Here is a 274,830-nt window from a genome sequence, read left to right on the forward strand (position 1 = left end):
CCTGTGCCAGCAGTAATCTTGGAATTCTAAAAACTCTGATTATTTGCATTTCATTACTTTGATGAATTGTACTTTGCAGTTTGAATCTTGATACTCCTCTGGGTTATCTTAGCAATTAGAAAAAGGCTGGCTTTGCACATACATATTTTCTTAATAATCACTACCTTATATTAAACAGATCGTACTAAATGTATGAAAACTAGTGAAGGAAAGGATGACTTTCATTCTCTCTTCCTTCCCCAACCTCCTTTCCCCCAAACTCCTTTCTTTTTAGAGGAAATAGTAGGACAAAAGTGAGAAAACCAGAAAAGTGTAGAAAAAAAAATAAACAGGAAACTTATAATTTTTCACCGTAACTTTAACTTCTTTGGAAAATCCATTACCTCAAGCCTATCAACTTTGCCTTAGGGATTAAAACCCCTAGCTTTTCTGTCCAGCTCCAGTCAGAGATTGCAGGGGAATAAAATTTGTCTTCCTACTGAATGCGCCCAGAAGTGGATCTCTGGCCAACTAATTATTTCATAATCTGTCAGGAAATTCTCTAGATCTCCAAGTATGCAGAGGATTGTCTCATCCAAACCCAAATGCCTGGCTCAACAGCTTCATATTCTTCATTGCACATACTGGGGAATTGTGAGTTTGTGCAGGTAGAAAAACAACCATTGTAGTTGAGTCAGAGTTCCTTCTGCAGATCATCTCCAGGATGTGTCAGAACCCTCAGTTGTGCAGAGCCAGGCTGCTCTGTCTTTGCTGCCTCTCCAGCCAACATCCACTGTAACCTGGAACCCCCAAACACACAAAGCCCTGGGAGCATGGAAAACAGAGCATTGTGCTAGTTAAGATTTAAAATCTCTCTCAGCCCCTGACAGATTTCTGGACGTTGAATGCATTTTCTATTTCTTTCATCTAGTCCACACCTTCAAGTGGAGGTTATGATTTGGCTCTCAGTACTTGTGCTGACAAACTGTGCTTAGAGTCTGACTATACAGACAGTGCCTGTATAACATAGAGAACAGTGGTTTGTTTCTACTTTCCTGAGTTGAAATTATATTCCTAATTGCAAGACAAAATTAAACTAAACTTTCAAGAGGAAGGCCATTGAAGAAAAATAAATGATACTAAAAATTTTTTTTAAAGATGTATATTAAATCCAGGGCAAACATGAAATAAGGTAGACAAGGTGTCCAAATGCTTCAGTGTGCAGGATGGAATTTAGGGAGTTGGTTAAGTTGTCTCTGGATCTGAGCTGCAAAATGCTGCAAAAGATGCAGTGATTGCTAAAGAAATACTGAAAGTAAACTAGATAAAAATATGAGAGTAATGACACAGTGACCTGTAACAATTTTGATAGCCAATAGGAAAAGATCTATTTTGCTTCAACGTGCCTGGTAGTTATGTAAGCACCAAAACCACTGTGTATTATCTGAGATACTGGACTGGAGAACTGTTGCTTTGTAGAAACAGAGATTGTTAGCACAGGCATTAAACAGAAACAACTCATACTGGTTGTTGTGTCATTTCAGAATATGGTAGTATCCTGCTGCATCAAGGGAATTGCAGCGTCTTATCACAGAATGATTTATCAAAAATAGTCTTCAAAATTTGCATGACATGAAAAATCTGCTTTGACTTCAGGTAAAAGTATCTAATAATCTCTTATGCAAAGAGCTACTTTTATGTGCTCATAGCTTTTTCTATTCCTCTACACACAACCTGCCTTTAACCTGCACAGCTGATGTGCCCACCAATGCTATTTCAATACAGAAGTTTTACTCTGTGTTAACCACAGCACAGTGATGTTCCATAGATGCAGCTCAGACTTGACAGATAAGAACTGAACAGTCAGCATTCATTGTAGTTCTTTGCATGGGTCTCTTAAAAGTGTATGGAGAACTGGGCAGATACTTGTTTTTTCAGCCAAAAGTACATGAGCCTTCCCTATTGGTGGATGATTCTCGTAACTCTGTGGTGACATTGGTATAAAACGTTATCTCATAGTTCTCAACGTCCTGAGGCAATGCTGTTGGTGTGACTAAAGAAATTTCATTCAGAGCTTATCTGAGAAGAGTAAAACTCCAGATTCCATCAGAAGGAGAAACATTTAGTTACCGAAATGAATGACTTGACATGTGGATATACCAGAACTAGGAAACAAACCATGCTCTTTTGAGCCCTGGAGAACAGGAGCTCTTATACAATCACGAGCCCATCTTTCTGCATCAAATGACTTTAAAGAGATGAATATAAGCTGCTTCTTGCTTGCACTGTAAGAGTCTGACACAGCTGCCTGAAATCCATGTGGTGTTTTGTCACTGATTTAATTCCAGCTTAGGTCATCTCATGTATTGAAAGATCTTATACCGACATAGAGGGTAAATATTATATTGATTTATTTGATTATATTGATTGCTCTCACGTCAATATGTGGATGTTACCTATGACTTTAAAAGGCTACTTCTTCTTTCCCATAAAATCTCAGAGAAGAAGATTCAAGATGTTTTCTGTTTACAGTTTAAGGCCTGAAGATGTTTTGGGCTTTTAGCTTAATAAAAGGCCATGTGAATTCCCACTTTTTTCTTTCATTTGTGAAACCATGTATGTGTGCAAGGATAAATGCACACAAAATTCAAGAAAAGAACCAGCTAGTCAAACTGGAATGTGAGTAGTGATTGCTCTGGTTGAAATGCAGGCTTTCCCCAGATGTTTAATTGTACACATGGGGCAGACTTCATTAGAGAAGAATAGACAGTACATAAAATACACACTTTCCCTCCCCCATTGCTCTTGTTTATCTGATTTTGTTGAAGGATTTTAATTAATCCCACAGAACTGCAATAAAATACAGGAATTGTAAAGTGAATATCCAGAAATACTGCAGATAGAAAAATGGCTACAGAGCTATAAGGTTATGTTTTTGTTCCTTTCTGCCTGTAAACACATCTGTTCAACACTTTTTCTCTGTGCATCTGAAAGGCATAAGGGAATATTTTTCATGAAAAAAATTAGCAGTGACTACTTCAAAGAATTTGGGAATTAAAGATTTTTAGATAGTGTGGAGCATTACATTCACTCTTTAAATGTCTCTAGGTTGCTTTTCCAACATGAGGAAAGTGCTCTCCATGACAGTACTTCTATTTACTTCTTTATAGAATGTGATAAACTACCCAGTCTAAGACTCTGTGTGTGTGTTTGTGTGTATCTACAATACACCATTACATGTCTGTTGTCCTGCTGGACAGATGCTGATATTATGTAGATTTTGTTTTATGGGAAGGTAGATCAGTGAAGCAGAGTTTGAGTGTCTTGCTATGCAGTATGTATTTGCATTAGAGTAAGTCTATACTGGGGTGTTTCAGAAACCCTGGTCCTCTTCATCCTTTTGTACTTGCCTGTGCTTGTCCCTTATTTTCAGTGCTTGGAGTCTGTGGACCATCTGCTTGAAGTGAACTGAACTCTGCTTACATCATGCTCAAAGAAAGGCAACATATGAAGCTTAGTTTACTATACTATCATCATGTTAATCTTTAAATTATTAAATAGAGTATCTTCCTTCTTCTCTCTACCCACTTTTTTCCTCCCATTATTTCACTGTAACAAAAAAGTTAAATTTGATTCAAGTTTTAGAATCAACAGCTTTTTTAAGAGGCCAGAGTGTGTTACTTCAGAGGGCAGGCAGAGAGCAAGCAGCTGAGGAGCTGCAGCACAAGTGCTTGGGGGGAGAGATTATCATTGGGGCTCAGCCTTTGGCTGTGGGGAATTGCAGCTCTGCCTGGGCTAGGCTTCCTGCTGAAAGCTCATCCTTGTGCTGAGCCTGGTCAGGGAGCAACCTGGAGAGAGCTGGCTCTGCACAGCCTGGGGAGAGAAACACAGAAAGGCTGGATGGGCTGTTCCACCCAAGACTCTTAATGCAGATTTACAATGCTCAGTGCTGAATCATTCCTGGGAAAAGACTCTTCCTGCTAAGAAATACCTGTTATTTGTGTCAGGTGTTTGGAGGAAGGCAGGAAGAAGACTATACTGACCATCTATTATATAACTGTAAGTAGACAGGACTAAAAGAAATTCACTACATCTTATTTCTTTTGAAGAGTCCAGACTGAAACAAAAGGAACAGTGTGTTTTGTACAGTAAGTCTTTGGCAGTTGTAGTTAATCAGACCAAATTAAACTGTTGAATATTAGACAGTTAGAAATTGTGCATCTTGCAGTTGTTAGATTATATATTGCTGAATTTATAGTGTGAATATCTAGCATAGAAATTGTATTCAAATCTGGTTACTCTGCTGGTAAACTTTTCAAGAACAAACCTTAGGCTAGGCTTATTAGATGAGGGAATTGTTCCTGAGTTATATAGAAAATGTCTTGGTTTCTTGCACCAGAATGACTCCCTGTTTCTACTGAAGACAGGGTAAAATCTTGCTCACATTTTTCTCCTAGGGATTTAGGTTTAAAGATGACCTTTCATGGTATAGGAAGTGTTACACAGCAGCTGGATAGTCTTGTCCATGACCATTATGTAAAAGGCTAGCTTGTACATACCCCTCCTGAAATGCTGCATGCAAATGCCTCATCCTAAAGAACCCTTCTTTTTTAAGAAAGGGAAATCAAACACATCCATTTTCCACTGTCCTGTCTTTCTCTCTCTTTAATAATCTAATAATTCAGTCAGTACCTGAGGTTCAATTGCACTTTTATTCTTCTCAGTTCAGAATGGAAATCTTTACTCTCTAAGGGCTCACACCCTCCAGTGAGAGTAAAAGATGATCTAACAATTTTCAGGAAGTACAGGAGAGGGGGCCACCACAATAGTTTTTTTCATGCTGCTCTTCATGCATTGGAAATGTTTTCAGTACAGACCAATGTTTTGACACAAGATTTGCTTGCAGATCAGCACACAGGTTGCCTGTGGTCCAACTGTTTCCATGAATCAGGGGAAAAGCATTTAGGCATGTTCACTATACAGAGTCAAACCTCATAGCTCAGTACTTAGGTAATCCATAGGCCTTTTATTTATTTTTGGTAAACAACTCTCTTCTGCTTCAAATTAATATCCTGATTGGATTGCTGATACAAATGTTAAGCTATTAACATCGAGTTGCCAGCAGACAGCATGACAAGAAGCTGATGGGAATGTTCCTGCCAATGACTTGCTTTCAAGTGTCTGATCAGAGCCATAGCACCGAGTCTGCATCTCTGGATGTTGTTCCTCAGGTTTCACTTTCAGCAAGTACTTGAGTAAAGATTTTCTCAGGGGCAATGGTTTTCAGGTAATTTTAAGTTCAGCCAAGAACCAGTAAATCAGGAAAGAAGGTAAAATGGTAAAGAGAAAAACTGTCTGGAAACAACCTCTATTCCAAGCTAGATGTGTGAGTTCAGTCTGTGCATGTGTATCTGATATAGGGGCAGTGGTGCATACTGGAGTAAAGGGACAAGAAATAATGAGTAAAACTTAAGATCTTAATACTTGACATGCATTCCAGGAAATATTGCTGGAGTCTACCAAGCTCTACCTGCCACTGCCAAGGGAGAGAATTGCCTAGTGCCTTAAATAACATTTAAGCTTCTATCTTCTCAGAGGTAGTTACAGTCTACTCTCATTATTTTCTTGATTATACTCTGTTGAGTATAAAAGATGTGTGAATTCAGGCTAACACATAGGAACATTTAGCACTGAAGAGTTTTCTAGCAGAAGAAATGTCTGATTTAGTTTCCAAAGCAAGGAAACAATCACTTCCTCCATGTACTTATCTCACTGTAGCATCCTGACACTTTTGTACCGGATCAAGGCTTTCCTGTGTATAACACTGGGAGAAATATGTGCTGGTGCTCATTTGGTGACAGTTGTGACTGCCAACTGGTATAGCAGTGTGCTAAAGCAATTGCAATCATGCCACAGAGTGAAAAATAATAGTACTTTCCTAAGGGATATTGGACCTACTTCTAATGTACTGCATAGGAAATATTTCATGGAAATAAATTATGCTTTTGTAATTTTTTTTACTGCTGAAGATGAAAAGAAAAAGAGGCATAGCATGAGGCTAGCTATAGCTGAGATTTCTTGAAGAAAAAAAAATCATGGCTAAATTTGCATTGCTATTATGGAAGGGGAAGGAAAACTTATAAGTCTAAAATTAAAAAAAAACAAAACCTTTAAAACAGTATTTCAGCCCATAATCAGTAGTGTTCTGACATGTGTTAGCAGGAATAGCATTGAAGTGACAAAGAATCCGGAGTAAATCAAACAAACAGCATGAATTCCAAGTATCAATCAAAATCCAGATTTTTTCATTTCATGACCAAGCAATTGCATCATTATTCAAAGGGCTTATTCTTGTGTCATGTATGTTGCCTTAAGTAAATTAGCTCTGGGAACCCACTTGGGAGGAAAAAGGAGAAAAATAAAAAAACTCAACTAGAATATTGTTAGAAGGTTTATCCAAAGTCAATATTTATGAAGTCATAACAGCCCAGGAGGAATCCATGCTGTTTCAGTACCACAAGCAGTGCCATTGCTTCTACAGTTTTTTAGAGTTTCACACCTCTGAATCAGCAAATAACCTCACAAAGGCAGCTAATGTGCCAGGGACTTGTCCAGCCCATGTGGTTCATATTCACTGCCTGGAAGGGTCAAAGCTCATGCTCAAGAACATTTTCCTCAGTATCATCCTGTTATTCTCACACTGCTTAGAAGGCTCATTTGCAGAGCTCCAGCATGGGGACCAATGCACAGATTTGTGATGAGAGAGGAGATGCAGAGCAAGGAGTGCAGCGTGTGGGTTCTTCCCCTTGCCCCCCCCACCTTTTTGTGGTGCTCAATGGAGCTGGTTCTCCTGCCTTTGAGATTCTTACTGGGAGCTTCTGGCCACATCTGCCCATGGCAGCAGGCAGCACTATCTGTTTGCACTGCAAGAACTGGTATTAATGCTTTCATGTCAATAAAGCACTGAGGTAGGAGCATCTTGAGAGAATTGGGTGTTTGTAGCTACTCTTCAGCATATCTCATTCTTTGTCTCAGAGGTGCTTTTCAGCTAGAATACTCAGTCTTAATTATAGGTCTTTGTAATTATCCCTTTTCATACAGAGAAATTAAAGATATCTTGGGCAAAGTTTGTTGGTGAGTGCATTTGTTGAGCATCTGCATTTCTAACCTGTGAAAAATACTGAAACCCGTGATTTCTAAGTTCCAAGAGTTAGGTTTCTACCTCTTTTCCATGGCAAGATTAAGGCCTGCTTCCTAGCACAGTACCTTGCTTTTTGGCTGCTTGTTTTTGAACACCTTGGGCAGCCTTTGCTCCCACTTATCATGGCATATCTAGCTGTTCCCTAAAAGGGTTCTAACCAATGTTTTGGTCTAAATCTCCAGTTGTTTAACAGTTTTTAATAGACCTACAGCTGTGCATGGCTATTTTCAGAAGAAGTTAGGTTTTAAACAAACAGTTCAGATCTCCCAGCTCTTGCAGTGGGCAGGTCCATTTGAAGAATGCTTCTCTGATGACAGAGAGACTGCACCCAATATTGTGCCAAGTCACTCTCCATTTGTAAATATTAGAATGTGTTGTAGTTACAGATACAGTAAAAGAAAGAAGGTTTAAATTATACAGTTGAGAAACACCAAAGGAAAATAAATGTAAAACAGCAGATGATGTGTGTGCTGTAGGTCTCCAGTCTTGCTATTAGATAGTAAAGATAAGAAGCAAGCTAAAAAGATCACACAGTTAAATGACCCTCATGTTTGTGTAAATGTCTATTTTTGCTTCACCTAAATCTATGTAATCTTCTTCTCTTTCTCTCATATTTTCTGCTGTGAATGTGTTTTAAAAGGAAGGCTTAAGCAGGAAACGTGTAGACAGGTTATTTGACATATGTTTCATAATACTAGCTGTAAAGGACTAAAGAAGGTGATTAGAAAAAGGCAATGGAAGAAAGTAAAGAGTATGTCCACATCAAGACAACTGCTGAGCAAAGGATGTGGTCTGTGTAGTTGTACATGAGCTGGTTGGTGCTCATCCAGAATATGGAGGAGTCCTTCAGTGTGACCACAGAGAAATACCTGGTATGGAGGAGGGAGGGGCAAGTCCTTCTTTCATTTGGCTAGAAAGTCAACTTGTCCTGCTGTGCTGTTGTGAAGTTTTCCTTAAGAAGGAGGCAGTGGTACCAGAGACCAGAGCAGCTGCAGGTACCAAGGAATTGTCATTCCTGGAACTTGCCCTCAAATGCAAAGCACAACAAGATTAAAACAGGCATGTTCTCCTATTCTGTAATATGACTTATTAATTCAAGAACTTTTATGCATCTCTGCTGTTCTTAGGCAAGGATCTGACAGGAACTGTTGATCTAGTACTGGGGAAAGGCATGGATGAGGACATAAACCAAGCTTTTCTGAACACAGTTTGAGTGTAAGCTACAAAACACTGCTGCAGGATACCTAAGCTGCAACTGAGTTAGCTACTAGTATTTTCCTTTGGTGACATGTACTCTTTCTACTAAGTACTCTTGCTTAAAAAGTAACAGATCAAGGGGTGAAGAGAAAACTTGTAAATCTACTGTCTTTCTTTTTTTTCTGTTTGTTTTTGGGTTTTGCAATAGTGATATTTTTTCCCAAAGATCTTTAATGCTTGTATAAAATGCACTTTCCAAAGCTTAACTGTGCCACTGACCTATGCTGGACATGTTGCAAATTGGACATTGTCTTCTGTATACTAGGCTGCAGATTTCTAACTCTTTGCAGTGTTGATGCCTGCTCTCATAAAGAGAAGGAAATGAAGCAGAAAGATCCCACTGCGACAATTAGTGGCTCACAGAGAAGTATTGAAACAAATAATAAGTGGCTGAAACAATTCAAGGGAGGGAAACTCTATCTTCCTACTGTACCACAATCTAATCTTCTTTCTCAGATTCTCTCTTTCCTTATCCCAATGGGATTTTCACACACTTTCATTCCCACTGTTAGTGTGAAATAGTTCTTTGTGACCATCAAGCAGCAGTTTAGTCCTACACTGCTCTTTACTCTCTCGTCTGTTGCCAGTCTTATCATTTTATGCTGTACCCTTGTCTGAATTTTTGAAGTAGCACTAATGTCTTGTTCCCAAGCTGCCGTAACACAAAGAATTTTAATGAAACTAATTGAAATAGATTCCTCCTCTTTCACTGAGGCAGCTAGCCAAAGAACTGGCTCATGGGCAGAGAAGTCTTTCAACTTTGTAAGTAAAAATACCTCAGTGCCCCTTGCATCTCAAAGGGGAATTTTTGCAACTTGCTGGGTGAGTGGTGCTGGTGACTATCCCTGCCCTCACTCAAGGAGACAAGTTGTGACTGAATCACCATATGCTGAAGAGATGATCAAGAGTGTTAATTCATGTGGCTCTGTGTAGATGTGGCACTCTGATGAATAGTTCAGTGGTGGGCTTGGCAGTGGTGGGTTTACAGTTGGGAGTTGATGATCTTAGAGGTATTTTCCAACCTTAATGATTCTATGATTCCTGTTCTACACTCAGATCTCTATTTGCTTGATGAATTCCCTCATAAGCAGTATTTTCTTCAGCATCTTTTGCTAGCAAATTAATGCTTTAAACAATCATTTCCTTTGTGAGTTACTGTAATTGCATTTAATCTCCTAGTGAATGCTGCTTTCTTTCAAACATTTATGTTTTGCTCTCTATTTAAAAGAATGATGCCATTTCACATTCCTCTTGATGTCCATTTCTTACAAGAAAGCACCAAATAACTGGAGTTATTTACAAATAACATAAGTTAAGCCTGGGTGGTTTTCATCAGATAGTCACGTTTGTTAAGTGAGACCATGAAAGATCTCAGATAACATTGCAGTACAATGAGGGGGCTAATAACTCTGCAGTTGTTCAGAACAAACTGAGTGTCAGCTGTCTGCTGCACAGATAAGGTATGGGAAGGATTGCTCCTCGCCCCCTCAGCAGCAGGACAACTTCCTCCTGCCCTGCTGGGAAAACACGATGCACCATGTTCTGAGCAGTTCAGCAGCAGCAAGGGGAGGAGGAGGTGCTGGGATGACAGACGGGACTCTGCATTAGCTCTTGGGAGGGAGCCATCACTCCAAAACTCAAATAGCAAGCAAGAGCGAAGTTAGGGAAATGAAAGGAAAGGCAGCAAAAGATACAAGGAGGGAAAACAGTAATAAGTGTATGTTCCTTGGCTTTTCAAAAGGCCTCCTCGTGGTCTCTGCTTTAATGTATTCTTCTGATGCTGGCTGTGCCCAGTTGAACAGCCTTTGGCACCTCCAGAGTGGAGGCTAATGCTGTTCAGCTGCCCTTAATTTAGAGCAAGTCTTCCTCCCTGAGGGCTGATAAAATTTGCTGGCTAATTTTCAGACTGGCACAGGTTAAGTAATCTTTCCCCAATATTAAGAGTTAGGAACTGTCTCAAGCAGAGCATTCCTATCATGCAAACTAAGTACAGTAACTAATTAATTAATACCTTAGTACTTAGGTCTTTGCTCTTGAAAAGAGCTGCTGTCTGTAGTCCATCTGGCTGCAGTTGTGTCTCTCCCCGAAGCAAACAGTAGTCACGCAATTGGCAGAGTAAGTGAAATAGAATGTGTACTCTGGGCAGAGATTAGAACTAAAATACTGTAACATGCCAGAGCTAGTCTTGCTCACATGCTACCTGGCTTAGCAATTAGTCACTTATTTATGTACTTCATTAGATCATAGTCAGTGCAGCACAGCATTTGCTTCCTGAGATTGTCTACCATGGCCAAACAGGCTTCAGTCTAGGTTCTGAAGCACCGGTAAAGCTCTGCCTGATAACAAACCACCTCAAAACTCAGGAGAGACTGGCAGAATTCTTTCTAGGTTACATCTGTTTTTTCCAAACCCATTTTCTTCCTACAAATGAGACCTCTTGGAGGTAGCATAGCTACCCTTCTCGTAAGTGTTATAATGCAGCTTTTATTTGCATGTGAGAAATCGCTACCATACAGCTGTGTACAGCTGTCTTTTTGCAGCCAAGATCTGCCATGATGCCTACAAGGCATCTGAAACTGATTGGGAGTACTGTGCTGTGGCAATTGCCTGGTGAACACACAGGAAAAAAACGTGTGTTTTCTGCAGTGGATCTTTTGCTTAGAGCCTATATCTATATATGAACTTGTGATTGGAGAACGTTGTTTTTGTGCAATGAATAGCACAGTCAACACATCATCTTTTACTTTTTTTGTCTGGGTTCAAGTGTAATGAAGCCTAAAATGTTGGCAAGAAAAAACAACCTGTTTTGCTGTGCTTTAAAATAAATACATTCACCTGGCTGGGCCAGTTCCAGCATAATAATAATAATTTTGTGGCTTTTTTAAAGCATAAAACTAAATGTTGCAATGAACTGTTGCCAGTGACTATCTGGTTCTAAGGTTTAGAGCTCATGCTGGACACTTTATTGCTCTTTCAGTGAAAATGCCCTTAAGGATCTTAGGTGCAGTACAGTTAATATAAAGCAGGAATGGAGACACAATTCCAGGCATTTTCCTCAGACACTAACTCAAAAGTTACTGAGAGAATATAGATCCTCCTCATGGTTGCTTATCGGTGGTGTGCTTTTCACAGTGCCAGCGTATCACTGTTACTGGCTCAGTTTCAGATCTCCGACGTTTAGGCAAACACTGTCAGAAGCACGTATTACTTTCTAGATGTCAGTATTTTTTCTGGAAGCTGATGGTCTTTCACCCAGACAGTGAGTTGGGGGATGACAGTTGTCTTTCGCGTTTTCTTGTAGCGTCCGAGGGCAGCAGTATGGGGTGCCATAGTGCCCTCGTCTCCAAGAGCGAAGGGCTGGGAGAACCGAAAAAGGCTGGAGTGCAATGTTCCCATTAGCCGGCTCCGGCCGCGCAGAACGGCTGCGTTCGCACCTGCCCGGCCGCTCCTGCAGAGGAGGCTGCGCGGCCGGCGCGGGGCAGCGCTCCGCTCCCACCGCGCGGGGCTGCCCACGGGTGGGCACCTGCGCTCCCGGGCGGCGGGGGATCCGCGGGCAGCCCGGCCGGCAGGTCCCTCGCACCCCGCACCGTCCGCGCAGCGGCGGCGCTGGACGGTGCGGTGCTCTGCGCCCCCGCCTCGCAGGCTTCCCCGCGGGACACCGCCGGCCCGCCGGGGGAAGGAGGGAAGGAGGGAGGGAGCGCGGGCTGGCGGGGCGGCCGGCAGGTGGCAGCAGCCGGCGCGCGGCTCCTGCGCGGGCGGCGGGCGGGAGCGAGGGGAGAGGGGAGAGGCTGTGCCTGAGCCCCGGAGCCGCCGGGAACCTGCTCGGGTCCTGCGGGGCTCCGGCATTCCCGGCCGAGGGCGCGCCGCCTCCCATGCGCCGGGGGCCGCGCGGCTCTCAGCCCTCTCGCCCCCGAGAGCGCCTGGTCGCGGGGCGCCCGGACGGGACGCCGGCGCGGAGCGGTGAGGCCGGGCCCGGGAGCGGGGGCGCGCCAGGTGGGCGGCGGGCGCCGTGCGGGGGCGCGGGCAGTGCCGCGGCGGAGCCCAGGGCCGCGCTGGGGGCTGCTCCGCGCCGGGGTGCGCCCGGAGCCGCGGCCCGCGGGCTCTCGCTCTGCCCGGGCTGCGGGAGCGCCTTCGGCTCTGCTCCGCTCCGCTCCGCGGGACTCTTGCGCCGCGTGTTTTGGCTGTGTAAGTAGCCATTTCAAAGCTGCTCTCCTCGCACGCTTGGTTTCCAGGAGCTGCATCCAGAGGCAGCGTAAGGAGCTGCTTCGTTTTGCCTCGGTGTCCCACCACAAGCCGTGGCTGCACGTAGCCTGAGCCGAATCCAGCAGTTTCTACGGGAGAGGGAAAGAAGCGGATAGCTCGCCTCAGGGAGAATGCGTGTTGCAATTGTTCTTGCTTCGGGCCAGATCTTTTGGACTAACTAAGCACAGCGTGCAGAGCATGAACCGTGTTTGGCGTTCGGTGTTTTCTCTTCACGCTTTCCTGCCTCTGGCTTTGTTACTATCTCTCTCTTAATTCTACCAACACTTGAGCTGCTTGTGCTCAGTTGTCAGGCTATATGTGCTATAGAGGAGAATCTTGAAATACCTTTTCTTCTCCAGCTGTGGCTTTACATTTTCGCAACTGTCGGTATGTCCACACGTGTGTGTTTTGTAGCTCTTGACACACTTGACATTAATTCATCCAAATAATTTTTTTTTTTCCCAGATTCTAGATACATGAACAGTTTAGAGAGGCTGACAGCAGGGTGTTCCACAGGTTACTATGTTGTGTGGAAACACGACTATCTTTTGCTTCTTTTAATTTTTGTGCCTGATACTATATGGACCTTATAAAATTAATATTGCTTGGTTTTTGCTCACTATCTCTGTGCTGTTTCAGAGCTGTGTTCTTTCATTATCTGTCTTCCTCAGCTATTTATTTCAGGTTAAAAAGTTCTTAGCTTTTTAGTCACCTTTATTCTCTGTCTCTTGCTAGTGTAATTTCTCTTTTCTGTCTTTTATCTTTCTTTTCATATTTTTTTTTAATCGAGGGATGAGCAAAACTGATCTATATGCAAGATTTCAATATAACAGTGTTATATAAGGGCATGATGATGTCTGCTAGCAGAGATGACAGATAATTTGGTGCATCAATATCCTGAATAGCCCTCAAAAGTAACAGAAGTATTTGTAACTCGATGTGTCACCTGTTGATAAATCAATGTGACTTATTTTTTTAATCAGAAACCACTGTCTAAGGCACTAGTGGTTAGTAGTTCAATACATGGGTATAAGGCTATGGATTAAACAGTTGCCTGATGAGCTCTTAATATTCTGTCAGTCTGCTGGGCATATTTTTCCTGTCTTCTGTGGCAAGAGCAGGAACTGGAAATAGCCCAAATCTGTCTGTTTATTGCTGTTTGTGGAACTGCCAATGTACTCTTAGAAAGTTGATCTACCAAGCTGTAGTTTGCCAACTTGGACTTCTTTCTGGTGCAAACTTAGTAGTAATCTACTGGCTGATGTGATTTTCACCTATTCAGTATCAATAGGGGTTTAAAATGAAACTGGATACTGCTGAAATTCATTAGACACCTGTAAGTCTTGATGCTTTCTTTTCCATCACCAGGGAACTCCATTTCTAGAGAATTTAGTAGGAGAATGGAGTTAAGTAGACTAGGAGGAGAGACGGCCTTTCAACAAGAAAGTGCTGCAATGTAAGCATTTTTAGCCAAGTTAGAAATGTGAGGCCATCTGGTGTGGATTGTCATAGGGAGTCCTTCGAAGTGAGTATAGGTAGGAAATAAGGATTATTTATAAAAATTTTGCCCTGAACATAACTTACCAGGTTTTATCTAGGAGCAAGGCTAACCCCAGGTCTTGCTGATAATGATTTTAATCTGAAAAAGCTCCATTGTAATTGAATAAACAATTTGATTCCTGACTTACTCTCAGAAACACTTAGAGGTGTTGTATGGTGCAAGATTTCTGTCTTTCTGCATTTCATACAGCAGGCTCCTTCAGAGCCCCAGCAGGTTTAATTGTAGAAAATTAATTAGGTTGCTCCCAGGCAGTAATGGATTTTATGATCTCAGTACAAAATTTTTGGTTTTGCTGTAGAACAAACTGAGTAACTGTGTTACAAATGTGCATTAAAGGAAGGCTGAAAACAAAACAAGAAAGCAGGATCATCTTGAAGACTCATATTGGCCTCCGTGTGAGGTTCTGTGCAGACAGTGACAGCAGAAAAACTGGATGTCCACACTGCAGTCTCAGTTCTCTGTGATGTGACATGATATGTGTGATATTTAGACAGTTCACAGTGGCAGTTGTAGTAAAAACAGAGGTGAAGTGCTGGTCAGACACTTAGTGGTACTTGGGATTTTCTTTTTTACTTCGAAAATCAGGTTTATCATCTACACTGAAGTGTAGTCATTGCAGACACTTCTGTGGGCTTTAAATTCTGTACAAGAGAAGAAAGGTTTGGTGGTTAAGCACTTAAAAAACCCAAGGAGCTCCAAAGTCAACCATGCATAAGCAATTTTGGCTGTGTCCCCTGTAGTGTTGTATTATCATAACAAGCTTCAGGTTTGGAAGGTTGTTATTTTTTGCAAGTAGGAAAAAAGTAAAGTAAAACTTACTGTGTCAAACCAACTTCTTAAAGAGTTTAGACCTTCATAATAGCCCTTTTACCACAAAGTTGATAGGAAAAGCATTTTGTAGCTCTTAATTGTGAAGTGCTTCCTGTGGTGACAGTACTGGCTGAAGAGCAGATTCTGTGACAGGTCTTGTTCCCTTGAGTAGGCACATATACAGTTCAGTTATTAGTTCTTTTGTTTTCAGACAGCAGCTCTACCTGATCTAAATGCCGTTTGGACTATGACTTGGGTAATTGTAAAGCTAATTAAGTTATGAATATATGTGGTTCAATATGTGACCAATGAACATGGTTGCCTTGTTAGTAGGGTAAGTAACAGTGTTTTGCATTGCAATAGCTTCATTTTTGTTCAGGATAGTTAATACTTTACACTAGATAATTATGTTAATGTATATTAGATTTTTAGGAAGAATGCATGGTTTAGTACTTCATTTGGAAGATTAATTAGAGAGATGTTAAGCAGATATTAAAAAAAAGATTGATTAACAGGAATGATCTGATGGACTTGATTTTGCCTCATATCTTACTCTGTATAGAGGAAGCAGAGCTGAGACCGTGTGCTTTAGTGTTGCCTGATTATTTTTTGTTAATTCTTGTTCTTTGTCTTAATGACAATAACAGATTCAAATTCTGTAATTTAAAACCAACTCAGTTTTCTCCTCCTGGAATGTTCTGTCCCACCCACTTTTCTCTAGGGGACTTGAGTGTCATGTCACACATCAAATTTGTGTAACCCCTGCAGGGTTATGGCATTCCCAGAGATGGGTCAGCATTCATAATTTTGGTTGCTGTTAAACAGTCAGCACTTGTCAACACCATGTACAGACATCTGTTACATATTTCTTAAATGGTGGTACCAAGTATTACATGTGGGGCTTCTCCACAGAAGCTGTCCTTGCACTAGAAATGCAGATAAGATCTCAGTCCAGTGCTTGTGAGGGCAAGTAGCCTGGTGGGCTGCTGAGGTGAGGGATGTGTGAGTTCCTGGAATGTGGGCTTCTGCTTTCAGCACTCCCATTGGCTGCTCTGTGCTGCTCAGCGAGGCCACTGGCATCTTGCTTTATCTCTGAACTTGCTCCTTTATCTCTGAACTAGGTATGATAATTACAGGATGTTGGTCAACTGTTCAGTTTCCTGAAGATAGTTTACATGCAAAGATGCTAAAAAAAAAGTAATTTGAATAAAAGCTATTTATTGTATGTGAATTAACTCAAATTATATAGTATGTGCTTCATAGGTTTATTACTGTGTTACTCTAAATCACAGCTTAAGGTCTTGCTTGTTGGCTATTTCACATCAGTCCTGTGCTGCTGCTACTACTTGGCATCCCACTTCAGTATTTATTTTGGTCCTGGTTTTGGAATTTCCCTTCACAGGAAGATTCTAGGCTCCTTATATGGAAAAAATTATTTAAAAAAATTTACTTTTTCCATCAGTTCTGTAAATTTTTTTTTCTCAGTTAATGCAAGAGCCACTATCTCTTTTATTTAAAGCTCTGGTCTAAGAGCCAGTGAAGTCAAGAAAAGGTTATCAACAAATTCAGTGTCTTTCAGATCAGGCCACTCCTACATGATGTGCTCTTGTCCTTGGAAAGCAAGACCACTGGTTTCAGCCATGAGTTTCCAGTGTTTTCCTTGACAGTACAAGCATTAGTAACTTGTTCTTTAACTTAACAACTTATACTTGTTGTATAGTTGATTCCAGGAACTAAAGCCTTTGGAAGACTCTCTGGGTACCAAAAAAATATTTAACTTATAGGACTTGGTAGATAAAATTCATCCCTTTGCAGAGGAGGCACTTGTTTGTAACTGGGATCCTTTATTCCCCTTCCTAAAAGACTGCTATAAACTTATGAGTTATATATAGCCATATGTGATTAAGTGTAGAGAGAAATACAGAAAACTACCCTTTTTTGAATATTATTTTTGTTGATTTAACTTCACTTACTTGAGCTTTTTTCCTAAACCCAAGCTTCTTAAAATACTAACATTAATAAAAGAATAGTCCCTTTTAGTAAATCCAAGAGATAACTGATGTGACAACAGAAGTTCCAATTTCTGAACTTTGAACTTTTGAACTTTCTTTATCTTTAACTGGGTTGTATTGACCTTTTCTTGTATCAAAATGAAGTTTAGCAGAGAAACCTGGTAGTGAGCATAATCTCCCAGTTTGTCTCTGTTGATGGTCAAGCAGGGCTGATGTGACACCTTGGACTTGGCTTGCCCAAGAGGTGGGGTGAGGTCTGTCCTTTAGGACTGCACAGCCTGGTGAGATAAGAGAGCAGGAGGAGAAGGCTTCCCAAAGTGAAGTGTTTTGTTGGGAGCTGAGGATGCTGTCTGTAATGCTGATAGAAGTACTGTGGTTTCCTGCTTGCTCCCTTCTATGTGAGTCATGATATCCGAGTTGGAGTGTGTTTTCTTTGCTCTGGTTTTGGGAAAAGGATGGATAAAGAAGCCCTTTTTAAAAGCCCTTCTTCATGAAACCTGCTTCTTGGTGAAAAACATCTGTTGTGCTTGGCCTTGCTGGGTCAGCACTTGGATACATGTGAGCATGGATACTATTCCCCCAGGAGAAAAACATCACTTGGATACTTGAATATTGTATGACTAAAATCTGTAATCCTGAATCAGGCGGATTCCCCTGATACTCCCTTTGGATTAGCTGCAGAGAAGTGCATGGAAGGACAAACCTATCTTTAAATGGCAAATTCAGCAAAACTGTTACACTAATCTGAGAGTAAATGTTGATTTGGAAAGTATTCAGATATCCCGGATTTTTTTCCATGGTAAAGGTGCTTGCTAGTCCTGACTTGGTAACATCAAATCATTAGTTAGCTGTGCATTATACTTGTATTTTTGTTTGGTTATTTTTATCTAAAACATGTAGTTTCTACGAAAGTTAAAAAAAAAAAAAAGGAAATATTTTTGCTTATCAGATTGGCAAAGAGAAGCAAGAGCCTGTCCAATCCCACCCTGCATAATAACAATAAAATGTCATCCCATGACACAAGCTGCCCAAAAGAGTGATAAATTGTATGGAATGGATGCAATTACTTAATCTGGCAGAAATGAAAGCTCTGTCTCATTTTCTTGAAGTTCTGAGGAGCTGCATTCACTGGGGAAGTGACTGGGGAATAGTGGGCAAGCCTCCTTGCAGATTTGCAGGGGCTCTATGTGGAATTGAAGCACTTTACTATACCAGCATATGAATAAGAATTTAAAAGAATAGAGTGGGTTAACCATTAACTGTTAGCATTGTTTAGTTTTGTTGGCCCAGGAAATGCTGTTCATGTGTTAAAACACAGGGGTTAAAGCAGGATGTCAGTTTTGATTATTTTGTAGTGATTAGCAGCCTTTAAAAATGTAATTTCTTATTCTCCTTTTCTTCTTCAGGCATATCTTGTACTCAGTAATACATATTGCACACCAAAAAGATTGTCTCTTTTTTCTCCTTCTTTCTTACTGCCCCTCTCCAGTTCAGAGATTTGCTCAGATTTAGGCAATTGGAGTACTTTTGTTTCGTCCCATAGGAATGTTTACAGTGTTGCAGGATCAGGTTCAGATTTATTACTTAGGCACTCACAATGCTGCTATAATGAATCAGTTGTCATAAAGCTGTGCCTTCTGCCTGTATTTGTTGCTGGCAAATTCATCACCCTATGGCTGAATGCAGAGTGATAGTTGTGAACATATTCAAAATTTAAATAATAATAAAATTTAAATAATAATAATAATAATAATAACTAGAATTATTTTAAACAAGAAAAAATCCTTATGCAATTTTGAATCATGGGAGCATGAAAGGGCTAAAATATCTTTGCTGCTTTCATACTGTTAAAATTGGACAGAAACTGTAATTTTCTGATTTCTTTTGAACCCTAGTGCTTGTGATTTGGTTGTGATTGTTTCTGCTGCTTTGAAATTGGAAGGGGGGAGAAACTGTTTCCAAATGTATCTTCCTGACATTTGAAGATTCAAAAAGGTGGGGTTTGTTTCTGCTTCTTGTTTTGCTGTTTTCTTAAAGTTATGTTAGAAGGACTTTTCAAAACTCTGGGCTTTGCAAAATGCCTGTTTCCTCAGACCATACAGATATGTTAAAACAGGGAGCACAGTGTGAAGCAGTGCCCAGAGTGATTCCATTTGAGTTGCATTCCTTTCAGCAAGTCTTCACCTATCTCCAACAGTGAGTACTGAAGTACAAGATTAAAAGTCACTATATAAGACTGTCTGACTTTAAGCAGTTTGTGCAACAGCAGTAGACTCTGATTTTAAAAAATAACAAAAGCCCAGAAGACAGCATATAAAATTTGGTCACCCCTTTTTTAAAGATCACTCTCCTTCCTCTGGCATACAGATTATACAAAGCAGCAAATGAAGTCCACAGTGTTGGAGGAGTTACTTGGTTTCCTTTGCCAGTGTTTTGTAATAGGCTGCTCTTGTTGTCATTCAGATTCAAGAAGTCTCACATTCACATTTTAAGTCCCTGTTTTTCAGTTTGCAGACTCATGGGAAGCACAAAGTTATGTCAGGTGAGGGTCAGTGTGCTGTAATAACCTGCCCTCAAGCACAAATAAGTTCAGGCTCTACTGCCAAGAGATGACCTTTGATTTCTTTTTACCTGATGCAATAAGGGCCCTATTCACTTTGCTTAGGCCCAGTCCTAGCCACTTGAATAGATTTTCTTGAGCAGAAATGGTCATGAAAGTCCCCAAACTTGGTATAATGATGGCAGAGATTTCTGGATTGTAGACGACTTTGATACACTGAATTAGATTTGGCTGTTATTGTGGTCAGGAGAGAGAAGTGACTTCATTGTGACTTGCACAGCTGCCAGCTCTGAAACTACCACTATGAAGTACTGCTTCTAAACTGCATCTGATTAATAGAGATAGTGAGCAAAGATGCATATGTGTTAAAACTTTATTATATACAGACAGAAAATCATACATTAATCTGAAATGTTAGTGACTGTAGATACAGCAAAAATGCTGGATGTGCTGTCAGTGAGTGGGCCTGTGTCATGGTAGTCACACTGCCCCCCTCTTGGTATCCTCCTAATCTGGGTCTGTTTTTAAACTGTGAGGAACAGCTTTCACTAAACTAAGTATAATAGTTTTGCTGAAGCTGCTGTGTTGCAAGTATGTTCAGGCTATCTTATTCTGAATAAAGTAGTGTATGGCAAAATGAGGAGGCAGGATAGAGTCACCTCTTTACTATGTGGTGATTAACTGTTCTGATGATTTCCACCACTTTGTTAAAAAGGGGTTTTCTTTAATCTATCTTTCTCTGAACACCCATGAAGGAATTATAGGGAAGTATGGTATTTCTTACTGTTTTTTTCTCTTCAACCCTTCTGGCTTTTGCAGATATAAAAGTGGGTACTTGTGTGCATTAGCTCTGGTAAATGATTTTTCAATTAGCCAAATTTCAGTTCTTTCAAAGTCAGATTGCAATCATGTCTTCCTCCTACTGTCTAGGCAAACCTCTATTGGAAGCAGTATCGAGTTTACTTATAGGCTGAAAAAAACTCAAGACTAGAACCTGACCTGGAAAGGATGACTGGAAGTCAAAAGGGCATCTTCCTGACTTGTTTAGGCTTTTTGACTAATGCTACTGGCAAGGGTGACAAGGGCTGTTGGTGATTCTGCAAGGTTGAATCTTTTATCTGTGAACCATAAAGTCATTCTTCACAGGCCACTGGATGGCATCTTCCAAACTATAAATTTCCTAATAGGGAGATTTTAATCTACAGCTGGTGAAAGGTTTCAACTTCCCTGCTCAGTGAATTTCATAAGATTCCTTGAAGTTATGATTATCTTTGTGTTTTTGTGTCAAGGACTGGTATCTCCTGTAGGAGTGTAACAGTTCATGCAGTTTACATTAAATGGACTGAAATACTAACTGTCATCTAGACCACCAGAGCACATGAGGCATAGCAGCAAGACAAGATTTGTAGGATGTCTAAAATCCCTTTCAAGCTGACAGGATAAGAATAAACAGCTCCCTCTCCCAGCACTTAAAGGATCTTGCAGTTCAGCTTTAAAATGCAGGAGGCTGAAGGGTCCATCATATGGAAGTATGATTGATGCAAGGATTAGAGTATTTTGGAACCTGAACCAAAAAAGGACTTCAGGAAAGTTATATTCAATAGTATCAGTCTTGGGTTAGAATTGAAAGTGTAAATTGTTTCTGGGTTTCTGAACATAGGATTTTACATTTCTTGTGCTGTCACTAATCACGCTGAATCTTAATTTCTCTTTCTTAAAAAGACACGATAGCATTGATTGTCATCTCTACTAATTACAGCTTAGTAACTTAGTGTTTTCCCTTTTTTTCTCCATTAACATCTTCTTCCCATAAAAAAGAGATGCACCTCTGCAAATGTATCCCTTTAAGTGGTAAAGGCTTGGCAACACAATTCGGATCTGATGCTACTATCTTGGTTGCCAGTCCAGTTTTGGAATGGAACTATTTGTAAGATTCTATATATATCAAGCCCAGCAGATAAACATATTGAATGTCTATGTTGTTGTGCTGGAGACCTCTTCTAAATTTTATTGTGGATGAAAGCTAAACAGACTTCTGTGAAACAGTTCTTTAATGTGTTGTCAGAGTTATCCTGTATTTACTTGTATGCAGAATTAAATATTTGCAAAAAATGTACAAGATAACTTACTGCCATTCTTCCAGCTAGCTGTCAGAGATCCATTGATAGTTTTTTGTTTCATGTTGGGTTGAGTTCCCTGGTATTCTATTTCAAAATTATGAAAAAAATACTTAATTTCACAGTCCTCTTGCAAGATCTGTCATTAGATTTATTATTCATCATTATGTAGAAACATAAAAAGAAACAATAAATATTCAAATTCCATTGTTGCATTCCTATACCAGTATGTGGGGAGCCTCACATCAGAGAGAATTTTAATCAGAAATAAATTAGAATATCATTAATCTTGTAGTATTATTTAATAACAAAGTAATTTAGGCAATCTTGCACAATTCATTCATTTCCAGACATTTCAGGAGCCTACACTCTGAAATGCACAATGAAGATGTGTAAGCTACACTGTGATCTGTTTTTCTGTCCATGATATAGCAATTTTCTGTACTTCCTCTTAAAAATAAAGTATCTAAGTCCTGCTATTAGGTATATGACATTTGCACTGAAACACTGGGGATAGTCCTTGGAGTACCAAGACTTGTTCCTTTGCTGTCAAACTGCAGGGGAGAGAGACTTGTTGGGTTGTGGCCTGGCATATCCATTTATAAATGTATTTTACTTCTAAGTATAAGGACTAATAAATTGACAGGGAATTGTCTTGTTTTTACCTGTACTAACAAATAGGTTTGGGTTGGGTTTGTTTGGGGTTTTTCCCCTAATTGTTTTTCTGTGTCAAAGATCCATTCAGTCTTGAGGGAATGCCAGCCTTTCCTCAGAATGCCTAACCCAAGGCAGAGAGCTACATAACAGTCAGGGAAATCTCTGGAGTTCACCAGAAATGGCTTTTTTCCTATTTAGAGTTTAGTACATCAAGAATAATGCTACAGAAGCCCTTGGAGTCACTGTAGCTGAAGTTTGAAATTGAATCCCAAGGATATTCTGCTAATTTCAGTAGGATGCCTGTGTTGTATTTATAGATGCATCTTCCAGTTAGTAACTGTTCCTCTGCATGGATTTTAACTATAGAAAATTAAACATCTCTGATGATGATAGTGGGTATGAATAGCTACCCAGAAGATAAATACCTAGTCATTCTTGACAAGTCTGTGTTTTCTCTGGTAACAGGAAGATGCAAAGTGATTTCTTCCAAGGACTAAGAAGGTTTAGCTTAGCTATTAGAGATTGGCTAACAAGTTTAAAAGTGGTTTGGTTTGACTTTTGCAGTGTCCCTGTACTGAAACACTTCCATCCTTGTCTGCTGTGGATAATAAAGGAATATTCCTGGAAAGCATTGTTATTTGGAGGTATTACTTATGCAGAGAGATGGTTCCTGCTGATACTCCAAATAAAATACTTTATTTCAGAATAAGCAAGCAAAGATTACAGGTCCACATCTTATACTGTCCTCTATGTTTTGTTCTGACACTGGTACCACAACACCTCAGAAATCATGCTAAAAGAACAGAAGGAACTTTTACAAAGTTAATATTTTTAGATTGTATGTATTCAGGTAATAGCTTGATGGAGGCAATTATTTTAAATTAAAAAAAATTATGAGGACTTTGATGTATTTTAACCTTCCTCTACTGCTTAATTTCTTCCTTAGGAAATCAGTGAAGTTCAGGGGTTTTATATTATAAATATTTCTATAAGTTCACAGAGGAATTGCTGACTCCTTTTACTATCCTGTTGTGAATCAGCTCTAATTTATGGAAAAGGTGGTTTACATCAGGTTTTCTATTTGTGTTGGAGCAATGCAGAGAGTTAACTGTGGTAGGCTAATGACACACACATCTATTTACCAGTAAATGAAATTTCTTTCAGAGAATATATTAGCAACAGGAGCACTCATTCTTCACCTATAAATGATGTTGAATGTTGCCTAATACTGAGAAAATAGTAATACTAATGCCTAATACTTTAAAAATTATTCTCTGAGGCACAGCTTCCTATATTTTGTCCTTTCTTTTACTACACGGAGGATATTGATGCTTAGGCATGTATTTACAATGCTTCTTGAGCACCATTCTCATGGGAAGCAATTAAAAAAAACGAGAAAAAAAATACTTGTGTCTGCTAGACAGACATTCTTTTTAAACAGATGGGTGAAAATCATGTTTCCTTTTTGCAAAAGGAAGGTATCTTCTAACTTAACAATAATTATGTAATATACATGATTTTTACATAATGAGAGGGGTGTGTCCCAGCTGCATTACTAAGAAATAGCTGATTATACTCCTGAAATATGTTGTGTTTTACTTTCCTTGTACATGTGCCTTCAATTAACTTTGCTGAAATATTTGTTTTCTATGACCTTTTTAAACAGGGTGTGTTACAACTCTGAGTGAGGCTGGTGGGTCCTTGGTTTTCATGCAAAAGACAGTAGGTCCTCAGAACCACCAGCTAAATGCTTTTGGGAGCCTGTGTTTTAAAGACAGACTAGGAAAAGCTTCTAACTTTCAGAATTTCTTCAATTCTGGAAATGGCCTTCATTAACCAAGTCCTGAAAAGAGCATAGGAAAAGTTAATCTTCTTTGTAATATTTACAGGTAAAGAAATCAGTATGGCTAACAGAGGCTCTAAGGAATTTCTGTTATTCCTAGTTGTTCTGAAATGCAGTTAAATGCCTTGCAATATCAGTATCATTAAGACTGCTACTAAATAAATAGATTTGCATACTGACATTTCCTTTATAATCATTCACTCAGTTATTTTCATCCAGGACGTTCTACCTACAAGTCACAGCAGACAGTTTTACTTAAGTTTCCACAAAATGAAGTGGGTCTCAGTACATAAGCCAAATCTAGAGCACCACTCCACCTACTTACACTTGGCAGAAAAGTATATAGAACAGAACTTGTTGAAAACAAATTTGTGCTGTTATTGCTCATTTTATAGGCAAGACAGTCAATGTTCAATCATAGTAGTGTTCACACAGATTTGTTTCCCTTGTTTGTCATAGCAATGAGAGATTCACCTATTTTGTATCAATGCTTATAAAGATTTCAGGTATTTCTACCTGGCTTTTTAGGCTGTTCAGTGTTGTTTTTTTTTTTTTTCCATATCTTCCTACATCAGTAATCAGGTAAGTCTTGATCAGGATTATGGAATGGTTAAGAAAGATTGTTTCATGAAAAGGATTTTTAACATGTAATCTCCTTTCCTCTTATATGTTCAGCCCCTTCTATATCCTTGGTTTAGGAAATTCAGATTGTAGCAAAAAAGGTCTTTACAAGGAAAGGACAAATTATTAAAATACATGGAATGTGTTTTGTCAAAAGAGGTAATGGTTTCTAACATGTAGAGCTGTGATAAGCAGCACCTTTCATAGTTTTCAAATGCTGAAACTGCTAGAACCTTTCAGTTCTCTGGGGTGGTTAAGTGTGGAACAGGGAGCTCTTAATGGTTGTGTGTGCAAGGAGTGTTAGTGGATCTGTGGGCAGAGAGAGTATGCAGCCACATTTCCACAGCACAAGTGGAATATACAGTCAAACATTGAGTAAGGTCTTTTATAGGGGAACAGAGCTATTCAGTCTCTGCACACTTGTCTTATATAAGGTCTTTCCAGTTTGTTCTGTACTAGTTGTCCAGAGCAGCTGTGACAAGAGTTGAAATTCCTTAAACCGGTGAATGGTGACGAGCTGGCATTAAGAGTCCTACAGTACCTGTTTAGACAGAGAAGGGAAGGTAAAAAACCAACCACCAAGTGGTTGCTAAGCACAGTTTTAAAACTAGTTCCAGGGTTTTGGCCAAAATTGCACAGCCTACCACTTTGAAATCTTGAAATGAACGTAAGATAAGTTTGCAATTGTTTCCACGCAGTTGCTTTGTCAGTTGGGAGAGTGATATGATCTCAGTTTTGTGATTCATTTTAGGTTTTACATAATTGCTCCCCGGGAGTGCCCCGATCCCTCCTTCCCCGCCCGGCCTCGGGTGACTCAGCGAGCCCCGAGCCGGAGCGGCTGCAGGGGCTGCGCCTGCACAAAGTCGGGGACGGCTGAGCAGAGGCTTGGGCACGGCTCGGGGGATGCTGCTGTTTGTGGGGCACACTGACTGCACTCCCTGCCTGTGAGATTTTAGGCAAAGAAATGAAAACTGGATCCTGATCAAACTTACACTGGAGACAGGCACTGAGCTTTCTTGCACTGCAGTAGTTTTGGGCACACCCAGAAGGAGAACCTGGAAGTTCTCAAAGCATTTAAAATAAAAAAGAAAGGTACCTGCAGGGTAAGGTGGAGTAACTTGCCATTTTTGTTTTAATAAAATGTTTTCTCCATGTAAGTATCAGAACTTTACATCAGATCTAATGCTAGATTTCTCTTTTATGCAGCTTTCAGAGACAAATGTATGTTTTAATGTAGTTAATGAATATTTGAAGAGATTAAAACTCTGGTGGGTAGGTGTCAACAGCTGCAGTTCAAGCTGTTGGATGTGTGCACAAATTATGTAGCTAGATAAACCTGGCAAACTGTGAGTGCTTTATCAAAGTCTTGCGAATGTAGTGAATTTTGGATGCAATCCAAAGGACTTGCACTGAACATGATTTAATAGATTTGAACAACTAAACCAACAGATACATTATGCTTTATGAATGAATCTGTTGCCTTGCACATAGGCAGTACTAAAGGGTGTAATATTCTCTTTAAAGTATTTCTAGATATTCTTTATTTATGATTCTCTCCCACCAACACCCCCCAAAAAGCCAACCAAGCAAGAAAGAAGAAAACAAATACACCCCAAACCAAACCAAAAAACAACAACAACAAAAAAGCAACCTGCAAACAATCCTTCCCCCACCCCCCCAAAAAAAACCCAAAACCCACAAAAAATCCACAAAAAACCAAAAGGAAAACTGCATATCAGTAGAAACAGGACTTTGGAACCTGCTTCAAATTGCCATTGTCAGTAGGCTGGCAAGATATATAACCTGACCAAAAAGATAAATCGTGAAGGAGATTGAAGTTTGCTTCATGTATATATATATATATGTATATATATGTTAGTCACCAAGATAGAAGAGGCTAAAATCTCAGAGCACTTGTGAATTTGGTTGAGTTATTGTATGTTTCTACATGATGAATCTCCCATTCCTGTTGTAAGTTGAAATGGAGGGTCTGGGATTGTTCAGGATTTTTGTTACAGTTAATACATAGATGCAGATGGATATATGTGCCTTGACAAGACTTACAAGAAGTATAGCTTGATGCTAAAATGACATAGGAATTCATGGAAGTGAAATACCGTCCACTCACAATATACAAAGGGTACAGTCACATGAAAGGCCCATGTGAGTAGTCCCATGATAATTAAGAGGTTAGGATAACATTGGCTTTCTGCAAAATTTCAAACCTCTTAGTAGGAAGATATTTCTTGAAGTTAATTAGCTGAAGGGTAACTCCTACCTCTGACTTCCCAGAAGAACTTTCTTCCTCTTTTCTTAACTTTCTGTATCAGTGGTGTCTGACCAGATAACTCTGTATATTGTGTCATTTAACTCTTTAAGAAATCTTTTTTGTCCCTATCAGCAAATTTCTGTGATTGCCTATAAGCGTATTAGATTAGGATTTTTACTGCCATTATCCATCCCCACCCCTTTTTGAAATCTCCATTACAAATTAGTATTTTTATTTTCTAATGTTGTGAGAAAGGGTCTGGATAAATGTCAGTAAATACCAAGTTAAGGGATGGTTATAATTGGCTCATTGCTTGGCAGGGTAGCTACAGAGATGGCAGCAGCTTTGGAAGGTGTTACAACCACTCACCTGCAGCATGAAAGGGAAGGAGACTTTAAGGAGGGTCCTTTAATCATTACTGTGACCCAATCCACATTTTATTATACGCAATGAAACACTTTTCCCTTTGATTGTTCTCCTGTGGTTCTGGAGAGGTTTGTATTCTGTTCTACCCTGTGAGATGGGTTGGTTGGTTTAGTTCGTTTGTTTTCTGAGAGGGGTGTGTTTTTGTTTTTGTTTTTTTTTTCCTGGTTTCACAGATCAATCTTGTTTTCATCCAGCTTAGAAGTGAAATAAGAAACACTGCTGAAAAGTCAAATGTTTTAATGCAGTGGAGAAAGTCTTGCTGACTCTGTGACGTAGAAGAGTGAGGGTTGTTCCAATTAAAAAATTAATATCTATTCTGCTGTAAGCAGTGTTACTAAGGAGTTTTTTGCAATAAAGGTCTATAGTGCTTTTCAGCCCCTTCTGGGAAGGCAATTTGACTTTTACAATGCAGGACTTACTGAGCACAAGTACACCTCATCAGGCTTTTGAAAGTTTCCCTGCCAAATTCATGTTATTCAATCCCAGTGTTAACTGTGTAGCCATTTCGGTGTTCATTTTGCCCTGGATCTTCTGGAGGGAAAATGATTGTCACATTTGCACATTTTCATATCAAAGACACCACTGCCAAAATGACATGCCTTTCAGTAGGCTGTAAGCACCTGGGCTCTTAAAAAATCTGGAAAACAAGCAATTAAAGTCACTTAAATATCTAGCAGTTTTTACACTATGTGCTGGAAATGATGCTTTAAAAGAAATGCATCTATGAGTTGTGGTGTTCTGAAAAAGGCATTGAAATGCATTTGAAAGTAGAGTTAGTAATGCAGCTTGCCATTGACAATGAAGATACAAGTGAACTGGAAAAAATTGAAAACATATGCATGGGCTTTAGGCACTGTTTTTAAGAACAGTCTCCAGAAACACTCAGGGTCATCCCCTTGTTTCTTTGCAAAACCAGATCTATCATATTATCTTTCCTGTTTTTCAAACGAGGTGCAGTTTATAGAAGGGATTAGTGGAGTGTACATTGCTTTCTCAGTGTTTTTGTATCCCGTAGCAGTGTTCTTTTGAGACTGTGTCACTCCATACAAGGTTGTTGGATGAAAAGATTGTTGTGGAGTGAAAAATCTGAAAGTGAATAATGTGGAAAAAACCCAGATGATAAGAACTTGAAACCATGTTGGTTACAATCCATGTTACAGGCAGATTCCCCATCTTCAATAAGTGATACAAACAATTATTGCCTCAATATGCCTGGCAATTAAGAGTCAGGTTGTAGGCAGAGAGACATTTGTTTCCTTCTCAGTTCAGATTTAGAAAGTCCTGTGGTAGGGGATCTGTCTAAATGCCTGGTGGTGGTGCTGGATGTGTGGACTTCCCTAATGTTTAAAGGAATGCAGCTTTTATTGCATGTGCTAAAATCTCAAACGGTATCAACTGTTGCAGGAGATCCAGACTAAAAATCTGTTTTCAGAAATGCTTCCCATCTTATAACAAGCCAATTTTACAGTGTTAAGTAGTGAAAACAGTGAATAAGTTTCAGAAAACATCTTAGGTCTACTGACAGCTGTGAAACTGCAGGAGAGGATGAAGTTTAGCTCAGCCTTAGTACTTTCTTCCTATGGACTAACTCAAAACTATTCCATACAGAACTTTTGTTATGATACTTTCTCAAGTACTCAACTTTTACTGCCTTTCATTTAAAAGACTAAGCAATCAAATAATTAATCAATCGTGCAATTCTCTTTCAAAGATATTACAAGTATTTTGGGTTATCCTAAACGAAATTTGTTGTTGTTTGGTTTTTAGGAGAGGTTGGGGAATATTTAATCTATCCAGTTACCTGCAAACAATCTGCATTTTCCTAGTAGCAGGATCTGTACTTCATTTAACTGCACATTTCTTAAGTTCTTGTCAATCCTGTCCCATTCTAGGCAGTTTTCAATTATCTGGCTGTCTGACAGAAATTGAGAGCTCTTTTATCTGTGAACAGCAATGTTCTCTTGTTTCTCTTCACTCCGCTGCATTTCAACATGTAACCACTTGTAAAGGGAAAGATACAGACAGTGGTTGACACAGTTTTGAAATGTATGGATTTAGGTTCAGTTTTAAGAGTGATTTTTTCCTCTCTTCCTCCCTCCTTGCCAGTCTCCCACTAGTCCTTCTGATTAATGCTGTATTTCCTTACTGCAAGGATCTCTTTCCTGCCTGAAAATCCGGGTGCATTTTAGATGCCCAATATATGATTACAAATTTACTAAAATAAGAACTTCCCATATGTCTGAACATTTGAGATTATTTGCAAACAAATGAAAGTGTGCTTGGGTAATCCTCCCAAGGACTGGTAGGGTTTCTATGTGTTCACAGTAGTTGTGATGCACTGATAATACTTAGAAATAAGGATCAGTGAAATTTGTATTCAGATGCTTTTTAACTCCAGATTTCCTCCTTAACTGTGGGCAAGGCATTTAAGTTCATTGTGGGTAGGTTTTCCATCCATACTACAGGAAACAGCACTGCTCTTCAGGTTTTTTCTACAAACTGTATAAGCCCTCATAGAGTCATCCTTGCATTTCTCACAAAATGCAGAGTACATTAATAATATTACTGTACATTAGAAGTTGGCAACCCAGTTTCAGTTCTATGAATTTTATTAACACAAGACTTTAAATGAGGTTGCTTCCTTTATTGTTACACAAGTGACATACCAGGAAAGTGAATTAAAAAGGCAAGTAAGTCTAACATCAGATTTGCCTTTGTGGGAATCAAACCAAGATTTTGCATCCCATAGAATTTCTGCAGAGCATATTGGTAATATTGAAATCCCATTGAAAAAATGGCATGCGTACAGTTTATACCTGTAACATACACTGCATATTCAAATTGGATTGCTGTAAAGTCCCAAGAATTGAAGTAGAGATGACTATTGTAGGTCTGTATGCATTTTTATACATATCCTGGAAAATACTGAATAAGCAGTGTTAATTGTTTTTTTTCCTTACTTTTTGTAGGATTTGTGTGCGATTGTCACTGTGCTGTACCACGGTGAAGAGGTATTTTTCCCTTCAAGATACCTTGCATTAAAAGATCATGGTAGACAGTTTAATAGTTTCTTTGAGGTAAGTGATGCAATAAAACATTTAAAGTCTTATTTAATATGCTCTTAACACACTGCAGTAAATTTCAATTTGGTGGTCTCATGCTCTGCTGTTAAAAGTGTCTGTATCATAGGAGGGTAAATAGAAATCTTGTCCCAGGACCAAACTCTCAAGTATATGCATACCAGACATATCATTCTTTGGTGATAGTGAAAAAAGAAAGTTCTCAGTGTTTGTTCATACTTAGAGCATCTGTTAGTGTGTGCCAATGTGATGGTCTATATTACTGGAAAGTTCCTATGTTTTTTGATGAGGCTGTGCAATTACAGTCACTGGGCCTAAATGGCTGATTTACATGTTTTAGTACCTGTGCTGCAATTCATTCATGGATTTGTCTTATGCATTCCTGAAACAGTTTGCCAGTGGGCAAACATAGGAAAGACCTTTCAAACAGATTTTCTAACAAAGGAAACATTCATCTGTTTCTAAGCTGGTCTGTCCGGTTCTGTCCTGTCCTTGGGCGAGCAGATTCAGAGCAGACAGGCAGCCCTGATGCCACATAAACACAGGCTAGCTCTGCACAGAAGGACAGCTGAGTGCCCTTTCTTTGAGATGGAGTTACTGCAACACCTCTGCTCCAACCTTGCTTCTCCTGAGTTTGAGACATCAATATTTGAATTGCAATTTTGGCACCCTCCTAATATGCCAGGGCAGATTCTCCATCAAAATGGATCTGTCACACATTTCTGACACTACCAGTCTTATCTTTCCAGTTGAAAGAGGACCTGCATAGCTCCTCTCAAGCTGCCCCAGACTTGGGCTGTTCAGCAGATTTGGGAGGAAGTTGAAAATTTGAGATGAGCCATACTGCATGAGTCAGTACTGATCACCTGTATCTGGACAATCCACACTTGGCCATAATATTTCTCCATAAAATACAGCTACTAAGGGACAGCCACATGTGAGAGATCTGCTTTCTTACCCTCTAGGTTCATATTCATGCAGAGCTAACATTCACTGCACTGCCTAGGAAGAACTCTGAGAGATGCTCCTAGATGAGGTGTTAAATTGCAAAATTTTTCATGCTACTCCTACAGTAGACCTAATACTGAGTTACACAGCCATCAATCAGCTGCAATTGGTACCTCATCTGTTCAGATGTACTTGAAAAGTTCTGCCTTATTTTGAGAAGCACTTGTTCTTTTTAGCTTTTCTGCACTGTGAGAATACCTGAACCAAGCCCACTGAAATTGGAGAAGCCTATTTTTGTAGCTTGGGAGGTTTAAAGGTAGTCACGCATGACAAATAAAAGATCCTAGTCCAGAGAAGTTAGCCAAAGCAAGCTGCTGAGGGAAATAACATTAAAAAAATTAAATTGCCACACACTGGTTTGGAGCCAGGGGCTTACCTCAGGATAGCTTAACTATTCCTGGCAAATTTCCTGTGTGTTTGAAATAGTAGCTTGATACCATTGTTTCTGACAGATCCAATTGCAGATACAGAAGCAAATTTAAAATAGGTCTTTATTGTCCTTGAGCCACATACATACAGATGGTGATTGCAGTGCAGCCTCCTTAAGGAATGGTCAGGAAAAGCCTGGCACGGAGTAATCGCACTTATGCTAAAAGTTTGCATTTTAGAACTGAAAACTTTAATCTGGTAAGTAATTTGCTTTGAAGATTACAGTTCTCATTCAGCTCAGAACTCACAACCTTGTGCATGATTTCAGAAGAATTTACACATGGAAATCTGTAGATTGTCAGACTGATCAGAAAAATCCTGTCCTGTTGAGGATGAAAGCATTCATTTCCTTGTGGAAAGTCTGAACTTTCTTTCACATGCTCTGAGGGATTATAGGGAGCAGAAGCCATAAGGGAGCAGGGGTGGGTAGGAAGATTCTGAGAAGGAAGTTAAATATAATTTGCAGAGGATGTAGGCTAGGCCTGTCAGACACTCCTCTCCACTTACTTAGATGCTTCTCAGTTTTCATTGAGAAGAATTGGGATAACTTAAACACTTAGAAGAGAGATAGGCAGGTGAGCTGAAGACAGACTTGATATTGTAATTTTGCAGTTTGGAGGTCTGAGTTCTATTTCTGCCTTTGATTTCAGGTGTGATTTGCAAATCAGTTTATTCATTTGTGCCTTTGGCTTCCATGTACCACTGTGTGATTGGGCCCTGCTCTGAACTGCATGTTTTGACTCCTTTTGTGATTTCTTTATAGCATCTTACACTGGCTCTGATTTCAGCCACTTCCTCTGTATTTTGTTTTATCACAAATGATAGCTTTGTTAAATACCAGACTTCCTTCTAACACACTTTTTAGAGGGCTTATTTTTATTTTTCCTAAATTGATGTGGCAGTAAAGAACTAATGACGTTTTCTAACCTTTAACTGCTTTATTTTTTTGATAGAGGGGGGCATAGATGGTGAAGTGATGATAGGCCATGTGCAATCAGACTTACCTAATGGTTCCTTCTGCAGTATATTAGCAAGAACAAACACAGAAAACAAAAGATAAACATTCTCCTTAGCAGAATACTTGTATTTGTGGTAAATAAATGCTTAGTATTAAAAAAAAAACCAACCTTTTTTTTAAAGAAGTCTGTCTCAGAAAATGCCTGAAACAGTAAGAAATATTTAAAGGGTTACTGGGTAGGGAGCAAAGGAAGGAGCTATGAATAGGAAATGCAGCTGGATTTTGTCTAGTCCATTAGTTTGCAGGTGTATTTTGTACCCAAATCCATCAGTTTTACTTTCTGCATTGAAATTCAGCAAATAATTAGCAGCTTTCCCCCTTATAGTGGGTCTGAAACATACTCTTTATAGACTGAAAAGTCAAACTCCTGGTACAAATAAAGATACCTTGATCCCATTTGCCATACCTGTCCATGTTTTCTGGTGAAAGGGCTTGTTAGGAGACAAACCAGTCTCTGTTGCAAATTAAAGCAAACAAAAGACTAAGCTGACTGTGCTTAAGCTGTAACAGGCTCCTAGGAGTCACTGCAGTGGTGAGGCTTGACAGAACAGTTTGTTTGGGCTTGGTTCCCATTATGACTCCTTTCAGACTGAAGATGTGGGGACTATGGTGATGCTTGGCTGCTTATCCTGAGTCTCTGGTGGGTTGTGTTCGCTGCTTTCCATCTTCTGTGCCTATTAGGTTATTCAATTTTGACAAGTGTTAGGCAGCTGGTGAAGAACCTATTTTCTGTTTCCTGTGTGCTGGAGGTGGAGTGTTCATCTGTAAAATGAGGAGCCAGAGCTAGAAGCAGATGTGGTCCACAGATGGGTGAATTCTTACTTAGCACTTAAAAAAACTTGCAAAGTTTATGTCAGTTTGACACCGAATGCTGGGGTGTTAAAATATGCACTGCTAGGAATTTTTTAATTTAAACATGAGGTTATGTGAAATACTATCAATGGATTCTATTTGGTTCACTTTTGCCTTATAGCTGGACAAATCTATGTATGAATTTGGTTCACACATTCAGGTATGAGCCTGCTGTGAACAGAATTTTATCAGAACACTTCATGAGAGTTTAGTGAGTCTGTTTTGGTTAGCAATGGTATTCAAGTGTCTAAATATTTTCTTGCAGTGTGCAGCCCTGTAAGATGTTGTAGATGTGTGGTTTGTATTAGTGGTAATTATCTGTTCTGTTTCACTGCCTTTTCAGACTTCTCAGTTCCCTAGCAGTGCTGGGATTTCAGTTTGTCATCCCACAGCCTTCAATTGAACACAGAAAGGTAAGCATTAGAAGTATTCAGTATTTCAGTACTGAAAGGTAAATGTGAAAACATTGGACTAAGATATGTAAAGCAATGCAATCTAAATAAAGTTCTGTTTGTGCATATGGGGGTATTTTGGTTTATTTTTTTTTTTTTTTTAATAGATATATATGTGGTTGAAAGAGGCTCATTACAGTTAGTTAGCTGAGTAATTGTATGGAGTATTATAGGTCACAAAGAGTTACTAAAGCTTTGGAGCATCATGTAAGACATGGAAAAAAGAATTCCTGAGTGAGAGCAGACATGGAGTGAGTAGAGAACCACCCAGCTGCTCATAGTCAGCTCTTTCTCTTGCAGAGATAGAAATGTCTGTAACAGAAGCTGGACCCAAACCACTCTGTTGCTATTCAAATTGCTAGAGATTGGAGCTGAAAACTGCTGGAATTTCCTGTTGTGTTCTTGTGGATGGGTCACTCATCCTAGACGTTGGCATCTCTAAGGCTTGCAGCCTGCACTTTCCATCCTGCTCAGCATTAGTGAGATCTTGGCTGGAATCCGTGGGTTTTTGCACTGCTTTTCAGGAAAGTAGTGGACAATTTGGAGAGAAACAGAGCAGCAGGGAGAGTCCTTAAGAGATTTTAAAGTCTTTCCTCTGAGGGAAGTTTGAGTGAATTCATATTGTTTGTTCTAAAGATTGGAAGACTGGCACTGGAGGCAGGTATAAGCTTCAAATACTTTTGAAGTATTAAAAAAAAGGCTGGCTTTTTTCTCTTTGGTGAAGCAGATGAGAAGAAACAGATTTAAACTGAGGCAAAGAAAACTTAGGTTTGACATTAGAAAAAATTTGTCATGGTAAAGATGTAAAGATTATATTGACTGAATAATATGTAGAATTTCCATTATGTAGGTCTCTGTGAATATGTCACACAAATGTTTATCAGGAACAATATGCAGGTGCTTCTGATTCTGCCACAAACCTGAAACAAGATCCCTTGAATGCTGTCCTGTCTCTTCTCACTCTCATCACATTCACTTCATATCAATGTTGTTCTCATATCTTAATATCTATTGGTATCTCATATCTATCAGTATTCAAACACAACCAATTGATTATTGAAAGTATCAAATAACCTGTTTAAAAACAAGTTTTCTTTTTACTATAGACTTTTAAATAACAATCTAAGATGTGTATTTTTTGGAAAACAATGCTGTTAAAAGGAGATAAAAGGCAAGTTTGCAGGGTTTGCTTTTTTTAATGTGAATGTACCACTGTCTTTAGACTAAAAAGTTATTTGGACAATAGCCTTATAGATATGGACTAGAAACCTGAATCTGTCTGATTGTCAGAGTCCAGAAGAACACAGAAGTCTATTAACTCCTTGTGCAGCCTATTTGTAAGACAAGTTAAATGAGGTCAGTAATGATTTGGTCTGAAACTGGCACAGTCCAGTCTGCAGCAAGCTGTCCAAGGGCTCTATTCTAAACTGCAGGACAATTCAGTATTTTTGCCTATCTTACATCTCTTCTCTTTTGTTGTGCAGTTGAGATGGTCATTCTGCTGCTCTGGTTTCAGTACTCTGTCTGATTAGACATTCTTTTGTAATACTGACAGTGGAGAGATGCTTCAGTCCAGTTTCCAAATGGCCTTAGGGGGAATAAATCTACTAAGTAAAATAGAGTTACTCAGAGAAACAATTGCTTCATTCTGGGAAGCCCCGGAATTAATTTAGATAAAATCAGATTCTTTGTTTTCAATTGAATGAAAAATGCCATGGGTCTGGAGTGTGTTCTGTACTAGTTAAAGGGACTTAAGGGCATGGTAACCACCTTAGAGACATTCCTTTTACTGAGAACAAGGCACAGGTTTCTAGTGACAATCTCACATGGCCCCAAGCTGCCTGTCATTCTGGGCTCTTACCCTACGGGAGAGGATTCTGTTCATGCCAAACTGTGTTTAGACTGGAAATCTGTATTTATTATACTTTTCACAAACCTTCTGCCCCACCTATAAACTCCAGACAAGAGGGGCTGTTAGTAACTCTGAAGGCCAAGTCAGACATATTTCTGAGTGTGAGTTCTGAACTTTTCTAGCTCTGGAAGTTCTTTCTATTCTTTTCCTGCAGTAACTCCAACATATATTTGCTGACATCTCCCGTGCATTTCTGGATAGATGTCTCTGCTGTTTGGCAGGATTCTTTCTATAAGAGAGGAGGTCAATTGTGCAGAAGGGAAGAAAGGGAGAGCAGGATGACGAGGGATTTGATGAACAATTTTAACAAAATAGTGAGTAATGAAAGTGGTGTTTGCTAACTTCCATATAGTCAGTCAAAGGGTACAGTGCGGGGAATCAAATAACTAGAGCTGAAGTCTTATGAAACATTAGACCATACCCCAGACCATACAAAGCTCAGAGCAGGAGTTTTGCATTTTTCTGGAAGAAAAGATGAAAAGATCATAGTTCCAGTTGCATTCCAGTGCAGGTGAGCTTACAGGGTCATAAATAAGTTTCTCATCTTCCTTCAGAGCAGTTCTGCATGCTAGTTCTGTCCAAACTTTGGATGAGAGGGATGACAAAGATGAGAAGCTTTTTGGATTTACAGATGAGTTCTTCTGTTAGGGAATGTTGCATGCTATTTTATGATAGCTTGTCTTCTCTGCTTTTGGAGTGATGGGTGGATGACTCACCAAGGGATCTGGAGAGGTGTTACGGCAATTACAGAATAAATAAAATGTGTATTTCTATCACGTGTGGATCCCAAAGAATCTTTCTAAGTGTAGAAATAAATAGAATGGCAACAACTTTGTCACAGCTGACCTGGAGGAGGCCAAGGATAGTATAAGCTTAGTGACCTAGGCCACAAATGATAGTGAATGGTGAGGGAATATTTTTAAAAATAAAGAAGCCTAATTTGTGATTTAGTGAGGGCCTGATTGCTATCATCTTTCTGTTTCTGTAAATGAGAAGCAATCCTACCATGGATAAGGAATGGTTGTATAGAAGTGGTAGAAGTGAGATCAGGAGTGAGCTGTCTGTTACTTGAAAACACTTAATGGTCTCACAGAAGAGTGGAAAATAACCTCTTCCTTTAAATACTAATCTCCCAGAGTGCAATGGAGGTGGTCTTGGTGCGAAAAAATTAGCCAGACTTGGGGGAAGCTTCAAGCTTTGTTGGCACAAAAACTGTTCTGAACCTTTTCCAGAGCTGTTTACTTTCTAGACTATTCAAATAATGTTAAAGTTTCTTCAGATGTGGTCAGAGTTGGTTGAAGGGGCAGTTAAGCTGTCCAGGCACTGTAACTCCCTTCAGTGATTTGTGAATACAAAGGTCTTCTATTTCCAGGCTTTTTAGCCCTTTAATCTTCACAGGCACAGATGTTCAGAGATTTTATACAAAGAACGGAAACACAAATGGTTTAAGCTGGTAATATTTACACTTACCACGTACTGTAAAATTCAAATGGTTTACTACTTCTCTGATTAAAGGCTTCCAAAATGCACTGAAGGATTAAAATAGCTGAGCACACGAACCAGGCAGACATGTACACATTGTGTCATGATGTTTTGTTTGGCCTCTACTCCATTTTTCTGCTAGCCTTGAGAGAAGTTATCTGCAAGTTTTTGTTTTTATTTTTTTGGGGGAGGTGGGGCTTGTTAGATTGTTTTTTATCAAACCTCCAATGCCCCACATGTTTCTTATAAGAGGGATAAAAAATGTGGTTGTTTCAAATGAACATATATAAAATGGACTCTAAAGCTTTGCTGCTGGGATATTGTCATAGCTATATAGGTAAGGACTTTATTGGAAATCAGCTGAGCTAATGCTGGAAGAATATTCCTTTAAGATGCTTAGATTGGTGAAAGAATTAAAGGGGTTCCATAGATGTGTTTACAAGACTGACAGGGAAATACAATAATTTTACACTTGAACAGGTTCTAAAACTAAACTATCATTTCCTCAGCACATTCAAAATTTACCATGCTGTGCCCTGAGCAGCACTTCAGGTCTCATTTCTGGGAGTCTGACTGATTTTGTTTTTGCACTCTTGAAATTTTAAGAATGTGAAGTCCAGCTCTTACTTTGTGGCTTGATCAATGATCAATTATATTAATGAAAGGTGAACGTCCATGAAGAATACAGTGTTCACCTCATCCCAAGTATGACATATGCATTTTAAAGAGTAGTAATATTCTATTTTACTGATGTTTTGAATCCTCAGTCAGTCTGAGCCAGGCTATGGTAAAAGCTGCATGCATATCTTTTGTGACAGGCTGTGCCCTAGTGAAATTTTTAATTAGTCAGAACTGTAAGATAAAGAAAGTGCAACCCTGGAGTAATGGAGTAAATAAGGAGTCATGTTTTCCAAGTGCTTGATACTCTTTTAGTAACAATGGGAACAGTTTGGTGTCATAACGTGATTATCGTGAGTGGGGTAATAAGAAGGACTGTGAAGAGACAGTGAACAAACACCTAAAGCCTGAAGGGTTTTGGGGAATAGTAGCAAAATTTACAGGGCCTCTTTGCTCTGGGAAGCACAGGACAAAGAGGTTAGTAGCAGCTGAAAGTAAGGCATGCTGCCTTCTGTTAATTCCACTTTGCATCCAGTATATGAGTATGGGTTAACTCAGTGAATACCACTGGTAGCATTTTTCTGAGTGGGTGATAAAAGGTTATTCTAGATACAATTTCTTTGCCGTTGGGTGAAAGTAATACCGTAAAGCTTTGAGAAACACACATTTATACCTGTTATATCCCTTTCAGATGAATATTTAGGAATATGATGTTGTTAATTTGTTCGTGAGTCCATTTCCATTCTGGGCATTTACCCAGAAAAAAGAATTACTGGATAATATGTTGAAAACTAAATCTATGAAATCTAATAACATTATTGTATCTGAACTGAAATTGTAAGAAATACCAGAAACTTCTGACTTGCTTTAGGTATCTCTAGGTTTAAAGCTTGCCATTGCCTTGTATCCCTTTTCAGTTTTGAATTTGGATTGCTATGGCATGCTTAGTATCTACAGAATACTTAGTAACATTGGCTGAGGCTATAACAGGTTAATGATGTAGCTGGCTAAAAGGTATATTCTGTCACCAAGCATTATAATCATTATTACTGTGAAATTCCATCATTAATTCATATTTGGAGTATGGTATGCAGCACTGCACACCCATGTAAGAATGTAGGAGTGGAAAAGGTGATGAGAACGAGGAATTCCATACGAAAAGAAACTAAACAGATTAGGACTGCTGAATTTCAGGAAGAGATTCTGGAACTGCATTGTGTTAGCAATTGCAAATCAGACATCACAGTATGATAAAGGAGAATACAGAATGATAATTCTTCATTCATCAAAAGGAAAAATTTGGGAGACACAGTGAAATGATCAGGCTGTCTGTATAACCAGAGCAAAGAGAAGCACTTTTTCAATGTAAAATGTAGAATCTTTTGGAAGCCAAGATGAAAAATAGGCTAAAAAATGTATTAATTGTATTCATGGAGAATCAGTCCAGTAGTGGGTATGAAAAACAATTGCAATATGGTGTTTAGCTGAATTACTGATTAGCTGTAAGCAGAAGGTCCCTGGATATCTCTGAATATGTCCTGGTTCTTACACTGTTTCCTAAAGTTTTACTTCTTCAACTCAGAAACACAGTGCTGAGTTAAATGGGCCTCTGATCTAAGCATTTGCCTCCTACTTTTCTGAACAGTAAATTTGTACTTAAGCTATAGTTTAAGGATGAACTGTCCTACAGTATTTTAAATTAGTGTTTGTCAGATCAGTACAGCTTTGTCTACCATTGTCTTCCTGCACAATAAGTTACATTTTAAACAGTTGTGGCTTTCAGTTCAAGTGATGTTTCCTCTTCAGGGACATTCTTGCATAGTATAGTTTCAACAACTACTGCTGAAATCCTCAGATGTGGATCTTATTTCTAAATTCTGACAGAGGCAGTACTAGAAATAGGCATTGAATTTCTATACCTTGTGTACTCCTACTTTTTGCTGAATTTTTGACTCAGGATCAGAATGATTGGTGAATTACATGAATTAAAGATAAACTATTTTTCTATTTAGAATGTCATCTAGGTAAGCCTGCTGGTAGTATGTTTAATTCCATATGATTTTAAGGAAAAAACCCAACAAACTCTTTTAGAATAAAACCTATACAAAGTGCAGCTCCTATGTACAAAAGTGACAAAATACAAGAAAACCGGGGAAAAAAACCAGAAAGGAGTGCAGGGTACTGATGAGTAAAGGAAGGGATGACCCTGAAACTACCCTTCTGAAAATCCAGCCTCAATTCCTTTTGCCACTCACTGGTCAAAAGGTGGCAGATTGGAAGATATTTGGTATGTAACAGCCATGAAGAGAATTTCTCATTTAAGGATTCTTTGATAGCAGATTAATAGGAGTTGGTGCAGTTGTAGAAATTGCAAGCATTTGCACACCTGAGAACTTATCTTACTTTTCTTTACATTATTTATTGTACAGCTGCATGTAATGAACAGTACTGTGTCCACTTCCAAGCCTTGGCTTGCAAAATAACTGAAAAATGTGTAGGAAAGAAAGAAAGAAAGAAAGACAGAAATTAAAGGGGAAAAGAAATTGAGTTTGTAGAGCAAAATTTGGTTGGGATTAACTTGCAGTAGATAAAAATCTTTTTGGTGGTGCAATGAGTCTAGGTCACCTAGAGAAGGAATCAGTCACAAACTGTGGGAAAGTCGATTAAATGGTTTGGTTGATCTCTCTTTTTACAGGCTATGTGATTCTCTTAAAGAAATTACTCTCATCGCTTAATTTGGCAAGAAAAGTTCAGTGTGTATTTCACTTATTCCCCAGTGCAAGCTCAGACTCTTCCTTTCAGAAAGTGTGTTTTTAATGGATAGTTCTTAAAGCAAGAGAAGGAGGGACCTAATGTCAGGGATCTCTAAGTAGGTGGTTTGTCTGAGATGTTTTGAAATACCTCAGCTGAATCCTGTAGCTACCTGTAATTTCTTGGCTATATCACAGAGCTGTGGCAGGATTTCTTCTTGGCTACTAAGTTACCTGGAAATCACAGGATCAAAGGAGGGGAACTGGCCTGTGGGTGTTGTAATTCAACTCCTCTGCCCTGAGGAAGGGTTTTGCCTGGTAGAGCTTTAGGATTGGTCTCAGTGCTGCCAGGACCTCCTCAGGCAATTTGTTCCCAGGCTTTGCTTGCCTTCTCTCTAAGTAGTTTTCCTCCTTTAATTTGGATCACCTTTGATTAAATTTAAATCCAAATGATTATTAATATGTTGGCTATAAACAAGTACAGCTTTACTGCAAAGAGAAGAGTAACAGCTCTGTGTATTTATTTATGTAAACTGTTTGGAAGTGTCATTATTGTCCCTTCTGTTTTTCATCCCTGAAACTAAGCAGCTTCAGCTTATTCAGTCTTTCATAGTAGAATTCACTGAGTAATTATGCAATCAATCACATAATCTCCTCTAAAGATTCATCTGTCGCCCATATCTTACTCAAAGTAAGAAAACAGTAAAAAAAGTAAGAAAAGTTCATAATCTGATTTGCTACTGAAAATTCCCATCTCAAAATTTTGTTATCTTACAACTAAGTACTATTGATGAATTTGTTTCAGTATAAGACATTATAATGTTACTTTTTTTTAGGTTTTATATTTATGTTTTTCCTTAAGTAGCTGGATTAAACCTTCTTGTGCTGTGTCTACAACTCTTTCACTGTGAAGATTAGGGGGTGTGAAATGACATTGCCTTCAGTCATATGAAGTATCATTTTATCTGAACCAATTCTTGCTGCAATGAAATTCGGCACTGGAAGGTTCTCTCTGTAGCAGGCTGACACTTTTCACTATTCAGTTTCTTTTTCTGCACAATGGTACATTTCTTATGTTAGTGAGAGCTTGAATTGATTGTAGGTATAGTTTTTAGTTGTTGCCTGTGTGTCTTTGGCATTTTAAAAAACCAGGTATACTGAATCATCGTAGAAATGATTAAGAAGTAGTCCAAACAAGTGAAACCTTGTCTGATAACAAAGGACTATTAGTTTTACACTAAGTAAATTTTACTGCAGACTGAGTTCAGACCAGAAGTGTCTCTGTGTGTAGTCATTACCATTTTATATCTGAGGTAGGGAACATTAGTGCTTAGTGCAAGTATGGGCGGTGAATATTCACTGGAAAAATCACAAACTGAAGAATAGCTTATTTAGTTGGTCAAAGTGTGAGCCAGTGGTGTTCTGTTATTGGATATGAAAGCAAATGTAGCAGCCAGAAAGACCTTGCTGCATGTTCTAAGTTTGACATTATATGGTATTAGGTTGTACAGGCTATTGGATTTTAAAGGCTGATGCCAAATGGGGTATGCACAGGAAAAAACAACATTAAATACAGAGACATCTGCTCCTGTTTTCAAATAACATGTGAGAAATGGGTAACATATCACACTAATGCAGATGCTTTTTATAAATCAGAAGTTATAATTAAATGCAGTTTTTTCTGTGGCTGGTGATGAAAGCGTGAGAGCAACCTCGGAGGGGGGAAATGTTTCAGATGATGTAGACCACAACCAAGTATTACACAGCAGCACCACAAACCCTGCTCTGGCTTGGCTTGTTGTATTGTAGTGCTGCATTCAAGCCGTGTTTGCAAGCCACGTTCCAGCCCAGCCTGCCATGTCTGCAGGCAGCTGATGAGCAATGAGTGCTCCCTGGCTGACTGGGGCTCAGCTCAGTGACCAGGCGTGGTGCCTGTGATGAGAGACTAAGTGTGGAGATGGTAGTCTTTTGCTATTATACAATAATGTTTGAGGGAAAATTATTAATGGAAGTTACAGGTTTAGGTTCTCATGCTGTGAGGGAAGGAGAAGTGACAGACAGACAAGGCTGGCTTTCCAGAGTTCATTCTGAGGCAGCTGCACTAGAATAGTGCTGGAGAAGTATGGCAAACATGTTTGTGGACAGTGCCTTTTCTTGTCTCCCAGCTGAATTGATGTATGTGCTTGTTGGTACAAAGCTTATTCAGAGCATTAATAAACTACTCAAAGGATGCTCATTTAAAAGAATGATCTGCATATTAATAATTGTGAGAATCAGATATTGGGAACCCGCTTTAGAAACTTGTGATTCAACTAGCTGGTCAAGAGAAGCAAGAGAAAAACTGCAAGTTTGAGTACTTTACTCAGTGCAAAACACTGAGAAATCCTCACTATATCTAGCTCCAAGAATGGGTAAACCTTGGGGAGACCACAGGGAGATGGGGATGGGTGATTGTAACTTCCTGGCTGTGCTGATACCTTTCCAATTACAAGGTCAGGATGTTTAAAATATTTAGCTTGAGGGGTAACTCTCCTTGTGGAGAGACCCTATCCTTCCTAATCTTTCCTAGCTTCCTTCATGAGAAGGATCCTCTCCCTTTGGGGTTCTTTCTCTCCCTTTCCTTGTGCTGCTGAATGGTGAGTATGGACTAAGCGGCACTGAACTCCAGAGACCAACGATTTGTCCCATCTTTTATTGAGTTTGATGGGAATTTCTGTGAATGTATTGGTAATGGGGTACACACAAGTGGTAATATAAGAGTTAACTATAGCAGCATTTTTGGTTGGTTGGAAATCAACCTGTCCTCTTACATTATTGCCTTTGTAAAAACTTTCGTTTGCAGCTTCTCTTTATAGTGTGGTTTTCTCATCGTTATCAATAATTGTTATTTTTTTGCTGTCATAATTTTGCCAGGTAAGCAGTGATGGTCAAAAGAAACATACGTGAAGTTTCTAGGCGATGTCAAGTCTCCGAGTGATCTGTCAAGTCTCATAGATAACCATCTGGTCTTGGTAGATAAAGAACGGCAGAAGTTGGGAAGTTTGGTCTCAGTAGATAGGCTGCAATTGATTACACAAAGGCAGGAAATCTGATTTTGCAAAATCTATCAGGCTGCAGGAGTCTTGTTTTGCAAACTGGTAGTAGATACAATTTATTTATAAAACATAATATTTATAACAGGGGGATTTAAAACAGAATGGTTTTAATAATATATTTCCCTTTATCTAGTTCCATGCCTCATATAAGTATTCTGGTTTATACAAACTCTAAAACTTCTATGATTAATACGAATCTTTTATCAATTATCACAGAGAATAAGACAAGTTACTTCCTATGCCGTTCCATTTCGCTTGTGACTGCGGAGTGAATGGCCGAACACCGAGGTGTTCGCGCTCCCCCCTTATTCCAGTGCGAATTGCGATTGCTAAGTGTATGTGTTGTGTCCGCAGGTCCCGCAGAGGATAGAGGAGCAAGGCGATGCGCCCGAGGACAGCGGTGCCGGGGTGCCGGGGCTGTGGGGCAGCTGGGGCCCCTGGTCCGCCTGCTCGCGGAGCTGCAGCGGGGGGGTGATGGAGCAGACGCGGCCCTGCCTGCCCGCCTATTACCGGGAGCGCTACCGCCGCCCGGGCCGCCACTTCCCGGCCTCCGAGCGGCCTCTGCCCCACCACAGCGCCCGCTACGAGGAGCCGCTGTCCGCCTACCCCGGGCACGTCATCTCCGCCATCCGCACCTCCGTGCCGCTGCACCGCAGCGAGGAGCAGCCGTGGGCCGGGCCGCGCAACAGCAGCCAGGGCGGGCGGGCGGCGCTGCGCGGCAGCCGCCACTCGCAGGGCCCGCGGCACGGCGCCAAGCCGGACAAGAGGTACGGGCTCCGGCGGGCTCCGGCTGCCTCCGGGCACGTTCACACTGCCGTTTCACACCCACGGGAAAGTTAGGGGGTCTAACACCGACTGCTGCAGTGCTTACCGCCTCCCTTCCCTGCTTACCTGATGTCCCAGGCAGATGTCGTTATTCTGCAATGGTGCTAAGCTATCTCACTTTCCCTAAAGATTTGTGCTGCGGTTTATTGAGAGATTTTTTCTTTTCTGCTGCACTCTCATTTGACATTCCCATTAAATATCAGAACAAATAACTGTTCCATAATTGTATTCTTAACTTCATCAGTCAGTCTGATATTAATTGGTGGGAAAAAATTAACTTTTTTCAACTGTCTGTTAACTTCATTTCTACTCAAGACTCTAGTTTTGTTTTATATTTCTATTTTTTGTCTTTTTGTTTTCTCTTTTTTTTTTCTTCCTACCACCTCTTTTAGAAAATTTTCATATTTGAAGAAAATAATAAAAAAAATGTGGTTGTTTAACACATAGAATATTTTAAACGCTGTATATGTGTTTATTAATTTCATAGTAACAGTCTTTAAGGCTGGGTGGAGCTGTGCTGATACACTAATAAGTAACTAATTTTCCATCTTCTGAAGAAACACTTCTTTATCCACTTTGATACTGATCTATCATATTTTTTTTTAATATGTATGTGAAAGGAAAATATATTTGTTTCCAGTTTGGAGACTGAGCAGAACAGGCATGGAGATGCCTCTGAATATGGATTCCAGCAGCTCTCTGGTTCTTTCCCTCTCAGCTCTCTTCTAGGAGATGCATGAAGAGAAGTTTTTTGGGGTAGCTGACAAAAAAAAACAAACCAAATAGAAAACACCTCAGCCCCTTGCCCCACAGCATGATCAAAGAAATCTTCCTTTTCATTTGCATCTTTAAGATTTCTAGTGAAGCAGTCAATTGTCATTTCCTTTTTAAAGATTTCTTGCTGTCCTTAACAACATAAGAAAGAATATAACCTTGAGGCAGTATTCCAGCCTGGCTGAAATAAGACAGTAGAACTCTGTTGCTGCTGCTAAGGGCATTCTCAACCCCTGCAAGAAACTCTGTCCATTGAAAAAAATTCTTGAAAATAGAATTAACCTGTTCAGCTCCTGCCTGTCTCAGTGAAGCATGAGTTTCAAAAATTTGGACCAGCTATTTAGATGTTGGTCTTCTCTGGTGTTGCCAAGTTCCTTTGTCACTGCTTTGTCTTTCTGTCAAACCCATGGAAATGACAGCCTAGACCTGTTGAATATGAAATCAGTGTGGCACTGATGGTCTTGCAGAAGCTCAGGGACTGCCAGAGACAAGATTAGTTGGTATTAAAATGAGTACGCTGAGGCATGTTTTGTTTTTTCTGTTTTCCTACTTAATAATTTGCTATAATGCACTTCTGGGCTGTGCAGTGTGACAGTCCCAGGTTGTGGTGCATGGCTGGGCTGTTGCTGACACTGGGAGCCTGGCCTTGAACAGCACAAAGTCATGCAAAGGCTCTTTGCTCTGGCCCTTGGCATCTCTGTCTCCATGGGAATCCCTGGCTCTGCAGCAGCCCAGCTGCCCCTGCTGGGCTTCCACCCCCATGGGCTGTCCCCTGCTGCTCTGGTGGCCTCTGCAGGCCAGCACAGGCTGTAATGGTGTGGAACAATCACTGCAGGATTGGCTGGAGCAGGAGACCATGGTGAGCACAAAATGATACTGACTGTGTGCAGAGCTGAAGCTGTGTTTCTTCCTAAGAAATGCCTTGCCATATGAAATATTCAAATGCTCACTTTCCTGTATGATGGAGGCATTTGCTTTTGAAAATTCTTGTGCTTTCCTAAGCACAGTACAAGCTTCTGTACCACAGTTGATTTTCCACCCCCACACATTCTGCCCCTTGGCTAAAGACTGGATTCAAGGTCAGTGTTTTAATCTTACTTGCATAATAAGTTATTTCCATCTTGTGTTAGGAGGTCCCTGGTGGTTTTAAAGCCTGTTGCGTTGCATAACTTTCAGATTCCTTGGTGGTGACTGTAAAAACAGAATGAGAACAAAAAATGTTATTTGAAAATGTAATTTGAATGACAAAGCTAATAGTATTCCTTGATTTCCAGAGTAAAAACTTGCTTTACAAAGGAGATTACTATTCCTATCAGGTAGATGGAAAATGGATTTCAAAATGTGAGTTACTCTATACATGATTTTTGTACGGTAGAACTGTGTTTAGTGTTCACAAAAAGGATGATATTGGAAATTCCTGTCAAGCTGTTAAATAACACTTGTGTTTTCACAATTTGTACAGTCAGTGGAAACTTTTTGGGGTATTTTTATTTACTGTGCTGGACTTTATATAAAAGCTGTAATGTTAGCAGACTTCCATAAAACTATAAGAGAGGAATGGACGTCTGTGACTGAGATAAGCTCACATTGATACCGTGGTAGAATGAAATTGGATGACTTCCAAGGCAAAGAGTTTTGACAGCAATAGCAGTCCTATACAGCAGCCCAGTGTGTTTGTATCATTTACCAGCAAGTGGAAAAGTTCTCTCCCTGCTTCCGAGCTGCTGACAAAGAGCTGATAAGGGTGTTTTTAGCAAAATCCAAAATAGAATTTGTATATCATAAAATCTGCTATACCTTGTCTTTGAAGAGGGTATTCATATTTCCAGCCTTTGAAACTTAGTTTAGTTAGGCCTTAGGAACCAGGACTGCATGAGAAGTTCAGGGAGAGTGAGGTTTGAGGTACCTACCATTAGAAGCCTGGTTAGAAGTGAGTATAAAAGAAAGCTAATGCTTCTCTGGGTTGTCCACTGGCAGAGGCAGAGCACTCCACAGCTTTGAAGAGCTGAGTTCCCTGTAGCACGGACTTGGTTTGTTATTTTTCACCTAGCTAATGGACCACACCAGACACAACAAACAGGAAAGAGGAGATAGTGAAAAAATATTTAAGCATTCAGACATCTTTATTGAGAGGCACATATGGAAAAGTAATAAGGGCATGCAGAAAGATAACATGCTTTAAGAGAGAAAACACATCTTGAAAGGAAAAATTGTTCATGGACTAGGTTTTAGCACTTTTTTAATGTTGCATTTCCAGTTCTCTATTTTGGTGATGGAGAAGACAGAACCACAATTTCTCACTGATGTACTGAGTGTAAGATGTTTACAGCTGCCTCCTTGTCTTCACGTAGGCTTTGGTGGTGGAGCAGCAAACCTCAGTGTCCACTTGTGTGAGCACGATGTGTATTTCGTATCTGGGGTCATAAGAGCAGAAAGAAAAAAAACTAGAATTGTCACCAGAATAATGAAATAACTAAGGCATTCTTGCATAAATAGAGCAAGTTAAAGAAGTCTGTCAATAAGAAAAGGGGATCCCTAAAGCATTTCTTATGTATTTGGAAGAGAAGTGGGAGGAGAAATTTGCACTGAGGAAATAATCCAAAAAATCATCGAATTCTCACATGGCTCTAGCTCTGGGTCTTTATTCAGCTGCCAGCAGCTGACGTGCGAGTCTGCTGTACTGCTCTGTTCCCTGTATAGGGTCAGCTTGCATTTCTAGGCCTTTGAGCAATGGAAAGGAAGAGTGCATCATTTAATGTCAAACCAGAATTTCCTTTCTGAAAGTATTTCTTTTGCCACCTCTCACAGATGCTTTGACCAGGCAAATGTAGGTCGCTCTCTTGGCAGGTCTACAGTTAATTTTTAAAAGGGCAATTCTGTTGTTATTTCCTTAACCAGCCACATGTTGTGATGCAAATTTTGTTCTAGTCAATTCCGGTTCCTAGAGGTGGAAAAATCTGTGGTTGCTGGACCTTCAGGTTCAAGAAGGTACTGTTTTCTCTAGCTGTGAGGCTTTATATTTATTGGCATGAGTGTTTGCTTTTCTTAGTATCTGGTACAAAACCCAGCTCGAGTACTTAGCCATCCCTCCTTTCATTATTTCTCTCATAGAACGAAAATGTGGTGGATTTTACCCCAAGTCCACTATGGTTATAAAAACTTCCTGTGGGTTGGTGTGTGTACAGAAGGAAGATAGAGAGAGAAGGATTGGATCCCTTTCTAAGGATAAGTTTTCCAGAAAGATCTAAGAGCAGCAGTGGTAATCAAATAATTCATTTTGGTAGCACTTGGGGGATTTAAAGCCATTTGAGAAAGATGTTTATTTTCCTTCTGAATAAAATTTTGAGCAGGATCTAATAGCAATAATGATCAAATGAGGCATTTCTTTACGAAATGAGTAGCTAGCTGGGATGGCTGAGGCCTCAGGTTGACTTTTTGTTGTCACACCTCTCATCTGGGTATTCATCCAATGACATGCTCTCATGTCTCACTTATTATCACCAAACTAATACTAGTTTTTATTATGCTACTGCAAGCATTCTTTGAGTGGGATTACCAGAAATAACCCCCTATCACAATACTATAATTGCAAATAACCTGAGCTTTCTTACTGCTGAACATTTCGACCCTTCCTGAGCTGGGCTCACTGAAGGAGGGGAAGTGAGAACACTGCTGCTGTTTAGTCATGTGCCATTGAACTACTGCCCTGTCAGTGAGGGCTAGAAACAAGCAAACCTGCTGTAGCATTTGTAAGGCATCTCAGCAGAGTTATGAGGTTACTTGCATTGAATTGCTGCTGGTTTACCTGCCAACTGCATGGCTGCATTATTCAATCAAATCTTAAAGAAGCTAAGAATTGCGTGGGGTCAGAGGTGTTACTGAAAAGGAGGATTGAAGTATTTGGGCTTGAATTTTGGAATCCTATCTCAGTGTTGAAAGTCACATAAATGAGGTTATACAGCACTTGCTGAGAGATCAGTAAAAGCAAATATACTAAGTTATTGTACTGGGCATACTGCATCTATGCTAAACTGGGATATCAGTGGTGATCTCTGAGGATGGAAAATTTCATTTAAGGTAGCCCACAGCCCATTAATTAAATCTGTCCCCAAGAGACAGTTTAGTTAGTGACCTTATTCATTAATTTTACTGTCTCAGAAAAAGGTAAATATCTTTTCCCCTTAATATGATATAGAAATGACAGTGGTTGTGTTGTTATGTGGTATAATCCATCTTTTCTTCAGAAGAAACACTTTTTAGACATTGTTGGTAAATCTGTGAATTCTAGCAGTTACATTTTTCTGGGCAAATATGCTCACAATAATCTTAATACTCTTATGTATTTGTGATACATGGGAAGCAGTGCATGTCCACAGATCATGGTGTGGTTACCAAAGTTATCATGAACATAAAAAAGACAGTTATTTCCCTTGCTTTAGTTAATGAGAATGCCAATCAATGAGATGGCAGTGACAGCATCCTGTCGAAGAATCTGGTAAAATGCTGTGGGGTGTGAACTCACAAACAATTATGGACAGTGTAAGACAGTTTATTTTGTGACTTAAGGGGGAAGAAATTTATGGTGGAATCTTTTTAAAGTACACCTTGTTAACTGTGTCCTTAGTAATATATGAAGCATAAAAGAAAATTAAAAGCAGTAGGAGGGCTGCAAAGTAAATGATTGACTTGGACAATTGGAGGCCAGGCACAGTTTTGAATTATGGAGGAAATGCCAGGGATTAAAATGCATGACTGAAATTATTTCAAGAATATTATATGGGAACAATAAATAATAAAAAAAGTACATTATAAAATATATGCCCACAGCGATCCTGTTAACAGAACCTTAGGGAATTAGGACCTTTTTTTTCTGGTTTAACATTTTGTGTCTCCAAGGACTTTTTCTTTTCCCTTTTTTTTTTCTTAATTACATTTTAAATATTGGAATACTATTTCAATAGCTTCATTGCTGACAGAAATAGCTTCTTCAGAAAAAGAAGCAAGGCAACTCTGTACTAAATACTTGAACTATGAGTAGATGGGTAGTGTCCTTTAAAACCTGTCAATTAATTACAGTAATTTAGTGCTGCAAAACAGATAATTTGCTATGACCTCAAGTATTAGGTTAAATATTGGTATACTTATCCACAGAAATAGATTAATTTAAATTAGAATTTATGTAGTTGATTCAGTTATAGAAGATTTTGCCTACTAAAAAGCAGTTATGTTAAAACCATGATGAGTAGAAGGGCTTAAATTTAAGCCAGAGAGCTTTGATAGGGATCTAAGGGGACTAGCTCCTTTAGAACTAATTTTCTTGTCAAAGACCAGCAGTTTTGGAGCACTTTTTGAAATGGAAATGAATAACAGCAGTGCCAAAGTAGAAATCAGTATAATTTAAAAGACTTCTGCAATGGTAAATAATGTGGATTTTTTTTGGGGAAATAAAGCTGTAAATTAAATTTGTAACCTGTCTTCTATTTTCGTCTTGCACATAAAATCTCTGTTTCTGGTGGTAGATCAGTGTTAAGTTCAGCTTGAGTAGGTGCTAGCTCTGGGTTGGTTCCTGTGCTGATAGGGCACAAGCACAGCCAGAAACACATCAGAGAATAGATTATTGGCAGCTGCTGAATTCCCAAGTGAGGAGAACCAGCAAGAGCCTGGAGAATGCCTGGCCCTGGCTACCCAGATGTGCAGCTGGACCAGGCTCACTGAGGACTGGGGTTTCCTTAGCAGGTTAGGGAACCTGAATGTTCGCTCCAGGACAGGACTTCTGGTAAGGGAAGCCATTGAAGATTTTGGAAAAAAGCTTCAACCTTGACCAAATTTACACAAAATTAAAAGAAAGGTCTAGGTGTTGTTTTTACTTTATCTGAGGATCTGTGGTGAGATTTTGTTGTCTTTCTTTAGTGCTTGTTGTGACTAGGAATACAGGGAAGAAAACCATCTCCCTCTGCTTGTGGATTTTTGCCGATAGACAGGAGAAAATATTGGGGGAAAAAAGTCTGTAATTCCTATGCAGTTTTTTCCTCCTTATCTCTGTTGAAACTGGGGCTGCAGGTTGTTACCTTTCCAAAACATTGCATTATTTCTTCAGAAACAGTGAAATTGAAAATGTGAGGAATCAGAAGTTTCTTTGGGTTCATTGTAAAGAAACTTTCCAGCAGTTTTACAAGTCTTCCTTGTTGTCATAAATGAGTGGTTTTGCTAATGTTCACCCTTGCAGTTTTTCATTTACAAGAGAAGTACTTTGATACTAGGAGATAAGATAAATGAAATGCTGAAAAGCTTATGGAAAGACATTCTTTATTCTGCCTGACATCAGAAGTGAAAGAAAACGAGTTATGCTTCAGCTGGAAGTAAGCCAGGGAACCTTCATTTAGAAGCAGTGGGAGAAATGTAAGGAGAGAGGAAGTGATGAAAAAAGGGAAAAAAAATGAAAAAGGTATGTTGGAGAGAGGCTGTGTAAAGAGCACTTTACAGAAGAGGTGGAGGCCCAGGAAATCTGTAATCTTACCTGTGTATCTTAAAGACACTGTATATCCTTAGTTCAAAGAGGGTTTCTATTCGATATAAATAACCAGCCCACCAGCTCTGAAAGTGCTTCAGTCTTGAAGACCACTTGAGGTTCAAAGCACTGTTCTTAGCATAAAGTTTGTGAGGCAGTGATAATGCATTGATTTGCCAAGGCACACGTTTGCTTATGGCTAAAATTAGAAAAAGCTACAACAACCAAATTCCTTTTTGACACTGCAAATGTGCTAAGAGGGGCCAATTCCTACTATTCACAGCTGTCATATTCTCAGCATGGAAGAAATTGTTAAAAGTTAGAACAGTAAGAATGCTACATCATCATCATCATCATCACCATGCTTGCTACAACCCTTACATTAGTATCACAAAACCTGATTTTCTTACTTGTCTGGGCAAATGTGTTTTTTTGAAATAACGAATATATTTAGGTTGGCTTAAGTTTAAAGGGATCCATCATTTTTGTTATCAAAGTGCTAAAGAGATTTGTCTAGGCAATCAAAGAAGTGTATGTGTTTATGTGAATTATGCCCAAAGAAAGGAGATTGTCAGATCTGCATTAAACAACTGTTATGCATCTGCTTGAGATGAACACAATAGATCAGAGATGTCTGTTGGCTGTGGTCTGACATGAATTACGTAATGCTTTTCTACATATATTTTTCTGTTAGGCAGTAATTTACCTGTAGATGGTAACTCCATTCTTGGTGGCATTTTTTCCCCCTTTTTTGTTCCAGCTCGCTGGAACTGTTGAATACTTGCTTTCCTCTTGTTCTCTCTTGCACTTCTTCAGCCTAGGGAGCAAAAGAAAAACTAATGCTGTGTAATCTCACTCTCATTTAGGTCTGGCTAAGTAGGCACAAGGCTTAGGGGTTCTTTTTCTTTCCTCTCCTGTACAATTATGGGAAGCTCTTCTTTCCTTCCCTTAGTACCAAAAACCATTGCTGAAACTACCAAAAGCCTGCCTCAACATTGACTGTCATGGTCTCAAAGCAGATTAACGGGGATAAACAATTCAAGAGTGCTGGTGGCTTATCTGCCAGGGCTAATCAGCACTCTCCTTCACACATCTTGAGCCAGGAAGATTGATTAAAAGCCCCACGTGGCCATAAGGCTGGAATGGGAGGTAAATGACTTTCAGAGTTCCCAGCAAACAAGAGTCCTGGGAGAATATAAGACTTGTGAAGAAAACAAACCCAAATTAAAACAAACCCAAAGAAAGGTCCCTTTCATCTTGACATCTGTAACACTTCTATTTCTAGAAAATAAGTATATCAATTTATAATCTCTGGTTTTCACTGGCGTTCAAGTCCATTTTGCATCAATATTAAAAACATAACTAGATTTTATATACAGAAAGAAAATTATTTTTCTTTAATGGTGTCTTCCTTCCTGACCTGCAAAAGTCACTGAGAACAGCTGTATTCACTCATTGCTCTGAACTGGAAGAAATGTTTTTTGCCAACTTGCTCATCAGACTGCAGTGTTAGGATCACAGCCTTCTGAGATTCTTAATACATCAAGCTAGACTACATCTTGTTCATATTTATTACAAGTCATGTAAATACCTCACCATTCCTTTGCTTGTGGATTCAGTGCCTTGGTTTGAAGGACAGGTGTCTGCCAATAAAGGCAGGAGCTTCTCTTTGAAATGGAGAATGTAAACCCCTTCCCTCCAAATTATTATAATTTTTAAATTAAGGGGCTCTCAGGCAAAGATATGGGAATTAGGAATAATGGTTCTTTACTAGGAAAATTAAAATAGAAATACAGTATTACAAAGAACAATCCCAAAAACACTGACAGAGTCAGAATCCAACCTGACACCCCGTCAGTCAGTCAGAGTGTTGGCAGCAGTCCCATTAAATGGTGGCTGCATCCTCCTGCAGAGGGAGATGTGGTTCAGCTGGAGCAGTGCTCCTGTAGAAGAGTGCAGTGTTCCTCTGAAGGACCAGGGATGATGTGGAAAGGTCTGGCTTTCCTCTGGAATCCAGTGGAAAGAAGGTTGTCTTGGTGTTCAAAATCTCAGTTTTTATGCAGATAGGAAAGGCTTGGCTCCTCCCCTGGCTGGAGTATCTCCCAATGGGATGATGTAATTTTGTCAGTCATACAGTCATACAGGGACTTAATGGCCAAGCAGCAGATGATTTCTTCCTGGAGGGAGGATGGGTTGTGGAAAAGACAGAGATGATTACCCCACCTGGTTTAAAGATGGCCCATTAACAGAGAATATCTCCCATGGAGATAAGGATCACTGCCCTACCCGGCTTCAACAAATAGCAATAGAATACACATTTCTAGTCACATCCTGTATTGCAACCCAAAACATTCAGTAACTGTTTTCTCTCTCTTTCTCTGTTTTTAGAAACAGAAGCAGAAATCCTATTGGTCCAGGGAAGTATGGCTATGGCAAAGTGCCCTACATCTTACCGTTACAGACTGACACGGGCCAGCAGCCGCAGAAGCTGCGGAGGCAGCGGCAATCGTCACGGAGCGCCCTGGGCTCCTACGGGCCGGCAGCGGCGCCCTCGCTGCAGCACGGCAGCCTGTACCAGGAGCCAGCTGCGCCTCAGCCCGGCCACCGCGGCCTGGGGCCCTCGCTGCAGCACGGCAGCCTGTACCAGGAGCCAGCTGCACCTCAGCCTGGCCACCGCGGCCTGGGGCCCTCGCTGCAGCACGGCAGCCTGTACCAGGAGCCAGCTGCGCCTCAGCCCGGCCACCGCGGCCTGGGGCCCTCGCTGCAGCACGGCAGCCTGTACCAGGAGCCAGCTGCGCCTCAGCCCGGCCACCGCGGCCTGGGGCCCTCGCTGCAGCACGGCAGCCTGTACCAGGAGCCAGCTGCGCCTCAGCCCGGCCACCGCGGCCTGGGGCCCTCGCTCTATCACCCACCTGCCTTCCCTGCCTCGCAGAGTCTGTTCCACAGCGCCGACTCCAGCCCCCAGGCCCTGCAGGGGCAGCCCCAGCCCCAGAGGGCTGCAGCCATCGTCTGCATCGGTGCCTACAAGCAATATAAACTCTGCAACACAAATGTAAGTCTGCTTTTCCTGTGTTTTGTGTGCTGGACAGCTGTGGGTTTTCCCTAGTATGCAAAATGTTCACCTAATCATCAAGTTAAGTTGATTTTTTAAAAAATTAATTTAATGAATATTTTTGTGAACTTATTTTAGAGTGTCTTGGGGAAAACTGAAAGTAGATCCATAATATTACAGTTACCTAATACAGTACCTTCAAGGGCTTTAAGCAGTCACTTCATCTACCAATATGTACAGTTCTAATTTGATGAAACCTGGGAATCTGAAGGATTTTGAGATAAGGATAGTAATTGAAAGAGGTAGTGGAACAAACATGGGCTGAACAATGTCAGAGAATGCAATAATGGTGGAAAATTTTAGTTGTAATTGTGGTGAAGGGACAAGGGAATGAATTTAGTATAAATTTTCCACTTTCATTCGGTATTGTCATTTTGATTTTTGTGTGATGAATGTGGATTTAAATGATCTTAAGTATGTGATTCACAGTGGTGAAGATGGAGTGTATTGGGTTTGCATGGCCAGGTTTTGGTAGATGGGAGGGGCGAGGAGACTGCATTTCGAGAGAGCCCTCAGTAGCCTGGATCACTCCAGTGTCTTTCCATGGTGCTCTGTGCGTTCTGTGACAGATGCTGCTTTTACCAGTGTTCAGTTCTACGTGCTTTGATTTTAACTTCCTAATTTATTGGAGTGAAAATCTGTTCTGTGTTAATTTTTAAATAAAACTTAATCTGTTATTATTTGGTTCAAAAATGTTTGGCTGGGTGTAGCTCAGTGCTGCAGGCAGTCTCCCATTGTATGTGGGAGGCAAGTGAGGTTTGTTCTTTGTCCCCATTTGTGGTTTTCATCCTGCTAAAATTGCCAGATTCTGCCTGTGCCCTTCTAGTATTTCCCAAAGTATGTCTTCCTAAAATGTTTTTCTTATTTGTCCTGCTAATCCAACTTAGTGTTGCAAACAGTAAGAAACCTGTATTTAGATATTAGAAGCAGAAATGTTCAGGAGAGGTCTGGATAAGTTGACATGACAGGCGATATTTTTTTGGGTGGGTGAACATCTGATTCTTCTGCCACCTAGAAATCCTGTTTTGTTTAGTGGAACCTGCACAGTGGAAATGTAACAATGGAACACAGGATAACAAAAACACAACCTAAACAAATCAGATTTTTTTCTTCCTAGTTATTACTGCTGCTATGTTTATGAATAAAGTCCATTGATTGAGACTAGAGCAGCTGATTGTAAAGACCTAATGTCAAAAAAACTTTAGTGTATTTGTCTGGAATGGAAAACATGAAGGGGGCTAATTTGAGCCTCTGAGAATAGCCTCTGGGACAAATTGCTCTTTTGAAAAACACTTTCTGTTTTCTGAAGGAAATGGGAAATGACCTTAGTGCATGGGCATTAATTTGGAAAGTTTTCTGAGCTAAATTTGCTCGCTGTGTCCAAGCGATACACAAATGTCCCAGTCTTTATTTCATCCCTCACACGTCAGGGCATAAAGTTGGACAGTATTCTGCCTGACTTAATGTGACAAAATTGTTTCCAGGAAAAGAGGTCTTTAATTTAGAGGGCAAGGGGTAAGAGATGAGGAAGTTAGAAATGAGGTGGAAGAAGGAAGCAATCCAAGATTGCCAGGGGATGGAGGAGGAGGGTTTGTACAGGATGTTTGTTGAGAATGACAAGTGGGCTGGAGAGTGAAGTGAGCTTGTGGATTGGACAGTGGTCACACAAGCAGGTCAGCATGGTGAGTGGTCTGGCCATTGGCAGATTTCTCTTGATAGAAGGGAACAGGAGTGAAAATGTTTTCAGGTTAGTTTTAGAATCTGTTGTTTAAACAGAAGAATTCAACAGATGAAGAGAAAACATAGATGAGTGTACTGCTGCTGCCTCTTTGCCATTGTTGCTTGTCTGAATGAAATTATTAAGAAATCTGTAGTATAGGAGACTTAAGAGCAAAGAGAAATTGTAACTCAAGTAGCTTCTCCTAGGCATAGAACTCTACATAGTGATATTCTTTATTTAGTAATGTTTCTGTTACCCTTGGAGAGGCTGTAATTGCTATTCAGGGTTATTTTTCTCCCTAGATTGTGGTAATTAATGTAATTATAAAAAAGAGGTTGCTAAGAACAGTCTTAGTATAAGGCCAGGATGAGAGCAAAACAAGGCTGATAGTGTTTCACTTTGTTTGCTTGTTCTTCCTGATTAAATGCTTCTGCACACGGGCTTTAATTTAATTTATCAGCAGCGACATGTACCAATGGTCTTGCCAGCAAGCAGAGAACAGTATCTTTTTATTTCTTTTTTTTCTTCAATTCTTCATGGAACACACACCAAAAAAAGTGAAAATCTCATTTATTGAAAGTATTCTGTTAACCCTTATCCTAGTGTTTGGCCAGTCCCTCTACAGCTTCTCCTAAGGGCAACTAATTAATAACAAATTAAGTTAATCTGCCTTGGTCCACTAGGTCATTTCCTCATTATTGTACATTTATTGCTTTTTCATTGACAGCTGAAGTGGTTTCACATGACTGACAGGATGATTCATAAAAGGCAAACTTGTGAGGTTTGGTTAGGGAGAGCCTCAGAAGTGCTTGTATTTGTTCAAGTGTTCCTGCAGGTCATTAAATCTATTTTCTTATTATACAAGTGGCTTCCCCTGTTCAGCACCTTACATACAAGCTCACCTCAGAACACACAGCTACCTGTCACACTTTTTGGCAGGAAACAGGCAGTAAATATCTCTTCTTCCACACAAAGAGCTCTGGCTGATCTAACTGAAGCCATAAGCTACCTGCAATACAATAGGATTCTTCCAATGTAGTCTCTATTCCTTCAGAAATAGGGAATGGTGAGTAAATCTCCCTTATTTTCCCTTGCATTAAAGGAGGAAGAATTACATGCATGTGTGGTTGAAGTAGAATTTGAATTCAACCTTTTTTGTGGGTTTGTCACCAGAACAAAGGAAGCAACTCAAATGGAACATTTGTTTACTGAGCACTTTCTGTAATTAATTGTCTTGAGCATTGCCAAGTCACTGGCTCTTCATGAGTGCCTGAATGTGTGAGAATATATTTGTAAACCAACTCCAGGCTGCAGGTTGCTCTGGATATTCCAGACTACTTAAGGTAGTTTCAGCATGAAGAGTGATACTAAATGGATGTAAAATCTGAATTTTCATTAACTGTAGTGTGAGGTGTGAATTTTTGATGAAGTTCTTATAGGACTTTGGAAAAGTCAAGGTAAAATGTATGGAAGAGTAACTCCTGAGGGCTCAGTGAGATATTTATGGATTAAATTTTGCTGAGCTTGTCCAGTTCCATTCTCAGTTGCTGGTTTGCCCACTGGTTCATGTGGATTACTGTCATGTCTCCCGTTACACTGTGTTGTTTTTCTCAGTATTTGATGTGACTAGTGTTTAGCAAAAAGTCAGTTGTGTTGTGGAGAAGTATCTAGATAGAGTCAGAAGACAATGACTGCTTTTACTTTCTTGGCTTGCCTCTTCAGCTATGCCTGCTATTAATGTGGTAGCACAGCTATGGAAAATTTGGCTTTTGGCTCTGAATAAGAGTCCTCTGCTTGGATCTGTGCCCCTGAGTGCAGAGCTTTTGAGAATAGCACCTGAGCAAGAAAAGCAAAAATATCTGAAAAGACAGTTTTGGAAATGGAAAGAGGATTTACAGTTGAAGAGATGAGTGAGGTGAAAGACTCAGGATCAATCCTCAGCTCTGTCGTGATGGGACAAATTAAAATATTTGATTTTCCAAAAAGTCTTACTGATGATACTGATGCTGAGTTACAACTGTGCCATTGAAAGGCTTTTTTTGGATGTAACCCTAATTAAAAAGAATTACAATGTTCTGCAGGAATGTGTCGAGTCCATTAAACAGTGATGTGCTTTTCTGTCACCTAAGCACATAGGTGGGCATTGGCAGGGTCCCCTGGCACCGGGATCTTGGGCCATCCACCAGCTCACTTGTGTTCTGCCCAAGCAGTTTTGAAAATTTTCCACTTCATAGAAACTGAAACATTTCCAGCGTTTCAAGTTTTAGCTAAGGTAAAAATGGAAATGTTTAATTTTTTATGGAACAGAAAATATAATTCTCAGACAAGTCTTTTCAGAATTGATATGGGGTGCTGCAAGTGTGCACTCTTTAATGTAGTTGGGATGCTTACACATATAGGTGAAGGCTCACAAAAGCCTATGTATTTTTAGGTGAACTTTTTTTTTTTAAAGACTGAAAAGCCCCTTCTTATTCCCAAGGAGTTACTGGAGGGTTTATTTATTCTCATTTTGAGATTTGCATAGAGTAGGTGTTTGACATAAGTGGCAAAGTGGGGTTAAGATGACATATCTTTTCCTGAGGAAATTTAAACTTGACTTTATGTGAGGAATTTTCCATGCAAACAGTGTGGGATTGTGTGTAGGTTTGGTAGTCTGACATTCTGTGCATGTATAGGAAACTTTTGGAAAGCTTGCATTACTTTGGGCTGTACTATCTTTCTTTTTGAATGTTTTGCTATTTGCAGCAGAGGTGTGTAAATGTTAATTCAGAATGATTTGTCACCAGTACAGGCTGAACTAACCAGAGGCTGGCACAGAGATAATGCTCTTAAAGAGTCTTATGCAGTTTGGTCCGTTGTCATAATCACAGAGAGACACCTTTGATGAAGCTCTTGGACCACAATTGTTTCCTGTGTTATTTCTGCACTGTGGTTATGTGCCATACCCTTCAGTATCTGAGAACCTTGTATTAGAAAGTGTTTTGCATTATGACATTTTTATTAGAACTTTATGGGAAACTGTCTGCCGTAAATCATCAGGAAAAGTATGTTGGGGTAACTTTAAAAGCTCTCTCCAAGAGTTTTATTATGCAAGTGTGCTTTGTAGCTGTGGCAGTAACACAGAGTTAGCTGTTTTACACAACTTAGCTTGAGTACTCTGTCAACTTCCCAATATATATCTTCTTGTTTTTTAATGTAGAAGAGTACTTCAAAAGGTATGGTTAACAGTAATACTTCAGTATTTTTATGGTACTGCAGGAAGCACTGAGCCTTTTTCTTTTGTGAGGTTTATTTTGAAATTCTGAGCCTGTTGTATGGGTTGCATGATGTAGCTGGAGAAGTCTTCCTCAAGTGGAGTGAATTTGTGTCTGTGAATAGCTGAAGATTCAGACCCTCCTTTTTGTGTAATAGCAGTGTGACATAAAAATGTTAATAATTCATCTAAGTGCCTCAAAATCAAAATACAAATCAGTTGCCTAAAGCTTTTCTTTCCTAACTTCTTGGTGGACTTTAAATGGGAGGTTTCATTGGAATTGTCTGAGAAATTACCTTGCTAATTCTTAGAGTAAATGGAATACATGTGTCTTGAAGAAAAGGAAAGAGGAAAAAGATCCACAGTTATTCCATCACTTCATCAGTTAAGAATAGCAGCATTAGCACTCAAAATCCTGTGGAATGATTTGGAAACTTCATTGGGATGCTTGTTGAAATGGAGCAGGGGTTTTTGTTCTGCAGAGAACAGGGTGATTGAGGTTGCCTGGTTATCATTCAGATGTAACTTCTGTGCCAAGTTTTAAAGAGGAAGCTCATCAATGAAAATTGGGACTTCAGAGTTGCAGCCAGATGGTTGCATTCCTGATGTATTTGTAGTTTTGTTTAATAGTAATTGTAAATTTGAGTGGTGTCATTTATCAATATAGGCAAGTATTGTGGGGGAGATTTGAAGGCATTCCAGCTTGTCCTTGTTTCTTCTTGTCAATTCATATTGACAAAAGTGTTTGTCTGAAATTCCGGTGTGGAATATTTCAACACTCACATAATTTGAACAAGAAATGTGCTTTTTATTCATATGTTAGTTTAATTGTATCCAGGCTTTCAAAGCAGAGGAAGCTGAAAATGTCATGGTTAATTTGCAAATACCTTTTTAATGCTGTTTTTATGAATATTTGTTAGCTATTCCCATTAATTACAGGTATAAAAACCACTGTCTGTCAGATTTCGGTGTCTTGCTTTGGCACATGAAAGGAGTAGCTTTTTTCTGGTATTTTTAGGATATTAGTTCAGTTATTGCTGATATCAGTGCATAAGTTTAGGACATTTTCAAGCCAGATAGCAGGAAAGGAACATACATAACATGGATACAGGAACTTGCAGTGAAACTACCACCTGTACAATCCCAGTCCTCTCTTGTACTGACCAAGGTGAGTGGAGGAAGTGCAGGAGAAGCTGCCAAACTTAAGCTATGGATATTGAAAAAGTTGTGTGTTAGTGACGCTATCGAGCTTTTAGTTTTGCAGGTTTTGGGGAAAGGGGACGTGTTGGTTTTCTTGTGTTTCTCTTGGGTTGTGGGTTTTTTGTTGTTGTTTGGTTTTTTTTTGTTTTTTTTTTGGTTTTTTTTTTTTTTTTTTGTTTGTTTGTTTGTTTGTTTGCTTTTGTTTGTTTTATTTTTTAATTTTAGAATTTTTAAGCAGGGCTTGGAAACAGTAAATTGCCAAAATAACATAAATGTCAAATTATGTCTAGCAAGCATGTGTTCATTTACCCAGCCACAGACTAGGGATGGAAGTCCAAACCCTCTCTCCCAGAAGTGGTATAAAAGAAACCAGGCACTGCAAGCCCTGCAGTGCCCAGAGCAGGTGAACAAACCTTTGGCATGTGATACATTAACTGCCTACAGAACAATGCAAAGATGAATTGAATAATTGAAATTGTGGTGAGATTAAAAAATAACAACCCAAACCAGTCTGGTGTGCTCTGTCTCATCTCTTCTAGTATTTCATCTCCTTCATCAGTTGTGCTGTCTAACACCTCAGCATATTGCACATGTAGAGACATACAAGTGTAATTCATGAATTAGAGCTTCTTTCTAGTGATAAATTAGTATGGCTGTTTATCTTCAAAGTCTTGACTTACATTTGTGGAAGAAACCAATCCTGTGTTGTTTATGTCTCTCAAGCAGAGTTAGGGAGGCACTGGGTGATCTGTAGGGGGAAAAGGCCAGGGAAACATCCCCTGCCTCATTCTGCAGAGCAGCTCTGGCTTTTGGCTGCAGCATTCAGTAAAGCTGCCAGCCAAACCATGTCCTGCTTTTCCTGAATTTCTGTTTTCATCTTCTTTTGTTAAAGACAGCAAGGAATACTGATGGTCTTGATGGCTTTTTTGAGACCTCAGTTTGGGTCACTTTCTGAGGACAGGTTTTTTGGATGATGTGAGGTTTTAGTTTGAGCAGCAAAAGGCTGTTAGAAGGACAAAATCAAATATGCAAAGGTTAAGAGCTCTCAAAAATGGAGTTTTGTGAGCAATCCTCTGGTAACTCTTGTGTTGAGAAAACTATTTAATTATCTGATAATATTTTATTTTGCTGCAGGGTCTCTGCATAGATCAAGTGCTTAGTTATGAGTGATACACTACTCATTGTTATTCTCTTTTAATTCAGCCTTTGGCTCCCTGCCTTAAAAATGCTCCTTGCAGAAGGTGAGGAGAAAAGGCTTCTCTGAGGACTTAATGTTGATGCTTTACTGCAGTCCTTGCTTTAAAATTCACAAAGCTGCTGTGTGATAGCACGACCTGTTGCAAGAAATGAGCTGACATATGGAAGAATGAGGTTTAAGAGAAGTGATCCATAATTAGTGCTGCTTGTCAAGTAGTTTGAATTGCATTTTTCCCCATGTTCAGTATCATATTTATCACTTGACAATAGTCAAAGCAAAATTTGCATTGCCAAAACTGTAATTATGATTTGGCAGTTCATCTGCAAATTAGGTCCAGAGGTTTTCAGTCAGACCCCCAAAACAGAAAGTACATAGTTCTTGAATTTGGTTAAGTAATTGCACCACAGGTGACATTTTTTTCCCTCAAAACTGGTGTTCCAGTTATTATTCTAGAAGCTGCAGACTGTCCTTCATGTTCCTTATTCTGCATGTCCTTTTATACCTCCTAGGTTTTACAGTAAATGAGACAGAGATTATGTAAATAACCCTTCTAGCTAAATATTCCCCAGAGTAAGTCCATTCTGCACACTGAGTGAGTCAGAGATCACGTGGGGAAAATGGTATGCAGTCATGGAATTGACCTCACAGGCAGAAAGAGCCAAGTGATACAGCAGTTGCATGGACAGTCTCTAACTTGAGATTAAACACTCTTTTAAGGCTCTGTGACTTTATAGTGTTTAAGCAAACCAAAAAAGCCTTCAAAAGCAGAATGCCATCATGTGATGCATCAATATTCTCAGAACTCCTCAGATCATTGCAGCTGAGTAACTGGCAGAGGGAGTTTGCCCCCTGCAAGTACCACAGGGCAGTGAAAATGCTTTGCTGTGGTGTGCTTAGGTTTTTCTCATCACAGGTGTTTCTGCTCTTTCTCCAGGGACAGCCTACCTCTGTTCCTTCCCTCTGGCTAGAGCTGCCCCATTATATTTTCTCCTCAGTCACATTTCTTACTTTCTTAGTACCTTGCTCATACTTTTCATCTTTTCTCCCCATCTCTTCTGCCTCCAGTCTCTCCTTTTTCTTCTTAGTTCCCTGCTTCTTTCCAGTTTCATCCAGTTTCACTTTCTTCTTCTCAGTGCCTTCTTCAGCTGACTTGCTCATCCAGCCTCATCTCTTGAATGCCAGTCACAAGATTTATCTGTTTTTCCAAAGTATTCCATGCATTTCAGATACAGACTCAAGAGGTTATAAGAGCAGAAGAGAGATGTATTAATTTTCAGTCCTTTTCAGCCCTGTTGCAGACCTCAGGAGCACTTTCCAGTAACTGGCTTCTCAGCCTCTTGGAGCCTCAGGTAGGAAACACACTTGGAAACAGATTATTCCTCTAGGTTAGATGCAGAACTTTTAGCAAGTTTCGATTGAATGTGTACAAAGTACATTATCAGCATTATTTTCAAAATTCTTGTGGCCTGACTATACTTGAGTGGATTTCCACAGAAAAAGCAGAGGGTGCATTCTTGACAAAAACCCAATTTCCTGGCTGACATAATTTCACTCATTAAAATAGAATAGGCACTTACATTTGGAAAAAAAGCCCAGAATATTGGCAGCATGGGAAAAAAATAAAACACTTTTCCCTTTTGTTTTCCTTCAAATGTATTCTGGGATGCAACACTTCAGTCAAAAAAAAGAAAAAGATACTAAAACAGATAACAGGAGCAGAAAGTTTAGCCTAAGAGGTTAAAGTTGGACAAACTCATCAGTAAATGGACAGTGCCATCAGCTGCAGCTGTATATAAACAATTCTAAAATAAGACAAATATATCTGCCAGTTGGTTTGAGGTGCCTTTTTTATTTTTCTTTGAAGTACATGACCTAGGAGAAGAGATTGTGTGAAATGGAAATAGCTTTTCATTGATTTCCCCTTAAATGAGGCAGCAGCATGCAGTTCAGGCACCTTGATCACTATGTAGTGTTTCTATAAACAGGTATTTGTTTGGAGGGATTCTTGTACCAGTGGGATTTTTTAATGCAGCATATTTATATAGAAAAGTGATAGCACTGCTGAGACTGGGAGCAGCAGCTGTAGGAGCAGCAATTATGGTTTCTGCTGCAAATGGCAAGCTTTTGATGCTTGCTTGGGAGTGTGGAAAGAATATTCTGTGTAAACTCCAATCTCAATACTGAAGTAGCTTTTTGCTCAGGGGCCTGAGTACTAAAAGAAATTTGGGGCAGTAAAATAGTAACTACATTTTTAAAACCTCCAACTTTAAAAAGACCAGTCATCCGGTCTTTTGCTAGATCAAAAAAGACTAGCAACAGTCTTCAGTTCACAGGTGTGAATTGCCATAGGCCTTACTTTCAGACATACCTGTGTATCCCTTTACACCAGATAATATTCTGTTCTAGCATGGGCTGTTTCCAATATTTGCCTTCCATTTTCTGATTGCTCAACTTCCATCTTACAGAAACCAATTGCTGTTTCTCAGGAATTTTTGGTTGGTTGGTTGCTTGGGTTTTTTTTGGAATAGTACTTGTAAAATTAGCATTAAACAGAACTGGAGTATTTCTTGACACATTTTTGGTATTGCTAAGGAAAATGTACTGTTAATTTTCCTATTATAGCTCCTTGATTAGCCCCTCCTAAGGTAGTAGTTCCAAACGTTTCCAGTCATGTACATTAGATCATTGGAGATGCTTTGTGGAGGTGGGGTGGATGAGTGACTAACATTTTATTTAAAACCAAAACTGAACTTGAATCTTTTACAAGTTGCTGTAAATCTGAAATAAAATAAGTTATTTTAATCAGATGGATCTGTCAGTGAGAATTTAAAAAGAAAAAAGCCACAAACCTGTGAAGTTAAGCAGAAATACTTCTTTTTCCATCTGTTTGGTTGAGCTTTCTTCCCCATTATTAGACAGACTGCATTTTCAGATGTAAAGTGCTACAGAATGGAAAAAACATAAAGCAGTAATAGATGCACTTGCCACATTATGCATTAATGCCTTATGTGTCTGATAGATTGCAGTTAATAAAGATCAGGTTTGGGTAACACTTCAAAGACTTTTCTAGTTAAATTCAGAGAACCTTCTTGTTGCAGAACTGAAATCATTAATGGAAAGAAGGGTTCTCGAGCTGCAGGCTGGGAGGGCAGCAGTTCCCAGCCCATGCCAGGGCAGCCAGCTCTGCCCAGGGCCCATCTGCCCTGATCCAAATCCAAGCTCATTGCTGCCTGGATGGGGTTTGGGTAGAAATACAGTGATTTTGTGTTGTGCTCACATCTGAGGTCTTTACCACCTGTGACAGCCCTTGGTAGGCATGAGGGGCAGGAGAAGGGCTGTCACCCCACAGGCTCTGCTTGGGCTGGAAGCTGTGCTAGTGAAGCAATCAGGGTTCACAGTGGCTGCCACTGCTCTGCCTGTCTCCAGAGCAGCAGACACAGAGGTGTAAATTCATGGCTTGGGGCAGTGCAGAGTCTGCCAGTACAGGTGCTCCTTCCTCATAAACTTGTGCAGATACTCTGCATTCCCAGATGGAAATTCTCATTGCATGTCAGGCCAGACATTTACAGTGCACTGTCTGTGCCTCTGCACTGTAACCAGAGCTGGCTAGCACTATTTTTACTGCAGAGCTGTTCTTTACATGCATTTCAAAGTTTCTTGCACATTTTGGTTTTTCAGGAGCATCAGATCCATTTGAATTGTGTCTGGTATTTTGTGCCGCAGACATCTAGACATATTTAATGTGTCTCTTATATTTTTTTAAATTTTTTTTTTTTAGTTGGCAGACAGTTGTCCTTATGTTCTCTTACCATTTTATAAAATTAGAACTGTTGGGGAAATAAGAGAGTCTCCAGGATTTAAAATGGATCATTGCTCTCTTTCAGTGTGTGTTCAGCTGGACAAAACTAGGTTGCCTTGGTTTGAGGTAGTACCTAAGGGGCAAGCATGGTCCTTGGCTATGCAAAGAGAAACAGTTTAGCTGGAAAATTCACATTTGAAGGACCTCACATTCCACTTTCTTACATGGACTTGGAACTTCTGTAGGTTTCAGGGGAAACAAGACACCACCAGTTCAGAGCAGAAGTTCAAAGTTCACTGCAGATGTGGTGGCTTCTTGTGTAAAAAACTGGAATTTATAGACTGTGCATATTGAAGGACACAATGCATTTAAGAGTAAGCTCTGCAAAAGGAAGAACAATTTTCAGATTCAGTATTTTAAATTCTTTTCCTTTGGAGATGTGTTTCTCCTTTGGGGTGCCAAAGGATTAATATGATTATATAGAGCCACTACAAAAATGAAAACAAGAGTAGAACTAGATTATTTGGATTTAATTGAAGATGTAGTATTGCACACAGAGAAAATATTAATTATGAATTATGTCTGAACCTGGAGAATCGAGAAGGTATATGGGGCCTTGTAAAAAGCATTTGCCAGTTACTGTAGGTCATAAGAATGAAACATTGCCAGAAATCTTAGTCAATGTTTTAATTGCCTGTAGAGGACCAAAGCTTTCCACATTTCCAGGAGTGTGTTATCTCAGCACAGCTTTGCTAATGGCAGATGTGACCCCCACATCTGCTGGCAGACTGATGATTTTCTGGTGTTTTGCCAGCACTTCTTTAATTAAACCAAGTGTCAAGGATTTGTTTAAAAGTGTGCTTTTCAAATGTTAACCAAAAGTTCAAAAGCTAGCAGGGTGGTTTCTTTGTTTTACAGCCTTAACTGTACCAGCAGCTCATTTTGAGAAAACTCTATTGGTACAGGGCAAAGAAAATACTGTGAGTTGCTGTCCCTCAGGCTACTTTCATACCTGCATATTTCAGAAGAAATTGAGTCATAAATGAGGCGTAAATAAAGTTACTGTTTCCAAAGTATAAAGTTTCTATCTGGGCTGGGCTGGGATGGGTTGGACTGGGCTGGGCCCAAGGGCTGTGTCCTCATTCACCTCAGTTCTTTTGTGAACTGGGAGCAAATTGGGAGCTCTGGAAGGGACAGCTGTTGGACTCTGTAAATAGGACCTGTCTTTGCCATCTTGTTATCACATGCTTGTTGCTGTGTTTTAGGAGATTTAGTCAAGCTACAGATTACAGAAATAGTAATTAAATTGAAGTGTAAAAATAGCTTGTACTCTCAGTGAATAAATAAAAAATTAGAATCTACAGGAACCGCTGTATTGAAGCTTCACTTTTGATTGTATAGGATCATACTTTTTAATTTTTAGTACTTTTCTGCCTACAAAATTGCTAAAAAGCCAGAGAGGCCAAGAGAAAGTGCCTGGCAGTCTTAGGTCTTTTGAGAAAGGCTCAAGGATTTCATTTTCAGGGAGGCTGAGCTGTAGGCAGTATAAAGCTGTCATTGCATTCAACTGTGCATTAACAATTTTGGTGGGGTTAGTAAATGGAGCAGAGATGTTAACTAGTATATATGCAGAGTATAATATAACTCTTAAGCCTTGGTGATTAATGTAGTGATTTTGCCTAGTTGTACTTGACAGCTAAAGAATATTTTAGAAGACATTAAAAATAGAAATTAATATAATCTGTGTAAAGAACAAAGCAAAGTGTTTTCACAGACCAGATTGCTCAAATTTTTCCTCAAAATTTAATTTGCAATTAAACCTTGATGAATGAAATCAAGGGCAACTGACTTGGGGCTTCTAAAGTAGCAGAGATGTTCTGAGTTAGCCTTCTGATTTTTGCTTGATTCACACAGAGTTTAGTGTATTTGTCTGTCCTTTGTCCTGCTTTAAAGCACTGAGGTCTCTGTCTTGTGGGCAACTGTTAGTAAGTTGAAAAACAGAAATTGGAGCTAAATAAAAAGGATCTTAAAAGGAGTGGGTGTCACTATTTGTTGGCAACAGCAATGAATATTTTGATATTTTTACTCATGCCTTGCCTGCAGTTGGTATGAGTGGGGTGTACAGGAAATGGTTTATGAGCCAGAAATACTGGTACACGAGAGCATGAGCTCAAGGGTCAGAAAAGGAAAAACAAGAAGCAACTAAACTTCACAATAGGCTGGTAGAAAATGTGTGCCAAAAAAAAGGGAGAAGCATTCCAGAAAGAAACCCTTCAGGCTGACTTCTTGGCTGATGCAAACTGATGTTTGTTCTGCTGTAATTTAGTGTAGTGACCTTAATTTATGCCAGCTCAGGTTCTGTCCCTTCACCTTTAGGATACGTGCAATAATTGGTTTCTGTGAAAAATACATTTCCTTGCCTTGGTTGGTGGCTATGGTGAATAAATGTTCTGCATTGCTGTGCCACTCACGGAAGGAGCTGTGCTTCAGTTGTGGGAATATAGATTTGCTTTCTGCATTTGGAACTAGAAAGGCTTTTGGTCCCACCCTTCCAGAGGGGATGTGGTGGTTCATGGTCCTGTTTTCAGTGAAGGCTTTTTTTCTCCTTTTCTTTTTTTTCCTTTTCTTTTTTTTTTAATTAGAGGGTTTGTTGAGGAAAGCAGTATTTGCATGCACTTGGAGATCTCAGAAGGGTGGACGAAGAAGCACAGATGGCTGCTTGGCCAGCAAGAGTGTTTATTCTACAAGATTTGTTACCATGATTTTAATAGAAGATGAAGATTTTAAAAGAAGATAAATGACTTTGGTACAGTTCATAGCCCACTCACAAACTTTTGATTCTGATGTCTCTTTGATCCAGTTACAAGCATCTTCTCTCAGAGATGGTGGGTACAAAGCAAGAGCTCCTCTGAGATCTCTGGTGTGCCCAGGTTCCCCAGAAGACAACCAATCTTTCCTACTGTACAGACTTTAGAAAACTGACTTGCAGTTGCAACAAGATTTGTTTTTAGTGATTCTCTTCTGTTTCCTTTGAAAACACAGTTATTTGACTGTGCTGTTTTCATGGAATGTTATCTCTAGCTTTCCCTTTAACTCTGTCATATAGAAAAAATATTCTGCTGTTCTAGTCCAGTACTTTGTGTGATTTCTACTGTTTTTGAGTAGTATTTTTAGTAGTAATTTTTATTTTCTAAAAGCTTTGGAAAAAAATGCATCTGTGCCCAAAGCTTGCCTATTTTCTCCAGGCATAGAAATTGTTCTAATTGACCCCCTGTATTTGGTAAAAGTCTTTCTCCCCTTTGTATGTGCCCACACACAGAGTAATCTTCTGCTGTAATGGCAGTAATGTGAGGATTCAGGCAGAGCAAAGTCATTTGGTATTTAACTTGTATTTGCTTTTGGAATTTACTTCACATGCAAACAAGGTTGCTCTGCCAAAGGTGTGCATTGCAAGTGACCTAAGGAAGGATCTTACTTCCACCTGTAAAACCTGCCCTGCCTCAATACCTGTGTGTGCACACCTGCCTGTACAGAAGCACCTCTTTAGTTGCAAAACTCCTGTACCAGCTGCAGGAGCTCAGGATCTGAAGGCATGAGTTAAAAATGAAGTCATGCAGTGACTGTAATAGCAGCATGTAGAAATACAAAAGGAAAAGTGGAAATATGGTATGGAAGCACAGGGTAAGAATAAGAAGCTGCTGTGGTCAACTTTTAGTAAGTTATGAAGGCGTGTACACTGAGTGTTTCAGCTCTGTTGAATCTGAGCCCAAAAAGTTAATTATGAAAAATGTGAAGCTGCTGTTGAAGGAAGTAATTCTAATCTAATATTGAATTTATATTAAAGTGTTGTGCTGTTGCTGAGGAAAATGACAGCTCAATGAAAGCTTTACTTTTTTTTTTTTTTTTTTTTTTTTTTTTTTTTTTTTTTTTTTTTAATAGAACTGTTGCTCCATTTACTTCACAAATTAATTTTCTTCAACAGGCACTTTTGATACTGTTACTTAACAGCACAGCTTGTTACCTGTTTTAAAGAGGTCTCCTGATGTTTGTATCATTCATCTGGATTAGAATTTTGCAATGCCTTCACTAGCTTTCTGAAGTTCATTATTAAGAAGGCAAAAGTAACTTTGCTGTTGATTATAATGCTACTTTTTTTTTTTTAATCTAAACAGATGTGTCCTGAAAGCAGCAGGAATATTAGAGAGGTACAGTGTGCATCATACAATAACAAGCCATTTATGGGTCGATTTTATGAATGGGAGCCTTTTGCAGAAGGTAAGGGAAAACAACTTGGTTTTGCATTATTATACTGATTGTGTTTTGGAAAGGCAGATGTGATTTTTGCTTAGTGGGACCATCAGGCAGTTTTGATCCACAGCTGATGTTACCTGTTTTTACAGCTGAACATGAGTCAGTGCAGATGAAGGTAGGTTTATATCTGACAGCCACTTAGATCTGCTAATGTTTGTTTCTAATGGAGTCATATCTCAGTCCTTGACTCATCTATTGTGGCCAAAGTGAAGAGTGGCAGAGCTGTAACTCTTTCTGTGTCTAGTCAAAGCCATGTTTGGCTTTGTGTAGCTGCCCAAAAGGAAGGTTCAGAGCTGTACAGAGTCTGGCACTTTGTGCCATGCATTTAGCAGAACAGGGAGCAGGCACTCCAACAGGCACAAGGCTGAAGGCACATTTTGCACACAGCATGACTTCTATGAGGTGGCCCTGCAGACTTGGGATATGTTTGCTTTGATGCTCCCTTTTCAAACCTAGTTGAGAAGACCCAGCCAATGCTGAGCCAGCTCAGCCCACCTCCCTCTTCTTGCTTCCTACACAGCAGCTTTGACTCATTCTGTCTTTTGCCAGGAAAGATGAATCAGGGGATCTAGAACATGCCATGATCATTTCTTTCTCCCTCCCCTGCATAGCACAGCTTGCTCCTAATGTTTATACTGGATCAAGAAGGGCAGTTAAACTGTAATTCACAGCACTGTCTTGCTGGTGAGTTAAGTGTGATTATTGTTATTTTTAAAAAATACGCATATTTTTATTTCTCCCTCATTCAGATTGGTGCAGCTGCATTTCTAGCCCATTTTATCTGCTGCTCCAACATAAACTTTTGTCTTTATTAAAAAAAGTCATATTAGAGGCACTATAAACCCTATGAATTTAGAGTATTTAATGAAAAATCTAGTTCGTGCGGGAAAACCAGTAGCACATGATGACTTTAAGGGCAGAATTTGAGAAGAAAGGTGCAATTGTGGCAGAGGGAAAACATCAAAGTGACATAACCATAAAACCTGTAAGGAAGTTTAACTTTACAGAAATAATGAATATTTTAATCATACAGATAACTGAACTCTTTAATTTGAAATCTCAAGTTCAGTTAACTTCCATTTTTAATCGTGATGAAAAATCCATAATTTTTTGATGGCTGGATAAAAGAATCTATTGAAAGGAGAGAACCTACTGGTTGACTGAAAAGGGTAACTCTTTGGGGGAGTCTCTCTTAGTGAAGAGTGGCTGCATTTGTTGAAAGGAGGGAGACACCTGCAGACTTTTTTGCCAGAAATTCTCCATAAGGTTAAAGATGGAATAAAGTCCTCTCCAGGACTGTGCCTGATATTTTGTCTTCAGGAGGATACCTGGATTGTCTTGTGCATTCAAAATACATCATCAAAGACAGTATTTTCAAATCAGCAACTGCAAAAAATCCTGGTCAGCTGCAGACTCTCTTGCTTTGACTTTTGTTTGAAAATGCCAGCCTGGTATGTGTAATAGTCTTTTAAGCAGCCCTGAGTTTCTGTTCCAGCTGGTAGAGTTACACCTGTGCAGGCACAGATCCTGTGAGCTCAGCTCTCTGCAGGGTCCTGCAGGGGCCTTGGGCTTTACTGGCCTGGTTGCTCTTCAGAACCAGTGAGGGCTGCCCCCCAAGTGTATAAATCTTTGGGGACTTGGCTTTTTCCTTCCTTCTAGGTGAAGGAAGTTACAAGGAGAAAAATACTGCAAAGTTTGAGCCATTTCATTTTCTTAGGGAAAAAAAAGAGTTTTTTGCAAATCAGAGCTTTGGTCCACTGTGAATCAGACATGATTACCCCTAACAGATATGGAGGCTCTTCCCTCTTCCCTCAAAGTAAAGAAAATGTTACATTTAAATGGAAATAATTCTGTCTTTTTTTTTGTTTGTTTTGTTATTTTACAGTGAATTTTTAATGGGGTGTTTCCTAAAGTGCATACTTGACTAAGCATTCCCTCCAAGTGATGTTTTGGTTTGTTTTTTATTCTAGAGACATCAGCTCTAGTTTCAGAGCTCCCCTTCCAGGTGACTGCACTTGTTTGCAGGGCAGGACATTTATTTCCCAGGAATCCTGGCTGTTGCAATGTGTGTGCTATTTGACATGTGCAGCTGTGGCTTATGTTAGGCTGACTGGATGCTGGCTCCAGAGGCAATGGTAGGAGCGGGGACGTGGCTCAGGGATCATCTCAGTGGTGTCTGTACACATGATTTAGTTCCACTTGGTAGAGTCAAGATGTCTTTGGCTTGAAATGCTGGATGAAGCCATGTGAATTTCTAGGAACAGAGCCACGTTCAGATCTCAGGAGCTGTTTGAAGACTCGTGCTGGCAGCCAGGCTGTGCAGAGGGAGCACAGGAGAGGCTCCAGGGCTGTGCCTTCACCCGGGCAAGGCAGCTCTGGCAGCCAGCAGCAGCCCTACAGGGCTGGCAGCCCTTCTTCCTTCCTTCTGACTGCCAGCCCTGCCTTCTTCTGTGACCTCTGTTCTCCTGCTTGATGCTGAGAGACAGGAGTTGTTACAGAGCCTCTAACACCGCACTGCTCCCGGGAGCAGAGTCAGCTGGAATGAAAATTCCTGTGGCTGAAAGCAGAGTGTGTCAAATGGCACTGATGTCACTGCTGCTTTTTCTGAGGGAAAAATGTGTCCCCACTGTCCCCCAGCACCGTTGTTATCAAACCTAGTGATTCAAAATCAGCTGGGGCAAAAGAGGCTGACAGGGCTGGGAAACAGCCCCCAGCCTTGTGACTGCCAGGAGGCAGTTTCAGCTGGCTTCCCTTTACTTGAAATGTGTCAGAATCCAAGCATTGAGTGAATGGGAGGATATTTGGTCAGCATGGTTTTTCATGCTGAACTTCAATGGTACTCTTTTCTCTAAATGACTAAATTGACTCATGTCAATATTCCATCCTGAAGACTGTGTTGAGTTCAGAGAACTCACTGTACAGGTAAATCTGTACATGCTTTAAAATAATTTATCGGTTCACTTTTGTCTTAAAATACCTTCTAGTAACCTGACTTTTAGCTAGAGATGTCTTCCTGCTATATCTGGGATAAATATAAGCACTGAAGAAAATGAAATTTTTAGTGAAATTTCACAAGTGTCTAGTAAATACTGTAACTTCAGTACTTTGTGTCAGACAAGAGTAACTTAAGATTTAGTCTGAATCAGTTGGATTAAGATGGAGTCTGAGGAGCAATGCAAAGCTGCTGCATTTATTGATTAGTGTTTTTTTTTCTTGCTGGGTTTTCAGCAATGGTTTTCACTCATTTTGAATGAAAAAATAGCTTATTCTGATGGATCAAAATGGAGTGGCCCAAATTAACATCTTAAGTTACTAAGAAACTTCTTGGGTCTGCTGGCAATTGATGACACTGAAGACACTGAATGAAGTCTGATTAATATGATTTAAGTAATTATAAAATGGAAGAAAAGCCTAAGATCTCTTAAAAATCTTGGTCAGGTGCTGAGAGATGCAAGTAGCATCAAGCACTTGGAGTACCCAGAAGTCAGAGAGGGCTGGTTTCAGAGAGGAGGTGTGGGGAGTGCAGTTACCAGGACAGTGCAGAAGCTGCTTGGGATGCTGGACAGTCAGCTGTAGGCACAGAGCAATCGTGCTGGTGTTTCAGGTTTGGGAGGTTGTGGCTCAGTGGCCTGGGCTTTGTGCAGACAGGGGTATAAGGGCTTGAGAGGATTCACTTCTAAAGTCTCATCAATAAGATGTTTTGGGAAGTATTTTCCATTCAGCAATGGAACAGCAGAAAGCTGTTCCAAGGCCAAGACTGAATATATTATGCTTGTTTTCAGTGGTTTAGTGTGAGGTTTTTTCTTCTCCTAGAATTGTGAGATATTTTTATAAACAAATTATGTATATTTATTGTGTATATGCACATTATTAGATCAGAGATTCATTCAGTGTCCATTGCTGGGGTTCATTACATCTTACTATGAAACCATTCTAGAAACACACTGTGAAGGTAGATATATATGGAGAAATCTAACATTTGTGTCACCTGTTGAGATTAACTGGAAGCAGAACTTCAGTTTAGGGTACTCAGAGAATTGATTGCTGTGTAAGGTCAGGAAGATGGGCCCTGGTGTCCATTTCCTGAGTGCCTGTGATCCTTGGCAGTGCAGTCCTTGAGACCCAAAGGTAACCCAGTCCCAGTTTGTAAATGCTTGGCCTTCCCTGGTTTGTGACTTTCAGCTCCTTGGGGCTCAGGGGAGGCTCTGCTGAACTGCATTCTCTCAGGGTGCAGTACTTGGACAACCTAATGTTTTCACCCAGAGGACAAGAAGTCATCTTACTCTTTTATTTATACTTTCTCCTTACTTCTATTTAGTGAACATAGAGACATACATCTATTCTGCAACTATATATGTATATATACACATATATACTGGGTATCTATACACAGTATCTCTAGAAATAGTCCAGCTGTGCTGCAGTTCACCCAGCTGCAAGGTATTATATTCAATGAGGCAGCTGCTTGAAGTCTTCATTTCTCATTGCAGCAGACCATACTTCTCTGCTTCTCTTTTGCCTCCACCTGTTAGAAATCATCTTGATTGCTTCTATTCCATTCTGTGGCCAGTTGTTCTTTACAATGCCTGTCCTTTAATTGCCTTCACTTTATTTTCTAAGACAATTTTTTTTATTCTCCTTTTTTATGTGAAATGCTGTAGGCAGACAGATTCATCAGTGAGGCATCAGACAGTTTTGAGAGACTTGAACTCTAGCAAGTAGATGGTGTTTATATTTATTGATTAGTTGCAACTCAAATAGTGCCTACCTCCATAATGATAGATACAAGACATCCTGAAGCATATACCTGTAATTACTCACAAGAGCTTAGGCACTATAGGCATAAAATTTCTCTTGAATTCTGATGGAATATGATCTTTGATTTCCTTCACTCAGTGGAAATCCTTTGTGAGGTAGTGAAGTATCCATTTTTCACACATTACTGGAAATCTTATTTCACTTTTAACTGAAATGTTCTTGAAACATTGCTCACTTATGAGACTAGAATTTATTCAAATGCAGAACAAGAAGTTCACTTATACTGTGTCACTGTTTTCCCCTTTATTTATTGCTGGTTTGTGAATGGATCACAAGAGAAAGCACATGGAAGTTTGCAGTTTTAAAAGTATGGTTGTGGTAAAGTATCTGAGGCATTTCTTTGACTTCATCTATAAATCTGCTTCCTGAACATCTGTTGTGTTGAGCTTGACCTGGAAATTGTAAATATCCTGTGTATTACTAAAATATGTAACTACTTCTATAGAAAGCTTTAATAAAAAAAATTGCTGAGATATTTATGTATATGGAAACCTAGTGCTTCCACATAGCAACATACCTTTTTATAGTTATTCTCTCTGTGTAATTTTATTAATATGCATATTTTTATTTGCATTTGTAAGAAGCTTAGTGATGTTAGAGCCTGGCATTTACCTTTGATGCCATGGTTTGTTACAATAATTAATAACACATATGTATTTTTAAGTGTGCTACTTTAAGCAGGGCCCACCATACTCTGGTGACTGAAATGAGCCATTTCCCTGTAATAGATCACATGCACCACATGTAATGTTTCTAATTCATTGTGCATACTTTACTTTCCTCACTTTTTTACTTGCTGGTTGGAGGGGAGAGTGGGTTAAGAGTGGTGAGAGCAAGAAGTGGGTATTTATAGATGGACACCTGGATGAGCCTCAAGAATTGGAAGTGGTTGTTAGTGCCTTTAGGAAAATGGGAAATTACATCCATCAAATATTGCCATTCAGCTGTATATTCAAGAGATTCTGAAGTGCAATGGAAGATAAACCATCTAAACAGAATGTATTTGTAAGAGAGGAGAGTGAGAGAAAGGAGGTGAACAGACAGACCATATCTGTCCTATTCTTACAGGCCTTAGATAATGTAGCCTAGGTTTGCTGTAAGAGAGACCCTTCCCTCTGTGTCCAATATTTACTGATGCATTTTAGAGTATCTGTCCTGTCCAGTTGCATTAATTTTGAGTTGGGGAAATGTCCCAGGAAGAATTATGCCCTCATTTCAAAGCACACTTTTTAGCTTTTTTGGTTGGAGCAGAAAGTTAAGGACGGATGTTGTGGCTTTTGGGCTCAGATGTAGAAAGAAAATTGTATCCAGCTTGTGTGGTACTGAAAGTTCTTAGGCTAGAACAGAATGTAGAAGGAAAATTTGTTATTTGCAAAGCATGTGTGGCAGTGAGTGGTACAGATACTTTGATAAAATTTTTCTGTTTTACCTATTAGTATCCCTTGAAACGAGATGCAGATGTCCAATATCCAGAAATGAATTAAAAACAAACACCTCCACCCCATAAAGTGGAATAAATTGAATGCTTTGATCCATCAAACACAAGCTATTGGTATTAAGTACTTAGTAGCTTTATCACAGCTTTCTCAATGTCTGACTTGGCTGTCAGGCAAAATCTGTAATAAGCAGGGCTACATGAGTCAACAATATTTGAGCTCATGTAATCAGTCTGTACCAGTCATGTGTCTATGCTTCTTACATAACTTCATCGTGCCCAGTGGCTGTGCAGAGCAACCTAAAACTTGCTGCAAGTGCACAGCTGAGGGTTTGGATCCCTTTGATTTGGGGAGCAGTCTGAGTTGTGTAAAGATGGGCAAGAGAATACCCTGGGAACAGAGACCTGCTAGGGATCCAGGGTGTGGTTATGGATGTGATTATCCAGGAGTGAAAATTAGCATAGAGCAAAGTTGCTTGAAATTAACATATCCTAAGAATTTAACCTGCCCTGGCAATTCCAGGGGGTTGGTCTCTGTCTTTTCTGAGTCCTCCATTTTGGATCAAGCACAGCTTTCTCAGCAGCAAAACCTCAGCCATGTATGAATAAGAAATAAAGATAATGCTGATTAGTCTTTTCTGTCAGTTCTCCCAAAGGTTATGTGGTAACCTATAGTCCTACCCAGTGGGAGGATTAAAAGTACCTTTTGGATTCTCCATTTAATTTTGTAGCATCCAATCTTTCGTATGTTTGGTTTGCAAAGGTAAGGGAGAGAACAAATGAAGATGTTGACTGTGTTGTTTCTCCCACTCTGTAGTGAATGGTTACCGTGCCCAAGTAACTGTTACTAAATAACAAGAACTGTGCTTTGGGATGCTTTAGTCTTGTTTGCTGGTACCATCTATTGACTCCTATTGTCCATGGGAAAACTCCTCCATTAAGCTTCAGACACAAAATTTCACTCAAAAAATTTGCCTTTGCTGTTGAAACAACATTTTTTAATTCTTTATATCAAAACATCAATGAAAAGAGGGCATCCTGTCCTTATTCCTACACCTCTTTGGGGATACAAAAAATTAGTCTTAGTCTGAATTCTCCTAAATCTGTTCTGTTTGGTTATAGATTCCTTTTGTAGCAGAGCCATGCAGGATCAGATGCTCTGAGCAGATGTATTTTACAGCTTCACTAAGAAACTATTTTGTATGAGTTCCACGTTTGTAGTCCTAGGAGTCCTTGTCACGCAGATCTGCATAACCATTTCTTGTGGTATGGTGATGAGAATGGGGGGAAACTTGGGGTTCACGGTGTTCTGCAGGTATGCCCTGCCTGCATGAACCCCTGTTCTCACTCTATCTCCCAAATTTATGAAATAGTCTGGAGAATAAAATGGAGCTACAAGGTCAAGACTATGTAATCATATTAGCACGTTATGCATTAACTTTGAGAATATTGAATAAACAAAGCAGCAGTTAAGCAAAGGATTATTATGTTCCATTTTTGTTGTTAAATGCATGAAATATTTATTCAACACGTTTCTTGTACAATTCAACACATTTCTTGTACAATTTGCAGTTGAGTCTTTGCCTCAGTTAATGTGTGGAAATAGTTTTTGTTGATTCAATTATGCATTTCAAAAGGTTTTAAAATAGTTTCGTAGTATTTTCCATGTGTTTGATCTCAGAAAAGCTTTCACATTTATCTATTCCAGCCAAGAGCAATTGTTCTAATGTGGTGCTGTGTGTGTTGCAGGTTGCAAAGCTCCCAGTCAGCTTGCTGCTGAAGTTAAAGAAAAGCAATATAAATATAACTTTTTATAGGTCCTAATGGTATGAGAATTGTTAAGGTCAGCATGAGTTTTTCCCATTCACTTCAATGGCTTTTGGATGAGGTAATTTAGAAGAAAATTCCACATGTAACTAAAAAAGTGAACAGAACTGAGGTCTGATCCCGAAAAACTTCATTGCAGGCTGATAATATCCAGATTTCTTTATTTTTAAAGAATTGGTATGTACATAATTCCATGGAGGCTCAGGAACTCACTAGAAATTTTTACTGTTTCTTTGAAAAATGATGAGTTCAAAGAGTGCACCTGTACACGTGCACTCTAGTCTGCCCAAAGACTCAGGGAGCTGTTTTCTGAGTGTGGGCATCATTCTCTTGGGTGGCTGTAAGAGCAGGGACTCAGAAAACAGTGACATAAACATGGGATTCAGACTCTTTCATTTTGTGAACAAATTGCACAAAGAAGGTCTTTAGGATCATCTCAGAGACCAAAGTGCTTCCCTTCCTTACCCCTCCCCAAAATGTCTCTGTCTTTTGTTTTACTGAATGTCTTCCTGAGTAATTAAAATGATGACTAGAAATTAAACATTTATTCTACTGAACTTTTGAAGTATTGACAGTTGTCCTAAAAAAATGAAAATAGTATGTTTATTTCTAGTTTAAAAAAGCTCCAAATACTGAAATAATGGAGAAATGGAGAAATGAGCTATAAAAGGGGTCCTAGTAAATAGAGACTGTTTCCCATGTACTTGGAAGACTGATATCTTCTGAGTATGTTACATTATACTGAAAGAATTACATATTAAGATACGTTTCACTTATAGTTGGTTCATTTTGAGCCTGTTCTAGTCTCAGTTAATATGAGAGAAAGCAGTAACTTCAGAGAGAGTCAAATATGAATCTAAACATTTATGTTCACAGTTTCCATTTGTGTACTCAAAAATTTGTTATGCATACTCTCAGTAGTAGAACTTGCACTTTCCAGAAGAAATTTAGATGTAAAATTCTATTTTCTTAATATAATTTCTATGGCATAATATGGGTTTTAGAAGTTAACACCTGCATATACTGAAAGGGTAAATATAAAAGTTCTTGTTCCAATAAAATTTGTGGATTTTACCTTATTAGCATTCTAAATACTTCTGGAGCTGAGTTTTGGGTCAGGCTAAAGTGGGGCCAAAACCTTTGGTCATAGTTACTAACACCAGTGTGGTGCAAGGTCACAAGTCAGAAGTTGTGGCTGGTTGCAAGTAGAAGAGAGCCTGCTGAAGGCTGGAAGATGGTGGGTTTCAGATCTGGCAAGGCTGCTGCTGTGTTTTCCTCGTTGGTGGCTTATTGGTATTTGATATTTAAACATGGTGTAGGGCACTGAAAGCATGAGCAATTTTTGCCCAAAGTGGGAGATCCAGGCTGCCTCAGGTGGGGCCCTTGTTGCAGGTGCAGCCCTTCCCAGGGATGCTGGGGCTACTGCTGGAGGGGCTGTCCCAGCTCCTGCTGTGGAGGTTTGGGCTCAGCTGTGCCTGTGAGCTCCTGCAAATGTGCAAACTGCTCTGGCCTGTGACAAATACCAGGTAAAAGCCATTTGCTTAAGCCTCTCTTACTCTGATAAAACCACTGTCCGTGGGCTTTGAGGGAGCAGACTGGATGTTTTGTGGTGCAGGAAAGCCAAGCTTAGTCCCTGTGGCTGCAGCCTGGGGCTGAGACTCGCTGAGCTCAGGCTTAGTCTGCAGCCACTGTGCAGGGTTTGGGAGTGGGGGAAGGTGTGAGAGGTTGTAAAGATAAATTATTACAGAGGGTTCAAAAGGATTAAGTATTACAGTGTATTTTTTAATGTGGCATTCCTTTAAGAGCCCTCAGATTGACAATTTCCAACTTCATCTCACAGGCTGTCGAAGGAGCAGAGCTCACAGCTCTCACTGATGTTACTGTTTGCTGGAAAAATGAGGCTACTTAGTAATAGGAACATGGGTGTGTGTGTGTTGCACATTATTAATTAAATATTGGCATTTCTGTGTCTCTGGAGTGTTCTGTTAGTGTTTGATGGAGTTACTTGGTAGTGCTGAGTGTTATGAAGGAAATTAAAAAGATTTTGCCAATTTAGACAGTATAAGTAGTTGGATTGGCATTTATATATGCTTGATATTCCTTCTTATGATGAATTACTATTTTCAAAGCAAGGAAACTCTTACCCACTGTGAAGAAAGAACTTATAATATGGATGAACATCAGAAGAAAGAGATTCCCAGTGGTAGTATATAAAATGAAAAGCAGAACTGGCTTCTATTGTGCTCTGTTTCCATTAGACATCTTGGAAATTTTATAAGTGTGGTGCATAATAAATATCTAAGCCACAGTTTGAGGTCTTTTACAAAGGACAGACAATTCTTGTTAATGTTTTTTTGGATCAGTCCTAGCTCTTAGACCCAGATTGATACAAATCTCTGGCATTTGTCCGCCGAGTCAACTTGTGAATTTGTTAATTTGCTTTCCATATTGCACTGTATAACTCTGAATTTAAATCCAAACACCACAAATTTAAAATTGAATCTGAAAGAGCCAGAGAAACTGCATTAAATTTGCTCATGTATCTACAGAGAGAGGAGATCTGCTTCTGAGTAATTTTGGTCAGAGGCCTAAAAATGCTGAGGTGCAATCCACTCTGGTTGGTTCTGCTGTAAGAGAACAGTGATTCCTCTGGAGAGAGATCACAAAGAGCTAACTGTTTGGACCTGTTTCACCACTGAGGTGAATATAAAGTATAAAAACAGAAACAGACCTCAAAAAGTTGAGCTTGATCTTTTTTCAGATGTAATAATATGAGTCTGGTGACATCATCAGATCTGAAAAGTAATGTAGATTTTTACTGTATTTTCTTTTCATTGCTCCAGTATAAATGTGACCCCGTGTATGTAAAATGCATTATAGCAAATCCGCAAGCAATTTCCTTCATTGTAACAAATACTGCATCTCATTAGAGCACAACAAGCTCCCAGTTATGGCACAGAACATCTGCTCAATAATTTCAAGTTCCTCCAACTATGCTGCCAAAACATCTGAAAAGTCAACATCTAGTCCATTACTTTGATCAACTGAAGTAGTAAAATAATAAATAATGTACCAAATGCAGATCTGGTGAAAGGCAGAGCAGTGCTGCTGGTGCTGAGCTCGGAGAGCTGGAACTGATGGGGATGTGGCATAAGGCACTGGGATCCTCAGGGAAGGCACGCTGGGATGCAGAGCTGCATTTCAGACTTACAATGGTTTCCTATCTAGTAGTGAGAAAGTTAGTTAACCTTTCTGTGGTCAAATCCTGACTGTAAAATTCAGTTTCAAAAACTGTCCATGTCTCATGGGTTTTCTGTAATGCATATGAGGTGCTTTAACATTACTGACAAGAGCCAAAGCATCCTTAAGCAAACAACAGGTCATTGTTTATGTAAAAATTGGCATGAGTTGTAATTTAACTTATTGTTTGTCTGTCCTGTGTGTCTTAGGAAGAGGATCACATTGTGTTGTTGCAGTGTTAACATTTCGACTATTTGTGTTCATTCCAGCTTTGAACAAAAACTGAAAATGGGAAAATTCTCCAGGAATACAAAACACTATCAGATTATCCAAAGTATCAAATTATTTGGGACCAAAATTGTCAAAACTTAAATATATGTGTATATCTATATATATAACTGTAATATTATTAGGATGTACAAATGTTTTAATTTTCAGTGTAATAAGATGTTTCAGCATTGAAGTGAAAATTATTTTGACATCCGTCTCTTCATTTTTAGCAAAACAAACATATTATGAGGAAAGATTTCAGTTTTCACAAAATTAAACATTTTTAAAAAATGGGAAAAATATCAGTTAAATGACTCCACTGTATTTGTAGCTAGATTGAAAAATATGCTGAAAATACAGTATAAAAAATACAATATATCAAAGAGATTCTTGCACATGGCCAAGTAATTTGAACAGAAGAAAAGCCTGATTCTGAACAGCAACTGTCATGGGAAAGCAGAAATACCAGTTAGTTTCCTATTCCTTGGGTTTTATACAGGATGTTTGCATCTGTCTGCACACAGGCTGCCAAATTCGGTTGTGGTGTAGGTGATGGAATTTGATTCAGGAGAGTGGCTGGCTTTGCTGGGCCAGTGCAGCCAGGATTGACTGTGGCAGTAAAGCAGGTCAGGAGTATCCTTTGAAAACCCTGTTTCCTCCTTAGGCCAAGCCCAGCACATTTAGATGTTCTGCTCCCTAAGCTCTTGCTGCAGGGCTGCTGTTTCTCCCCACATGAGCAGTTGTTGCTGTGCTGCTCCAAGAGCAGGAGAGAGAACAATTCCCAGTGTTTGCCCATTAATCAAACACACAGAATAAAAATCCACTGATTCTATCTCAATGAACATGTAGAACATTAGAAGGGAAAAGTTGAAAAAGATGTGTTGCTTAGTATAATTTGTCTGTCCTTAGTTTCGCTATGTATTTAGAACTTGGGTTTCTGGGTTTAAATGGTCTTAATTCTCCTTGAGAGGGTTTTCAATTATTTAACAATCTTGCTGTCAAGTGTTTACTTTTTCTTTTAATTAGTTGGTTTCTGGACTTGGTTTTGAGGGTTTTATTTTGATCTTAATCCAAAGCCCATATCAGTTTTACTGAACATTCTTAATCCTCTGTTGGATAGTTACAGTATTTTCAGATGTTTATGCCTTACTGTCAGTTATACCATATATGTTTAGCTTAAAAATAATTGGAAGGAAAGTCTAGTTATTTCTTTCATCATTTATGAAAAGAATAACTGAGTCTGAGACTTAAAAACCCTGGCTTTCTCTGGTGACTGTTTATAAGCTTTTTTCTGGTAAGTGTTGGATTTCTAGCACCATGGTTAGATCTGATACTGTAGAGCAGTAGGGATTACTTTTTACTTGCTATATTGAATTTCTTCCCTCCCCTTTCTCTCTGATTTTTCCTTCTTTTATATGGACAATCCTTTCCTCTTCCCTATTTCAAATCCAGAGGCACATCCTGGAACTAATGTGCAATGTAGCTCATGCTCACAGGTAAATTAGGCAGGCCCAGCTTCCTGCATGTTTGTACAGCCCAGCCCAAGTGCACGTCACCATTACCTGGTTTACAGTTACAGCAATACACAACATTTCTACAGGGAGAGCAAACCTCAGCTGTATAAAGTTCCAGTGGTTTGTGTTTAGGTTGAAAATCTTGTTCCTGTGCTGCCTGCTGCAGAGCAGGGAATTCATCAGTAAACACACTTGGCATCAGCCCCGGCGGGCTGAGACAGAGGAAATGGGATCCTGCTGCTGGACGTGAAACTATGCCTGCCCTCCCTGCAGAGCCTGCAGCAACAGCTCAATCTCCAGCTCACATCTAGCATTATTCTCCAGGAAATTTTGGGGATAGGAATGACCTTTTAATACAGGATTGCTTTTGGCCCTTTTTCTGATACACACTGTTCTGTGCAGTCAGCTCTGGCTTAACCAGTAGTAACAGTAATTCTGTATTTTTGCTGCTACTGCCACAGAAAATTACTTCAGTACTTGAGGACAACACCCTGGCTTCCAAATGAAATAATAGGAGTTGAGGGTTGACGTTGAAGATCTGCGAAATTCAAATCATAGCAAAAAATATGGTCAAGGCCTTAAAAAATATTTTGAAATTCAAAATCAGGCTATCTGACATGTCAGCTTCTATGGGTGCTGCCTAATGCATGCAGACAAAACTGTTTGCACAAATTAATTTTTACTTTTATTCATTCATGTTGATGTTAATTCTGATGAAGTGTGCCTTTAATAAGTCATTTTACTTGAGATTAATTTTTATGACAGAAGTGTTTATAAAGAGACAGTTACCAGTAGTCAGAACTGAAGTATGTTTTTTAGTTCACTGAACTGCACAAACAGATTTAAAACCAAGTGTCTAAACCTAAGCAGTTATTCTCATTTATACACTGGTAAATCCCTCCCCATGTGAGGAATTAAGCATATGCAAGCTTGTGTAGTGTTTTTATATTAAGGAGGTTATGTTTGTGTAGCACATATAATATATTCTAGATGTTGGTCAGTTTATGATTTATGAAACTGTACTGCAATACAAATTAAGGTGTTTATTGCAGCATTCAAATTATTGAATTACTCACTAAGTTATTGCAATTTGCAGTAATTTAGCCTGACATTTCAGCAAATACTTATTGCATAATTGCTTATTGAAATATTTATTGCATTCACATGAAAGTGGAAATTCTGCTGATCAGACCACCTGTTTATATTGGCTATTGGTCACTGTTAGTGGTGGATATTGAATTTGGAAGGCCAAGTGAAAGCAGCATATGTTCTATATCTAGTTAGCACAGGCATCAACTGCAGGGAAAATACGATGGCCTGAGGATTTGTGTATGTTGGCAACTGGTAAATGCACCTACACCACAGACAGCTTAAAATCTGTATACATTTGTCTTCACAGCTGCTTCTAATCATATTAGCAAGATTGATATTCTTGTACATGCCAGAGGCGATCCCTCCGCTCTCTGTTAAAGCAGAACCACGCAGGACAGGGGCCTGAATTACAAATACAGATTGGAGAGCAGGTGTTAAGTTTTCAAAGAAGAAAAGACTCTGTTGTTAAGAACAAATCCAAGTTTCAAAAGGATTTTTCTGCTGCCTGGGATATTGGATCTCTTGAGATAAGATTCAAGTGGTTGTGAAAACATGGGTATTATAGGCATGTCCTGCTATTATCAAAGGGATACTTTATTGATGTTCCTGTTTGGCTGGGAGCTCATTCTTCTGTGTTTCTTTTTCTGTGAATTGCAATCAGGCCCATTGCTTCTGAGACTGTTCCCTCTTATCAGTTTTTGAGACACAGTTGGCATGAGGACAAATAAGTAATATGTTGTTTCCTAAAAGACCTTTTTTCTAGGATTATTCATGGTAATCTTTTTTGTGGAAGTCTGCTTCCCAAGAGGCTCCTGCACTTATATCCCACATAGTGAGACTTCAGTAAAAGCAGTAATTACATTACTGTACTTTACGTTTCTGGGCTTTGGTCACAGTTCATGTCACACAGTCTGTGTCTTTAATCAGCCCAAAACACAGGAAACTATTCTACAGTGTGGTAACCTTCCCAAATGTTAGACATCCCAGCCCAGGGCTGGTGCAAATAAGCAGGTACTGAAGGGGCAGGTCAGCAAGATATTTTGGGACATAGGAAGTAATTTAAAAATAAAAATGTTAATATTCTTTTAACTTCATGGATTGAGATTTTTGTGGCATAGAAAATATCCTTGGGAGGTGAAAGTTTTGGATCTTCAACTTTTGCAGAATCACAGAATCAAGTAGGTTGGAAAAGACCTTTGAGATCATCAAGTCCATCCAGTCATCCAAGTGATTATGTGATTATCTGTTGCATTAAATATATGAGCAAAAGTTTTTCAGCCATTATTTCATTTGACTTTCTTTTTCATGGGCAGTAGAAATCAGGCCTTCATATCTAACAAGAACATGTCTCCTTAGAAATATAAATGGAAAATCAGGAGTTTATTTTTTTAAAAACAAGCAGTTGAAGACAGACCATGAACTTTGTCTCTTGATAGAAGAAAACAGGAAGAGATATGAGACTTGCTGCCTGCAAGAACTCATATGTTCTAGGGATGAATAGACACTCAGCAATTCAAAAAAGTAAATGTAAGCACATGTAAAATAAGTTTAATTGACAAACCGAACCTATAAATTGGATACAATTAGTAAGAATCCATGGAAATAATCTTAGGTGAAGTGCTGTGTAGAAAGTTTCAGGAGCAGGATGTGTCTGTGTCAGTGTGAGCCCCTCTGGGGGACAGCCTGGATGTGCAGGTGCACGAAGGGAAATTCAGCATCCTGAGCTGTGGTGCTCTGCTCCTTATCCAGAGTGCATTCAGAATTAGAGCTGTGGGGCTTTGCATGAGCTCATCAGTTGGAGAGCTGCCTTACAGAGAGCTGCTCTCTGTAAGGGTGGGGAAGGCATGCAAACTATTCAGGGTATGTGTCCATGCATGTCCTGTAGATCCAGCTCTGTGTACCACAACAAAAAAAAGGAGAGACTTTCTTGTCAGAACAAAAACTATATTTCTTGCCTTTTCCCAGGGACAATTTTTTTCTTCAGGCTTCTTTTACACCACCTTCTACCATGTAGTTAGTTATCTTAGTCAGATTAAAGACTTGAAAAACATGAATACTGCGCTGAAATAGTGAAGCCTCAAAAATTGTATTTTGGGGAGGGATTTTTGTTCACTTACTAAATTGTCTTCTTTAGTGGAGTTACTTTGAAAAACATTGTACACATAAAAATCAAGAAGTCTTTAAAAAATGGACCTAGAGGTTGTCCTATTTAAGTATTTCCATATATGTGACGGTATAGGGAATTTATCATTAGAAGTTACAAAATTAGAGGTTTTATTTATTGTTTTTAAATAAGTGGGTTAATTCTAAAGAGCATTGGTAACTGTTTCAAGCATTTCGAAGAAACTGTGTTATGTCAGCAAGTAAGACCTGCAGCTTTTGTTTCAAAAAGTTTATATGTTTCATTATTAGTGTTTTTAAATCAAAGTATTTTGCACTTCTGGTTTCTGAGGCCGGTGGAGACTGCTGGCCCTTCTCCCTAACCCAGGAGGAGTTGACACCACGCCCAGAGTCTGAAGCAAACCCTCTTCTGCAGAGCTTAATTTATTACTTGGACATGAGACTTGCTCTGTGGTCTACCAAAGGAATCTAGAGGCTCCCTGTAGGTTCAGTCCTCCTTAGGTAGGAATAATTTGGCTCCCTCCCAGTCATGTCTTGATAATTGATCCCTCTGCCTTTTTCCTTAAGAGGGCAGCATGTGGGCTACTGCCCACAGATGTAGGCTTGTAGGGCTTTCTTATATCATACATTGGAATTAATGGGAAAAAGGGAATTAACTGTGTTCCTGGATCTTGCAGCTGCACAGTTGGGCTGGTAGGGCAGCTTCTGGTAAGGCCCTGCAGAAAAAAAGAGGAGCCAGGCATGGGGGGACAAGGGAGCAGAAGCAGCTGATCATTCTTTTCACAGACACCTTATATACAGAACAGGGATGTATCTCAAAGATACACTTTGCAAAAATTGCCTTGACTTTAGGAGGCTGCCTGGTGAAAGCAGAGGGAGGCACATGGTCAGCTCACCATGCCAGTGCTGCAGTACAGTTTGGGCAGACACCTGGGTTGCCTCCTGTGCCCTGGAAATAAACCAGAGAGGTTTTAGGGGGAAGGAAATATCTTGCATCCCACCGAGGACCTGAGCTAGTCCTTGTGGGAGGATGCCTGGTGTAAGTTCTCTGTGAACTGCATCAAGCTCTGTATTCATGATGGTTCATCCTTTTTTCTGTCTTCAGGCTGGGAAGCCTTGAGAAATGGGAGCTCAGCAGTGTAGTCAACCTTGCACCTCTGATTTCTCGAAGTAGTTTTGTGAAGCACCACTAAGGGTCTCCAACATACATAAAAATATTTCCTTTGTCTCTGTCTTAACACAAGGAAAGTCTTGTCTATTCTTTTGGATGTGAGAGAAATATGAACTATCAGTATCTAGAAGGATGGAGAGGGTGGTTTTTTCTGTTTCCCAAGCGTAACAAAAAGGTAATGTATGTGTATGCTGTCCTGTTAGATTTTTTTAACCCTTCACTTTTTGTTGATATGGTTACAATTATCAGGAATTCTGATAATATATAGATGGTTATACAAATTTAAATTCTTGAGCATGTGGAATATCTGCCATCATGATCTTGTTTTAGATCCAGAGAGTGGAGATTTTAATAGCTTGCCTTTAATACTTCTAATAAATCACCAGTTGAAATCATGAGTTTACCTCACAGAAAGATGTGAATTGCTCCTTGCTGCTTCTTCCAAGAGTTGCCTCACTTATTCTGAATTTGGAAAGATTTTGAGTGGGCTGGAAGTGCTTTCTGAATTGCTAGATTACCCATGTATACAGGCCAGATCACGATTCATTTATTTCTAAAGCTGTTGTATATTTATGCTAAGTTGTCTGTGACCTTTAGTTTATTGTGGGGGTCCTGCACCCTTTTCCATGTGCAGCCATTTCCATCTGCACCCTTCTCTGAAGGAATCAGTTCATATAGAAGTGTGGAAACTTCTGTGAAATCAGTGACCTACATACAAATGATGATGGGCTCACAATCTAAGAATGTGAGCTGTGAGCAGTAACCATTTTGTGGGATGCTGATCTTGTCCCTAAGTGCTTGAAGTCTTTCAATGTAGATGTCTTTCTAAGGGACAGATAAAATAGGTAAATTTTAAGCACAGTTTAGAGCCTCTGCTCTTTTTGATGTAGAAGTTGGTTGCTAATCCCAGCTGAGTCTTCTACAATCGTAGAATCATTTAGGTTGAAAAAGATCCTCAGAATCTTGAAGTCCAGATTAAACTAGTCACAAATACAGAAACAAAATAAATTCAGTGCAGGAAAAATTCATGTTTTTCAAAAGAAATTAACTGGTAGAAAAAAGTGGTTCATTCACAGAATTTCAAAGGCTGTTGCAAAGGGACAGCTCTTAAATAAAAGAAACTAAATAAATATTCCAAAATGTGGTTTAATTATGCAGTAATTCTTCTTATTGAGAAATACAATAGAAGAAAAAAAGGTCACTGAGTCACATATTGTTTGCAAGCTCTAGAAGAGCAATGAAATGATGTAAAACAGAAGAATGGGGAGAAATTGAGCAAGATTTTGGGGAAAAAGATTTAACTTTGCCATGTGATTGAGCATAAAAAACTTCAGGAACGGGAAAGAATGGAGTTGGAGCTGTTATCCTTATTGGGGCCATTTGCTTCTGGGTGACCTTGGACAATCAACTTCATCTCTGTGAGCTTCAGCAAATGGAAATAGGCAAAAAGCAAGCTCAAACACTCAAAGTAACTTCTCTGCAATTTTTACAGTAATCTGCCATGATGAAAAGAGAAAAAAGCTGAGCCTTCCAGCATCCCAACAACAAAACCAAGTGCCACTCAAGTGTTTCTTATTTCCCCTCTCTGTATTTCCCTTTAGTCGAGTAAATATTCCAAATAAATGAGGGACTGTAAGTGTTCCAGTAATATGTATGTGTAAATACAATTCAAGAATCAAAATCTAAAAGCAAAGCAAAATAAAGCAAATAAATCAATGCTATTTACTTCAGGATTTTGTATGGACTGCTCCCAGGAACTAGATTGAGGCCTACAGGCTACCATTAACCATATTGTCAGATGTCTCAAAAAATATCCACAGGCTTGCTGGCTAACTGACTGGAAATATTTTTTTGATCTGTAGACTTTTGGAACTTCAGTAAATGCAGTAATAGGAGTCATGGGTTGCATAAAAACAGCACAGTTGATCCTACTACTGACTTCATGGTAGTCAGTGGGAATTTTGTCATTCTACCTTTTCTCACATGATGGTGGAAGATTTTTTTTTATGGTGCTCAGACTGGTTCATCTTTGAGAGAGAGAATTGTGTGAGACTGTGATTCTGTACAGAATACAGGCTGGGAGAGCTGGTGGTTCATTTGTGTGGGTGTGTATGCTTGACTTTTTACAGTATCTGCCAGCCAGCAGCAAAATCTGGCAGATCATTAACATAAATCCCAGAAAATAGGATTATGGAAGTGTTGGTGATATTACCTAAGTGGCAGTACATTGGATTCTAGCTCTGTTTAAAAAGAATGTTATTAGTGGGCATTACCCAGTTAACTGGAAATGTGCACTCCTACTACATATATAACCAAAAAAGCCAATGGTATTTGACTTTTCACTTCTGTAAGAAAATATGGTTTAAAGAAGCATATTGGATGAACAGATTTCTCTGGAGTTTGATTATATGTAGCTTGTTCAAATGGTAATCTAGGAAAGCAATATATGAAAAATTATAGTAAAAGCGCCTTGTTTTGCATAATCAGTTTCTTTTATCCTCTGATATATATTTAATATATGGAGTATATATAACCTAATTTACTTGTATCTCTTGCTTTGAAATTGTGGAAACAGTTTCTTTATTCAAACACTTCAAATCTTCAGATACTTGCATAACACAGCAAAAAAAATTGGATGTCATTGTGGTTTTCCCAATTTCCTGAAATTTCAAGTGGATTAAAATCTTAGTTATTTCCAGCAGTATCTTATTAGAGTAACTCAGATCAAATTTTCTGTGTTAATTTAGTTTATTTCCAAGAATCATTGTATTGATAATTGTGAAAACATACAATTCTAATATATAGTAGATTATTGCAGAAATCTATGGTCCTGTATTTATCTCCACAAAAATAAGTGTGAGAAATGAGGTCAGTAGCTATACAGAAGCCAATACCCATTTCTTAATGGGAATAACAGGCAATGTTTACACTTTTCATGTGTTCCCAGGCAGACCTAGTGCTCTGTGTCCACATCTCCTCGTTCCAGCTCTCCTTGTAAAAGCTCTGTGTGTGAGCTGGGACTGTGCTGGGAAACTGCCCTGTCTGTTCCTAATGACATCAAATGCTGCTTTGGAATTTTCCATTAGAACAAAAAAATACAGTCACCTGCTGAACTGGGTTGGAACAGTGACATCCCAAGTTTGAGGCTTTCTAGTTTTCTTTGCCAGCTACAGATGTCCAGATGGTTGGCAATGACAGCAACAGGACTATGGTAACTGTGGCTGGAGTGCAGAAATCCTGCTGGAGAACTCTGGCTGTCTTAGGTGTAAGGCTCACTGAGAGAAGGCTGCTCAGGATTTCAGACAGTGGAATACCCTGCAGAGGACAGGTGCTGTGGGAGTGCTGCCCAGCTGCTCTGGCTGTGTTTGGCTGTGGCTCCGTGGCAGCAGAGCAGCAGCACCAGGGATGGAGGTTTTGTGTCAGCTGATGGTGCTTGTTGGGCTGGAGTGAAGGATGCACACAGAGGTTCTTCAGTGCTTTCATCCTTGGGATTTAAATTTCCTGTGAGTCACACAGAAGTCTGTGAAATTAGGCTTTTTCAGTTCTAACAAGGTTCTGCTTTATCATGGTTCACAGCTGTAGTGGGACATGGTCTCCTTGGTGAAGCCCCAGGACCAGCAGATGTCTGAAGATGAGGATAGAGGGGCATTGAGAACAGTCTAGGATCTCTTGTAGATCCTATGCCAAATCCAGCAATCCTTACCTCAAATGATTTCAATCACTTGAAGTTCAGGTTTTTCCCTTGATTTCAGTAGGGGTCTCTCCCCTGAACAAGGACTACATGATTGATTTGCTGGATTTGATTTCCTCCAATGCTGATTTCTCAATTTAATCAGCTTGATAGTCTCCTACCAGTTTTGGAGAGTTTGGAGAAAGGAATGCTCTCATCCTTTCATTGTTGTTGAATATAGTCACATGATAAACCTAAATACAAACAGATGTCCATTTTTAAAAAGTCAGCATATTGCTGAAATTGAATATTTTTCTTAGCGTCACTGACAGATTTTACTGCAGAACACTCCATCTCTGGTTTGTGTGCAAACAATATTAAGAGATTGTTGCTCCACTGAAATTTGGAGGGTTTTCAGTAAGATCATTCTGCTGTATTTATTTATTTATTTATTTAGTGTCCTGACTGGCAGAAACTGGAATTACAGAGTTCTTTTGGCTACTGCTGCTCACCTTGGGGAATGGGGTGGGGTGAGTGGCCCATGGTGTGTCTCTGCCTTTCCTGTTGCACAGACAAGGAGGCAGCTGTGCTGAACCATGGCCTCCTTTGCATCCTGTATAGGAAGCAAGAAGGCTTAGATCAGGTCTCAGGAGCAGAACCAAGGGATTTCTTTGTGGAGGGTGGTGGCTCAGTGAAGTGTCTTGGCAGTGCAAGGGGATAGCATAGGGACGGGGTTCCCATTCCAGAGCAGGAGCACAGGGAAAGCATGAGCAAAAGGAACCATGAAAAACTAGCAAATTCTTTCAGGTATTGTACTGGGTCATTAGCTACTATTAAGCAAAGCAATATTTAAGTACTTCAAGTGTGGATGAATCCGAGTAGGTCCAAACCAACAAGTTTGTTTTCGTGTATGCATTTTAGCTCGCTGATGTGATTATCTACCACAATGACATTTGAGTAGCTCCTGTTAAAATCAGTGAGAGTTATCTACAAAATTGTTTTCAGTGATTTCTTAGCATGTTTACAGCATCCTCATTTAAAAAAAAAAAAAAAATCAACTTTTTCAAGTGATAATAGCTAAGTTGGAAAGTTTAACTTAAAAATGTCAAAGGTCTTATTGTCTGGGGACAGCAGCTTTTGCTGCATAAATCTGCATTTGGCCAGATGGAAAGTTCTTATGGTTGGCTGGGTTGACACATTTAGCCCTTCTGTGCCTCAAGTTCTGTTTTCATTTGGGGCGGGAGCTGGGAACACAGAGAAGATACAGCATATACAGGAAGAAGGTGAACTTTCTAAATTAAAAGCTTTGGCTTTCTTTACTAGATTAAAACATTATGTTGATGGAAACAACGTACATTAGTCACTGGGAAATTAAAGAAGGTATTTGAAGTATGCTGGATCTGTTCTATGAAAATCAGTTTAGAAGTCATCAGTGGATCAAGTCTCCTCGGGGTTATTGGAGAAATACTGGATAAAATCCAGTTTAAAATGAAGTCAGATTATACTTGCAGTAATATCCAAACTTTGGGGTTAGCTTTTCTTGCCTGAAACAGCTGCAGATAGAATTGATGCTGGGTCTGCTGAATGAAGAGATTTGTGTGCCCCTTGTCAGGAATTCTTGCTTTTAAGAAGCAAGACCCAGATGTCAGTTTTGTTGTGCTTTCTCAATCTGAATGCTGTTTGACACTGAGCATAAATCTGCTTTAATCACAGTGATATCTTGTTGGATATGATGCTAATCAATGTTAGGGAGCAGGAGATTCCCTCTGCCTGGGTACTCATTTGGCTCTTGTCACAGTGCTTTGTGAGCATTACAGAAATTATGGGAGTACTTCTGGAAAAAAGAAGGAAGTTTTATCCTGATTTTGTGGTTTGTAATTTATAGAACATGTCTGGTTACTATTTTGTCCAGTGCAATAAAGCAAGTCTTAGCTATGGCAGGATCTAATATGAAGCATTCTGCCTAAAATGCTGTTTATTCTATCCATCATGTCTGAAGCCATGAAAGGAGAAACTAAATGTCATGATTAATTTAATTCTTACAACCATAAATGGGTTTTCAGTTGAAAAATGGATGCGAAAAACTTCTATCTTACCAATGCTGTAAGCATTTTGGGAATTTTTCTGAAAAAAACTCAACAGTTTTTAGTGGAAATACAGAAGAAAAATACAGTTAATTGCTCATCTTTGCTGTTAGCTAGTTGATCTAAACTAAGCATATTGAACCAGCAGACATCCTTTTCCCATTCCTGGTCCTGCTGTGCTGTGCCAAGCCACACATCAGTACCATCAGCACTCCATCCACAGTCACCACCCTCATGGAAAAGATGTCTTGCAGTGGAAATAAAATGCTAGATCAAGACTTGCTTTCTGACTCCATTTGTCTTCTAACATGCTGAGCTCAGTTGAAATACATGACATTCATATCCTTGTTGTCTTTTGAGGGACTCACAGCCCATGTTGAAGAGATTCTCGGGGAGCTTTCTGTGACTGTATTTGCTGCCTGTTGCAGAGTGGAATGATGGCCTTGAGCTCATAGAGGTCTTTGCAAATGGACATGGACATCAAGCATCAGTAAAAGAATTTGACCAAACACGTACAGACTGGACACACAAGAGAGTTGAAAAATATTTAGAAGATAAAGCAGTTTAAATAACTCTATGTATTGTAAAATGCAATTTAATGTCTACACATTTGCATCTGTTTTTTTTCTGAAGTTTATACAGATATGTCTGTATGTAGGTCCTTCCATCTGTATTTCTACATGTCTTTCAAAACCAACATGATTGACCTTAGTTGCTGTGAGCTAGCTTGTTAGTGTAAAGTCTGGTCTTGGAAATGGAGAGACAGCCGAGTCTTCTGTGCTGTAGAAGTATGGAGAGAAATAATTGGAATCTAAACTGAAACTCACTGTTAAGAGGACTGATCTGGTGTAAGAAATACCAGCTAGAGCACCAGGGCTGTGTATTGCTGGTTTTCCATCCCATGTAACAAGCTCTGCTACTTTACATTATTTACTTAGTGGCATAATTTAAGGCTTGGAAGGTGTTCCAGTCAGGAAAAAAGGAACAGACACAGTTTTCTTGCTGCATCTTGCATCCCAAGGCAGTGCAAATTTCTGGATCAGGCCCTCATGCACTGAAGATGTTCTAATGTTAAACATCATGTGCTGCACTATGTCTGTGGCTGATATCTGTCTACAGCAATTCCCAGTGGTAACTAATGCATCTTCCTATTTAATATAGTTCATAGGAAGGTACCTCCATATGTTTTGAATTCTCTTGCATCTTCACTGTAGTTCTCAAGAGTATGTTGTTAATTTAATGTATGATTTTGTTCCATATTTGTGTCTTGTGTAAGCTGATCAATATAGAGGCAATAAACTTGGAATAGTTGAAGCGTTAGCACATGTAAGGTTTATTTAGTAAAATGCTTGATAGGGTCAGTGTCCTTGGCTGTATTGTAACAGAAGCTCAGTGGGCTATTAGAGAGCCACAAAATTCAAAATATTTATTTCATCAGTAATCTCCTTCTCATAATCTATCTGAATAGGTCATTTGTTTGGCAACATCTCTTGTTCCACGATTATTAATTCCAGAAGAATAGCAGTTAATGCAACTTGAGATCTCCTGTGTTTTCCTCTTACTGTTTTCTTTTAAAGGCACAGGGGTTGCACTAGGTACAATGAGGCTGTTCCTTTGCAGGGACAGGGCAGTGCCAGTTCATGGCTGTGCTCCTGTTTCCCTGCCAAGCATCTTGGAGTTTAGGAAAATGTGAAATAAGAGAGTATTGAGTGAGGATGGATATTTAATTGTTTTTACAAGTCTGTGTATTGAAACACAGTGTAAAAGTCTCTTGTGCTTCTTGTTAAAAGAAGAGGTGGATTTTTCCCCCCAAATCCATGATTATGCACTATGGGTTGGGCATCATATTGAGCAGGCTGCTTACAGGTCTTAACCAGCTTATTTTCACTAGAGGAGCAGGCAGTATTTCAGAAAGGGGGAGGGTGAGCTGCTGAAAGCTTGTGTGTGCATATATAGTTTTATAGTGTTTGAGCCAGTACAAAATGGTTTCAATGGAAAATGGATAATCGTTAACATCAGCTTTTGTACAGCTGCTTTTTGGCTAAAAGAGAGGTAATTTATATTTAAAGTCTGGGAGTGTGATCCATTATTTTTCACAACAGTGTTTTGCTAAAGTTTCCCCTCTTTGCCCCTAGGATTCTTTAGTTAATAAGGCTACCTCTGCTGTTCCAGCACAGTTTCTTCCTCTGAAAGGTCTGTACCAGGTGAACCCTAAATCACAAACTATGCTTGCCCTCTGTTTTTGGATAATATTTGTGAATAGCTTACATATTTGGCTGCAGTCTTACTGCCAGACTTGAAAGGATTTCTGCATTACTGTGTTGCACTGAGTCCAACTTGAGATAGGGGCAGGGAGAAGAGCTTTAGCAAATTTTAAGGGAGCTGTAGTGATGTGTGTCCCTCTTTCTGTGCTGTGTTAGCAGGCATTAATTGATACAGACATTTAAAAATCACCCGCACAATTAAACATTCATTCCCTCTCCCCCCTAATTGCTTTGGGAAGAATGAATGTAACTAGGCTGGACATGGTTTATTAATTTAGCTTTCTTGAGGGTTTGGAAACTGTTTTGCTATGTCCCAGTCTCCACTAAAATTCTGTGTTGTTTTGTGTGGAGTAGCTTGGCTGCACGGACACAAAGCTGTGGGTTAATCTGCCTCATACCATCATTGTAAGGTGATTAGAAATTTAACACCTTAAAGTTAATTTTCAGAAATATGAGAAACTTTGTTGTTTCAGGTCTTTGGTATGGTTCTGATACTTTTACACAGAGGTAACTGTTGGTTACTGTGGCATGGAAAGGAAAAATTGAAGCAGTAGACAAAAGTGCTCTGTATTTCTCCCTTTTGGTGGTAACAACTGTGTTACCATTCAAGAGAAGGAGTTTCTAGTTTTTGAGGCTCTACTTAACTACTATGTGGTCATCCTGATATTTTCATTATTAGAGATTCATAGTTTGACCTCCAGCATCTTATTAAGACATTTATAGTGACATGATTCAAGGGGCAAATCTTAGGTTGGTAGAAACTGTGGTGTTTGGGTACGTGAGATAATTTGATGCAGTTGCAGCATATGTCATTACAGAAACCTCTAAATCAACAGCCTGAAACCCAGGTATATTGGTTTGGTGTTAGCTAGGCATTTGAGGTAGCAGTTACCTTCGGGTTGGTTTTGGTGTAATATTTAAGATAACAGATGGTAACATTTTTAGAAATATTTTTAAGTGTTACATTACTTTTACTGTGTTGGACTCACAGCTGGGCATTGATCAGGCTGTAGATACTTTCCATGTATAACTTCAGGGATAGAAAATTATGCACTTTTATTATGCTTTCTGCAGTCCAGAATGAGAGGTAGAATTTACAAAACTGTGAAATCTCACAATTTACTGCTTTCCAGAGACAGAAACTAACCTATTGGAAATATTTCCACAATTAAGACTTTATGTTCCTTGGTGCAATTCTATGGGACAGAGTCCAGACAGGTGCAAGAAGATCTTCATTTTTTTCTCATTTTGAACTCTGAACATCTGTGTATCTAGGACTGCACTTGAGCATTGGTATTTCTTTAGGGAAAAGCTGCAGAGAGAGTTTTATTCATTCAGAAATTGTTTGTATGAATGGTAACAGTTTCCCTGATGGGGAACAACAGTACCTGAAAGTTTCCAACATGACAGCAGATACAGTTGGAACAAAAGCGACTGCTGTGTCTGTTATAGGCACTATGGTAGGAGGATTAAGTCAATAAATAAAAATAGGAAGGCTTGTGTGCTTTGCAAGAACTGAGATCAGGAAATGGAACCGTGTAGAAGAGAATAGTTTGGTTGTTCAGCTTGTCCAGTGCCAGTGTCCATTGGTAGAGATACTGCAGTCTCCTTAAGCAAATGGTGCTTAGTTATTCCTTCCAGAGGAAGTCTTTTGTGAAGTGTAATAGATTTCCATGCTACAGCTTTGGCCCATTACCTGCTGTCTGGTTCACAGCACACATAGAAAGACTTCTACTCCTTTTTGTGTTTTATCTCCACCCAGAGACTGTTATCCCTTCTGCTTTTTCAAAACACCACAGTGTTTTCAATCTTCCCTCTTTAGCTGTGTTTACTGAAGTGCTGTCACTCGCATTCTCCTCTGGATTGTCTTCACATGTCCCATCAGAAGTGCAAAGTGCTGCACTGAGTGTTGGTTTCTGCTGTGATTTGCACATTGCCTTCTGGTTTATACTGACCCATGCAGTGTTTGCTTTTCTTAAGTTCACACCTTCAGTGCCTCACATTAAATGACACCCACTGCCATTGCTCCAGATTCCTTGTATAATTACTGCATCTCCATTAGTTTTTCAGTCTGTATTTGTGCAGGTGGTTGTTCTGTCACAAATGTAGGATATCATACCAATCCCTATTATATTTCATCCTGCTTTTTCAGACCCTTCCCCAAGCTGACAGCATATTTTTTGAGCTCTAATCCTTCCCTCCAGTATTGCTGCCTTTCCCAGCTTGGTGTTACCTGTGAATCTCTCTTGCTATCACATCATCTACCTCATGCATGAATACATAATTTGGAGCTGTATTTGGGAAAGATCTTGCAGATTCTTACTCAGTAGGTACCAAAACCCAGGCAGTGAATTACTGAGTAGTAATTAGTAAGTAGTTTTCACAACAGCTTTTTATATAAGAATAGTCTTAAAAATGAAATGTAATGTGAAACACTGAATGTTTAGGGTTTTATCTGCTACCAGAAGGGAAGTAGCTTTCAAGTTAACTGACTGAGCTCCAGGTCACTGGCATCCTACTGAAAACATTGCTCTAATGAGCATTCATGTTTCAAACTGATGTTTATGATAGTGAAGGAAATAAATATCTTCAAGTATGTAAATAAAAGCACACAATGTTTTAAGTAATCCTTAAGAATTTATTTGCCTATTAAAGGATTGTGGCAAGAGGCCATGGAAATTCAATTAGGACATTTTAGACCAAATAATAGCTATATTAATATTTAAATGAGTACAAGTCTTTTTTATCATTTCAGAAACACTCCTCATCCCACAAAAGGTTTTTTTTTTTATTTTAAGGCAATCTGTAAGTGTATAAGGCTCAGTCATAACATACTGATAAGTATTTCCTAAGGGACAGTGACAGTGAGTGACTTTTAGCTGCTGCTTGTTTGCCATTTCATTCTTTCTGCTGTGGCTCCTCAGGTGGTAATTTCTTGGTGTTGTTCCAGAGCAAAGAATCTTCAGTTACAAGCTTTTCAGAAAAGGAGTTTAGTCTCTTTTCTTGCTTTTCACATTGATCCATGTGTATCATGTGTATAACAAGTATAAAACTTAGTTTAGTTTATATAAGCACAGGTAGTAGATTTTAAGTCTGTGTTCATCAAAGTGGCCATGTTCATGTCAGCATAGAAGATGTAAATGATGAGTCATCAATCAGAGGGATATGAAATGAGTCCAGGAACTGGATTTTTGGGGGCGGGTAAGCATTTCTAAGTGACTGTTTCCTCTGGAGACAGCAAGGAAAAAGAGGCAGGGAATGACAAGGATTTTTGTGAGTTGATCCAAAATGATTTCTCTGGGAAATTTTGGCAAAATCAGTCTGTTTAAAGAAACTAAAAAAGATACAGATTGAGATACATGAAAACATTATTATTGTTGGATTTCTATATGCAATGATTTTTAAAACATTGTGTCATCATTTCTTGTAAATAATGATGTAGCAATTTTCATTTTTAAAGATAAAATGTTAGGTTTCTTCCCCCGAGTTAAATAACTCAGAAAAATGTAACTTCAGAAAGCATTTAGTCTTTATTGCAAACTGTACAGCTCAGAGCAAGTTTTGTTTAAGAAAGAAAATAAAGATTTTTTTGCCAGTCATGTAACAAAGTGAGAGCTGGCTCATTTTGTCTGGGAGCTGATATTGAGAAAGAGCAGCATTGTGTTCCCTCCTTCCCCTGCTGTCACTTTGGCTGCTTGGTTCTTCTTTATCTTCATATTAAAGAAAGCTTAGGGTGCACTTCAGTGAGGAGTGCATGGAGAAGAGCATGCCATCAGTTTATATAAGGCAAGGCTTTCTGTGGAGCCTTGGTTCGAGTTTTATTAAATACTAGAGATTTGGGTATTATGGTCTTTTCATGATAGGCATTACTTGGGAGTTTTTAGTGTTCACATGCAGAGTTCATGTTTTAATAGGAGAGAGACTTCTAAGACATTTAACTTTAAATACGGTTCCTTAAGAGGTGACTGAAAGCTTTGTCTGGAATGCTGCTGGGGGTATCACAAGCCTAAACTTGAATCTCCTTTCTTCAAATTTACCTTTGGCATTTATTATTCTGAAGCATGACATGAAATCCTCCAGCAGTAGAACCAATTTGAATAAAACTGACCAAGCTTGCTGTGGGTAGTCTGAAGGCAGGATTTGAAAGTGTATTTACTGAAGTTGCCAAAATACTGATTTATATAATTTAAAATTATTTGGTGTTCCAAGTTTTTGGAGCTACTAGTGGGCTGATGAAGATAGAATCACATTTCAATTTACAGATGCAAGCTGAGATTAAAGAGGCCAGTAAGATTCTAATACAGAAAAACAGAAATATTCAGTTCTTTCCAATAGTAAAGACAGACAGAAAGCAGTATCAAGCTCCTTCCAGAACATCCCAAGCTAAGAGCAATTGGGAATGATAGCTCTCAGTGTCCCTCAGGAAGTGGTCAGCACTTCAGGGGATGGAGCACATTTTGGTATTTTTCCAGATGAGAAATTGCACTGCATGTAGCAGGTTTATTTCTCTGATTTGTGCCAGTATAAATAAATATATAAATCTGGCCAGAAAATGAGATTGTTTAGACTAGTTGTATTACTTTTCCTCTGTAGTTTTGTCTATAATAATATGTTTCTTAAATATTTAAATTTATTTTTTAATAAATTCTGTATAATATCACTGCAAGAAAATGCATCTTTCATGAAATTCTAACAGTTTATCTTATGTTACCATTGTCTTATGAGTGTTTTATTGATACAGTTTTAGCTATCACTGGATAAAACAGAAACAAAAAGTTTTGAGCTCAAACAATGGCTATTTGGTTTTCTTCTACTTATCTAGCCACATCTTCATAATTCTGATTTAAACACTGGGGGCTGCTCTGGGAAGCCTCGCCAGAAGTGCAGTCCATGTGAAGCTGCCATCCCCTGTCTGTGCTGAGGGCCAGAGAGGGTAACTCTGTGTGGCTGCAGTGCTCTCTGGAAAGTGTAAGTGATGGCTTGTAAACCAGACAACTGCCTTTTAAAAGAGCTTTCCATTGATGAAGAACTTTGGTCTGTTTGCATAGGCCAGTGAGGACATCCAGTGGCCACTGGCTGATGAATGGTTGTCTCTGGATTGTGACTCCAAACACATGAAAGGCTGATGTGAAAAAAGGCATTTTTAGGAGTTAGGAGTTTTTTCCCTTTAAATTCAGAAAGGAGTTCCAGATGTAACACAGCAAAAACTGAGGTCTGTGGAAGAAACTACATTACCTGCTTCTGTCATTTAAAGGGGTGCTAGCCTCGAGCCTCTGTTAAACTTATAACTTGTGGCAGCTGTACTGAAGCCAACAATACTTACTGGTCAGGTGCCCATGTGAGCCACTCAGCTGAGTGTGTTGCTGTGCTGAAATTTCATAGAAGTATATCAAACTGATATATTTTGATGATTTTCAGATGTCTAGTTGATCAAGAGAGATTCATATGTGTATGGTTTTATGGATTACTTGTTTCTAGTTGATTTCTTTTAATTTCATTGAGTAATAATCAACTTTCCAGTTATTTTTAATGCATGACAGTAAATCTTTAAGATATTATTAATAGTTTTTTAATGATAGAGGGATTTAGGAGGAATACCAGGAGATACCAGGGAAATTGAAGTAAATGACAGCGTTTGCAAAATTTTTATTGCCTTAAACACTAATTATGAGGACAAGTTTATGGAACATTGTGGCCTTTCAGAACTATTCTGTTCACTGAAGAGTAGAAAAAACTGTCTTATATTCAGGTAAAGTTGAGGAATTTGTTGGAATGGTATCTTCCTTTAGGGCTTCATACTTGTTAAAATGTATAAGCAGCTTCATTATAAAACTTTGATTTTTTTTTTCCAATTAATATCAAAACCGCAGTCTAGAAAATATTTCAAATCTGTATTAAATTGTTGAGATAAGGTGAAGTAATAAACATCTTTATTACATGAGAAAATGAAAAGTGGAAGTAGGAAAAAAAAAGGGCAATGTTCCTAAATCACTGGAATGAAGAATGGAAAATGTTTTTAGAAAAAAGAAGTCTGAACCAGAGTAATAAAAGTTTATAAGAAGTTAACAAAACTGAAAGGGACAAAGAAAAAAAATAAACACGACCTTTTCTGGTTATTGTCAAGAGATGTTCCCAAGCCTAATAAGGACAAAGTATCAAAAGAGACTCAAATAAAACAGACCACACCACATTACTATTTCTTTTGGAGAGCCCAAATGTAGTTACATGATAATTATTTCCTGGAAAATGTTTGCATATTGTTATTTAGAAATCTGGCATATGATAACTGCTGTAAAAAGCATTATTCCTCTGGCCACCTCAGAAACTTGTAGCTGTCCATCAGTGGAAAGCCAACCTAATTTGGGATCAGTTTTCTCTCCTGGACCTTATAGTCTCCTAAACTGCAAAGCCTGAGCTCATGCTCCAGTTCTGATAACTAAGCCCACGTAGTCTATTAGCCTAAACAGGGAAACCCTAAATAAAGTATCTCTGCTTTCTTGAAGGCTTTTGTAGAGGATGTGGTGTGTTCCATTTAATATTGATTTTCCTCCTTTGTGTAGGAAGCTGTGTAAACTGGGCTGCCTGTGTTTAGTAGTACACCAACACTTGCCAAGCTCCACAGGAGATCACTGCTGGATCGGTGTGGAATTGTCACATTTAGCTGTTTCTGGCCTGGTGTAGACTTCAGTCTACAGTGGAGCTGCCTCTTGCAGCCACAGCAGCGTGTGGAAGGACCAGACTTGTGCTGTAGCACACTGGACCTGTCTTTGTTTCCCTGTATGTGCATGAGTCTTGAAGCACTTCTTGTATGAAAAGAAAATCTTTGAGGGGCCTTAAAGATCATGTAGTTCCACCCCCCGGCTGTCGGCATGGTCACCTTTCACTAGGCCAGGTTGCTCAGAGCCCATCCAGTCTGACTTTTAGCACTTCCAGGCATGGGGAATCCACAGCTTCTCTGGGCAGCCTGTGCTGCTCACCCTCACTGGGAATAATGTCAGTCACCTGCAAGTCTGTTGCTGAAATCCCACCCAATCTCAGCACTGACAAGCTTTAACTAAAGGAGATGTTACATGGATTGACATAAGCATGGCTCTTAAAAGTTTTTCCAGTGTCTGCTATGCTTCATTACACTTCCTGTAAAGCAGATTCATTGCTTTTATCATGAGTAAATACTGAATTACAGCCCATGGCAAGCTGGGCCCTGAAAATAACTGAGTTATGCAGAGACAACTTGTTCCTGGAACAATTGCTTCTGACACATCATGGATGAGTGTATCTTGGCTTGTTATGGAGAAGCACTGAAGTTGACTTTACAAGGCAGTTTGCACACAGAATGAAGCCTAATTTAAATTTGCTTAATCCCATAATGTAGTATTAACATGATTGTGATATTTGCTTGCCAGGAGCGTGCATGCCACTTCTGTGTGGGCACCCTCAAGGCATGTTTCTCAAATTGCACAGCTTGTTATTAACTATTTTTAGATATTTAGGCAAACTTACAAAAACTGACAAATGGTAAAAGCATTCTGTAATGTTCTGTGGAGAACTAGAACTGCTATGTAGATAACAACAGGGAGTCTGGATCTCACATTAAATTAAGATTTGAAGTAAGGAACTATCAAGGAGGTTTTGTACATTCCAATCCCTACCTCATGGCATGAGGAACGGGAAATTCCTTTGTTGTATCATTTATTCTGATTGCACCTAAAGCCAGCATTATTTGTGGCAGGAGATTTAATGTGCATGCTGTGAGAGGCAGTACGTGCTCCAAGCAGCTTGAAGTCTCCAGAGCTGAGACAGAAAGGAAGAATTTGGTACATTCTTTAAGGACACTCAGTGTACGGTATCATTTGGTTTACTGATAGTTCCATTCTTACTTGATTTGGGTATTACTTCCTGGGGTTTTTTTGGTTTGTGGCTATTTTTAATTTCCCTTTGAACAACTGAATGCATTATTTATCAAAGGTATTGTGGTTGGAATGCTCTTTCTTCTGACATTTTTTCCTACGAATGTCATTAGATTGCAATTCCGTGTGCTGGCAAGCTTTGCCTGCCGAGCTCTCTCTGTACCTCTTCAAGCTCACTGCAGAGCAGCTCAGTCACAGCCTGGCCTCCTTATTCCCACAGCCTTTCCTTGGCCAGGGGCTCAGTGACGGTGACACAGCGTGTTGGAAGGGGAAGCTGAAGGAGAAGAGCTGACATGAAGTCCAAATGCCCTCCCACACACTGTGGTGTGCAGGTGGAGAGTTGGAGGGCAGAAGGCGTGGGTGGAGAGCGGGACACAGGGGCTGTGCAATGCTGAGGGGTTCTGCTCGTGTGGAAGGTGGCAACGTGTGTGGTCACACAGGGTGTCTGGCCCTGGTGACTGGCCCTGGTGACCATCCCTGGTGTCCAACCCTGGTGTCCAACCTTGCTGACTATTCCTGGTGTCTGTCCCTGGTGTCCAACCCTGGTGTCCAACCTTGCTGACTATTCCTGGTGTCTGTCCCTGGTGTCTGACCCTGGTGTCTGGCTGTGGGCTGTGCCAGCCCTGTCCAGCCCAGGGAAGGTGGCTGGAACTGAGGGATGTGTGTCCCACTGTGCCGCTCCAGGGCCCCTCAGCACGGTACAGGGCTAACATTTGAAAATGCTTTCTCGATGAAATGCAAACAGGTCTATTCACAAACTCCTGCAAGTAGGAATGTTTCCAAAGGGGTCACTTTCGGCCTTGTTCTACTGTGCATGGTGTTTAGATTTGGGCAGAGTGTTTTGTGAGGACTTTAATTTCTTGCACTTTGGTTTAACGAAAGGGCGTGGGATGAGGGTGAAATTGCGCAGGGGGCGGGCGCACAGAGGGGCTGTATCGCCCGGCTGCGGCTGAGGGAGGGCACGGCCGCCATCACCGCCGTCACTGCCCGACCCTCGCTGGGTCCGTCACGGCCATCAGCTCCCTCAGGGCTGATGCTGCTGGCAGCCGGCGTGGGTAGGGCTGCGCTCCCAGGGAGAAGAAGAGAAGAACGAGCGTGTTCGCTGAAGGGAGTTTTCACTTGTTTTATTCTCCCCCAGGAGTTTTCTCCCTCAGGCCACGCCGTGTTTGCTGCCCTGGGCTGGTCTCGCCCTGAGGTGGCTGGGCCGGGCTGGTCTCGCCTCATGGAGGTGACACCGTCTGGGCCGGGCAGGTGTTGCAGGCTTGGACACAGCAGTGCCTTCCCTGTGGTGGGATTTAGATCAGGATTGTTCTTTAACTGCTAGCCTGTGAATCCCTGTGGAGGACATTTCCTCCCTTGCTCACTCGTGCTTCCCCGCGGACATATGGCTGCCGTCCCCTCTGCAGGGCCTGAGGAGAGGCCTCAGCCAGAAATGCTGCTGGAGGCAGTTTGAACTCCAGCCACTGGCTGTAGTGTGATAACACATAAATTACTCTTTTCCCCTTTAAAAAATATGTGGATATGTTTGACAATTCATCTTTTCTCCTCAAACCTCTATTGCACTGAAATCTGGAATTACATGTATTGATATTTGTGATTAAAGTTTGATCAGTAAAATCAATGGTGAAAAGTTTGCTCTGCAATCTGTGCTGTGTGATGCAGAGCAGGTACAGTTTAGTTTGTAAGATAATGTGAGGTATTGGTGTTGTTATTGGGGATGTGGAAGGCGGTAGAACTGTGCCTGCTTTAGCATGCCTGCCTCTTATTCCTCTTAGGGAAAGGTGGAAGGTAAGTTTCAACAGAGGACTTGGAAAAATACCAACTCCTGAGACTTGCAGTTTGGAGAAGACCAGGATGCCCCTGAGGTACTTAAGGCTAGTTTGGTAAGGATGTTTTAAGGGAAGTACTGATTTTTTTTTTTATTTAGATACTTTTTCAGTCTGTAAAATGAAAACCAAACATTACATGTTACCAGGATTGTTCACTAAAGGCATATCCTTCAATTAAATCAGTAATGAATATGTCTGGCAGAACTTGTGTGGTAACATTAAATTTCACCTAAGTTCACTATTTAATATGGTGGGATAAGGTGAGACTGCACAAAGACTTGGTTATGCTAAGTTGAGCATGTGAATAAAAAACAAATACACTAGGAAGACATGTTAAACAGTACCTGCATAATGAACTCTCCTAGAAACTTTGTCACACTTAAAAGAGCCGAGGTGGGACTTTTTTTTTTTTTTTGTGGAAATGTGTCTTGCTGCCAGCTAGTTGGGAAGGCCTTCACCTGGAAGCCCTACTGTATCCCTGGGGGTCAGATAAATTATTTTGTGAAGTCGGGGTTCAGCTGATGTGGGACGCAAAAATGTGACCTGTGTGGAATCAATTGCCTCACAGCTCCTTGTTTAATTGACATTTTTTGTCTAGTTGCCAAGCCTGTAGTGCAGCTTGACCTATCACCTAAACTGTAAAACCTCAGGAGCTGTGGCAGAATAAAGGGTAAGGGTAAGGTTTTTATTAGTGTGGTGTCTTGTTCTACGTGGGAATTCTAAAATGTGTTTGTTCTGCTGTAGTTTCTGCATCTTATGCAATAACACATAATGCTTGCATAAAATCCTTATGGGAAATGCCTGTCATTCAGCAGGAGCAATTCAGTTAACAGATTTTGCTCTTTGTAGACAAGTTTTTTTCAGATTTTTCACATTTGGGAATGTTGTCTTTAGGTGGTGTGGTTGGTACATGCCTAATCAAGGCAGTATCTTACAGGTGCTCATGAAAACAATCTGTATGTTGGTTTTAGGGTATGTTTGTAGGTAAAAGCTGAATTGTTTGTTTGTGGTCAGAGACAGTGACTGTTCTAGTACTTCTTTTTGTGTGAGCAGGAACAGTTCCTGATAAGAAAGAATCAAACACAGAAACAATGAAATGGAAATTACATTTTTACACAAATAGCAATCTTAGTCTGCTTGAGGTTGTTACTGTGTTGCATTAGCAATGCAGCAGGCTGACCTATTGCAGGAGAAGTGAAGGAAGAGAGAGAGAGATCCAGGAAAAAATACCATGCTCCAACAGGCAATTTTTTCATCTCCAAGTAGCACAAAATTTTCACTGGGATCTAGCAGGCCAGCTAATAATTTAAAGAGTAAATATTTTGAAGTATCAAAGCTGTGGGGGAGAATCAGTAGAGGAAGAATATGGGAATGTGAGGCTTCAGGATACTGAACTTTAGGGAACCAACTCAGAAGATAAGGACATTTCAGAAACCCTAAATGGCTGGTTTAACTTGATTTTAGAGAATGGAAAGATAAGAAAATGTACTCTCCAGAGGTGCTGCTTGATTGCTAGCTTTGCATGTTATAAAAATAGGACACTTTCAGACAGAGAAAACGACAAGTTGGCTTTAATTGTAATGAATCACTGAAACTGGGGTATATTTATTTGAGAATTCTGAATACAGTTATGTGTGAAGTGATGAAGCTGCTAAGAAGAAAGCTCAGTTTATCGTTAGACCTGACTGTTACGCTGGAAGTCTGAACTGCAGGAAGTACCTCTGTTTGGGCTTTTGGGGTTTTTTTTGTTGTTCTTTTCTTTTGTTAATAACTAAGTGAAGTCATTGGAATGATAAGCTACTGAACTTAGCAAATGGAAGAATGACCTAGTTGAACAGGATATGCCTGGCTTCTGCAAAAAACCCAAACTAGGTAAACAGATCTTTAATCTCTATTAAAATTAGGGGATATTTTTGTGAATTTTAACAGAAGATTGCCAGATACAATACATGGTGTACATGAGGGGCAGTTAAATGAGTTCAGCTGTGTGAGGCAAAATCTAAGATACAGAATTGGTCTGCATTAATTCTGTGTTTGCACAGAGAATAACTGAAGTTGAGCTAAAAATTTGGTACTTCTACAGTACAGAATTGTTTAATATATATCTGAGATGATTGCTCTTATTTATTTTGGCTTTTTGTTATGTCTTAGCTGAAGATTCAAAACTACACTGAAGTCAAGTAGAAAATCTTGTGAACACAATGTTTTAGCATTAAATGAGGGCACACAGCATCTCCTTTGACATCTTCTAGATTAAACAGTAGGTTTCAGTTTCAGAATAGGGGATGAGCTGAAACTTTATGAAGTGAGAGGAATTTTAGCTCATTATTGTGGCAGCAATATAAGTACTGTCATAAGAAAAAGGATTGGACCTTGCTGCTAGTACTGTATCAGTGTTACTCTGGGTTGGAAAGAAACTGAAGATACTGTTCTGTCAGTTAGCAAATGGGGTATTAAGCTGAGAGCAGCTCTGACGTGAGAGATGATTTGCAACAGAAAGGCTACACAAATGTGTTAACAAACATAGCATAAGATGTGGGGAGTGTTAGACTGTATCTGCTCAAGGAGCAGATTTTCACAGGAGAAGGTAACATGTCTTGCTTCTTGTCTTCTGTGTTCCTCTCACCCAGAGTTTAGTGGACTGATTTCCTATTGATTCTTGCATGTCAGCAGGAGTTTTGAATAATAGTGCATTATATACATTTTTGAAAATGAAATTTAGTGGAACAGAATGGAAGAGTTGAGGGTTTTTTTAGTGGAAGAGCCGCTGAAGTGTAACTTGTAAAAACTAAGAGAAAAAACAATAGAATTTTTAAAAATGCTAATCAGTCTTGTTTAAAATGTTTCTCGGTACTGGATATTTGTATGCCTAATGGACCTGAACAGACTGGAGACTCTAAGTGAGCCTGATTTGATGCATATCCTTCTGATTATGGTGTAATTTTTCTGACACTCAGAGTTATGAAATGCCATAACATGTTACTATGCTTTAAGACAAACTGGGCAATGTTTTTATGAAACTAGAAATACTCTTGGTCATTTAGGGAAGTGTCAGTCATTAACTGAGGTACTGTATACATTGTCATAAGGTGTGTTGGAATGCTTACCTTGGAGTTGGTTTCTTAATCACCGTTTATTTGATGTGGTGCATTACATTGTATTGTTAGTATAGTTGTTTCTTACTGCTCATTTAAGGAGCTTTTCCTTTTCCAATCTCCTGCTGTGCTGTTTGTAACGGGCCCTTGCGTTGTGTCCGCAGTGAAGGGGAGTCAGAAGTGCGAGCTGAACTGCCGGGCCATCGGCTACCGCTTCTACGTGCGCCAGGCGGAGACGGTGATCGACGGCACCCCCTGCGAGCCCAACGGCACGGCCATCTGCGTGGCAGGGCAGTGCAAGGTACGGCCGGCACCCGGGCTGCCTCAGCTCCCAAACCTGGGCAATGCTCCTAAACTTCCCTTTTTTAATTAAAGTAAATGTGAAAAACATTAACTTCTATTATTACAGGTTGGGTGATTTCTTAACTAATGTTTGTATTTACTGAGAACAAACTAAGAAGTGCTGAAGGGATGGATTCAGGAGATGCTTTAGTCACAATAAAGGTGATTGCCAATGAGCTTTTTCCACATGTTTTACTTTCTACAGAAGAGGTTCTTTGAAAGAATCAGAACAAGATTGAACACTGAAATAAGAAAGAAATACAATATCTTTCTTTGATTAAGTTTTAGAAGGAAGATATTTTTCAGAGTCTGCAAAAGAATAGTTTCTTTTGATTGTTTTATACCTGCTTGTAGTGTAACTTTTCTGATTTGGCCATGTTTGCTTCAGGTCTTACTGGCTCTCTGACTCATCAGTGATGTTCTCTTAGAAAACATTTGAGTGGTTACTTTTCATGGGCTCAGAAAGAGCTGCTATGTTGATTTTTTGCAGTCTGTTGTGAAGATTCTATTTTCAATGAAAAAATACACTTTTTGCAAGATGGTAGCAATTTTAAAAAAATGTTACAGTGTTTAGAAAAAAAATTGTAATCTTTCAAGTAAAGTTAGTGAAAGAAATAAATTCCTAGCAAGGGGCATTTGACGCTTGGCTGATGTTTCCTATATGTGTTGGCAAAAGATGCAGAAGTAGCTCAGATGTGGCTCATGAACTCAAATACTGAAAGGTCAAATTCAGTTTAAATATTGGTTTGCTAGGGGAAATCACTGATGAATACAGCCTTGTCCTCTGCATGTCCCAGTTCCTCTTGTGCACATCTGGACAATGCCATGTTTGTTTCTGTTCTGTTTCTTAGTGCAAGCAAAGCCATAGCTTTGAATTTCCTTTGTATATGATAGATCTGGGTGAAGTTGATTGTGCTTTAAAGCTTTCCTTGATCTCAAACTGACTTAGAAAGGGCCAGAAACTTGTTTTAATTACAGTTCTGATCTATGACTCAGAAAACTGATAATTGTGTTGTGTCTAACAAACATATGGTCTCTATCACCCTCTGTTGGACATTTTTTTACATTACAGAACAATAATATCCTTATGTTAAAAACCATTATCTATGGTTGTTCCCAGGACCATTGTTTCTGGTTAGTATTTTCAGCTTACCTTATCCTTAAGAGGAAATAAAGATGGAAAATGCTGCTATAATAAAAATTATTCAGAAATACAATAAAGAACATGATATATGAGGTAAAATAGTCCTTTAAAAATTGGAAGTGAAAAAGCCCAACAAATCAGGGTATTTAATCATAAGAACATATTGTCTATCTGTGACACTGTCATAACTAGCACATATAATAGTGCAAGTAATGCAAAAAAAGTAACTTGTCATTGAAATGATTGTGTATTTCGTAGTCTGGACTAGACTCTGAATCCTAATAAAATTAAAACTTCTTAAATTAATTAAATACTTTAAAAATAAAACTAGGCAAAGTAGGAAGAAAGGAGTGATACTCTACCTATGCAGAAGACAGAAGTAGAACAATGATCTTGATAATCAGTTGCATTATTTCTGTGTAAGTTTGGTTTTCTGCACCCTTGAACAATATTTTTTCTGATTTTTTTTTTTTTTTACATGAACAAGTGTTTTCATTGAAAGTCCTATTGAGTTCCACTTTGGTTTTAATAGTTTTTATTTGGTGCCACAGCTGGTTATTCCTAATATATATACTTGGAATATGTTTCAGTATTATTGAGTAGATGTTGTTTTTGTAAATGCATTTGCCACTCCTCTTCTAACCCTACATTCTGACTGTGCTATTAAATTAAAGAGCAAGTGCCAGTGGGACTTCCTTCAACTTGCTATTTCGTCAGAAGTGTCTGTTTTCTTCCTTCTAGATGTTTTTTTCTTTTGTGTGAAATGAGTGTATCCTTATATTTCTTCTGGAGAAAATAGGCTGATCCTACTCAGTAACTTCTAAGCTTAGAAGAAAAGTGAAGAGGGAATACTGAGGAGATTTTAATAAACAAGAGAAAAGAATGTTCTTAATAATTTTGACCTTGCCCATAGATTAGGAAATGTGCCTCTAGGGCAGAACGTTGCATGTGTTTTTGCATGTGTCTAGGACACTCCCACAAGGAGAATTCGTCCCAGTACCTGGGCAGGTGTGAACACCGACTCAAGGTAGTTTTGGAGGCAGAAAAGTAATTTTGGGAGCTGTGAAGAAAATTGGTTTTGCAGAGATGTTGGTTACCACACGGGGGCGCGCTTTACAAAAGGATCATTAGCATTTCACCCAAAATTCTGTTTGGGTGGGAAAACTGTAGGTACCTCATAAAGATGCCTGAAACAACTATTTTTCTGTCGCCTGATTTTTATATTACATTTTCTGTTGCAATGTAGTTTCTTCTCATCTTCCAGCTAACTTCTGAAGTTAATAGAAAAATATCTAAGCAATTTTAAAATGCACACTCTAACTTCAGTACCAAAATGACTGGTAATAGAGATTTTACTTGCCAAAAAAAACCAAAACAGTGCATAAGATAGCGAAAACCTTGAAAACTTTCTAGGGATATATCTTGTATCAGCTATAGGATATATAGCCAACCATGCTAAATCTCCATCAGAAAAACAGGATGAGGCAAGGAGCTGCTATTTAGACCTGTGTTGGTTTATGCTAGTGTCCAGGCAAAAGAAATACAGATAATATTATTGTTTTAAGTTAGGGAACTTTTAATGGCTGTAGGATCAGAGAGACCGATCAGGATAATGAGAAGTGGGTACTTTCAGTAAGTTAGGGTTATTCTCTTAACTGACACGTGTTTGAATATAGGGTAACCTTGTGGTTGTTCTTGTAAGATAACAGAAGCTGTTTTCTGTAGGAATCTCAACTTACCTGTGTAATATTGATTGCTTACATTGAGAAAAGGTCCCGGGTGGATTCAGAGTTTGTGTGCTTTCTTAAAGTTGGAGCAGACTTCCCTCCCTTCTCCATCCTCTTGTGTTTACTTTGCATGTTCTTCTAAGTGAGTACTCTGTACAGTGCTAGCTTCTCTGAAGCTTTTCTCCATTTGCATTACTGTTAGTGTTCTTTTTTAACACTACTAAAATAAGAAAGAACCTGATCTCCAGATTAACAAAGCAGAAGCAATGGCACTTACATTTCTATATCTGTCCTTCACCTGATTCACAGAAAATGTTTGTAGTTGCTTGTTCATCTTGCTTGGTTGTATTGGAGAGGGGTGTATTCTTCACTGAACAGGAACTTTGTAAAGTCTTCTGTCATGAGATTGAAAGAATTTGAAAGCAGCATGAGAAACTGTGCCAAATGAGATGTGGTCTGTGCATCAGGGATGCCTCTCAGTTGTTGTTTAGCATTGCTGTTTGGTACTGGGTGAGTGATGAGTGGTGTCAGGTGTTTGTGTTTGAGGAGGACCAGTTTCAGGAACTGTTTCCTGGTGCTTGATCTTACCTTAAAAATTGTCCTTGAAACAGTGCAGGGCTTACACTGTTTATACCATGGGAGTGTTGAGAAGGTGCATTCTGTTGAGAATTGTCACCAAGGCTTTGCCCAGGATATGATTGCACAGAGGGTAGGCTCTATGAAAGTGGAAAACCAGATCATGGAGCCCATGGCATTCAGATGCTGAAATGCATTGTAGAATCAAATGGAAATGAAATCTCGTGTTTTTTCATATTCAGGACTTGCTTTTGTCTTACTGTTTTGTTTGGTTTTTATCAATAACTGCTGTGAGGACACAGTGGTCTTCGTTCAAGACCTTTTTTACAGATTAGGTGGGATGCATTCAAAGAGGCTCATATTGTGTATGGAGCCTCTGCTGAAGGCTTTTTCTTTCCAGGAAAAATGGTTGTTCCCTAAAATAAACCATAAATGTGAAAAACCTGTGGTTACAATAGAACATTCTCTCCTTTCTGCTTTGTCATAGACACCATTGTAATTTCTTGGCTGTTGGAAATAGGACTCTTCATTGTTTCTCCTCATAATGACTTGCTAATGCCAAGCTCTGCATTGGGAAACACCTGCCAGGCATTAATAAGGTGTTAATGGAAGAAACGGGTTCCTGGGAGCTAAGAAATAAGTGCTTGTTGCCACTTCTTCTCTCTGTTTGAATAGTTTTTGTTAAATGTTTTACAGAGTGAACCTCTATGAGATTTCTTGACCTCACTCTCTATAAAGTCTTTTATCCTTCTTCCATTTATAAAGCAGCACTAATATATTTTGGCATATGATCTTTGACCATGACTCATTTCTGATACCTGATACACAGGAGGGGCAACCACCACAAGTAGAAAAATGAAAAGAAAACTTTGCTGCCTTTGAACTGATGTGAAATATGGTGGTAGTTGGTTGTGAGTAGCAAATATTCAAGTTCGGACAAAATGACTAAGCACTGGATATGTATATTTATTCTTTTCCTATTGTTTAGCATCCTCTTGTTCTGAAAAAGACCTCACAATCCAAAGGGTGGAGTTCCTTAGTCTTCCATGGAGCTGCTATCTGAATCTGTAGTTCTGCATTTTCAGTTTTGCTATAAATGACCAAGTAAAACAAACGTTATCAGGATCAGATGTCACTCACAATAACACTTAAAATTTGAAAAAACACCAAACAAAACCCAAACCAACCAAAATGATATTGCAAAATATCTTAATTCTAAAAGGTTTTGAACTGTTTTTAAATGTGCTACATACATAGCATGTTGCTTGAAAAACGTTGGTTTTGCTTCAGTTTGAAGCAAAGGTAGGTGCTGAAGTGCAACATAGAATGACTAATCCAGATTCTGATTCTTTCTGTGCTCCACACTGTTCTGTCAAATGTGGTCAGTAATGTCTAACCTGCCTATCAGAAGCAGCCTGAGATATAGAAAAGTAAAGGAGTTTTTGTACCTTTATTTTGTTCTTATTTCTGCAATTTTTAAAATAATAATTTTTCAGGTTAGAATGTCTTTATGAAAACGTAGAATGTAATCTTTGTCTTCATAGATTGGCTGACAGTAGAAGACACATCCCAGTTTTGAGCTTAAGTCTGTCACTACAAAAGTTTTTCTTAAAGCAATTGCTGTTATCTCCTATGATTAAGTGACACAATTAGGGGAATTTTATTGTACTTGAGGTACACTTTGAACTTATTCGAAAATTATGTACTTTAAATAAATCCAAAGTAAATCTGAAAAAAATCTATAAAGAATGCTGGGGATAGCAATGGAGTAGAAAATAAAATACTGTATGTTGTTTGGCCTTGATTTTTTTTCTGTTTGATGTATATCAGGTTGAAAGTGAAGTTGGGTTTGTTTATGAATAATTAATTATTCCCTAAGTTGGAATAATCAATTTACCACTCCAGCTCAGTTTTGAAGAAACAAGAAAAAGTCTGTGCTACACTGGTATAAAAGGAGGCTGAGAGTGTTTATGAAGAAACATTCAGTAACACACCAGTCCATTCATGTGGTTGTTAATAAAAAAAACTGAAGTCATGATCACTGCTTATTTTTCTGAAATACTGGCTTTCTGTGATGGGGAAATTAAGTGTAGACAAGAAAAAGGGAGTTGGGATAAAAATAGAATATAAATGCGGTCTGAGCTATTTCTTTTTCTCAGTCCCTTATGCACTCTAACAAAGCAAGCTATGTTAGCCTATAGGAAGATAGATTGCAGCACTGTTGTGTGTTCACAAAAGAGGAAATCAGTGAAGAGCTGTGTACTCTGTATCATGGTGGAGGTGAAGGGTTTGATGTCATGCCTCTTATGCAGAAATTACTAAGATATAGTTAATGCCTTTTCTAACCAGTAGAACCAAACCTGTTTTGTGTTACATTACAGCAGTTCAAAGAAAAAAAAAAAAAAAAAAAAAAAAAAAAAAAGGAAGAAATTTCAATCAGTTGAAATACATTTGATTTCAATGAGTGTGTGAGAAAGCACTTGTAAAAGACAGTCATGTAGCTAGTGCAATACCCCTCTTCTGAGGTTAAATAGCAAAAGGAAACAAAGTTATTTAGATTATATTGTAAAGAAACAAGTAGGGGGTGCAGGAGAAGTAACATTCTGAAACTTACATTTAAGGAATCTGTTAAACACCTGGACAAGCAAGCAGTAGGGAGAAAGCTATTAAGAAGGGAGCTGGCTGCGTAAGTATTCATCCTAGTTCTCCTGTTTGGAAGAGGGGTGAAAACTTCACAATTATTCCTGAAGTATCAATGATGCCTTTCACTGTTAAGTGGCTGAATTATGTTTTTTGTCCTAGAAATGCTCAAGCCACTTGACTTTCAGCATCTAATTATGGTTAGCTTGCGACTCCCAAAAACGGCTTTTAGATTCCTCTCTGCAGGATTCTTAGAAAGACCCTGGCACCTTGGTTGGCTGCCTGAAAGCAGAGATTGCCAGCAGACCCCCTCAGACAGGTGTTAGCATGGGAGCATCTGAGTTTGGCTTATTGTCCATGTGTTCTATGGCAGTAGAGGCTCTGAATAGGCAGCATCAGTTTTGTACCATTGTCCCAGGAAAATTCTGGAAAAGGGAGCTTGCTTACTGCGAGGGAGGGAGGGGTTATGTCATGCACAAAAATAAAAACGAAGAAGCTGTTCCTGAATTTATTGTTGTCTGCTAATGTTTATACTAGAAGAGTGTCACTGTAAACAGTCACAAATCATTTTATCATGATAAACATAAGAAGAACAAGGGGAATAAAAAAGAATTAGCAGTATTAGAGCAAGCTTGTATATCAGATATTTAATGAGAATTCTCTGTTGGTTGTGTATTGTCTTTCTGCTTGCTTGCATGGTGTCTGTTACTAGAATTTAACCTGCAATAGAGTTGGGATGTGCAGTAAAACTTAAAGTTATTATACATAAAAAAAAAGGACACATGTGTGCTAGAGACAGCTTATTAGCAGATTGATGTGTTCTCATCAGGTGGGATCATGAAGTAGAAGGGGGGCTATTTATGAACATTCGTGAGGGAAAATAAAGGCTTTCATGTGTGAGGATTTATGAGGTGAGTGCTAAAACAATAATTGAAACAACAAATTGAATTAGTAGTTAATTTTAATTTAATTTATTTTGTTACTTTCTCTGTCACTTTCAGTCCATGCTGCCTCCTGTGATGTCTGTGGTCTGGAGATCAGGTTTTTTTCTTTGTTTGCAGTTGTGCTGCCTTGTGCTAGCAGTGTTAGCAATTAGGCTGTGTTGACTAGTGATATTCCAGGCCTTATCTAAAAGTGTGCTTAGAAATACAGTATGGAAATGTATTTATTGCTAAAGGCTTGTTCATCTCTTCTTTTTTTTTTTTTTTCCAATACTGTTATACCTGGTGACAGGTGAGCATTGGTAGTACTTTAATTATTGTTACTACTGATAAATGACTGATTACATGAAAATTTTATTACAATCCAGTCATTTCAGGAACTTCAAAATTTAGGCACTAGGATCTTTTCTTGTTAATTATAATAAACTATCAGAAGCCAGTAACCCAGAGGTCTTAGTGAAAATAGAGAAATTTTTAGAAAGTGATGACAGTGCAGCAAAATGCTGTCTGACCTAAGCTGAGTTTTACTAAGGAACCAAAGAGTAAGTTGATGCTTAATTTTGTTTTGATGACTTTTAGGAGAAAATTGAAAATGCTAGTAACTGTAACCGAATATTCTAAAATACCTATTATTTAGTCAGGAAACTGAAACAGCAATCTTGGAAATCTACAGGAAATGAAGTATTTAGGCTCTATTTTCATTTAACTACATTATGATATTACTTTAGAGCCTGGAAAGGGTCCAGTATGTTTTTAGCCATTTCATTAAAACAAAGATTACAATTTTGATATACTGGGATAGGCAAATTTGTCACATGAATAAATAAATTCTTGGGAAGAACGTCCATGGAGTCTCTCGTTGTGTGTATGTATCTGTTTATCTTTTTATGCAGCACTTGCACACACAGATATACATGCACCTAGAGCAAATAGTTGAGGAGCTGTTCTGTTTTAAAATATGCTTGAAGTATTGACTTACTGTGTTAGACCAAAACCATGAAAAAACTGTAACTCTTGATCTTGATCGTGTCCTTTCTGACAGGTTCTTTGGGAACAGGCAAATTTTTAGAGTGATGTAGTAAAATAGTAGAAGGACTGGCTGTGAAATATCTAGAGATATGAAGGAATAGGCATTTACTAACGCTTATTTAAATGAAATGTGAACACAGGCAAATTGGACCCTAAATTTGGGGTCTTAATATTAAAATGTTAATCTCAATGTGCACTGAGAGGGAGGAAACAACTGTTAAAATAGATTCGGGTGGCCTTGCACAGCCATTGAGCATTATAAGGAAATGTCATCTCGTTGTTGTGTTGAATGGATGAAGTACATATACACTGAAACTCTATTAGTGTCTGAATAGCCAGCATTTACACCCTTAAGTCGGTATGGTGGCCTTTGTGGAAGCATCCTAAAATATCTGCATTCTGTAAGACTAGAAAATAGTCATAATTGTATATATCTCCTGCCATGGTAAGGCTTCATTTTAAAGGGATTTTTGAAGTTTATGCTCACATTTCAGAAGAAATGGGCCATGACTGAAAAGTCTGTGACCTGTGGAAATCCTACCTGCATGAGGATATTGTTTTACAGCCTATAGAATTTTACTAAAACAAATAAATTTTATTACTGCAAGATTTGTTTGTTTAGAGTTGCCTGTATGTGGCAGATGCAGTTTATCTTATGTGCCTGAAGTTTGTTAAGTCCCTTTGCCAACACAAAGTCCCAGTGTGATGGACATGACTTCTGAACTCTGGAATGTTTGCAGCGGACTCCTAGACTGCTCCAAGGTCATTCACCTCTGTTATGGACACTAATGAATTTGTACAACTACTGAGGCTAGACTGGAGCTTGGAATTGCTTTTGTAGGTTTGTTTCCCCCCTCTAGTATATTTATAAAGCTTAAATTTCTATTTCTAGGAGAGCAATACGTTTTTTTTAAAGTTACTGTTTTGCAAGTAGTACTTGTAAATTGTGATGTGTATATATATCTCTTGGATGCTTTACTGCCACTGTTTGTAATGATGGAGACCAGATACTGGATAGAACCAATTAAAACCAGTCCAAAAGGAGATCATAAACAGCAGTGTTAGCTAACTGCATCTTGCTGGACTATAAAATCTTGACTTCTTGTGTAGGGCTTTTTAAAATGTATGCTTCCAGTTGTTGTTGCTTGACCTTTAAATTGTACCAGATAGTTAAAGCAGTGCATATTTCTTTACTTTTCAGGAGCCATTACAGCAAACCATGATGTATCTTCTGTGAATCTAATGTATTCGGAGTTTCAAGTCTTGTGTTTTTGTAGTTATATTAGTGAAAACAGTACTTAAGAAAAGCTTCAGGCTTATTTTGCATTATGAGTCATTGTTAAAAAATGGGTTCATCTTGTTTGTTTTCTCCTGCAAGGCAGCTTTGCTGATTAAAGTATAACTGAAACTTTATCCCTCCAAAAATGTGTTCAGTTTAGTTGTTTTTCTAATGTTAAACCTTCTGGTAACCATTTTATGAAAGCACAAAAATCTTATCTATCAGGTGAACTGGCATGTCTAAGTGCCATTCTGGGAGAGAAATAATTATTTTAGTTTTATGAAATAGAAAGCTTTTGGGTTGGTTTTTGTCAGAGCCCTATTATCTTTATCTGCCCTGATTGTTAGGAAGCATGAGGAGGACTCCTCAGTCTTGGAAAAGTCTCACTCCTCATGTGTTTTTAAATTGTCTTAATAATATGAATGAAACCATTGCCACTTCATATACTGGAGACTTACAGCTGCCTTTGCCACTACTCTTTTTTGAACATCTGTTATGCAAAGGAGAAGAAGTCAAAAGTCCTCAGTTTCACCATTTGTATTGTGTTCCAGCCCTCAAGTTTTTCTGTGTCTGACTTGCTGTAGAAGTTTAAGCTGCAGGACTGAATTCTTGATTACAGCGGTAAATTCAGTAATTTCAACCTTGTTGAAATTATATCCCAAATTTAAACTTTGCATACATTGTTCTAAAACTATTTAATATAAAGTTCAACCAATAACAAGTGAGGGAGGTGTCAGTGCTTCACAGCATTGGAGAATTGTATTCCTTAGTAACTGGATAAACGGTGAGAAGCAGCATAAACACACCTGGACAAAATGCTTGCATGCTTTTCTTTCTTCTACTTATGATTTCTAACAACTTTATTGAATAAATATTCCTAAAAGTGATCAGTTCAGGTTTGAAAATACCTTGGTAGAATTCAATAACTGGATTGCCAACTAGCTCTGATTGTTGGGACTTCCTATAAATTTTTTGTTATGTTGTGCATATTTCCTGGAAAGCTGCTGTGCCTTCTTACAGCTTTGCTGAACATTTGTTCTCCATTCTGCTCTTTTAAGGGCTTGGGACCAGGCCAAAGAGCATAATTATGCTTACATGGACCTTGACTTTTAAATGCATGCCTAACTAAGCAAGTAAGCAGTCCCAATAAAGTCAATGGGATTAGGTGCCTTCTTGGAGTTAAGTACAGGCTTAAGTGCTTTGATGAATTGAAGCTTTACTGACTGACTGAGTCTTGTAACACAAGAAAGCGTTTCTAAGCACAGGTATACTAATGAAAATGCTTAACTAATGTATCTCACATGGATACAATCAGAAATACGTATTGAATAGGGAAGAAAGTTAAGTAGATTAAAAAATAGTTAATGACACAAAATCCTCATAATGCCCACTGCTGTTGTACTGAAGCAGGAAGTCCAGCATGTGCTGCATTCTTTTGTTTATTTCAGAGGGAAATAATTGCAGTCAACCTAACACAGAGAGCTGTGGTGGCAGTAGTTTATCAAGTCTTGAACAGCATCATTCCAAAATCTAGAAATTACTCACATAGGACTTTTGGCTCTGTATTTTTACTGGATTACTGCAAACTAGCAATTTCCTTGAGTGATCTTACTTATGAACGTAACATTTTCTTTGGCTTTTCTGTGGTTCCCAAGCAGAAATCTGTATTCACATAAACAAAGCAATGCTGTGACTGTTTTCCAACAAAAAGAGAATTCATACAAACTATAAAGCAAATAATCTGTTTCTGAACTGGAGCCTTTGAGAGAGGTCTCACAGCAGTGATCAGCATATCCTGTGACAGGGAGATGACAATGTATTCATTTGCAGTCAAACTCATGCTTGTATCTTTTTTGGACAAAGGCCTTGCATGCCAATCAGCCCTCAGCCTTCCCAGTTGTGGGAGCTCACCTTTGTCTGTTGACTTTGAAACAATCTCAAAATTGCTCTGATTGTGCATGTGGCAGGGAAGCACCTGACTGCCTGGGAGGAGAAGTCCAAAAGCCCTGCAGGACAAGGAAAACTGCTTTATCCCTGCAGCTAGTTGCTGTCTGCTGCTCTCTAGGAATAAAGCAGAAGCACTGACCAGTGCCACAAGGCAGCTGTGGGCAGGTGAGGAAGGTCCCCATTCTGTCCAGGTTGCTCAAATAACTTCCCAAACAAGGATGTAAGGGATGTTTCTGTACCCAAAATAAATATTGTTCAGATCTTGACTCATATGAGCATTTAAAATCTTCAGTTTTTACTTGTGCACATATTGTGAAACCAGATGATCCTTTCTTAATCTTTGAAGACTTGTTTTTTCTGGAGACACTTTTCCCCCTCTAACAAGACCATTTAAGTAACTGCAGAAGTTTACAAGCAAAATCAAGGAACTTTGCAAAGCCCTAGAAGGTCTTTACTGGTCTCATGAGGGCAGTGGGCTCTAGTTTGCGAACATCTGCTGTACACAGTATCAGGTATTATGTAATTGGATGCTTTTCAGATGCCAAACTGTCAAGTTTTTTATTCCTGCTATAACATAAAGTTGTAACTAACAACAAGGTGAAATGGATGGAATGTTTTGATAATGTTTAATTGCTCTTTGCTGCTGTTTCAGACTGAATTTTTCCTTTAGGAAATAAATATTCCTTTAGGGAATAAATAGGTTTATGCTAAGGTTTATAAGAACAAAGATGTCTGTTGAAATCACAAGGTTCCTCCTTCTCGTATGTATTTTCTTGTTTTGACTTGGGGGCTTGAGAAGTTTAGGGAAATGCATAAATTTAAGTTTTGGGATTTAATAGTGAAACACATTAATTCTGTGTACAGCAAAGAATAAATCAGGTTTAACAAATTCTTAGATTGTGTTTCTATGTCTTTGTGGAGTGTTAGAGGTGGAAGTAAAAGAACATAGGGAGATGTTTTATCCCTTCACATACTCCCAATGGGATACTACCAGTGGTTAATCTAAAACGGTGAGTTTTGCAAATGTACCTGCAAAAGTAGCATCAGGTTACAGTGTTCTAATAGACTAAATTGTTTTTTTCTAGGTACTTTGTGTCATGTACTTGTGCTGCAAAACAAGTAGAGCAGATAAAATTGTGTCTGTAGGGTTTTTTTAACTTGTCTGAGACTAGGATGTGTAAACCACTCTTCTTGATTTTAAGCCTCTCTGTTTCCTTGGAGCTTTTTTTTAAATTGCTATTTTGGGTTGTATTTCTGATAATATTTTTATCACAATATAATTTATCTTGATAGTTTTAGCCCAATAGCTGAGTAATTTGATGTCAGTGTAGCTATTTGGTCTTCATAAATGTCTCCTGTCTTAATATTCTGACTTCTGAGCTTTTCAGTAAATCAGATTTAATAACTGCAGTCTTTTCTCTTAGATTGGCATATTTAGGATTCCTGTTGCATTATTCCTAATAATTTTGATGAAAATCCGGTGGTCAGTCTGTTTATTGAAATGGACTTCGGTTCAGAAACACTCTTGGATAAGTCTGTTGCCTGTTTGTCGTAGCTGATGTGGTGGAACCCACACCATGACATGCCTGGCTGCAATGACATTGTGTAAAAACATTTGGAGGTGCAAGAACGGGGAGAACTGACAGTACTGTAAGAGTGATAAACTTCATAATAACCTTCTGCTTTCAAAACTTCCAGAACTTAATGGATGGTATGAAAGCCAGAAGTCAGTGATGCATGCTCATTTGTTGAATTACTTTCTTACACTAAGCTTGGTCTTAGACTGTGATTTTGATGCAGCATAGTGTGTTTCCATGCCCTGATCCAAAAGGTGATGTGGTGTCTCTTCAGAGGTTCTTTCCTGTGTTTTTACTTTCTTTTTTCCTTTTTTTTTTTTTTTTGTTTTGTTTTGTTTTGTTTTAGTTCTTTTTAAGATAACAGTTAAAGCTGCACCCCTGAGACTGAGGTATGCACATGACATCCAGTCAGAAAATTTTCAGCCAAAAGCCTCAGGAGCTCAAATAATCTACTTCTAGTTTGCTTTGAAGTAATCTTCTGCCATGCTTTTTGGCAAGCACATACAAGGTTTTTTGGCTCGTGCTCCTTGCCATGCAGAAGCTTTGTAGCCACATGATGCTGATCCTGAGTGTGCCTGGTACTTTGTCTCAGGCATGTGGTTCCACTGTTAAATTTTACACCTTTCACCCTTGCTCTGTTCAGGGAAATTTGACATCTGGTGGGTTTGGAGGAGTACAGAGGGAGTTGCATCTGCTGCAAAGTATCTTGTAGGCATTTCTTTAGCAGTAACTGTATGGAAAAAATGCATCTTTGGCTGTAAGGCAGCAGTATTCAGTGGAAAACTGTAAGCAGGAATCTTTGGATGTTGCTCAGTAGTGTTTGTGTTGAGTGGGTGCACTGATGTATGCAAATCTTTTGTGGAAGTTTTTACCAGTAAACCTCAGTTTTCACATGGTGTACGATTATTTCAGCAACTGTGCCTAGGACTGTCATCTAGAGAATATTATGGTTCTGAAAACATTTTAGCATGCCAGCCTTCTCCTCAGGAGTAATTAATTTCTATAATAAGGTTTTAGAAGGCTTAGTTAGTAGTTTACCGTTTACAGTGTTCAGATTGGCTTTTTTGGAATCATATTAACCCCCCTAGTGACTTGAGTCTCTGGTTAATTCTTTGGCATTGTTACCAGTGAACCTTGTGGGGAGAAACCTGACTCCTGGCACAGGAGGGTTGTGTATGCCAGAGCTGGTCCAGCTGCACAGAGCTCAGGTCGAGCAGTTCAGCAGGAGTGACCTACATCACTGTTTACAGGGCTGGCTCAAACCCTCCAGGGGCTAACCTTACCCAGAGCAGGAGGAGGAAGAAATTGCATTCTCCTCAGTTCTAAGAATGCTGTTAAGGAAAGCTATGCAACCTGCTTGTAGGGTGGGTATGTTGGAAAATAAAAACCCAGATATTTTTCAAACTTTTGACTCTATAGCATTTAGTGCTTGCTTTTTTAATGATGAGGACTCTTAACAGTTTGGTATTTTTTCCTTTTAAGATCTTTTTGAGGGACAAAGAATAAGAATTTGATTGCATACAAAATGTAAAATGTCATCAGGAGTTCATTTTGAAAACAGTTGCAGACTTCCTGCACAAACTCTTTTTTCTTTATCCTATTGAGCATTTGTTTTTCAGTGCTATGCCAGCTGTAATAGCTCTGGGCATAACATGGGTAAAAAGTCAGATTTTTGGAGACGTTCCTTGTGGAACAATGGTGGAAGCCATTTGCCAACACAGACCTGACTCAGTAATTGTTGGTTTAGCTTGGCACAGCTAAATTATGTTCTGTACTCAGAGCAGATCTCTTGAATGCTCCCTTGGGGGTCTCTGCCTTGCACAGCAATGTGTGCGCTGGTGAAGACTTTCAGCAGCCTGGGAGTTTGAGGTCCTGAAGTCACCGGTGCCTTGCTTAAAAAAAGTGTTCCAAGTACTTACTCATGAATACTTTGTTGGGGTTTTGAAATACTCAACTGAATTGCTTAAAAAGTAGTTTATATTTGTAATTTATTTTTTTAATTTCTTCTCAAAATAAAGAAGTGTTTACTCTCCAAAGAGTAGCACTCTCAGAAGCACATCAGAAATCTAATGCTGAATGCAGGCAACAGTCATTTTTGAGAAAAGAATGCTTTTAGAGATGTTTTTGCATTTTTGTTGCTTTATGGGGGAGATTTTCTCAAAGCAATGGGAAAGATGAGCACAATAGATGTAATGACTTGCACTAGGATCTCTGTTTCTTTTGCATTTCAGGTGCTTTTGAAAATTTCCCCAAGGGCAAGGTGGGTTCTTGACTAAATGGTGAGCTCCAGCTTTCTTTTCATCCTTATCTTTAGTGTCAGGAGCAATCCCATGAGGGTTGTGGAGGAAGCATTTTCAGGAGCTCTGTGGGTCAGAAGTGCGTATCCTGATTCTAATCACTGTCACTGACAAACCTCTGCTTCCCAAAAGAGGAGGGGCATTTATAGGAAAGTTGCTGTATGTTTTGGAATGTCTTTTTTTTGTAGCCATTGCATCTGCAGTCTGTGTCTTACTGCACAGGGAAAATGTTATTGCCACCCACAGATTCTGTCAGGAAAGGATTAAAAGTTCAGGAAAACTTAGAATGCAACTGTGCTGTCTTCTTGTCTTTCCACAATTCTAAGAAACCCTTATTCACTGTTTCCTGTTTAGGGTCTCATGTGTCAGGGGATGGGTAGTGGATACCTGCGTGATCATGTCTTTATGTAATGCTGGTTAAAAAGTTATTACTCTATAGACAGGTACATATCATATACAAAACCATAATTGGGAATAATCTCTAAAATATCTTAAGCTAGCGTGACTTTGGGAAGTCTAAAGCATTTGGTTTTTGATGGAGCAGTGAAAGGTGACTGGATCACACCTAATTAAAATGCAAAATTTTTACTAGCTTATGACCAGCTCAGACAAACATTAACTTTACCAATGTTTAAGAATACAATCAAAAATACTTCAAAATCTAATGTTTGTTGCATTCGTATTGTACTTAAATAAACAGTAATGGCATCAAATATCAGCCTGAATTTATGACATTAATTGCTATTATAAGTTGCTCTCTTGCCCTGTATGTTTTCCATTCTAGTCCTGATTTGTGCTGGAAACGGAATGAAACTATAGTTAGCTATTAAAACTGTATAGCCAAAAGAAGAAATCTGCTTGGTATAAGACTATATTTTACAAGTATTAGCCCACAGCTTAGAAACAATGTGGTGAAAAGTCCAAGCTCTGAAAACACAGTGAGGAAAATGCTAATAAAGGTTTGTACTTGGTAGACCAATTGGTGTGGGTTAGAACAAGAAAAAGTCATGTGCCTGAGTTAGCCAATTGCTCTGTCAGCCTGACAAACATGACTGTCATCACTGTATATTTCTTCAACTTTAACGGATGCTGAACTGTCACAGTGTTCTAATTCTCTTCATGGCTGAGCTCTTTGCTGCTTGATAGGTCAACTGAATTTAATCTTACATGAAGTGAAGTATCTTCAATGTGCAGTGTTGTGCCCCTTCCATTAAATCAACAACTGCCCCAGTGTTGTGTAATCCTGTGGATTTCAGTTGTAAGGTTGCCTAGTTTTGCCTTTTTACTTGATCAGAGTTTGATGTTTGTGCCAGATTTTGTTCTGCTTTTTGAATAAAAGAATGTAGAACAGAAGACAGGAAATTAAGACAAATATCAAGACTACCAAGGAAAACAAAAAGTTATTAATGAATTCGCATCCACCTAATTGCCCATTAAAGTTGTTGGCATAATTTTTCACACTATATTAGTAGAAGTATGTTCAATAGACATTCAGTGACATCTGTCTGAAACATGCCCTTCCTTTTTTCAGCTATTACAAAGAACATTTTGTTTAACTTTCATTTTGGTTTGTTTGCATAGTGACAGCAGTCTAAAATAATTTCTAGCTTACTTGCATATGTATACTAAATTTCCCTAGTGTCACCAGCTATTTGATCACAGAATCATGGTAGCTGTCCTTGACAGATAGTTAATGCAGAAGCTTATCTCAAGCTGTGTAATGTGAATTTTAAATCAATCTCTTCACTTTTCTTGGTTTGTATAGAACATGCTCTCAACATATACATTATTCTGCACATATAAACTGTCAGCTTCAAATGTTTGGAATCTCTATTAACTTCTGTGTAGGATTCAGAGCATGCCTGCATAAGAAGAGAACTAGGGATCACCAAAACTGTTTCAGTAAAGAAGTAGCTAATAATTTTCTAGGAGTGGTATAGAATTTTTTCTTATTGTTCTGAAAATCGTTGCAGAACTGTCATTATTGCAATTACTCACAAATAACTATTGGGCTAGAATAAACTCTTGGAGAAATAAGCAAGCCTTAGTAAAGCTTATGAGGTAAAAGAATATTGTATAAAAGTCATGAGGACATTTGCATGGCTCTCTAATAAGAAAACAGACATATGAGCAGTAAAGACCCGTGGAGGCTTTTCCATAACTTCCTTAGCAACCAAGACTGTGAAACAGGGAAGCTGTCACTGTGTGTGGGATCTGGGCACTTTTAAAATTTCTGCTTCTCATTTTTCTCTTCATTTAGGGATTGACCAGAAGGAATGTTGAATGTAAATTCACTGTAGCTTTGGAAGTGATGATTGAAACTGCATCTTCAAATCAAATTATCACAGCCTAGTAGTTTTCTATCTATGTTAGATTTCTCTAAATTTCTCTAATTCTCTAAATTTATCTGTGCAATTTGGTCTTCATTCAATGCTGGTCTTAAAATCCAAACTTTATTTTGAATTATACTTGTATATGGCTGTCCATCTAGGAGCACAGACAGTTCATTTCACTTGTGCTTAGGTGTAAGAACTGAACTTTTCAGAGTCCCTGACCATTGCCATAAACAAAGATGCTCATTAGCCCTTCTCATATAGCACAATGAAGAGAGGACAGAGGGAGCTTCACATGCTGTATAGCAATAGAACATGAAGCTTAAGAGAGTTGCTTCTCTCTACAACTGCAGTTCTTTCTTACTGTAAAGCTAATTTAAGACAAGCGTCATTTAGGGAAAAAAATCCCAAATCCTCAAGTCAGAGGTTGAAGAGGCACATGTGTAAAGAGTTGTTTGCCTCTGGCTGAAAAAATACTAAAGGTAGCTGCAAAGAAGGATTGAACTCCTATAATACAGCAGTTTATAACAAGTATTAAAGTCCATATGAGAAATAGTTTCATACTGTCTGATTGTCATGTCCGACATTTTTATTGCACAAGTGCTTAAAGTGCTGTACTTCTGCCAACACACAAATGATTTCTTTCTAATATGTTTGCTAGAGGATATATGGTCAATGTCCTGGTAGTTCAAATGCTTTTACTGTAGAGTTTTGATCTTGATTAATGCAGTTCCATGGCTTAATTTTTAAAATACCAGAATTGTCCACTCAAATTGCTGTAAGGTATTTTGGTCCTAATGGTGAACCTGTACATTTTATTCCAGTATGTGTTTTCAGGAATTTTGTCTTGGTTTGAACTCTTTAATAATCTCTGCAGGCACACAAGCACACAGAATATTCAGTGTTCATTAACTTCTCTTATATGAAATACTGATTAGAAAAAAAATATGTTACATAAAGATCCTCACTTTCATGTCACATGGTGGCCAGACACAGCAGCTGAAACCCACATTTAGAAATGAAAACATTTTAATATAGTAAGAGTCGATAGACATGCATCAAAGTGAAATGTTATTTTCGTAGTGATCAGCAGGCTTCAGACCTCCCAAGCTAATCATAAACTTTCCCAGCCAATACAGCTAATTTGTTCTCTTATTGCCACTGGCCTCCAGCTGCCTTTCCAAAGGGAGACTTCACACTTGCTGCTTGCTAGAAAATGCCTTCTATCTCTGCTTTTCTCTTTAAGCCTGTTATGTGTGTCATACTTTGGTGTGTCTTACAGTGTCTATGGGTGTGTCTTAGGTGTATTCCTGAATAGAACTTGGATGAGCTACCCTCTCCTTCTCTCAGCTTATGTTGCACTGGTTACAGCAACCACAGGTTCAGGCCTTAGCTCTTCCTCATGCCCTCCTTTCTTCCTAGAAATGTTGACCTGGGAGATTAAAAGGGGGGTTTCTCTATTTGTCCAGGCTTTCCAGATGTAGAACATTATGCTTAGTGTTACAAACCAGTGAATTTCTACAAAGTTACACCAACCATTTTAATAGTGTGAAGGCACTTTGAGATGCAGAGCAGGTATTCCAGAGGACAGCTTAAGATGATTAAGGTTGCCAGATTGCATCAAGTCGGTCTGGTCAGAGCTGCTTTGAATTGGCAGATGCTGTTTGTCAGTGTGTCAGCAGGCTGGAGTTGAGCAAGATACAGACCACAGAAGTGCTGGACATTTGCAGTTCTCTAAGAAAAAAATGAAAGGCAGAATTGGAAATAGCACGAACCAAATGAAAGCCAGTCTGAATCTCCGTACAGTTTGTACCCTCTACTGACAGAATATCAATTCCTATGATGCGTTGGTAGCTCTATCTGTTACTGCTTACATGTTAAACGAAGCATCCCTGAGCATGCTTTCTTTTTGAAGCTTAAAGAAGCTTTTTATCATAATAATTTCATTTTTCTCTTCAGCATTCCCATGGCTGATAGGTGAAATGAGCATGTTTTAATCAGTTAAAGATGAGAGCCTGTGTGTAGTGTGTGCCTGTAAAACACTTCAGGTTCAAAGAGAAGATGAGTGTATAAGTTGGACTGAGGACCTTAACATCAGTTATTAAAAGAAAGTGGAATTCATCACAGATAGAAGTGTAGAATTTTTATTTTCTCAGAAATATTTCTGAGTCTCTGTTTAAAAACGTACTTGAATAGAATTTCATTTTAAAAGGAGAAATTATCTGCAAAGATGTATTGTAATATGATTTTAAAGATTTTGATTTTGCTGTGGCCTCTTTTTCAAATGGAGACAGAACCAGATAGATTTTTAAGACCTCATAGCCTGTCATATGAAATGATAGAGAACTAATCAATCTCAAGATTATGCCTGCAAAAGCATGTTACAGAAGATTGGAAAAAGTAAAATCAGTCTATTTCAGAAGTAGTGTGTTTATACTGTTGCTTTTGTATTGGATTTAATTGTGTGAAATAGATGGGTTCACATGCTCAATATATTCCTGGGAATTTCAGTATTCCAGTGTCCCCACAGACTAAGCAAGTGTATGTTCAGAGTAAACATTGTGTGATTGATGTGAGTAGTAATAGTGGTGGTAAACTGGGGTGTGTTAAGCCTGATTGAATTTATGGCAGAATGCAGAATTAGATGCAGAATTGTCATGCATTGCCTAAAAAGTCTCCTCTAGAGCCAATTCATTAGAATTAATTTTGTATAAAATTAAAAGTTTGTGTTTCTTAAGCATAATTCCAATCCACTTTTCTGAACTCAAAAGTAATTCAAAAAGAACTTCTACCTCAGAAACTTGGTGCAAATCTGTCAGTTATACACATACTGTACACATTATGACCAAGATGTGTGCAGCATGGAATTCATTCAAAGGTTTGACTCTTACAAAAATGTTCTCCCTAGTCTTACTATAACCTATGAAAAACAGAACTACCTTAAAATAATTTTTCAAAACTTCTCTGTTGTCAGCTGATCACATCTGATAAACTAGTAACAGTCCTTATTGCAGACTGTTAGCTGTCTTTTCTCATTGTGCTTTAGGAGTTCCATTGATGAGTTTGACTTCAAATTCTTAGTTGCTTCAATGCAAAAAGAGATTTTGCTTTCAGCACTTTTTTCAGAATCACACTTCTGACACTTTTCTTTGTACCTTCAAGTATAAGGTGCACCATCCTGTAACTGATCAAACTGCCTTGTTAGTTTTGAATTTAGAAGAGGAATGTTGAATTAAGCATAATGGGGATCTCTTTTGGATTAAAACCCTATATATTCTTCCAATTAAAACAAAGTGTTAGACTACTCATAACATGAAGTTGCTTAGAGAAGACATTTGTTAAGGTGGGGTGTCTGTATGTTAGATTTTTTCAGCCATATAATGGACAGTCCTTGCTTCCCACTATGCGTCTAATTAAATAAGTTTTTTAGTCTAGAGTTACCCTTTATGATGCTGCTGTGGAATATTTGCTTGTATATTTCTGCAGGATTTTTCTTTTCTTTTTTCTTCTCATTTTTATTTAAAATGACCAAGTGACAACAGCAGACTTTCTCAATTTTAAAATTTGCTGGGAAAGCTATATTTGCTTTCAAATCTAAACCTATCCATCACTTTATGTTCCCATGTAAGTACAAGTTGTTTTTGTAATATGGCTATTGTGTGAAGGTGAAAACTAAGTACTGCTGTTGGATTCTCCACACGGGTCTCTGTTTTGAAAGCCCTGCTTGCCAAAGATGTTCTTGTACTTAAATAAGCCTTATGGGCAGGATAATATTGCAAGAGGAATGTGAAGGAGCATTAATATGGCTGAGTGAGGCCCTATATGTTTTCCTTTGAAATATCTTCCCTGCTTGCCAAACCTCCTTGGCAGGGAATAGCATGAAGCCTAGATGAGGAATTATGGATGTGTCCTATATTTTTCTCCACAATGAAAGGAATAGTCTGTGCCTCCTACAGATTGAAAGGCAGTGATTGAAAGGGTTGGGGTGGTAGGACAGACGTACTGAAGGGGGCCTAATGGGTAATCTCCTAAAATACCCTCAGAAACTGATTATGCTCTGCCTAGTAATACATAGAATAGGTGAGCTTGCATAGGAATTTCTAGAAAACGTTTCTCTTCTTAAATATATTGTTCTTCTAGATATGAATATGAGAATATTTACTAAAACTAAGTATAGTATCTGACTTTGAATCCTTCACAGTTAAAGTTTTAAAGAGGAAAGGAAAAGGTTGAGTTTTTTTTCTAGAAGGAAAGGTTACCAACTTGAAATGCAGTCTTTACTAAACATTTTATTTAGTGTCTCTAGGTTGCAAAAAATCTTGATAAGTTATGACATATCACAAGAATGAACTTTTAAAAGCTTTTTTAAGATAAAAGCCTAGTATTGTGTGGTAATACTTCATAATAAATATTTTCCTTCAAAGAGTAGTGTTTGATTTAATTCGTTGTCTATTTTGGCTTAGGATGAGTGGTCATTAGGGTTCCATGGCAGATTGAATTTGTTTAATGCCATTTACCATCACATTTTAGCCTGTATACTAGAGTATTGTCTTGATCCACTTTCACATAATGTGTTTTAAACATTACGTATTTTGTATGTATTAGACTTCTGGTCTAGCGTATTGTGCAGAATTTTGCACTGCAGATTTTTATCTATGAAATCTTTCATAAGAGAGAAGAATATAATTTCAGTAAAAATAAAGAAAAAATCTGTGTGTCATATTAGAAGAATGAAAGAAATGGTTACTGAGATTGAATGAGAAGCAAACAGTTTCCAGTCAGCCCCACCCTTTCTGATTAAATATAAATTAACTTAGGCGCTGTAAAACAGCTACTTAGTTTGCAAGCTTGAGAGGAAAAGAAATTACCTTAGACCCAGCAGTTCAAAATGTTTTTTGGATATTTGTGGTTAAGAACAGATGCTGAAAACCTTATCATCACACTTTATTTGGTGTTTTCTTGGAAAGAGATACAATGACCATACTTAATTGTAAACTTGATTCTAAAAAAGTGATGATAAATATGCAAACTTAAATAGACAAAACTGCCAGTGTGGAAATGGTGGCTGAATTTATTTGCTTATTTGTCACTTGGGGAATTTATGTATCTGTGTGTGCCTTCATTCTCCCTGCAGCTATCCAACATCATGGCAAAACCCAAAAAGCTACAAGTGGACAAAAAAGGATGAGATAAATATATTTTAACTTTTTTTTAAAAAAATTCTTAATTTTTCCATTGTTTTGGATGCTTGCACGAATCCCTTGACATCTAAACCAGCAGTAATAAGTGGTTTGCAAAGTACATGTGAAAAAGGTAAATCAAATATAATCCAGGTATGCTACTCATGGGCTGGCAAGGTTCTAACGCAGGTACCCCAGGCAAATAAGTACCTGGTGAGTACTGTAGCATTGGACATGAGCTAGCACATGGAGCTGTACCCAAAAATTAAGGGATATATTCATTGAGAAATAGCTCATTGTGAGAAAGTTGTCCCTGAAACATTGTTGGAAAATTATTTGAGAAATGCTCCACACAAATATGAATTTATTATATTGAAGAGATTTGAAACTGTGCACAAAATCTTCCAAAGGAAATCTTCCTTCCACAATGAAAGAATTTTTTGTGTGTTTTATTCACTTGATTCTTGTTGGAATTCTGATTGTTTTCCAGCCATGTGATGGTGTTGGCTGCACAGATGTGCTTTTACAACCAGATTTCTCAAACAGTCTGGTTTTATGTCTCTCCACGGGCCTTTAAGATTAGAACTGGTATTATTGCTAGCTTTAACCCATGTAGACAGTCTGAGTATGGGGATAAAGTAATCAGCACCATTTGTGTCTTTCAAAATACACATAGAGAATGTTTCCTCACTTCCTTTGTTCTAGGAGACCTTTTAAGAAGTAATTTTTTTCTTAGTGTTCCTACTAGATTTATTTCTAGATTTATTTACACCTTGTTACCAGCAAACAGGATTTCCAGATTTTGTGCCATTGTGTAGTGATTTTACACTGTAAAATTAAAACCAAAGGCTTTAATATATATACTTGTTTTAATATACCAAGGGTTAAGAATTATATATAACAGCTTACAAATAAAATGGCATGTAAGTTACTTCCTAAAAAAAGTTTTCAGAGTACCAAACAATTTCATGCAGTCGTTTTGGGCTTGACTCTCCTCCTTATATAGTAGAGAAGTGTGCCTGAATTTAGACAAGTTGTTTGTCCCATGAGAAAATTTGGCAGTACTGAACTTGTTTCAGTTGTTGGATTCTGGAAGAAAAATTTCAAGTTAAATTATACTGGATACTGGGTACTCAGAGACCCATCAGCTGTTTGTTCAAGTATTTATCAGTTTTGTGAGTCTGCTCTACCTGTGTGCTTCCCAAGCTTTTAAGCATGTGGGACCACTGACCAGACAGCTGGAAGACTCTACTGAAGGTTCACTTTGTTCTAATGGGCAGCATGTGTTTAATGGGATTTCTTTAAAAACATTTATAAGATAAACTATTTTAAAAATCTACTGTATAAGCAATCAAATTCTCTATGATTTTTTTTTTTTATCAAGGCAATAAAGATGCACAGTTGCTATTTACTTAGAAAGAATTTGTTCATTTTGATACATTATACATCTGCAGAGAAAGAGAAGCCTTGTTCTAGCACTGCAGCTATGCTTCTAATTTGTACCTAATTTGCACCAGCAGTGTAACTGATCTGCTGGTGCTGTGTGTTTTTGACCTGGCATGGACCCCCAGTGATGAAAAATGAGCTTTTAGTCTACTAACGGGGTAGATTTTGACCTAGGCTGGTGTTAATTCTTTTAATTTGCAATGCGTTAGAGGCGTTATGCTGAGGTTGGTAGAGGTGATGAATTGGGAAGATGGAATCAAACAGAATATGGAGAGATTTTGAATCTTTGACTCAGGAGTTTTGTAACTAGATGGGGAAAGTTGAGATGGCCTTGCCGCCTAAAGCGCGGGCTACAGTATTATGAGATTGGTTCTCTCTGCTCACTTCAGGTAACTTGGGATGTGTAATGAAATTACTTTGGAAACCTTCCTTCTCTTTCTTCCCGTATTTGAATTCTGGATGAGTGTTTAATCCAGTGCAATTTGACCAGCATTGCAATTAAATCCCAAGTTTTCAGTCAAACATATACATTTAATTTGGCAACAAAAAAAGCTGTTTTCCTTTTCTTTTCCTGTCAGAAGTCAGTGGAAGCTTGATATACCTATAAACTATTAAAAATATAATTGGATCATGATAAAAGTCTTCCAAGATTTTTTTCTATTCATCCTTTGGATTTTAATCTGTGATTCAGTACCTCTGTGACATCAGAGAACAGAGGTGCCTGTGCTTCAGGACTATCCTTGCCTCTGGTTCATCCTGCTGGGATGTTGACTTTGTTTTTTTACATCATTTTATGATGTATGTTTAAGGTAGCTGTCATTTGCCAGCTGGACACTTGGGAAAACGGGTGTTACCACTGAAATCTGGTTTCCAAGTTTTTAGCTTTGGACCTGAAGAGACTTTCCTTTATAATTCTGTTCTCATGGGAGGATTCGTGGAGTAGATTTGGCCTATTGTGTTATGGATTTGGTACTTTTTTTTTTTTTTTTACTTCTCTGTTTATTTCGTTTTATAATTAAAACAAGTATACTTACATGATCCAGATCTTATTGTACCTTTAAATTACTTTCTACATGTAGAATTAGAAGTATCAACCTTTATCCCTCATGAAGAAGTAAAAGATTTGAAAATATCCTGATTCAAACTCTTATTTAGAATGTTTTACCTAGGAGGAATCTTACTTTCCCCAGGAAATAGATCTGCATTATTTGTATAATTTATAATTAATTTGATGTAGTTACAGATTATTTAGAATTTTTCATGAGGATTTATTTTTTTACTGGACCAACAGACCTAATCTCATTTCTCATTTTAGGTAAAGTATCCAAGTACAGCACTGGTACCAAGTATAAGTTTATTCCAGTTTTATGGCAGTTGCGAGGGAACGGGTTCAAATATTTTAAAGGATAAGGTCTGCTTTTCCTTTGGGTCCTATTTTTAGTGGCTGTTCATTTGCCACACTTCAACAGGAAACACAGATCCAAGTGCCTTATGTGAAACTTGGGTGATGAGAGGTAGTTTTCTAGAAATATGTGTCTCTTTTTTCATGCATACAGAAAAGGAGATTAAATAGGATCCATCAAAGAACTTTTCCTTTTGGTTTCACCACTCTTTTTTGTATAGGAAGAAGAAGAAGACAGCATGAATAATGTTGAATAATATGTTATGAAAATACTTAAGAAAATAATATCAAAGTTTAAGTGTGTGGAGAACCAGAATATAGTGCTAAAAATCTTAACGCCTTATTAGGAAAACAAAGACATTGATTAACAAATGCAGAAATAAATTTTTCTGTCAAAAGATGAATGGTAGTCACAAAAATTAGAAGTTCAGAGAATGGTGTCCACTTGCTCTGTAGTCAAAACGTAGTGTTGGTCAGAGGAAGGAATGTCACATAAATGTAGTCTTATTCTCCTTGCACTATGCAACTGCTGTCTGGGGAGGCAAAGAGATGTTTTGAGAACTTGGGATATAAACCAGAATTCTGTCATCAAAATACAGAAAACTGGAATATGGCCATGAAAAATACACATTCTAGCTCAGCCCTGGGCAGGTGATAACCAAAGGTCCTTTCCTCCCTCTAGCACATCGTCATGCCAGAAAGGGGAGAGGGATAATAGATCTAGTAGCAAGAAAAAGATTCAAGATGATAAATCAATTTGAGGTTAATATTCAGCTCTTTGAAGTTGGACCTTCTTAGCAAAGTCTGGCTTTGTAATCAAAAGTTTTAGCTTTGAGAAATCAAGAGTAGGGAGAAGAGGAAGGAAATGCTCAGCTTTCCTCTTCAGGGTTTGAGTCTAGTTTAAAAGCACTGTGCACTGCCAGTACTGTGGTAGTAAGAAGAGCAAACAGGGTGGTCATGAAGGTGACTTGTTATTGTGGAGGGAGGTGACAAATTCCACTGCTGTAACCTACGCTGGGCTGACCTAAGTATAGACCAATGTTTGAAGCTTGCTTTGGAATGCTGGATGTCACAGGATGTCATAATACCTTTTAAATGGTGTGTACTGGTAGCCAAACAGTATTTCAGTTTTAGGGACATAGCCATCCCCTGAAATGCTTATTTGTACAAGAAATTGTGTGAAGTCAACTGCTTTCCTAACAAATAATTGAGCAAAAGCTGTGAGAAAAGTGTTAGTATTTAATATAGTATTTAATATACTAAATGGAGCTAAAACTTCAACCAAGAAAGAGTCCTGAGGTGCAGTGGAATATTTGTGAGGCTCTGGGACTTGTTTCCTCCAAGGTGCTCCAGGTCTGGGCTTCTCTTCACAGGGCTCCATGTACTTAACCCTCAGGCTGCAATCATAGCTCACCCTTTGTCTTCCTCCCCAAGCTGTGTGGGTTTGGTTTTGTTCAATGGCATCTATAAAAGCCCAAGTACTTCTTGTACCTATTGTGATTTCGTCTGCTGAAATCCAGATTCAGTGTGATCATGGCTCTTCCTAAAAGACTGCAATAGCAAGAATTGCTTTAGCTGTAGAAGGCAGAGGATAGGAGAGAATCTCATGCCCTTTTTCATCACCCTGTTGTGAAATGCAGAAAGCAGGGGAGTAAATGTACATGCCTTCACAGGGGTAAAGAAATCCCTCAGTGGCTCAGCTGCCAAATTTCTGAATCCAAGAAGGTAGGGAAAGGCATTTTTCTTTCTCCATCCTTCTCATGTACCCTGTTTTTTTTCCCAAGGAAAACGCATTATTTCTGCAGTCTAAATTACCTGCCTGCTCAGGTACACAAAATGTGGTGAGAGACTTTTTTATTTCAAGTGTTTAATTTAACACAAACATTATTTTAAAAACAAAAGTAAAAGAAAATAACCTCATAGAAGAAATTTTGAGTGAAATGTTATGGCCAGTGTCTTTCAGTAGTTCAGGCTAAAGCACAGTGGCAATTTATTCTAACCTTACTACATCTGAATAATTAATTCAGAAAGGAATGCTTCCTGGAAAAATTGAAATGAAGTAATGATTGGAAATGCCTATCTGACAGCTATAAATATGGCAGCCATCTTTGCACATGACTTCATCAGCATAAAAATTTTCTCCCTTCCTTCATTTTTTTAAGTAACCTGTAGATCACCTATTGGAAAAAATGACCAATTAAAATAAAACCAAAGCACACTAGATTTTCCACTTGATCATGTAATTTGTACTGAATTTCTTGTACATTCAGCCTTTTTCCTCCTCTATTAAATTTTTACATGGAACGTTGAAATAAAAACCTAACACCTTTTCTTAAATAGTAGTAGTAGAATATGTAGTGTCTACTGCTTTTCCTGTTAGTGATTCCTGGAAGATGGTGTCTCTCCAAAGCAAATGAATGCTACTTAAATACTTGTTTTAAGAAACAGTTAAAAGACTTGTTGGTTATGCTGTAGCAGCAAATTTGTTTGGACCTTCATCGTACTTTTAAATAGTTCTTTGGTTTAGGTGTTTCAGGTAAGCCCATTCAGTGGCATTGATGTTGCGCCTGTAGTGACAAAACATGAATTAAAGTGATTATTTTCACTTGTATGCCAAATGCACAGAAATTGTCATTGTCTTGTTCTAAAGTAACTCAGCCTGAAATATGGATTAGTTATCCTCCATGTTACCTTGCTTTAATAGTTTGAGAGTTAAGCTCTACACACATTGAGGCTGTAGGAAGTAGAAAGGAAGTCTTTAAAAGCTTGTTTTGCCTCGTGTTCTGCCTATTATTACTTTTATATTAGGAATTTGGTCAACTTTCAAAAGGTATAGTTACCTTTTTAGCAGAAAGCAGTAGCTGTGATAGTTAACAAAGTTTAACAAACTTGTCCTTGTTTGAAATTCAGGTGCAATTGCCTCAGAAGGAAGGTAGTAAGCAAACTTAACAAACTAATTGATATTTACAAACCCTTTGAGACTGACAGCTAATTTTTTCACTGATGAATGTCAGTACTCTTTTAATAAGGACTGTACTATCCAAAGATCCTGGGGTTCTTTTGTGCATTTTTATTTCTGAGAATAAGAGATAGAAACTTTTCCTCAAAACATTCTGATGGCTTTTTCTGGTTTTGGTTTTTATTTTTCTTTTTTTAAGTGATAATTTTGGAATTTATCTCAATTATATACCTAAAATAGCTATGCTATTATTTTTGCTATGTTTCTCAGTAAAAGCAAGGGTGTTTTTATGTTGAGATTATAGACATTTTATTTCTTCCATTTTACTGTTGCAAGGTATTTTGGTTTCTCTATCTGCTACTGCACAGCTTCATATCTGAAATAGCTCATCAGTCATAAACGGATTTTTTTTTTGTTGCCCCAGTACTTTTGTAATCTCCGGTGTAGTGATTGTTGAGGTTTGCAGAGAAGTTCTGATCTTGGTTGCAGCAGTGCGAGTTGGACGTAGTGTTAAGTTTAAGTTGCTCTGTGCTGCAAAGAAAGGCTGTGCTTGTGCATATGAACCAGCACGATATCATCCAGTTCAGTGGGATAAAGCTTGAAGGCACAGGAGCAGGTATGAACAGACCGCTTGTCTCAACATGGAGAGCAGAGCACCAGCTTCTGAATTCAGGGAATACTGCCTGTATTTTTCATAGAGGAAAAATTAAATGCATATGGAAAGAATTAGTTATATGACTTATTAAATGGGAATGTAGTACAGTTTTCTGTGCTCAGAAACTTATGCTAGTAATATTTAATTAGACTTCAGTAAGGTTGTTCATTATTTGCAGAAAATATACTGCTCTGTGGATCAGCAGAGAGGAGACTAAAATCACAGATAGTCTTCATTTTCTTAGATTTGCTTTTCTGCCTGCCATTAAAGAAGAGATGATTGGCAATATTGTGCCTGTGCTATATATTTATTCAGAAAAACTATTTTATTTTGGGAAGAACAGCGTAACAAGACAGTTTAATTTTATGGAAGCAGTAGTCAATCTACATGTAGAAGCTTTTGTCACTGGAGCTTTTATTACACATTGCAATCTGAAATGGTGTGTTCTTTTAAAACTTCTTCAAGCATTGAATCCATTTTCAAAGTATCATAGTTGCAGCTCTTCTGTTGGAAGTGTTTTGAACTCCTGTTTAGTTGGCAGTTTGCTCACTATCCTTTTTCCTTTTGTGGTACATCTAGATATTTCAAAAAAATTTGGAAGGACATATTGGCTTCCTGACAGGGTTTTGATGGAAAATTTCCTTAAGTTTATTTGACTTTACATTTTTAGTCTGAAGACTTTGCCATAGGCAACCAGTGTATGAAGTACCTGTAATGGCAGCTCTGCTTTTAGCTGTCAGCACCATAGTATAATCTTCAAACCTTCAGCTTGCCTTAAAAGGGAAGAAAATACTTCCTTACTATAGGTCTCGAAGGGCAGTGTTGTATTTAACAACATAGTAATGGAGAGTTCTCAATGATTTTTGCCAGAAAGTACCATTGGAGTTACAGTGTCAAGTTTTCAGAAGCTGCAGATTTGGGCTGTCAGTCACCATGCGATAGAGTCCCCAGCCTGTGATCATTCAGATCATTTGGAAGAACCACTCTTGAGGTCCATACTGAAACTCTCATCCTGGCTTCTTAAATGTTCTTAAGCTTGTACTGCTCCCACAGGGGGAGTCATCTGAAGAGGATTCTTCTACCATTGAGACCCTCCAGTACTGCCTGGCCTGCATTGAGAGCCTCCTCCCTGGTGTGCCCTCACTGAACACGGTGCTCACAGGTATTGCAGTGGTGCTGCCAGGAGCACAGCACTGCAAGGCTGTGGATCAAAAGGGGAAGAAAAGGTTGGCCTGTGGACGGTGGTTTGCTGATTTGAGAGGTGAAAATGGGCAAGCTTTTCTGTAGGTGCTGAGCAAACACAGCATTGTGAGACAGATTAGGCAGGAGAAGGTCGGATCTTTATAGGCAATAGTGGGAGTCTGTAAAAGGAAAGAACTGAGAGGGAAGATGTACAGTTATAATGATGTCTAATTAACACAGGGCAGATTTTGCCTTGCTGGAGAACCAGATATCCAAATGCAAAAAGAACAGAATCTGGACTTTTAGCAGCAGTGCAATTGCTGATTTTCTATACTGCTGATTTTCTATACTGCTTTGGGAGTTTGACTGTATATAATTGCAATTCTCAGGAAGACTATTTTGTCTTTCACCTCTCACAGGAAAGAAAAAGAATGGTTGGTAAAGCTAGTTTAAAAATAGCCTGAGGAGTCTGACATACTCAGCTGTGTATACAAAGTTCACCAAATTACAAAAGAAATATAATACTTAGTAATGGTGTTCTTCTCAATTTCGCCAACATTTTTACTTCCTCCCTCCTAAAATGTTGAGATATTTTCAAGTACCTGTATTGTGAGTTCATGCGGTTTACTGTCTGACATACGAGACCAGGTTATTCTTGGGTCATATTTTTGAGATTTCCCCTGGAACCATATGGATAAGAACTATGTATTTACATGAAAGATGAGAATATAGTGTGGTTTTTTTACTTCAGGAGTTGGAACTTTAAGAAAGGCTTGCACTTCTGCTTGCTTAGTCAAAGCAGGTTATTTGATGGGTTGGATTGTTATAAATCAAAATTTCTTTTCTTCAGCTGTAATATACAAATGAAAGAGAGACTACATCCATCTCCTCCTCTAGGATTATCCTAAAGGAAAGAGGTCCATTTCAGGAAGATGTTGTGACATTCTAGAGAGGAAATGGGCTCCTGGGGCCATGGGTGAGAGGCAGCAGGATCAGTCCGTTTGGGTTGCAGGACTGTGCTGTGTAGGGCTGATTGTAAAACCATAGATTGTTGATCCTGGTTAGATTTTAATTTTTGATTTATGTATTATAAACTTGTTAATAAAAGGAGGTGCTGTACCTTTAAGTAGCACATGCCGTCTAACCATCAACAGGCATCTCTTGCGGCAGCTTTAGCCTGTTTCTCCAATCATGCCTGCCTAAGTCAATAACGCTTTGCCAAAGCTCCTCGTGCATTAAAGGTTACCGTTTAGCTTGTTCCATGAATCACAGCAGATGCTTAACTTGGCAGTGACCATTTCTGTCCCTCCCCTTCTTCGCTCCGTACTGACTGCAGCCCCCCAGCTCAGTGCTGGCCGAGCCCCCTCCCCCAGCAGGGAGAAGTCATTACATGAAGAGATCAACTTACCAGTTGTCTTCAGAGCAGTGGCTGAGAGCAAAGCTCCTGGTCGGACTGTGAGTGGGAGAGAAAGGGGGAGAGGGAGAAAGACTCGTACCTACGAGAGCTCAGGGCTGTGATCCTGAGACACAAGTGCATCTGCTAGCTGTTAGTACTTGGCAGAGGGTTTGCTCCTCCAGGGTAGCTCTAACTTTGGGTAATAATGTTTGTCAGCTACCTGATACTAACGTTGCTCTGCTTTCAAACAGCAGTGTTAGCAAGACCTGGGGGTGAGGTAAGCAAAGTACAATGTCTTGTCAAAAATCGTCTTGTCACAGTTGCATTTTCTTCGTATCTATTAAGATGGACTGTGAATGATTTTTATGATATTAGACATTTTATAATTGTGTTTGTGTTGTGTAAAAAGCTTTTGCTTTGGTTTGGTTTTGGGGGTTTGTTTTGTTCGGGGATTTTTGTTTGCTTTTCTGCTTTTGGTCTGTTTGGTGTGTCGTTTTTTTTTTTCTTTGCAAAAGCCAAAAGCTACTAAAGGAGAATAGTTTGAAACTTAGCTTCTATGGATTTGATATACAATATGCTTTCTGTAAGAGATGACTAATTTGTGAATTTTTCTTTACTAACATGCAGAGAAATATGATACTCTGCAGCAGTAGTGTTTTGTTCATAGTTTCTGCAAAAAATGTGCACTAGTGAAAAAGTTTTTGCACAGGATACGTTTTGGGGATGTGAGCATGTAAAAACTTCAGGCTTCATTACTTTAATAACATTCTTTTTGTGCAAATATATGTAATGTTTAGTCTGGGGCAGGGCAGAAAGAACTTGATTTTTAAAAAACTGTATAGCATATAATTAAATAGGGACTTTATGCATTCCTAATATTCCTAATTCCAAAATCTTGAACAGTGGAGTAGAACAGCTCTTTATATGCTTTTAAAAGCTGCTGCTTGATTTATGAAGAGCCATTTTCCAGATTTTTGTTCTCATCAGAGCAGTTTGTCATCAAGTACTTATTTCATACCAAAGCAGAAATTTTCTGCTACTCTTTTGTCATTTAGGAAATAATTCAGCAGGCGTGGTACTATTAGATATAAAATATTCCATTTAATGAAATTACTTACAGAAAAGACATTTGATACTCATTCTTCCTGTCTCTACCTGAAATGAGATGTGTAGCTGTGCATTTTAAACAAATCATTGGATAATTTTGTTCCATAAATATGCCTTCCTTAAGTAAAGCTTTTGAAAACAGTGTTTCTGCTTTGTCTTTTATTAGTGCTGTCATAACTTAATAGTAGCCTAATGAAGTCCAGATCAATTACTTTCCCGGGTAAAGGTGGAAGTGAACTGGAAAAAACACCTTGTCCAACGGTGTGTGGTTGACACTCTCTGTAGATCACATGTCTAGAAATAAACTTTATTTTGCTTTCAGAGTGTTTTGATAAGAGAATCTGTAATAGCTTTGATTTACAAAAATCTGTCTAAATGAAATCTAGTGCTGCCTTTGATCTACTTAAAGCAGGGAAAAGTTTTCAGCAGAGTCTCAACAAATTTAAATGGTTTGATGATCAGAGCAACTGGAAGCTGATCATTGCCCTCTAGTTGTCACAGAAGTTTTAAACTTTCTGTGTGATTGTTATGGAGCATAGAAAATGATAGATGGACTCACCTTGTTCAGACTGAGGGACCTTAAAATCTGTAGTGGCTCATATGGAAAATATTTCTGTCACCACTGCATGCACATGTGGTCTTCAGAGATCAGTATAAAGAGCAAATCTAGAGCAGAGGCAGTGTTGCCTGCCAATTACCCTCGTTAGCAAGTAAAATAAAAGCAATGCTATGTTCTTACCTGGAAATTAATTTGTGCTGTAAAAGAGCAATGTGGAATGTTTTAGCAGTATGATCCATATGCCAAGTACTTTAAACTGGACTGTTTTTCTTAGTTTTTCAGCTAATACAGCAGACAGAATATAAAAAATTGGCCTGTTGCTTTATCAATGAATTTTAGGTTGTAGATTTTAGCATAGGTAGTGAGAAATTTTATCCTTTATTAAGTTCATATGCCTAATTTTGGAAATTTCATAATAAAAATATACCGTGTCTGCTGTTATTAATATAATATTTCTTGGTCCTGTATTGTAAGAGACCACCCGATAATCTTGTGCATTTCTCTGCTCCAGCTGCAGAACCTTGACTACATAAATATTATTTCTCTAGGAAATTACTCAGTAAAGATTTTTCCTGTGGTTGACAGTGAATTGAAGACAGAGAAAATAACTGAGAACCCTTTTTTAAAGGAACCTGAATTGTCATTTTATGCTCCTTTGAACCATTTTCTATACTTCTCTGAATATTTTAATATATTTATAGATATGTATTTTTAAAAGTTCTGCTCATTAAAGTGTGAGGTTTCGCTAGATTATGAAAGTCAATGGGAAGTCACTTTTCTTGCCAGTTTGTTTTGTCTGTATTTTAGTGCTGCAGAACTTTAACTGTTCAAGAAACAAAATAACAAAAATTCAAGGGTTTTTTTTTCCCCCTTATAATTCTTAAGGAACCCCTAACACTTGTTCTAATGTGTGTATGATTATGTTCTGCTTTTCATTTGTTGTTTATTTAAGGCATGACTTGGCATGAAGTCAGTGAAACTGCTTTGCATCACTTTTCCATCCAGGAAGGAAATAAGGTTGTATAGATTTGCAACTTGCACCACATTTGTATGGCTGAGCCCAAAGCTGGTGTGTCTGCTTAAGCATGCTGAACTCCTAGCAAAACAAAGCTTAATCAAGCTTTCCTCCTTCTCACTTCTTTAATCTGTTGGTTTGGGATCAGTTCTAGCATGAAAATCATTGGTTTGACTAGATACATTGGCCTTGAGAAATCTTTGAGCAATTAGACAGTTTTCCTGAGGAATAGCCCATCCTTGTATTTTCAGGTATTCCTAAATCTATCATTATTCTTCGCTCACAGGCGGGTAGCCTTTTAAACTCTGTTTTCTCAGTGTACTTGTCAGATATTTGCATTTGAGAATTTCACATTCCTTGGGATATTAGTTGATTCAACAAAATTTTCCCATTTTAGTAGTTTCTTTAATCTCATACAAATTGACAGTAAATCAGTACTAACAGCCTTATCTCCCTCAGTACAGGAGTCAATAAAGCTGTGCAAAAATCACCAGCCTGGCCTTCTCAGCAATTAAGCAAAACAGAATTGTACCATTCTGAGTTTGGTTTGGATTGTTTTCTATTGGTGTTTGTAAAAATTAAGTCTAGCTTACAAAATATGTGGACGATGCAAAGGAAGCCTCACATATAACTTCTGTGTTGATTTGATCTGTATTTTAATGTGATAAGTAACTATCATCTGACTAATCATCAAAATACATGAGATATGACTTAACACAGAATTTTCAGCATGTGTAGGTGGACAGGAATAGGTTTTAAAATACCTAATTGCTTTCAGTTCTTGAGTCAGATAACAGCATGTTTGGCCAGGTTAATCAAGCTGTTTTTAGAAATTTTGTTTAAATATGTAGATACTGTTTAGCTTAAGAGTATTGAATACTAGATGCTGTTCAGCTTGCTTCATAAAGTAGTTGACCGTGAAGTGTAGAAGATACTAAACAGTGTCCTCAAGAGTTGTTTTAATATATTTTATTATAAATAAATTTCACAGATGTGAAATGCTTCCCTTTGGAATTCAGGCATAAAGAAGGTGAAAAAGTCACACTCTTCTCGCTAAAATGAGTGAAGGGAGCCTGAGCAAGTCTGATGAGATTCTTGGTGTGCTGCAGACACTGCTGGTTCTCTTCTGTGCCTTATGGGCCAGCAAAAGGAGCAGTTGTTCTACATTGTGTCCCAAGGTGCAAGACCAGAATAGACAAGAGTGCAGAGGACCTTATTGCCATGTGCTCCTGTTCATGTACACCCCCACACTGCTTAGCCTCTCTGCAGTGTGGGGCTTGTTCACAGGAACCAGGGAGGCAGAGCGAACTTGTCAGCATTTTAAAGGATCATTCACTGAACGAGTTCAGGTGTCACAATCCCCACTGCACAAATGCAACCCATTGCAAGAAACAGTTCAGTGTTCATCCCAGTATTGTTACTTATTACTGCATGGTACAATATGAATGGAGCTCTCCCTTGCTGATCTTCCTCAAACAGGAAGGAAGAATACAAAAAACGCCCACAAAAGACCCCAAACTCCTTGAGGTCATGGCCACTTTGACACTGTTCTCTTGACAAGGAGGAGCTCTCTTTCCTAAGTAAAATTTCTGACATTACTCAGTGGAATCTTCCAGTGTTCTGTGGTCACATGTGGGTGTTAGTGTGTGCACTTGTGAAGAGGCAGAGAGACAACTCCTCCGCAGGTCACATCTGCAGCACCTAATAATAAATGTTCTTCCAATTTTCAGGATTTCTGTATGGCATAAATTCTTCCTGGTGTATCTGTGCCTATTCTCGTGGGAAAGACAGGACTTCAGTCCCAGTAGAGTGGTGTGCACAGACCAAAGTCTGTAAGGATACTTCCCTAGTAGTTCTCTAGATCCAAAGTCTTTTGGCTTTGGGCTCTGGTTCAGTCTGTGCTGAGCTTCTTTTTCCATACCATAAACATTTAAAAGATGGATTGAGGGCTACAGTAATTCCCACAGTAATTACAGCATCGTACTCAGTCTTAGCATAGTTAAGCTACTAAATTCATTAAGTCATTACTAAAGAAATGGTTACTTGTGATGGATGAGCTAATTTGTTTCTGAGACATGGTTCATAGACTATTTTCTGAACAACTGTTCCAGAAACTTGTTGGATTACTTATTAGATAGACATATGTTTAAATGAATTTATCATTAATTTTACACCTGGAAATACTATTTCCCCTAGAAACTAATATTTTACAAAATACTTTCCTAATCATATTTCATTATCAGTATCCATTCTTTTGATTTGCTTAATATGTTTTTCGCCTTTGCTTTTTGAAGTAATAATTCTCCTAAAATTGAATTCTAAAGAATGTATTTTTTTCACTGTAATGTAAATGCTTTTTCTTCTGGCACAGTGAGTTTAACTCCTTTTCTGAGGATTTTAATATTTGTTCCAAACATGCTGAGCATATAAATGGAGCAATGAATTTAGAAGGCAGGTAGTTTATATTAGGATTGTATTGAAAGGTAGTCGCAAACAACAGAAAAGGAGGAAATAAATACATAGTAAGTAAAATAAGTAACTCTTAATTGTTTTGTGAATCATAACAGTCATTGCATAAATAGATTTCTCTTCTAAAGACTCCTTTGGTTTTCACATCTCTTTATGGCAATTTTATAAGTCTCTGAATTTTTAAGTGCTCTGATGTATAATAGGGCACAGGAATGTGTTCCAAGACCCATAAAATCTTTAATTAAAAGAATGGAAATTCTTGTAAACTCCTGGTGGTTGCCTTTAAGTGATATCACTTCTTAAAACACTTCCCGCTCCCCCCAGCCTGTGAGATTATCTTGCACTTTGTTACAGCACTGTTAGGTTCTGCCCATGGATGATGTACCCATTTTAGGGAAACAAGTTGATTTTTAGAATTCCCTGGCCTTTGTGGAAGAGAGACCTGCACACAAAAGAGATTCTGCTGAGTAACTAAACAAATGCTGTGCTGTAAAAAATCAAAATGGAATTTCACTACCAGCTTTCCTGGAGGCACAGTATTGTAGGTGGGTTACTCGCAGTGCTCACTGAGCTGTTGCTCAGAGACTCTTGAGTCCAGAGCTGGGGGCAATTGTGCAGCATCAGGAGCATAAAGCAAATTTTCAAAGCATGGTGGAAAGACAGTGGGCAAAAGGGGACTGGTATGTGTCGCATATTTCTGTCCTTACTTGATCTGTAGCTTTCTCTGTTTTCCCTTCAGTATCACTTGCTGTTCATGGCAGCCAAAAGGACAGCAGCAGGGATCAATCATCATCATTCACTGGTGTGTAAGGACCCAAGGGCACCAACACAGCAATTATATCACTGACAGCAGCTACATTGCTTTTCTTTAAAGACTCCTGCTAAATGAGACACATGAAAGTGAAGCATAAGAGAGTATTAAATTAAAGGTTTGCTTGTGTACGTCGTTGCCTGAAGCTGTTGATCTGTTTCTTCATGGGTTACAGGTACTGTTTTCCCAGCATGTGGGTTGGGAGTAAGGTTTTATCCAGAGACAGAAGTTTTTGGCAAATTTCCACTCCTACCTATTTGGCAATCACAGGAGAATGAGGTGAATTAGGAGTCCATAAATAATTCCTCCAACCATAACTGCTTTTTGACTGAAGCATAATATTTGCTTCCATATTTAATAAGATTTCTTTCGTAAATGATGGGGAATAAATGATGATGGGAATAAATCCTTAAATATTTTTGACTTCAAGACAAATCCGTTTATTATTCAAATTTTTAATCAAAATTAAAAAGTTTTTTTAAAGCTGGTTTTTAAAAAGGTGCTGACTAATATCACAGGTAGATAATAATGTAGTAGTATGCTTGGTATTTAATATAAAATTGCCTCCTTGCACATTGCACCATTGAAAGCAATGGTAAAAGAATGTGGAAATACTTCATTTTGATCCGAAACAATAAACAAATTTACCATAAGAAATCACCTCCTCTGAGGAAAGATCTCTTCTTTCTATTAGTGTAGTTATTTCACTATGCATTTCAAATGAGCTTTAAGAAACAGCTGCAGAGATTGCAAAGCCACGTTTGATAACCTTTGGTGTGTGGAGGATGTATTAACATCTGTACATGAGCAGAATGTCTGAAACACGTGCTGGACTCCTACTTGTAAGTACTTGAAAACTGAGATTTATTTAGTGCTCGAATGAGCAGGTGATAGTGAAGTATTCTAGCCAGGGGCACCAACTGTTTTGATGTTATTAACTGTGAGCCAATATCCTGTAGAAAAGTACAAGGACACAGAATAACTATATAAATAACTTATCTTGTTTCCTTATTAAATGGAAAATTCTTGCTGAAATGGCAGAATTATCTTTTTGGAGCCAATGTATTAAACTGAAGACAATTTCATTAAACATTTCCTTATATATTTTCATAGTGAAAACCTCAGGCATGGTTCTCTTGGTGCTATGAAGGAACTGAAGAGGGGAGGTGAGGGGTGCATGGTGCCCAGGTGACACAGAGGTGATGGGTGCATGGTGCCCAGGTGACACAGAGGTGATGGGTGCATGGTGCCCATGCCATTGAGGATTGCTCATGTGTACTCTGCTCATGACATGAGGTGGTTACAATGTCGTTTGCTCTGTGACTGCATCTCATCCTTTCGAAAATTTTGAGTATTCAAGTTATTTTTCAGTACTTCAAGGTTAATTCTTCAGTGTTATCCTAAGGATCCCTGGTGGAGCATATACCAAAAGCTTGTAATGGGTTACATTTTTTGGGGTGCTTGGCTATTGATGACGAACAGTACATTACCAAAGAAACCAGAAATTAGGAATGATCAAGACAAGAAACAGTAGTATTTCTTCAGCTGCTTTAGTATGATTCAGGAAATGAACTAAGCTAAAGCAAAGCAGAATGATAAGTAACTGCAGCATCAGCCATTGTGGTAGTGGAAGTAAGAAAACTCCTAATGCATCCAGTTGTCACAGTGTGGCTATTGGGGATTATCTCTACTTAGACATGAGGCTTAGTCACCAGAGGCTGGCTTGTGTCCTGGCTCTTCTTTCTGAATGACCACCACTTCTGATTTTCAGATGAGAGTGAGAAATACTGGGAGTAACAGCTAATGCTATGATGCTTTATTTGTAATCATAGAAATAGATTTCTAACCATTTAAAGATGGTTAATAACTAAGTAAAACCATGCTTAGGATTCAGTTTAAGGTAAACAGCCATAATGACTTGTTTAGAAGAAATTAGAAAGTTTTAAAGGTACTAATTTTCCTTTACATAGCTGTGTAAATACTGAGAGACTTTAAAGGAACCTCTGAAGTATGATTCTAGTTTCTTCTTTGTTCTCATTCCTAACAAATTACCTAACTGTCACACTATTTTAAAGGTGTTAAAAAATGTAACTTCTTAAGTGTGGACTTTTCCTGTCCATCATTTTCGCTTTAGTGGTGGATACATTGAGTCATTTGGCATCTTTCAATTTTGTCATTCTCACTGCAGTATATTCTATTTGTGACAAGTGAGCCATCTAGTTCTTTTATTAATTTCCCAGAGGCAATTTTAGGAAAGAAGAATCTGCAAATACCTGTTTGTAAGACACTCAGTGCACTGAAAAAGTGGGATTTACTTGAAAAAATCGAATACATTTTTCCATGTTGTCAGAAGTCAGTATTGATGCACAGAAGTCCATTAGTCCTTGGAAAGAATGGCAGTTGGTGTAGCTCCAGCTGTATATGCAGCCGTTCATTTTAAGAATTGATTGAGAGCAGATGAGATCAAAAGTTAACATCTGCAGCTGTTTCTAACTGCTAAATAAGCATTAAGGACCTGGTGAAGCTGCATTTTAGTGAAAATAAACACTACAGAACTTGCAGGCACAAATTTCAATGCTAATAGTGCTATAGCACTGTTCTCACTCAAGTTTCAAGTTTTGGGTTCTTCCTCTCTTGAAGAGAAGGCTGGGAATGCCTAGAGAGCAAGTTAAAATTCACACAACTTCACATCTTCCTGTAAGGACAAGTTAGTTCTTGGATAACAAATTAATGGTGCTAGAAAATGCTCATACTTCTGCTTCAAGTCAGAAGGAAATTTCTACTTCATCTTAAACAGTTTGGCAAAATTTTAGAAAGTAAAAAGTGAATGCTGTTAAAACATTGTTTGCTTTAAGAGGATTTGGCCAAGGAAAGTAAGGAAATGACCTGAAAAACAATCAACCTTTTGGAAACTACTGGAGACTTCATTAGGGAGACATTGCAGGGAGGCAAGTAGAGGATCAGCACTGAGAATGTCAAGGTGAAGTCTTTGCTCAGATAAAGATTCTGAAAGACAAATTGTCACTGATTTAAAACTGTCATTGTTACGGTTTTGATCTCAGTGACTGAGGATTTAGGAAAGATGTTATTAGCAAAATCCTGCTGCCTTGATTAGAAGCAAATTTTCCGATGTACATTTTACAAATATCTGTACCATTGCTGAGTTGTAAGTACATTGGTTGGGAGGATCTGGAAATAAATGTGGTATTCTGCAACATAAGGAATGAAAAAAACATCTGGTGTGGGACATTTCTAAAAATAGTTAGAGCTTACTAAACTCCGTGCAAGACCTTTTAAATTTTAGAATAGAGCTACAATTCAGCAGACATGCTGTCCCTCTTTCATTTATAAAAGTCCTATGGCTTAATAAGTTTCTGATTTTTATGCACTTATTTATCAAATTGCATTTTAATCATAAAAAATTTAATATGTGCCATTATTTGCTTTGAATCTGTGTGAATATTGAGCCTTTGTCTCAGAGATCAGTTAGCACTTTCAATACATTATTCACTCACTGAATTATCAAACTTAGAGATATTAAGAGGGAGTTAATTTTTTATCCAATCTGAAATAATTGTACAATAATTACCTGATAACTACAGGTAATTATCATACACTTACTTCTGAGTCCATTGCTTGGCTGCTTGAGATGATCACAGTGATGCTTAGCAATTTATTCAATGCAATCATTGTATCTCTTTGTGGTCTCTTTTCTTTCATTAGAACATACCATTTTAAAAATACTTCTTGAATCAGACAAAGAAAAGAGTTTTTCGCTTATTTTTTCTATGACTTGTTATTGACAAAGTGTCCTTGATTCACTCATAGTATTCACTGTGTCTGTGAGACAAGTAAACGTGAACTGCAATTTTAACTGTATTTCATGGCATCTTCTGGATAGAAAATGTAATGTAGTGCTGCTCCTCAGTTAAGTAGACACCATTTGTAGTGGGTTGCAGCCTTGGTGTGTGTCCTTGGCGGCTGAATAAAGCCCAAACTACACACCACAGTTTGTGAGGTCACTTCAGCTGCTGTTCAACATGATCAGATGCATATCTGGATTGCTTTAACAGTTGGGTGGCTGGAGTTTTCTTGGATTTTGGTTTTATTTTTCTATTTTTATATCTATGCTGTAGATTGGTTTCTACTACAGATTTGTTGAACCTCTTCAGATAAAATGGGAACTACGGAAATCTTATCATTTCTCATTAGGAATCAAACTAAACCTCATGTCCTTGAAAAAATGTAATTTAAAAATGGAACTAAATTTTCTGCCTGGTATTTTTACTGTTTTGTCTAGACAGAAAATAAATAGAAGCTTTAATAGTCATATTGGAATATAAGATTAGAATTGTCCTTGTGAGTAAGGATGTCCAAGTTCCTGTTTCAGGTCGTCTTCTCTTACAATCTTTCTTATGAAAATTTCCATTTTCCTTCCTTTTGTATTTCCTTCTGTCTTTGAAGGTTCAGAGATAAGTCGTTAAATTTAGGAATACACTTTTTGTTTGGAAATAAATCTGAAAAAGTTGGATAATCTGAATATTTGACAGTTTCCCAGAAAATATGTAAGATCATGACGTTTACAATAGTAACAAACAGAAAAGGCAATCTTCAGGTATTTTGGGGTGTTTTTCTCTGATTTGGAATGTCATCAGAACTGTTTTGCCAGCTTTTGTTGCCTCTATCCATACATGAATTTCTGAAGCTGCTTCAGTTTTGATGGCACAGGCTGACCCTTGCAGCATTGTCTTGTGTTGTCTTGTACCATAGGGATCCTTTATTGTCTGGTTAATGAAATATCTCCAGTAAAGCTTTTCTGACGTTGTGACATTGAGATCAGATAGTTTCTGTAAGGATGTTCTAATAGAGGTAAGATGAGCTTATGCTGCCAGGTGTTCCTGATGGAGTTCTAATAGGATCCCTTTCTCCCACATAATCTTCTGTTCTAAAAACTGTGCTGCCTGACTCAAATGCATAGGGGAGCTAGTGACATTTCCAGAGTGTTTAAAAACAGATCAGGTCTTAAAACTTCGCAGTGACGAGTTCCTGTTCTGCCAATATGTTTCTTGTCTTGTCTTTGCTTAACTTAAGAAGTAGGAAACTTATGGTCAGGTTTTTACTTATGGTGGGATCACAAAGTTCTGCCCAGCTATTCTTTCTTGTTTACTGTGCCTCACTCTTTTGTCATCTGTTAAATAGAGATACACAAAACTGCTAGATGGTAGAATGCCTACAAGGAAACTGCATGTCATGACACTCTGAAAGTTATTTCCATTTTCAAGTCCTCCACACCATTCACTTCTGTGATGTTCTATTCACCTTGCCAAACTTAGGTTCATCTGGGAATCCTGAGGTAAAATGAGGGAGTCCCAAGCCACAGGGCAGCATCAAAGTGTCCACAAATGGTCTTAAAAATTGCTGGTGTCACTAATCCCTTATTAGATATAATGAGGCCCTAAAATTTCTTTTTGAATTACCTTCATTAAACTGAATCCTGTGTAACTTGGAGAGGCAGATTTTAAATGTCTTTGTTAACATAGCAGGAGAGGTTATTAGAGGTTAATCCCTGAAGCATGACAGTTTTTATGCAGCCATAAATTTATTTGTGTACGTTAAAAATACAAATGGTTTAAAGTTCAGCCCTTACAGTCTGTCTGGAGCTTAACTCAATGCACAATCATGGCACATTTCCAGATAGTGGTTGTGCCAGGCTACAAGAGTTGGTTTCCCTGTGGTGAAGTTGAAACCATCTGACTCCACATACTTGAAGTCAGTTTACTGTTGAATTGGCAGCAGTTGTGGTCAGGCTTCAGTTGTAAGAAAATGCTTTATTGCTTCCAAGTTTCCCTTTCAGCAAAGAACACTTATAAGACCATAAAACTGTCGGTGTCTTTCTAAGATCTATCATGGCAGCCTGGTAGAACAGCATGTATTTTTTATTTGAAGAGTTAGTGTTTTCCAGTTATGTAGAAGGCTTAAGTAGCAATATTTATTCATCCTCTAACTTGTTTCCTGTTGTTATCCTCTGTCCCTTCTGAAATGCACTGATCTGCATCAACAACAGGGAGAGTTTAGTTCCTCTACTGGTTTTAAAACAGCAGGAGATGCAATTGATGGGAATATCTGCTGCAGAGTAGTTCAGCACTCTTGCCAAAAAGAAGAGGAGAAAAGTGCCACAGAGGTTTAAACCAACACTGTGTGAAGTGGCACGAGGTGATGCCTCGGTGTTAATCTCCAAGATAAATTCCATCCTCACTGCTTTTGTGTGTGGTAACTGTACCTGCTGATCCATTTGCAATGCCATTAACTTTACAAATTCAATTTTTGCTTGCCTTTGCCTGCATTTTTAGGTAAGTACAAGAGTGGCATAACAAATTATCACACATGGCTTCTGTCTCAGATGTGTTTCTTGGCTTCTTTGAGATAAACCCTACATGTGTCGTTGATCACTGTTGAGAATGTTTTTTCTTGGTTTGTTACAGGTGCAAAACAGAGAAAACTGATGAAAGAACTTAAGGTGTTAGATTATTTTGATAGTGGTATGTCATGCAGCCTTATCAAGGTCTTAAGCTCAAGTTGAGTAAAAGTATTCAGTTAATATATGAAAAGTTGAGTTTATATAGGTTGGAAACCTATGAATTTGAATCTAAAAAGGAGGGGAAGGAAAACATGCAGAAAAATTTAAAAATTAAGCACGATACTTGAAATGCAGTTCTTTGGAATATCAAAGAGTTGGGATTTAATCAAATAATGCTTCATTATAAAGCTTTTGTTTCCCTTCTGTATGGACTAGTTTTCACTCTTTACCCCTACATCTGTTTTGTCACAACACGACGGTGTTTAGGGCTGTCCAAATCTGAGAACACAGACCAAATTCACACAGAGTGCACATACCTATGTGTGAGAGAAAATATACCTATGCAGCCAAGTGCAAGCATGCTGAGATGCCTTGATGACCCAGAATGGACATGTCACAGCAGTGATACTCTGTCTAAAAATAGCAGTGTTTTGTTTTCTATGAAACACTTCTCCCAACCTAAATTTTCTAGAGGGGCTGTGGGACATACTGAAGAATAGATTCTCATGAGTTACAATTGGACAGTTATTGATGAGGTTTTAAGCAGAGCTTCCCACTCATGAGATACACAGCTCTAAGCAGAGATGCATGTTCAAGTAATCATTGCCTGCATTTTTGTAGTGAAGCTTCATTCTTAGGTCCCAGATTTTTTTCTCATGATTGGTCTGTTAGAAGTTGTACTGAAAAGCAGTAATCGCATGCAGAGTTATTGTCATCCTAATCACTTAACTCAATGGTCATACAAGCCTTTCTGTCTTCTTTTGTCATATGAGTTCTTCAACCTAATGTAAATAATATGAAATTACTAGGATCCTCACTGGTATATTAAGGTAAATTTGGATTAGATATAAGAGACAAATTCTTCCCAATGAGGGTAGTTGAACATTCTTACAGGTTGCCCAGAGAAGCTGTGGATGCCCTGTTCTGCAAGTATTCAGGGCCAGGTTGGATGTGGCTTGGGATGGTGGAAGGTGTCACTTCTCATGGCACTGGATTGGAACTGGATGATCTTCAAGATCCATTCCAACCCAAACCATTCTATGTTTTTGTGTTGTAAAGTAATTTATGATCTTCGTGGCTAGAAACATGAGCTACTTACATGCAGCCATAAGTTTCACTTACATTCTCCTCAGCTTACAGAGCCATGGGTGTTCTCAGCCAAACACAGTGGTTCTTACCCAGGCAAAACTCCCGCTGACTTCACTGACTTCAGTGGGAGTTTTGCCTAAGTAAAGACTGGAGGATTTGGATCACCAAACTTAGAACATAAAGTTTTCTATAACCTTGGGCTGAATTGTGCAGAAGGCAGTGAGTTTGAAGGAAAAAGGAAATGCACTTTTTTCTACAATAATTTTAGCCCTGTGAGTGCTGAAGTTAAAAGCATTCCTTTTGAGAAAGCCTGACTTCTAAACTCTGACAGTATCCTGGACTGGGGATGTTAAGAATTACATTTGGAATTCTTTGTACTGCATTGCCAAGTTTAATGAGATACTCTTCAATGAATTGGAGTAATTGTTAGTATGGTTGGTGTTTTTGTCATGTGGTAACAGAATAGATGTTCTGTGGAATACAGCAGTATACTTGCTTTTTATTGCTTTAAATTTAAAACAAATATCACAAATACAAAAACCTTGAACCAAGTTCAGGAAAATTCTGTTTATTTGTATAATACAATAAATACACCAAAAGTCCATCTTAAAATTATTAACTGCTTACAATCTGTTTTAAAATCTTCTCCAGTAAAATGCAGTTAGAACAGTTTTCTTCATCACAGTGTTTGCTGCCCAGGTAGCATATACCCAGATGTGTGTCTGGTTTGTACACAATAGTGTAGAATAAGTACTAAATATGAACAAATAAAAATACTAGTGTGTTGCACCCACTTTTCTCTTGTGCTTGTGTCCAGTCAAAATGAAAGACAGTGGAGAAGCAAGTAGCAGCAGCACCTCCCTAGTTATTGTACAATGGAATTGAAGAATTCCACACTGAACAGGATGTGAGGAATTTTTCCTATGAATCTAGGTTTTGTGCTTTCCTGCTGGTGGAGGCTGAGCATGTCATAAATGAGGCCTGTTGAAATGTTTCTGTGGGCCAGGGTGGTGGTTGCTGGGAATTGCTCAGGCGTGTTTGCTTTTCTAGGATCACTTCATCTGCTCCCTTTGTTGGTGCTTAGATTAGGTACCACAGTAGCTCTAATCTGTGGTGTTCTGCATAGCACTGGAGAAAGGAAAGGAATGTGGAAATGGAACAGGGAAACCTTGATGAAAGTTCATGTTGTGAACCCTCGCATCCTGAAACGCTGCCTCTGGATAGAAATCCTGCGGTGGATCTGTGGCCCAGGCTGGGAGGAAGGGAAGCCTGCCAGGGAGGTCTGAAGCCATACAGGGCTCTAGAGAGGGGATAGAAGGGCTGGATCCTAAACCACGGGTAGTTTATTCAGCCCTACAAATTTCATTGTTCCTTTTATACAGTGAACATCACCCAAACTCTTCGTTAAGGTTAGGCACACTTTGAAAGTTTTGTGTTAGAACTTCAAAGTGCTGCAAATTTTGCTCAAGGGTAGAAAGTAGAATATTTATGCTCTTTTTTAGTTCTAGTTTAGTTTCTAAAACTCTCTATGATACAACCAACTTTCCTTTATACTGAGATAGTATGCACTGTATCCAGAATAATAGAAACAAACTTTTTTTGACTAATCACCACAAAGGCACAGATTGACTTAAATCATGATTTCTTTGAATTCCAATCTACACCTAGAAATTTTTACAAATATATAGTAAGGAACATCATGTAGTGACTTTTTTACAGCTTCATATGAAATGGTAGTTGCAATCTGGGCTAAATTCTTCAGAAAGAAAATATTTTAAACATAATATGATGAGTTCATAATAGGCTTCATTCTGTGATCTTTACAAAGTTTCTCTGCCTACATTTTGCAAGTCTGTATTCCTTGCATAAGCTCTTTGAATTTCCTGGTCATTGATCCTGCTCAGTATATTGAAGGAGCAGAGAATTACTTTTCCTCCTGTCCTGTTAGCTGTGGGCTTGAATTTCTATTTGGTCTTATGCTGCAGAGCACACAGTGGTGGAAACTCTTGGCTTCGCTTCATGTGCAGAGCACTGAGGAGTGGAAACTTCTGGCTCTGCTTCATGTTAGGTTGCACTTCAGACAATTTATTCAGCACCAGTGCTGGATCACAGAATCTTTTTTCCTAGCATGCCATCTTTGTAGTCTGACAGGTACAATGGTCCCCACTACCACACAGCTCACTCACCTTCACTTCTTGAGCAGGAGAGACACTGGCAGAAACTCATCGGGAACAATCCTGCAGAGGTCTGGGAATTTGAAAGCTGTCCTTTGTTAGCAGCACAGGCCTTTTTTTAAAAAACTGTTGCTTGGCTGTTTGTTCTGGAGCTCATAAGTATTTTCATTCATAACAATCTGGATATTTTTGATCCAATTCTGTACACAGACTTCTGTGTCATTTTGAAGATGTCAGTCAGTGTTAATTATGACAACACTGTGTCGTACTGTCTTTTGGAACATTTCAATAAACTGCTTGTGTAACATATTCTTTACAGTGTATTCTCTAGACATAACTGTAATCTAACTAATGAAAAATGGTTCAAAATTCTTCATAGGAATAGAATGACTCATCGACAGTGAATTGGCATCAGAATGGGGACAAGTCTGTGCAATCTGCTTGCTTGTTAAATTCTCTCATTGTATCCTCTGTTAAACTGATTACTAATGTTTCAATTGATTGCTTTACCTTAAAACTGTTTTTCCTCAGCCAGCACTGATGTCTTTGCAATCTGCTATAATTTCACAGCCAGTCTGTCGTCACTAAAAATACAGTTTGGTAGTATTATGTAATAGAATTTTCCTTCCTTTAAGCTCTTTAAGTAGTTTCCACTTACAGTAAATTTTATTAAAACAACACGGTACTATCAGTCTTCTGTTTCAGCTCTGGAGTTTAATTTGTACTGAATTATCAGGCAATTTTTTCATGTATCGTATTTAATTTGCTAATGATATGGATGTTAAATGTAGATGTAAGCAATATAGATGCGATCTGGAATGTTCATATGGAAATATATTTATTCTTGTGCAATAAGTTGCCTGTATAACATGGCTGTAGATACATGTTGGATAATAACATAGCTGATTAGAGCATTGGTTTTCAGCAAATTGACGACACCTTGTTGACAGCAATTTATATGGGCCTTCAGGTATTTTGGCACAAGGGGATATTGCACATTTTTGATAGTGCTCCCTTATTATTTTAAAGATTAGGGAGGGCATTATCCTGTCAATCTCCAGTTCCAAAGTTACATAAAATAAAACTTCTTAGAGACTGTTTTGATAGATTGTTTTGTTCAGGTGAATCTTGGAGAAGTAAAGATCTGGATTGAGTGGAACTGTACCTCCATAATGTTTTCAAAAGCATTACTTGCATTTTAGTACTTTTCCTTATAACCACCCAGCTGACTTAAGGGATTCTTAGGACTCATGAAGGGGTTGGAATCTTCTGTTTGACTTTCAGTCTATCTCTACTTTCTTTGTGTAAGGTTATGGTTTGGTTAATTAACCTTCCCCCTTTTTTATTCCTTTGTATTGTATTTAATCTCAAGTTTGTTGTGGGTTTCTTAATACTTTGTTGTATTATTGCCCATTTTTAAATGATGTGCTTCATATACTATTGCCTTTTTTAGTCACAGCTGCTTTGTGCACTGTGATCGGTTTGCTATGTAATAGACTTGCTGAAACTGCACATGGTTAGCTGTGTGTGGTTCTACATGCACACTGTGCATGGTGCTCACGTGCTGAGAGAAAATTTGGTTCCCTCCACTTTCTCTTGCAGAGAGCTGGTGAGAAAACCTCGCTATTATGGTTCCCCTGAGGCTGAAGAATTGTCCTCCTTGGTTCACACAAGCTCCTCCATTGCCTCAGATGGAGCTCTGCTTCTTGGATATTTACATAGGGGTGAATGCAGAAAACAGATGCTTGCCTGAGTGTTGCCAAATTTGATCAGGATATTGATTCAGTATAACAGCAAATACAGCTGCCAGAATTCTGTGCTCTGGACTACTTTATGAATTTGTTCCAGGTGGAAATTCACCTCTCTTCCTTCTCTCCTTCCTCAGATGGGAAACCAAACAGTATGTTGGCTTGGCTGGCTCTTTCCCTGCTTGCCATTGGTATTTCGTTGGCTCTTTCCATATAGCTTTTGGCTGTCGCTCTAATTGGAACAATCTAAGTTTGCCAGAACTTTTATTGACACTGTACTTGCCTGTTTTTGCAGTTACTTGTTTTGTACTACTTAGTGCTAGGAAGAAGAGTTTATTTTGCTTTTTTTTTTTTTTTTTTTTTTTTTTTTTTTTTTTTTTTTTTTGGTGTGTGTGTTTGTGTATATGTGTGAAGTGAGTATTCATACATATTGCAGAATTGCAATGAGGAAATCATTCAGATTTTTCTGTTATATAGATTCATATGGGTGCATGCTATAGTTAGTCTTATTTTTACAATGACTAATTATTAAGTTATTTATGAAATACCAGTATTAGATACCTTGTGGCATCAATTTGGGCAAGCAAATTGCATTTGTAAGCCCTTAAATGTAGATGTTAGCATATTTTTCTGGGATGTTGTATAGTTTTTGTTGCTACTGTACACACTTCTATGACATTTCTTTTTTAATTGCTGATTATTTGTGAGACATTCTTAAATTAGGGCTCAGTCCTGAAGACCTCATTCAGGGCCTTATTCAGAGTAAGGTCTCCACTGTAGTCATAACTTGCAGTTCTTCATACCTGATAGTATTGTGTCCCTGTAGTTAACCAGTGATTGTATGGTGGTGCACATTCAAGTAGATTTTTAGGAGAATCACAATTAAATAGCACTTCTAAAGAACTGAAAACTATTTCAAATTCAGAGAGAAGTTGTATGGAAGTGAGAATCTGATAAGGAAAAAGGAACTTTATCAACTGTATGTACCATAAAAGTACATTTGTGCATATATATACATTTATATGTACATGTAAGTACATTTACTTAGATGACTAAATGTGCTCAAAATAGATTTTAATTCTATTTTGTTGAATAGCATAAAAATGATTTCAGAGTTCTTGGGCTATGGGCTTCTAGAAGACAGAGCAAGCAGAAAAATCTTGGGCAAGAGGACAGTTGTCCAGAATGTCTGGCTGGTTGTCAAAGAATTTCCACTGTTCATACTGTGATGGGCATGTGTGTTTGCATTGGACAGTTGAAATTGCTATACCAAAGCAAGTATTAGTCAGAGTGCCTGCTGGTTGTGTAGGACCAGTTCAGTAAATCCCACTCCAGAGACACTGGGAAATGGAGGTAGATGGGACATACATCTCATTAGCTGTTCGTGAATTATATTCTGGAAAAGTGCTACATTTTTTCCACAGAGTTTGCCTGATTGAGAAATATGTGGGTTTTTTCCAGTAAATGAAGTAGCAGAATTACTGTTGAGTTCAGTGCCCAGATAAAGTATTTAGGAGGCTAAGCACAACACTATTCATCATTTCTCTCTCCCTACCCCCTGCTATGAATAAACAGATACTTGAGTGATAAAGTAGACAGAAAAGATTGGAGAAAAGCATGCAGGATTGAAAAAGGAATGGGATTCAAATCCTTCACAGCAGCTAGCAAAGCAGTGTTTTTCCTGCAAGCCACAGCAGGTACAAGAGAACTAAATGAAATAAATGAACAGTTTTCTATTTGAAAAACACTCACTGGCAGAGTAATAAATTTTAAAAAGTCAGAATTAAATGGAACAAAACCCTCAGTTTACAGCCAGAGGAAAACCTGTATTTCTTTCCGGCAAGAGCCTGAGTGTGGATTTGCCTTGAACAAAAATGCCGTGGTACTTTGGCTTCCTATAGTGCACTGCATCAGGGCCTTGGAGTAAAAAGGATAAGCCTAAAGAGTAAGAGCCCTAGAAGAGTTGTTTTTGTGATTTTGCTGGGGATCATACATGGGCAGACTGATTAATCCAAACTGTCATGTCTTGGCACAAATAATGTGTAACAATTAAATTACATCAGTGAGTTTGCTGGTACTTTGGAGTGAGAGATTTTGAAATGTCTAAAATACAACTGAAACTGAAATTGTGTGTAATTGTTGCCATATAGTGTGTGAGTGAGAAAATTACATAATCCCCGAGGCTGAACTAATTTACTAACAGATGGATTATATATTCCAAGAACAAAAGTGCTAGGAAAAAGATGCATGTGCCTTGCTGTTAGCATGATAAATACAATAGCTTCCAGTTTTTGGTGTAGAAGTCAAGCTTGGAAATTACCTCCCATTGTTGATATGAGTTTCTTGAAAGAACATCTCAGTTCTTGTTGCTGCAGGATATCAGTGCTTGATAATTCCTCCATCAAAGGAGATAGGGGTTACTTGGTTAGGCATTCCATAAATGTTCTTTTTGCCCAAGGCCAAAACCTGTTAATTTTTACTTTATCATGTCTGGAAGGTGTCATTTTTAGCTCAGAGTAGGGAGAATATTGGATTCAGTCCCTTTCTCTGGAGCATTAGGATGACTTTGCAGGTTGTGACTTACTAAACCACAGAGAGGACAGAGAAGTTGGATATACGTAGGCATCCTGAAGGTGAAATTGTGGTGATCCCACTTCCTCCTCTGGGCTGTTTATGACTTTCTGGTATTTAAAGAGCTGGAGTGTTTCTTCAGGGGAGGACTGAGGTCAGGCCACAGTAGGTGTCTCTAAACTTGCTCTGTCAGGCCTTGGCCTGCTGCCATTGTGGAACACAAGCGTGGCCATGCAGCCTCGGGAGCAGTCCAGGGATGACCATGAGAATCTGCTGTAAAAATGAACATGAGCAGTCAAGAATGAGAGCACTGCCTGCTTGCACTCTGCCCTCTTTGGAACTCAGATTCTGAAGCCTGAACTTGGTACTGCCTGTTCCCCTTCACCATGCCTTGGTCCAAAAGAGCATTTATAGAATGCCTAACAGTAAGTGGCAAGCCAGACCTTTCAATAAGGTAAGTGGCATTTTTTTACAAAGAAAGAATGTTTCTTACCTGCTGGTGGTATATCCCACCTCCTTACTATGGGTGCAGTGTTGGGGTACATCTCTGCACCTCTAGCTGACCTTGGAAATTCATACAGAGTTTGGGAGGCAGGGATAAGGAGAGTTTGAGAGCTTACTGAGATATGTACTCGAATATTGTCATTTTTGAATATTTGGAACTGTCATAAAAGCTTTGTTTTTAAAGAAGGAAAGCTGCAAACTCCTGCTCCTCCAAGAAGTTTCATCAGGAAATCACCTTGACTCTCGTGAAGACTGGCAGTCATTAGATAAAAGCCACTGGTATCAGCTGTTGCTGAACAGCTGAAATGTTAAGACTCAGGATTCTTTGGTACAGTTTCTGCAGGTTCTGGCTGTAAATGACTCATCCTCTCCTCTTTTGTCCTCTTCTATGCTGGGAGAACATGTCTCCTTTACACTGTGCTCCAGAGTGTCTCTGTGTCCTTAGCACACCCTGACCATATGTTCCTCAGTCATGTACAGCAGGACACACCATTTCTGAGCTGCTTCAGTAACTGTTTCCCTGCACTTCTGTCATGACAGTACCAATTTGTAGGCTGAAGCTGGAGTTTACTTGAAATTCTGGAGCATGCACAGTGGGACCAGGTTTTTTTCAGTGTTGTACTGCCCAGTCCCTAACTTGTGTGTTGTGTTGACCAAATGCTGTGGTGATACTCAGGGCTTTAAATGTTGACTAGACATGGGCATCTTTTCATAAGAAGAGAAAGGATCACATCCTTGCTACTGTCTCAGTCTTCTTGCCAGTTTTGAGCCCCTAATCTTAAAAAGAAAAGAGCAAGCATTTCTGAGTAAATCAGTTATAAGTTCTTTTAAAAATACTTGCAAAACACACAGTTTTATGTAATCCTAGGTTTTGGAAAAAAATAAAATTATTTTTGCTGTTTATTTTCTTTGAAAATAAATGTTCAGCTTGTTTCAAGTCTCTGGCAAGGAAATTTTCAGTGTGGGTTGTTAAGTTTTGGCAGAGCTATACCCATCTAAAAGCAACAGGATACTATTGGAAAGCATTTGAAAATATTAGCCATTACTATAGTTACCAGCTCTGCTTGTATTTCTTTCTTTCTTTGGTCATGAAATTTAATCAGTTCAAGTAGTCTGGAATGGGTGCACCAAGGTGGAGAGGAAGTAAGGACATGAGCCAAGTGCAGGATGAAGCACAGGTCACAGTGGTCCTTGGGTTCAGGGGAGAGTCCTGAGGGATCGAGTTCCTGGGTGCTGCTGCTGTTAGGGCCGTGCACCTCACACCTCTTGGTAGCACAGTTCCAAAAGCCATAATTAAACCCTTGGAGGGGAAAAAAAACCCAAACACTTTTTATTGAATTTCACATTAATTAGAATTAAAGGAATTAATTAAAGTTGTCCCAGGAGATAACAGAGAACAGTGAGCAACATCATGGATAAAAAGAAATACATGCAGTTGAAAGAGAGGGCTAATGAGTAAGTATTTATTGCACAGATATATTCTGGCTATGTTAGCTGCTGTTTCAAGATCAGACATCTGTCCTTAAAATATTTTGCTGCTTGGAGGTTTTTTTTCTTTACCTTGAAATAAAGCCAAGTTTTTTCTTCATAAAGAACACTTGAATAAACACAACCCTAGCATAAAGCCAGTTGGGACTAGTCTGTTGGCAAGGGCTAGAGTTCTTTTCACATAGGGAATTATTAGAAAGACAGTGAATCTAACTTCCCCCTCTCGAGGGTCCCTCACATAGTCTCTATCCTTGACTTCTGTATCATTAAGCAGCATGGAACAATCAGAAGTTTACAGGAGTACTACACTGGGATATTTTTATATATTGTGCCTTATTTTTCAGAAAAAATAAATATTTCTTTGTTTTAACTTTGAAATTGCGAGACATGCAAGTATTTGTTAACCCATGGGGGCATTTATTTACGCATAGCAAGTAGGTAAAACTTGTAAATCTGTTACAGAATGAAGCTGGGAATTCTGTGTGGTCTAGAAAGGTTTGTGTATTTTGGGGAGCAGTGTTGGGATGCAGTAGTACTTAACTATAAATTGTATTCTGCAGAAGTTGGCATACATTCCTTTTTCCTACAAAATTGTTTCTAAGAGTTGGATTTTCTTTGTGTTAGAGCAGGTCACAAGAGTTGTAATGCAATGCTAGTAATGTCTGAAACCAGTTAGTAATTTCCAGTTTCCTATGTCCTCATTTGTATGAAATGATTCTTCACTGAGACCTCTTGCTTTCTAAGTTTGGGGAGGTGAGGGAATATCTACACAAAACAAAAAACTCTATTCTTTTTGGTATTATGAGAAAAAGCACTTGGAAATAAAAGCCCCAAGATTCAAGTATACAAGTGATTTGAAGAAAGGTAGTAGCAGGAGTTGCTATCTCTAAACATTTTAGAGCAAACTATATTGTAAGAATATGAGGGATAGCAGTGGACTGAACTCAGAAATGATTGGGTCAGTTGTGAAAGTGGTGCAATTGCATTTGTTTGCAAGCATATCAGACTTTTGCCAAAATTAACTAAACCTTTAATGAGTTCCATCCTGAGAAAACACTGTGAATGTGGTTGTGGTTCTGTCTGCATGGAGCCTATAATGGTATTCAAACCAGGACTGAACTTTTGAAAAAAGTGCATTCCTAAAAAAACATCTTAAAAGCAGTTAGCTTTATTAAAACTATTAGATGTAAGGGCTTCTTGTGTAGGTACTAAAGTAAGTAATATTCAAAGAATGAGATTAGGAAAGGAAGAGTATGAGTGTTGAAATGAACATAATGCCTCAAAATAAAGAAGGTAGGAATGAAGAAAGAAGTGCAAAGCAGAGCAGGTTGTTGTGTGTGTGTTTCTGGGTATGTACAGATGGATGAACATACATGTGGCATCACAAATGTGTGGCCTCCCCAGCTCAGGTGAGGCTGGACAAAAGCACAGGAGGTGCAGTTAAGCCAATGTTAAGAGCTCATGTAACAGGGCTAGGATGCACTGCCTCTTTTCCTAAATTCTGGTCAACAGATGTATGTAAAACTCCAGAACATTGAGATTCCACGTTTTCCAGGGCATTTGCACAACACTCCTCCCCTGCCCCCCAACTTTGTTTTGAGGGATATTAATTTGTGTAGGACAGGTCGAACTTTAGTATTTCAGTCCTGAAAGCTCAAATAGAGCTTTGCAATAATAATATTAAAAAGTAGATAACTTGAACCTGTAAGTTTGAAAGAGTTCTTTGCAACTACTTGCAAGTATGCAGTTACAACTGCATATAGTGAGGAGACAGAGCATTTGTATTTGTGTAAATACATAGATTGTGTTTGTTTGGGAGAATCACTCATGTTGTTTAAATGGATGTTAATTGGGGTGATACTGTGTAGCTGTTCAGCACCAAGGATGGAGAAAATAGAACTGTATTGAATGGAGGCTTCCACTCCAGGCTGTGCCAATGGAGTTGTCTTTTGTTCTGTGGAGTGACTGCTCTGCCACTTCTGATTTTTCAGAAGAAACAGATTGTATTTTTGTATCATTCAAATAGCAACATGGACTGGCATCTTTTCCATCTCCTGTTCCTAAAGGGCAGGACAAAAACAGCATCAAAAGGTTGCCTTGCCAAAGAATGTCCCTTGAAACAATGAAATAGTTGCCATAGGAGCAGTGACTCATTGCTGTGTGGGAGAGGTGAGTGTTTGTATCTAAGTGCTCCAGAGGCTGAACACCACTCATAACTGAAAGAATTTGTGTTCTTCACTCTCTTCCTCAGGTTGGCTTCAAATGTTATTACTGTTTGTTTATGCTCTTTATGACATTCATGAACCAGAAAATAATAATGGTAGGTATTGTAAAAGCTCAGGAATGAACTAAAAGGCAGAATTTCAGGGTTGGCAGGGAGTCAGATGTGTAGCATTGAGGAAACAGCTTTAACTTTGGTGAGGTTATCTAGGGTTTTACACTTGTTCTCTGAAGTACCACTCTTTTCAAGAGAATTGTGGAGACGTTTCATTGAATCCTGAAATGGGCATGGTACTACTTGCCAGCAATTATACTGAGATATGATTGGGGTGGTGCTGAACATGCATTCGTTTTAGCCACTTAGATAAGAGTTGTTTTAAAAAGGCACAGCATTAACATCTACTACATAAATTGTATTATTTTGTTTAAGTGTTTCTTGTTGCCAGCAAGGTCAATTTAGGTTAGATTTGGAGAATCATTTCATTAATTTTCAGACTGCTTTGTTACTGAATTCAGTATATCTGTATATCCAAGTCCTTTGTGCATTTTTGAAGGCTTTAGCATTATGATCCACATCATAAATATGCGCTTTGTATACAAATTGTAGGAAAGAAAATGCCTTTCTTAAAGAACTATATTGTATGGAGTTGGTATCTGACCTTAGATACTGAAATGGTTTTCTGCTTTTCCCGTTGAGTTGTATAAATAGAAGCATTGAGTTTGCTTAGTCTTGCTGAATCTAGGCTATCAAGTAATCTGGCATATTTGCAGCAGATCAGTATATTCAAGCAGATGTGAGTGCTTTGTTAATATGTGATTTAGGAATATTTATTTCAGATTAGATTTAATCTGCTTTTGTACTAGAGCAGCTTTACTGTCCTTGGGTTTTGAATTTTCTGATGTGAAAAAACAGTGCATTTTAGAGGTGCATATATTGTTTGGATCTGTTGTACTTCTTGAGCATTAGAACTTTCAGGGTATGGAGCTTCTAGTTGCAAATTTAACATTCAGATAACAAAAAAAAATGTCAACCTTTCAATTTGAGGTACTTCTGGTGGTTTTTTCTATCACAGTATTTACATTCTTAGTGAATGTGAGCAATCTGATCAGCTTGAAAGTACAAAGCCTCAGAACTGAAGCTCCAGGACCCTGGATATTCTAATGAGTGGTCTCCAGCAGGTATGTATGGGAGCAGCCTGGCCCAGGGTCCAGCCATGGTGAAACTACTCTCCTTTTGTGTGGGGTCATGTGCCCCTGGCTGGATTCAGTGCCAGAAGCTCCTGGGAGTGGGTCAGATTCCTCCCAACCCAGGCAGCAGTGAGAGCTGCTGATTGAACTGTATGGGATCAAATGGGGACACGCCCGCAAGCCCTACACTCACCTTTGCCAGTGGAATGTACATATTAGGATTAGGCTTCTTCATCTTCTTCACTCTTAAATGCTGCTAACACAGTTACTTCAAAACACTTGAGTAAACTCCTTTAATAAGCTCTTTGTAGAGTGGGGTCTCAAAGCTGAATAGCTCTTTTGACTTTGATAGCTGACAGCCAGCAATGGTCTGTTTGTATTTCAGGTCTTTATTGCTGCTGCATTGCTGGAGGTTTAGGCAGATTTCATAGACCTTACATTGGGTTTGTGTATGGGAGAGCTACAAGTTCCATTTAGAGTATCTTTCCTTAAGACAACAGAAGATAAATTGTTTTCCTATCTGTCAGAGATATCAGTGTGAGATGCATACTTCAGATTTTTTAATCTTTTTTTGTTAGCTGTTACTAGTTGATATCTCTAAGACCATCTTTTCACATGATTACTTTTCCTGGATGGCATTACTTTTTCTATTGTAACAAGAATAAAACCTTTTTTCTCTCAAGTAATTTTCTAGCCAGTAAGAAACTATTGAATATCTTAGTGAAAGAGTCTTTATATGTCTTTGTGTGAGTAGCTTTTTTTCACTAAACTGGTGCATATCTACATGCTATAAATGTAATTTGAATTCTTAAGGTTGTCAAAAATAAATAACTTGCTTCTTCTTACTGCCTAAAATTTATCAAACCAAATGAAGTTCAGCATAAAGGACGGATAGGTAATGAAACCAGCTTGTGCAGGTGAGAAAATCTGTGATAAATTAGGTGGACCACATCTGGATGTTACTACAATCTAGTCATCAGGGGCTGTAAATAGCATCAAAGATTTGTGAGCGTTGGGCCTGTGGACAGCAGGAAATATGTTAAAGCCAAAAAAGGATCAAGTGTTTGGGTAAAAATTATGGTTATAGCTAACCACAAATCAGGTGAGAGCCATTAGAATTTTGTTTGTTATCTTGTGGTTGAATGTAAATTCTCAACATTGCTCCTTTGATTTGTAAAGCAAATGAGGGTTAGGCTGCGACCTTGAAGATGTGTGAGACACTGAAGTGAGACAGGCAGGTTCTGCTGGCTTTGTTGTGTTCTGCCTTGGGAGGTTTCTGAAAGTATCTCTTGCTCAAGTATAGCCATGGCTCCTCACTGCTGAACAGCCTGTTCAGTTCATTTCTACTGAAGAACATGCCGTACCAAACCTTGCACTGTCTGTGCACATGCAGTAAAATGCTTCAAATACAGGCTGTGCTGACATTTCCCTGCTGTTCTATTAAAACGGCACATGCTGGCTATTACTCTCTAGCAATCATAACATCTCCATTGGTGTCCCATTTACTGTCCTTCACAGGCAGAGAGAAATAAAAGGAATTATGTTTATCTAATTGTAGGAGTTAAATCTATAAGATCATATGTGAAGGTTAAAGTAGTCAGAGAAAAGTAGTATTAATCTATGCTCAGCTTCTTCCCACATTGAGGGGAGAGCCATCCAGCTAATCTGTACGAAGACTTGCTTAGACTTTGGAGGAAAAAACATAGAAAAATTAGTGTGCTTCCTAGTGGAGAATAAAAGTTGGGGTGAAAATACCAGAAACTGACTGTCTGGGAAAGGAATCAAAGTCCACTAATGCAGACTGTAATTCCGAAAGCTGAGGAGCCAAAGCTTTCAGATGCCAGAGCACTATGTGCTTCCTTGTTCCTAATCTGCTGTGCCTCCTGCCTGGAGGGAAAGGATTGCAGGAGCAGTGTGTCTGTGATACCTTACTGTCAATACCTTGTGGTCAACTTTCCCAGTCTGAATTTCTCCAGTGTGGCTGTTGATACTGAGGGAAACTCTGAAGGCCTTGTTAAAGTCAAGGCACAGACTCAGTGGGAGTGATTTAATCTTGCACAAAAATTCATGCGATTGTAAAAAAAAAAACAAACAACATACTTCTGTTTGACACACTTAAATTCAAAAGTCTTCTAAATTTGTTAATAAATTTTGCATTGTGAAGACCATGGAATTGATATAATTTGGCCATGACAAATCTGTAAAGAGACTGACTTCTGTGACTTGGCAAATTTCCAGTTGATGTCAACTTTGAAGTCAGTGAGGATTTCTTTGGAGGAAAGACATGAGGATTTGGATTAAAATATTTATTTATGATTGATAAATGAAGTCCACCTGGTCACCAGACAAGGAGAACATATATTACAAGAAGAAACAGTTTGAGATTTCTTTTTCATTTCGGTTTAGTAGAACATTTTATTTCATTCCAAAGCAAAAGAAGTCCTTGGGTTGACATTTTTAAGACTGTATTACTGGTAACAAAGCAGCAGGAGTTGTTACTCATGTGGTAAAGGCTAATTTGAAAAGAAGTGCAATATCAACTTCGTGTTTAGGTGTAAGAAATTAATTTTTTAAAATTCTTTTACAAAGACCTACATTTTGATTTCACAAGGATTGTAAGTGCCACCTTGTGGACATCATTATTCTTGTATCTCATTATAGAACACAATGGTGAAGTAGTTATTAATAAAATTTAGTTTCAAAATCTGTGACAGAAATTAATTATGTTTTCTTTGAGGATTGGGAGATTTTCATAGATTTTCCAATACTGCTATTGATGTGCTGAAGTTGAAGAACATACTACTCCTGACTTCAATGGCTGTAAATAAAACCAATACTTGTCTTACTGTAAAGTCCTACTACTCCATGATATTTGTAGTTCTTGCTGGAATTCCTTTGTTGATGACTCTCAGATCTTTCTCCTGAGTAAGCTATCAGTGGAATACCATAGGAGTGGAACCCCAGGTGTCTGGTATTATGACAGTCTCCTCTGTTGTAATCCCCCAATGTCCTTGTGTGAAAGTGTCTAGATAAAATGGTTCATGCCATGTCAGAAAGTAGCCTGTGTCATTTTTGGGGATGTGTGGGTTGCAGGGGTTTTTGGTTGGACATCCTGGTGCTGGCTAGATCAGCTATGCCATATTTTTAAAGGGTTTGGGGAATGTCTTGTCTCCAAAACATAAGTACAATGATGCTTGTAACAACAAGCCCTGAGTTGGGCATTTCTACCCTTTTCACAAATAAAACCAAATTTTATTCTGAAGAATACAGATTTTCCAATTACATGCAGCTGATTTTCTGGTCATTAATAACTTAAAGGTATTGTCATGAAGTATATTAAATATCTGCTGCTTGTATTAAAGTTGACTCCTAAGGATCTGGAGCTTCCTCACTAGTCAAGTCAAATTCAAGCCTGTACTCCAGAAGTAAACCCCATATGGTTTGTATGCTGCTTAGTTGTCAGCCAGTCACAAATTCCTACTTATCTCCAGGCTATACTTAGGCCTTAACCAATATCAAAATTCCAGGACATCAAATCTCTTCCTCGGCTTGCTGCTGAAGTGTTTTCTGGGTTGTCACAAAACAGAAGCTGATTTATCTCAGATAAGTTGTTTTTTAAACTTTCATAAAAAATGGCCACCAGTGTTGTTTTTGCAAAAATACAATTATATCCCTGGTCATCCAGGATTCCTTTAGCATCTCTTTTTAGGGAAGGTGTTTTATGGATTGTACAAATCAAGATCAGTTGGATGGGACTGGGAACAACCTGGTCTAGTGGAAGGTGTCCCTGCCCATGGTGAAGGGGCTTGAACTGGATCATCTTCAAGGTCCCCTTCCAACCCGAATCATCCTATGATTCTAGGAAATTACTTTAGTTTAAATTATCCTGTCCAAGTGTATTACTGAGTGGGTTGAAGGTTTTCTACTCAATGAACAGGTGAGTTTCCTCTCTAACTGTCTAGATGCAGTATAAAGATTTCTCACATACCTCTTTTGGTGAGAATAGGTAGAGTGCTCACTTTTAGAGGAGATTAAGACAAGACTATAGAGGAAGTCATTCTGCTTCTTAGCCTGTTTTGAATTATAGCAAAATCACAGCTCTCCACCTCTTTTCTGAGCAGCAGCTGTGGGAACAATGTTGTTCAGCTTTTCTTTCAGCTGAGGAGTATGCAATCAGCATGATCAATGCATTACTGCTCATAGTGTGTTCTTGGATTTTGCCAGGCAATATGTGAAAACCTGCTGGCTTCCTTGAAAGCGCTGAGTCTGAGAACCCTTTGGGTTTTATTGCTTTTTTCCATACAGAAGATATTGCTGCAATGCTAATTCACAAAATCATTTCAGAATTGATTCTTCTATGAAAGTCATACTATTCTCAGTTGTTATTTCCGAAGTCTGTAGTTGTAAGATCTTGGAAAAAGAAATCTTACTTTATTTTGCAGAGCATTGGCTGTGACGACTATCTGGGTTCTGACAAGGTGATTGACAAGTGTGGAATATGTGGAGGGGACAACACTGCTTGCAAAGTTGTGTCTGGAGTTTTCAAACACACGCTAACAAATCTTGGCTACCACAAGATAGTGGAAATTCCTGAAGGAGCTACTAAAATCAACATTACTGAGATGTCAAAGAGCAACAACTATTTGGGTAAGTTGCATCTCAGTGAATGAAGAATGCTTTGTGTGCTAGTGCAACTGGGTGGAGGTTATGCCAGGAAAGGCCTTCTGAGCAGTGTGAAATCAATGTCAAGAAGAAGAGAGGAAAGAAAATAAATCATTAAACAGGTGTTTTGATCAGAACTAACTGGCTGTTCTTAATTCTAGATTGATCTTGTATGACAAGCACTGTAGACATGTTACAATCTATTTCTCTGTGTCTGACTTGGCTGTAGTGTCTCCTATTAGTTTGTTCCGCTGTGATGTTTGCCTTTCCCACATCATTAACCTTCTCTCTCAGTCAAGAATCCCAGCCAAGCTTGTTTATATAAAAGGCTGCTTGAGCAGAAAAGAACATCTTCTGACTGTCAAAAAGTTTCAGTTCTTTTAAAGTGAAAGTATATAAATATTTTATTGAGATAATTTGATATTGAGGAGGTATTCATAGAATCCAGGGTTCTTGTACAGTTGTTTTTTCTGAAGTAGATCCTTAATTCAAAACCATGGAGGATCCTGGTATATTTATAGTTACATAACATCTTAATGTATACTTCTAGATATGTATAATGGGTTACAAATTAGAGATTATGTGGAATTTATACCAGATCTACATCAGTCTTGTGTGCATTTCCCACTGTAACCTGTCGTGTTCCCAGGTTACAAAGCCCTTAGTTGGTCTACATTTGTGCATGTTTTGTAGGCAATTCTGATGAGTGTGCTGGAGAGAGAAGAGTTGCTTATGATTTATAAAACCTGCCCCTCACCCTTCAGTTTTCTCTTCACCATCCTTAGATCTGTCTTAAAAATTGCCATTGCAGATGATAAAATTGGAGCCACCTGAGAACTGTGCTAGCTTGATGTGATTATTGCTAGAACTGTCTTGCTGTAATAGAAGTTCAAATGGCAGTCCTCATGCTGGACAGCTGCATTATCTCTCTTCTGGTGGGTAAAGCATCTCAGCTGCTGCTCAGATGCTTGTTATGGAATTGCTTTCACTCTCTTTTCTACTTTCTTCCCCTTAATTCCTGTGGAGCTGGAATGAATTCTACAGAAATCTTGCCTGTAGATAGGAGTTTATTACGGGGAACAGTCTGAACTGGAAAGTGATTTCCATAATTTTACCAAAAATTTACTTCAAAATTTAAGAAATAGAATAAGCTACCTGCAGTTCAAGAAGGCCAAATATTCTGAACCTGTTGTCTGGGTGGTCTTCTCAGTTCTTCTTTGTCCTGCTTTTATCCAAATCAGGTTTTGATGCATTATATACCAATATACACCAGCATTCCTTTTTTCATGAGAACAGTTTGTATAGCATCCATCAACACTAACTTAATTGATGATGAACTAAAGCAATAATTCTATCTAAAGAATTTCCACAGATACTTGCACATTTGGTAGAAAATGGGTAAGAACATAGCTGACTTGGCAGTGCAGTGAAAAGTAGTCACATTACTAAAATATAACATCATGGAGTTGAATACAATTTTTCTGTCAGATTTATGTGCCAGCATCTGAAAACAGCTGGCAGAAAAACTCCCTTAACTATATTAAAATGTCCTGAGCCACTTGAACATTTTTGTAATAGGCAGATCAGAAAGAGAGTAACATTTTTGATTAAAAATAACCAGGCTATTGGCATGTATGGGAAAGTGACAGAGTTTTTCTTTCCCATGCTACTCCTTAACTCCTTATCCCCTGAGCTCTTGGTTTATGCTATCATATTTTCTTTTTTTGTTTTTATCCATTTCATATGTTTTATTAAAAGTGCTGGTATGGATTTAGTCTGCTAAATTTGCCAGCTCCCTCCCTTGTTAGGAATTTGTGAAGATGTAATTCCAGCCTAGAAGACTCCAGCCACTCTGCTTACATTGTTATACAATAAACTTGGATTATTGAGGCAGGTGAGTTACCCCAGGACAGAAATGAACATGTTCAAGCAGATCAGAAAGCTGAAACTAGGAGAAAGGCTATCAAAAAATTTATTGGACAAGTGAAATGGTAATTGTGAAGTTGGTTTTTTTGGCATAATGGTGGTCACAAATTGCTCACTGATAAAATAGCATTCAGAATTTATGCATTTTTATAGTGTACATAACACTGGTGGAGCTGGGATACTTGGAAACTCAGATCTGGCATTTACTGTTTCCTCAATATTTGTGGTAATAAGCAGAAGTCTCAAACTTTAAAAATAAAAACGGAAAAAAAAGTTACCCTTTTGCTGCAGCAGCAGCAAGAAAAATAACCCAGCATGGGTGGGTGGAAAGTGGAAAGCTTTGCAAAACTGAATTTTCAATACCCTGTTCCATCATAAGCCAGTTGTAGCCATCAGAGCTGCTTGTAAGCACCATTCCTTTTTTTTTTTCCCCAAGGAGCATAAGTTGGTTGCTTTTGGTTTTCCTTTCATTTTGTACATTTTAGTTTCTTTAATGCAAAATTGGAAGTCAGCTCAAGGCCATTAAGATTTATTTTTTTTAGGAGATGACAACAGGTGTTCCTAGGTATCAGTTACCCTGTTTTTCTCTGTTTAGGAGATTGTCTTGAGTTCCATGTGGTTTCATTAAGCAGGTTTACCAACCTCCACACTTTCATCAAAAGTACTAAGCAAGTGAGCAGTCTGGAAAGTGCTCACAAGGAGGTATTTGTTTAAAATCAGGAGGTGCTGGAAAAAGCAGGCAAGAATATGAGTTTCAAACTCGGCTAAAAGTTATCCAAATGTTTGAAAGCTTCTGTTTCAAAAGCAAACTGCTTTTGTGAGCTGTTTTGCAGTAGTCTATTGCTCATTTTTGTAAAGCCTGTGAACCTAGTAAAAAGCACAGTTCTAATGTTTCTCAGCTTACTGAGGTTTGCTCATTTTGAGGACTGCATTCTTGGCTTTTACACACAAGCTGGAGTGATTCCAGAATAAAATTTTTAAGTTCTTGCTACTGGAAAACAATAAACTTCTGTTAAAAAGAGAAAGCATGATAGTCGTATATAAAGCTTTAAAGTGTTTCTGGAATTTGATCTGGGTAGTCAGAATATGCAGATTAAAGGAGATGGGCCGTTTGGTTGTTCATGGAACTTTGTAATTAACTTTTCATAAAATTCCAGTTTGGAATGAATTGAATTTTATACAGCACAAATAGAGTATTTTCTTCTCCCCATGCATGTATTCCAATTCCTTTCAGACTTTCAATTCTTGTAGATCTTTACTGTAGGAAGTGTCAATGTGATAAAGGAAAATTTTTTAGCAGTCAAGTTGAGAGTGGGCTGCAACATTAACTCATGTGTTTTAGTGAGCCAAAACAGACTAACTCTGATAGAGCCATGAGGTGTATCTAAAATTCCCTGGGAAACATCTCATGCTGGTTTTCTAATGTGTGTTTGTTGGGAAAGAAAGCAGTCCAGTTTTGGAGTGCTATATAATAGCTGTTCATAACTATTAATTATGTATTCATCAGTCTGTTTATTTACTCTAGTGGTTTTTTACTGTTAAGAAAAAAAGCTATGCATTACCAACTCTACAAAGTCTAGAGAAGGCTATATAGACTGTAGAGCCCTGAGCTATGTCAGAATGACTTCTCAAAGTAGTTTTCAGCAGTATTTTCTTACTTGGCTCATGTGTAACAGAACCTTTTGGTAACAGAACTGCTGACCTTGGACAGACGTTTCCATTGGCAAAGCACTTCTGTCACATGTTAGAGACAAAGACATACTTTTTATCCCACTGGTAATCATCAGCTGAACTGTTCTCATACACTGACATGGGAAACTTGCCACTGAATTAAGTAGGACCATGATACCTTCAGTGGGACCAGTATGTTACAGAGCTTGTGCTGCAAAACATATGGGTTGGAGTATAAATACCTCTGCATCTTTGGGATTGGGATTTGAGATAATGGCAGAGTTTAAAGCCAGATAAACGCAGATCTGAAGTGATTATTTGGAATGTGCTTTTTTTGCATATTGTGTCTTGAGAACCTAATTGAAAGAAGCTGGTTGATATCCATATCCATATCCATATCCATATCCATATCCATATCCATATCCATATCCATATCCATATCCATATCCATATCCATATCCATAGCAAGGCAATCTGCTGGGAAGGAGGTGTTAGTTCAGGTGTTGTTCGAATTAAAATTTATCTTAATACAGAATTGAAAGATACAATGCTTGAAAATATGTTAGTTTTGACATACACTGCAAAATGAACTTTAATTGAGATGATCTAGTAAAGTCTGTAACTCAAGGAACAGTTTGTTTCTGGGGCAGTTGTCCGAGTGTGGAGTCCTGTGTGTTTGGGATTGAGTTCAGGAGAAGGTACCAGACACGCTGCTGCCATCCTGGGTCCGTGGGTGTCCTATCCAGGGGAACATAGATAATTCCCAGTGTGAGAATCTCCCAACATTTTCTTACCTGAATGCTATGTGCTACAAAGGTGTTTGTTTCATAGTGAATTTATTTCGCTGCTAATTGTAGAGCTCATTACAGTTCCTTCAGGGAATATATTACTTATTTCAGTTTTGTTTTTCATAGAGTTAAGTCGTTTCAGTCACTGAATGAGATAGAGACATCTTTGGATTTAATCCATTTTCCCTGCTTTCTGTAAAATGATACTCTGCTATTTCTAGCATCTTCTATTAGCACATGCCAGTATACAAAATTTATGATTAAAATAGAAGTTACAGATTAATATATTTTAAACAAAACTCCAAGGGATATTAATGGCTTTCTTGTGAATATTGGTGTGCCTGAACGTGAATATGGTTTTAAGGAATTTGTTGTATGAAAACAACAGGGCCTAATACTAATGGGGCTGTGAAGAGGTACTCTGAAAACAATTTTTATTCAGTATTCCCTGTAACAGGTAACATTCAAACAGTACATCTCACGATGAAAGATTGTTAGCAACTCTTGAACTTAAAATAACATTTAGAAATCACTTTAGGGATTCGAAATTACCGCCAATAAAGGCATTAGATTAGAATACTGGCATGAATTTAGAAGATAAACATTGCTAGAGGCACTGCTGTGATCATGTGAAGAGCTTTATAACATATATTCATTGATTTTCTTCATGTGGTGCTTATTAAATCAACTAATATGCTTCAAAATATACATTTTTAATTGCTGTTAATGATTTTTTAAATTTTATTTTTTACACAGCATTAAATGTTTCTGTGCAAGAAAAGCTGCAATGACTATAGTAGTATGGAGGAGAGAATGCATGCTGGAATTTTCAGGGTTTGGAATGAACTTTATACAAGGGATCTGCATATAATAAACTTGTGTTCCAGTGCTTCAGTGTGCCTTGGGCTCAGTGGCTCTCCCCCTGCATGAGAACTGTCAGGTTATTCTTATATTTCTGTTCAAAACCAAAGCCTGCAGTTTGTCATTTGAGTTTATGGAATGCTGTAAACCAAAGCTATGATATTATGTATGTTTAATGTGATGGACTTGAGATCTTCCCAGGGACTTGAACATTGTATTAATCATTGAGTCCATCACTGTATGTGTCAGTGCATTAGAGTGGGAATAGGTCTCTTGCATCTGTGGCTTCCTGAATGCATTCTTAAAAACAAATGTAATTACACTATCTGGATAAAAATAACTTTGTTTTTTTTACCTTTTGTCTTTTGTACTCTTGACTGTTCTTTGCTGGACTTAAAAAACAAAGACATTTCTTAGTACAGCCAACAATGTGCTGCAAACTGTGGAGAAAAGATTTCAGGAATCATTTCTTAAATAAACTGAAGCTAGATACAGCAAGTTCAAACCATAAGGAAGCTTCAGAGTGAATTAGTAATGTCTGAAGAGGCAATTAGAATCAGTGTGTAAACTTAAGCAGAACATTTTGAATAATGTTCCTAAGAAATGCTTTTTATGATTAGATATCCTAGTCAAACTGTTGTGTCCCTGTTTTCTGAGTACTGAACTGGAGAGTCAGGAAATACTACACAGGAAGAGGAAGAACTTGGGGGGTTTTTGGAAAATATTTGCAAATCAAGCATTCCAATAAAAACATGGAACTGGCAATATAAGTTGATAACTCCTGATTATTGGCTTTTGCCTTATCTCTCTGTATCTACTCAGTCTTGTCCTTTAGTGCTTCAGATTCTGTATTTGGTCAAATATATTCTGACTCTACCAGATTGGCCATTGATGGATGCTTTCAAAATTTTGGGGCACCTTAAAAATTTCAATTCAAGGACAGTTTTAGGAGAGATGTGATGAGCAGAGAAGATCCAGTTTAGTTAGCTAGCATTGCTAGTTGTAGATATATTGATTCTCTGAATTAATAATGTTTTTAATGAATTGCTCTCTGTGTGGCCATGCCTTAATTCAAAAGGAACAAAGGTCTCCCAGGAGACTTGTCTTTCTCACCGGAGATTTAAAAACAGCCACTGAAGTGTCTAATGCTGACCTATTCAAGAAAGTGCTTTTCCATGGCTGTTATTTTATGCACAGAAGCCCAGGGTCTGATCAGACAAACATGCATTTTTTAGCAGCTACCCAGTTCAGTGCCTTTGATTTAATATTACACTAATTGCTGACAGATTTCCTTCAGGATTTACGTTTAGACTGGGGATGCTGGCCTGAGGAATTGAATAGGTCGCATTTCCTTGAGCTGAGAAGTGTGGTATTGTGGTTGGTTGGTTATGGTTAAATGGGTTTATATGGTGATTTTTAATAATTTCATGGTCTTCCTCTGCAAACTGCAGTTTCAGTACGTGTGGGGCCTACAGCTTGCTCTGATATTAAGTGGTTAATTATCTTTACCATAGCCAGTCTGGCTCCCAGTCTGGTTCTTTGTGAAGGGTTCAAGGCAGTGGTGGAGAGGTATGAGGAGTTTCTGGTTTATGCCTGGAGATGACAGAAATCTTAGAAGTATATTCTGACAAGAAATTTTGGATCAGCCTGAGTTTGGATCTTGTTCTTTGTGGTTGTATCCCTGTGTCTGAGGGTAATATATGCATAGATAAGCTACGAGGGAGAATTAAGACCAACACAAGCTTGCTTCTAATGCAGAAGGGTTATAAACTAATAGGAGACAGTATATCAAGCCAGTTAGAGATGTGTAATCTCTCCCTTTCTAACATTTCTCATCTGTAGTTCATTATTAGGATGCCCAGTTCTCCCTGTACACACACTTACACTTCTGTATCCTTTCAATTGTCCTATTGTCCTTAAAATTGATTTTCTGCAGGGAATGTTTCTTTCACTAAATAAATGTTCATCTTACTGTAGCCAACATTACTTGGCTGGGATGATCACTTACTAAAACCCTCAAAGCTGTTAAGACTTTGGATGAAATTCAGCCCTAATGAATTGAACTCCACTGAATTCAAGTTGCACAAGCATCTCTTACCTAGTGTAATGACCTATAGTTGGAACAGAATATATCCAGGGCATTATTCTTTGCTGACCATATATTTTTTCAATTACTGCTATTGCTTAAATAATTACAATTCAGAATTTCTGGCAGAGTTATCTTATTATAGTAAATTCCAAGGTGACCTTTTCCCTTCTGGCTTCATTAAATAGTCAGCTGGTATCTAATTCTCTGTATAGTGGTCTGTAGGGTTCCAGGCACATTTTGAAAAAGAAATACTTTCTCAAAAGCTAGTTTATTATTTTTTATATATTAAATGGCTGATCTTTAAAAAAAAAAAAAAAAACTACAAAAAGACAGACTTTGCTACTCCTCTGGGTGATGGGAAATACTCTTTCCTCTGACCTCAGGTTAAGCCTTGATGGCTGGGTTAACTTGTGTGTCCCAGCTTTCCACCACTGATACAAAACAGTTCTCTGCAGATCACTTGCCATCAGTGTTTTCACTTAGGAGCTTCCAAGTTTCTCTTTGTTTGCTGAGGGAAGGAGATCTGGGAGACAGCCCTGACCTGGGGTGCTGAGCAAGAAGTGCCTTGCCTGGGTAGCTCATGACTTTCCACCTAGTCTGAATCTCCAGGAGAATTCTCCATGTTGCTGCTTTTCCAGGTAAACAGCTTCTTGGCCTTTATCCTCTGCATCTTAAAGAAGAGTATGAATGATTTTTTCCAGCTGCCTATGCTGGCTGTACTTTTTGGCTCATACCTGGCTCAGTGGTTGCAGTGGTCATGACCAGTTTTGGAACCCATAGAGATCACGTTTTCATTTCCTAGTTGTGTCATCATATGACAGAGGTGGTGGTGGATTTTTTTACCATTTGTTTGTAAGCACTGTTCTTATAAAAACAGCACTTGCTACAACAGAGCAGCAGCTGAAACCTGCTGTTACTTTGATGATCTGCCCTGCAAATACATCATCTGAACAGCAGCCAGCAGCAATGAGTCCCACTGAGGCTTCTGTTTCAAAAGGTCTGTATTAAAGGAATGGTTTTTTCCTTCTCGTGAAATAGGGAAAGATTGCTTTGAAAGGGAGGGAAAGAGATAAATAGAAATATGCAAACTAGTGAGAGGAAACTCAGAAAGGCTGATTGGTCATTTTGACTTGTAAAACACCCAACAATCTGGTTGCTCATATAACTTTGCACGCCCCCTTGGCAATGAAGCGTCTGGAGAGCTGACTCTGCAAGATTTTCAGTATTTCCTGCTTCTTATCAGACCCCAAAATCTTTAATTTTGGCCTTTCTCACAGTGTTTTGATTAGACTTTTGTTTCCTGTTGTGGACAGAACCTAGGAACTTGAATGCAAAAATTTCAAAGAAGATGCATTAAAACATGGAAGAGATGGGCTGTTTGAACAGACTTCATTAATCTGAACTTAATTAATGGGACCTTTTAAGATCTCAAAGCTTTAGATTATTTTTGTCTTCTGGCTGATGACCAAATCACCAAGCACTTTACATGAAAACACTCATTTGAAGGGTGCATAGTGTTTGGAGTATCAACACATTGTTTGTTCAAGGCTTCTTAAAATACCTAAGCTATCTGAACAGTGGGTTATAATGGAGCACCTTTTGGTGTATGCTATTCATGGCACTGGCCAATACTCAGTAAAATGAATTCTCCTCTAACTAATGCAGCTGACTCTCTGCTTTCACTCTATTCTTCCTTTTGTCCCTAAAAAGGCCAACACGGGACTGTGTTGAAATGTCATGTACTCTTTGGAAGTAACTAGCTTTGGGAGTTTAATGAACTCCTTCATATGTAATCTATTGCACACCTGTATTTTACGGGGAATAAACACTACTTTATAAAGTTGTTAGCAAGATGTAGTTGTTGGTCTGATGCAGTACTACTCCCCTTTTCTTACAAATTTTAATTCAAAATTAGTTTTATTCTGTGACTTAGCTGTGCATAAAGAATGAACAGAGTCAGTCCAAATTCCTAAACTATCCACAGGAAAATTCCCAAATCTCATGAAGACACAATTCTTTCCTTTTGTGCCAAGAGGAGAAATTGTTACTAATTTAAATAGTTGTTCAACTGCTACACAACAAAACTTAAGAAAAAATGGTTGAGAACCTGGTTTCAATTGTCACAGATATTTCTGTGCAGCATTCTTTGATTCCATAATCTTATTTTATTCTGAGCAAAATTCTTTTTTTGGATTGCGAAAAACCTTTCTTTGTTCCTTAAGCATCCCTTGATCTAGTCAGATAGAATGTGTTCTTACATCTTTGATTCTGTAAAAGAAACTTTTTTTTTTTTTTTTTTTTGCTGTTCCTTCTCTTATTTCCCTTTGAACTGCTCAATTTCAACATTTTTGGGTTTTACCCTTTTCAAAATCTCTTTTAGTAAAATAATCACCCAGAAGAAATTGTACATGATTAGTGGCTTCATGGTTGGATCCAATAAAGAGATTTCATCTGCAGAGAATATTTTTATATTGCAGCATTAAATTCCAAAAGAAATCCAAGTCTTTTCTAATACACAATATATATGGGGATTTAAAACTTGATTTATAGACTGTATGATTAAGTTAGTCAAGGTAGATTAAACTTTATCCTTTATTTCTTAGCTTGCCCAGTGTCTTTGTTTTCTATTGAATATTACTTCAAACACTTTGTGTCAGAAGAATTTGGGTGTTTAGAAGCACTACAGACCCAGTCTACCTTTCATATTTGTACCCCTGGCAGCAGTAGTTGCCCCATGGTCATAACTCCATTTTTTGAATTCCGAATTACTGTAATTCTGAAAATACTGTGAGTGTGTTGAGAAATGTGGGTCAGGTGAATGTCTGCTGTGAGACTATGGGCTGGTTTTTAATGAGCTACCTGGCAAAGGTTACCATCTAGCATGGCTAATCTAGACATGGCTTAGGGACCCCAAGACTGAACAACTGAGTATCTGTTGACCACTGATAACCATGAAATGCTAGGGAAGGATTTTAAGGGCATAGCAGTCCAGCTGCAGCTGTTGTTATTTGGATTAATCCTTAGTCCATTGCCTTAACTCCATTCCCCTACTCCAGCTCTTCTATGGAAGAGAAGAGCATGGTCCTGGGGCAGCATGCACTCACTTGGTGTGATTGCTGTGCCATGAGGGCTCCTCCACACCTGTGAAACCTTCTGCAGGTCCGGAGCAAGGGACACCTGAATGTAACTTCAAATAAGGATTCTGTGCAGGAGTTTCACTGAAATCATGGGAGGTGAAGCTCAGGGAGGAGCAAGAGTGGAACTGTTTAGGAGGACTCTAATCAAGCATGGGGACATTTAAATGATAAGCCATACCAGAGCATTGGAAAACTTGGAAAAGAGATGTGTTTTTTTATTGGTGAAATGAGGCCTCATCATTACAATTACTTGTAAGGACCTAAGGCCACAACACCTTAGTGTGTAATGTGTCTTCTGATGTTCAGTCAGACTGCAGAATTAAGATCCTTCAATAAGTGCAATTGAAGGTTTACTGTTGAGTTTCTGTCATAATACTTCATCATTCTCTTCTAGGCTCATATTGCAGAGGACTGGGGGATTGAACTTTTCCTTAAGCATCTGGCAAAACTAGAAGAGTTTATTCTATATTCAGAATTCAGATTTTTTGATCTTACAAAATACTTTTTCTTTCCTTCCCCAAGCCTATTAATGGAGGGGAAGGCCAAGTAATGGAAATTTGTTTGGTGTGAGCTTAAATTTATGAACACACAATATCTTTCCTCTGTTGTGTTCTGCCAATATAAAAGGGAAAAAAAAACAGCAAAGCATGATGCAGTAAATTTGTGTCAGGAGATTGTAACCTCTCAGCATCAAAATTTTCTGTTGCATTTTTAGCAAAGCAGACTTCTGAAAAGGAGTCTCCCACGTGTCTGTTGAAACACAAGCACATACTGTTAGGAACTTGTGGTTTCTTCTGACTTTATCTATTGATATGGCGAGAAATCGATTTTTCCTCTAACCCTTGCCTCCCTAAATAGCACATCATAATTCATCCCTGAAGCTTTTGAGTCTCTAGTTCAGAAGAGTTGCTCGTGGATTGTTTTGAAACTGTTCATAGTGTTCTAATGAGCACCAGACCTAGTTTATTGTTCTGCCAGCAGTTAGCTTTATTAGAGGGAGAGCTATTTTGCATTGAAACTTCAAAGTTTGTGAATTACTTTAAGCAAAGGCTCACTGCTTTATGAATGAACAGAGAATTCCTTCCCCATGCCTGTTTGTGTGAGCTCAGTTCTGAGCAGTTGTGCAGATTTTGGAGAGCTGCAACAGAAAGTTACAGAATTTTATTCTGCTCTGTTTGTTTGTGAAGAGATGTCACATGTTTGTAATTTAGTACATTGCCATGAACCTCATAGACAGTACAATTTATAAAGACAAACATGGGAAATTCCATTAATATGTTCAGGTTAACATTGAATTAGCTTGTCCTGATGGTGGCCCTTGGGAGTGTTCCTTTATGGCAAAAATTTGTGCTGTGTCTTTGGCATCTCCACTGCATTATTGAAGCAAAGATGAAATCAAAAGGAATCATTTTTTACCTACCTTGGAATATATCTAAAGGTTGAGGAGGAAGAGGCAGGGAGCGTGGAGTGGGATGTAAGCATTTGTGGTTTATTTCAATATTACCCCTAATGCAGATGTAGCAAGAGAAATTTGACACTTTCCTGGAGATGAGTTGATGAAGGCTTTTTTCAGTCTTTTAGCTTCATCACTTGTTTTAAGCAGAGAACAGTGGTGATATGGTTAGGATACCTATGAGTTCTAACCCAAATCAGGCATGTTGGAAAGCAGCTAACCTTCTAAATTAGTTATATGCATCTCCAGTGGCCTTAATTCTGTAAGTGCTGGGGAGCACACTGTAAAGAAGTGTAGAGACCCTCAACTCTTAGTATTAAAGTGTTAATGAGCTGTCTGTCAGATTATAAGTTGTGAAAATCTAAACCTCAGGGTGTTGCATGTTAGGACACAGCATTACTGTGATGGAGCACATAGACGATTACACAGTGATGTTATAAAATTTTTAGTGTTCCCTTAGTGTATTTTGTGTATGCATCTGAGATGCAGATTTTCATGATGAACTTGGTACCTTTAGAAATGGACTAATGCTGTTTTCCTTTCACTTGGTTGAATTGTGTCAATTTACTGTGTTTGAATTTTCATCCTGTCTTAGAGGTAGGATGAATTAACACTCAGCTGTGAGTTTATATGATCAGATCATGTCATCTGCTTATGTGTGAGTCATCTGTTGCTGTGGCCTTAACATTGGTACAGCATTGTTTATGTAGAGTCAAATCCCTGTTGGATTTTGTTTTTGTCAGGAACTGGTATCTGTTCTGCATCACCACCTACTTGGGTTTTTTCTTCCCTCCTCCAGTATAGAACAACCATCCTGTGACTTTCTTCCCTTGAAAACCTTTAAAAAGCTTTTAATTTCTGAGTTGCAGTTCTTGCTTCTTGTTCTGCTCTCCTTCTAAGGCAGTTCAGTGCCACCCTTTGCCAGGGTGAAACTTCTCACATTACTTGTGCAGAATAATGAAGTAGTGGAGTTCACTAGGTCTGCATAATTGCTGGCTGTGGCAACTTAAAACCTTTAAAACACACTGTATAAGCAAGGTTTTTCAAGAAAATATTTAATGTTAATAGTAATGTGTGTAATTGGTCTGAGTTACTGAAGACCAGGTTCTGTTTTGGCATGTTGTACGTCCAATAAATTATAGTCATCTTTTACAAAGCACTGGGTTTCAAATGAAAGATGAAAGTGAGGTGCTACCAAAGGTGCTGCTTGTTGGCATCCCCAGCAGAAATGACAGAATGGAATTAAATGTTTAGAACCTCTAGGCTGACATGATGATCCAACTTTCACAGAGTCCATATTCACAGGGTCCATGACTAGAAAGTATCTTCTGAGAAAATGCAGTAACAGGCCAGAACTTTCATCTCCTGCATGACTTAGCATTCACAGTGCCCATGAGTGGAAGCAGAGCTGCCCAGGTTTCTCAGTCTTTGAAAGGCTCCCAAACTTCAGTAGATCATTAAGATATTCCAGAAGTATTTCAAGACACTGCCTCTTAAAATTAATCATCAATAGCAATGTAGCTGTTTAGGCCTTAAACTGCATTCACCATGGTGAGTAGTTCCAGAGGGAAAGTGGGAACAGTGACTAAAACTTCTTGCTGTGCAACACTGCCCTCCTTTACCTTCTCTGAATGGTGTTTTCTGCTGAAATCTACCAGTGTATGGGTTTGTATTTCATGCCTCCATCCAAAATTTGACTTTTGAAACAAAAGCTCTTTGGTTCTTTGAGAAAATCATCACAGAAAGTGCTTCTTATCTTAAAAGTGTTTTTCTGACATTAATTAATTGGATTCTCATAATCCTGTGAGAAGGGTAAGGAAGTGCCCATCAAGCAATGAACTGTACTAAGCACTTCTGCAGCCTAGCTGGATAAAATGTGGGGTTGTTTTTTTTCAACTACCCAAATAACTTTAAAAATGTTTGAAGGGCAGGGCACAAAAATTAAAACTGCTTTTGAACTCTGAGCAGGCTTTTATGCCTCTGTGCTTGTGGACGTAAAAAAGCTGCTGTTTAACAAGCAGGGGCAGATCCTGTGCAGCTCCTGAACTACAATGGTGCCATTGATTTCCTTGGGCCTGGGCTGCCACAGGCCAACTGAAGGGCCTGGCTCCTTGCTTGGGAAGTAAAGCAGTGTATAGTAAGATGTGAATAAAGAGCTTTAAAAGCTAGTCATTATAGTGAGAGTAATACCTAAAATGAAGATGCACTTGGAAACAGATGGAACAGATTTTGTGTGAGAGTCAACAGAAAGGCACGTTAAATGAATGGACAAGGAAAGCAAAACCAAATAAAGGTATTGGTATTTGTGGATATAACATAGTATGGAAGTGGAAAGTATTTTATCTCTCCACTGGATTACTGAAAATTCTTTTCTCTCTCAAATGACCATTATCCTAAACTGTACCTGACAGTAAGTAAAGGGAACCAATTTGTGTTTTGGTATTTAGGGTGGAGTTTGTTTCTGCCTTCAGTGAAGTTAATCAGGAAATGCTGTTAACCGCTGAAGTTGCTGTGTGGATTTTTGATAGGATTATAAATGAAAAAATGTGCAGTGTTGAAACTCATTGGGCTTGGAATATATGCATGTCAGTATTGTCAGAAAGACCTTTAGTATGTAGTTTGCATTGTCACTTCATGGTCAGATAATTTCCTTGAGATTCATGGTCCTTTAAAGTAATGCAAGCATGATGTTTAATTTGGAAGCAAAATAGTTGTTAATGCAATGGGTTGGGAACTTGGAAACATTGAAACCATGATTGATTAAAAGAAGACTGATAAATACCATACTAGACTATGCATAGCATTTCAGTCTGCCAATTCAAATGAGCAGTGTTATCTTCACTCTGTCAGGCACCTTCCTATTTAGTGTAGGCAGAAATTACCTTAAGAGATGGGAGAAGAGCTCTTGAAGAAATTTGTGGTCTGCTATGTTTGGTATGTTGTATAAAGGTGAGCTTGAAGTAACATGTCTTTTTTTGGTTTTTGGCAATCAGTGTGACAGAGGGGACTTCTCAGAGACCCCTCAGAGGGCTGCAGTATTCCTTGGGTTTGAACAGGTTTTAACATGGATGTGGTGGTGGCTCTTTGGTCTGTTTGTTTGCATGCATAAACACCAATTAAAGGATTGCTGCTTTTGTGCAAGGTATTGAAGGTCTTCATTCTTTACAAGTTAATCCAATTATGTGTGTCCCCTTTTTCTGCTGCTTTATATTCCTACTCTGTTTAAGTAAGCACTGGGAACCATTATTGATTATTGATCAGTGCCTTGAAGATCTTATGCTGTTTCCAGCATCAGTTGCTGGATAAAATGGTGAACTTCCTGCCCTACTCCCAACTGAGGGTGATGAAGAAGCTTTGTACCAGTGTGTTTAACATGGAGATCAGTTTGCTGGGGCACTAGCAGCCATCTGTTAAGGAAGGTAATAACTGAAAAAAGGTGTTACAAAACCCTACAGTCTTTCTCTTCATGGTGCTGTTAGAAGTGGAAAGACTGGGTCATGTAAAGTTGAAGACTTTGTGCCACTGGTTAAGAATCTGTGCAATCATTCAGTAGAATCCAGTATTTCCTGGACATGTGCAACCTGTTACATTGCAGTAATTGTTTAGTTTGTGTTTTTAACAGGAAACCAGTTTAAATTACTTTTGGGAGGGTAGATATTTAAAAGGCTGTTCACTCACAGACAGCATCCATACAAAGATTTGCTTATTTATCTCAAACATGGAAAAAATGTTCCCAGCTGAGTATGAAGCTACGTGTGCTGGATGTACTTTTACAAAAAATTAAATTCACTTCTAATGTAACCAGTGTGGAAAATACTGTCTCAAATGCTGAAAAAATAGATTATGGATTATATGAATTTTGATTTAAGCAAAAATTAAGGCTGTAGCTAATCACTTTTTATAGTTCTGAAAAAGTGGTACTGGAGATAGTCTATTAAAGGGAAAGATAGAGCTTATCAAACTTTAATAAGACAAAGACAAAAAGGTGAGGGGGTTTTTTTTCTAAGGTGAAATTGTAAAGGAGACATTAGAAACTTCCTTCTGAAATGTTGAATATTTAATGTTCAGAATGATAAATTAATTTCAGTCATGTTTTGTAGTTTTAGACCAATGTATATAACAATCCCTGTATAGTGTATTTGATTGGGAGACCTGTGGAACTGATGCAGAAGATCTAGAAGATTGAACTTGAGAATTAGGAGCAACTGTCTGCAGATCTGTTTCCAGTTGATCTGCTTGCACACTGTGGGGGTGAGGAAAATAGGTTACTTCTTGCTAAAAGAAGAGAGCAACTTTCTTTTCATTAATATATTCTTTCCCACATACGCTTGGAAAAACTTAAATTCAGTTTATAATGGCAGAATAATTACATAGTTTGTGCTAGTTATATTTAACTCATTTTCTTCTGTTGTCTGTTTGGAATCTGGACCATACTGTTTCATCTGTGCTGCAGACAAAATACCGCCATTAATTAGCTAAACTTTTCTGATGATCTGAGGTTAGACTCAAACTTGCAAACCCATGTTTTTTTCCTGTTTTTCTGTGAATAGTTTGATCAGAGAATTTTTTTTCATTAGCTTAGTAGGTAGCTTGGGGATAAAGAGCAGCAGTAGAATAAGATATGATACTCTGAAATGCTTTCTGTATTTGGAATGATCCTGTGCTACTTTTTGTGAAATATTTCAGTCCTATTCTTTGTTGGTTTTGGAGCTATAAAAGTCATCAATAAAATGTGATGATTTCTGGTTTTGTCATATCTATAGATTTCTGGGCTTACCTCCAGGTATCAGTTGTCTGTTTCACATGGTTTGATGGCTTTGTCAAATAAGTATCAACTCAATTCTACCCCAGAACATCTTTTTTATGTTTAAATGTGTGGACTGACATAAGCAATTACAGGAGTGATACTGCCCCAAGCCTTTATAGCCAGAAGGTAATGCCTGAGAAAGTGATGCCAATGCTGTATTTCCAGCTTTCCTCTGGCAACCTAGTTCATTGTGCCAGATTTCCTCTTCTTGCAGGGTGTACTCAGGTAAATGGGGACAGCCTTTCACAAGTGTCTGTGTCATTTTTCTTTGCTAGGAACCAGATGCTCCAGAGGATCTGTAATAAATGATTGTTGTTTTAAGTGAAAGGCTTAAGATTTACATGCTATTGTCAACTTTTATTGGAAGAGAGAATGAGTGAAGAATTGGATGATTTTTTTCGGGGCTGGACATGGGCAGTCTGTCTGCTTTAGTTTGTGGCCTGTATCCTTAGTGTAATGGGCACTGAAATAATCAAAACACCTGTATCCTTACCCTAAAGGCCACTAAATTAATCAAAGCTCATCTTTTCCCACCCATAGTCTGGTCTCTGTTTGCTCTCGAGTCCCCATGCCCGTGCCTGGGTCTCCCCTGTGTCCTAGTCCAAGGTTTGCCTGCCCTGCTGGGCCTGTGGCATCCTGGCCCCACAGGCACTGTGGGCTCCTGCTCCACCCTGCTGCCAGGACAGGAAAAGCATTTCAGATCTCTCCTCCATGCTGGTGTCAGCATTCACTCAAACCTGACTGTACTTGGGACTTCAGTGCCTGTGTTAGCCCAGTGTGAAATCAGCCATGAGGTCTGAAAGCCCTCCAGAGAGCAGCAATGTCAGACACTGGGCCAGAGCAGCTGATGTCTAAGCTGGGGTCCCAGCAGTGCTTTGCAGCTCACAGTCTCTGTGTTTTGAGTTACAGTGTTTAACTTTACCACACAGAGCATCCAAAATTCTTGAGAAATTCCACTTGAAATTCAAAACAGCTTAGGAGTATTCATTAGCTCAAATTTCTTATAGCAAGGAACAAAAGCTATTTAGCAAAAAAAAGAAGCAGTTTCTACTTCAGCTTTTAATTCTTGTGAGATAGAGTGCTCTTTTCTGCAGAGATGTCACAATTCTGGTTTAGTTTAGCTGTCATACAATTATTCCAATTCTTGGCAGTCGTCAGGAATGCAAGGAGGTACAGAACACTTTTTGTTATGCCAGCTGGAGAAAGGAGTAGGGTATTTACACTGTGCATTTCACTAATCTGGCCCTTCTGACTGAAGTAGTGTCTAGATTAGAAGATAATTCAATTGCATTTATCTACCCAAAGGACTTTTGCCAAATGTGTTGAGTTTCTGTGCTGGGTTCACTAATGTGCAGCTGAACTGTGCCAGGGGGCTCAGCTATCATGCTCAGAGCCATTAGCAGCCTGTCCCATCAACTCCTGAAATACAAGAATCAGATTCTAACTGAAATTACGTAACTAAGACAAATACTATCATCTGCAGGTTCAGAGGGAGCTGCATGGCTAAAATACCACATGCTATATTGGAAATGTATCCCTCTTGAAGACTACCAGTCCTGAATGTTGTTTGTTATTTCTAAATCATTGATTTACAGCTTTTGCCAGTGCAGAGTATTTCCTGATGTTACTGAGGTAGGATAGGAAATACATTGCTAAAATTCAAGCCCTGCTTTTTCACTGGGCTTAGACAAAAATTCTAATTATGCCCTATAAGCTCAAGTTCTGAGACTAATCACTTCCCAGAGAAAGGAACTTCTTCCTGCATCACTCTCTGTGGGCCAGGACCTAATGAGAGACACTTCATGTATGTGGGAAAGAACTTCACTTCTGTCTGTCTACAGCCTTATTATGGCTTGTAAAGCAATTAAGTAGGACTTAGGACACTGTTCTCCCAGACAGAAAAGCCTTAGGACAGAAAAATATACTGTATTTCTCTGCATATTAGTGCTGTTGCCAGATTTAAGATGTTTTGTTTCATTATTGGTACTGTGCCTATTTTGGGTGAAAATATACTACAAATAGACCCACACCTAAAATATTTCTCTTCAGATATGGTTAGAAAAATAGGAGTCATTCAGCAAGACTCTTAAAATATAGATCAAGCTGCTAATATGGAGAAGTTATTCAGACTTTGTATCCTGAAGTGCTCCATATCACTAGTGCAAAACATTATTGAAGGCCACTGTAAACAACACAGTTTCAGTTAAAAGCCTTTTCCAAGATGAAAGATAGATTAAATGAGGTACAGCCTGTATGAGAAATTTCTCATGAGGAATTAATGGTAAAGCTTCTCATAATCTTTCATGCTTTGGCTAAAAATATTAGCACCATAAAAATTCTTCAGGGGGCAGAGTTGAAGTGGTGGATGCAGAGTGATCAAAACATAAAAGAGGCACATTTTCCCTTTTTATGGAGAGGCCTCTTTCAAATCTGTCATATGATGGATTCGAAATGAAAGTTTAATGTGCACTCAATTTTTCAGACAGCCATCTTTCTACAGCTTCATTATTAATAATAATTTAATCTTAGCCAGCTCTTTTTTTTTTTTTCTTGAGCTCTTGATGATTCATTTATCTTATTTGTTTAGCATCAATCTCAGAAAAAATACTCAGCTCCTAAAGGAAGTGTTCCACATTAATAAACCAATGTAAAATTAGTCTCCAATACATTTTGCAGAAGTGTTTAATCCGTAGTTCTTTTAATTAAAAAGTAACAAAGTATAAAGAGTATGTAAATAGCAAGCAATAATGTGACTTGATTTCCTATTTAACCTATATACAATATTTTTTGAGCTGTAATTTTTCCTCTCAGCACAATATGAGGAATGATGAAGCCATTTTCATGGCTGATATTTTATAAAATATTTTTCAACTAATGTCCACAGTATAAAGATTGCTTTGTTGGCATGTCAGTAAATGAGACCTGGGAAGCAAGTGGTTGTATGACTGCTCTTGGGAAAATAAACATGTAGCATTAAGTAAAATAAAAGTTAAAAATGTGTGATTACATTTACAGGGTCCTGATCCAAAGCTATTAAATTCATTGACATTTTTGCTTTCATAAAAATATTTCACCAATATTAAGCAAATTATAAATAGTTGTGTAGTCAACAGCAACCCTTCCAAGTCAAAAGGTTTTGAATTTTACAACCTAACAAGACAAGGGAGTGTCACTGTCTCTTCTCACAGGACATTCTGTTCTGAGTCCTGCAGCAAAGCAGAAAAAATGCTTCTATTGATTAGTTAAGTTAATTCAGATGTCTGGAATGTGTACAAACAATAACAGTTTCATCTCTAATGTGTATTATTTTGGAATTAATGGCATAAATTTAATTTCCCATTATTTAGACCATGCATGTAAGTTTTTCCTAATAGCATAAATGGTTGTGTACAATATTAAAAGCATTTTAGCTGAGTATCACCATTGTTCAGACAGGGTGAAGAAGAAGCAGTCTCTGGAATAACCCTATTTTTTTTTTAAGTTCAAAGCTTGTACCTTCAATTTGAATTTTAAAAAGTAAATTACCAAGCAAGATACAGCCAAGAGTATTACTAGATTTTGTTGTCTCTTCTAAAGTTTTTATTTAAAAGCAATTTCTTTTGTAATAAAACTGAAAATCTAAGAGTAGAGCCTTTAGAGAAAGGGTTGTTTTGTTCCTGTGTACTTAAACAATGTCTGATAGGGTTTCAGCCTCTATATATATATTTTTTTTTTTTAATAAAGCAAGTGTAATATTGCATAAATTATGCACATATATGTGGCAGGAGTTTCTGAGCTTAAGGACTGAAAATTATAGTCACATAAAAAGATAAAGAAAGTAGGAACAGAGGCTTCTGTGTCACCAAACCACTGATTTACCCATAATAACAAAGGGAATGCACTGCCTAGCAGGATATTGAATCCATATTTTCTCGATCCCTGCCTAGCATCTGATTTGCAAGTCACTTTTTTATGCAAGAGATCCTACTGGTATTTTCAGAATGCTCAGTACTTCAAGCAGTGCTGAAAGGTCAGGACTCTGCAGATGTCCTGACAAAAAAACAATCTTTTTCTGTAAAGAAAGTGGAGGGACCAACCAAAGAACTTCATGAAGAGTAACAGGAACATTTGGGAACAGGAACCTCAGGTTACTCACGTTCCCCTACATTGTTTGGTCTTTCTACATTGTGTAATGCATTGGTTTTCTCTGTTTTGTTCTGCCTAAATCACAAAATAGTCCATGCAATGGGAAGAAAGTGCAGGAAAACCACTTCCTTGGCATCCATGTGTGTTGTGTGTGCTGCTGGCTGGCTGAGAGTCACATGGCCATCTGGGAGAAACTGTTGAAAAAGGTTTCTAAGCTGTCTTTGATTTTTCTTTCTTTTCCTACAGCATAAACATGCAAAGTATTGAGACACAGTTTTCTAAGACTGGTTTATGTTTGGTTTGTTGAGTTTTTTTCCCCACAACTACAAATATAACTGTTCTTTTCAGCAGCTTAGTTCCCTGGCATCAGGAATACCTGAGAGTGTTGTGTGGGAGCTGCCTGGGCTCCAGTGTGGGAAGGTGCTTTCCTCTGAGCCAGTCCCTGTGTTTGTGTCTCCCTGCAGCGCTGCGGAGCCGCTCGGGACGCTCCATCATCAATGGCAACTGGGCCATCGACCGGCCGGGCAGGTACGAAGGTGGTGGGACAATGTTCACTTACAGACGCCCCAATGAGATCTCCAGCACCGCAGGGGAGTCATTTTTAGCTGATGGGCCAACAAATGAAGTCCTTGATGTCTATGTGAGTTAGTATTTAAATTTTTCTTCCTGATGGAAAAGAAATTGTTTAGTTCATTGTTAATATGCAACACTAAAATGGCATTCAGTACCAACACTTTGTTACTTTAATTTTGAAATGTTAGTTTTGATATTTTACACTTGTTTGCTGTGGTATCCATTTTTCTCCAGATCATAGGAAATCTAAATCAAGCCTTTTTCTCTCAGACTTAACTGATCCAGTCAAAGCAATTGAACTTGTTCAGTAAAGTAGAAATAAGGCATACAAATGTCCAAGGCTTTTGTTTTGTGAACTGGATTTTTTCTGGATACTCTCCTATTGAAACAAATTTGGCATAGTTTAATTTTACAGTGAAGAAGCAAATACTTAAGCCAGACAAGGCCTCTCACCATCTCAGTTTCCTTTAAAAGAAACAAGTCCATAAACCTATAGAGTGTAGGATTTGAAGCAGGGTAGTTTTAATATGAAGCTCTGATAGGAGACCATAGATAATGGCTATTTAAGAAAGGAAGAGAGAAGACAAATTGTGTCTAAGAGGGAGAAATCATATTGAGAAAGCTTTTTACTTCAAATGGGATGGGTTTTTAGTTCATCACTTAACTGGAATTGATTATAACTTCTTCCAAGATGAATGGTGTGTTCTGAGATTATACACTCCCACACAGGAAAATCCTTTTCTTGAAAAAACTAGATTAACTGAATATATGATTCTTTTATCCAGCTGTGGCTTTTTTGTCTTTGAGTGCAATAGGGGGTGGAAAAGTGAGTGTGCTGCATAATTTCATGGAAAAATTAATAGCAACTACATTGCAGCTTAGGACACCTGATTACTAAGCTGGGAAAAATTAGATGTTGGCAAAGTTATTCCCATCTTCTCTATGGTGTCTAATAAAGCAATGTAATAATTATGCTAACTCTAGAATCATTAAGGTTGAAAAAGACCTGTTAGATCATCTAGTCCAACTGATCCAAACTTCTTTCCCAATTGATTGTAATGTATGACTGGGAAAAGGCTGGAAAAATAAACAATTGGGCTCCTAAACTGTGCAATGCAGACTCTGTATTTTTCAGATGTTTGTGTCATTGTGCAGTTACAGGGTTTGTGAGTTGAGACTTGGCCCTGAGTTTTTATTTTCAGCTAATTAATTATGACATAGTACATAATAACCCAGGGAGAAAAACATTAAAAAGTGGATTAAACAGAAGTTTCCAAAGTAATATCATAAAAAGACTTAAGTTTTGATGTCATTTGATGTTTGTTTTGATGTTTGATATTGTAATGTTTTGGTTTAGGCTTAGGGACTGTAAAAAAGCTGCTATGATGGGTGTAGCTCTACCAGCTCTGTTCTGTGGCTGCAGCTGTGGATTGCCATTTCTGATTTGACTCTCACCTGAGATGTTCCTGGTTGATAGGAGGAATACTACAATTCAGTATAAGATGATAGTTTAGTCTATTTTTAATCTACTGTGGGAAGATAAAGGTGAATAGTGCTAGATGCAAGAAAGTCAATGCTCAGTATGACACATTGTCTCTCCTGGATTTGAAATGTGTAGCCAAGCAGATACAGATGTCTTTTTTCAGACTTCATCTTACAGTGCCTGAGTCATGTAATTCTCCATTCACCCGTACTCATGATCTTTATGCTCTGTGTAGAAAAATGAGGAGATTTGCAGATGGGAACTCCAAATGGCTTTCTGTTTTGTTTTCCTGAGATCATGCTGTCTTTCTTGCACTCTGAAATGTAGAGTAATAAGCTTTCTGACTTAGAGGAGGTTATAGCTAACTAGAAAAAAACAGAAACACTGTCCGAGTGTGAAGTATACATTGCTACAAAGACTTCAGTCCACTAACTCAAAGCAAAACTATTCTATCATTTCAGGTATTTTCCTGCAGGAAAGCTGGAACAATATACTAATTAGGGATTTCATCAGTTAAGCTGTCTCTAAAATATGCCTGTCAGTTGTTTTGAGAATTGTGATGGAAAAACCATCACATGGGAACCACTGGGAAGTTGTTTCTGGAATCATCTAAAGAACAGGGTCCTGGTTCTGAAAGTCTGCTCTACTGCTGAAGTCAGTTTACAGTTCTTGGTTCTCTCAGGACCACAAAGAGGGTGTATTTTTTGGATAAGAAAGTGACATTGGAAGGACCTAACCTTACCAAAAAAAATACTGCAGGCAGTGCATTATTGGATGGTTCAGAAAAGTGAATGTTCTCTGAGGGACAGCTTTAGAGGAGCAACTATTATATTTGGCAAGGAAAGAGTGATTTTGACGTAAGTTAAAAGAAAAGTCTGAATCCCTAGTTGGTATTAATAGATGTGAATGTAGTGAAACCTTGAAATGTTAGTTGTCCTCTGCTGGGTCACTGGGCCATTAGGATAGCAGGACGTTTTTCTTCTAGGTCCATGGATTGTGAGAGCCAAAGAGCCAGAGCAAGCTCTGGTGTTTGCTGGTGGGATTGTTGTTTTGGGTTTTTTGGTTTGTGTTTTGGTTTGATTTGGTTTGGTTTGGTTTTAAAAGGTACTTTGAGTATAGTCTGAGGCTTCTATCAGACTAATCCCCACAGAGAGTTCAGGCTAAAGCATAAGTGTCAGTAGTAACAGCACTGAAGTAATCAGAGGTAAAGTGGTGAAACCAGCAGCTCATGACACTCCTGGATTTTTAGTGTGGGTTTGCTCGGGCTCAGAGCAGCAGTGCAGTAGAAGTCACTTGGGAATAGAGTGTGCTGCTAACAGTTTAAAAAAGCTGTCCTTAAGTCATACCTTTCTCAGGTCCTACTGTGCCCAAGTGCTTAAACAAGCACACCCAGAGTAACAGTGACTGTCAGAGTCATGCTCCTGTCAGCTCACATGAGCTTGTGCAGCAGCATTCTGAAAACCCTGAGCTTCATTTTCACATTTAAAGGAGAAAACCTTCTGGTTCCTGCCTATGTTTCATGAAGAGCACGTTGATAGAGTTGTGGTTTGCTAAAGCAGCAGGAGTCTGGCTGCACTTAAGTTGCATCTTGGTATAGTTGAAGATGAATGTGGAAGGATGCAGGAGGGCTATGGGCCATCTTCAGTGCTGCAGCAAGTCCCTGGCCTTTGGGATCTGCTCCCTGATCTTAGCTGAGCAGTCCTGGTGGGGAGGGCAGCAGGACAGCCCCAGTTTGAGCTGGTGCATTGCTGGGGCTCCATGGGGTGCTGAGGGAGCTGCAGGGAGCTGGAAGGAGCAGCTGGCTTTGCAATAGGTGCAGTGATGTGTGTGCTGCCTGCAGGGGCTCTCCTCCAGCCACTGGGAGCCTTTAAAAATGCAGTAATCTGTATGGGTAGGGTTGGGGGTTGTGGTTTGGTTTTTTTCTGCTTTGTTTCCTCTTTGCTTTTTTTTCCTCAGGCGTCTGTCAACTTGCTGCTATCTGAGACTGTTTTGATGACCTTAGGACCATCTCTTCTGCTGCTGAGGCCTGGTGTGAGCCTCTGCTGCTCCTGTTGCTGAGGGGGAGGCCATGGCAGGCACAGACACACCTTGGCCCAAGCATGACAATCTTAGGTTTTTCAAAGAAGATTTAGACAAACAGTTTCTCTACTGTCATAAGCTAGCTCAGTTTGCAAACATAGGAACTTGTATTTTCTTCTTTGCAAACAGTAACTTGTATTTCCTTATTTTTGCATTTTTTGGAGGCAGTCATTAACCAATGCTTCTGTCCCAACCAGCGATAAATAATGTTATGTAGTTGATCAGTTCAATTTGATATTTAAGTATTAGTAACATAACAAGTGGAAGAACTTAATGTATGGCTGGTTTTCTTTTTAGATGATACATCAGCAGCCTAACCCGGGTATACATTATGAATATATCATTCCAGGAGACAATGTCATTAGTCCTCAGTTGCTTGCTCACAGGAGACCAGGTAAAATGCCACCATTTCCTTTTATCAAACATGTGTTGTTACTTAATAATCTAATGGAGAATTTCGTACCAATAAATTCAGTGTAAATGCTGCCATTGATGTGGGAGAGGCCCAGAATTTCACCCTACTTGTTGAATGAGAGCTCAGCATAGATTTGGTAAAACTTCAGTGAATTAAAACTGTCAGGGTTTGTTATGCTTTAGCTGGGAAGATTGCTACTTTGAGTAAGAGTGTTGTAACTATGTCTCAGAAACGAAATAGAACATGATCTTCCTTTTAAGAGTATTTTTCTTTTTGAGATAATTTAAAACAGCCCTTCACAGTTCCCCTTTCCTCTTGGAACTGTGGAGGATCAAACAGAACAGTGTTCTCTTCCCAAGCAAGAATCTGGGCAGCTCCTGCCTGAGCTGTGGGTATGTGATGTGTGCACTCCTAGGAAGTTCTGAAGGACAGGAGAAACTTTGCAAGTGAATTTGGTCCTCGTTTTAATGTTCGTGACTTGCTCTGACAAATTTCTGAGTGTTTGGTATGTTCATAATGAGGAGCAGCTGTGCTGTGACATGGAGAGGCACAGAACGTAGAGCATGGAACAAAGCAAAAGTACTTTGGGAAATTTTGGCAGTGGGTGCGTTAACTCTACATTGTCTTTGGAGATTCTTCAGTTTTTAGTTTTTAATGTACTTGCTGGCTAAAACTTGGTTATCTTGGTTTAAAACAACACAATCTTTGCAGGTCACTATTACGCAGTCTCTACATAGCAGGTTAAAGCTCCTCCCAAGTTTAGTGATTCTCCACTTCTAATTATTAGAGAATCATAGCTTAGACTAATATTTTCACAAAAGGCTCATTATTTTACTTTTCTATTGTTGTCCATCATCAGGGGAGCCATTTAATGGTCAGTTAGGAATGCCAGAAAGTACAAGTCATGAAGATGAGGATTTGCATAGAGAGACAGACATTCTCACTGGACAGTCAGCTGGAACTTTTCCAGTTATTCAGCCAGGAAGATTTCCTTCTCATCAGCCAGAAAACCAGGTGCCTGCTATGCAACCACCAAGACAAAACCGAGAATACAACTGGAAACAGGTTGGAAAAACTGAATGCACTACTACATGTGGCAAAGGTAAGTGCTTTGTGTATGCACTAAACTTTGTTAGACCTGCTGTTTTCTATTCTCTTATGACAAAAAGTCATGTCACTACTATTACCTGTGCTTGTATTTAAATCAGTAGAAACAGCAAAATCAGAAATAGAAAGCATGGAAATTATAAGGAAAGATATGACATTTGCCTCTGAAAGGAAATATTTCAGCATTTATGGCAAGCTGCTCTCTCCCATACCCTTGATACACAGCTGCTTTTCTCAATATTCTTTGGCATTCTTTACCCTTCCCTTTTGCCTCTCCAGGTTTGTTAGATACACCCACCATACTTCTTGTGTCTTTGCCAACAGTTTTTTGATCTTCACAGGAAGGTTTCACAGGCGTTTCATCAGACATGTCTTTGTCTCATTGGATGTTGCTGGAGCAGCACTGATGTGACTTCAGAAATCTGAGGTTTTAACAGGGAAGAAAAGGGATGGAAAGGGCCTGGTGAGCTTTTGGGAAGTGGTACATACTGCTTGCATATTCTGCAAAGTTTAAGCTTTACTGGCAGACATTCACAATGACCACAGATTCAATAATGCAGAACACAAGCAATTACTTGGAAGAATAAGTTTTTGTGATGGTAAAAGTGAAATCTTTTGTACTATGCATAGCCACCCACCACCATACCCATAAAACTTCAGAGATTTAAAATAAACACGTACCAGTGTGGGAGCTCAACTCAGTTCATATACATGTAGAACATTTGCTTCTTAATTAGTTTGAGAGAACACTTTGTGAATTTGGTCCAAGGCCAAAAAAAAAAAAAAGAAAGAAAATGTTTTTCCTTGGAGAAATTACTGCAAAAATACTAGAGCTAAAATACAACCAGTAAAATTCAAACTTCTTTAAGTCAGCCCTTCTGTGGAGAAAAAATATTTTAGTTGGCATTTAAGCACTGTGCTTTTACTGCAAGTCATATAGGCAGAATCCATAATTGTGTCTGATTATTGGCCAGCAGCAATCAGTCTATATCAACTAAGGAATGACTGAATTCCCATATTCAAGGTGAATTTTAGTATTCAAATCAGGTAATTTATGATGCACTTACAGGAACACACACATCAGGGTAAATGTATTCTTCCTGTCCATCATAGAAATCATGGTTGTGTATGCTCTGGCCTTTTATCAACATTAGTTCTTGTCCTTTCTGAAGAGATCTGGACACTCTTGGCAGTGGTATTAATGAAATCTGAGTCAAAATGAAGATAGCAGAACTGTAGGACTTAAGAAAAAAAATTAAAATAAAAACAAAATTAATTTCAGCCTTGTATCTACTCCATGAAATTTAGCAACAGAACTACCAGAAGTGTCTATTTTCCCATTCTATGAAAAAAATGTGTGCATGTTCTGATTAAGTTAAATTCAAAAGAAACTGGATCTTGGGAGCTGGATCCTGAGACTGTTGAGACTCTGTGAATGTTTCTTGTGATCTTGGTGTGAGACACCTGTGACTGATGGCCCTAAGGCTTTTCAAGCCAAAGTAGGGAGTGGAAAAATCAGGAAAAAAATCTGTACTACTTAAGGCTTTGTTTTAATTTTGCATCATTCAGTTCATTTCTTTCCTCTATGTTTTCCATTTTCTTCTACTTCTTCTACTTTATTTCTTCATGCTGAAATACAGATGAAAGTTTTTAATTATTTTTTTATGATCCACCGAGGTTAAATAACCTTAGGAAATTCCAAGTTGCAAGAAGAAAAAAGAAGTTATTTTTGTGCTACCTAAGGAAAAGGGAGGCTAAATTAACATTTTTGATGAAAATCTGTGAGATTTCAAAGCACATTTATAAAACTTCAGCTTAGAAAAAAGACTTATCTTTTTTTTTACAAAGTGAAAATGCTTCCCAGGAGAACTACCATGAACTCTTTTCCTAGACTTCCATTTAAGATGACTGAGCAAATAGATCTGCTGGAGTTTGGGCAGTGTGGAAACTGCTACTGCATCCTGTCAGCCCTTACATTTGGAAATTTTAAATAAAACCTTTGTCTGTATTTCCTCTTGTCAGGTTACGCTTTTCCTTTCTGCAGAAGTGTTGGATGCTGCTGTTATTGCTGCAGAGTATTTTGTAATTCTTTACCTAATTGTCTGTTTTATTTCAGGATCACAGTACCCAATTTTCCACTGTGTCAACAGAATCACTCACGAGGAGGTACCTGAGGGTTACTGTGACAGCAGCACCAAACCCATTCCAGAAGAGGAGGCCTGCAACCTCTTCCCATGCCCTGCTTTGTAAGATACTATCCTTTAATCAAGTGAAATAAGCCAATGTCATTGGGATCTTGCATGTCAGAGGGGCTATTCTAAGTAGAAAAGTAGTTTGAGCTTCTAAGTACAGTGCACTTGTGCTTCCCCTTCACAGGGGGCAATAGCATGCAGAGTAGACAAAAGGGAATCTGGAAATGAGTCGTTTTAGCAGTTTCTCAAAATATGATTGTTCAGGCAGACCTATGTAGTCTGTGTGGGTACGCTTTTCTCAAGTGAGAGGCTTCTGCATATGCCTGTGTAAAGAAGAGGGTCTGCAGGTTCTGTCACTTCACATGAGATCAGTGTGCTATAGTGGCCATACTTGAATTATTTGAAGATGAGATAGTGCTCACAACAGCCCCCTTGGCCATTCACCTCTCTGCCTTGTACTGAAAAGTTCTTTGGCTCCAAGACTTGGTTCTGAGTTAGTGGTCCTTGTTTCCAGCATACTGATACAACCAGCTCAGGTGTGGTTTCTTTCTGAATCACTTTTGCTATCAGGAGGCTGTGAATTGCAATTGGATGACCAGCTTATTTGAAACACTCAGAAATTAAAAATATAAATAAAAATTTAAACACCACCCAAAAGGACAGTTCATCCAGGGTGTATACCAAGAAAAGAAAAGGGTTAAACCCAATTGCCGTTAGAGCAACTTTGTTTTAGGTCAATTTTCTGTCTCTCTTGTGGTTACACTCATCAGTTCTCTTCTGAGCAGCAAGTGGTCACTCCTTATCCCAGGGAAGTTTCTAATGATGTAAGCGCCCTTACAGATGTCTCAATGAGCAATTTTCTAGTTCATATTAGATATTCAGGAACTTCTGAAGTCATTTACCTGGAGATGGCTTCTCTCACCAAAAGCGTTTACCTCACCGTTTTTATTCTAACTCTTGTCCATTCAGGATAATATCAAGAGTATAAACAAAGAAATGTAAATATTTAAATGCAGAGTTTTTGCTTGCTGCCCACAAGAGTTCTGAAATAAAATGTGTCAACAGTTTGGATACTTCCTTTAGATGTGTGTCTGTCTTCGTGCTTGTAAAGAAAAAATTGAAAATTACATATTTATACAAAGGTGACTAAATAAATGCAGTGAAATTTTGGAATGAGAAGGATATATCTAGAGATTTTTTCAGTCTCTAAAGTTAATTGTATTTGTTCATTGCTTACCATTTACTATTTTAGTTTTACTGATGAATGAATGCCTGGATGCATTTTGTGATTTGTGTGTTACTGGTCTTTTTTAGAGCCTTTGCTGCAGAAAATATTTATGCAGCACATCTTAAACTTTTTGGAAGTGTCATTAGAGCAGTAATATATATTATAGACTGATTCTTTTAAAAACCAAGCAGCTATTACAGGCTTAAGTAGCATTTGTAATATGTCTTGAAACCAGGAATTGTGCAATCTGTATCTGTGCTCATTATTAGCTCTCTGCAGGAGGGCTGTGTAAACAAGTGTGTGATGGTGCCTCATAAGGGATCCTTGCACACACAGAGACTGAAGTGTGGTTTTGTAGGATTCTGGACCAGGTCAGAATCATGCCATTCCAGTTCTGTTAAGATCAGTGTCAGAGAATTCTTTGTGCAACAAAGATATCTTTTTTTTGCACTTCAGCTGGGATATAGGGGAGTGGTCTGAGTGCAGCAAAACCTGCGGGCTGGGAATGCAGCACCGGCAGATCCTGTGCCGGCAGATCTACGCCAACCGCACGCTGACGGTGCAGCAGTACCGCTGCCAGCACCTGGAGAAACCCGACACGACCAGCACCTGCCAGCTCAAGATCTGCAGCGAGTGGCAGATCAGGACCGAGTGGACCTCAGTAAGTAGGATCCATTCTTTTGGGGCAGAATACCTCAGAAAGAATACAAATTTTCTTCCAGGTATCACTAATCAAATCAATTAATTTGATTAAAACAAGTGGAATATTTAAAGCCTTGGAAATAAGTCTTAGTTCAATAAATCCCTGCTTGACTATGGCCATCAGTTTCCTAACCAGAAAGATGTCTTAACAGGAATGAATGAGCTGTATGGTCCAGCTCCTTGGTAAACCACTGCAGTCCTTGCACAGAGTCCTGATGCAACCTCCCTTTTGTCACAGTGTTCAGTGCCTTGTGGAGTGGGGCAGAGGACTCGAGATGTGAAGTGTGTCAGCAACCTTGGGGATGTTGTTGATGACGAGGAATGTAACATGAAGCTGCGGCCAAACGACATCGAGAACTGCGACATGGGCCCCTGTGCCAAGAGCTGGTTCCTTACAGAATGGAGTGACAGGGTAAGGCTTCTCAGTATCTTTATCCTGCCCTAAACCTTCTAAAACAAGACCATCAGAATTTTAAACATCTGTACAACCATAAAAGGAGTAATCTTATTTTCTATGTTTATTCTTGGTCTTTTAAACAGGCAAAAGCAAACAAAACAATAATGATCCCAAGGGCTTCTTGAGTTTGTGTTAACATACAAGAATGCATAGAAAGGCAAGACTGTGGGTACATGGCCAAGTGTCCAGACTTAGAATTGGCTCTGAGTCTGAACTTCACAAAATATTGAGTGTGCTGAGCTTTATTAATCTTCCTTGCTTAGAGCTGAGTCTCAAGATTCAGACTTCTAAAAGTTTCCCTGCTGTTTTCTTAAGGGATACAGATTTGAAGTCTATTGTCTGGGTTTAAGTTCAATCCATAAACCAATTTTCTCATAGGTGTGAAAAGAGGGAAACAACTTCGTAAACTCAGGCAGGCTTGATTCAGGCTCTTGTATTTTGTGAAAGTGGATGTTGGGGTTAAATTTTCTTCCAGTGGGTCAGATTCTCTGCATGAAAGCAGTAAAACCAGTGGTGATTTAACTTGTTTCGGATTGTGTTCAGAGTTGTTCGATGGTGATATTTATATGCTTTCGTTAAGAGGCTTAAAAACATGGACTAAGAAAAGCCTGGTATTTTGGCCCAATAAATAAAGCAGAGATATTAGTGCAAAGGGCAAAGATTTTGTGTAGGGGAATAGCAGTGCTTTTTTTTCTTTCCTGCCTTTTTTTTTTTTTTCTTTCTTTTTTTTCTTATAGTTCAGTTCTTTGTACAGTGCTGTTAAATCCATTCTACCCTCAAAGACATGATTTGGCCCAGGTACTATCGCCCAGTCCAGTTTCACCACATAAAGCACAGACATTGCAGTGAAAACTCTAGCACCATTCTCTTCATTATTCAGAATTAAAAGCAGCTTTTGTGCAGGAGGTTATAACTGTAGAATGTTATTATGCTTATTTATATGTGTTAAATGAGATGTAGAAGCGAAGCAGGTAATGTGGAAAATGTTGGAGTTTTTTTCTTACCACAAACTTTTTAGGGCTGGAGAGTAAAGAATGGATTTTGTTACCTTCTCAGTTTATATAAGTGTACAGATTAATTTCTTCCAAATGCTTGCTACTGTAGTTGGCATTATTCATCATCACTTCTGCCAGGAGTGGGTTTGGAGTTTGATTCACAAAGAGGATGTAAGAAACAGCTTATTTCAGGAAAACAGTAGATTTGAGGTGGAACATACAGGATCTCCTAAGATTCACACACACCTCATAACTTGGATGTTGGGACGCTCGGGTCAGTGATTCCATGGCAGGCAGTGAAATACAGCAGCAGTGAACAGGTTTGCAAATTAAGGCCATTGGCTATTAGCTATCTTCTTGTGCCTTGAAAGGGCTGCATCTTAAAAGCAGAAATTTATCTTTCTTTGTAGAGGAGTGTGTTTCTGTTGAAAGACAAAAGAATTGTGTCATGGAATAGAAATGGTCATTCCCAGGTGTATGGGCTTTGTGTGTGTGTCATTTCCCCAAACAATTCCTTAAAAAGTACTTTCAGCCAAGCCACACTTTAACAATAAGCATAGATCAGCGATGGGCAGCCACAAATGGTTCAGATAAGCAGCCAAAAGTTCAAACGCTTTAAAAAAGCTTGTTCAAACCTCTTGAGTCTGCAAAACTGTGGTGGAAATCTCACAAGAACAGACCTTCTTTGTGAGATTTATTACATGCCTACTTCAAGTCCCAGCTGGAAATACCACAGAACAGTCTTTCCCATTGTATTTTGACATTTCAGCCGTGCCTAGAAATAAGAGGTAAAAGAACTTATCATAACTTGTGGAACTTTGAAATGGTTGAGTTCAAACTTAGTTACAGCTGGAAGAGAAGGCCTTTTCTGAACCCACTTTGCAAACACTTCATGTGTACAGTTGCACATGCAGCAAGCAGAGATTTCCAGAAGCCTGTCAGAGATTGGTTAGGCACATGCTTCCTTTTTCAGCAAGGGATAGATCCTGTCTGAACTGATGGGATACATGGGCCATTACAATATAGCCTTGGGTAACTAGCAAACCATCAAGAAAAAACCACAGCAACATTAAAATTACGGTTGTCTTTGCTGGCAGCAGATGTTCAATTTCAGGATTTGATAACTGTGGTACATATTTGTGCAGAATTTGACATGGTTATTCGTTAACACTGTTTTAAGAAAAGAGCATGGTCTGATTTAGGAATGGCGAAAATATTTTGTGTTTTCTTATTTTACTGAGACCATGCAAAGTTTTAATTGATGCAGAAATCATTCTAGTTACATATATTATCATTAAGTTTCTGTGGTTCTGATCTAGATGATTATAGCATTACTTTTTCTTAAAAATGACTTCAGCAATATTGCATATGTGCACTTGAAAAATCCGTATAGCACATACAAATTTGTGTGTAGGAGTTATGTTTCCTTCCCAGGGTGGGCTGTATGTTGCTTTACCCTGTAAATAACACTTGGCTGCCTTCTTGCCGTGTTCTCCAATCTTGTTTTCCCACAAAGTATTTATATATTTTATGGGCCACCTGTTTCACCCCATGGCATTGACCTCCTTGGTGTTGGTTTCTGCACACACTGAATTTTTATATATGTAATTTAAAACCCCTTCATGTTCCTAAGACAATGCAGTTCTTGATTTGTGGTATTTTGATAAACCGGTGTCAGAGTCCATTGAGTGTATGTTACACACTTTTACCTGCAAAGCTTATGAGGTGTGTGGCCACCATGTGCACTCTGGAAAGGAAGGAGGGAAAGCAATTCATTCTTGGGAAACAAACACTTCTTTTCTGAAAAGTATATGCTTTTGTTTCTTGTATGGGAAGTAGGTCTAAATACCATCTATTGCTATTCCCCAGGCTCGGTCTTGAGAGAAGCAGAAAGTTTTAGCCATTTCAATGGAAAAGATTATAGGTTCAAAGTCTGTAGTAGCAAACTGATACTGCTTGGTCTTACTTTGTGCCTAACTTTGCATTTATTGTTCTATCTTGAGCATAAATAAGACAATTAACTTAAGTTTCATGGCTTTGACTTCTATATGATCTTTAACCTCTTTTGCCTGTAGAGAGTCTGGACAAACTTTTGTGATATTTTTATGTGCATTTGTAGAAAGATTGCTTCCTGTCTCATAATTTTTTAAAGATGTCATATTGCATTAAAGCAGCAGAGTTCCACCAAACAGTGTCCATTAATCAGTGGAGTAAATCTGGTGAACCTTACTGAACTTAGCAGCAAAATGGGATTGATGGGAGCAGATGAGATTCTTGTGAACATTTCACATGACTGATTCTTTGGCAGCTCTAATTGCTGGAAAGTTTATTTCTCCTATGGGTCAGGAGCAGGAAACTGCATTCTCCTGATTTACAGCAATGGGAAACTCACCAGTGTTTCCTTCCAGCTAACTGGAGCATTTCCCTCCTGCATTTTTGTTTATTCCTCATCGCCATCTCCTGTATTCGTTTGTTTCTCATTTTATGTTTAGACTCTACTTAGAAAAGAAGCCAAAATACAAACAATTCTTAGATGTTAATGAGATTCTGCGGCCAAAATAAAATCTTGGGAAGAAAGAAAAATTGCTGCACATCAGGGGAACATAATCAAAACAAACCAAACACATGCTTTAGATTTCACTCTTCATTAGAAGGAGTAACAGCAATGCTTCTGTAATAATCTTCTGCAAGAGAACTGTAGTAAAAGGAGAACTTCATAAAAATCAATGCATTATTCCTCTCAATTCTAAATATTGCCTAGAAGTTTCAAGTGGGTTTTTTGGCCAGTCAAATGTGGAACCACCAATGAATATTTTAACTTACACTCTTCTTTCACTTCTTTTTATTTAAATCTGGATACTTCACTTAACATCTCTTGAATCTTGGGGAAAAAAATCACCATTAAACTTGTGCAAGAGTTCATTATTTTTTATCACCACCATTTATTTGTTTTAATATAAAATGAAGAGATAAAACACACTTTTTCATTGAATTCACATGAGATTCATATGGAAATGTAAGCTTTGCATTCTTTATGTATAAATATGTAACTCACTTCATCATTTGCAATGAAATATACAGCCAGGGTGGTTTGATAGAGGGGTGGCCAAGGTCTGCAGAGGTTTGTGGTTCTATCTCTAGACCTGGTCTTTGTCCCAGTTCAGCCCCTGAAGCCTGCCTGGCTTTACCTGTGGCCCAGTGTTGCAGGGAGGGTGGCAGGCAAGGGCCTGAGTCCAGGCAAGATCCCAGTGATGAGGCAGGTGCAAGATGAAGCTGAGAAGTGCATGCAGGGACAGAAGCCAGTCAGACACAGCCCAGTGACCCTGGGCAGGTCTGTGGGAGTGAGGCAGGACAGGGTCAGGCTGCAGAGTGAGTCCCATGGGGAGGATCATGGAAGTGCAGGCTGTGGCTGGGGAAAGGCACCTCTCTGAGGAAGCAGGGTGTGCCTGGGGCCAGGTGAGCTGGGCAGGGCCCCTTCAGTGTGCTGGTGGCTCTCCAGGCGAGGGGGGCACGCTGTGAGCCAGAGCAGGGAAGTCTATTCCCTGCTGGTGATAACTTGAGAGGGCATTGGTGCTGTGACCTTGGAAGGATGCCATGGAACTGCTGCACTGATCCAGCACCTCCTGTATGCATAGGTGCACTCTAAAGGGAAACAGTTTAAATCTAGGTATCAGAAAAAGTTTTGACAGTACAAAAAGATATTTCTTCCTACACACCCTTTTTTTTTTTCTTTTTTTTTAAGAAATCAAGCAGCTCCCAGTGAGTTTTTCCTTTGAAAATCTCTCCCAGTCTTGGAGCTGTGGCAGAAGATCTGAAATGCAATTCTGAGTGTATGATTGGAAAAATGAAGGTTATATAATCTGTCTAAAATCCCTTCTGAAATGGATTTACTCAGAGTAGGTGAAATAATACTAAGAAGTTTTATAAATGTATTTGAGACATAGATTTTTTTTTCTTTTGCAGTAGCATCAGGAGGATGACTGATAAAAGTCTTTACTATCTTGTGGGAAGTAATTAAGGTGATGAAGGTTTAAAGTGTGGTAGACAGAAATCCTGCACAAATGGGGGTAGTTTTACTCAAACTCAATTGATTGTTATTTAAAAACTTAATTAAGGCTAGCAGTGATGCTGAGACCCATGTGAAAGTTCTCTGGAGGCCTAGGAGAATTCCTGCTGCCACTTTCCTGAGGTCTGTTGCCCCATTTGAGGGTAATGAGTAGGGCTGGCACATTAGTGAAGGGGATCTGACACTGCTAAAAGGGGTTTTTTTGCTCTACTCCTGTCTTGTAGATGTGACAAAAATTCAGGCTTCCACTTACAGTTTTCCAAGTTTGCAGGAATTTGCTTTATTTTCCTGGACTGCTGCTCAGTTGTTTTCCAACAACTATCAGAGCCCTGAATGAGAGGTTTTATTTTTAGTTTTTAATGGGTATGGAAAGCTTCTGAAATTGAAGTCATGAGGAAAGGACCTCAGGAAGAGGAAAAATGGCAGACTCCTTAAAACACAGACAGAGGTTTCTGAGGAATTTGTGCCAATTAAAACAAGACTGTGAAACAAAATATCTTTAATAATAGGACCAGAATGAAGTTGCAGCTTGTGAAAGTTCCTCATGTTTCACAATGTTAGGTTATGGCAGTTACTGTGTATTAATGCAAAAAATCAATGGCACCAAATTGAAAGTAATGGGTGTGTCAATTGTGAAAACCAAGGGGAGAGGATTGATGATCCAACTCCCTACTCCCTGCCTTGGACATTAGAAATCCATTATTTTCACAGAGAAAATTTTTGCTGAAAAGGAGATAAAAACATGAAAAAACAAATACATAATGCAAAACATTCAGGTTTAAGTTTGCTTTGTAAATCCTTAGAGGGTAGTTAATCTGTAGTAAAATCTTGCAGCCGAGAGTGGAACAACCCTATACCTTCCCATTTGGTATTTCCTCTGTTATTTGATTTGCAAGCCTAGTTCATAACATAATCATTTAAAATGTAAGACTAGGGAGATTTTCTGGATGCCTTTACAGACTAAATTTTTTTCCCAGCTCTGGTTTGCAAAGCAGAAAAGCAAACTAGATTGTCAAATGAAAATTAGTTAGCAATAAGAAAAGTATTTGTAGAGTGTATGCGTAAGTTCTCTCTGCTTAATGTAATTGAACACCCTTGGAATGGGAACAGAATTGATTTCTGTGCAGTAGGTTGGAGCAGGAGCTGCAGTGTGGGGCTCAGCTCACCTGGGAGTGGCCTGTCTGAAATGGGTTACTTTAGTTGTAGTTTATATGAGCAGGAAAAAGTCCACTACTAGCACAGTTTACATTATTCTTGTATTTTCAAGGTTTTCTCACTTTACTCTGAAAAGGCCACCTTAGACCATGAAATTGGTTTGCTGAGGAGGTAAATCTATTTTATATACCTGCTTGAAGAGGGAAAATTTTGTTGTGCACCACCAACAGAAAAGGTTCATTATTTTACTACAAGGCATCATTTAAGAGATGCTTAATTACTTGATCTTGCAGATGGAGGAAGAAACCTGAATGTCTAGCTTTTCAAAAATTGTACTTTGTTAGAAAAATTGTTTCAAAAGAGTTGAATCACTTCTTTACTTTTCTAGGTATTCCATTTCAATAAAGCTTTGCTATTCTATTTGAACATACTGTGTGACATCAGCTTGCTGATAGGAAAAGTGGTTTTCTATTCTGCATCTGTGAAATAAGTGTAACATGAGTACATGTTTCACACAAGTAACCAGTGTTCCTCTGTGCAAGTGAGTGAAGAGCAGTTTGCAACCAATTGCTTTTTCAGCCTGGTCTCTCTCGAGAAGATGAGTGACTGTATTGCTTGGTCTTGTTGTTAATAGTGGTGTTGTCATGGCATCTGCTGCTTTCTAGTTGAACTATTGGAAGTGAACCCTGACACTGTTACCAATGGCAGCTAAATCAAGTTAATAGTCAACTTTGTGTTTCATTACCAGTTTTTTGACTTATTCTTAGTTAATAAAATTTTTAAAATGTTCTAATGCAGAGTTATATTAATTTACAAGGAATGTGGTGCACACAGTGGAAGTAATACACTGTTTCTGCTAATTACATTCTGTGTTAAATACAAAATCTGAAATAGCAATCAAATGCATCTTTTTATCTCATATATTACATATTTATTTGTGAGCTTCTTTGCATGTGTAATATAATAGTTTTGTTTAAATTCCATTATATACATATCTTTCAGTAAGCTGCACAGTAAGGTTTGTCTTTTATATTCGTGATCTAGGCATGGAATGCCAAATGCATTTTAACAGAAAACAAAAGGGAAGATCAAGAAATAATTAAGCAACAAAGGAACAGTCAAACATGAGACTTTATTTCCTTGGCATGTTTCTGTTTTTTAAATGTCGATAGTTTCATGCTGCTTAGGACAGTGAAATACCAGAGACTTTCCTGCTTCAGTAGATGAAAACACAAACTCTAAGGGCATAAATGGAATTTATCCTGTGATTTGTGAATGACAGGCATACTGTCTCTGAAGAGGTGACAAGAATCTGCATATTACTATTTAATAATAGCTTTCAGAATTTAGCTGTAACTTTGAGAATGGTGAACATTAGTTACTGGAAGTCATATTATTAAAAAGCGACATTGAATGCACAGAAGCTTTTATGGCCCCCTCTTCTAAAACTAATTTAAAACTTACAGTTGAAAAAGTTTGGGCAATAACTTGTGGTAGTTGCAGTTGTTTACTGAGGATTTACCTGAATATTTTGAAATGACCTGTCAAAATAATTTACATTTTTCTACTTTACTGTGCTGTCAGACTCTGTCAGTTTGTTATATGGAAAAGTTCCAGGATGTGCTGTGCAGTCACTTTACTTCCAGTCTCACAGCCCTCAGAGTCTTCCTAACCTCATCCTTCAGCCAGTGTAAGATCCACCTGGCTGACAGCTTGAATGCCTGGAGGAGAAACTTGGATAGCAAAACAAAGGCTGAAATAGGACTGCTGTCTGAAAAGCCTTTTATTGAGATTGCCCATTCTCAGAGCTATTAATTAGTGTGAAAAAAGAGGAATACAGTGAAAACTGGAAGAATTTATGGACAGAAAGAAGAAAGGAAAAGTAGGAAAGCTAACAGAAAGCTATAAAGATTTCTTTCTTAGCTAATCCTTTCATTTTTGACTGTAAAGACAGGTACTACTTGTAGTGTTTTCAGAAGTATGAAACTGTAAGACAATTTGCTGCAGCTGAAGTGCATGTAAAAATAATTTACTCTGCATAAATGACTGAACTTCTGTGACTGTGACTTGTCCTTCCGTGGGTGACCGTGCTGTTTTGCTGGCAGTGCTCGGCAGAGTGCGGGGACGGGATCCGCACGCGCTCCGTGGTCTGCATGACCAACCACGTCAGCAGCTTGCCCCTGGAGGGCTGTGGCAGCAACCGGCCCTCGGAAACCACTCCCTGCAGTAACGGGCCCTGCGCTGGGAAAGTGGACTGGTTTGCTGGGGGCTGGACACAGGTGAGCCAAGCACCAAGTCTAACATATCTGTTGCTTCTCTGCTGGTCTTTTGCTTATTAATTTGTATTTTGATGCAATAAAGATGTGTGCTGTAAGGTATTACTTTTCAGCATCTGCTTGGGTTTTTTTACTTTGATGGGGGGAAAAAAAACCAAACTTTGTTCTTCTTCTCCTCCTCTCTATCTTAATTTTTTGTTTTTCACCTACTGACCCAATGTATTTATGAAAAGAATGGTGACAGAATGCTGCTCAGCATGCTTAGGTAAACACCAAAGCAATGGATTTGCAATTCTTAAAGTAGAGCCTTTGTGATCCTGCATAAATGCAAGGACATACATACCTAAACATATGTATGTATATGAAATTTCCTAAAGACAAAGAAGGCAAAAAGCAATGGCTAAATCCAGAAGTTAGCTTTGGAATTAATGTACTGAAAATCATTGCAATAGGCAGAAGAACAAATTTTGGTTAGTGGCCTCTATACAGATACTCTTTCCTCAAAGTAAACTCTTCCCTTCCTCCACATCTAGTAGCCCTTCTTGTTACAAATGAACATTACTGCTGTCAGGCACAAAGGCATTTTAGAAGCTGTTAACTCATGCCCAGGCATTTATGTCCCTTTGTGTAGGCTCTGGCATAGCCTGGAGAGCCTTTGGGGCTGCTGGTGCCAGCACTTGGTGGAGCTGTGCTGTTAACTCACTGCACTGCAGGTCCCACAGTCCTTCCAGGAGATAAGGAGCTGGAAATTAAACTGGTACAGCTGAGGGGGAGATTACAGGGCTACTACTATGCTAATGCTTTCAAGTGTAAGTAATAATTATTGTCTATAAGAATATGTATAACAATAATAACAAATTCAAGTTTTAAAAATCTTTATCTGCAGTTCTAATAACAGATGGAATCCAGGCCTTGTTATTCAGATTGCTCCAGGTGGTGAATAGGAGCTCTGTACCCATTTTTGCTGTGCTGGAGAGGTGTTCAGTCGGTGCATCCTGATTGTTCTTTTAATTCACCTTCTTTCTTTGCATTGAATTGAATTGTTTGATGCACACAAGGATACAAAGCCTTTACTGATCTGAAAGCTGTGTCTGACAGCATCAATTCTACCAGCCAAGTCCTGGCTGGTCTATCTGGCTTTTAAGAGCAAAATGAGAGCAGTCCGTGGGGCAGAGCAGGGGGGAGCACTAAGGGCTGGCCTTCCTCTGCCAGAGTTAAGGTGGGATATTCAGATGGTGCCTTTAGGAGGAACCATTAAAAGAGATGTTTTGTGTTAAAGAATGTGCAGTTACTGTACTTCCTCTAGAATTTATTCGGGCGCATTTATCTTAAGGTTTTTCATTTAGCTCAAAGAGTTTTGTGGGCATCTGGTGAAGGGATTGTAAATTCTACCAAAAATATAAAGAAAATCCCCAGTGTTAGGAACATTTCATTGGTGTAGGCTGGAAAAAACCTTCTGAAAAGCTTAGTCCTTTATGCAACATAGAAACCAATATGTTGCTGTAATCATCTTCTAAAAACCTTTTTACGAATGCCAGAAACAGTATTGTGTGTGTACTTAACCTTTAAATGGGCAGTAGGAATCCAAGTAAGTCAAATTCGCTTTTCAGAACTGGAACCAACACTACATCACATAGATACTTGCAAACATGAAAATAATGAAATTATTATTATTATGAAAATAATACCTTGGCAGATCAAGGCATTTTCTAAAAACAGCACAGAATGTGAGGCTTTGTAAAGCTACAAAACTGTGCTCTAACCTTATAACCCTCTGAAGTTCAGTGCAGCACATAGAATCCTGCTTCAGCAAGAAACTGTTTCTGGAGAAAGTGAGTTATGCTTCTCTTTTGATTAGAATAATAAATGCCAGTTTCTTTTTGTAGCTACAAGTAAAACTACACTGAGATTTTTCCAGAAGTACATTTAGAGTCATATGTCTTCTTCACAGAGATAATTAGAAATACGTTTTGAGTCTGTGGTACCATGTGGTGTGGAAAAATGTTACTTTGTAAACAAGTCAAACGACATGAGAATAATAACAGATCTCCTCCCTTTTTTTTGTTCTCTGGTACAGTGCTCTACTGAATGTGGTAGTGGAACTCAGCAGAGAGAAGTGATTTGTGTTAGGAAAACTGAAGGTAATTTTGATGTTTTGAACCCCTATGAATGTTCAGATTTGGAAAAACCTCCCAGCCAGCAATCCTGCTACCTCAAACCATGTGGTTCTAAGTGGTTTCATACAGAATGGAGCACAGTAAGTCTATCATGTTTTCCTGTATCTGTACTTTGTTTGATGCATTTTTTTCTGTTTATATTGAAAGAGAGCACCATTTGCACACAATCACCCATCATGAAATTGATTTAATTTTGCACAGGAATGATAATAAAAAGAAAGCATACTCTGTGTGGTGGAATATAGAAACTTCAGGAAATCTCTTGACCAGAAAGAGACACTGCACAGTTGTCTTTCTATCATTGATGTCTTCTTCATAGAATCTTCCTGTTTTGTAAAGTTGGTTTGGCCCTTACAGTGAGACAGTATGGTGCACTTAGAAGTTCCTCTCAGATCTCTAATTTAATTAAAATTAAGGAGCATTTAATAAAGAATGAGGGATGTATTCATTTTATAGAGTCACTTTTTCCATAATATTTTACTGTAAACTCTTCACTGTAATACTTAGGACTTCACTAAGAGAAAATTTATTGTACAACTTCATGTATCTTCAGTTTCCCCTGGAAGTGAAGTGGCTACATTCACCACTGTGCCAAACATGGTTTGGTTTCATCTATCCTTCTGTAATTTCCTATATCTGACATAGTTTATTGCTTTTCTCTCCTCAAAAAAAAAATCAACATTTTTGTCCTAAATGAAGACCAGAAAGTTAATTTTCATCTTATAATGACATGACATGACATGACATTGTATTGAATGCAGTAACTTGGACCTTTGTTGAGCTGTAGGTCAGTGGCAGCTCTGCAATGTGGATGCAGCTCAGAATAATTTGTGTGAAATGTGATGTGAGTCTTGGTTCCATTCTAAGTGCTTAAGATCTCTGCAGAGCTGAAGTCCTTATGGCTGGATGTGGATGTGGAATAATTACACTATTCTATACAGGCATGTAACAGAAGAAACTGTAGAAAAACTCATGTTCTATTACTGTTGCACATGGCTGCCCTTTCAAATGTGGATAAAGGTTGTACTTAAAGATGAAAGAACAGTTTAAAAATACAATACTGAGACTACTGCGGGTAGTTTTTTACAATATATGATTTTATGATCATGATAAATTCTTTAAATAATGTTAGGAAAATAAATAATTCAGAAAGAAAACATTCTTACTACTTTGGGCTATTAAGATTTTAGTCATAAATGACCCAGGTTTAATTAAGTTTTTGAGCATTAGGTCAAACTGGACAACGAGCCAAATCTCAAAGACCTCACTCAGGCAAAATCCTTGGCCAATGGGGATTTGCTTCAATATGGGCAGAAATGTGTAATAATTGGCTTTAAAAGTACCATAACAAGCAAGTACAAAAGTCTCTGGCTTCATAACAGACCCTGAAGGAGCACAGAAATATTTCCTTTAGAAATTCAAAGAAACTTACAATGCTTAGTAAAATCACTCTGCTGCAAGAAGTGAAAAATAATTGAGTGCTAGAAAAAAATGGTAATTAAAATTATTCCTGCTTATATATTAATGGCCAAAGGGACAGTGTGGAGGCCAGGGCAGTCAAGTAATAAAGTTCAGTGCAGTTAAGTTCTTAAAGCAGGAAATGGGAACACTGTGGAAAGGGTAGATTTGGGAGATATATCTAAATGAGCAGAGAACAACCAGACTAATTAAAGAAGCAGATGCTAAGTAATGAATTCAGAAAGGGAACTGTTCTAGCTTGATTTCAGTTGCACTGCATCCACTATGTTTATTTGTCCAGTTTTTGCTCCTGTGGTCAAAAATGTTTGGGAAATCTTTAACAAAATTTTACCTGTATAGTAAGGGCTTCATAGGTAGAAAATGAAAACCAGTAGGGTGAAGTTGATAAAAGGCTGCAGTGATACCTGGCCTGGCATCAAGGTTCTCTTGTTTACTTCCTGTAATTACACATCTCCTATGGTGTTCCTGAACTTCTGCTTAATTGTTTCAGTGTTCCAAATCCTGTGAAGGAGGATTTCGGGTTCGGGAGGTGCGATGTCTGTCGGATGACATGGCAGCCAGTACTCAGTGTGATCCACAACTCAAACCTGAAGAGAAAGAACTGTGTAATACACAGGATTGTGTCCCTGAAATAGGTAATGCAGAGGAAACTTCTGTTTTAACTATGGAACTCCATCTAGTGGAGAAGTTATTTTATAGTCTTGCAGAGGCTTTAATAGTGTATTTTCTTTATCGAGTTCAGAGTTTTATTTTTACACAAAATACAGCTCTTTTCTGTGCTTTAAAACTGGGTTTCCAATAAAGATGTTTTCTTTTTAATGTGTAAGAAACCAGCTTATTCTTGAAGTTTCTGAGAATTTGAGAGATCTGCTTGTGTGAAAATGGTTCATACAGGGTGTTTTCTGCAGCCTGCTTGCATTCTCCAAGGTTTCTCTTGGAAGAGTATTTCAAACAACAACAAAAAAGGATCATTATATACTGTATTTGGAAGCAGGTTCTATAAGAAGCAACAAAATTAAACTAAGGTATTAAGTGCAATAAAGTGGTTTCCTTTTGTATAATTAGCCTTGGAATTAGTCTCCTACAAATTTGATTTTTATAGTAATGAGAATGGCTAGGAAGAGAAAGATGCAAGAATTTAGAGGTAGTTTTAACTCTGAATGGTCTCCAACAACTTGCAGTTGAGAATTTTCAACATACTTTAAGATAACAACATTAAAAACCTGGGGAAATGGGTATAGCTACATTTCTTCCATGCTTTATGCATCTTTACATGAAATCCTAAATAATCTTACTTATTTGCTTAGATAACCTGTTCTGACTAGACAATGAATGCTTAAATACAGGTCCAAGGGGTTTTGCATGGTAAAAGGAAGGGAACTGGTTATTTATTGCTCTAGTACTGCTTTCTTTAGTTTCTTCTCTTTCCTTCTCTCCGCAGATGAGAACTGCAAGGATAAATACTACAACTGCAACGTGGTGGTTCAGGCCCGGCTCTGTGTGTACACCTATTACAAAACAGCCTGCTGTGCCTCCTGCACCCGTGTGGCAAACAGACAGCCAGGCTTCCTGGGGCACAGATAACAAATCCTGCTCTGCTCAGAGCAGCAATGGCACTCTTCACATGGAGCTTGAGCAGTGCTGCTTTGACTGCAGCAGTTGTAGCTTCTTAGAGATGGGGTTTGTGTTGCTGAGTGCATCAAGACTATGGTTAAATCTCACACCCTTTCAGTTACAGTTATTGTGCAGTTATCTCTTTTAAGATGTTTGTTGTAAAATCTTTTTTTTTTTTAAAGCATTCATTTTTAATGATACTATTATTTGCACCTGCTCATCAGATAATTATTTAAGGAATATAGTGGCCTTAAGATTGTGAAATTAATGAAAGCTAAAATCAATTGCAGGCAATTACTGGAGATAATTGACCAGTATGGATGCAGCTGCTCCATTATTTTCTGAGTGCTGACTTTCACTTGGTATTTTGGACTGCCTTAAGTTAGAGGACTAAATCAATGAAACATGCATGAGAAAAATGACTTCCCAAAGAACCGGACCATTGAAAAGCATTTATCATCAGTTTCCTAGCACTCTATATTTTTAACTACTTCAGTCCATTCATAATAAATCAGAGTCACTGTTAAGTTCTTTTGGTTGTCCTTTTAACTGATGTCCTGTCCTTAGGCATCAAATATATACACACTTGACTGCCAGAAGGTGCCTTTATATTTAATTCATAAGCTCGTGAAGATACACTTTTATAATTTTGTATGGATTTTCAAATATGTTTCCTAGCAGAGTGACAGTAGTGTCTGGCTCTGTCTCTGCAGCTGTCAGTGAAACAGGTTAACCAGAAAGGTGAAGAGTCTTTGCTGGTATAAAAAGTGATTGTTTCCATTGGTGAGGTCTCTTTTCTGTAGGGGGGCTTATTTCAGAACTGGGATCTTGCCTAATTCTTGTCTCTGCACTATTGTTTTAACAGCTGCCAAACCAAAGTACATTGTTCAGACCTAGTCTGGATATGTCACCAGTTTCTGAAACAACCACCAAAGGACAGAGGCCTGTGTGCCTTATAGCAGTCTCTTATCTTGGTATCAGGCAGCAGTATGAATCTAGTAGCTGAGTATCTGTAAAAAGGGGATCTTAGCTATTGACATTCTTCAGGTTTGGATCAGTTATTACAACATATTTGTCAATTTTTGCTCAATCTTTCATTGCACAGATCTATTCATTACTATTACTATTACCTTTTCTGTTACTCAAGAATGGCTGCAGACTTAAAGCTGAATTTAAGTGGTGATTTTTCATTTCTGCAATTACTGTACTCAGCCTTGAGACTTGCTAAAAGCAAATAGTGTACTATGCAGTGCAGATGAGGTTTTGCATTATCTGCATATTTCCTAGCCTTTGTTTGAGAGGTCTTTCAAATGTGTAAATAAGGCTGAGGGGGGAAAATAAACACCTCTGCTTTTTCAGCTGTTTATTACAGCATATTGCTTGTAAATTAGGGATGCCCATCTATGCATCTGTTCCTAAGGTGCCTGATGTCCGAGTTGTAAAACAGCTGTAATAGTCTGTGTTCAGGCATTCCCAGAGATGTGGTTAAGGTATCCTGCCACGGATGCAGAGCCATGTTTGAGCCTCCTTTTCTTACCACTGCTTTGGTGGAGAGGAACGCTGGGAGGCAAAGGTTGCTGGTTGTGAAACCAGTCCCATCAGCTTGTGTGCTGGAAGCCACAGGAATGTGGAATTCCTGTAGTCTGAAAGCTGCCTTGCATTGAGATTAACTTCTGAATGTTTTGATTTAGTCACTCTTGAAAAGTATATTTTGGACATGATGAAATACTACTGTTTGGCTACATGAAATGAAGAAGTGTTTCCCCTAAAATTTGGAGGTACTCTTTGTGACTATAAATTGTTGTATATCCGCCAAAAATGCCATTGGCTGTTTCTGTATGCTTTGACTTGGGCTTTTTCACTGTAAATAATACACATTAAGTTGTTATAAAAAGAAACTCTTAATTAAGAAACTTCTAATTCAAGTTATTAATCTTTGACAGTCCTCCTGTTCCCTTGTATTATGAAGATTTATTCATTAAGATAACTTACAGATTTGTTATCATATTATATTCCTTAGATCCTTGACCAAAGAATGATATGGATAAAGTGCAGTGTAAACAGCTCTGGAATCCAGTACTTCTGAATAGAGATTTTCATCTGTGTATCTCATTGCAGCAAATCTTGACATACATTACATAATTTTTGCTGTTGTCTCTTTCGTCCTAAGGAAGTGTTTCCTGTCAGCTTGAGGGAAATATCCTGTATAAAAAGGCTTCCTGAAAACCCCAAGGCGAATGAGATGCAGAGGGAATCTGGTTTGCAGTCACAGAACAAGTTCTTCTTACATGCTTTGGCTGTGAGACCATCAGTGACTTAGCACATAGGCAGATCCTCCTATTTTATAAAATCTGTTATTTTGCTCTGCAATATATGGCCATTAGCTTACTTTACAAAGATGATCATCTTGTAGGCTCTGCTAAGCTGCCACTAATGAAAACAGTGTTTGTGACAGCTATCAAAGAATATATACATACACATAGCAGTATAAGCCTGTATTACATCTAATATATAGAGCTTTGGATGTAGTGAGCTGTGGTTATACAAATTGTACTTTTTTTTTAAGTAAAGAGACATTTTTCAGATGTACCAGGTAAAACAAAAAAAGTACGTTTTTACCTAATTAAATATCTAATGGTAAGGAAAGTGCCAGAGTACTGCTGAACCTAGTAATCTTCTCATGTGTCAGCATTATTAAAATACTTGTTCCTGCAAAATGAACTAATGAGCCCTTTTCATCAGCACTTTGATACACAAATATTGTCTGCACAAGTGCTGTGCTAAGATTTCACCATCTCACAGAGCATGATTTTGAAGTTGTGCCTATAGCAAGTGTTTGTTCTAATGGAGCAGTGTCCCAACTTAGGATGATGCCTGCAGAGGATCTTACTTTATTTTCTCTAAGTTGAAGGTGGCCTTAATGAATGTAGAAGACTTAGAGCAGATATTAAACCAGTATAAGTAAGAAAATAATGTATATTATCAATTGCAACTATCAATTATGCACACTTCAGATTTTTAATGTTTTAATTTCTTTTTCTGACATTTTAACATCAGTCAAAAGCATGCAGAATAGTGAAAAAAATGCCTCCTGGCCTTGAAGATGCCTTATGCAATCCAAGAAGACCAGAGTAAATTAAATGCTTTATTGAGAGAGTCCAGGTGCTTATGGGGAAAACCTGCATGCAACTTCCATGTCTTACAGACATACACCTGGCCAAAATCAGCTTCATCCAGAGCAGGCTCTGTGTCTCAAAGCACTTTCCTTTTGGAATGGAGGATTCCTGGTGCAGTTGTTTATCAACTTACCAAGGGCTTGTCAGGGTTTGCTAGCTCCTGTGCAATGTCATCTTCAAGCATGTGTAGGTAGAATTCCTTGTGAACCCCACATGCACACCAAATCTGAGAGACTGAATTCATGGAGTCCTCCCTTCCTCTCCCAGAGATGATGTGGAAGCATGAGGGTTGCTCTTGTGGGAATGACCCTGTGATTGTGTCTGTCTTGGCCAGCAGTGAGACAGTGTTTGCTTTGCTGTCTGTGACCTTCAGCCCCCAGGGCCCAGAGTAGGGAAGGGCTGTTGGAGTCAGGCAGTGCTGGGGAGTGTAGCACAGGAGACCTGGGTGTGCTGCAGCCCTGCCAGCCCTGAAATCCTCCCATCCTGGGTGGCCACAAGCTCAGTGCAGGACCACCCCTGCACTGGGAACTGCTGTCATCCTCATTACACACATATACTTTTCCTCCTTTTTCCCAATACTTCAGCAAATAGAGAACTTTGTGTATGAATAAAGCAGTGTTTGTTATTGCTTAGATCCCAGTTTTATGGCAATATGGTGCAGTCTTGTATCAGTCATATAGTCATAGTCCTAGGAAGTGCCAGTGCTCATCACTGAGGGAGGAAGGAGGGAGGTGCTCAAACAGCCTATGGCTCATATAGTAGGCTTTGCCTCCTCTCTTTGTAGTGTGTACCAGTGTAAGTAGTAAAATGTGCCTTTTAGGGCTTTGCTTTTCCCCGTCCTCATCCTGATCTGTCTTTTTACACCAACACCAAGGCTTCTCCTCTGCTTCTTATCTGACTTTCACCCCTTTGACCTCTGGATGACGATATTAAATATTGTGGGAATTACTGAAAATCCTGAACTGGCCTTTGGTTTATAAGAATCTGTGTTAGAAATAGGCCATGCTGTTAAGAGAGCTGTATTTTTGCCAGCCCCTGGATTTTTGTGTCTGTGCATATCTATGTTGGCTAGTTTTAAATGCAAGTAGTAAAGGGTAAAGGATATACTGAATACCTGTGCAGTGAACCTGTGGTTGCACAGCTAATGAAGTCTGTAGTGACTCTTTATTCTCTTATGTAACATCTATTGCACAGAAAGAGTTATGGTCCTCACAAAGGAAAAGCTGTGTGTTTACCTAGTTTCCTTGAGACAGTATCTCTGACTTCTTAGGGCTGTTCTGTATATTGGGCAGATAATTTGTGTGTATGCCTGTAATTGGAACAAAAAACATGAAATTTTGAGCATGAAAGTAAACTTCATTTATTTCTAAACTTACAGAATATTTGTGGGAGATTAAATTAGGTATTGTTTAGAAAACACAGTAAAATAATTATTTCAACATCAGAAATGAAAAATCACCCACTAAACATTTTCAATATATTTTAAAGCAAGGTTGTAATCATTATAATGTTTCACTGTAGGCAAAATTCAGACCAGAGGAAAGGGAGAAAATTCCATTTAAGGGAATTCATAGTAGACCTGAATTTGGTTCTTTGCTTCTCAGTTTTTACTAACCAGAAGTTCAGAGGAGTGAGAGTCCCCAGTTTCCTATATCCCCATGTACTGTAATTGGATACAGATAAGCACCACCATACCATCAAGACCGGTGGCCTTGGCAGGGTTGGGTACATACGAGCTTGTGAAGTCCCATCATAGGCACTCAGGATCCAAGAGAGGATCAGGAAGGACGGGAGACAAAAGAAACCCTAACTTTTTTTTTAATATGTATAAAATTGTCTACTTGACCCTCATAATTGATTTTGGCAGAAGGATATACTTTATTATAACTTATTTTGTTGTTATTTGTAAATACAAGATGTCTATGGGAAATATGTAATTCTGAGCTGTGTCTATGGAACAAGCCACTGCACCAAAATATTTCAAATATTTAGAATAGGCAGATTTTTTTATTAAAAGGGACCTAATATGTATTTATTTACATATACCATTCAAATTTTGTCCAGCTTTTTCATTATACTAACCCATCTTTTTAGAGAATTTTATAGCACAGGTATTACATATATATTTTTGTATATATGTCATACTGTAAATCCATAATACAATTTTCTAAACTTTCTGATTAGCCAGTTCTTTGAGTGAATTAAAGGGGGAGAGTGTAGGCAAATTGCTTTCTGACTCGTTCAGGAATATATATCCGTGGCAATGTACCTGAACCAGAACTGTACAGCATCATTTTCATATTGTACACATTTTCTCTTTGATGAAAAAATGTTAACTATTTTTGTTTATGACTAATTTATTTTTTATTATTGTGAAAAAATAAAGTAACTCAATATGAATTTATGTGACACGTTTGGGGTTTTTTAGTTGAGTTCCGTGAGAATTCCCTGTCCTGTCCCCCGGCGCCGGAGCCGTTCCCGGGGAGCGGCCGCCAGGGGGCGCCATCCCGCCCGCTCTGAGGGGACGGGCCGGGACGGGCGGGCCCGCGGCGCGGTGTCGCCGCTGTGTCCTCGCTGTGTCCCCAAGGTGTCCTCGCTGTGTCTCCAGAACTTCAAAGCTTTGTAAGTTCCAGCCTTCACTGCTCTTGCAGCGTTTTACCTACAATTTGTGACTTTGCTACTGCTGCTGGTCTCAGCAACCCGTTGGAAATGCAGCTGCTGGTTCTAATTCAGCCAGATGGTGTCAGACTGCAGAAGGTATTTCAAATAGGTCGGAAGGCCTACTTAGTTAAAATAAAATAACAGGTAACAGAAAAATAGCATCTTGCCATTCCTCCAAGAAGCATTTAGCATATTCATCCTAGTATGGGCTGACTGGGCTTTGCAAGATCATGACAAACTCTATTTCCAGCAGTAGTATGTTCTCTTTGAGAGAAAGATTTGAAAAAGATTTCCTGCTGTTTGGAAAAGCTGCTGATTTGTTTTATGGAAAGAATGCTTCCTGGTTTTTTTACAGTTCAGGGCTGACTGAATGGTTGTCACTGCCCTAGAATAGGAGAGCGTGCTATGGATGCAGAATTAAGAAGCAGCCAGAATGGGCTCAGAAAGACTGACATGAATTTACTAGGTCTTTTAAAGATGAGTGGATGCTCTTTGGCTGCCACAGAATAAAAGAAAACAAGAATTTTTGAAATCTGGTCCAGCTTAATTATAAAGCAGCACGTGTCTGAAAAATTATTTTTGCTTGTAACTAAAGCAACTTGCTCAGCACTGAACTTTGGCTGAGCATGAAGAATAAAATTTAGTCATTTTTTCTGGTTTCAACGTAGAGATTGGCAAGTGATGCTCTTGGCTGTATAAATGCATGAGGCGGACATATTATTTATATATATTGACTCAAAAATTTAAAGCATTGGGAGCCTGTAGCAGCACTAAACCTTTATGCCATTTTAACAACAGTGTAGTAAAGAAGAGAACAAGGAAAAATGTGCAAATGTTCTACCAACATTTTTTATTATTGTTATCAGATAACCTTGGGAAAAGGTGTTTATTTGAACAATCGCTTCCAAAAAGAAAAAAAAGGGAAGATAAATTCTGTGCAAACTTCACATTTTAACATTTAAAACACAGTGTCCATATTTAATCATGTTCTTGCTGTAGCAGTTTGACATATATTTCTTTTAATTTAAAATGTGTCCAGTGTGAGAGCTATTGTTATTCTGGAAAACATAATGGTGTTTTACATTAAACTATAATAAGTGTGTTCCCTTCCACCTCCTTCTTTTTTTTTTTTTTTTTTTTTTCCTTTTTCTATTTTTAAATTTATTTGGCATCATCTTCCTTAGCATATTAAAAAAAATCCTAATAATGCACAATTTACCCTATCTTTTCTTGATGTAAATTAATAAGTTACATTGTTGTACTGGTATTTTCAACCTATGGGGTTTAATGCAGAGCACAAAATACTTCTTTATTTAATAAGAACAAGTGCAATAGATCATACATGTATAGAAGACATGCGGTCAGATTCTTAATTTCCTTATTCTTGCTAACGTATATGTAAATATGAATACATATTTAATATGTAAATAATGCAATATGTAAAATATGAATACATTTTCAATCTCCATGTTTTGTGCAAGCACTTTTAAGGGCAAGATTAGAAAGCCAAACTGTGAACTGCAAATGTAGCATGAAATCAATAAACTGAAATTAAATAGAGAGAAAAAGGTTACATTATAAAATACTGCACTTGGAATGCAAAATGTAATGATCAAATGGAAACTGAAGAATTACAAAAAATCAAACTGAATATTTAATTACAGGTAGCACTTCCAGCAGTGTTTTTTTCTTACCAACATTTATTTCCCTCTCAATAGCGTGGACAAGATCTATATTTTAATCATGTGTTACATGGAAAATTTTGTGGAAGATCTGAAAGGAGACTGAAAAAAAGAAAGTTAAAATAATTATATTTGTCTCTATCCACTATGAGCGATTTTAAAATTAATTACATTTGTTTACTCTAGAAGGTAAAGCCTGGACATGGATTTAACATTCCACAGTTAAAATTAGAGGTATAATTTCATGCTTTGGGATGCGTAGCATTTTTGTAATTTCATGGAGAACTTTGCTGAGACTACTCTCGAGGGAGCTTGGAGCTTGTTAGTGCAAGATATGTTTCCACTGCAGTAGTAAAACTGCAAGAGAAAGTAGTGGGCCCTGAAGATTGTCCAGGAAAAAAATTATTTCCTTCTTTTTGTTTACTGTGCATATTCTGACATCATTTGAGACAATGACAGAATTTGGTAATGCAGTTCATGACATGTCAGGTACAGCAGATGGATGTATGCTGGTGTCTCAAGGAATTAAAATGTTTTTTTCTCTAGGTTGTTCTGGAGAAGCCTAGTCCAGAAATTTTTCCTTTTTTTTTAACAGGGTTTTTATTTTTTCAGATGGTTTTATTAGATTTTAAAAAGCAGCTGCAGTTGCTGGCAAGTATCAGAATGAACTCACAGTCATATTCCTAAAGTACTATCTCAAACTGCTTATTTATTCATTCCAACATGCTACCTACTGGTGATGAGTTTACCAAACATAATGTCTACAATTTCAAACTGCTATGAGTTGCAGCTGTGTTACTGTCTGGAGAGTCAAAAGTGTATAGTTGTGTTCTTTCTATGTAAATGAAGAACAATAATTATAATAAACCTTGACACTGTGAACTTAATTTGAAAGAAAAAAAAAAGCCAAAGTAATACCTTTAGGATTCTTAATGACTAAAATACCTATTGTTCATTGTGTACCTTGCCAGTAAAGGCTTGCAGATTTGGTGCAAGGAGTTTAGTATATGTATATCATTTGTAATAAAATCTAATCCCTTATGTGCCATGGAAAGCAGAAAGAAATTATAGTTGCAGTTAAACAACTGATAGATTGATAGTTGCAATTATGCTTCATTAAGCATTGATTGCCAGCTGCTGGATAGCAACCAATTTGGTTGCTTAAGTTGGTCAGTTTGGTGTTGACTTGAGTTTGTCAGCTGTGATTGTGTTCCTCAGGTGCTAGAACTAATTATTAACTAATTTTACAACAGTCCTGTTTGAACAGTATTCCTGTGCAAAAAAATTAAGATTCAAGGCAAAAAAAATAGACAATTGTATTTCATCAGCCATACATGAGTATTTCTTATCTTAGATTTTTTTTGTTGCTTGTGAATTTAATTTTTGTGAAAAATTATTCCAGCACACTGTGCTAAATATGACTTACTCTCCACCAGCATTCTTAGTTTCTATGGGGCTCATAGGAGTTAAACCCAATATCTCATCCTTTAATTATTTTATTTTGTCTTTAGTGAGTTTGCTCTAATCCTTGAATCAGCAACAGCATTAAGCTCAGATGAGCCCTTGGGACAGAGCAGTTCTGTGAATATTGACATAGGCTCATAAGGAAGAACAGTTTGTCTTGTAGCATTCAGAAAATGCATTAGTAGTTGAACTCAAAGCCTGTAGTTGGGGATACAGTATTTATGTAAGAGGCTAAGAAAAGGAATGAAAGTTTGATCAAAGGTGCCATTTTTCCTAAATAGTTTACACTTTTTAAGGCTGAAGAGTCCCAGAAACTGGATACTAAAATGTGAGATTATTTTGATCTGCATTGAATTTTAAGTGATCCACATGGATGGGGAAATCCTAATGTTGCATATGAAGCAATGATGCCTGAGCTGACCACTAACTCCTTAGGACATAATGTTTTATTTTTCTAGTAAGAGCAAAAATCAAAAAAAAAGAAAAGCTTCCACAGCTATCTTATTTTGTTTCAGAGGATTTGAAATGCAGTTGCTTATCTATGTCCAGGTTCTGCTCAGACTTGCCAGCAGCACAAGGAGAATTTATGAGAGGAGTTAGGGAAAAGCATCAATCAACTTTGTAATGTCTGTGCTAGGAAATCTAATTATCTGATTATGCTGGAACACCATGAAAGCAGGGTAATAGGGGATGGCTGTGGGATTAGCGAGCTTTGTGGCAATTTCCCCAGAAAGCAAAGTTGAAAAGCATTATATTGAAGATGAGTCCTGTGTATACCATCTTTTTCTTCTGGGTTTTTTTTTTTTTTTTTTTTTTTTTTTCTTTCTTGTAATGGGAGTTGAAGATTAGTATAAAACTGATTAATTTCACATGTGTATAGGAGTATCTTCTGTGTTCAGCTAGGCAGAAGCACCAGTGCAGTGCACAATAAAAAAAATCCAAACTGCTGCATAAAGGAAATGTGTCTTTTATATCCACAGGAAAGGTCATTAGGAGTGGTACACTTTTGCCCTTTACATGTCTGAGTGTGGGGTGGGTAGAGGTGACTTGCAGAGTCAAGTGAGTGGTTTGTGAGTGGGTCTGGACATTTACTTCTGTTTGTGAAGGGTTATAGGATGTTTACAGGATGTCTTCTAGCTCTAAACCTGGTGCAGTACAGATGCTGGGGGAAGAGCTCCTCTTCATAGCATTTCTCCTCAGCACTCAGAAGCAGCCACAAGAATCCTTTTTACCTTAATTACAATAGCTATTGCACAGGCTCTGTTCCCCTGCAGGCAGCTGTTGAAGTGGCCCAGAAAATGGTAGGGAAGAGTGAATAAGTATAAAATGTATGTACTGACTGATCCAAAAATGTATTACGAAAAGAAGATTTGTGTGGTTTTATATTAGTTTTGAAGACTAGTTTCTCACTTTTTCAAGTATAAATTTATTCTGAGTACTGTCAGTTTTATCTGTGTGATCACAGCTCTAACTGTCATTACTGAAGGAACAATGTCCTGTCTTAGTATCTGCCAAAGAGATCAAATCATAACTTTTTCTTGGGCAAACAAAACATTTTGCAGAAAAAATTACCATCTGCGTTGTGTTGTACCCTTTTTATTTTATCAGCAGGGTGATTATATTTTAACATAATCCAGATATTTTAAATATGTCTTGTTTGTCCTTCTACACTTGGCCAAGATTTAGAAGTTTTTTATGATTTCTGGTTCAAAAGACAAGATATATTTTGATTATGGAGAATCCATAGCTTCAGTTTGTTGGTGACCCAGCTGTGCTGTGCAATAGGTCTGCTGCAGGCTTTGAGGTCACTGTTTGAGAGTTCTTAATTGACCTGTTTTTTTCACTGAAAGTTTGTTTTCTTTTATTAGTGTAAAAAAAAAAAAAAAAAAGTATGTGTTTCTGTAAAAATAGATCCCATTCTTTGAAAATTTTATTTTTATAGGTTCCTGTAGTTTTTATTCTTTTTCAGATGAATGATTTTTATTCTTTTTAGATGAGTCAGTGGCCTTGCTTGACAGGCAAATCCCTGCTGAGAATATAGTTAATTCCAAGTGCCATTCCTGGGTAGATGACAAAAAACAGGTCTTAAAAATTTGCAATTTTTTTTATTTCCTCCCACCCCCTTTTTTTTTTTATGGGGACTTATTAGAAATCCTGTGCATTTTTTCAGATGACATCAAGTTATATGTAAATTTCTCTCTATAAAGAAGAATTGGGATTAGTTGTTTGTTTTTTGGTTTTTTTTTTTTTTTTTTTACCTTGTTAAGCAAAATGTTTTCTTCTGGTACCATTAAATGTGGCATTCATAGGAGTACAGGTCATTGTCATTGGATCCACAGCAAGAGCCCTTCAGAGGGTATGTTGCAAAGCCTTGGGAGGGCAAAGCAGACAATCTTTTTTTCAGAGATGAAATTGCAATTAATGTGCTTTTGGGCTTTGTCTATTCCTTTTGACTGGTTTGTAGAAGATGAAACACCCTGTTCAGAATGCATTGAGCAAAATCATTAAAAAAGAGATTCAGACCTTTTTGAGGCTTCCTGCTGCAGTACTTTGGGAGTTACTTGAGTGTAGAATCCAAAGTCAGTTTTACTTTCTATTGTAGTAGTATTGAAAGTGCTGAATGATTGATATATACTGTACCATAGAGGAATCCACAATCTCTTTTAGCTGATTATTGTATTATAATGTGATTTAAATTGAATCTTACTCATCTTCAGTTGGGAAGTTCAGTGTTTTCCTCTTATAGGATACAGTAGTTACTGTTCATGTTCCTATCTTTAGAAAGGAAATCGAAGGAAGTAAATCAGTTTTTAGGGGCAATGCTACTGAATTGAATAGTTTAGTGCATCTGTACTGGCTGATAAAATTACTTGGTACAATTATCTTATAGTCTATCAGGTCTAATAGAGTTCTTGGTGTTTGCAGCCTTTGTGTATTTCCTCTTAGTAACTTGAAGACTGAATTGTTATTGCAGTCTAGGAAGATGATTTCCACCCTGCATTAGTTCTGCTGATGCTCAGCCTAGGTGTACATAGAAGTTGTGGCTGGTTTTGTGCTTTACCTTTGTACTGTGCTTCTTTGTGTTGTCTGGAACAATTAAATATGAAGGTGTGATTAGATAAGATCCTTGCACTTCCCCGGCCTTTGCATGGCTGACTGCACATATGGTAGGAAGATTTTTAAGGAGAGAAACATAGTATGTCCTTCTGTGTCTTAAAAATACTCTGGTAGGAAAGATATTACTGTTATTTTGATTGAGTTAGAAGACAGCCACATTAGAAATATTGAAAGAAAACAAAATTTGATACAGAGTGGTTTGACAGCAGATTCCAATAGCACATACACACTTGACTTGAATTCAGAGCAAATTGCAAGCACTGCTTGGGAAATTTTACAGTTTGAAATCATTTAATCTTAGCTGTGTAATGAAGCTATCAATAGCTGATGAAAGCTGCTATACTTATATGCAGGCACATAAGAATGTAATCTGAGATGCAGAACACGTTTGTGTTTAGAACTGCTGAGCATTGATAGTTTTGGAAACTGCCTTACGGCTGTAAACTGTGTGGGACAGGGGAAAGGAGATGAGTGATTCACTAAAGATGGTGTGCCATGACAACTTTCAATTACTTTTAAAAGTTGAGAAAAGGTGAAGTTTGCTGATGGTACCTGATGCTGCCTTGTCCTACCATACATTCCAGGTGTGTTTCCCTTCTCTAGAGGATGATGTGTGTTCATCCAATAATCTGAGTTGTGAGTAAAATAATATGCTAGATGCCATATAGATCTTGGGGAAGGTGTTAGCCCACATTTCAAGGATCTAAACAAACTAGGATTCTGTATTTTCCTTTGATAATTTTCCCCTTTTTCTGTTTAGTCAGGTTGTCTGCAATGTGCAGAGATTAAATATATTTATCTTGGCATGTATTGTACTTTTAATGCATTATAGATGACAGGAATTGAATTTGTACAGTTCCATCTTATTTGCTATACTTTATTTCCTCATATTTTGCCATGAAATCCTGTTTGAAGAAAACCTGTTATGGTTTAAGAAAATAACAAAAGCTTGAGAGGTCAAAAAATGCATTTATACTGACACACTCATTTACCTAAAAGTCCTCGTGACACACAAAAGAAAGCAGTATCAAAATAAATGTTGTTATAGTCTCTCCATCAGAAATTAAGGGAAAGTAGCAGATTTCTTGAACAAAAGTAAAATTTACAAGAATGACTATGCTGAAAGGAAAGCCAAATAACTGAAATGCTAAAGCACTATAAGCTTTAAATCTCATACTTAATGTATATGGCATTAAATTAACCATTCAAGTTTATTTACTTTTGTACTGTTTAATAAGGTAAAGAGAGGGCCTTATTGCAGACACTGCTAGAGCAGAGCCCTTCTGCTTGGGTTAGTTACACACCTCCAGCTGCAGTCTGATAACACAGCCTGACTGCAGCTGGACTTCTTGTTTCCTGTCTGGTGCACATTTTATCAGCCAATCTAGTGGGTTTTTCTTTCTCCCTTTTGCCTGGAAGTCTGTTGCAGGAGTCCTCATAATTGAAGCCTAAGCAATGAAAATGGAGTCCCAAGAGTGAAGAGCTCGGGTGTGAAAGGATGACCTATTTTTTTTGGTCACTTTAATATGAGTGAATCTTCCAAGAACAACCATGTGTTAATCTACTGGGCTTGACCTATCTGAAAGGAACCAATCTGAGAGTCACTTCACATGACAGTGTTTTTCTTTTCAATAATAAAGCACAAGCAGGCCTTACACACTTAAATTTGAAGTGGCATCTCTGAAGGTGTATAAAGAAGCAGTATTCAGCTTTGCAAGCAAACTGAAGTTGGAAAATAAACTTCATTGCTTTAGCAATTATAGAAACACACATTTGATTTTATTTTTTTTTTTTCTGAAGTGTGTAAATAGGAAACATAGTCACTTCATTTTTGTTAATTTGGGAATTTTTGTCTCCTGGCTCCTAAGATTTGCATACCAAAGTGAGTAGCAGTCTTACATCTGAGAAGTATAAGACTAGAATACTAAGCACTCAATCTCCAGGGCTGGAAGAGTAAATTAGGTGACTCTGTACCATCTTCTGTAGTAGGTGGTGATTGGAAAACATTACATTGAATATTCAGTCCTAAATTTAATGAAAATTTACATAAGTCTTGGATCACATGTTGCCTTTAAGCCATGTTTATTCAGATAGAGCATAAAAGCTTCTCAAACCTCTGGAGGAGAGCACTTCTGAAGGTGCTGTAGGTGATTTCCATTGTCAGGAGTCTGCCTCAATGGCTGAAACATCTTGTCCTTTCATTTGTAAAGATTAATGGTGCAAATGAGGTAAGTCCTTTATATTAGTCCAAAAGAAAAATATGCTGTCGGTTTTTTAATTATTTTCAGACTTGTGAGCAGGCCTATGCCATAATTAGCTTCAAGCTTAATCCTTGAACAGAAAATAACATCAGAATTTTGTCAGCAAGAGCAGATTTCTCAACCAGAATAAATCAAACCAATTCTAATTAAACCAGCTGATTCAATGTAGCTGTTATTTAATGTAGCCTCTGCTCAATGTAGGAATTTTACTGTATAGAGAGTCAAATTCACCTGTCTTGAGTAATGAGTTCTTAAAATAGAAGAGAGCAAATATCAGAACAGTCCTTTATCTAGGATAGCCTTCAAGTTTGCAGAAGACAATGGCTGAGAACCTGTTTGAGCCAGTATTTCTATGTGGACTAGAAGGTGATGGAAGGATTCTGTCTGAATGAGGTACTACAGTGAAACTAGAGAAATTTGTCTTCCCTCTTCTTTCATTACCTGATTTCTTAGTACTATTTCTGTTCTTGTTCTGGAAACTACAGTAGTGGAAATTATGGAGGGGAAATATAACATCTTCCTTCTCCTTTTTGTAGTCTTTAGCTGTCCACTGGCAGAGACTGACATGCTGCTTGAAGAGTCCTTCCTTAAGTGTGAGTGAAGTCCCAAACAGTGGCAGAAATGTTTTGAAATAAAACAGGTTCTAGCAGGAAATAGCACAAGTCCTAAACCGGGGTGAGCTATGATTCTGTTTTCAAAAGCAGCATTCAAGATAGCTGAAGATTATCAATCTTCTAGGCCCTCAAGCCAAAGGATCCCTTCAGAATTGAAGTTTTAGTTACTCTTTAAAATGATGTGGTAGTAATTAAAATAAATGGCATTACTTCTCAGTGATGTATAAAAATTAGATTAAAGTGACTCCTCTCATTTGCATCACTATATTTATATGGAGTGTGTAAAATGGTCCTTTTTTAATTAAGTAAACCCTAAATTTCTTTGACATTTTTGAATTTTGTGCATGACACATGTTATATTAATAGTAAATGCAAATCCAAATTATTTATACACAAATCACAAATTTATGATATATTCATATTGTCATCTTAAAGATTGTTGGAGCTTGTACATTGACATGAAAACTGAATAGAAGACAATGTCCAGTACTCGGCCATGTCTCAGGACAAGAAAGGGTGTGAATTTGAAGAAGGTCCTTTATTCGTGTGAATGGTACTAGGTCAGTCATGAAGATTTTTTTAGTTGTAGTGCATGATTGTTAATGTAACCGAAATTTAACAGCTGGTAAAAGTTCTGTTATAGTTATAACATGATTTCAAATTGTGCAGTTTGTTCTCAGACAGCAAGATAAATGTTACAGCTGTGGTAAAAGCATGAGCAGAGATTCAAGGGAGACTTTTCCCTTAACTTATTTCTGCTCTCCACTATGGCTTAAAAATTGGTGTTTGAAGCCAGTTATCTAAATCAAAATGTGCAAGACTGCTTTAGCCAGGGTGGCTTATTTTATTTTTGATTTTTTTTTTTTTTTTTAACAAGAAGAAGGTCTATTGGAACTTAAAAGACTGAGAAGCCATTAAGGGTTTTCCAAATTTGGTTTATATAATTTTAAATATTCCTGTCTCCTGTGTATAATTCCTCGGTGAGCAAGTAATGATGGATGCCACTTAATGGCTAGAGAAGGCAGTTCCTTTCTCATATAAATATCTACATCCTTATATGGGGGCTCATTTTTCATTTACTTTCTAGAAGCAAAGCTCATTTTAGGGAATTTTTCAAGTACTGTAAAAGAGCATAAATGCCATCGAAGTTTTGGTGTTACAGAGCTCCTTTCATTACTACAGAATTATTTTGCTGCCATAAAAATGTAGTGACTCTCGCAAAATTAACTATTTCCATGACAGCAATAGTAAGAGCTGATGCCTTTGCAGTCTGAACATTGACTTTGACATATAAAGTCTTTCTGGAGCTTTAGATTGAAGTCCCAGAAGGGATGATTCAAACCTCTCTCTCTTGGCTACTAAACTAAGGGGGGTTTGCAGTCTCTTGTGACAGATGTGTTGGCTGAGACTTTGCAAAGCCAAGTGCAATCTGGTCTGTTTTGGACATCAGCAGTGTTTGTCACAGTGTGGAAGTATCCGTTGTCCTCGATCTTTCCACTTACCTAAATGGCTTTATCTTCATATAATACCTTTCCAGTTTCTCTGTCTAGATTCCAGTAACATGGGCTTTGTATGGATCAAGTGAATTTCTTCCTCCAGTGAAAAGAACATCCAGTGTAAGAAGGAGCTCTCCAAATGTTACAGGATTGCAAACTAATTGTTTTGCAAGCCTGGGAATACCAATCCTCAAAGAGCTAACTTTGTGCTGGACACCTCCAAGAAGAGCTAAAGCAGTGCTTAGTAATGGATCAACTTACACAGGGTGTTTTCTTCCCCTTAATACTTTTTTAACAATAAACCAGAGGTCCTGTAATTCTAGTGGTGAGTGCTTAATGAAATATTTTTTTATTCTGGTGAGAGAAAAAGCAGGTGACACTGTCTACCCCTGTGTGACTTTCTCAGAATTAATTTTTATGTCAACCTTAGTAGGTCTGAGCTTTTCTTTATCAAGATGCTAATACTTTGACAGTACAGAATTTCATAACTAAACTAGATTTTAATGACTAGAATCAGAATGAAAAATAAAGTTTTATTAAGAAAGTGTAGTGCTCTTTCAAGAAAACATTATACTAGTATTCTGAATATCTAGATGTGTTTACAGAGTTATCTTCAGAATATTTTATGATTTTCAGAGCTCTTCAATTTTCTGGTACCATCAGTGCTGAATGTTTGAGATATTAGTGGTAAAATACAGAAGCTGATTTGGTATCATACAAGAAAAATTTCTTGACATCTCAGGTTTATTACCTATGTATGCTTATTTATGAGCTTGTCTTGCACTATTTCAGGATACTTTTGGCATAGCTGGCATGAGAAAGTTACTGCAAATTATAAATAAAAAACGGAGGATTAAAAGAGGGTATGCTGTGTATTGAGCAAAGTTAGATAATTTTATAATGTAAACAAAGAGAAAAACCCACTTTAACACCCACTACGAAACTACCTATGGGAGATTTAATAGTTTAGTTGTAGTTTAATACCCAGTACAAATCTATATAGATTGACATTATACTTTGAAAGACTTGTGTAAAGTTTGTCTTTGATTTTGGTGGTTTGGAAGTGGTTTTATTTCCAAAGGATGAGATTAGTCCAAGGAAAGTGTAGAAGAGATGAAGACTGCAGGAGATGTTGAAAGCAAGAAAAATCCTCAGGCATAAAAGAATTCTCATTAACTAGAAATATAAATGAGTGGGGGATTGTTTCCTTTTCTTTTGCAATTACAAACAGCTGTTAGTAATCTAAAAATCAGTATAGCTAAGAGCAGTCACTGCAGTAATAATGGATTTCCTCGTTTAGTAAAAAGGAATGCTCCTAGGAAATAATTTTGGAATACCTAATATACCTATAACTTTGAGCAATCCATTTTTGCTGCTCATAGAGACTAGATCTAACAGCCTGTTAGACTTAGAATCACAGTTTATAGTGTGGGGATTCTGACTTGTGATGATAGCAGTACAAAATATCTTCTGGTTATTTCTGTACTTGTCACCGCCACATTTTTTTTTTCTGAATTTGCACAGTTCTGGTCTGGTCTTTCAAAAGTTGACAGACTAGTGTGTGTTTTTGCAGAAGCTTTAGATTGCCAATACTTGGGATTTTTGGTGTAGTTTCTACACCATTTAAGATGTTACTGTCTTTCTGGAACAGCAATTAAATTGTCAAATGGAATTAGAATAGACTAGGACTTTAAAAAAGCAAATTCTGCTAAATGGCAATCTTTTTTCAATAGTCTTTCATTGTGTATTGCCCTACTACCTCAAGCATACCATTAGAAAAGGTCACATACCATCAGCCAGACAAGAAATCATTGTGCAAATGTGCCTGTAAATGTCAAAGACTGTAAAAATAACTGCAAGGGACTTTGATTTAGTCTAATGTCCATACACAGTGTCCTGATGTGTCAGACCTACTGCACATTGACAGCTGGCTAGAGAGGACCCTTCAAACTGCGGCCTGAGGCCTCAGCTCTGTGGGCCTGGCCCATGTTCAAAAGTAGCACTGGTTCCTGGTTTTATCAGGGTTGGTCTCCCCTGGAGCCCCTAATCACAGATCAGCTACTCTGCACTGAAGAAACTGTTGGTACAAAGCTTCAATGTGGCAGGTTGTATGCTTCACCTGTGGTCTGCCAAATGGGAAGTTACAAATTACCAAATTGCTGTCTGTAGTGGTAAGTGGTTTTGTAAGCCTGGGTTGTGTTGGGGGGGACTTTTTTAATTGTGAAGTTAGGAACTGAGAAAGCAACTGCTGTTCTGTCCTTTTCTCCTCCTTTGGTTTTTGTTACCTACCATTTCCTATTAGTTCTACAATGAACTTTGCAAGTTTAAAACTTTATAATCTTGAAATGCACTATGTCTTTTTCCAATAAACTTGAAAGTGATTGATAATAATTGAAAGATAAGTGAAAAAGTAACCAAATTGTTTTCTTTCCTGCCTCCCTTCTTATCATCATGCGGATTATCACACAGGTTTTGGTAACTGTCACAAACACAGTAAAATACAGTTTGCTGTTTAGCCTGAGCTGTGTGTGGGTTGAGGCCAAAGGGCTTTCAGCACTATCTGTCTGCAGTTCCCTTCTCAAAGTCAGGAACCGTGAGTGCATGGGGAGCAGGAGCCCAGCAGCTGAACATTAAACAGAATAACCTTCTCAGTGAAACCTTTCCTTGGATTTAGGGTACCTCAGTGCTCAGATTTCATGAGACGTGTGGGAAAAGTCACTAAAGATTGTGTGATTAGTGCTAAGGATTTCTTTCCCAAAGCTGTTTTTCTAAATACCTTGACATTCCATGGAGGAAGGTGAGGTTTTATTGTCTGGCTCTGTGCACTTCAATTTCTTGAGCCAAGTTATCCAGCTTACTTCCTATTGTAGGTGTATACTTCGCTTGATATTTCCAAGCTTGAAAATCTGAAAAAACAGATTAAGTTAGTTTTATATATTGAAAAAATGCCTTTGTTGTGGAATATTCTGTTGCTATAAGAGAAGAGGTGCACTCAGACATGTAGTCTGGTCCTCTTTATTACACCATTTACATTTCAAAAATAAGTAACTTGAAAATTATTAGCACAATTATGTAATATTGCAATAACAAGTGTCAGGTATAGTTGTAATTGTTTAGTTGTGGGTTTAAATTCTTTCTGTCAGTTTGATTCACTGATCCGTTATACATTATCTAACAGAGTAATGAAAACTTAAACTCCAACCCTTCAACAATCTGAACAGGATAGCAAGATAAGCTTTGAGAAAGAAATCCCAGTTCCCCAGACTGCTTCATGATAATGTCATGAAGATAAAGCTATAATAAGAGCCATGTACGTTTATGGCTCAATGTCACTTCAGAAACTGATGCCCCTAGATGGTGCTGTAACTCAGAGCCTGGTTTCCTGGGAAGGCATTTTCCTGATCAATTTTGCTTTGCCCACATGATGTATGAGGTGCACAAGGAAGTTAGCATAAGCTGTATTGATTTAAGAGACAAGAATTAAGCATACAAAATGTTATGTAACATCACCGATGGCGAGGGCTCTTTAACACTACAAAAGGACTGAGCCTACATTCGTAAGGGTTTCAGGGCAGGTATTTTTGTGAAAATGCAGTTTGTGCCCTTCAAGGAAAGAGGGCTATAAGGATCTGTCAGCCACACCTGTATATACACATGATGATTTTGAACCTGTATCATATCTTGGATAAATAAGAATTGTTTGCATTCATTTAGTACAAAAGAAGACCTGATTTTTAAATAACATAGTGAATTTTGCAAATGTATAGTATTTTAACAATGTCATCATTTAATGTTAGGCATGTGAATGTTGCAATATCAGTTAATCCCAAGGGAAGCAGCCTTATATTCTCTGAAGCTGAAAATTTGGTGAGATGTGGTCTTGTATTTCCTTCATGTGAACTGGTATTTTACTAGATAATACCCTTTCTGCTTATTTTGTATACATTCTATAAGAATAATTATAGTAAAATTATTTCTTATTAGCAGTGCTCTGGACACATTTTACAATACATTGCTGTTACAATATATTTGCTTTTTGTTTCATTGTTTGAATAGCAAAACATCATACCAATAGAAGTACTATGACATAAACAGAGCTGTTTTCAGGCATTCTTTAAATTTGAGTTTTTCTACATGAAGGAAAACTTGTCTTCTATTGGTATCTTTGTAAATTATCTTTTCCACACAAATCAATTGCTGTCATTTAATATTGTTGAGCAGTTGAACAGATTGAGTAACATCTGTAAAGGAAGCCAGTTAAACATCTATGTAGTGCTGGGATCAATGAGTTGGCTTCAGCATTTGCATCTTAAAATCAGTCCCAGTTCCTAACATCTATAGAATTTTTTTATTTTAAATTAAATTCAATTTCCAAACATAGGTGCTGTGCTTAATTGTGAGCAAATAAAACATAATTTAAAATAAAGAAATAAACAGCCTTTAAATTAAGGAAACTATTCCAAGTGGTCCTCAGAAATTTCCAAATCTCTCTACCAATTTGCAGGTATAGAAATGGTGAAATGTGATTAAATTTGTAAAGTTGATCTAGAATTGTATGAAGATATTCTTTCTGGAAATATTTGGAAATGTAAAGATGTACATCTGTCACATGCAGAGATGACTTAATACCCCCTCCTAATGCATCCCAAGGTGTCGGTGAACACCATGCAAAGAGTCAACCTAAAATCTGGATCCTAAACTGAAATTACAGAGTCAGCTATGATTGGAGGAAGGACTGGAACAAGAAGGGGTGATACACCACTGGGCAGAATTAGCCACTGACTCCTGTTGGGGCTTCCCACATTTCCCTCTTCTAGTTTTCTTTGCTGCCTTTTGCCTGAACTGCCTCTGCTCTGACTCCTTTGTATCTAGTTCTGTGTAATCCCTTCATGACCATTTTTGTCATGTTGAGTGCAAGGAATATTCCTTGGGTAGTTCAAAGATTCTGTTTAATTTTTTCCTAATATATCTTCATATTCTTTTTGGTCAAAAAGCAGTACAGCTGAGTTTAAATATGGCTTTATCAGAGAGAGAATTTTTCAACTCCTGCTCTGTTATACTGGTGTAAGTTGTTCATTGGTAATGAACTGCTGAGATGTTACAGAGATCATAATTAGATCTGTAAATCTTTATTGCTTTTGATAGGGGATGAGAAGGTAGTAATGTGGCTTGACTTTAGGAGTTTTCATGGCAGCTGAAAAAAATATGTGTTACTGTAGATTGAACAAACGCTACTACAAATATTGAGAAGTAGTCATTAGGAAACCTCACAACTGCATGTCCAGAGAAATTACCTGAGTGATAAGCATGGTTCTTAAAACTAAATCCTTCTTTTAAAAGGATCATTAATTCCTACAGCTCTGCAACTGAAGGCTACTATGCAAAAAGGGGGGGAAATTATTTAAAAATCAAGAAGTCCAGAAAGGTCGCAAAACCCATGATGTGCATATTAAGTACCTACTTGTACAAACTCCTCTTCAGCAAAATGCTTAAGCCTTCTAGCTGTATGTCAAATTATGTCAGAGACTCTGATCAATAAAGAAGCTGCTAACCTCAAAGCTGCTTCCAGCATGGTGTCTATCCAGGAATATGTATTAATTTGGTGTGGGTGTGGCTCTGCATGTATGTGTGTGCATAGGCATGTAAATTCTTTATCAGACTTGTACTGATTCCATAAATGTAGATGATTAGGATTGTAAAGCAGAAGTATCGTGGGGGTTTTCCTTAAGCAGTAAGAAACTGGCACTTACAGACTGCTATTTTGAAGTGCTGCTGCAGGAGCTTTGCAAGCTGAGTGTGCTGGGCACACCGCGCTAAGCTGGGCCAAGTTTGTGTAGCACAGCCCGTGCCCCTGGAGAGTCACTCTGTGAGTGCTGTCTTCCATTAAAACAGAACCCTGGGACTTCACTGCTGCTTGTCCTGTTTGTCCAAGGGTGCCTAATAGAACTGTTGCTGTGAAAATTATTTTTCTCTCCCTTTGTGAATGAAATTCTGAGGTCAATGAGGTTTTGGTGGTTTTTTTTCATAGTGGGAGTAGGTAGGCAAATAAGCACAAATAAGATGTGTGAGGGATGATGCTGATGTTTTCATTTCTTCAAAATGTAATCAGAGTTTGACAAACCATAGAAAACCTGCAACAAGAGTGAGTTTAGACCTGCTACTGCCATTAGTTTCAGTATAATAGAATTAAACTGAAAATAGAGTGTATTTGTGTGCCTTAAAACCAGTCATTATCATTTGGTATACTGATGAAAGTGGGCTGGGGCAAACTGGTATTAGTTGATGCAAATCCAAATTAATGTAATAACCTTCCCCTTCTGGATGAGTCAACAGAATTAACAAATGGTGTAATCTCATTTATTCCTCTGTGGTTCATATAAGTAGTTCATAAATAGCAAAAGCAAATTGTATGTCAGAACTGCCTCTGGTATAAGGAAGGGATAAGTGTGCTTTATTCTCATCTGCATATCTTCCAGTTCCGAATGTGTCCTATCATTTCAGAAAGGACCTTATAGTCTTATAAGGCTATTTAAGACCCTGTTATATGGATCATTTATCATTTGAAGAGAAATATTTAGGAGGTTATTTGCCTTGCCCCAGATCACAAATGGCAGAATAAATATAAGGGAGAGATGTTTGAAGGCCAAGGGGTCTCTTGACTCTTAATTTCCATTAGGAATAAGTGAAAAGCTGGAGCCTGCTCCATGAAGAGACCTGTGTATTCAAGTGCTACTTAGCTACCTAACTCAGGGATTTTGTGTCTGCTTTAAAATCTGGACTTTATCAGAGTGAAATACATGTTGAGATGATATTTCTGTTTTTTAAAATTTGCTTTCCTGAAGTATTTGCAAGTATTGTCACAAGATGAGACAGGAGATAAATGTTTGCATTAGGGAGCCTGTCCTTGTTTTATTTGCAGTGACTTGCATTCTCTGCTCTGGGCCGAGGTAATATATGGGAGATGTTTTTTTTGAGATGGTTTATCTTTCCATTGCATTCCAGTGAGAAAAGACTGCAACTTCTTTAAGCTGTGGTCCTACTCAGCTGGTTCAGAGAAAAGCTGTAATTGGAATATGAAAGAAAAAGGTATTTTCCTGGCTGAAATTCTGGTGGAAACTAGATTACACTGCAGAGATTCTGAGCTGAGCTTCCTGGTGTGATGAAGAGCTTTCCTTCAGAAACAGCTTTTGCAGGTAGCAGTTCTTTACCTGACTTTCACCTGTTTAGAAGTAGGAACACAAAAGAAGTGGCAGGTACCGGAGTTATCCTTTTCTACAAATTATTCCAGCAGTTACCTCTGCGTACATTTTTGTTTAAAAGTAGCTGCAGAATTTGGTTTGCAAGTGTCAGCAATAATTATAAATAACATAGGGATGCAGCCAAAATTCCACTTTTTTCTTCAGACTATTTCCAAGTTTGTCTTTTTTTAAAAAGAAGAGGGTTTGTGTTTCAGTTTTGCAGTTTAATTAGATGCTGTTTTCCCCTACGGATTATTCAGAAGATTAAGGCTTCATTTTTTTTGTCAAACTCTTTCTGACCTTTTCTTTTTGTCCTTTCTTTTTTAATATTCCTATAGATATTGTGCAAGATTTAAATATTCTGGCAGCTTTCTAACAGAACAGTTTCCTGCCTGTCTAATAATTTTTGAAACCAATTCACATGCTGATGAATGTTTTATCCAGAAAAGAATTTGAAGAGCACAGATTATGATATCAGGATCACTAAACTTTGTCAAACCTTTCAGTAAAGATGCTTATCTTTTAGATTATCCTAGCCTTCCTTTGCCTGTCAGTTAGTAATAGGAAGGGAAGATGGCAGGATGTGTCAAACTCACATCTAATGGATGCTTTTGGCAGCAAGGGATAGTTAGGTGCCTTTGAGATTAATATTGCTGAACCCTCACTGAACTTCAGGTTATGACAGTGCTGCGTTCTCACTGGGGAAGTGCAGAGGGCAGAAATGGGCACTGGTAACTTATTAGCTTATTGATCAGGGCAAATCAAGCTTACTTCAGTGGGGTGCCAGTGGATTCATGGTGGTGCTTTTAGAGTACACCAAGTCACAAGGCAGCCTGACCAAGATTCTGGAATGGAACTGTATTCTGGATGGGGGAACAGTGGTAGGGAGACAGAAAGTAGAGAATTCCTCAGTCTTCACTGCTTGTCATGCCTCTGGTAATTGCTAGTACTTGCTTACCTTGGAGCTTTCCACTTCTCTGCAGTGATCAGTAACATCTCATCTGAAAGCTGTTGTTAGGGCTGTTTACTGCACACTTGGTGCTATTATTTTAGTTTTTATGAGAAGGCATTCTGCATTTTGTATATTCAAATCCCATGAGTAAAATGGTATGTTAAAGGTTGTGTACTTTATTTCCAGCAAGGTAGGATGTAAGGGCTCAAAAGTGAAAATTGTGTAAGCTCAAAAGAATTTAAATACCCAAATGACCAAATCCTTCTTCCAGTGCTATAACAGATCTATAGCTGATACATCTACACTGCAAATATCTTCTGTGTACAGTAACTGCTGCCAAAACCAGCAGTTTGTTATTTGGAATACCACCTTCATAAAGGGAAAACAACAGGAGCTGAAAATGTTGTCATCCTCAGCTCTAATGGATTTGGAAATTATGTATAATTTTGACCTTTCTCTGGATGAGTTGCTGTAGAATATAGCCATAAGTTTGTCCAGAAGGTGCATGGGTAGGTTTGTTTGGTATTTTTATCTAGGGGTACTGTTAGACTAAAGCAACTTCCTTTTTTTACTTACTCTGTTTAACATCTGTTCAGGTGGAGAATGTTATTTAGCTTTTTGTCATTCTACTTGCCTTTTGTAACTTGTTCTGATTTTCAGTAACTGATTGGAACCAATTGATCTGAATTCAAGTACTGGAACAAATTCAGAAGAGAAAAGTAATCTCATGGTCTTTGCTGCAATTCTGTTCCCTTTTGACAGTCATTCTGTCAGGGCGGTGTTACAGCTGCATTCTTTGCTGCTGCTGTCTTTATCAAAGCCTTTGAAATGTATGAATTTGTTGTTTATGGTGTAGTTGACTTTGCTAGGAAATACATATTCATTCTCAAGGAGGTGAAATATCAGCATCTCATCCTAAGTAATTACATGAAAGGAAAAGGAAAACTAATTTGCTCAGATTGTCTTTTCATTTCTTTGACTTTGAGTTATTTGAGTATTTTTTTGTTGTTGGATACTACTGGGAATCAGGGAAAAGCAGCCTTGAAGCCTTGAGTTTCTCAGGCTTTACAAGGACAATAATTTATAACAATGATTATACACCTGCAGGCTGTGTGAGATCTGTGTGAGTGTCTTGTAATATTTTGTAGAAAGTATGTTTTCAAAAAGGTGTTGCCTTCTTGGACCAATGAGTCTTTTCTATTTTGTTTTTCATGTACTACCCGATATATAATGTAGTGTTTATTTAAATAAAGATCCCTATCTCTTTTGCTTCTCCATTGCATGAGCAACTATATTGCATACAAGCAACAAGGAAACTTGAGAAATTTTGAAAGGTAATACTAAACTCTTTCTCTTCTTTTGGAAGAGAAAGGAAAAAGGAACTTTACAGAATTCGTAATCCTTAAGGTATCCTGTTAAATGCCATCTCATTATTGCTGATTCACTCTGCTCTTCAAGGGGGCACATTGAAGGAAATCTAAAGGGTTATCTCCAGAAGTGGACAGTCTTGATTCCTTCTGTGTCTTCATGTGGAGGCATTTTTTCTTGGTTGCAACTGGAAAAAACAATGGAAATTAAAATAAGCTTTGGAGAAATGCACCTGCCAATACCTAGAGGGAATTGTTCTGATCTTAGATTCTGTTCTTGCATTTGGCAAGAATTCTTCACTCCTCTGCATGTCTTTCTAGGCTAATCTCTCTAGATTTGTCTGTTCTAGCCCAAAAATAGGCTATAGACAGCAGTTATCTGGTAGCTGTTAGTGGCCTAAATGCTTTTTCAAGGCAGAAGGCTGAGGGAAATGCTGTAGGTCTGCAACCCTTATTTTTCCTTAACATCCTGTCTGTATGTGCTTAATTTGTTCCAAGGGTCAGAGTTTTGTTTGCATTACTGTCACTAGCCATGTCTTTTGACAGGCATTGAGCAGAATTCAGAAAGGAAACCTCTTCACTGAGAAATATTTCATTTCAAGAGACACATTGTGTTATTTTTCATCTTAAAAAAACCCCACAAGTTCCCAGGGAATGATGGCTAACTTTTCCTCAGTAAGCAATCTCCAGATTCACATGGATGCCTTTTACTTCAAGTAGCAGCTGGTGGGTGATTATTGACGGTGAGCTGTGCTGTACATTTTGGTTGCCACACAGTTTGTATAACATTTAGTGTTGGTTGCCACACTGTTTGTATAACATTCAGTGCTGTATAGTGCACTTGCAAAAAAAGACAGATCTCAAGTTAAAATATGTATGGATGCCATATGGCTGGCTGTGCCCAAAATCACTATCCCTGTTTCTCTGTATTCAAAGAGAATATAAAAATTGAAAAATACTCCCTAAGTTACTGAAATGTTTTTGTTATTTTTTTAACCAATTTTCTCTTAGCGAAACTATAATAGAATAATGTGGTGTTTTGAAAGGTTCAAGTGTTACTCTGTAAGAAAAGAATCATTTTGAGGCCATAAATTTTCCATGGTTTCTATAATAGTTTCTCATGACATGAAAGTGTTTGAGCTGACAATACTCCAGTATAAATGTAGCTGGATTTTTCGTCAACCATCAGCATATGCCACGTGTTTTCTTGGTACCACTGTTATTTGCACCTTAGTTGGGCTCCACTAATATTTCTGCTGTGATGGGAAAATGCAGCAACTGCAAATCTTGTTAAATGACAATAAAATTTCTCTGTGAGGGTGTTATATCCTTTTCTTAAGAGTCTGGAAAAGCATTTACTGACATGGAAATTCTTGAACTGGCATTCATTTATCACATTGCACTTGAAAAATATCTGAGGCCTTCCTGGTCTGTGCCCTTCCTGCTTGTATTTGTCACCGTTTGATTGGTTTTGTCATGCTTTCAGTTTGTTATACTGGCAGCAAATAGAGGCATATTAATAGCTTGATGTGGAGGAATTTTAGTCAAATACACGTTTTTGTATAAAGTTCATTTTTTTCCACATAAATATTGTCTCATAATCAAAGGAAGATGTCTTTGCAGTGTTTTCTTTTACTGAAGAACCCATGCTGAATTTGTTTCTTACATTAGGAAGCCTCTGTGCCCAACCAGTCTGGCCTTTGGCAGTAGAAGTCAATCTAATACCCTCTCTCAAGGAAAATGTCCAGTTACTCTGTTTCTTACTTAGACCAAGTTGTTTTTTTATTTATTCTCCCATACTCGACCATTGATTTAAAGAATCATTTTTTAATCTTTCTATGCAGTCTGACAATTGCCAAAGGTTTTCCTCCTATTTCTCTACATTTCTCCCAAACACCATTCAGTCACTGAAATAAACTGTTGTAGCAATTCAGCATAGGCTGTAAGCTTTCATGTGAGAAGGAAAGTTGGTTCAACCTTCTTCCTACTTCAGTTTCCTAGGGGTTTGTGATCAGAAGGGTCCTTGTTTTTCTGAGCTAACAAACCAAAGGCAGCTGAGGCAGAAGCCAGTCAGGCATCTCCAGCATGCCTGATTATATGAGAACATCCTTACATTCCCATTTTCCTTGTGATTCAGTCAGAACATCACTGCTTACTTGGGTTGTGGAAACAACTTTCTAGTTATTCTAGACTACTTTATGAGTCATTCCTCAATCTTGGCTCGCAGTATGGTTAGAAGATTACTTTTCATGTGATGGGACTTCAAAGCTTTTGATTTCTCTTGTCTGTAACACTCCATGTGGTCTTACAAAGGGAAGAGGGGAATATTGCTCGTATTCTTGTCTCATACCTGAAAGTCTCAGGAGGAGGATCTAACAAAATCAGCCCCTTGTGCTGTACTGTTACTGTAAGGATCTGCAGACAGCTGGTAATATATACAGTAAATAGAGGCCAGAATGTTCCTATTTTATTCCCAGTTTTATTGAAATTGTGCAGATGAATGAGATATCAAAAAGAATTGCCACAGAAAGAAACTGTCTGAATTTTAATCAGGGTCAAATCATTGAACACAGCTGTGACAGATGAATGCAAAATTTAGTAAAGTATGTATTGTGAGACTGTAAATTGCATTTCTCAAATAGTTGACATACTACTTGGCAATGAAATCAATCTGGGTTAAACACTTGCACATAAATTATTTTTTCAAAAACTTCCTTGAAATACAGATGATGAATTCCAATTATCAAAGAGATAAATTCTTTGTCCTTGTTGTTCATGTGTTTGGAAGAGGTTAAAAAGCACTTGTTTGTCGCACTAAGGGAGTTTGTTTTGCCTTGAAGGAGTTATTACTAGATTAGAAACTGCACATTTATGTAAACTTTTGAAACAGCTTTCCTATTTTTGTTGCTGGGGAAATTCAATCATTCTGGCACCCCATTGAAATTAAAATATAATCTGTGACCTGGGAAAGCAGTTTAAAAAAGTAGGGAGAGAAGAATAAAAAGATTTGAAGATGTGTTTCTTCAGAACTGATTTTATTAGGGGTAATATTATCAACTCAGACCCTATGATGGAAGCAGACATGCCAAACTTCTGTAACTTAACACCTGCCTTGTGTGCCAGTAGCAATTTCCTAATGTGTGTGTTTATAATTTAAAAGCATATTTTTCAGAATATACAACAAATAGCATGGTGCAGTGCTGGCCACAAGAGAAACCCACACTGGTGGAGTCTGAAATGAAGAATCTGGTAGCATCTGAAATGACCACGGAATGCAGAAGCTGCAGCTTAGCTGCACAAGTCACACAGGTGCCGCTGTGAGTGTGGCTGTGGCTGTAAATGGCAATGTCCAACCCTGGCACAAAAGGACTTGGCAGAGACTGGGACTCACTGACAGCATCTATAGCCAGCTACGTGACTCATGCAGGCATTTACAATTAGATGAGGATATTTGATAAAAGTTGGGTATAAAACCTGCTAGAGCAGCATCATAAAGATGCCAGGATGAATATCAGTCATATGTTAAATATGGATGATGAGAAAGCATGAAATTATCCTCTGTTTTATGCAAATGTTATGTGCAGAGTAAAATATGGGTAGCTGCTGCTGGTGTTTAAGAAAAGCATGGCAGCAAGTCTTGGAGAGTCCAGAGGAAGGGGTTTTGGGGGCCCATGCCAGTCAGCAGGAACAGGTATTGTGTGTGTTTCCAAATACAGTTTATAATAGTTTATAATTCCAGAGATAGAACTCTGCAATAAATAGAGTTTAGGATAGTTCCAGAGAACAAAATGATTAGACATAGGAAACATGCAGTAGGATAATCAGTCCTAATCTTTACAGCTTAATCAATCTCTGGGGAAGTGTAGTGTCCTCAATTTCAGCATGAGAGGAAACTGACGGGCAGAATTTATCCTGCATACACCTAAACAATGAGGCTCTTGCTTCAATATTGCACCATACAGTAAAAAATATACCCGAGCATCTGTTCTTCTGCCTGTGTCATTCCTCCATATCCTAAAGTGCAGTGCTGGTCAACACTTCTGCTGCATTTTCTGTAGTTTACATAAATGAGACATCAGTATCAGTTATGCCTTCTGACATTAAGGCCTTTCAATCCTGTTGTAAGAAGAGGAACTCTGGTGTGTGGTTTGGGGAAGGCATTCCTCAAAAAATTAAAATGCAAATGAGCAATATTAGCAGATGGGGTCCTACAGTGTCATGAAAGGAAGGCAATTTTTCCAGAGAGTAAAAACTGCCAAAGGGCAGTACAATTATCCTGAATTAGGTAAGATAATGACTTTTTGTCTTTTGATGTGTTCTGGTAAGATCCCTTAGTCCTTTAAATTAACGTTGAAATTGCAGGCAAACAAAAATTTAATAATGTCAATTATTAGTGATATCATTGACTGTCTGTGCCCTTCCTGGGTCTGTTGTCTGTTTTCTTCAGTGAGAAATAATTGGGTATTTTCAGGTGTTAACATAGCAGCTGGGGAGTCTTAAAACTATTTCTATTTATTAGAAATAAAAGGTCTAAATTCAGGAAATTTCTAAAAGTGGTTGCTGCCACTCACAGACTAAAGTTGGTTAAACATCTCGAAGGAAATGTGTATGGAAAGTTATTGATGAAATATTTTTACATCTCAGAATAATGTATACTAAGAGCCTGATCCCTCACTACAGCACACCTGTAATGTTTGTGCTGTACTGTAGCTGTTGGTGTCACAGCCTTTTGCTGATGGTGAGTAGGTGTCCCAGGTAAGGCCCACGGTGCTGTGACAACGTTCTGGGCGCCAGCCCTGGGCTCTTCCTCTGGCTCTGCAGGTGAGTTGCTGTGTGACTCTCATGTCTTGATTTTTGTAAGTGCTACAGTGAAGGTGCTGAAAATGTGTATCTGCAGCGACAAGGCTGAGATTTTAGTTTGTTATCTCCATAGCTGGTTATATAACTTATAACTATGTAATAAAGCTCTGTGGTTTCTGCAGGACAAGGGGTGTCTGCCTTGCTGTCCATGCAGAGGCTGGCATGGTGAGTTTGGGTCTCCTTCACACAGATTTTCAGTGACGCAAGTGGAAGCAACTGCTGCAGCAGTAAAGGCAAGACTTTTTGGCACAACCAGTGGCACATCCCACAGGCAGCAGAGAAATCTTGCTCTCAGTCCATTTGCAGCCCCCACAGTCAGCTTGTTTAATTACATGTGCTCATTGTTACACTGTTCCACTCAGAGGCTGTTAAGTACGACCCATACAACTTGCCTGCTGTCATTCATCCTTTGGAAGGGTTTTTACATAGGCAGGTAAAATAAATACGAAGTTAGACCTTGTGTATTTTCATTGTTAGGGCTTAAGACTGTATCTGGAGCTTTCATAGGGGGAAGGGTAATAAAACTTGGAAATATTGAAGTTCTTCTGCTCTCAGGCAATATTAAAAGCAAGTGTTGCTTCAATGGTTTTCTTTAGTACCTCATTTTAATTAATGACTCAGATATAGCTGGAAATCTTGGAAATAAATGAGAGTCTCTGGAGAGTTATTGACAGATGGCACGTATGGAAGTTTTGTACAATAATTAATGGCAATCTGTCTTCAGCAAAGAGAGGTTGCATTGTTGCTGTGCCAAGAATAAACAAGCAAATTTCTTTTAAATTGTAGCTTGTTGCATTTCAGAGTAAGAGCTGTTATGAGAGAGTTGTATAAAAGCTTTCTATATAGTTCTGTAACACATGCCTCACCAGGCCAAGTACAATCTGACTAATCAGTCATTTCTAATTTAGTGTAGTTTTGCTAAAACAGTATGTTCTGGTGTTACTGATTTGTTTGCCATTTTCACAGTTGAAGTAGAGCTGAACGTCTGATGAATTGTGCCCACATCAGGGTCTCCTGAAGCGGCTAATGACAAATGTCATAGCCAGGGGAACTTTCTTCTTTCTCACCCAGCTTGCAGTTCTGCAATCTTGTAGTACTGATGCACTCCAGGAGACTGTTCGCCCTTGTTAGAGGTGTCTCCTGCAGAAAACATGGCCAGGAGAATTTTAGGTAATTCTTCTGTAGGGTTTAACTTCCTTTATCAACCAAATCCAAAGTGCATTTGGCCTCGTGCTCACTTGGGGCAGCAGGGGTGAGAATCGACAAAATGAAGGACAGAAACTTCATTGAACATTTACATGACTATCATTGAAACATTTCCAGAATTTGTGTATTCATATATGCTTCTTTCAAGTGCATGTGTATGTAAAGAGAAATAAAGAGAAATAAATGAAACTATTTTTTATACAATTAAATAAAATCCTATTTCAGTAGTTAGAGCCCACTTTGGGATTCGGCACTTCATCACTGTTAAGTATATAAGATTCAAATGCAACAAAAATGTGTCTGAATACCTCTGATATTCAAACTGCAAAAACTGTGTATTTTGGGTTGCTCACGTTCAAGTTTCTTGCATATTTTAAATATCCAAAGTACCTTAACAGAGTAAATGTATGCCAAGACTTACATTAAACTTCTTAGGCTGAGGACTACAGTGTAAGAATAAACATACTTAAGGTTATGACATGTTCAGTCGCTTTTTAATGGATTGCAAGAGTTTTTAATCACTGGAGTAATTGAACCTCCTTAGAATATTACATAATAGCTTTAGCAAAACTTTAAAAGAATCATCCAAATTCAAGCCATGTGGGATCTGTCTTATGGGATCTGTGTGTGTGTAAATCTCTACCAACTTCTCATTGATTTCTGCCTTGTGTGAGGATTTTATGTCTCATTCATGAGAAATACAGGCACCCTGTGCACCTAGTGAGCCTAAGGTATTAATTTCATAATTATTTTCCCTAAGAAAGCTAACTTGACAAACACACAATATCGACCTTGATGTCACTGTTAAGGAGAGAACTCCACTATGATATTTGGCTTACCTCTGATGTGAAATTGCATATTCACCCATGATGTAAGGAGCTGACAGAAAAAAAATCCCTCAGTATTTTAGATGTCTTGATTCAGGTGACATCTTGCTCTTTGAGATTATTTATTTCCACATCCTTTTCCTTATTCCATTCTGATGCTGCTTGGAATGTTATCTATCAGTGCAGTAGCAGCTTCTGATTTTAATCTCAAGATGTCAACTTGCCTTTGCAAAGCTGTACTATTAGCAATATATAGAAACATACTTGTCAGCATAAGAAACCTTTAATGCTTAAGGGAAATGTAGAGTTGGTGATCTGGCTCAGTGTAATTCACAAATAATATAACTGAACAGGATTTCTGCTGATTGGATTTATCTGGTTTGCAACCTGAATAGTTACTAAAATAAAATCATAATAGTGATGTTCCTAAAAAGGCATTCTTGAGATTCATCTCAAGATGTATCAATTTTCATTATTTGTAAGAAATTAATGTCATGGAATGTTGTGTCCTGACATGTCTCTTTTTCTGATGTGCAGCAGTCGTGTTATTCCTAAATTTAAGTGGACTTGGCTTCCTGCAGCCAAATCACAAGCCTACAACATCCTCATCAGAGGGTGCTCCTTTTGATATGTTCTTTCCCAGTGCATGTCTGTCCTGCTCCCATGGGAATGTTCCCTCCATTGCTGGGTGCACAGCAGTGATATTCAAAAGCCAGGAATGCACTGGGAGATTAATCCACAGCGTGCAAAACCCTGCCCAAAATGAGCACTCAGCAAGGGTGTTCCAATGTATTCACTGCAGCTTCAAGTAGACAAAGAAAAGATGCTTCCTTACTCAGTGTTTTAAGTAAGAAATAATGCAGCTCTCCATGAGAAATTATTTTAACTGAGTTACCATCATGAGGTAAAAATTTCCTGCCTAAGGAGTCCTGCTAAGGCTGGGGGAGGAGAAGGAGGGAGAATAAATTTATGGGCAGCAAGTCTCTTACATAGTGATACCTTTTAGGTTGTTACTTTCTTTTTGTGGAAAAGGTTTTTCAAGTTCAGAACTCTGCAGAAGAAATAGGCTCTTGTACTTCAAGCAACAGAGTCCCATAATTGCCATTTCTGAAGCATTTGGGTACTAAAGGATTTAGAATTCAAATGTGTAATTTTAGTATGTGTTGAAAACATTAATAAATTACTTTGCAGTTTTGTACCAAAATAGGCTTCTGTTGGGAAGCAGAGGTTTTTAATATGCAGCTATAAATTGCTGTCTTATAGTCCTTACGTCCTACAAAGTTGCACTATCAAAATTTAATAGGCTTTATATGCTGTGAAAAGACAAGAACCTCAAGAACCTTCAAATTCAATCTAAGATTTGACTCTTCTTGATAAAAGCTCATGGAAGGAAAAAAGTCTTGCACTATCAAAATTTAATAGGATTTATATGCTGTGAAAAGACAAGAACCTTCAAATTCAATCTAAGATTTGACTCTTCTTGATAAAAGCTCATGGAAGGAAAAAAAGTCTTCTCTCTTATCTGGCTTTATTTTCACTGCTTTGAAATTTAAGTGTGAAACAATCATCTGAAATATTTTAAAGCATCAGTAATTACAGTAGCATTTTACAGCTATCAAATCTTTTGTTGATATAATATCTTGTTATATAAGATGATCACTGGGTGATAAAACAGAAATAGAAATACTTAGTGTGTTCTGTGCTTCTGTGCCCTGTTGTTTTCCCACTGGTCTGTGCACTCCTTCTGGCTGGGAGTGAAGAAACTACAGCAGGGTGGTCTGCAGCATTCCATGGCACTGAGCAGGCACTGTGGTAAAACTGGCAGTGTTGGCTCTTGTGTCTCCCCATCCAGCACAATCCTGCCAAGGATTAGTTTCATATTTCATGTGTATGCAATCTGCTTGCACTGTTGAACTCTAACTGGCTTTAGAATGTTAAAATTCATAATTCAAAATGCAATTTTGCCCTTTCGTGTCCTAGAGCAAAAATTTGGCTGAATGAATTGGAGCACTTCTGCCTAATTAATGACTTTTATGTGTCAGCTCATTGAAGAAGGGTATGAATGATGGATCAAATGCTGCCTGTCTTCATCATTACCAGAAGTGTTTGTGTCAGTGTTTGTCAAGTTAGCACTCATGCATAAGTGAGGAATGAATGGGATCCCTGCACTTTGTCCTGATCTGCAGACTTGCTAGTGGGAATAAAGAAGTGCAAGTCTAGCAAAGTCTCTGCTATACCAGATTATGGAGCTGTGCAAAAGAACCAGCTATCAGTCACTGAAAGATAGAGCTGGAGGTTTTTAAAAGAACAGAAATAGTCACAGAGCATTTGCTAAGAGCAGCAGAAGATGCCTACGTAGTCTGGAAGGCATGAAGAAGCTTCTGGGCATCTCTGTGTAATAGAATGAGCAGGGGGAGTTTGGTGGAATTCTGAACGAGAAGGAAATTCTTATGAAATTGGTGCATGCATTTTGATTGAAGAGTGATCAGTTTTTCTTGTGCTCAGTCTATTTTCTCAGCTTTCCATAGGCAAAATTCAGATGCTTTAGGAATCATTAGGAATGATCCATTAGGAAGAGTACATTGGAAATATTGCATCTATAAGAATTGCAGGATCCCACCTTAATGAACAGAAGTTGTGTTCTTAATAATGAGTGACTTCAGCTTTTCCACTGGCTTGGGTTTTTTCCTTTTTGGTTTGTTTTGCTGCATCTTGAAGTGTGCATCAGCACTGGAGTAATACAGCTGCTCCTTCAGAGACATCTTTCTTAGTAACACACTTGGTTAACTGTAGTGCAAAAACTTGGATTTAATTTTAAAAAGAAAAAAATCTGTCCCAGCTGTAAGTACCTATTGATTGAGGGTAACAGTATTGTGTTACTATGGGAGAGTTACTACAGGAGATTCCCCTGACTTAGTCCATTAGTCAACTCTGAAATGATTTCTCACAGTAGGGCAGACCTCCCCCAAGACAGAACGAGTGGAAGTCTTGACCCTAAATGAATCTGTCTTCTGGATCCAGAACAAACAGTAGGGCATTTGTTCAGTTATCTCGAGTCTGTTTTGGGTTATTGGGTTTCTAACTGCCCTTTCTCATCATGAGTGCTGAACCCTTCCTGTCCAGTGCTGACCCCATCACTTATCTCTGGAGCTTACAGCACTGCTCATCAAGAGCACACTTCTCTTAAGAAAAGGAAGGCAACTCTACCAAGTTGCTGTTTCATGTTACTGACTGAAACCCTCAGATGGAAAAAAGGGGCAGGAGTTAGCAGCCATGCGAATTATTAAAATCAAAAAACCTGTCTGCACATTTTGGCAAGGTATTCCTTATAAAATCAACATTTCTGTGGTTAGCAATCCTATTTTCCTTGAGATACAGAACCCTTGTGAGTGAAACAATGTTCTCAATCATAACTGTGTGCTACAAATATGGTATCAGATTTCTTTTTTATTAATTTTCCTTGTGCTGTAAAGAAAACAGTTAAAATATCTTAATCTTTCCCTTTGATTTGCAGTCAAGTACCCTTTTGTAAGCTGTTAATGATGTTTTAAAATATATTTTCTGAAATGTATTTTGGAGAAGTGTTGGAATCAATTATGGTTACTTTTTTTAGACAGATGGTTTTTCTTGAAAATTAAAATTTCCTAGAACTATGAATTTATAGAATTACACTTCCCTTGCACTAAATAATCTGTTTTCACCAGTGAATTCTATTAATGAATCCTTAAGCTTACAGAAAACAAATTAATATGTGATTAATTAAAATTAATTACATAAATTAATAAAAATTAATATGTAAATAAGTGAAACATAGGTTATGTTGTAGTGTGGCGCAGTGGAGGAAAGATAGTTGTTTTTCTGAAAATCACTGTTGATTAGCACTGATGAAGGATAAAAAGAAGTATGTCAAATTAAGTGGATTTTATGTATTATTTAATTGAAATCATCTTACCCCAACAGATAGGTATTTGTCTTTTGCTGACAAGAACACCCAGTCACTCATTCATTGATTTTGCTTGAACACATCAATATGGCTTTGCTGAAACTAGCAAAAGCAGCTCATTATCTTCTCTTGTTCTTTCCAATTCATCACCCAGGGCAGTCCTGTCCTTATATCACTTAATAAATCTCCCCATGCCATCCTGAAGGCTCTGAGCACACAGGGCTGTGCTGTGGCTCCTACCCTTGGATCTATTTATTGGCACAAGGATGGGCACTCAAGGATTGCCAGCTGTCTCTTTGATAGAGCTCATCTGTCTTTAATAATAGAGAACTACTTCACATTTTCTCTTGTCAACCTTACTGTGACTTTAAATTTCAATCTTCCAGTCATTATTTTACCTGATAATGCAAAGATTTTAATGTGCAAAGTAAGATTATTATTCTATTCCCTGTCTTTGAATTCAAAAACAAAAGAATGACTCTTGCCACAGCTGCACTTGACAGAAATTGCTCTTTTAAATGTCTGAACATGGACAGGTCTGAGAGTATAGATTACTGCTCCTTTTTAAAATTGTATCTTTAAATTTGTAGAAGCACAAAGGAACTTGCATTCAGTTGTGACAAGGCATAATACCTTGTCCAGATTTTGCTTAAATATTCAGGCTAAGGTTCAGGGGCTCACAGACAGCAGGAGGCTCTCCCTTCTAATGCTGTGCAGTGAAAGGAATCAGTTCTGTGACCTGCTGCACTTTCCATGTTCTTTCACCATATATACACACATCACGTCTTTCCCTCTCTGACTCAGCTGGAGTTCTAGTTGCAGGTTTTTTTGTACAAAAGCTTGTCACTGGAACAAACTACTTTTTTCCAACAGTTAATCTGGAAATTAATATAAGGGAAAAATTAAGAATGGGGTAACAGCCTTTTGAAAGAGAGATGCTTTATATTCCAAAAATATCCTCTCAAATGATCTATATAAAGCATGTTTATTTTATCTATTGGTAAATTATAGTCTGTATTAAGGCAGAATGAATGTGAACTCTGAGATCATCAACAAAATGTAGCAGTTACTGAATGGCACCATAAATTAGTAAAGCAATTCTGGTGTATCAGTTCAGTATAAAGCATTCATGAGATGGATTCACAAATGAAACAAAATTAATCTGGGCAACAAAAAACTATGAGAAAGTGAAGAAAGTATAAACTGCAAACTAATTCATGTATCCTGTCAAACCACTCAGAATTCTCTTAATAAATCTCCACGAACTGAGCACATCAATCAGTATTCTATGTGCTTGTGCTAGGAGACCTAGTTAATATGATAATTTGTCATATACTTGCATGGTCTGTGAAACAAATGAGTTATATTTTCTATTAGCATTTTACTCCTGTAAGTCTTGTAACCATTTTGCGCTTCACATGCAATTTATGCCACGATTCATAAATTGCTCTACAAACTGATACAAATTTCTGTCTGCTCTGGAAAATGGCAGAATTTTTTCATTTTTCAGAGAATTGCATGTTTCAGATTACAAGATTTCTTTTCATCTCTGTGTCAAGTTAAGTCACTGTTTCACCAATGTTTTTTTATTACTGTACAAATTTATGCTGGCTTTGCTCTTCAGATCCTTTAATGTTCTCTACCTTCTCTCTGTCAGTGAGCAGTTTAGATAATGCACTGCTTTATAAAGTTCTTTAAAGCAAATATTAATGTCCTCATTGTGACAAAAAACACATGGCCTTATTCTAGCAAAGAGATCTTATTGGATATTAGTGTCTGATAAAAGTTCTAAAGGTGAAATCAGAGTAATTGATGTGTCAGGAGAACTTAAATTTCAGCTCCCGATTCTTGACACAGTACTTGTCAGTTTAAGCTGAGCCTTTTTAGTGTGCTATGGTCTCAAGTTATATGGTCTTTCCTGCAGAAAAATCTTTACTACAGTTCACAGAGCTCCTAATAATAAGAGTAGCAGTCCATGGACTGTGATGCTACAGAGAGAGGGTTTACACAACCTTCAAGTTACTCTTTGAAAAGTAGAGACACCTCCCTAGCAATTGTGTCAACTTGAGAATCAATTACAGCAAAGATCCAGCTACTCCTGATTTAATACAATTCTATTCTAGATGTTAGTATCTAATTTTATTCCCTTCACCTCTGGCTCATATTTATTGATTTGCATTCTGTGCAATCCATATGTCTTTCAGAATGGATCATGTCATTATCTGATCTTTTAGGATCATCATGGTAAATATCATTAATCAGTCTTTCTTCAGGGCTTCCCAGGCACTTGCTGGAGTATTATGTAAGCTGCTTACATGATCAGAATTGCCTTCTGATAAGAGATCACCTCTCTTCCCCATATTTTTCTCCCAGTTAAGAACAGTTATAAATTACAGCTGCTGTCAGCTAAGTAAAAGCATAAGTAAAGCTTCTTTGACTCTGTGCAGCACATCTCTACTCACTCTGCTTTCGCTGCAGAGGTGACCCACAGCCTCAACCCCCAGATACTTTTCCCTCTGTAAAAACAGAGTCTTTTATACAATTTGTTATACCTCCAGTGTAGTTGTGCAGCAGGGGCTGTCTCTGCTGCTCTGGTGAGTGCCGATGGCTCTCTAGGTCACTCCCCTCTACTGGCAGCAGATTGTGTGGGCATATCCAATGGTGCTATCTCTTTTGTAGTCTCATTAACACAGAAATGAGGCTTGCTTAAAACAACCAAATATTTGCAAAAAGTCTGTCTAAGTGCCATTCACCTTGAAATATAAATATAAAATTAGAGTTACTTTTTTCAATTCATGACATTGCTAACATTGCTGAGAGGATAAGTAAGACATAATTGCTCAAAAGATTTTGTAAATGAGATTTGAAATCTTTTCCAGATCTTTACATGGGTTTTCTCACAAAAGATGTGATCTGTTGTTTAAATCAAACAAAGGTCTCCCTTCCACAGGAATTATGTCAATTATGCTGATGTTTTCCTTATTTTTTGTTTTGTGTAAAGAAGTTTCCTTATGTCTTATTTGTAGTGAAAAAGTTGTATTTCAACAGTGGCTTTCTGGTTCATGCAAGGTGGGCAGTCTTGCCAAGCTATGCTAAGAGCATCTGCTTGTTTGTTTACAGATTGTCTGGTTTCCTTTAAATGTTCAGTGGTCTGCACTACTCAGCCCACCAGGACTCTGTTATGTTTCCTTATTTAAAAAAAGGAAATAGAGTTCTGAGGACTTGGTATATCCTATATATGTAATAAAACATACTGAACTGCTTTTCCTAAAATCTATGATTATAGGTTTTATTGGCTTGGGTTGATTGGAAGCTGAAGCTTTTGCTTTCCTGGGTACAATTACTGTCCATATCTAACCAATGTCACACTGTATGTATAATATTTGTTAGCTTATAGCTGTGTAAATGATAAACAGGCAAACCAGACATTAGCATTAAAACAGAGAATTGATTCCTTTTAATACTGTAAAACATCCAGCCAGTACAATTAAGTTTTCTTTTAAAATGTTAATGTAATTAAAGTGCAGGAAAAGCTGTTTGAATACTCCTTAAGCCAACAGTTATTTCAGAACAATATGGTTATTCTAACATCACACAGATTTAAAAAACAACAACAAATGTTTTTAGTGTGGTGTTTTTGACAAAACCATTTTTTTTACTTCTAAACCAGGGAAATTTAAAGAGGCACTGACTAAAATACCAATATCTTCAAACTGGATATTACATGCAGAGAATAATTCAGTAGCTTGAAATTTAGCACATAAAAATCTAACCTTGAACTGTTTTATTAATGTTCCAGATCACCTGAGCTCACAAGAGCACCACATCTTCCCAGAATGTTGTAACATAGGCCAGTTCTTTGGGAACATAAGAATCTGTGTCCCAGGAAATATGGAGGTAGGTGTAAGGCTTTTCTCTCTTTTTTATTTCTGCCACCACCACACTCTCTGGGGGGGTTTATTTAATATCCTGTAGCTGCAGATGTCTGGGTGTATAGTTGTTCTTCTGCATGTTCTCCTGTGCATAACTATTGCTGTTACATTGGTTATGGCTGCTGTATAAGTATTGCTCATTTACTGTCACAATGGTCTTGGTATAAGTTGAAATGAGTCTGACAAATTTATTCTATGGATAGTCTGATCCCTGATTATCAAGTTGGGAGCTGGGTGTTGTATGGACTGGGTCAGCATGACCAAGGGCATCAGTGTTTGCCCACTAGGGGTAGTGATCCCATGACCAGGATCTATCTTGGATATTTATCTTGCACTGCCCAAAGTGCATTATTTTAAGGCCTTTCAATAAATACCTGTTTTATTCCTTTTAGCTCTGTCTAGTCTCTGTTCCAGATCAGCCTTTCTAAGCATCAGTTCCAACTTTCTCTTGTGACTTATGTATTTCTTGGGGATTGTAGACGGGGAAGATTGTTCAAGAAAAGTGCTACCCATCAAACCAAAAGCATTAAAAAAGGTATTTCATCCTTTTTGTAGCCTTTTTCACAGTAGAAAATAGCCTTATTTATAGCAAGAGTTCAAAGCATTTAATACCCTTGTATATCAGTAGAACTACTTAGTCATCTCTGAGTTATCCAAGGTAATGGGAGATAAGAATGGGAGAGAAATTTAGTGTAGTACAAATTGTATGTAAATTAGGCTTATATCTTCATAAGTTCATTTTTGAAAAGCCTCTAAGCAGTTTTCTGTAGAGAATAGGTATGGGCTGCTTTAATCATCAGAAAGCAGAACAGATGCAAGTTCCTTTGTGTGACTGGGAGCAGAGAGGGAAGGAAAGTAAGGACCAGTTCTGATCCTTTGCTCATCCTAAACTGTGCATTGCTGAGAATGGACTGTAGATCCAACTGCAGCCTCAGACAAGCAGGGAAGGGACAAATTATAAGTGGCACTGAAGCACTAAGTCAAGCATAGAAGAGGATTTATACAAGTGAAAAAGAGATTTGCTAATCACAAAGCTGTTGCTGTAACTACCATCACAGGATCAGGGTCTATCTCCGATGGGTCATGTGCCTGCTTCACTCTGTTCCAGCTGTAACATGCACCAAAGACCTGCTCCTGTCTTTTAAGGAAATCATAGGAAAGATTAGAAAGCTCCAAACTGCATGCTGATTTTTTTGTCTTTTGTATTTTGTCCTGTATTTTCTCTCTGAAGTATGCAAAAAATTAATTAACTGTTCACTAATTGAGAAATCTCAGAGGTGCAGGAGAGAGCCATCTATTTCATCCTCAGAGGATTTCCTTGCTGTTAGGATGTGCATTAAAGCCATCTTTTACCTTTGCACACAACATCTCCTCACTGGAATCCAGGGACAATGTAAATAAGGAACTGGTTTCGTTTTAAATGTTCATTACTGAGCATACAATTTTAAAAATTTTGAATAAACAAGTGTTTTAGCTGTTCTGGGAATCACTGACATTGCTAATTTTTCTCTTCCTGTATATCCTCTGTAATAATTATTCTTACATGTGCATTTACTGATTACATGGCATCTTCCTATTTAATTTAGTGTGCTACATCCTCTTCAAAATACTCAAATATACACAATGTGCTTTCTCACTCAGAAAGGGATCTATTTACAGAGTATTACAGACCACATGCTTCTTGTACCTAAAAAGAGTAATTTTCTGTTTTCTTTTATTGAAGAAATATCCTGTTTAATATATAGCTGATCTGAATTCCCCTTTTTCTTAGTGATAAAATTGCAGAGAACTGAGCACATTGGAGTTTGGCATGTGTGGCCTTTGGTCACTGATGACTGTCCTTTGTTGATAATGCCATGGAAATATTTCCATGATGGTCCTGTACTCTGGAGATCCTTCATTTAAGATGAATATGTTGCAAAGGAAATTGGGATCTGAATAATAAATTTGCATTAAACCCTCTAAATTAGAAAAGTGCATAGTTTATTAAGCTATAAAAGCAGTTGTTTGAATTTCTTTGAGTGAGCTAAGGAATGAGAACTCTGAATTAGTTAAAAATGCAGTTGTGGTATTTCTACCCTGCAAGACTCCGTAGCTTTTCATTTTAATACTTTTCAGATAACAAAATAGAATATTAGATTTTCCTGATTAATAGTAATTATTATCCAGTTATTAATTTCATTTAAAATGTGCATTTGTATATCCTTAATTAAAATGCAGTATAATGCAATTAGGCTATATTCTGCTGGTAATACCATCTAATACACACCAAAAAAATGCAAATTTAAGGCTTAGTCTGTATCTAAATGTTATCAGGACTCCTTGAGGGTAATGCTCTTTGCATCCAGCTACTCTGGATGTTCTTTGTGCTCTGTGAATGCTCAGTAACTTCTAGGGGCCATGGTTTTTATTCTGTATATTGAAATAAATCATATTAATTATTTTCCTGTCAAGGGGTTTATAGTTCTGATAGATAAAGGAGACCAATATCAGGCCCTTCATTTGCAGTCAGCTGCATTTCTGCCTTTTAACAATATCTGAGAGTCAGAAGAAAGACTTTCAGTGTTTGAATCTATTGAAGTGTAGTTGCAAATATTTCTATTAAATACTGTTTGTGTGAGCCTGTAACCCTTGAGGAAAATCAGGTGGGTACAGAAGTAACTGAAGTTTTTTTTTTTTTCTAAAGAATTGAAATATATTCCAACTACATAGAGAACAAAAAAAATCAATTTGTGAAATGATTGTATTTTCAATGGTCCAGTGAGTTTGAGAGGCATGTTGAAGTGCATAGCTATGCCATTAAATGCTTTTTTTATTTATTTTTTTAAGGTAAAGTTTTGGAAATAACCAGTTTGTGCTCTTTGAATTTTATATATGCACTCTTAATATTTTGAGAAGCTTAATCTTTTTTCCTTGAGAGCATTAGCTTTTCCCAGATTCCCAGATCCTAAACAGCTCAGGTTTTCTTTTTAACTCCAGTTGGGTGTCAGTGCAGCAGTAAGCACCACTGAAAACCAGTGTCCTTTCTTGTCATGGTAAAAATTTACCTTAAAATTTTTCTCTTTTTCATTTCATTCACAACTTGTTCATAAATTCACTTCTGACTGCAGTCCCCACTTCTCTCTCTCCCAGGTATTTGCCACTCATCAGATCTGTCAGCTCAGCTGCTCAAATGAGCCCTGACCTGTTCCAGCTAAAAGTGGATCTGAGGGAGCTTTAGCAATGCATCAGCTTTCCAAAGTAGTGATCAGTTAGTGTTTATTGGATTAATAATTAACATGACCATGCTTTTGCAACTATGCATTTTTTATTGCTAACTCCATTTTGATAGTAATTGAAGGTGATTTATATTTTGTCTTGGTAAACAAGCAAGACTCTGTGTCCCAGTCTCACTTTGCCAATGTCTGAAATTTCCTTTGTAGACTGTTCATTCCAAAAAAAGAAATAGCTTGAAACAATTATTAATATATCTTGAAAAAAAAATTTAAGCTTGCTTTAGTTTATAGCTTCTGTCACTTTTATGATGCAGCCTTATAAATATCTCATAGCTTATTGCTTTCTTTGACTTACTTTGTTCCTAACTCCCAATAAACAAGGCTTTGAGTGATGATGCTGATGGAATGGGCAATGAACAATTCTTTTTTTGTTTGTTTGTTTGTTTGTTTTTGTTTTGGTTTTTTTTAACCTGCTTGGGCATGGTGTCACTTTTAGCTACATCGGACTATGGCATTTACATAGATTTTATTATCAGTGTTATTTTCCCCTAATTTTTTTTATTGCCTGCAAGACACAATGGTCCTCTTTTGTTTGCCTCAGATGGTATTCTGTTTCCCACTGAGCTGTAAAACCAGTTTCCAGCTTTCACTTAACAACTTCTGCTTATGTTATTCATGGCTTAAATGGTAGTAATTACTCAAGTGTAAAATAAGTATGCATCCCCTGTGATAGTTTAATATGTTTTTCCACTGTGCAGTACTGCCTGTTGATTTATAATGGATAATTATAACCTATTTATATAACCATATTTAACCACATATAACCATGTTTATGTAACCTTTATAACCATGTTCTGCAGACACTTTGGAGGTATGTGCTTTATGATTATGCATCCAGAGTAACAGCAGAGAATAGGAATAAATGTAGGTGACTGGGAGCTTTTTACAGCAAGCAAATGTCTGTGGAGGGTTTGAAGCTGATTTTACTTAGTGAAACTCCCTAGAAAAGGTGAATGAAACCACAAGTGAAAGTGTTGCCAAATCATGTAGGGTGCTCTTGTCATCCACGTGAACGGAATCATCTCCAGGGCTTTTTTTTTCCTGCTTCTGCTTGGGCTAAGAAGGAAGGGAAGCAGTGGCAGGCTTTCTGTATGGATGGAGTGGGCACAGATGACATGAGTAGGGTGAGCCAATTTAATGAGGGTAGCCCTGTACTGAGAGATGCTATTTGATCCCAGACTATTTGTGATGTAGCAATTTCATCTGATTCTCCCCCTGTCAAACCTCAGTGCCTGCAGCCCTGCCCTCCAAAGGGAGCCTTGATGCTTTGTAATCCTGAGCCATCAGCACAGTTCCCAAAACCTCACCAAGACAGGTTAAGAAAGATCTTGTGTCATAGTTCATGTGTTCTACTGATGGGGAGACTGCTGGGGCTAAAATCCTTGTTTCCTAAATTCCATGCTTGAAGACTGGATAACTTGAAACCACAGTGGAATTCCTGTGACTGAACTAGGGGAGTGGAGCCATACCACCTGCAACATCATCTCCAGATGTTGGCTATTGTGACAACAAGATATGTGGAGATGTGGATCTTGTCCTATGCTTCAGCAGCAGCAGCAGGCACTGAGTGCTGTGTCTTTTGTTGGGAATCTTGTCCCTGTGGTGACCATCCAGAACAAAACCCAGTAGCTTCCATTGGTTCTCCAAGCCAGGCAGGCTAAAGTTCTGTTTGTTTCCAGACCAAACACAAGAGATGTGCAAGGCAGCACTGAGCAGCTGTAACTCCAAAGGGAAATCTGCCTGATTCTGTGTGCATTCTGTTATATACTACTAGGAATGTTCTATTAGGAAAAATAGGGCAAAGATATATGAGGTTTTTCCTGTGTGTACATTAGGAGAGACACTGGGCTTTGCCCGGGTCGGTTCTACTACCCACCAGGGCACAGAGCTTACAAAGTGGTTTTCTTGTACTCAAACAGAAAGATTTGAATATAAACAAAAGGATTGAATTAAAATAAATACATGGTAATAACTTTTTTCTCCCTGCACAGTTAATAATAATGCTGCTATTCATGGTGCTGATGTGTTCAGAGTTGCAAATTATTAACTACAGCAGATGAAGATTATTTGGTGCATCCTGAAGTTAGCATAAATTTCCAGAATACTGGGATACACAGATAATTCATGTGGTAGGAAAAGGAAATACAGCTTTTCACTTTTCTTGTGTTCCCCTAATGCACATCTGTAGCATAATGATGAGATGTTCCATGTGTGCCTGTTTGTGCTGGTTGCTTACAAAGAACAGCAGCTTGAGGGGCTTATCAATATTAATATACCTCTGCAAGTCTGCAGTTTCTTTCATAAAATGAATACTTACAGTAGGAGGCTTGGATACAAGCTTCTAGAGAAATATATTTAGATGCAGACAGAGAGAAAAGGACCATTAAAGTAATGTCCAGTGTATGTTTGTGTATATATTATTTTATACATGTGTGTTTAGTATGTGTATATATATATATATGCATTCATGCATAAATACATGTACTCACATATACGTGTGGATGTACAAATTTGTTCTTTGCTGTCAACATGTAATATTAAAGCCCCAGAGTATGTTTCTTAAGCAGCTGATGGAATTCTCCTATATTTTCAGGAGAAATTTATAAATTATGATCATGCATCAATGTCAGTCAAAAATTTAGTACATAGAATTCAAGGGGAATAATTGCAAAACACTTTGGTGGTATTGTAAGACTGCCATTCTCAGGGCTGACTATTATCATGGGGTTTCTTTGTGCTTAATTGCTTAGAAGGGGTTTGTTCTGTTTTAATCTTCGTCTGACATCACAGATAAATGCTCTCTGGAAAAAGTAGTGTGGGGTTTCTGTTTAACTCTGTTACTTGCTGAACTTTGGAAAAAGACTTCACAAACTCTATCTTGAGCACTGAGATACCCCAGCTTGGTTGGGAAGTTTCTTGAAAACTTTAGCCAAGAATTCTTTCTGGCACTTCTTTGGAAAGGATGCAGAGGCAGCACAGCACTTCTGGAACTGATTTCCCTTCAGTTAGATGAAGTCATTGCATTCAACCATTGTACTTCAGTAACCAAGTGCATTGTTTGGACAGATCTCTGCCAACTATTTGAAACCAGTTTAAAAACTGCTTTAAAATGTTACTGTACTGTTCAAAAATTATAGGAAAAATTGTTTTAACTTGACCAAAGGGGGAAAAAATGTAAACCTTTGATCCTTATTTATCTTTTCAGATATCTGTGAATGAAACAGACTTTTTCACATAATGTCCCTGAAAATATATCATTTGATCAATTGCTTGATTCCAAAAATAGAGATAATATTTATAAGAGGGAAGAAAAGAAACAAAATCCTGGTTTATTACATTTTACAATAGTGGGGGAACAGAAATATTAATGTTTCAGTCATGAGCCTGTGACCAATGAAGATGTACTGCAGTTGTGCTAAAATGATGTGGTGCTGCTCATGTTTCTGGTATATTGCTAGGTCATCGCTTTGATGCTTTCTTGTTCCCTAAAGAAAGAAGTTAATATGGGATGAATTGTGCCATAGTGTGTGTGCCCTTGTTGTTCATCTCTAAAATTATGGCCTATTACTTTGACTCATAAAATAGAGGGGGAAGGTTTGGTATAAGTAGCTTAAAGATTGCTAGGGAAAGAATTATATCTATGTCTATATGAATACTTGCCTCCGTTTTCAGTCAGATTTATAACCTTCTAAATCAATAAGTACATTCACTTGATGGATGGTTCCAGCAGGCACAGAGCCCTTGTGCTCAGGTGTAAGCAGTTTAGAGATGGAGCAATGTGTAAAACCAGGGATAGGCTGGGGGCACTTTACTTACTGGAGTTGTGAAGCTGATCCCACAGGCTCTCAAAGAAACCAGAGGCAGAGACTCCTCCAGGGCACTTCCAGGTAGCTTGATGAGTCTGTCCTCAGTGTTGAGCTTTCCCAGGAAAAGGGATTCCATTGCAGCTGTGAGGAATTGCACAGGCTGGGGAGCATCCCTATGTGTCCCTTTGTGCCTATGGACTCATCTGTTCCATGCAGAACAGGATACCCTGGTGGTACTTCCACTGGGAAGGATGTTAGAATGAGTTCTCTATAGGCAGGAGGTGCATATTTCATTTACAATGAAGTTAAATCCAGATAAGAGAGAATGTCATTCAAAATAAGAATTAATAAAATAATTTGCTGTTAGAGGCCCGAATTTATATAATCATGACCTTTATGCCTGCTTTAAGTACAGCTTACAAACCGAACACATTTGAGAGGCTGCAAACAGTAGGAGTCATCTGTGTTGGTTTAAACGTGCATTCCTCCCTGCTGTGATAATTAGCAAAAAGTTGAAAGAGAATTAAGCATGAGGGGTTTGTTTCTTAAACATTAACTTTTGGATGAAGCATAAATAATGAAGTATAATATGTCCATAATTAATATCATGTCATTCCTACAATTCATTCAGTATTAGATCAAACTGCAGGAGCACTAGAATATTAAGTAGTTTGTTCTGCTCTTTGAGGAGCTGATACCAGATTTCTATTCACACTTCTTGTTTTTGAGGCCATAATGTGGACCTATTTAGAAATGCACAAACAGTGAAGAATTTGGCTTTATGTAGGATTGGGAGTTAAAAAAGAATTATCTGCTGTTCACAAAAAGCCAATTTTAGAATTATTTGGCAGAAATGCAGATTAGGTACTTGGTTTTCAAAGTGGTATTGAGGAATATGTCTTCTCTGTTGGCATTTTGAAATATTATGTGAGGCTGTCCAGGCTTTATCTGGGATAGGATCAAATTTTATATTAAATGATAGACAGCTGTACACATTCTAGAATGGTGAAAATAGATCTGAGCTTTAATTTAGAAATAATAATCTGAACTAGGTCTATGGATTCTTTAATAAATTCACTTTGCATAAGAATACCATAGATACAGACTAAAACTGTAGAAATATAAAAAGACCTAAAATACTTTTTATGTAGTTCTAATTGCTAAATTCTTCTATGTTACCCAGAAATTCACAGTATATAGATGCTCATCTCTGGAGAGGAATTTCAATTTATATGGTTTAAATCAAATCAGGATCAAAGGGATTGTCTTATTAATGACACATATTCAACAACCTGTAAATTCAGAATCAAAATATTTTCTATCAAATCTGTGAACACAGGTATGCTTTGAAAGTTTTTTATTTATTAAAATGAGATGTTTAAATTCCTTTGCACCTCATTAAGCACCAGAACAGATTTTCAGTGTTTGAAATAAAATTATTTAGAGTAAGAGTAGCTGTTAGAGCTAAATACAAAGTTCTGCCTGCCTTTCTCACCCTCCCAGGGAGCAGTGACCCAGCAATCAGAAATATCCCATGGCTGAGATGTTCCTGCTGTCTTCCTAACCTTGTGCTCTGCTGCTCAGAACAGAATGGGACAGTGCACATGGAAAAGGTGATACAGGTACAAAATAAGGCAGTGTAAGCAGCAGTGTTAATTATCCTTCTGTCTTCTAGATACAGCATTTGAGATTGATAAATTACTTTGGTGGGGTTGAAATGTGGCACTACAGTGTTTCAGGGACAATGCAGCTGAGAAGTTGTGTTTTATATTAAGGTAATCCAGTAAACAAGTTTAAGCTCCTTGGTGATTACATGGGACCCCATCCTGATCAAAATGGGATGGTCTGGTTGTTTATTACAACAAGGGCTTGTGTTGCTTTCCGTAATGTTTAATATTTGGTGAGTTTAGGTCATTAAAAGAACATAATAACCCTGGATCCACGTCTCCAGTTTAATTTCTAATAAGCAGGACACTGTCTTAGAGAGCCTGGCAGCTTGAAAACTGTTGCAAATGAAGAAATTTTAAAGAGAGTTTCTCTGTTAGGAACTTTGTAGCTCATGGCTTGCAGCTCTGATACCAAATTGTACTAATGAATTGAATCTTTCTAACATGATGTCAAATTCTGTTTCATTTTTTATCTTGCATAGGGTGAGATGGTTGCTTTTTCAATAGCAAACAGAATGTACGATCAAAGAGAGCTCTAGAATTAAAATGTTCCAAGTATTGATATTGTGCATTAACCCATCTATTTCCAAGTGTTCCTTAAAAGAATCTTTTTTATGACATGTTTGCAGAGAATTGGGGATACATTGGAATACATATAGTCATGAACCAGTCAAGAAAATGATGAGACTTTGTATTTTATATGTGATCAAATTATTCTTGAGCTTCTGTACTTGCTGAACCTTCTGTATTTGATTTTTTTGTTTTTTAAAGGCAACAAATCAATGTGAAGCTGAAGTGTAAAGTGTTTCACTTTCCCACTTTCATCCTATATTGTTCTTTTCTTATTTTTCTTTTATAATTTTTTCTTTCCTCCATTGATTAGTGTAACCAGGGGCATATTTTGCAGTAGCTTGTAGATCAAGTTCTTTCTGTCTGCAAACAGAAAAGTCTTTGTATTCATGTTGTCTGTGTAGTCTCAGTGAGAATCATATAACATTTAAGTGCCCTTGGAAGATGAAATGCCAGACCTTGCTCATGCATCAGCTCTGTAACATAATTAAAGAATGAAAATGTATCATACTGTTTTATGCAGATATTTGAATGCTAAGTGAGGAAAGCTTCAATCTTTTTTCTTTTTAATTACATTGTAGCACAAAGGTTAAATCAGATGAATTACAACTGCTATGCTTCTGCTTAACATTTTAGTTACATATATCCTGGATTATATGACTATTAAACCATGACAAATTTTTTATATGTTCATATATCATTTTATTTATGTGCACATACACAAATACATCAATAGTATAAGACAGTTAAAACATTCAGCCTCATGATTTGTGGAAAATCTGCTGCTTTTCTGTTGGCAGCTTTGTTTCAAATGAGTGAATTGTTGAGTGCTGTAAAGAGATACACATTGTCACAAGAACTTGTCCTGCAATTTTTCTTTCTGAACTTCTCTCTTAGAAATAGTCTGGCGCTTTAAGGCTTGCATATGTGAATATATTCCTGTGAGTTCTCACCAAGAAATGGAGAACACCTCACTTTTCTTTTCTGTATTTTTTTCAAAATAGAGAAAAAAGTTACTGAAAATCTGTATTGCTAGTGAGTGGGAAGACTCTGCAGTCTCCTTGTATGACTTCTGAAAATTCAACGTGTGCCTAGACATCAGCTCAGATTGAAGGGCCTGAGAAGGGAACGATGCTTAGCTAATTCAATGTAAGGTTATTTTATTGCTAGTTTTACTTAAATATAAGCCCTTAGGAATCAATTCGTTCCTTATTAAGAATGAGATTAGTTAGGGTTTGTATGCAATTTTTAACTTGATTCAGGTAATCATTACACACAATACAGAGACCATTAAGAAGGAAATAAGTGTGAATTCTCCATTGTTAGTGTGGGAGGCTACTGCAGTTGCTTTAGCACTCAACAAGAGAAGGAGTAAGATTTTTGGAGGTACTCCATGATTGATTTAGCAAATGAGGAGAATCTTACTTGCCTTCAGACATAGTGAGAGAAGCACACTTCTTTCTGGTTTTCTTCATCAGAGAGGAGTCTGCAAAGACCTGTTGAAAAGTCTTCTGTCACTTTTACATTTGTAGCAACTCGTTTCTATCCTTGCATCCCAAGTTGTCCTTTATGCTGACCATAAAAAGCAATTATGTTCAAGTGCAGACACTTCTGTGGTGGAACCATAATGCAGGAGAGGAAATGAAGAAAAACATCATTTCCAATTAAGGCTGCAGAGAGAATTTAGAAAGACTGAATGTAATTACGTAGATTGGAATCTGTCCAGTGTTCCAGGTCTAACAGCTCTATAATGAAATAAAAACCTTCTGTTTACAAATATTTTCTTCTCATGGGTGCATCCTACACTCAGGTCCAATCAATTTCAATATTACTCAAAAGAAATAAATGACAGCCTGATGCTGTGAGTGGGAGGACCATTGTAGGGGCATTCTTTTATTGATTTCTTTGGTGATTTTTACCTTCTGAACCATGAGATCTAATTTGTCAAATTTCATTTTTCTGTTTTTTCATAATCACCCCTACAGTAGATGAAACCTTACTTTGCTGATCTAAAACAGGTGGTTCATTACAGGAAAGACAGATCTGGCAGCGTTTTTTTCCTCCCTGTCTCTCATAAAGGATATTAGGGAGGCAGGAATTCCAACAGTTTGGTATTTGCCTTCTGTTGCAATTAACTAGACTTGGTTTAAATCCATTTTGCCTTCCTTGATGATTTTCCCAAAAACTAAACTTGAAGGTCAATGTAATTGTTTTACCTATTAAAATACTTCTGGTTAGTGTATGGGGATCTTTACCTGAAAAAGTAAGTGCAGTGCAGGGTTTGGGGGCAGAAATCAGAAATTAATTGGAGTTATCAATATGAGCTCAATCTGTTCTTGAAGGAGATTCTCCCTGATGTGTTGTGCACACAGCTGAGGGAGGAGTGGTTACTGCAGTGAGTGTTGATAGCCACTGAATAAACAGGTGGATAATCCAGCTGGCACTTGTGATGGATGGAAACTCCCAGTGTTTGAATTAACCCAGTCTGCAGTGCTGTGTCCTGACAGACCTTCCTTCAAGGAAACTTGCACTCAGACTTGAAGAAGATAGTCCAAACAAAAACAGAGTCTTTATTATTCTACGCTGTGAATAGTGTATTCAAGTGAGAAAGACATCAAAAATTCATTGACCTTCAGTAGCAGAGAAACACCTAACTCTTTTAAGCTGATAGAAAAATTGGTTTACAACAATGCAAAAATGAAATTAATTTCTAACCTGAGCAGCTAAAACCAAAATTTCAGCCTTGGGATATCAGTGATTAATCTCCTTTGGAGAAAAGAGAAAGAAGAGAAAAAAAAGGCAGTAACAAAAGTGTTAATGGGCTGTGACCTACAAAGGGTAAGGCTGCATGGTTGGGTGACATTTATGGCCTTAAGCACTGTGACTTGGAGCCTTTCACTCTGGTACGGCTGGTAAAGTCTTGAGTGGTGTTTTTAGCATACTTGATATGAATCATGTGTATTTTTTTAAAAAATAAATTAAGAAAAAAGGCCAAGTCTTCCTAAATACAATTCCCTTATCTATCTTGAAAAGGGAAGTGCTAGCAAACTTGTTTGTAATGATACAAATCCTTACATTTCAGCCATACATCAACCTTCTCAATTATGAGAAAATTGCAGCTTACTGAACGCTGCTGGAAAGAGGAACTAGAGTCTGTTAAATATTTAAGTAACTGAGAAGAATCCTTTCCTGAAAATTATTCCATAGCTATAAAATGCAAGTTTTACTTTTCCATAATAAGATGTAGTCATGCAAGAGAGTGCTCTGATTTTATTACTGCAGGCACTTGGGACTTCAAAAAAGGTAGCATAGTAGATTAAAAACTATCAGTAACATGGCTCTGTAGCAGTGGTCTATGAAAAATAAAGTCCTGAGTACAGAATGTGCAGTTGTAATGAGGCACTGAGATGAAGAGTTTAATACCCAGTTAACTCTTGAATCGCTTGTGATGCTTGGCTGCTTTTGTAGTGCTGATACATCAGCCCTTTAGGAAAGAAGCATTTGCAAAGGAAAAAAATAGTGATGGCTTACAAATACCTGCAACACGGCACATCCACAGTCACGACATTTCACCTCAGTGCATCTCCCTAACACAGCCTGCCTTCACCCTGCCCTCAGTGTTCTCAAAACAGACTTCCTGACAGGATTCCATCATCCATGCATGAGGAGGAACTTGAAAGCATTGACTTACTCTGCTTCTTGTCTAGATATAGACAGCTGGGTCTGAAACTTGGAAGCTATGAGGTGTGTTCCATGGTCAACAGGCATACAAAGATGGGAGCAGAGCCTGTTACTGTGGTGTCTTTTTGATTATCCCTGATGTTGCTTTGTTGATTCAAACAAAAGGATGTTGTAATTTAAAACGTGATTATTCTTAGTATTTTTCTCACTCTTTCGATTATCTTTAATACATGTATTAACATGAGTGTCCATAACATAGTCTATGTTTAGGATCCCAAAAGGTCTTTTCTTCATTTGTGTGAAGTCTATCTCTTCATGAACTGTCTACATTGCTGGTATAAGGAGAAAAACAGTGTGACCCAGCAGCACACAGTGTGGTGCCAAGTCTCCAGCTGGCTGTTTTCCCATGCTCCATTTATGTGTTTAGATCTGCAAGACAGCAAATACAGCAGGAGGAAAGCAGCAGGCACAGATAGACTCCTTATCCAGATCGGCCCAAGGAAATGTCTTCTCATGAAGCTGTCTGACAAAAACAAAAAACCTCACATACCATGAATGGATGTACACCTTCCTGGAATTATTTCATAAGTAGTTAACCTCCCAGAGCTTCCTGGGGTCACAGAATAACTATAAAATTAAGGTGGTGTTACATCATCACAAATTTGTATTTTTGGAATGACAAAAATCTGTATCGGCAGATGGTGATTAGTTTATCATATCTGATAAATACTACATAAACTTTAGATTAGTTGAGAATAGTGTAAAACCATGTTGATTAGGAGACCAATGTCTGTGATTTTTCTCATGATTAGTTATAGCTGTGGTGGGTTTGTCTGTTTTTAATATATTATTAAATGTCATCTTGAACAGGTATTCAAAGGTATTTTCCTGAAGGCATGACAGGTACAGATATGTTAGTGAAGTTACTATCTGGATCCACCCTTTCACTCCATTCAGTAGTATATATTCAGCCTGATTTCTGTGGATCTGCAGAATTCAAATGCCAGGGTTTCAGAGGGATGTCACTTCCCTGTGTGTTCTTTGCTATTCTTTCTTTTGCTCATGTTTCCTTCTTCCAGTCCCTTAGTGTAGAAATCAATTATGGTATCCTTGGTAGGACCTTCCAGGAGTGTTTTAGGACTACAAGCTCTGCTTTGCAGAATGGCAGAAAGAGAAGCACTGGGAAAAGGGTAGGGACCACCCGAGACATGCCAGGTACCCAACAGGAGATGGCACCAGCCTGAGTTTGGGTGTTTGAAGCATCCCCACAGTACATGCACCAGAAAATTAATGCTCTTTCTGCCCACCAAACTTAAAAAACTGATCCAGCTACCACATGCTTTCTTGTTCATATTCTCCACAGACTGCTGCAGGGACAGACATTATTGCCTTTTTTCAGATGGCTCCAGTGGTTTGAACTTCGTCAGAATGAAGTTGTGTAGGAAGTTGCCTTCTTTTAGGAAGAGATGGATCCAACCTCCGTTGGACTCAGTGGGAATCTTCAGCATTAATGGCTTTGGAAAGCATAATCTCAAGTCCATAGTCAATTTAATAACCCCATTGCAGTTAAAATGCTGCCTTGTGCCCTTTAATCCTTTCACCATTCCTCATCTTGGAATTAACTTGCTTCTCCGAAGTGAGTCTGTCAGTTGAAAGTCACTCTATGTTTTGTTAAAGCTGCTTGCAAAATTTTTAATTAGAATAGTTTAAGAACTGAATCCCTCCAAAGATTTTTCCTTGCCTTGCTTTTTTCATCTGTTATTTAGGATTATGCAATTTTCCAGGGAAAATACCCTGTTGGAAGACAGAATGAGGTTAGCAGAACAAGCTTTGTAGAGGATTTAGAAAACATTTGCTAAAAAATAAATTTCAGAAAAAGTCTCAAGATAATACTACTTTTGTACTTCTTGCAGTACTAATCATGGGTTTGAAATAAGGTAATTATTTTGTCTCGAAAGTTCCTGTGATTCTCAAAATATGATAAAATTATGCTTTTTAATGGAAAAATGCACATGTATAGAGCTATAACCAATATATATAAGCTATAAAGTGAATTGAATGCATTTTTACAATTGTATTTACAAATTTATAGAGTAGTGTGGTTCTTCAAAAAGTAAACACATGTTCTAACTTATTTCCTCATGCCCAAAATAATAATAGTTCTAAAGAAATTTAAAACCTGAATCATTACTTTCCCTTTTCCTCAGGGCAGACCTCCAGGCTTAAGATTTTTCCTGTCAAGGCAGTTTTTAACTGACATTTTTGATATAACTGTATTTCCCTTATTTTCTAATTGCCTGGAAATCTCCAGAACCAGAACATTTCAGAAAATCGAAAGGACTTAAGTCCACAGATAGATACTGTGCTTTCTGTAAGTTTTGGAATAAATTCTGAATTATTTAAAGGACCCTGAGGATGGGAATTTGTGATAAAATTCAAGCATCAGGTGCTTACAAACTGATACATTTGAACTTGAAAAGACAAATTTTGGAAGGGGAAGAGTTTAACATCTGAAGAATTTCACATTTCTCTGGTTATAAAATCCATATAGTACTGTGCAGTAAATACTACAGGCATGGATACATGAGGAGTATGTTGGAAGTTTGCAGAACATATAAAGCTTGTTCAGAGTAGTGTAAACTGCTTTTTTAAACTGAAGAATTGTATTAATAGATTTCTATTCATAGAATAGAAATTTCTGTCTCAGAAATGTTAATTTTATTTTTCTTACATGAGGAAATTATAACAATTATAGATTTTCATTTGTCAGGTCACATAGGTACCATTTAACCAACTCTGTGATTGCCAAAACAGGAAACTCGTTAAGATGAAATGAAGCACACTGAAGGGTTGCTAGACAGACTAATAGTGGCTTTTTGAAGACCTGTTGACTTCACTAGCTAAATTCACTGTCTTGTTGATTTAAGATAATTACTGGAATGGGAGGAGAGGGAGGGAGGTTTGGCTGGGGTCAAGGCATTTTGTAATAAACTTGGTAATTCCTGCACAAAGATTGTCTCCCATACCTGCTGGTATCTCTTAGAGTTAATGTTTGATGTCCTGTGGTTATTAATGATCTATAATAGCATTTTAATCCTGCTCCACAGCTCTTTTACAGTTGAATTTTTAGCAGTCTTTTTAGGAGGGGACTCTGATGCTTTCTTGGAAGGCACAAGGCCAGGTGTAACAAGAAAATCCCTGCAATGATAAAATAAAGAAAAAGAGAACTCCAAAAGCAGATTGGGTCATACTATAGTGTTTAGTCTGTCATTTAATTTGAAAATTTTGTACTTCCTCATCCTTTCTTCCAATTTCCTCAATAACTTCTGCACACCTTTGTAGCTGCAGCTCCAGGCATTCTGGTTACATGCTGCCTGTTGGGTTATGCAATCCTTTTGAGGGAGCTGAGAGCTGGCTGGGATCTGCTCTGGGAGTGCTTCACAGATGTGCACTCCAGCAAGGACTGGAGAATGCAGCTGTAGATACAGGCAGAATTTTACACAGGATAGAAAAGTAATTGTTACTGTCAAAATTGTATTTGTATGTCTATAATACCAACTTGTTCTATTCTATAAATAATTCATATTTTGACAAAAAACCCTATTTAATATATTTTAAGTGTCTTCTTGATTTTAATATTTCACATGCATACATCACAGACATTTTCAGGTTAGTAACAGTGCACTTGTGCCATATTGTTCCATCCTCATGAGGTTTCTTTCACATGCAATCTATGGTATTCCACACAGAAATGTTAAAATCCCATCTCTCTTTTTAATGCAAAATTTGTATTTTTATGCTGAGGTATTTCAAAATATCCCTGGCCTGTATACTTCCTGGTGAAATCAGCTGGTGTCCCCAACATTTTCATAAATGAGTACATTTCTGTTCATGCATACACCAATTTAGCTTACAGTAATAAATTAGTATCATAAAGTCAGCTATTTATAATGCAGTAGTATCTGGAAGTCAGTCAGAAATCAGTCTCTGCTAAATTTATTATACTATAGCTCTTCTCTGGAAGCAGGAGCAACTCCCACTCACTTGCTCTGCCTGTAAACAGTGTGCTGAGAGTTATGAGAGCTTTATATGGAGTCAAACTCAACCCCTTTCTTTGGTAGGGTGGTATAGACACTCAGTTTTTTCAGTACACCTACTATATTTTATTAGCATGATCTCATCAGAAATTCAAAATGCTTTCCCAGAGATAAAGTAGGAGGTTTGATAGCCTAGCCATTGCCCTTTTACATGTAGGTGCCACCGACTCACTGACAGGAAGTATGAGGAGCTAATAAACACCACCAGGAACCATTTGCAGGTTTTCTATGAATCTATGTGTAAATACAAGTCATATTAGGCCGTATCAGTCCATCAATTGCAGTGAAGCCAAAGGAGGAAGAGCAGGTACACAAGGCTGGAGAAGGAATTACTGTCATCAAAAAGAACTTGTCTGTGCTCGCTGCAGGACTGCAAAGAGGGACAGGATGAATTTCTTCCCCAAACACAAGCACTGAAAAGAACTGTTTAACAAGTGATAGCCAGTATTTCTCAGGCCTGTAGTGCTTTTAGTCCCTAAGCACATCCTCCAGGAGGGGCATTTTCCTTGTGACTGGTTGCCTCTGCAGAATCAGAGGTCTGTCAGTTTGTTTTGCAACTTA

The 274,830-nt window shown here is 38.3% G+C and overlaps 1 protein-coding gene across 1 annotated transcript; it reads left to right on the top strand.

The window, feature by feature from the left end:
* Positions 1-12,237: 12,237 nt before the first annotated feature.
* On the top strand, positions 12,238-221,957 carry THSD4 (thrombospondin type 1 domain containing 4). The gene is made up of 18 exons (XM_056499785.1): positions 12,238-12,397; positions 30,525-30,632; positions 34,286-34,355; positions 44,606-45,018; positions 54,747-55,410; positions 70,813-70,915; positions 109,453-109,589; positions 171,303-171,507; positions 192,844-193,019; positions 196,812-196,908; positions 197,789-198,031; positions 200,153-200,282; positions 201,913-202,117; positions 202,397-202,570; positions 210,937-211,110; positions 213,185-213,364; positions 215,254-215,398; positions 216,205-221,957. Exons 2-18 carry the CDS (start codon positions 30,604-30,606, stop codon positions 216,345-216,347), a joined length of 3,288 nt encoding a protein of 1,095 aa, XP_056355760.1. The 5' UTR covers positions 12,238-12,397; positions 30,525-30,603; the 3' UTR covers positions 216,348-221,957.
* The last annotated feature ends 52,873 nt before the right edge of the window (positions 221,958-274,830 follow it).

The sequence above is a fragment of the Oenanthe melanoleuca genome, chromosome 10, assembly GCF_029582105.1.
Source record: "Oenanthe melanoleuca isolate GR-GAL-2019-014 chromosome 10, OMel1.0, whole genome shotgun sequence".
NCBI lineage: Eukaryota > Metazoa > Chordata > Aves > Passeriformes > Muscicapidae > Oenanthe > Oenanthe melanoleuca.

What these genes read in the sequence shown, in the direction of transcription:
- THSD4 (XM_056499785.1), top strand. Translation starts at nt 30,604, where the DNA reads ATGGTAGACAGTTTAATAGTTTCTTTGAG. An exon ending in ATGGGAGCCTTTTGCAGAAG is followed by an intron (nt 70,916 to 109,452) that starts GTAAGGGAAAAC and finishes TTGTGTCCGCAG; the next exon opens with TGAAGGGGAGTCAGAAGTGC. An exon ending in GCTTGCTCACAGGAGACCAG is followed by an intron (nt 196,909 to 197,788) that starts GTAAAATGCCAC and finishes GTCCATCATCAG; the next exon opens with GGGAGCCATTTAATGGTCAG.